The 288,358-nt window shown below is 41.1% G+C and overlaps 1 protein-coding gene and 2 long non-coding RNA genes across 15 annotated transcripts; 2 read left to right on the top strand and 1 right to left on the bottom strand.

The window, feature by feature from the left end:
• Nucleotides 1–83,506: 83,506 nt before the first annotated feature.
• Nucleotides 83,507–258,949, bottom strand: PRKCQ (protein kinase C theta). Of its 13 annotated transcripts, XM_082738735.1 has the most exons (21): nucleotides 256,403–256,518; nucleotides 255,782–256,000; nucleotides 245,593–245,721; nucleotides 234,814–235,029; nucleotides 204,394–204,520; nucleotides 200,172–200,371; nucleotides 197,354–197,414; nucleotides 187,877–188,039; nucleotides 186,706–186,737; nucleotides 186,524–186,609; nucleotides 181,372–181,501; nucleotides 177,716–177,825; nucleotides 176,915–177,032; nucleotides 167,953–168,113; nucleotides 164,490–164,663; nucleotides 119,438–119,529; nucleotides 117,876–117,938; nucleotides 104,751–104,889; nucleotides 95,277–95,465; nucleotides 87,071–87,199; nucleotides 83,507–84,720 (listed from the first exon to the last, which is right to left on the bottom strand). In XM_082738735.1, exons 5-21 carry the CDS (start codon nucleotides 204,509–204,511, stop codon nucleotides 84,565–84,567), a joined length of 2,121 nt encoding a protein of 706 aa, XP_082594861.1. In that variant the 5' UTR covers nucleotides 204,512–204,520; nucleotides 234,814–235,029; nucleotides 245,593–245,721; nucleotides 255,782–256,000; nucleotides 256,403–256,518; the 3' UTR covers nucleotides 83,507–84,564. The 13 variants fall into 13 exon arrangements, with proteins under 13 accessions (XP_082594861.1, XP_082594862.1, XP_082594853.1 ...); XM_082738736.1 differs by lacking the exon at nucleotides 255,782–256,000 and having other exon boundaries at nucleotides 256,403–256,520; XM_082738727.1 differs by lacking the exons at nucleotides 234,814–235,029; nucleotides 255,782–256,000 and having other exon boundaries at nucleotides 245,653–245,721; nucleotides 256,403–256,526.
• LOC309868655 lies at nucleotides 205,741–206,745 on the top strand. Its single transcript, XR_014313767.1, has 2 exons — nucleotides 205,741–206,151; nucleotides 206,547–206,745. It is a non-coding gene; the product is annotated as an uncharacterized lncRNA (long non-coding RNA).
• On the top strand, nucleotides 256,717–262,306 carry LOC309868656. Its single transcript, XR_014313768.1, has 2 exons — nucleotides 256,717–256,788; nucleotides 259,096–262,306. It is a non-coding gene; the product is annotated as an uncharacterized lncRNA (long non-coding RNA).
• Nucleotides 262,307–288,358: the final 26,052 nt, after the last annotated feature.

Raw genomic sequence — 288,358 nt, 5'->3', positions numbered from 1 at the left:
TAAAAAAATAAAAAAATCTTAAAAAAAAAAAAAAGAATCTACCCTTTTGCTTCTCTGCTTTTTTTTAGCTATCATGACCACTCTGAATGAACCACTGTAATATTTCCCTAATTTTCTCTATCCGTGAGATATATGCAGGCTTAACAGAATCTGCAAATAGTGCGACCTTCCAGATCAAGGGACAAAAACGTCAGTAGATATTAAAATTGCCCAGTATCAAATAACTATTGATAGTGACATCATTTCTACTCTGAGAAGGTAAATGCTAATATTATCACACTTAAATGACTCATAATTTTTTTAAAAATCACCTGTAAGTGCTAGAGCCCAGCAATTAAGTCCCATTATCATTTGCTAGATTTTATTTCCTTAGCAAAAAATAAGTATTTTTCCCCTAAAAAGTTGATTTTTTAAAACAAACTTCATTGAGATATAATTCAGATACCACAAGATTTACCCTTTTAAAATATACAGTTCAATGCTTTTTGTATATTTACAGAGTTATACAACTACCACCATAATCTAATTTTAGAACATTTTCATCACCTCAAAAGAGATTTCTCTATTCCCTCAATCCCTAGCCCTAGGTAACCATTAATCTACTATCTGTCTCTAAATTTGCTTAGCTTGATATTTCATAAGAATGGACTCATAGGGACACCTGGGTGGCTCAGTGGGTTAAAGCATCTGCCTTTGGCTCGGGTCATGGTCTCGGGGTCCTGGGATCGAGCCCCACATCAGGCTTTCTGCTCAGCAGGGAGCCTGCTTCCCCCCCTCTCTCTGCCTGCCTCTCTGCCTGCTTGTGATCTCTGTCTGTCAAATAAATAAATAAAATCTTTTTTAAAAAAAAGCATGGAATCATATTATAAGTGGTATTTATGATTGGTTTCTTCCACTTAGCATAGTGAGTTGTTTGTTTGTTTGTGCATATGTTTTTTAATGGTTCACAGACACAGGGCCTTCATTTCTCATGACAAAATTATCCATAAAGTCAATGACCCATCTAAGGAAGGATTTTTTTTTCCTTTTTCCCCTTCTAGGTTCTTTGCCTGGCTAATAATTAAATTGACATAAGACAGATCAACAGGAGAAAAACAAGTTTTGTACATACAGGAACCCCTAAAAATAGGAGACTCAAAGAAGCGACTAAAGCAGACAGTTTTGTTTTGTTTTTATACCTTTAGAAAAAGAAACAATAAATTTGTGAAAAATTGACAAGAAAAAGGGGTTTGAACTTGGCAGTAAACTAATGAAGAAGTAATAAAACGTGTGTGTGTAGCCTTCTTGGCCCCAAATTCCCTACCTCTGGTGATGATGTCTCTCTTCCTCCTGTTACAGGGAGGGGACCTTTCATAGGGGAAGTTCATTTCCTGTGGTTTCAGGGGAACCAAAGAGGGTCAGAGTATCCTTTTGGCACAGGCTGTTTCTTAAGTAACTTTAATTTAAAATAATCAATATGGCAAAACGGCATATTTTGGGGTGGTATATTCTGTTCCCCTTCACCCAACAGCACTCATTTCTCTGTCATTGAAAACATAGTTGCTTCAGGTTTGGTATGAAAACATCTTTCAGCATCACTACTTAGTGCTATAAGAATGGGCTTTTTCAAAATTCCTCCTGCTAAGTTTTTTTTTTCTAACCTCGGTAGACTTTGTGTACACAAAGAGAGTACTGTGTTCCTCTCTGCTGTGTGATGACAGTTTCATTTTAATGAACTGTAAATAGTAATGTTGATATTTGGTTCGATTTATTACAATAAGATTCCATTCAAAGTGTCTAAGCTTGAAAGTAATGTGCTTTAGTGTCCTACGGCTGGCTTTAGGAAAAGCACGCCCTGCATTAAGGATGTTAGGCTTGGGCAAAGCACGATGGCCATATTAATTATACTGAAAACTGTCTTATAAGTGGTATTTCTCAAAGTATGGCCATAGCCAAGCATATTGGAATCACAGGGTGGCCACTCAGGGACAGACTCGAGAACTTGCTCCTTACCTCCGGAATGGAACCCGTGTGAAGCTTTCCCATCCAAGTTTGAGCACCAAGTCTAAAGCCATTGAGGACTCTTGTTAGTCACTGCCGTCCACAATCCAAGAATCTCAGCCTCTCTTCCTTCAGGGCTTGGCACTTACAAACCCACACAGATAAAGAACATGGCAACAAATAAACCCAAACCAAAAAATGGAGAGGACTGAGAAATACAGATTCCTTATGAGGATGGTTGGGGCAGTGGATTGGAAGATGAATAGGAATTTGACATGTATCTCAAATCAAATTGCTGTGTACATGCCCACTTTGCATTTTACGTACAGCCCTGCAACCCCTCATCCCAAACCCTTGGGTCTAAATGCATTTCAAAATTTAGAGTTTTAACAAAAACTATTCTAGAATGTTAATAAGACTTCTGTATCCTCCATCAAGGGCTGAAGAGGCCTTTTATAAATCAAACACACTGACATTTCTCTAGTAAAGTCATATATACATTATCACCCAGGCTTCTCATTTCTAGGTTTCTTCTCTCCAACAGAAATAAGTAAACCCGTGAGCCCCCAAACGAGCGTGGACTCTTGGCCATAGCAGTTTTGTTTGTCATGGCTCCAAACTGGGAAAAAGCCAAGTGATCATCAAACTCAGGGTTTTGAGAAGACCCTCTAGGAGTACTGTCAAAAGTGACAGAGTTGGGGCGCCTGGGTGGCTCAGTGGGTTAAAGCCTCTGCCTTTGGCTCGGGTCATGGTCCCAGGGTCCTGGGATCGAGCCCCGCATCAGGCTCTCTGCTCAGCGGAGAGACTGCTTCCTCCTCTCTCTCTGCCTGCCTCTCTGCCTGCTTGTGATCTCTGTCTGTCAAGTAAATAAAATCTTAAAAAAAAAAAAAGTGACAGAGTTAAGGTGGTAAATTTTGTGTCGTGTGTATCTTACCTTGATCAGAAAGAGGAGCGAAGCTGCAGGGACAGTCTTGGGAAAAGGGGTTGAGGACCTGGACCAGGGGAGAGGCAGCGGGACAATGTGATGAAGAATTCAGGGCTCGAGAGGTTTTTGGTAGAGTCTTTAGGGTTATTTTTTAATATAGTCTCATGTCTCTGTAAATAGTGAAAGTTTGATGACTTCTTTGCCTATCTGGATGCCTTTTATTTCTTCTTCTTGTCCAATTGCTGAAGCTAAGACTTCTAGTACTACAGTGAATAATAGTAACAGGTGAGAGTGGGTGTCTCTGCCTTGCTCCTGACCATAGAGGAGAATCTCTGGAATTTTCCCCATTGAGGCTGATACAAGCTGTGGGGTCCTCATACACAGCCTTCATTCTGTTGAGACCTGTTCTTTGTTGAGGGTGTTTCATCACAAATGAATGTTATACTTTGTCAATGTTTTTTCTGCATCTACTGAAAGGATCATATGGTTCTTGTCCTGTCTCTCACGGATGTAGTGTATCATACTGACCGGTTTGTGCATTTTGAACCACCCTTGCAACTCAGGAATATATCCCACTTGATCATGGGGAATGACTTTTTGAAAGGCACTGTTGGATTTGGTTTGCTGATACTTGGTTGACGATTTGTATGTGTGTCTTCATCAGAGATGCTGGGCTGGAGTTCTCGTTTTTTGTAGTGTCTTTGTCTGGTTTTGGCATCAGGGTAATGGTAGCCTCGTAGAATAAACATAGAAGCTTTCTTTCCTCTTCTATTTTTTGGAATAGTTTGAGATGAATTAGGTATTAACTCTTTGAATGTTCAGTAGAGTTTGCCTGTGAAGCTGTCTGGTCTTGGGAGTTTTGATTGTTGGGAACTGATTTCTGCTTCAATGTAATTACTGGTGTCCCGTCTGTTAAAATTTGCTGTTTCTTCCTGATTCAGCTCTGGGACATTGTATGTTTCTAGGAGTTTATCTAGCATCACTAATCATCAAGGAAATACAAATCCAAACGATCATGAGGCATCACCTCACACCTGTCAGAATGGCTAAAATAAAAAACACAAGAAACGACAAGTGTTAGGGAGGATGTGGAGAAGAAGGAACCCTTGTTCACTGTTGCTGGAATGCAAACTGGTGCAGCCCCTGTGGAAAACAGTATGGAGGCTCCTCAGAAAATTAAAAATAGAAATACCATAGGATCCAGTACTTTCAATACTGGGTATTTACCCAATGAAAATGAAAATACTAATTCAAAAAGATATGTGCACCCCTGTGCTTATTGAAGCATTATTTACAACAGCCACATATGGAAGCAGCCCAGTGTCCCTCAACTAACTGATGAATGGATAAAGAAAATATGGTATAAATAAATATGTATATTGTATGTCAATATAATGTACTAATTAATATATTAATATATAGTTATGTAACTATATTAAACTATTATATAAAATATATATAAACTATATATAGTTATGTAACTATATATAGTTAAATAAATATGATTATATAAATGTACTATATTAATATATAACTATATATTATTAATATACAATTATATATTATATGATTATAATTATAAATATATTATTATATATTATTAATATATAACTATATATTATTATGCTAAGTGAAATATGATTATATAAATGTAATATATTAATATATAACTATATATTATTATAATTACATTTATAATTATAAATATATAACTATATATTAATAATTATAAATATATTATTATATATTATTAATATATAACTTGTATTAATATATTACATTTATATAATCATATTTCACTTAGCATAATAATCTCTAGATCCAACCATGTTGCAAATTGCAAGATTTCATTCTTTATTATAACTGAGTATATAAATATATGTATAAAATATATACTAATAAATTATTAATTAAATAAATATGATTATTTATTAATATATAGTTATATATTGATATATTACATTTATATATCATTCCCTGAGAGGAATGTGTGAGAGAAGGCAATTGGGAACCTGTCAGGTAGCAGGATGTAGAAAATCTCAGGTAGCCATGACGCGTGTGTGATTGGGTCTTCAGCTTAGAGCAAAGGTCCGAGCCTTTGAGATAATGTTGTTGGGGAATCACCAAATAGTAGGTGGAAATGGAGTCTGAAAAGAGTCCAAAGCAAGGACAGGGGCGTGAAGTCAGACAGGAGCTGGTGAACAGCCTGGCTTGCTTCCTTGCTGCTCTGTTCCTTTTGCCCATGAATGGTTCTCATAAATAAAATGAAGAATGATGCATTGTTGCATATAAAGCTATTAAGCAATATTATGCAAAAAAATTTAAACATAAAAATGGGACAGAATCTAGAATGGGAATTTGGGGTTAAGTAAATGTGTGACAGATTTAAGTGTAAATATTATTAAGCACCTGTCACGTGCTTGGCACACAGTAGATGCAGATTAAATGTTTGTGGAGGATTTTATGTATGGACTTGAATGTTCAATTTCTTTAAGTTCATTAAATGGAAGGCTGGCCGCACACCTCCCCGTTAGCTCATATTGTTATCTTTAATTTTCAGTTTTGGAAACGCTTCTCAAGTACAGCATGAACTTCTAAGTACAACACAAATCATCTCATTAAAAAAACAAAAGCTCATATTGTTATCTTTAATTTGCATTTTTGGAAACGTTTCTCAAGTACAGCACTAACTTCTAAGTACAGCACAAATAATCTCATTAAAAAAACAAACCCAGGGGCACCTGGGTGGCTCACTGGGTTAAGCCTCTGCCTTCAGCTCAGGTCATGATCTCAGGGTCCTGGGATCGAATCCCCCCATCGGGCTCTCTGCTGGGCAGGGAGCCTGCTTCCTCCTCTCTCTCTCTCTCTCTGCTTGCCTCTCTGCCTACTTGTGATCTCTCTCTGTCAAATAAATAAAATATTAAAAAAAACCCCATAAAGGCAGCATCAATATGTGATTGCTTTTATGTTGAAAGAGGACCGTTTTCCCTTGTACAGATGATAACCTGAACTTTCCTTCTCTACACTGTCTGGTTAATATCATCCTTGGTGCTCCCAAAAAAGAGAATTCTTCATCTGGAAGCATTTGGACAGTTTATTTGGAAAGCTGATCACGAGGATAGCAAGGACGAGTCTCTTCCAAGCAGAGCTGAGAGAGGCTGAGTTCACATCCTCTGGTAGGATGTTGCACTGGAAAGACCTCTGGTAGGATGTTGCACTTGCTTATCTTAGGATAAAGCACAGCTCAGGGCTTGATACCAAAGAGATGAAGAGATATTTCAGACTCCCCCGCGTTCTGCAGAGGGAGCTGTATTTCAGGAACTTAAGCTGATATTTAATATTATGAGAATATTGCTAGTAGCCAGCATTAGGTTTTGGTTTTTTTCCTGAAGACATTTTTTTCCATTAAAATTTTTTCCATTAATTTCCATTAAAGGCAATTCTCAAAGCACTTAAGAATTAACTGCTTACTTAAGACTAAATCCTGTTCCTTTAGAAAAATATTTACTGAGTGATTACAGGATGCCAACTGAGCATACCAGGTACTACTAGGGTAGCAAAATGCATTCCCCTTCTAGTATGAAACTTTACCCTCTAGTATGAAACTTTTTGTTTTACCCTTTCCTATATATAAGAGCTCACATGATTTTTACTTTCCATTGAAATAAACCTTCCTGTCTAACTGGGAGAATTTAAAACAAAAAACCTCACAAGCTTGTAATGAGTTTGCATACTAGAAATTTAGCAGATATGGAAAGGCTCTGTAGGTCTGTGGAAAGTTTTTGAAGCTATAAAATACTTGCTTGGATGAGTACTGGCCTAAAGAGAGAGAATGAATTCTGCATCAAGTATATGTGGGATGAGCTTCAAAGAGAGTTTTAGCTGAAAGCTTGTCTCGTTTCTCCTTGCCTTCAGTCTGTTGCGATATCACACATCCTATAGCTTCTGGAAAACTCCTCTGATAGCTTAGCATTACAAAAACAGCTTTGACCTTGAGTGCCCTTGAAAGACTCTCAAAGATCTCTCCAGGCCACACTTGGAGAACCACAGCCCTAGTGTTATCTCATTGTACCTACAAGGAAGCTGGATCTCACAGAGATTAAGTTAACCATAGGATAAAATCCCAGACGGGTTGTTTGGTTTCTCTTGGCTTGGGTTCCCAACCAGAAGCCAGGGAAGTGTACCCTCATGACCTGTCCTTTTCACTGTCATTGCCAAGGACTGTCCCAGGACAGCACCAAAACTGTTATGTTTTAAATAAAACAGAAGAGGTAAACCAACAACCATGGTAAATTCTAAAACTGGCATACGGTGTTAGCATCTGAATTAGGATCTCTATTTGAACCGAAACATCAGGGCAAGCTCTATTGCATCCGCTCCGTGCGCGCTGAGTGCACAGTTAGCGTCATAGAAAAGTTGCACAGTGAGCGTCATAGAAACGTACGGAAAGCAGACGCACCACGAGGTCACCATTTATCACACTTTGAGTCTGAAATGCAACTCACGACATAGGGCAGGAAATGTTTCACAAGTACTGGCTGAAAGGGGGGTGGGCCTTCCTGGAAGCTCTGTGCAAATGGTCATAGCTCAGGAGGCTGTGCGTGGAGGGATGTGGCCCTTAGCATAGCATTTTTGAGTTTCACCCATCTGGCAGCGTGTGTCATTCCTGTTTATTGCTAACAGTTTCTGCTGTACAGATAGACCACGTTTGGATATCTGTTCATCATCTCATGAGCCTTTAGACTGTTGATACTTTTAGGCTCTTATGAATAATGTCACAATGAAGCTTTGTGTATAAATCTTCGTGTGGACATACGTTTTCATGGATTTGGGGTAGATACTTGGAGAGGAGTTACTCAATCATCTGGGAACTATTTGTTTAATGTTTAACTGCCAAACTGTTTTTCAAAGCCACTGCGCCGTCTTCTACTCCTACCGGTGGTGTGTGCTGGGTCTCTTCTTTTTCCACATCCTTGCCAACACTTGTGATTATCTGTATTTTTAGTTTCGGCCCTTGCAGTGGATGTGAAGTAGCATCTCGTTGTGGTTTTAGTTACACTTCCCTAATGATGGAGCCTCTTTTAATGGGCTTTCTGGCTATTTGGGTACCTTCTTCAGATACCTCTCCATTGACCATGAGAGTTTACTATGCATAAATGTCCGTCCTTCGCCCATTCTTAAACTAGATTGTCTCTTCCCTGTCAAGTTTGTAAGAGTTATTTATATATTTTGTATGCTAGGCCCTTATTGGATATACAATTTGCAAATATTTTTTCAAGTCTGTTGATTGTCTTTACACTTTCTTAGTGTTGCTGGAAGCACCCACACTTTAATTTTTGACAGAGTCCACTTTTACAAAGTTTTCTCTTCTGTGTTTTTGTTGTCATGTCTAAGAAATCCTTGCTTAACCCAAGGTCAGGAAGATTTACTTCCCTATTTTTTTTTTCCTTCTGCATTTTGTCGTTTTAATTTCTTTTCATTTAGGCGTATGCTTTATCTTGAGTTAGTGGGTTTGCACGTGGTCCGTGTATCCGTCCCTTGGCATGGGGCTGTCCCTTGCATGGGAATGCCCTCGTCTCCTTCTGCGCTGACTTTCCCATTTAAAGATTCCTTTGTGTTTACTGGGCAGCCCTGGGCCGTTCACAGTGCTTTTGGCGGTCAGCTCTGCCCTGGAGACTGCTCTTGCCCTTTCTTCCTTTTTTGGCCCAGAGCGTCTGGAGACAGGTTGAATAACCACCCTGGAGCTCCGCCAGAGTCACAAGACGAGGAAGGGCAAGAGGCACTCTCAGGAGGCAGGGAGCAGGCTGGGGGCGAAGGCAGAGGAAGTTCAGCATCATGTGGTTTCCGTGGCTCGAGCATGGTTAAGTGCCAGTTTGAGCTCAAGCGATGGAGGCTTCCCGAGAGCCCGACCCTGCCCTCCGAGTCGTGTATTTCTATGCGGTGGGCTTGGCCCTTGCCCCGAGCTCACGAACACCGGGTTCTCCAGACGGAACCTTCCTTCCTGCGGGGTGGGCAGGCGGTTTCAGGCCCAACACCCAGCGGGAGCTCAGCGGGGGCCCTCATCACGTCCTCTGTTGTGGCAAATGTCAGGCAGAGAAGGAGGAGGCTGAGTTGAGTTTAAGAAAGGATCACCAGATTCTGGGTGCTTCTCTCTGCCACTTTCTGAGGAAGGGAATCTGCGTGCGGAGCAAGGTTAGGTGCTGTCAGAACCAACACTGGGGCTGAAAGTGGGGCCTGGAGACCAATGACCTCAGCTGGAGCGGAGGCTCGGTCCCTCAGCATCTCCGCTGGAGGGGGGGGAAGGCACCTGCGGGATATTTCTGCGCTGCATGTTCTCACCCAGCCCGCCGGTATCTCTTGCGTTCATGGGCAGCGCCGTGACTTGTCCATATGCCTTGCAGCTTACATATCACGTTCATGGTCTGACTTCTCATCCCTCCCCTTAAATGACAGAAATCATTGTTTTTGTGGTGGTTGGTTTTGCTGTGTTCTGAAAATCGAGGAGACTTGAGACATGTCATAGTCAATAGGAAGTATTTGTCAGATATGGCTAATAATAGTACCAGCCTCACTGTATTGTTATGGAGATTAAATGAAGTAGTCCTGGGGCGCCTGGGTGGCTCAGTGGGTTAAGCCGCTGCCTTCGGCTCAGGTCATGATCTCAGGGTCCTGGGATCGAGTCCCACATGGGGCTCTCTGCTCAGCGGGGAGCCTGCTTCCCTCTCTCTCTCTCTCTCTGCCTGCCTCTCTGCCTACTTGTGATCTCTGTCTGTCAAATAAATAAATAAAATCTTTAAAAACAAAACAAAACATTTAAAAATAAATAAATAAATAAAGTAGTCCTATAATAGGTTTGGGGTATTGACTAGGACACGTAAGTGCTATGGAAGCAGAGTGGCCATGTGTCTTGTGTCCCGGCTAGCCTTGGACAGTCCTAGTTTTGACCCTTTCCTGGAGTACTTAGTAATAGTGCTTCCTTTCAATTAAAAAAAAAAAGGTTTATTTCAGATATTAAATTATATGGTTTTTCTACATGGAAGTGTTTCTACTCATTCATTTAGGAGACTTTAAAAAATTATGTGCTATTCACCAAGTACCATATTAAATATCAAGGATGAAGGCTCCTTCCTTCCACAACTTCTGGTTCTGGGCTCTCTCCCTGGGGAACTTGCAGAACACGGTGACGCAGACAGCTTCAAATCTGGAACTCATGTATCAGAGCAGGAATTGGATTCACATCCATGTAGTTCTTTGCTGTTTTATGAAGTTTTTCTGTTCTTTAGTTTATAAGGGAACCCAACAAGGTAGAAGTGGTTACTGTCACTCTTTGATGAAAAACGGATTCAGGGAAGGCCCATGATTGCTGGAATTTGCATAGTTCGGCAGAACGTGGCTCAGGACTCTGGTTCCCCACGGTTTCCTCCGGAGTAAGAGCCCTCACCCCACAATCCGATAGCCCGCTCAGACTTGGACTCACTAATTCTGCGTTGTTCTACTATAAATAGCTTTTTGCCTTATTATTAGGAAAGGGATTGGTTACACTCATTAAGTGTGGACACACATTTTGAATGAAGGGCAGGCCAGGAGAATCTAATTCTTCTGATTTCTCATCTTGCCCGGTCCGTGCAGTCTATGGGTTCTCTCTATGCGAGGGGACTGTTCAGTCTCCTGGTGACAACTGCTGCTTTTCTCATGTTCCTCTGCCTCCCTCTAGCGACGCCAGCCCAGAATTACCACCACACCTGATATGTATGTCTTTTACATATATGTATTTTACACTCACACATTTTGCAGCAGGGAGGTGGGGAGTTATTGCAAGGACCCTGAAGCTACAAAAAAAATCCAAGCCTAGTTTATGCCTCCCATACCTTTCTTACACCTAGTAATGTGTCACCAATGTGAAACATTGTAATGACGACCAAGGACACGAAGATCAAAGCCGGATTCCACATTTCCCCCCCGTTGAATTCTTTGGCAAGCCCTCTGTGTATCTGAAGAAACAGAGGGCAACATTTCAGAGGAGAGGGGAGCTAAGTGTTTCGGTCTCCCGTCTTTCTTACATGCTTACCAGCACGGTGCGGCCCTCCAGACTTCCATTCAGAAACTAGGACCGCTTTTTAATTCAGCGTCTTCATGCCCTACTTGGACCACTTTTTTCCTTCTTCTTGCCTTCCTGTTTTCCTCTCCCTGGTCTTCGGTTTTCGTTGCCAATGCTTTTTTATTTGGGGTTTTATCTCCTCCGCCCATCAGCAATCTGGGTGAGGAAGCCAAAGACCGCTTCAGGCACTGCTCGTCTGCGGGGTGCTCTCCCGCCCGAAGAAATCCCTCCCCTCTGGGCTACAACTTCCAGTTTCCAGCAACCGGTAGGGAGTCAACACTCAGAGGCAGGGTGCGGCGGGAGCCAGGCTTCTCGACGACTCTGTCATCACAGAAACTCAGGAAATTTGCCTCTCGCCGCTTGGTCAAAACAAGGCAGGAGGCAGTCTAGTCTGGGCAGTCCCTTCTAGCCGGAGATCAGGAAAGGAAGGAAGGGTTCTAGCATGTTCTCTGTACAGAAGAATCTGAAGGAAGAAAAACTTCTTCCTTTACCTTTCTGGGTTTTCAGCTAGACTAAAAATAAAATGTACATGAGAAGACAGATGAACAAGAGAAAAAACCCCAAAGCTTCGTTACGTGAACGCAAAGACCCAGTAATGAAATGGAGACTTAAAGATTGACCAAGGCAGGGGCACCTGGGTGGCTCAGTCGTTAAGCGTCTGCCTTGGACTTGGGTCATGATCGCATGGGTCCTGGAACTGAGCCCCACATCGGGCTCCCTGCTCTGTGGGAAACCTGCTTCCTCCTCTCCTGCTCTGCCTGCTTCTGTTGTGTCTCCTTGTCAAGTAAATAAAATCTTTAAAAAAAAGGAAGAATGACCTAGGCCATGTGGTTTTTATATTTCTTAGACAAAAGGACGAGAAATCTGTGAGAAATTGACACGACAAAGAAAATGTAACTTGAGAACTTCCCTTAGTGAGGAACTGTCAACAGATTTTGGGGGGCTTAGTAGATGAATCCAAAGAAAGGAGATTTCTCCATACAGCCTTCTGGGCTCAAATATCTTATCTCTGGTGAGCAGGATGTCCCTCTTCACAGGGAGATTTATTACCTGCTTTCAGGGGGACAGAAGAGGGTCTGAGTGCTGTTCTTGCGCAAGCTGTCTCTTGGGAAGCTTTTGTTTAAAATAATCAAAATACCATAGGGGCACATTTCGTGGCGTCCTGCCCTTGGCCTGTACAGGTTCAAGTGGCTTGATTGCACCATCCATACCTGAGCTGTCCTGCTTAGCGTGCTGGTCCCCGTCACTGCCCTGCTGCCCCGTATCTCTAGACCATGAGCTCCCGGATCACTCCGAGGGGACCTTGGATGGTACAGAAACCGTGTTTCACACCACACTAGTGATGTGTATACTTGAGTATCACAGGAGACACAGAATTCACCATGTTCCTTCCCAAGGTTAGTTAAAGGCAAAATCATTAAGCTCATTAGAGAGAGAGTGTGCTATTTTATGGAAACTCAGGCAAGTAATAGCCAGGGGACCTATGCAATTCACACATAAAGTTAGAAAAAAATTCTTTTTAATGCCAGTGTCTTTGACCGTGGGTTCTGTCTTCCCTATTAACCAGATTTGCTCGTTCTGGGCAGTAGTTCTCCTTCTAGCAAATCAGTGCGTTAGGCAGCTCTAAGTTGGCCCTTACCCATCTCCACCTTCACGAGCTGTTCTCTGTGTTGGTGCCCCTCCCCACTACCCCAGGGCTTTGCCTGCCTGATTTCTGGCATGTCTTCAAATATACAGACCGATCAGAACTTCAGTGTTCATTTCCCTGCGCAACTGACATTTTAATCTGGGAACTCCCAAGCCCTGAAAATCTTTCTGATTTAGGATATTAATTAAACTTACTATAGTAATACATACATACACATGTAAATACATATGTGTATACATATATCACAGATCACACATACTTTATCATAATATATACATATATCAAATCATTATGACATACACCTTAAAACTAATACGGTGTTGTATGTCAATTATCTTTTTTTTCCCCAAATTTTTATTTAAATTCTAGTTAATATACAGTGCAATAGAGGTTTCAGAGTAGAATTCGGTGATTCATCCTCTACATACCCAGGGCTCATCCCAACAGGAGCCCTCAATACCCCTCCCCCATCTAGCCCACCCCCCACTCCCTCTCTCCATCAACCCTCCGCTCTCTCTCTCTCTCTTTTTTGAAGATGTTATTTATTTGTTTGAGATGGAGTGAGAGAGAGCACAAGCAGGGTGGAGGGGCAGAGGAGAGGGAGAAGCAGGCTTCCTGCGGAGCAGGGAGCTTGATGTGGGGCTCGATCCCAGGACCCTGACATCATGACCTGAGCTGAAGGCAGATGCTTAACTGACTGAACCACTTTGGCACCCCAGTTTGTTCTCTATCTTTAAGAGTCTCTTAATGGTTTGTTTCCCTCTCTCTATTTCATTTTCTTTTCTTCTCTCCTCCCATATGTTTATCTGTTCTGTTTCTTAAATTCCACATACGAGTGAAATCATATAGTATTTGTCTTTGCCTGATTTATTTTGCCTAGCAAAATACACTATTCACATTATTGTACATGTAAGGTTTCATTCTTTTTGATGGCTGAGTAATAGTTCAGTGTGTGTGTGCATGCGTGTGTGTGTGTGTGTGTGTGTGTGTACACCGCATCTTCTTTAACCATTCTTCAGTTGATGGACAATTGGGCTCTTGCCATAGTTACGGCTATTGTTGATAAAGCTGCTGGAAGCATCAGGGTGCATGTACCCCTTTGGATCTGCATTTTTGTATCGTTTGGGTAAATACCTAGTAGTGCAATTGCTGGACTGTAGGGTAGCTCTATTTTTAACTTTTTGAAGATCCTCCACACTATTTTCCAGAATGACCGCACCAGTTTGCATTCCCCCCAGCAGCGCAAGAGCGTTCCCCTTTCTCCACCAAGACCTGTTGTTTCTTGTTTGTTGATTTTAGCCATTCATTCTGACAGGTGTGAGGTGGTATCTCATTGTGGTGTTGATTTGTATTTTCCCGATGATGAGCGATGTTGAGCATCTTTTCATGTTAGCCATTGGATGTCTCCTTTGGAAAACTTCTTTGGAAATCTGCCCATTTCTTCCCTGGATTATTTGTTTTTTTGGCTGTTGAGTTTGATCAGTTCTTCATAGATTTGGGATACTAACGCTTTATCAGATACGTCATTTACAAACAGTTTCTCCCATCCCACAGGCTGCTTTTTAGTTTTGTTGACTGTTTCCTTTGCTGAGCAAAAGCTTGTTATCTAGATGAGGTCCCAGTCATTCGTTTCTGTTTTCCCTTCTCCTTTGGCTACATGCTCAGTGAGAAGTTGCTGAGGCTGAGTTCAAAGAGGGTGCTGATTGTGTTCTTTTTTTAGCATTTTGATGGTTTCCTGTCTCACATTTAGTTAGGCCTTTCATCCATTTTGAATTTATTTTTGCATATGGTGTAAGAGAGTAGTCCAGGTTCATTCTTCTGCACGTGGCTGTTCAGTTTTTCCAACACCATTTGTTGAAGGGATTGTCTTTCTTTCCATTGGATATTCTTTCCTGATTTGTCAAAGGTTAATTGGTAGTATAATTGTGGGTCCATTTCTGGATTCACTATTCTGTTCTGTTGATCAATGCGTCTGTCTTTGTGCCAGTGCTGTACTGTCTTGATGGCTTTGTATTACAGCTTTGTGATAGAGCTTGAAGTCCAGAATCACAGTGCCCCAGCTTTGGTTTTCTTCTTCTTAATTTCTTCTTCTTAGTTTGGCTATTCTGGGTCCTTGGTGGTTCTATACAAATTTTAGGGTTGCTTATTCTAGCTCTGTGAAAAATGCTATTGGGATTTTGATAGAGATTGCATTAAATGTATAGCTTGCTTTGGGTACTACAGACATTTTAACCATATTTGTTCTTCCAATCCATGACCATGTTACCTTTTTTTTTTTTTCCATTTCTTTGTGTTCTCAATTATATCATAATTAAAAAAAGACTAAGATTTTAAATAGGAAGATGTTGAGCTGAGTTGGGTGGGAAGACAAACGTTTGAAAGAGTGAACTTGCCTGGCATCTTCCGAAATACTGCTGGGGAGTGATCCCGTTCCTTGTTCTGTTCTTTCCAGAAAGACGTTCATATCATTTTAGAGGCAACTGCTACTGGAGGCACCAGGCTTTGAACAGAGGATGCGGGAGTCCTGGCTGCTTTATGCTACTGTCCCTGTTCCCTGCTGTGGTCATGGACACAGGGATAGCCTCAAAATCTCAGGCCTCTGTTCCAGTGAGACCCTCTGATGGAAAGACGATTCGAGCTCGGCAGTGTTTCAAGTCCAAGCATGTTGGGTTCCTTGGGCTTGCACACCCAGACGGTCCCGTCTTTGAGGGCAGTTCGGCCATTTGTTTTGGGCATTTGTAGCAACCAGCACTTTCCATATTTTATCAAAGTGGCAAAAAAAAGCACAATAATAACTATGTCCTTGAAATCAAGGTTGCCTTGTATAACAGTGAAGTCTAAAGCATGGTGGGGGCTTAAAATATACCACGTTTTAGAAATTCTCCGTTTATATTAGAACTGGGCCCCTTATCAAATATCATCCTGAGATTATTCTTTTAAAACTCTGAACTGTGTTCTAGACTATTCTCTGCCATCCATTAACCAGGTCACTTTGGTACAGCATCTCTGGAAGGCTAAGTCGGACAGTGAGACCCTGTGTTCTTTGGCACTCAAACCTGTGGTTCCAGAAATTGGCTGTAAAATAATGCTAATTTAATTTGTCTTCCGGCAGCTAAAATTACCAATGCAGAGTTTCTGATTGCAGTAGGAAACTTATCTTCTATAATACCATGGGGATTACCCTTTTAGATCAAATAATGCAGGTACCACAATTGGCACACAAGCCATCAGTAAGTGGTGGGAGTTATTTCCACGGACAGCTTGTGCTCACCGTACTCAGGAGGAACTTTCACATAAATGTCAAAAGACATCTTGGCAACTGTGTGTTGCGATTTTATGTATCATCTAACTGTTGCCAACAGTTAGAAACAGTGCAAATGTCTATCAGTGGAATAGTAGCGTGTTTGCCCAATGAATAGGATACAAGAGTAAAAATTAGAACCACGTATCAGTTGCTTAATAAATGCCCCTTTCATGCAAACTACTCCCACAAATAGTTCTACCCATCTACACTCCTTCTAACAGTATATGATGGTTGCCACTCCCTCATATATTTACCAAAACTTGCAGCTGTCTGATTTAAATTTTTCTGTCAGCCTAATAGAAAATATGACTAGAGAGGTTAGGCATGTTTTCATATTCTTATATGCCATTTGATTTTTCCTCTCTGTGACTAGCCTGTTCCAATCTTTGTTTAATTTTTCTACTGATTGGAGAGTCTTTTTCTTATTTATCTGTAAGAGCTCTTTACATATAGATGAGAACTTTTTCAGTTAGTGTACGCTTTCTTCCAGTGAATGGTTTGCTTTTTTACTTTCACAATAATGCCTTTTTGTTATACAAAAATTTTATATTTTAAGGAAGTTTAATGTATGATGTTTTTCTTTGTGGCTTGTTTTAATTTGTGTGTGTTGTGTTTGTGCAGTCCTTTGCCCCTGTTAAGTCTTATAAGTACTCCACTCTATAGTCTTTTTTTTTTTTTTTTAAGGATTTTGTTTATTTATTTGACAGACTGAGATCACAAGTAGGCAGAGAGCAGGCAGAGAGAGGAGGAAGCAAGCTCCCTGCTGAGCAGAGAGCCTGATGTGGGACTCGATCCCAGAACCCTGGGATCATGGCCCGAGCCGAAGGCAGAGGCTTTAACCCACTGAGCCACCCAGGTGCCCCTATATGGTCTTTTGAAAGTTAAAGAATTTTTTTTCATCCAAGTCTTTGCTTCTCCTGTATTTTATTTTGTGTATGGTGTAAAGTAGAGAACTAATTAAAATTTTATATAACGAATGGTCCTGTCACCATTTATTGAAAAAAATTTATAACCCTCCTGGGCTGTGGGATCAAATTGCCTGGGTCCAAACTCCAGCATCATTTTGAATTAGGACTATGATCTTGAAAATACTACTCAATTTCTAAGGGTTTCAATTTCCCCATCTATAAAATAATGATAATATTCATAATAATAATAGTTATAGGACTGTTGGGGGGGATTAATTGAGTTTAAAACATTTAGTACCAGGCACCAAGTTAAGGAGGGCAGGAGTGTTGCATGTAAGTGATGAATCACTGAAATCTACCCCTAATACCAATATTACACTATCTGTTAATTGAAATTTAAATAAATATTGGAAACAAACAAAGAAGACTTGATACATGTTAGCTATTATTTTTATGCAAATTTCTATGCTGTCCCTGTCATATATCAACTTTTCTCTTGTGTCTAGGTCTAGATCTGGATTTTCTATTCTCCTTCTATTTGTCTAGTTTTCTTTCTTTGGCCCAGAGCCACATGATATAAATCATTGTAGCCGCATAGTAAGTACCTTGTCTTAAAGGCCAAGTCTCTGCACCCTGTTCTCCTTCCAAATTGTCTTGGTCGCTTTTTGTCCTTTATTCTTTCCATACAGACTTTAAAATCAGTAATTCTAGTTCCTGGGTGGCTCAGTAGGTTAAAAAGTCTGCCTTCAGCTCAGGTCATGATCCCAGGAGCCTGGGATCAAGCCCTGTGTCTGGCTCCCTGCTCAGCGGGGAGTCAGTTTCTCCTTCTCACTCTGGCCCCCAGTCATGCTTGCTCCTTCTCTCTCGCTAGTGCACGCGCTCTCTCAAATGAATAAATAAAATCTTTTTTTAAAATCAATAATTCTAGTTTCCTAAGCAAGAATCTCTTGCCACCCTTCCCCAACACAGACACATCAATTTTGCTGGGAGTTTGAAACCTGCATTTAATCTACTGATCGGTTTGCGGAGGTGTGCCGTCTTTACGGTATTGATATTTTCCCCAATACAAGAACAGGGAAATTTAATACACAAAAGTCATTAATGAGTAAAAGAATGTTATGAAGGGGTAAAACTGGGCTCGCAGGAATATACCAATACGAGGTACAGGAAGCAGCTACTACCTCAGCAGCAAGAGGGAGTGCGGATGAGCAAGGAGCCAAGAACTTGGAAGACACGTCCCAAAGCTGAAGCTGAGAGCCAGGGGCAGAGGGTGTGCCTGGGCTGGTGAAGTTTGTAGAGGGCGTGGGACAGTTCTGGTCTGTGGAGAGTGGTCTACTATTGACAGAGATATCTGTTGCCATGGTGACATGTTAGCGATGATCCGAAGAAATATGCTCACTTGGGTGCCGAGACAGTCCCTGGAGGGGGAGCACCAGCAGCCCACGTACGTGCTCCTGGAAGCGATGCCACAGGAGCACAGTTTCCCCTCTCAACCTTTCCTACTTCCTCCGCCCTCCCCAGTCCCCGGGTCGCTGCTCAGAGGGGACACTGAACCTCTGCTACACCTTTGACCCGTACAATTCATGTTTTCATAATAGCTAGTTACATAATTAACGCGTAAAACTCTGACACAATTAAAAAGTGGAAGGAACAAGTCACTGGAGTAATTGATGAGATGAGTAATAAAGTGAAATGAACGCATGCATGTTGAACTTGTAAAGCAGGTTGTAACTTTTTTTTTTTTTTATTACTATTGAGGTATAGTTGACCTGCAGTGTTAACATTAGTTTCAGGTGTACGGTGTAATGGATTCAACAACCCCATACATAACTCAGGGCTCCGCACACCAAGTGTAGGTACGATCTGCCACCGCATGTTATTACGATATTGCTGACTATATTCCTCTGCTCTATTTTCATCCCCATGACTGATTTATTTTATATCTGGAAGTTTGTGCCTACGAATCCCCTTTATCTGTTTTTCACCCTTACCCCCTCCACACCCCCTTATCGCCTTCCTGGAAGTCACTGGATTGTTTTCTGTATTTATGAGTCTGTTTCTGTTCTTTTATCAGTTCATTTTTGTTTTTTTTTTTTAGATTCCACATGTAAGTGAAGTCATATGGTATTTGTCTTTCTTTGTCTGACTTATTTCACTTAGTGCAATACTTTCTAGATCCATGCATGTTGCTGCAAATGACCAGGTTTCATTATTTTTTATGGCCGAGTACTGTTCTCTTCTGCATATACATCCATACCTCCTGTCCTCTTTATCTATTCATCTATCAGTGAGCACTTCTGTTGTTTCCATATCTTGGCTATTATAAATAATACTGAAATAAGTGTATGGGTGCACATATCTTTTTGAATAATTTTCTTTGGGTAAATATGAAAAATAGTGGAATTACTGAACCAAATGGTATTCTTAATGTTTTGAGGAACCTCCATACTGTTTTCCATTGTGGCTCCGCCAATGTACATTTTCACCAGTAGTGCACAAGGGCTCCCTTTCCTCCACATCTTTGCCTTGTTGTTTATTGCCTTTTGGAGCTTAGCCATCCTGAGGGATGTAAAGTGCTATCTCATGGTGGTTATGATTTTCATTTCCCTGATATTCAGTGACTTTGAGCATCTTTTCGTGTGTCTTTTGGTCTTCTATTTATCTTCTTTGAAAAAATATCTATTCAGGTTCCCTGCTCATTTTTTTAAAAGACACATTTATTCAGCATCATGATCAGACTCTTATTTACCAGTCAACAGCATGGGTGCCAAAAAACAAAACAAAAACCCCTCCATTAAAACCCTGTGTTGGCATGCTTTACACTTTCCGTGGAACAGAAATTGAAATAACATGTCATACGATTCATCACAAATACAGTCCTTGAGTTTTTTGCCCATGCGTGTGAGTATCGTCTAAAACACATCTTCTTTGTAGCAGCCCAGGCATGCCACCGCTGTGCTTGGCTAAGGTCACAAACCTTTTGTAAACTATAGCTTCCCTGTCACTTCTCTGGCTCTTCTCTCCTGCTAAACTTCATTTCCTGGCAGTAATGAAAATCCACTGCCACTGCCATACCTACGGCCAATGCTGGAACCACCATAGCCACCTTGGTTTCGTGGTTTGCCGAAGTATTGGGCTCCACCACCATAGGGGCCAGACTATCTGCCTTCAGAATTCCCTTCACTCATGGGTCCAAAATTTGCAGATTGATTGTTGTAATTGCCAAAACCATTATGGCTTCTGCCACCGCCAGAGTTGCTTCTGTAATTACCAAATCCATTATAGCCATCCCCATGGCTGCCGCATCCACCACCATCTCGACTGCCACCATGCTGCCTTGCCCACTGAACTTCCCTCCATGACCAAAGTTGTCATACCCACCAAAACCACTTCCACAACCACCTCCACAGTTTCCAGAAGCACTTCGACCTCTTTGGCTAGATGAAGCTCTAGCCATCTCTTGTGTAGATAGCATTTTCCTTATTTCACAGGTGTGGCCATTCACAGCATGGGATTTTTGAATGACAGCCTTGTCTACAAAGTCATGGTCATTAAATGTTACAAAGCAAAGCCTTTCTTCTTGCCATGGTCTCAGTCAAGATTTCAATCACGTCAATTTTCTGACACCGTTCAAAATAATCTTAGATGGGGGTGCCTGGGTGGCTCAGTGGGTTAAAGCCTCTGCTTTCAGCTCAGGTCGTGATCTCAGGGTCCTGGGATCGAGTCCCGCATCGGGCTCTCTGCTCAGCAGGGAGCCTGCTTCCTCCTCTCTCTCTCTGCCTGCCTCTCTGCCTACTTGTGATCTCTGTCTGTCAAATAAATAAATAAAATCTTAAAAAAAAATAATCTTAGATGATGTTCTTCCGTGACTTCTTTAATGCCACCAATAAAACCCTTTTTCACAGTTAAGCAGGCACCACGTCTTTCAGAATCTTCTCTTGAGACAACCCCCTGGTCCACAACTCTTCCATCCACCTTGTGCGGCTCTGCACTCATGGCTCCATCCACCTCCTCCACACTGGCATACGGGATAAGCTCAAAGCCTCTGGAGCCCTTGGTGTTCTGATCTCTCACAACCCTACAGTCCTCAAGTGCTCCCCAGGGCTCAAAGATGGCTCCTCACATTCTCATCGGTGCTTTCAACACTCGGACCTCCGAAGAAGAGCTTCCACAGCTATTCAGGCTCTTTGGGAGACTCTGATTTAGACATGTTGGTGGTGGGAGGGGACACTTTTATGATGCTTTCTTGGCAGTGTCCACAGGCAGAAAAGCTCCCCTGCTCATTTTTAATTGGATTTTTTTTTTGTGTGTTGATCTATATAAGATTCTTTATATATTTTGGATATTAACCTCATATCAGATAAAACCTTTGAAATGTCTTCTTCCATTCAGGAGATTTCCTTTTTGTTTTGATGTTCTCCTTTGCTGTGCAAAATCATTCCATTTTGGTGTAAAACAAATAGTTGACTTTTGCTTTTGTTTCCCTTGCCTGAGGAGAAATATACACAAATATGTTGCTAAGACCTGACATCCAGGAGATTACTGCCTTTGTTATCTTTTAGGAGTATTATTGTTGCAGGTTTCATATTTCAGGTCTTTAATCCATTTTGAGTTTATTTATGTGTGTGTTATAAGAAAGTGGTCCAGCATTCTTTGGCATGTAGCTGTCCAGTTTTCCCAGCACCATTTATTGAAGAGTGTCTTTTTTTCCTCTTTGTGTATTTTCATCTTAAGTTAATTGACAATATAGGTGTGGGTTTACTTCTGAGCCTTCTGTCTTGCTCCATTGGTCCATGTGCCTGTGCCCAGTACCATACTGTTCTCATTTCTGTAGTTTTATAGTAGATCTTGAAATCTAGGATTGTGATACATCCAACTTTGTTTTTTCTCAAGCTTGCTTTAATAATTTGAGGTCTTTTGGGGTTCTATATCAATTTTAGGATGATTTGTTCTTTTCTGTGAAAAATGCTATTGGTATTTTGATAAGGATTGCATTGAACCTGTAGATTGCTTTGGGTAGTGTGGACATGTGTATGATATTAAGTCTTCCAATCTGTGAGATATCTTTCCATTTGTTTGTGTTAGTTTCTTTTATGAATGTCTTGTAGTTTTTAATGCATGGGTCTTTCATTATCTTGGTTGAATTTATTCCTAGGTATTTTATTCTTTTTGGTACAGTTGTAAATTGGGTTGTTAGTTTCTTTTTTGGCTTGTTCATTGTTAGTGTATAGGAATGGAACACATTTCTGTATGTTAATTTTTGTTTCCTTCATTGTCACTGAATTCAATGTTGGTTCAAATTATTTTTTGGTTGAGTCTTTAGGAATATATGTATATAGTATCATGTCCTCTGCAATAGTGACAGTTTTACTTCTTCTAGCAGATGTTTTTGTATATTTTCCTTGACTGAATGCTGCATCTGGAACTTACAGTTCTGTATGGAATGCAATTACTGAGAGTGGACATCATTGTTTTGTTCCTGATCCTAGAGGAAAAGCTCTCTGTTTTTCACCATTGAGAATGATGTTACCTGTGGGTTTGTCATAGATGGGCTTGACTATGTTGAGGTATATTCTCTGTAAACCCAATTTGTTGAGAGTTTTTATCATGAACAGATATTGTATTTTGTCAAATGCTTTTTCTGCATCTAATGAGATGATCACTGGGTTTTATCCTTCCTTTGTTAATGTGATGTGTTACATTGATTTGTGAGTATTGGACAACACCTACATTCCTGAAATAAATCCCACTTGATGGTGGCGAATGATGCTTTTCATGTATTGTTGAATTTGGTTTAGTAATATTTTCTGGAGGATTTTAAAATCAGTGTTCATCAGGCCTATTGGCCTGTAGTTTTCTTTCTTTAGTGTCTTTTTTGTTTATTTTGGTATCAGGGTAATGTTGGCCCTCATAAAATAAATTTGGAGGTTTTCCCTTTCTTTCCTGTTGTTTGGAATAGTTTCATGCCATTGTGGTAAAAAAAAAAATGCTTGATATGATTTCAGTCTTTTAAAATTTATCAAGACTTGTTTTGTGGTCTATCACGTGATCTTCCTGGAGAATGTTCCACATGCACTTGAAAAGAATGTGTATTCTGCTATTCTTGGATGGAATGTTCTGTGTATATCTGTTAAGACCATCTCGTCTAATGTGATCTTCAAAGCTATTGTCTCCTTGTTGATTTCCTGTCTGGGTGGTTATCCTTTTTGATGCAAATGGGGTATTAAAGTTCTCTACTATTATTGTCAATATTACTGTCAACGTCCCCCTTTATTTCTGTTAATATGTGCTTTATACATTTAGGTGCTCTATTATTAGATGTGTAGATATTTATAGTTGCTATAGTCTCTTGTTGGATTAAACCCTTTAATCACTATGTAATACCCTTCCTTGTCTTTTGCTACATCTTTGTTTCAAAGTCCATTTTGTCTGATATAAATATAGCTAACCCTACCTTCTTACTTCCAAGTGCATGGAATATCTTTTTCTATTTTGTCCCTTTGAGTCTGTATTTGTGTTTTTTTTTTTTTTTTTAAGATTTTATTTATTTATTTAAGATTGAGTGAAAGAGCAGGAGAAAGACGGAGGGGAGGTAGAAGCAGACTCCCTGCTGAGCAGGACTTGATTCTGGGGCTCCAGGATCATGACCTTAGCTGAAGGCAGATGCTTAACTGACTGAGCCACCCAGGTGCCCCAAGTCTGTTTTTGTCTTTAGGTGTGAAGTGAGTCTCTTGTAGGTGGCATAGAGAAGAACCTTGGTTTTTAATCTATTCAGTTACTCTGTTCTTTGGTTGGAGCATTTAGGCCATTTACATTTAAATAATTATTGATTGCTATGTTCTTAACTGCCTTTTTGTTAATTGTTTTCTGGTTGTTTTGGTAGATCTTCTCTGTTCCTTTCTTCTTCTCTTGCTTTCTTCCCTTGCAGTTTGATGGCTTGCTTTAGTGTGACTTTGTATTACTTTCTCTTTATTTTATGTGTATCTGTTTTAGGCTTTAGACTTGTGGTTACTATTGTTTTTATATATAAAAGCAGTCTGTATTAAAGACTGGAGAGCAGTCTATATTAAATTGATGGCCTCTTAAGTTTAAACACATTCTTAAAGAACTACATTTTTGCTCCTCTCTCCAGGTTCTATGTATATGATGTCATATTTTATATTTAAAAATTTTGTATATCCCTTGACTAATTTTTGTAATTATAATTCACTATAGTAGTTTTGTATTTTTAATTTCCATACAGGCTCTGTAAGTGATTAATCTACTACCTTTATGTGTGTTTGCTTTTATCTATGATTTTTTTCTTTCCATAATTTTCTTATGTCTTGTTATGACCTTTTCTTTTCCACTTAGGTCCCTCTAGTGTTTCTTGTGAGGGTGGTTTAGTAGTGATGAGCTCCTTTAACTTTTGCTTGTCTGAGAAACTCTTGATCGCCCCTTCAGTTCTGAATGTCTCACTTGTCAGATACAATATTCTTGGTTTTAAGTGTCTTCCTTTCTCCACTTTGAATGTATCATGCCACTCCCTCAGGAAAGCAAAGTTGCTGTTGAAAAATGAGCCGATAGCTCCATGGGGTTTCCCTTGTATGAAACTGTTTTCTTTTCTTCTGTTGCTTTTAAGATTCTCTCCTTTTCATCCATTTTAATTATTATGTGTCTTGGTGTAGACTTCCTTGAGTTCATCTTTTTTGAGGCTCGACACGATCCCTCGACATGACTATAGATTAGGGAAGTTCTCAGGTATTATTTTTTTTCAAATAAATTTCTTTGCCCTCTCCTCTTTTTTTCTCCTCTGGGTTCCCTAGAATGCAAATGCTTGAGGATGTTGCAGAGATTCCTTAACCTGTCCTCATTTTTTATTATTCTTTTTTCTTTTTGCTGCTCCGTTTGACTTCATTCATTTCCATGTCTTCCAGATCATTTAACCATTCTTCTGCATCCTCTAATCCACTGTTGAAACCCTCTATTGTATTTCTTTTTATTTCTGTTATTGTATTCTTCTGTTTTCTTTTTAATTTGTCATGTCTTTGTTAAAATTCTCACCGAGTTCATCCACTCTTTTCTCAAGTCCAGTATCTTTATGCCATTATTTTGAGCTCTTTATCAGGTATATTGCTTTTGTCTGTTTTATGTAGCTGTTTTTTTCTATGATTATGTCTTGTTTTTTCAGTTGGGTCATCCTCTGTCTCCTCATTTTGTCTGATTCTGTGTTCATTTCTGTGTATCAGATAGGTCAGCTATGTCTCTGGTCTTGGAAGTAGTGGCCATGTTTAGAAGAGGTCCTGTTTTTCCCTGCATTGCAATCTCCCCCATCCTGGCCCCCCAGTCACAAGAACCTCCAAGAATGTTCCCTCTCTGGGCTATATACGCCCTCCTGTTGTGACTGAGCTGTGACTGCTCTGGGCTTGATGATGATGGGGTTGGCCTTCAGCTCAGCTGGCTGAGTGACCTACTATGCCTGCTGTGAGTTTACCAGGCAAGGTGTGCTCCCTGTGCTATTGAGAGGCTCAGCTGCAGCTTCTAGGGGCTTGTTGGTGGTTTGGGCCAGCGCTCAGCCTAGCTGTTCGCAGTTAGCTTCTACCACAGCTGCAGGCAAACCAAATGGCAGGACTTGCTCCATGCAGCTGCAGGAACTTTGGATATGCTGATGTGTGGGGTTATTTCTCCCCTCCCAGGAGCTCCTGTGGAGGGACACCTGCCAAAGTTGGGGCTTGGGCGGGACAAGTCTGCAGGAGAATGCCAGGTGGAGCTTACAGTGCTAGTGGGGTGGATGAAGAGTTTTAGAGCTGGCTCTGCAAGGGTGTGACTAGCTAGGCTGGGAAAGGACGAGAAAAATGGTGCCTTACAGTGCTTTTGTTCTTGGAGAAATGTGTAGATTCCTGCCTCTCTGCCATGCTCTCCCGTTCTAAGATTACTCAGTAAATCTTCACATATTCCCCAGGTGCTTTTCAAACTTGCGTTTGTGCTGTGTCTAGGGCAGTTATTTAGCTTGCTGGCCCTTTAAGAGTAGGGACTCAGCTTCCTATTGGTCTCCTGGGGTTTATTTTTAAAGCCTTTGGAGTTAAGCTCCATTGATTTTCAGAGCTACGTGTTATGGGGACTCATCTTTCCAGTGCAAGTCCCGAGGTCAGGGATGTCCTGTGCTTGTGACATCCCTCCCATTTGTGGTCAGTTGTCCTGGAGGTTTGGTTCCCCTGTGTCTCCATCCCACTCTCCTTTTTGATACGGCCATCCTTCTTCTAGGAGTAGCTGTGGAAGATTTGTCTTGCCCATCTCCAGGTCATTTTCAGAGTTAGACTCATAAACATAGTTGTTTCTTCAGTGTGCTCATGGGATGAAGGGAGCTCAGGACCCTTCGTGTCCCCTGCTTTCCCAACAACCCACCACCATGTAACTTTTATTTTCTTGAGGAAAAAGGCCTTTCAAAGGATCAACGAACTACATTTAAGACCCACAGACACCATTTTCTACATTTCAAACTGTGGAAAGAGCTTTAGTTTCTAATAGATCACTCTAAAGGATTTAGTAATTCATCCATTCAGTTACTGATCGTGAGTGCCTACTGTAGAGGAGCCATTCTGTTATGGTCTGCAGATAAAAGATGAGTAAGAGAAAATGCCATTTCTGACAGTTTTCAGAAAAGTAAGTAAGCAAATTTGAATGCAGTGATGAGGGCGAATACACGGTACAGGGGAGGTAGAGATGCATGAAGGGGTTAAGTAGAGGCATAAAAGACATCTGGGTGAGGTGATAGGTGATACCTTAGCAGAAATCAGAGGGAGGATCAGAAGTCCAAATGAGTGGGCAAAGCTTTCCAGGTAATAGCTTGTGTCAAGGCATCTGAGTCCTTTTGGGACTCAGAATGCCACAGCCGGAGAGGCTCCTAAACAGCAGACATTTGCTTCCCACCATTCTGGGGGCTGAGACTTCCAAAATCATGGCTGTCTTGCTTTAACCTCACATGGAAGATGGCAGGCAGGATATTTTCCAGGCTCCTTTTATAGGGGCACCAATCCCGTTCTCAAGGGCTCTAGCCCCTGGCCCAATAATCTCCTGGAGGCCTCACTTCCAAACATTATCACCTTGGGGCTTAGGATTCAACATTTGGATTTCTGGAGGACATAAACTTTTAGACAATATCGGAGGGCCTGGAACTAAGAAAACATGAGGTATGTTTGCAATGCTGGAGTAGAGATTTGTGTGTGTGTGTGTGTGTGTGTGTGAGTGTGTGTACGTGATATGAAGTTGGGGGGTGCACAGAAAAATTGTGGTGAAGGATGAAGTGGACAGGTCCTAGAGGTGATAGAAAGTTAATGAGCTTTGCATGTTATACTAATCATGACTTTTCCATTTTCAAGTGACAAAACCCAACTGAAACTAACGTCAGTGAAGGGCAGATTTATTGGTTTTCCTTACTTGAAAGGTTGGGGTGGGAGATTCAGGTTCAAATCAACCCAGGGGTGCACGCAATGTTTTTAGACCTCATTTTCTCGACTCTGCTTTTGAGTTTTGAGGTTCTATCATATTTTGCTTTATGTGTTTTGAAACTTATAATTAGGTGCATATGTTTAGAATTATTAAGTCCTCTTGATAAAAGTTCATTATGAAATGAACTTTTCATCTCTGATAAATATTCTTTGCTCTGAAATCCTCTGAAGATTAAATTCTACTGTTGGTCCTTCTGGGGTATAATGCAAGTTGCTGGGTGTATGGCCTTTCTAGATGATCTCTTTCTAATTATAGTACTAGCCAACCCTTATAATTTCCTCCTTGTTCCTTGTATCTTGCATCTAGAGGGCTTCTCTTTAATTAATCACCTGATGGCTCTCATGGCCGTTTTGCAGATTAAGACTCCAGGATTTATGTATGTGATGTAGAAGGGCAGGAAAAGAAGTAAGGAAAAGAGTTTAGGGAAGCCCAGAGGCATGGATATATTGGAGTTATAAAAACAGGGCCTATTTATATGCCCTTTAAAATTTTTATACATGACCTAGTTTTAATATGTTTAAAGAAATTGTTTTCTGTATGTATGCCCAAGAACACCTTCTGGCATTCCCATGATTCCAGTTCTGAAATAAATTGTAGGTACCAAGTAACTCACCATGTCAAGTTACCAAGTAACTCACCATGAGCCAAAAGTTGACTCATCTGTCTGGATGGATTTACAAAGGACTGTAAATTTGGAAAACCAAATAGAAACCATTTCTTTGTAAACAAATTAGTCTTTCTTTAATAAGATTACTTTGTCCAAGTTAATCAACAAAATATACAAACTTCCAACAAAACAAACATCAAACTGTTAACTTACAGTTAAATCTTGGCTTTCTAAAATTCCTGTGGATATTTCAGATTTTGAAATGAACTAACTCAGCACACTATCCTTACTTCTCCACATTTCTTTCAGTTTCAAGCATTCTGTATCTGTCCCCTCAAGAAGAATAAAGATAAAAAAAAAGAAATAAAAAAATAAAATCCCAAAATCTCCTCCTTTTTTTTTTTCAATATGGGAAAGCATCTCAGGATCTAGGAAAAATTAATAGATTGGGAAAATAGTCAATTATTACAAAAGTATTCTCCATATGCTGAGATTACTTGATTCACTGTTGAGGAAGAAAAAAGTGTACTTGCTGATTACTTGATACTCTGAAAGGCCAGTCTTTCCCTAGAAGGCTCATAACCAAATAAAGAAGTAAAAAGGAAAGTAGATGATAAAATAGAAAATATGCTGGAGACATTAGTAGGGGCAGCTGCAGTAAAAGCAGAGAAGTGATGATAGGATGGAGAGTGACAGAAAACACTTTCTCTGGTTGCAGAGAAAGTTACCCTGTGGGGGTCTGTCCCTCGGTAGTGCAGTCGAGCATCCTGTGGTGTGGGAAAATTATGTTCCCCAGGGGCTAGATACTTCCATGGTTTCAGTTTGTTTTCATGAGCCAAGGAGCCTCATTCAGACCGTGGTACAGCCTCTGTCTCACATGAAGGGACTTTCGTCCCAAATATCCTGAAGGAACAGAGTTCAGAGTGCTTTGAAAATTTTGTAACTGTGACTTTAAAAACACAAGTTAAAATAAAATGTTTTCTTAAAAATGTAAGTTAATGAAATTAACTTCCCTAGAAATAACAGTTTTGTATTGATCAATATCATTAGGGAATTTGGGCAGTTAGACAAATGTTTAGATAGTTTCCAAGCCTTCAAGGGACAGAAAATCTGTCTTTTTTTTTTTTTTCCCCAGAGACTAGCAGAAACAAATGATTCTCATTTTATGAGACTAGTGTTACATTTATTTAAAACCAGATATACAAACTATGAGAGAAGAAAACTACGCAATATTGGTGAATTTAGAGACAAAAAATTTAGCAAATAAGTTTGCATTGTATTATGTAATGCAGTATAACCAATCTATATCTTTCCAAGAAATGTGAGGATGTTTCCATTTCAGAAAAATTTATCAGTGTTCTCTTTCTCATTTATAGATTAAAGGAGAAAAACCAAATGATCAACATAATACATGCAAAGAAAGTTTTCAATGAAATTCAGCAATTATGATAAAACAAAACAAAAATTCTTGGCAAATTAATAGAAAGGAATTTCCTTAATCTAATATAAATTTATAGCAAACATCACATTTGGTGATAAAACTCTAAGATAATTATTAGATTTAGAGGCAAAGCCTTTTTTTTTTTTTAAAGATTTTATATATTTATTTGACAGACAGAGATCACAAGTAGGCAGAGAGGCAGGCAGAGAGAGAGGAGGAAGCAGGTCCCGGCTGAGCAGAGAGCCCGATGCAGGGCTCGATCCCAGGACCCTGAGATCATGACCTGAGCTGAAGGCAGAGGTTTTAACCCACTGAGCCACTCAGGTGCCCCTAGAGACAAAGCCTTTAATAAGAAATTCAAGAAAACAAAACTAAACAAGAAACTTCTGTAATATTTCTGGACCCAAGCTTAATATGGAAATATTAATAGCTTTTCTATAGGTTAGCTATGATTATTTATATAATGTATGAGAAAGAAAAGACACCATTTATTATAGTTAAAATGTGCCAGTAATAAATTTAACAAAAGATATAGGATATCTTTGTGGAAAAAAATATAAAATGTTATTGGTGGACAAAAAAAAGAACTTGACGAATGAAACACAATGATAATTGAATTCATAAATACCATTACAGTAAAAACTGCAGAATATTTTTTTAAAAATGACATTTGAAAAATGTTTCCCCAAATGCTTATACATATTCAGGCCATGAATATATAAAATTCTTTTTTTTAAAAGAACAGAATAGGAAGGAGATGATATTTGTGAAACTAGACATTGAGACACATTTACAAAAGTGTGGTGTTGGTGCAGATCAGAGAGGGAGATGGGAACAAAGTAGAGAACTAGGACAGACCCATGTATGTGGAAACTTGGTGAATGATAGGATGGTGTTATAAAGCAGTAGGGGAAGGGTCATTTATTCAGTGCATTCTGGTTCAGCTGGTTCTCTGAATTAGAAAAATAAATAAAATTATATCACTACTTACAACACAAAGTAAATTCCAATTGGATAAACATTTTGAATCCTTAAAATAAAGTAACAGATTATTATATCACCAGCCATAAGAATCGGGAAAGACTGGTAAATTTGAATAAAATCAAAGATTTTTGGGAACAAAAGGGATCAAATTTAAATGGTAAGCTATAAGGTAGTAGATAATGTTTGTAACATGCATACTTGACATAGGGGTTGCTTTGGAAATATGGATCTGCGGGGGAATTGCCTGGGAATAGGAAAGACACCAAAGCGCTATCACCAGAAATCCAGGAGAGATACAAAGCAATGATGGAAAATAGGCAGAAGTGTAAATGGCTTATCTACTTCCAAGCACAAGAATGAAACTAAACAAGAACACAAGGAATCTGATCAAAGGTATCTTCCAAAATTGTCTTTGCCCATGTAACAAGACTTTCACGGTAATAGTATTATAATGAGGAAACCACATGCAAATGAGGCCAAGCAGTAGTTGAAGAAATACTGAATAACTTTCTCCAAATGGTAAAAATGATCAAATTACAGATTGAAGAAACTCAACAAACTCCAAGCAGGATAAATAGAAAGGAAACTATGTGAAGGTACAGGTAAAATTGTTGAGAGCCAAAGATAAGGAGAACGTTGTAAGTGTAGCTAAACAAAACCAAAGAGCCAAACATACACAAAAACCCAACTGCAAATACCTGATGTTTGGGAAAAACATAAAAATAACAGCTGACTTTTTAAAGGAAATAATGGAAACTAGAAGACAATAGAAGGACCCTTTTAAGACACTAAGGGAAACAAATTAATGTAGAAGTGGTAGGCTGGTAATGGGCCCCAAGAAACATCAGAACCTCATCCCTGGAGCTGTGAATGTGACCTGATATGGCATTAAAAGAGCCTTTGCAGGTGTGATGAATTTAAGGAGCTTGGGACGGAGGGTTTATCCCAGATTATCCGGGTGGTCCCAAATGGTACACACACAGAAGGGGGGACAGCAGTGAACCCATGGAGGTGGAGATTGTGGTGATGTCACAGAAGCTGGAAGAGGCAAGGAGCATATCCTTCCCTAGAGTCTTCAGAAGGAGCATGGCCCTGCTGACACCTTGACTTTGACTCAGTGATAATGACTTCAGACCTGGTCTTCAAAACGTTAGAGATGAACTACCTGCTGTTTTAACCCATTCGGTTTGTGGTAATTTGTTACTACATTCACAGGAAGCTGATACATGGGGACGAGTAGAGAAGTACATGAAAAGTCTTGAATCCCTTGTGCAAGAATTTGTACAAATATCTTCAGTGTTATATAGACAATCTATCACCACCAAGTGGGGTTTACTGAAGGAGTATGAAGTTGGTTTGACGTTTGAAAATCGACCAGTGTTATTCACCTCATTAAGAATAAAGGAGAAGAAATTACATAGTCATGTTATCGGATGCAATAAAAGCATTAGACAAAATTAAAATCCAGTTATGAAAAAACAATCTCAAAAATTGGGAATAGAAGGAAAATTCATCCTTCTGATAAAGGGCATTTACAAAATTTTTATTACATCATACTTAATGGTGAAATATTAATCTTTGTCCACTAAAACTAGGAACAAGAAAGGGATGCTGGGGATCACTGGTTTTATTTGATATCATCCTGGAGACCACAGCCAGTGTGCGGTTGAGTGAAAGGAAACAAGAGCATGTTGTAGAGAAAGAAGTAAAATTGTTTTCATTAGCATGTAACATGTTGTTTAAGCAGAAAGTCCTGAGAAATCTACAAAAAACTATTGAAACTAGATATAAATTAAGTAGCATGATACAAAGTCAATATAAACAATCAATTATATTCTGAATATACTTGTGCCAAACAGATGGAAAATAGAGTTAAAAGTCAATTGCATGAAGTTTATGCTCTCAGGCTAAAGTTACAGAGAACTCTAAATATTGGATTACAGTTAGTAGCCTTCTTAACACAGAGAGAAGATAAAACCACTTTCTATATATTCTGGGGTCATAGGTATAAATAAGTATGTTGTAGATAACAGAAATAATGTTTTTCACTGTTGGATAAAGTAGTTACAAATATGAAGGGGGGGCAGAATGAATGCTATAGTGTTGGGCTAAAATTGGAAGTATTATAAATTCATGGTTTTTAATTATGGATGTAGACATAAATATATAAATAGGTAGATCTTGAAATATATATTTGCACACACATTTATTTATAGTACCTATTTCCTAGGTCTATCCTCTGAGAGATTCTAAAAACAATGACACCACAGAACAGTATACATAGTTCTTGGTTTCTGGGTGCCATTTTTCACTTAAAAAACAGGGCTCTTTGGGAAGTGGTTGATTCTTGGTCTAGAATAGGGAGAGTGTATGAGGAACCTGAAATACCTTATTTACCGGAAAGTAGAGAAAGGCTCAGAGAATGATGTGGACATAACAAAAGAAAACAGAAACCAGCCTAAAGAAGTACCCATTGAACAAATATGGGGAAATTTAAATATCAATACAAGTAATTACAGTAAAGACTTATAATTCATAAAATGAAATAATCTGGGAAGTACCTAGTGATAAAAATAAATACATCAACAAATAAAGATAAATATAATAAAGGAGGAGTGCCTGAGTGGCTCAGTTGTTTAAGCATCTAACTCTTGATTTTGGCTCAGGTTGTGATCTCAGGGTTGTGAGATTGAGCCCTGTAGAGGGTTCCATGCTCAGTGTGAAGTCTGCTTGAGATTTTCTCTCTCTCCTTCCTCTGCCCCTCCCCCTGCTTGTGCTTGCTTGCTCTTTCAATAAGTAAACAAAATCTTTTAAAAAATAAAGGAGAATGTTTGATAGCTCTATCGAAGTTTGATGTTTCTATCAAAACTAGAGTAGAACATAACTTTTGGTGCATGATGCATTTATTCCCATTACTGGTAATATTAACTTTCATCATTCGATTAAGCAGGTAGATGATCTACTAGGTTTCTCCACTATAAATTTACTTTACTTTCTCTTTGAATTATTTATTTATTTATTTATTTTGGTGTTGGGTTATAATAAGTTCTTTATATATTTTGAATACTAATCCTTGTCAGATATATTATTTGCAAATATCTTTCCCCATTCAGTAGGTTGTCTTTTGTTTTTTTGATGGCTTCCTTCACTATGAAAAAGATTTTAATTTTATGTGGTTCTAATAGTTTAATTTTGCTTTTGTTTTTCCTGCCTCAGAATACAGATCCATAAAAATATTGCTAGGGCCCATGTCTATGAGTTTACTGCCTATGTTTTCTTCTATGAGTTTTATGGTTTCAGTCTCACATTTAGGTCTTTATTGCATTTTGAGTTTCTTTTTGTAGTTGCTGTGATGTAAGATAGTGGTCCAGCTTCATTCTTTTGCATGAAGCTGTCCAATTTTCCCAACACCATTTGTTGAAGAGTCTGTTTTTTCCCTATTATATATTCTTGCCTCCTTTGTCATAGATTCATTGACCACATGAACTTCCTATCCTGTTCTGTTGATCTCTATGTCTATTTTTGTGCCAGAACCATACTGTTCTGATTACTGTAGCTTTGTCATATATCTTGAAATCTTGGGTTGTTTTACCTCCCGCTTTTTTCCTCTTTCTCAAAAGAGATTTGGTTATCCGGGGTCTTTGGTTTTGTACAAATTCGAGAATTTTTTTTGTCCTAGTTCTGTGAAAAATAAAATTAGTATTTTGATAGAGATTGAATTGAATATAATAGATTGATTTCTGTAGTATGGACATTTTAACACTGTTAGTATCTCCAACCCATGAGCATGGTGTATCTTTCCACTTGTATCTTTCATCAGTGTCTTATAGTTTTCACCCTAGAGGAAAAGCTTTTAGTTTTTCAGCATTGAGTATAGTGGTAGGTGTGGTTTTGGGATTTATGACCTATATTATATGAATATGTCCCTTCTGTACCTGTTTTTTTGAGACTTTTTATTATAAATGGATGTGGAATCCTGTCAAATACGTTTTTTGTAATCCACTGAGATGATCATATGATTTTTATTCTTCATTTGTTAATGTGGTACATCACACTGGTTGATTTGCATATATTGGACTATTTTTGCATCCTGGAATAAATCCCACCTGATTGTGGTAAATGACACTGTTAATGTGTTGTTGAATATAGTTTGCTAATATTTTGTTGAGGATTTTTGCATCTGTGTTCAGCAGGGATAATGGCCTATAACTTGCTTTTTTTGTAGTGTCTTCTGATTCTGGAATCAGGGTAATTTTGGACTCCTAGAATGAATTTGGAAATATTCTCACCTTTCTATTTTTGGGGAATAGTTTGAGAAAGATAGGTATTAACTTTTAAAAAAATGTTTGGTAGAATTTTCCCTGAAGCTGTCTGGTCCTGGAATTTTGTCTGTTAAGAACTTTTGGTTACTGATTCAATTTTATTTCTTATTAACTGATCTTTTCAGATTTTCTATTTCTCTCTGATTCAGTTTTAGAAGATTATATGATTCTAAGAATTTATTTATTTCTTCTAGGCAGTCCAGTTTGTTGGCATATAATTTTTTATAGTAGTCTTTTTTAATCTTTTGTATTTCTGTGTTTTCGATTACAACTTCTCTTTCATTTCTGATCTTATTTATTGAGTCTTCTATTTAACTTGATGAATCTGGCTATATACATTTTATCTTTTCAAGGAACTAGCTCTTAACTTTATTGAACTTTTCTTTCTTTTTTTTAGTGTCTATTTTATTTATTCATACTCTGCTGTTTATTGTTTCTTTCTACTTACTTTGGGATTTTTTGGGTTCCTTTTCTAGTTCCTTTAGGTGTAAGGTTAGAATGCTTGAGATTTTTCTTGTTTGTTTTTGTAACAGACTTGTATTACTATAAACTTTCCCTTTCCCTCAGGTAAGTACTGCTTTTGCTACACTCCAAAGAGTTTCAATTGTCCTGTTTCCATTTTAATTTTTCTCCAGGTATTTTAAATTATTTTTTTACTTTTTAAGTTAATTAATTTTTTATTTAAATTCAATGAGGCAAGATATAGTACATGATTGGTGTTAGATAATGTTCAGTGATTCATCAGTTCAGTATGAGACCCAGTGCTCATCACACAGGTGCCCTCCTTAGTGCCCATCACTCAGTTACCCTATCCTCCCACCCGCCTCCCTTACTGCAACCCTCAGTTTGTTTCCTGGATCAAGAGTCTCATATGGTTTATCTCCCTCTCTAATTTCTTCCCATTCAGAACCCCCCCCGCCTGCACCCTTATTCTCCATTGCACTATTCCTTATGTTCCACATATAAGTGAGACCATAGGATAATTGTGTTTCTCTGACTTACTAATTTCACTTAGCATCATACCCTCCAGTTCTGTCCATGTTAATATAAATGGTAGATATTCATCCTTTCTGTTGGCTGAGTACTATTTTATTGTGTATATGAACGACAGCTTCTTTATCCATTCATCGGTTGAAGGACATCTTGATGCCTTCCATGGTTTGGCTCTTGTGGACATCGCTGCTATGAACATTGGGGTGCGTGTGGCCCTTTTTTCACTACATCTCTATCCTTGGGATAGATTCCAAGTAGTGCAATTGCAGGGTCATAGGGTAGCTCTATTTTTAAGATTTTTTAAAATTTAGTTTGGTGAGTATCTTTATGACCATTATTCCAAACTTTATTAGGTAGATTACTTGTCTCCATTTTCTTTAGCTATTTTTCGTGTTTTTGTCTTGTTTTATTTGGAACATGTTCCTCTGTCTCCTCTTTTTGTCTGACTCTATTTATTTCTGTGTATTAGGTAGATCAGCTATATCTCCAGGTCTTGAAAGTAGAGGCCTTGTGTAGAAGGGATTCTGTGGTGTCCTGTAGCACAAACCTCCCTGGTCACCAGAACCAGGCACTCCAGAGGTGTTCCCTATGTCGGCTGCATGTGCCCTCCTGTTATGGCTGGATTGAGACTGTCGCAAGTATACTGGTGGGCAAGCCTGGTTCCCTACATGGCTGCCTGAGAAGCCCTGCTGTAGCCACGGTAGGCATCCTGGTGGGCAGGGCTGGCCCTCAGCCTTCCTATCTGCAGTGATTGGCCACACTGCTGCAGGTGTAATGGTGGGCAGGCCCTGTTCCCAGTGCAGCGGGCTAAGAGATGTGGTTTTGACTACTCTGGGTACATTGGTGTGTGAAGTTTGCAAGTCAGGAGTCTCTTTGGGAGCGGCATGGTCCTGGCTGGAATTGCCCGAGTATTGTGGTATGGTAGTTTCTTTGGGAGAGGGGCACTGGTCCTGACTGAGCGTACCTACTAGGTATGATGACATGGGAGTCACCTTGGAGGGGAAGCCTGCTGGGGTCACAGATTGGGTGGTGTGGCTCTGCTGGGGAATGCACAGAGCAGGCTATGCTGGCGAGGTAGAGAGTCAGATGGAGGGGTCAGAATCGGCTACCTCAAGCCTCTGGCTATCTAGGCTGAAGGAGGTCAAGAAGAATTGTGCCACCAGCACTTCCGATTTCCAAGAGGGCTCCTACAGGTCTTTGCTCCTCGACACGTGTCCTAAAATTAGTCAGTAAATGTTCTTCCCTTCTAACCCAAGCACTTTTCAAACTGCTACTTCTGTGCCAGGTCTCCTGTGGAACGAGGCAGCACGCTGACTCTTTAAGAGTGGAGACTGTTTACCTACAGCTCTCGAGATCTCCTGGAGTTACGTCCTCCTGAATATCAAAGCCAGACATTAGGTGGTCTCAGCCTCTCAGGGCAGGTCCGCAGGATCAGGGGTGTCTGTGTTGGTCTTGGTCCCCTGCTCCCCCATGCTTGTGATGTCCCTCCTGTTTGTGGGGAACCACACAGGTGGTGGGGATCCTGACCACAGCTCTGCCCCTCCTCCTATTTTCAATGTGGTATTCTGTTTATGGCTGCCACTGTGGCAGATCTGTTCTGCCAGGCTTTAGGTTGTTTTCAGAGCAAGCTGAAGTGCATATATATAGTTGTGGCCTTGGTGTGTGCATGGGAGTTGGTGAGCTCAGGATGTTACTGCTCTACCATCCTCCTTCTCTCATGATTGCTTTTGATTCCTCTCTCTTTACACACACACAAACAATATATATATGGATATATCAAAGTAGTCATATGTAATTTTTTACTATGGTAGAACTTTATTTTTTTGGCTGTCCTTTTCCTCCTCATATCAGGACCCCTAATTCCCTGTGTTACCTGTTTAACATGTATCCTTTCATACTTTCCCCGTATTCCCGTCACGCCACACAGACCTATAAATGAGTATCAGTATATTTTAGTTTTTCTAACTCCCAACTGGGAGCTATAACTTTTTAAAAAATAAAGGATATAATAAAAAATAAAAAAAATAAAAAGGAGAGAAAATTAAGTTCTCTGCAGAAAAAAATGGATAATGGAGAATTAGATCAATGTTATGAATAGAAAATGTTACAGAAGATCAAACCTAAATGGGCAGGAAATATTAGAAGACGTTGCAGTTTACATGTCATTAGGGAAACGCAGGCTATACCAGCAACAGTAAAATGTCACTATATACCCATCAGACTGGGAAAATTAAAAATAATTATGTTTGTGGGAATATGAGGGAACACGGTCTCTGTCATCACTATTAGAATTGAAGAGTGGCTTTTTGGAAAGCCAAGTGGCAATAGACATTCAACCTGGCACTTCCTCCCCTGAATATCTGTCTCATGGAATTGAAAGCAAATATACAAGGCTATTTATTACCACATTGTTAGAAGCATCCACTACCTGGAAGCAAGCTGAATGTCTATTAATGGGGAAATGGTTGACCAAATTGCACATTTACTATAGCGTATGATGCAGCCATTAAAATGAATGATTTAGAAATTTACCAGATGACATGGAGGTTTTCCATGAGGAACTATTGAGTGAGAAATACATGCATTAAAACATATATAATTATTTCACTTTTATAAAGCAAAGAAAATCCCAAGCAGCTTGAAGCTTCTGTCTGTGTCCCTGTTCAGCGTCTACCTTGTCCAGTTTGGCGTCTAGCTCCGGCATTCTGTAAAAGGTGCTCTTGACCGTCTGCAGTGATCTGGAACGTGCCAAGTCTAATTGTCATGTTTTAGTTTTTGGGTCCTTGCGCTTAGTCTTGGGTTCTCTTCTCTCCAACACTTTCTCTGTGAGTAGTATAATCCTTCCAGATGATGTTAAATAGTTTCCATACGCCAAGGCTCCCAATTTTTAGATTTCCACCCAAATCTTTTATCTCCAGGATCATACACTATATCTTAAAAAAAAAAAAAGATTTTATTTATTTATTTGACACAGAGAGAGAGAGAGAGAGAGATCACATGTAGGCAGAGAGGCAACAGAGAGAGAGGGGGAAGCAGGCTCCACACTGAGCAGAGAGCCTGATGTGGAACTCGACCCCAAGACTCTGAGATTATGACCTAAGCTGAAGGCAGGTCACCTTCAGGTGCCCATGCTAACTATCTCTTAACATCACCACTTGGTCATCTTGTTTTTCTCCTTATTTAAGGAAAGACCACCCAAACTGTGGCTCATGCTAGAAATTTGGGAGTTGTCCTTGAGACCTCTGTTTGCTGCCTTCACATGTAATCTGTAACCATCACCATAGATTCTGGATCTAAAATATAATCCAAAATATTTACTTCCCTCTACCTGTATGGTTGCCTCCCCTCTTGCGTGGACACTTGTAGCAGTGTCCTGTCCAATACCCTGGGTTTTAGCCCTCTCCACTCCAAACTGTTCATATAATCCCATGGAGTGATCTTCTGTATATTATATCTAATCATGGTACTCCCATAAAAAATTCAGTAATTGGCTATTGCTGTGAGAAACCCATTATTAGCTGAATACTTCTTACAAGCATCTACCCGATATGCCCTATCCATGTCTCTAACTCAGGTGCCAGCCACACCACGCTTCCTCTAGACTCTTTTTTTTTTTTAAAGATTTTATTTATTTATTTGACAGAGAAAGATCACAAGTAGGCAGAGAGAGAGAGAGAGAGAGAGAGAAGCAGGCTCCCCACTGAGTGGAGAGCCTGATGCGGGACTCGATCCCAGGACCCTGAGATCATGACCTGAGCCCAAGGCAGTGACTTAACCCACTGAGCCACCCAGGTGCCCCCTTCCTCTAGACTCTTGGATGTACCAAAGATGTACCAACCTCTTTCTACAGCAGTACCTTCAAAATCACAATTTCTTCTGCTGGAAAAGCTATTTTTCTTTCTTTCTTTCTTTTATTTTTTTTTAAATAAAAGATGGATGCCTACTTATTCATCAAGTCTCTATTTTTTTTAGACTTTCTAAAGCTTTATTCTAAATACTTCAATAATTTCATCAGAGTTTAGAGATAGCAAAACGTGATAATACATGCTGGGGGGATGGAAATCTAAAGATTAATCAGTTGGTTTTCTCAAAGTCTTTCTAAAATGACTTCAGGATAGAGAAATGAGAAATGAATTTCATATACAAACAGAATATGCAAGTGTCAGTTTAGAAACTGTTTAAGTAATATTTAAGTCATATTATTGTCCACCTATAAAAATATCACTGGCTTTCTAGTGAAAATCAAAACATTGCCTCATTTGTTCTGCAGCTTATTTCATACTTTTTATAGTCATGACTTTGCTTGTGTTATTTGTCTTTTTATATAGATTCATTTTGTCTTCCATGATTTTGGAACAGACACTTCTCCAATGAAGACATACAAATGGCTAACAGACATGTGAAAAAATGTTCATCATCACTAACCATCAGGGAGATTCAAATCAAAACCACATTGAGATACCACCTTACATCCGTTAGAATGGCAAAATTAACAAGACAGTAAATAATGTGTGTTGGAGAGGATGTGGAGAAAGGGAAACCCTCTTACACTGTTGGTGGGAATGCAAGTTGGTGCAGCCACTTTGGAAAACAGTGTGGAGAGTCCTTAAGGAATTAAAAATAGAGCTTTCCTGTGACCCTGCAATAGCAGTACTGAGTATTTACCACAAAGATACAGATGTAGCAAAAAGAAGGGCCATCTGTACCCCAATGTTCGTAGCAGCAATGGGCACAGTTGCCAAACTGTGGAAAGAACCAAGATGCTGTTCAATGTACGAATGGATAAGGAAGATGTGGTCCATATACACTATGGAGTATTATGCCTCCATCAGAAAGGACAAACACTCAACTTTTGTAGCAACATGGATGGGACTGGAAGAGATTATGCTGAGTGAAATAAGTCGAGCAGAGAGAGTCAATTATCATATGGCTTTACTTATTTGTGGAGCATAAGGAATAACACGGAGGATATGGGGAGATGGAGAAAAGAAGGAAGTTGGGGGAAATTGGAGGGGGAGAAGAACCACAAGAGACTGTGGACTCTGAAAAACAATCTGAGGGTTTTGAAGGGGGATGTGGGAGGTTGGGTGAGCCAGGTGGTGGGTATTGTGGAGGGCACATATTGCATGGAGCACTGGGTATGGTGCATAAACAATGAATTCTGGAACACTGAAAAGAAATTAAAAAAATAAATAAAAAGAAAAAAAGAAAAATTATCAGCAACTATATGCCAACAAATTAGGCAATCTTGAGGAACTGGATGTATTCCTGGAAATTTATGAATTACCAAGACTGAAAGAAGAAGAAATAGACAATCAGAACAGACTCAGACTCAGTAAGGAAATTGAAGTGGTAATCAAAACTCCCCCCCCCCCCAAAAGAGTCCAGGGCCAGATGGCTTCTAGGGGAATTCTACAAACATTTAAAGAAGAAATTATACCTATTATTTGGAAGCTTCTTCAGAAAAAAGAAGTGGAGGAACACTTCCAACTCGTTTTATGAGGCCAGAATTACTTGGATCCCCAAACTATGCAAATACCCCATCAAAAAGAAGAATTACAGACCAATATCCCTGATGAATGTTGATGTCAAAATACTCAACAAGATACTAGCCAATAGGATCCAACAACTCACTAAAAGGATTATTTACCTCAGCAAGATGGGATTTATTCCTGGGAAGCAAGTGTGGTTTGACATTCACAAATCAATCAATGTGATAGAGCACATTAATAAAAGTAAATTAAAATTAAAAAAATAAAAAGCAAGTCTCTGTTTAAATGGCATTTCATTAAATCTGGGCTTTTTTTGTTTGTTATTGTTTCTTACAAAGTCCTCTTTCTTCTTTTCCTCCTCCCTTCTTTATGAAACACTTCAAGTCATCACTAGTCATTCCTTCATCTGTTTATTTGATCAGACTACAACCTCCATGAGGACAGAGACCAGTGTCTGTGTTAAGGTCTGTCCTGAGCACAGGACCCCAGCAGGACTGTGTAGTGGTTAGATCAGTGCTGGCTGTTGTAAGAGAACTCTGGACTATTAGAGCCAATGCAGTAGAACTTCCTTTTTTTTTTTTTTTTGGCTCACTTTAACTTCAAGGTGGATGTTTGTGATGAACCGGTGGGTAGATGGAGGATTCTGTTACACGCAGTCTCCAAGGAACCAGGCTGATAAAGGCACTGCCTTATTCAACGTGTGGCTTCTACAGCATTCCTAGATGTAAATGTGCTGTTGTCAGACAATAAAGAGAGAGTACGGAGCATAATGGCAGGTTTCTGTAGGCTAAGCCTGGAAGTAGTTCACATTATTTCCTCCCACATTTTAATGGCTAGATCTTAGGCTCATGCTTTCGACTAACTGCAGGGTTGACTGTGAAATCCAGCTGAGCTGGTGTTCAGGAATAAGAAGGAAAGGGATGTTGGAAAACAGAGAGGAGTCTCTGCCAAGGTACTCACTATGCTTTTATTGAGTGCATTAGTAATCGAAACACACAAGGGATTTCTTTTCTCTACTTCTTTTGGGTTTTAAATGAATCTGAGAATTTAATGTTAGAGGTAGTAACCTTTCAGCCTGTGATTCTCAGTGTAGACACAACTTATTCCCTTGGAAATGTCTTTAATGCCTGCCCTAAGTCGATAGGATGAATCGAACTGTATGTAGTTCAGAGAACTGCACAGTACAGCTTTTAGAAATTTCTCTTCAAAATAATTATAAAACCTCTTGGTTCCTGAATAATTAACTCTCAATTATCAGTAAGACTGTTTTCTGAAGGTTCTATGTAAGAAATGAGTTGTAAAACTTTAGAAAAATATATATACAGGCATGCTCATCTTTGGGAGGCTTTACTTAAATTTGGCAAGCTGTACATCTAATTTCCAGTTGACACAGGGTATTACAAGTGTCCTAAGGTTGAAATTGTGTTGGTGGTGACATATTTTGATTTTAAAAAGTTCACTTAAAATAAGAGAATATACATGGCAGGGTATAAAAGCTACCATTTAGAAAACAATAAATATCCCGATATTAACCAAAAAGTCCAATAAATAGAATATACCATATTTCAGGAGCTTTCTGTGTCCCTCCTTACCTCTATCACAGGTGACCACTATTTGATTTTTGCTTTAATTTCTTTCCTTTGCTTTATGTTGTTTTTATTTTTATTTTATTTTTAAAGATTTTATTTACGTACTTGCCGTGGGGAGAGAGTACACACATGAGCGCAAGCAGGGGGGGTGACAGAGGTCGAGGGACAAGCAGGCTCCTCACTGAGCAAGGTACTCACCTCTTCTCTCATCCCTGTTCCCATTGAATTCATTCTTGCCATTCTTAAAGCGAATTACGTATAACAAATCATTTTACTGTATCTCTAAATACATAAAATATTGCACATGTATTTCTAAAGTTCTCTAAAGAAGTTTTTTTTTAAAAATACAACCACAAGACCATTATTATACCAAGAAGATTAGCAATAGTTTTTTTTTTTTTTTTAAGATTTTATTTATTTGACAGAGAGAGAAACCACAAGTAAGCAGAGAGGCAGGCAGAGAGAGAGAGTGGAGGAAGCAGGCTCCCTGCGGAGCAGAGAGCCTGACATGGGGCTGGATCCCAGGATCCTGGGATCATGACCCGAGCTGAAGGCAGAGGCTTTAACCCACTGAGCCACCCAGGTGCCCCTAGCAATAGTTTTAATACCACCATTTCTTCAGGGTTCAACTTTCCAAAGGCTTTGTGTCATGTTTATTTGTTTATTTGTTTTGCAGTTTTTTTTTGGATCAGGATTCAGGTAAGGTTCACACACTGATGAATTGGTGTCTTTTAAGTCTTCTTAAATCTATAGTTTTAAATCTTCCCCCTTTTTCCTTGAAATTTATTTACTGGAAAGCCTTTGTCTTCTGGAATTGCTCAGATTGGATCTTGTTGATTCCATTCTGTAGGTACACTTTGACACATTATTCTGTGTTCCTTCTATATTTCCTATGAATTAATATTTGGATGGATATGAAGTTTTGGCTAGAGACTCAGGTTTGGGTTTTTTGGTTTTTTTTTTTTTTTTGGCAAGAATGAAAGTGTTCTGTTCTTTCATGAGATAAAATCAAGTTGCCTTTTTTTTTTTTTTTTTTGTAGATACTAGAATCTGTGGGTATTTAACAACTAGATCAACTAATTCTTTAGGTGTGACTAGCGATCCATTCATATGTTGCTGGGCACTTGGAATGACACCAGGTTTTTGCTATTATAAACAATGTTGCTATACATATTCTCTTACTGTCTTCTGGTTAATAACTGTAACAGTAATCCCTCCATAAATGAAATGGCTGAGTTTAGGATATATTTAGGTTTAACTTCACTAGTCCATGCCAAACTGTTTTCCAAAGCAATTGTCCTAATTTATGTCTCTACCGGCAGTGGGTGAAAGTTCTTGAAGCTTTACTTCCTTTTCCAGCTTAAGTTTTGTTCATCTGGCAGATGTGCGATGGTATTTCATTGTGATTTTCATTTTCACGGTAATAGAGAGGGCTAAAAGAAAGTTTAGTGTCCAGGTTTTATGTGACCAAGGACATTTTTCACCATCCAATCTGAGCTGCCTCAGAGGATTTATGGAGGAAAAACTAAATTCAGATGTTTGCTATTCCTTGTAACCTCATTATTCAACACTTAATACTGATATTCCTCCCTCAGCCCGCAGTTGGAGTGTTTCTTTCTGTTTCATTTTACATATGCTTTCTAGAATTTCCAATTGGAATTCCATTTCAGTTATTCCGGTGAGAACTTCCAGACATCACAGTTTGATAACAGTGAGATAATCTCCCCCACTTAGGTTAAAGTGAGTAAACCTACTTTAGGGTATCTTTCACTTTGTCGCTTGAAGGAGATCTTATAGCAGGAATGTCATTCTAGTGAAAACCTATTTTTCATAGAAAGGGAAAAATAGCTAGGATTAACGTAGCAAACCAAGGGAAAGTTTCTTTGTTCATGCGTTTACTCCCAATGGCAAAATTACAAGTCTTGTAAGGTAGAAAGGTTAGCTGAATGGGTCTTTGGCGAAATGTGTTAAAAGGTTGCTTAATGCCAATACAAGCACGAAAATGTAAGAGGTGTTTTTAACTTCAGACTGCCCTCCACCAGAAGAAGTCAGGCAGTATGCTCATTAACTGTTGAGGAAAATGTTGGGACAGAACACAAGCCAGCCCTTTAACACTTTTTTAGTACTCACTTGTCAATAAATGTCTTCGTTTACTGACTGGTTGATTTTGAGATGATTTGCCATTTATCTTATTAAGGGACACTTACAAAATTGTTTAAAGTGTTGACACTTTGGCAGGATATGGACTTTTATTTTTATTTATTTATTATATTTTGTTTTTTAAAATATTTTTCTTATTTACTTGAGAGAGAGGAGAGAGTGAGAGAAATAGCATGAGAGGGGAGAGGCTGAGAGGGAGAAGCAGACTCCCTGCTGAGCAGGGAGCCCGATGTAGGACTCGATCCCGGGGCTCCGGGATCATGACTTGAGCCAAAGGCAGTTGCTTTTGCAACTGAGCCACCCATGCACCTGGATATATACTTTAAAATGACATAAATCCTTAAGAAAATGAACAAAGCTCCCAAGTTGGAATCCCAAGTGCTGGAGATCCCAGCTGGCTGGCTTTCTGTGTGGAACTCTTCATCATCCTGGCTGAGTAAGGCCGATGAGAAAATACCTTTTCTTTCCATGACCACTGCATTCTTGGGAGAGAAAATCTAGGGGAAAAGGTGAAGCTTTATTTCTAGGTCAACAGCTGCCAAGGTTGACCCCCAATAGCTTCACAATCCCGGGGTATAAGTAGCAGTGGTTTTGGAAATGCATAGTGAGCAGTTTTGGTTTTTAAAATGGCCCCCAAGGTGGTGGTAGTGGGCATGATTGGCATTTAGTTCTTGGGGACCAGGGGCCAAAGTGTCTTACAATGAGCTCACAGATCCTAACAGGAAATAATGGTCCTTTCCCTAATGCTAGTTATTCCTCTTGAGAAACACTGCAGACTTATTAGAGGAATAAGGCACTTTGATCTTTGGGTTTTATAGAAAACCTAAAGAATTTTTTAGGCAATAAGTAATTTTCATTTTAGCCTCCAGCTTATAATGAGAGAAGACTCTAGTGTTCAAAGCCCAACTCAGTCCTCTAACTGTAAAGTAACCTGGGCCTAGTTTCTTAGCCTTTCTGTACTTCAAGTTCTCTACTAGTTAGGTGAGCATGATCTTAGTAAATACTTTATGTAGTTATGAAGATTAAATTAATTAAGGAATTTAAAGCATGGAGCTTTGATTTGCATTTCCCTGATGACCAGTGATATTGAACATATTTTCATGTGTCTGTTGGACATTTGTGCGTCTTCTTTGGAAAAATACCTATTCATGTCTTCTGCCTATTTTTAAATGGGATTTTTTTTGAATGTTGAGTTTTATCAGTTCTTTATTTTGGATACTAATCCCTTATCAGATATGTCCTTTGGCGATATCGCCTCTCATTCCATTGGTCGTTGCCAATGTTGAAGAGGTTACTGTGTTCTCTTCTAGTATTTTTTATGGTTTCAGGTCTCACATTTAGGTCTTTAATCCATTTTGAGTTTATTTTTGTGTATATTTTAAGAAAGTGGTCCATTTTCATTCTCGTGCATGTGGCTGTTAGGTTTTCCCAACACTCTTTGTTGAAGAGACTTTTCCCCAAATGGGATTTCTTTCCTGCTTAGTCAAAGATTAATTACAATATAGGTGTGGGTTTGTTTCTGGGTTTTATATTCCATTCCATTGATCTATGTGTCTATTTTTTTTGTGGTAGTATCATATTGTTTTGATCATTACAGCTTCGTAATGGAACTTGAAGTCCAGAATTATGATGACTTTAGCTTTGCTTTTCTTTTTCAAAGTTGCTTTGGCTCTTTGGGGTCTTTTGTGGTTCCATACAAATTGTAGAATTATTTGTTGTAGCTCTATGAAAAATGCTGTTGGTATTTTGATAGGGATTGCATTAAATGTATAGATTTTGGGGGGCAGTATGGACATTTTAACAATTTTTTTTCATCTAGTCCATGAGCATGGAATGTCTTTCTATTTCTTTGTGTTCTTTTCAGTTTCTTTCATCAGTGTTTTATAGTTTTCAGAGTACAGGTCTTTCACCTCTTTGGTTAGATTTATCCCGATGTATCTTACTGTTTTTGCTGCAGATGTAAATGTGATTGATTTGTTAATTTCTCTTTTGCTGCTTCATTATTGGTATGTAGAGATCCCGTGACTTTCTTGAATTCATGTGTCAGTTCTAACAGGTTTTTGGTAGTCTTCCAGGTTTTCTTTATATGGTATCATATCATCTGCAAATAGTGAAAGTCTTCCTTTGCAGTTTAGATGACTTTTATTTCTTTGGTTGTCTGATGTTGTGGCTGGGACTTCCAGGACCTTGTGAAGTAATAGTGGTAAGAGCAGACATTGCTGTCTTGTTCTTGACTGTAAAGGGAAAGCGCTCGGTTTTTCTCCCCTGAGGATGATACTAGCTGTGAGTTTTTTCATATATGGCTTTCATTATGTTGAGGTATGTTCCCTTTAAACCTACTTTGTTGACAGTTTTTATCATGAATGGATGTTGTACTTTGCCAAATGCTTTTTCTGCCTCTGTTAAAATGGTCATATGATTCTTATCCTTTTTTGTTAATGTGATGTATCATGTTGATTGATTTTTGAATCTTGAACCACCCTGCAACCCAGGAATAAATCCCACTTGATTGTGGCGAATTATTCTTTTAGTGTATTGTTAGATTCAGCTGGCTAGTATTTTATAGAGAATTTTTGCGTCTGTGTTCAGGGATATTGGTCTGTAGTTCTCTTTTTGAGTGGTGTCTTTGTCCAGTTTTGGTATCAGGGTAATTCCGATCTCATAGAATGAATTTGGGAGTTTTCCTTTCTTTTCTATTTTTTTGGAGTAGTTTGAGAAGAATAGGTATGAACTCTTCTTTAAATGTTTGGTAGAATTCCCCTGTGAAGCCATCTGACCCTGGACTTTTGTTTACTGGGAGTTTTTTGATTACTGATTCAATTTCTTTCCTGGTTATTGGCCTGTTCAAGTTTTCTGTTTCTTCTTGTTTCAGCTTTAGTTGTTTGTAGGTTTCTAGGAATTCATCCATTTCTTCCAGGTTATCTAGTTTGTTGGCATATAGTTTTTCATAATATTCCCATAATTGCTTTTATTTCTATGTGGTTGGTTGTGATATCTCCTCTCTCATTTGTCATTTTATTAACTTGGGTCCTTTCTCTTTTCTTTCTTTTTTTGTTTTTAGAGATTATTTACTTATTTATTAGAGATAGAGAGTGCACGAGCAGGGGGAGTAGTAGAGGAAGAGGGAGTAGCAGACTCCCTGCCGAGCAGGGAGCCTGATGTGTGACTCGATCCCAGGACCTTGAGACCATGACCTGAACCAAAGACAGACACTTAACGGACTTAACCACCCAGATACCCCTATCTTTTTTTTTTTTTTTTGATAAGTCTGGCTATAGGTATCAGTTTTATTAATTTATTTTCAAAGAAACAGTCCTGGATTTATTGGTCTGTCAGATACAACTGATACTGAATTTCTAGGTTTGTTGCTGTCTTCCACAGTCACTCAGGAGTACAACTGCTCATGTGCCCTGGTTTTATGTACAGAGATTATAGCTTTCTCTGTGTTTCCACAACTCTAAAATAGTTAGGCTTACTTAAAAACAAATGAACTATAAATATTAAAAGTTGCTGTCAGTGTCACCAATAAGAAAATGACCTCCATGGCATCCCTTAGGCCCTCTGTAATCAGACTAAATATTTTTAATTCTAGGGTAGATTTGGACTGAGAAGATCAAAGATGCTCTTTCATGCTTTCTTTCTCACGCACTGTACGACATGCACGCGTACACACACACACACACACACACACACACATACACACACGGTTAGGAAATATGTTTGAGCATTCCATTTCTGGTTAAAATAGAGTAACAGGAACTGGATTTACCCTCCTACCTGAAATTACTAAAAAACAACAAAATAAGTGAAATAGCAACAGAAGTCAGGTAAGAAAGGACAGTGATCTCCAAGAGGTGGGAAGCAAATGAGGTGAGCCTTAGCCTTGTCCCTGCCGACTCAAGGTCATGGAGCACGGAGTGGGAACCAGGGAGTTCCCTGGCAATTTCCTTGCATTGAGCTGATGGAAGCAGGAGTCCAGAGAATCGAAGGCAGCTAGAGTTCACAGGTCAGTGCATTAGAGAGGTGTGGCAACGAGAATCCTAAGATCTATAGAGAGTCCCTCTGCAGTGTTCAGCACATGCAGGAGGAAACTGCCCATGGCTGGGGCAAAACTACCAGAAAGGACTAGAAAGAAGAATGCCCAGAGCTCACAAAGAGCTCAAGATTGTGCCTGTTTCTAATAGCCAGAGTGCAAGTTCTCTTACCCCCACAGGGTGGTGGTTGAAATACAAAGAAAGATCTTACCTCAGTAATGCGGAAAAACAAAATGTTTTTCTGGGCCTTTTTATGACAACTGAAAGCAAGATCTGAAAGGAGCAAAGAGCTTCCAAGTAACTTTATCACATCACAGAACAAAGCTCGAAAATATTTTTAGGGGGACAAGCATATCCAGGAACCAAGAAGAAAATTTGCCACGTCTGACATCCATTAAAAAGACTACCAGGCAGGAAAGGACACAAAGCAATGGAAAGGCATGCCATGCTCATGGACCGGAAGAAAAAAATATTGTTAAAATATCTATATTACCCAAAACAATCTACACGTTTAATGCAATCCCTATAAAAATACCAACAGTAAGGGGAGCACTCTTGCATTGCTCATGAGAGTACAAACTGGTGCAACCACGGTGGAAAACAGTAGGGAGGTTCCTCAGAAGGTTAAAAATAGATCTACCTTCTGATCCAGCAATCACAATACTAGGTATGACTCAAAGAATACAGAAATACTAATTCAAAGGGATACATCCACCCCAATGCTTAGAGCACCATTAACTACAATCTCTAAACTATGGAAATAGCCCAAGAGTCCGTTGACTGATGAATGGATAAAGATGTGTTATACGTAGGCAATGGACTGTTACTCAGCCATCATAAAGAATGAAATCTTGCCATTTATAATGTTGTGGATGGAGCTAGATGTGAAGCAAAATAAGCCAGAGAAAGAAAAATACCGTATGATTTCACTCACCTGTGGAATTTAAAAATAAGAAAATTAGCAAAAGGAAAAAGGGAGAGAGAGAGAGAAAAATCAGGAAACAGACTCTTAATTATGAGAACAAACTGATGGTTACCAGAGGGAGGAGAGTGAGGGGATGGGTTAAGTGGGTGATGGGGATTGAGGAGTACACTTGTGATGCGCACCAGATGATATATAGAAATGTTGAATCACTATATTGGACACCCAAACTAATATAACACTGCATATTCATTAACTGGAATTTAAATAAAAACTTGAACAAAAAAAAGACTACTGGGCATACATAGAAATTGGAAAATAAATTTCATAATAAGGAGGAAAAAAAGCAATCAAAACAGACCCAGAAATGCCACAGAAAATAAAGTTAATAGGCAAGGGCATGACATACATTATTCTAACTATATTTATAATTTCAAAAAGAAATATTTAGTAGGTTAGTTTAGACATGAAAGGTATTTAAAAAAACAACCTTCTAAAGGTGAAGACTACCATATGCACTGATTAGATGCTGCAGAAGAAAAGATTTGTAAAACTGAAGATGGAGAAGTAGGAAACATCCAAGATAAAACCCAGAGAGAGAAATGACCCTCTTCGCCCAAAATACAACACCGTGGGATAAACCTCCAATGGTCAAATATATATGCAGTTACAGTTCCCAAAGGAGCTATAAAATATTTAAAACTGTAACTAAAAATATTTAAAGAACTAATGACCTCTTTTTCCAAGTATGAAAACATTGAAACAGTAGATCCAATAGCATGAAACAAAAAACATGGAGAAAACCACATCAGGCATATCACTATCAAATTTCTTAAAACTAACAATAAAGAGAAAATTAACTTAAACCCAAGAAAATACATATTTATACACATATGCAAAATTGGGAAATTTTGTTTCATTCACAAACCCCAGGTTAAGAACTCTCTAGTTCAGATCAGGAGAGTGAAGGCATGAAGACAAGCTCATGGTTGAGGAGAGGTAACAAATCATACTGAAAACCAGTGGTTGAACTTTGGTTACCACCATCTATAAAATCCCATTTATGCTAAGAATCCAGAGAACGTGTATTTCTAGGTATTGTTCTGGGGTTGGTGGGGTCAAGTACAGATGGAGCTCTTATTGGCAATTGTTTCTTTTTTCCTTGTTTCAAGTTTTATTTAAATTCTATTCAGTTAACATGGAATGTAACGTTAGTTTCAGGAGTAGAACTTAGTGAACCATCATTTACATGCCAGACCCAGTGTTCATCACAGCAAGTGTCCTCCTAAATAACTATTCTCTGTATAGCCACCCAACACCCACCACTCCTTTAGGAATCCTAGTTTGTTCTCTGTAGTTTGCCTCCCTCTCCTTTTTTTTTCTTCCTGCCCCCATGTTCATCTGTTTTGCTTCTTAAATTCCACATAATGAGTCTTTCTTTGAATTATTTCACTTAGCACAATACTCCCTAGTTCTACCCATATTATTGCAAGTGGCAAATTTCATTCTTTTTGGTGGCTGAGTAACGTTCCATTGTCTATATATACCACCTCTTCTTTATCCAGTCATCATTTGATGGACACTCGGGCTCTTTGGCTGTTGTCGATAATGCTAAAACACCAGTGTGCGTGTGTCCTTTTGAATCAGTATTTTTGTATCCTTTGGGAGAATACCTAGTAGTGCAAATGCTGGATCATAGGGTAATTCTATAAAAACCTCTATACTGTTATCCAGAGTAGGACAATTGCTTGTAATTTTTTTGTCCTTTGAAAAAGGATTGGGCCAGTTTGTAAACTATTTGTGAAACACACCTCCTTGGGGAGTCAAATATTCACCATGATAAAACAATTTGGATCCTTGTTGTGGTTCCGCAGACATGAAATGAACGCAAAATACAGAAGGTTTTTATTTCTATTTTGCTCTGGGTTTCAGCTATGTTAGGACCAAGCTTGGCTAGTAGGATCCACTTTCGCCTTGATAAATTCTTCTTCATCAGTATCAATACCGCAATTTATACTTGGAGGGAATACAGTTTTAGGACACTAGAGGTCCCCAGCTCACCATACAACAAATAACATCTCAGAGGAAAACCTTAAAAGCACAATTTCCATGGCGGCAGTGAGTGGGTGTCTGGGGAAGGATGGTGGGGGGGGGGGGGGGGGGGGCTGAAGACAGAGAAATCTGTGTGACCACGAGGACAGTTCAAAATGGGTCTTTTCTCGTTCCTCTTGTGTGGATGTCATCTGTTGGTGTTTTGAAATACTGACTGAAAGATGAGTAGGCTTTGTTGGACTTAGATTTTCCACTTGTTTTTCAGATTTATATCTTTAATTGGACACCCAGAGCTCTTGAAGCCTGAAGCACTGGAAAAAAAAACCAAATACCATGTGGTCATTGCGACAAGCATTTGCAGAAATATCCTCTTTCCCTTTAGATTTAAGCTGACTTTTTCTAAATAACATCTCTGTTTTAGAATTAATGACATGCTGCTGTTTGCATTTTAAAGTACTGCATGTGGATTCGGAGAACTCTTGCATTTGTTAAAAAGAATAGGGAAAGATGATCTCTAAAAGATGTGAGGCAGAACCCGTCTTTGCGTAAGAACGAATTTTAGATTGGTAGTAGTTCTTGGTATCTGACTCTTCCCAGAGGACACTGATGAACCAAGACCCACTAAGAATGCTGGGATATGGTCTGGTGTAAATCCCCACCTACTCCTTCCTGTGAGAGGTCACTTGGGGCCTCCTCTGACTTCCCCAAAGAGACAGGACGCAAAGCTAAGCCTTGTTCCTTCTTGTCATCTCTCCCCAGCCCCGGAGGGCCACCGCAGGAAGCGGGGAGGAAAGCCTGGCTGCTCTTTCAAGACTCTTTCCAGGGGCGCCTGGGTGGCTCAGTGGGTTAAGCCGCTGCCTTCGGCTCAGGTCATGATCTCAGAGTCCTGGGATCGAGTCCCACATCGGGCTCTCTGCTCAGCAGGGAGCCTGCTTCCTCCTCTCTCTCTGCCTGCCTCTCTGCCTACTTGTGATCTCTCTCTCTGTCAAATAAATAAATAAATCTTAAAAAAAAAAAAAAAAAGACTCTTCCCAGCCTGCTCCACACTCTCGGCACTCCGTTCAAGACCAGCCATGTCCCTTTCAATCCAAACTCAAGGCTGCTTACAGAATCATAGAGGTTAGAGGCGGACTTGACTGATTCCATTATAACTAGAATCTAATGCTTGAAACCCCGGTAAATGCTTCTGACCAAGCACTTAGCTTAGCTTTCTTGCGTCTCTCCACCCATCTAACAAATCCTCGCTATCAGCTGTCTGTCTGTCATGGATCTATCATCTATCCCTCTGTCTGTCCTCTGTCTGTCATCCATCATCACCTCTCTCCCTCTATCTCGGTAGATTTGTGTGTTCGAAGGAGTGAATGCACATAGATTTTTCCTTAGTATGTCTCAAGTAGATCTGTCCATTGCTCTTCTATGACTTATAAACGTCGAGATTATCTTTTGTCGTCCTGATAATAAAAACGAACACTCATTTCACCTGTTCCCTTTTGTGCTTGCCCTCTCCTCTTCCACTAGCTCCCAATTAGGTCACAGCTCTCAGCTTGATGAATTGTGAATTTACATAATTGTTGGCATGTGGCTATTATTCACAGTGGATCTGTTTAATGGATTGTGATTATGCATTCTTATTTCATCTAGAACTAATAACTACCTCATTTATTAATGAGTTTGGTTTTCTGTGTATCGCTAATTGACCCTCAAATTTCTGATAGAAATGAAGGCTCTTTTAAGTGCACGTAAACCCGCCATATTCTCTTCTCAGCGTTTGGCTTGTGTCCCCTCAGGGTGAGACTCCTTGCCACCACTGTTGCCTGCTGTAGTCTAACCTGGTTTTCTACAGCAAAGCTACTGTGTTGCAGTGTTTCATAACCAGCCTGGGAATTTAGGCTGTTAGTTATAGGTGGTCCCATTTTCACTCGAGCCAGTATTCTAATTTCTCTGACTTCTAACTGAAACAAGTGTAGTCTCTCTTTCGTATAACTGCGGCCTTCAAGTTTGTGTCCTGGAACCATAGCTTCTCTTTTTCTTCTACCTTCTCTTCTCTAAGCCGTCCACTTTCAGTTCTTGTGACTCTTCTGAGGTGACATAACTTGGTTTCCCTTTGTCTTTCTGATAACCCCCTCTCAATAAACTTCAGTTCTTTGAGGTCCCTCTTAGAACGCAACACCCCCATTCTTGACATGGCCTGATAACTTCAGCATATGCTACTGTTGTTCCTAGATTCTCTACTTTTAACCCAGTACCAGGTCTGTTCTGGGGGAGCAGAAACCTTGGCGTTCAGGGTTAGAACTGAATAATCTTCCCAATGAGAACACAGTATTATTCTATGGTTGAGTTTTCCTCAAACAGGGACATTATCAGCTCTCTGAAGGATCTCACTACACATTTGAAATTTGTGTGTACCTACACACATGTATGCTCTTTTGGTATACACACACACACACATATACAAGCACACATAGATTTTTAAATTTATGTAAATTATGGGTCATACCAAGTTCCTTTTCACCAAGTCCATCATGAGATTTCAGAGCTGTGCTCTGGTATGGTAGCTATTAGACACATGTGACTACTTAAAATTAAGTTATTAAAACAAAAAAATTAAATTCAGCTTCTTGGTCTGAGCCACATTTCAAACAATAAGCATGTGTTGCTATTGGCTGCCATTTTGTACAGCAAAGACATAGACGTTTCTATCACTGCATAAAGTTTGATCAGACAGTGTTGAACTCCAGAGCTCGTGACGCATTTGGTTCAGAACTGTTGGCAACAATGGAATTACTTTGTCATGTGCTATAAGGAGAAAGCTGAGGTACACTTCAGCCTTTGTGACAAATGAAGGTTAAACGCATCCAGATATGCAGCTGATTCTTCTTTGATATTTCTGTAGAGAAAAGCAGCGGGGGGACTGAGTCATCACGCTGTGCATGGTCATCGAACTGCACCAAAGTCAAAACAGTTTATACTGTGTAGTTGGGACGCATTTGTGCCAGGAGTGGTGGTTTCACTTCAGCTTCTAACGGCATCAGCACATCAAATGAATACTGTTAATTTCAGTGTTGTTACTTGCATAATTTTGTCTTCAACTTTTCCAAACCATAACTTTACTTTGGTTCTATAGCTGCGTAAGAGCTATAAGCTACTGTGTGTGTGTGTGTGTGTGTGTGTGTGTGTGTATTTATCTATTTTTTGCTTGTTCATATTAAAGCATCCTTTGGCGATCATGTATTTATTATTATTATTAATAAATTTATTTATTATTATCGTGTATTTATTTTTCCTGTAAAAGAGATCTCTGAAGTACTTGTTGAGATATGTTAGTACCGTAATAATGCTGGTAGGTTAGTAGGCACTTAGACACAGTAGGAGGTCTTCTAAGTGCTTTGTACATATTATCTCATTCACTTCTTATAATGCTTCGATGAGGCTGGCATTGTTATCGTTCTCTTTCTAGAAGGGAAGGGACTGAGGCACGTAGTGTTTAAGTGATGTGTCCAAGGTTACACCTCCTATCTAGTGAGGCGGGGGTCTGAATCAGGCAGCCTGACTCCAGATCCTCTCAGCCATGATACCAGCGAGCCGCGTCTTATAGTGATGGAAAGCACGGCCTCTGTCATCAAGTTTGTTTCTTTTTTTTTTTTAAAGACTGGGCAAGATACCTACACTTTCCAAATCACAGTGCCCTTCTTGATGAAGTGGGGGCAATCATGCTATCCTTACAGGGTTGTTTTGAGGAAGAAATGAAAGACTATACACATAGTCTCTAGCACAGCGCCTGGTACTTGGCAAGATGTGTCCATAAGGAAATCTCTTACTTCCCACTTTCCATCTAGGAACTGGCCCAATAACAATACCATTTTATTGATGAAGTGAGTGCTTTCTATTAGTCAGCAATCAAAGTGATACAGAAGGTAGAGGGCCAAGAGACAGGAAATAGATTCTTTCCTGTCTCCCTCGTAGGCGATCACTCCACTTCCCAGAGGGAGCCCCCTCAGTGTGAGTTACTCCCATCTTTCAAGGTGCTTCCTTTAAAAAAAAAAAAAAATTATTCATTTGACAGAGAGAGAGAGAGTGAGAGCTGGAAAGCGAGCAGGGGGAGTGGGAGAGGGAAGCAGGATTCCCGCTGGGCAGGGAGCCCGATGTGGGGCTCAATCCCAGGACCCCGGGATCATGACCTGAGCCAAAGGTCCCAAGGTTTTTCCTTGACTGTCAGTTATGAGCTATACAAAACCGTCTCCTCCGTCCCCCAGTATCTTTGGCCTCTGGTTGTTTGGGCCTGCTTTTGCATACTGTCATTTTAAGAGACAAAATGAGGGATGAGGAATCCCTGACCATGGTCAACTGACCATGTCCTCATATGGGAGCTTGGAGCTTCAACTTGACCTTGGGGAGTGGCTTGGCTTTGGGTTGTTTATAAGATATGGAAGGAACTTTCAGGCTGGTGGGAGAAAATGAGTCAAAGTTCTGGAACAGGAATACACCTCAGGTATGTAGGGAACAATGAGTCAACCAGTCTGATGCTATTATCTCTATGGTGTATTTTGTAGTAGTTAATCAGAAATACACTCAGGACTCTGGGTTCAGGGCTTCTGAGAGTACATAGAGAAACAAGGCAGGCAGGACTCCATCTTGTTGCACAGACATGGGATGGGTATCGTTGAGGGAATGCATGCATCTCTTTGGTTTTCTAGCTTGCTTTTGGATTGGAGGGTTTGTCCAGATGGTGAGTGAGTTAGAGACAGCTCAGTGAGTCAGAGAACCAACACAGGACTGACTGGAAGGTTACCTACAAAACTCCCCAGTGACTTTGTGGACCCCTTAGGAACTCCAGGATGTCAGAGCAACTCTTAAGTGTCCCCAGAATTGGTTAGTTCTTGGTCACTATTCTAGTGGTTCCCCATAGTCCCCATTAAATTCCCTGTCACCTTTCGTGATAGCTACCTCCTGGCTTCTGCTCTTCATCCCCAGAGAGAGAATCTGATACCAAATTTTCTTACAAAAATTCTTACAAAGCACTTACTGCCAGGCCTTCTGATCAACTAACCCCTCACACAGATAGATGATCATAGTTGGCTGCTCACCCACAGTCATTCACTCATTCATTCATTTACTCACCTGTTTGTTCATTCATTTATTCACTCATTTATTCATTCACGCACTCATTCATTCATTTGCTCACCCATTCATTCACTCACTCATTCATTCATTCATTCATTCATTCATTCATTCACTTACCTGTTTATTTGTTCATTCATTCATTCGCTCACCCATTTGTTCGTTCATTTATTCACTCATTCATTCATTTGCTTATCCATTTGTTCATTCATTCACTCATTCATTCATTCGCTCACTCATTCATTCATTCACTTACCTGTTTATTTGTTCATTCATTCATTCGCTCACCCATTTGTTTGTTCATTTATTCACTCATTCCTTCATTCACTCACTCACTCATTCATTCATTCATTCATTCAATTTACTGAGCACCTGCCAGAGTTGTAGGATTGGAGACAAAAGGGCAGGTGACCTGTGCATTCAGAATCACTCATGAATGCTGTGGTGCCAAGAGCAACAAAGTCTTGGTATAATACATGTTTGTGTATGAACAGAACTCTTAGGGTAAAACATAACAAAATAAAATAAAAAAATCTTTATCATTTTTGCCTACTGCCCACCCAAACCTGTTCTGTGAGATTAATTCTTCAACCTTTGAAATCGTAAAGGTCCACTGACATTTCTGGTAGTTTTTAGGTGAATGAAAATGTTGCTTACCCCCTTCTGGTCTTCCTGAGCTCAAGTCTCACTTCAGCGATTTAAAGGTGCGATGCCACGGCAAAATCCACAATTTATTTAATGTAGGTCTTCTCTCCTCCTCTCTTTCAAGTGGGCTGCATGCCGGCGACTTGTGGTGGTAAGAAAGAGGCGTGCAGCTTCATTAGGACTTCTCATCTCCCCATGCAACAGTCTTGTTCTTTTCTGGCTCGATGACTATGGTTTCTGCCCTCCTGCCTTCTTCCAGGTGGGGGGAGGGTATATAAAGAAAGAGGGGGCGGAAGGAGAAGTCTTCCTTGATTGGGACAGTTGTGAGTGGATTCCCACCTTTTCTGGACCTGGTAGGTGATTAGAGCTGATGGTTCTTCTCATGGGGGTCCTTGGTGACTCTGTCTGAGACAGATGTTCCGAATACTGAGAAGTCCACCTGCATGTTTTTGGACATGTGCAAAGTATGTTTCTTCTGGCTGGTGGTGTGGGACTTTCTCCAGTTAGGCATTGGTGGGAAATGCCTTAGCAAGTGGCTGCTCCTTGCTAACGGGCTCTGGGAAGAACCTGGGGAGGCGCTCTCTATGGCCTGTGTCTTCTACACAGGAAGTACTCATGCTTCTTCATTTGTTTGCATGTGCAGTAAAGATTCCATGAGAACGGCCAAACTCTCAGTCTTTATCTTCCACAAAAGGAACTCTGATCTTCCTTTTTTCAGTAACTTTGGGCTCCAAGGAAGAGTTCCCTTTTTTTATTGGGAAGACTGAGTCCAGGCAGAAGTACAGTGTGGAGAGCACTGAGGAAGGCAGTGGGGGCCAAGCGTCCATGAAGCAGTCTCCCTGTGCTGATTTCCCTTGAAATGGGACCGGTGAGGCCAGGTATGGACCTGAATCAGACAAGTCAATTTAAAACTCTGTCCAGAAAATTATGGGGATATCACATTGATGGACTGATGCAGGAATAAATCAGGATCCGACGTGAAGAGATCAGGGTTCAAGTTCCCACTTGACAACTTCCTATGTCCCTGAGTCTCAGTTTCCTTACCTATTAAATAAATATGTTAATAAGCAATTTCAGAGGGCTCCCAAAAGAGTAGAATGAGATGTGTAAACACTCTGTATACTCTAAAATACAAAGCAAATATTAATATTATCAGTCATCCAGCCAATTCATACTGGCAACACTTATCAAAAGCCAATTATGAGTTAAACATTGTTAAACATTATTTTGGGTACTATGGAGTGGGTAAAAATCTGAATTTGATTTTTCAAAATCTGAATATGATTCAGATTCAAAACCTAAATTCTAAAAGACAACTCTTAGAAATGTCTCCTGCTAGGCACCTGGGTGGCTCAGTGGGTTAAGCCACTGCCTTTGGGTCCTGGGATCTCAGGGTCCTGGGATCGAGTCCCGCATCGGGCTCTCTGCTTGGCAGGGAGTCTGCTTCCTCTGCTCTCTCTCTCTCTGCTTGTCTCTCTGCCTACTTGTGATCCTCTCTGTCAAATAAATAAATAAATTCTTAAAAAACAAAATCTCTTGCTGGGGTTCTGGGTTGGGGGTCTCCGGGCAGCATGAGAACACTGCATAACTGGGGAGGGGGTGTGTAGGGACCCAGACCCAGGGAGAGGTGTGCTGAGGAAAAGAGGGGCCCGAGGCTGCCCTCCAGTCTACAAAGTGCAAAACCAGTGAGTTTCTGTACGTGTGGAAAGTATTGCTCATTGACCTTTGCAGACCTCAGGATTTTGATTCAGATTAGAACCAGAAAATGTTCAAGCTAGAAGGATCATAGATATCATCTTTGCTGACCCCTTATTTTGAGGCCTCAGGAGATTCAATGACTTGTTCAAGGTTTCACAGTGAGTGAGAAACACAGATGTTTCAGAAGAAACGGCCCGGACATTTCCGAACCTCCACCCGTGGCCTCACGCCTTGTTCCCTTGTCCCTTCTCTTCCTCCTTCGAGCAGGAGCATTTGGTAAACATCTGTGAGCATTTTCATCTGGAGCAGAAGGGAAAGAAGTATTGCTTTTCTATGTAACTGGAGAGCTGTGGTATTAATAGTATTTTCGGAACAAAAGACCCAAACACTGCATCAGTGTTTTTGAAGACAGACACCTATTTTCCTCACATTAAATGAGGTTCTCAGGGTTCAGGTCTGCAGAATGTCTTAGAATGCTCTAAAACGCCATCATAGCCTCAAGATAGTCATGATAATTTCACAGCACACCTGTCAGACTGTCCATTCCCTTTTATTATCGCCTTAAGGTAACATGAATTCCCTAGCCCTTTGGCCTGCTACGATGGTTTATTTTCCTCAACAGGCTTTTTATGTCTGGAACAGTTCAGCTTCACATGCATTTGTAGATGACTCCTCGTAAGGTTATCATGGTGCCAAAAATGGGGAGAAGAGAAGGCAAACAGAGCATGGTTTTAGCTTTATACTTGTGTTTAACTCAAGGCTTGAGATGCTAACTTTACCTGATTGTTCTTTCATTGTGATCACCTTTTCAGGTGATTTATCCCGCCCCCCACCCCCACCCCAAATGCCGGGCAAGCACTGATCTTTATATTGTCTCCGTAGTTTTGCCTTTCCAAGAATGTCATAGAGTTGGAGTCAACTATCCTTTTCAGAGGAACTTCTTTCACTTAGTAATATGCAGTTAAGGATTTTTTCTGCATCTTCATGGCTTGAGAGCTCATTTATTTGTAGTACTGGATAATATTCTTTCTCTGGATGTTCCACATTATTTATCCATTCACCTACTGAAGGACATCTTGGTGGCTCCCAGGTGTTGGCCATAATGAGTTGAACTATTAGAAATGTACATCCCTGTGCGGGGTTTTGTGGACATAAGTTCTGTGCTCCTTTGGCTAAATATCAGGGGGTCCAACTGCTGGATTGTTTGGTAAGAGTATATTTAGTTTTGTAGGAAACACCAGACTTTCTTCCAAAATGGTTGTATTTGGTGATCCCACCAGCAACAAGTGAGAGCTCCTGTCGCTCCACATCCTTGTCAGTGTTTGGTACTGTCAGTGTTCCAGATTTTGGCCGATCTAATAGGCATGTACGGACATTTCATTGTTGTTTTAATTTGTATTTCCCTGATGATATGAAGTAGAGAATCTTTGCATATGCTTATTTGGCATCCTATATATTCTTTGATGAGTCTCTTTTAAGGTCTTTGGGCCAGTTTTTAACTGTTTTTGTTTGTTTGTTTGTTTTTGTTGTTGTTGTTAAATTTTAAGAGTGCTTTGTGCATTTGGGTAAAAGTCCTTTATCCAGATCTGTCTTTTGCAAATATTTTCTCACAGTCTATGGCTTACCTTTTCATTATTGTGATACTGTAGTTTACAAAGCTGACATTTTAATTTAATGAAGTCAAGCTTATCAATTCTTTCATGCATTATGCCTTTGGTGTATCTAAAAAGTCATCACCATACCCAACATCATCTAGATTTTTTTTCCTATATTATCTGCTAAGAGTTTTATACATTTGCATTTTACATTTAGGTCTGTGACCCTTTTCAAGGTAATTATTTTGAAGGGTGTAGGGTTTGAGTCTAGGCTGGTTTATTTATTTATTTATTTTTTGCAAAGGCTGTCCAGCTGTTCCACACTATGTGTTGAAAAGACTATCTTCTTTGTTCGTTGCCTTTCCTGTGTTATCAGAGATCAGATAACTTATATTTATATGGTTTATTTCTAGACTCTCTGTTCTCTCTCCTTGACTTGTTAGTCTATTCTTCAATACCAAACTGTCTTGATTATTGTCACCTTATAGTTGGGTAGTGTCAGTCCTATAACTTTATTTTCCTCCTTCAACATTATTTGGCTAGTCTGGTGTTTTGTTCTCCATCTAAGTTCTAGAATCAGTTTGTTGATGGCACAGAATAACTTGCTAGGAATTTGATTGGTATCTGTAGATCACGTTAGTAAGAACTGACATTGTGACAATATTGAGTCTCTCTGTTGATGAACATGGAATATCCCTCCACTTATTTAGTTATTCAGTTTCTTTTATTAGAGCTTAGTAGTTTCCCTCATATACATCTCGTACATATTTTGTTAGATTTATACCTAAACATTTAATTTGGGGGGGGGGTGCTAGTGTAAATGGTGTTGTGTTTTTAATCTTAAATCTCATTTGTTCATTTTTGGTTTTTAGGAAAACAGTTGACTTCTGTATATGAACCTTGTATCCTGCAACCTTGCTATAATTGCTTATTGCTTTCAGGAGTTTTTATTTGTTTTCTTTTTTTTTCATTTTCCACAAGATAATCATGCCATCTGCAAACAAAGACCATGGTATTTCTTCCTTCTCAATCTTCCTTTTTTGTTTTGTTGAATTCACTAGGATTTACAATATGGTCTTGAAAATGGTGAGAGGAGTTGTGCTTGCTTTTTTCCTGATCTTAGTAGAAAGCTTCTAGTTTCCTTTTTTTTTTTTTTTTAAGATTTTATTTATTTATTTGACAGAGAGAGAGAGAGAGAGAGAGAGCGAGCAAAAGTAGAAGGAGAAGCAGACTCCTGGCTGAGCAGAGAGCCGGATATAAGGCCTGATCCCAGGATCTAGGGATCATGACCTGAGCCAAAGGCAGATGTTTAACTGGCTGAGCCACCCTGGTGCCCTGGAAAGCTTCTAGTTTCTTACTAGTAAGTATGTTAGCTGTAGGGTTTTGGTAGCTAACTTCTATCAAGTTGAGGAATTCTCTCTATTCTTAGTTAACTGAGAATTTTTATCATAAATGGATGTTGATTTTTTTTCAAATGCTTTTTCTGCATGTATTTATATATAGGTCAGTGATGTTTCCTTTTTAGCCTGTTGTTATGATGGATTCTATTAATTGAATGTTGAATTTGCTTTGCATACCTGGAATAAATCCCACGTGGTCCTGGTATATAATTTTTTTCACATGGCATATAATTGGATCTGATTTGTTTTTGTTGAGGGTTTTTGCATCTATGTCCATGAGAAGGATTTTGGTCTGGAGTTTTCTTGGGATGTGTTTGTCTGGTTTGGCATGAGGGTAATCCTGGGTTCACAGATTGAATCAGGAAGTATTCCCTCTGCTTCTGTTTTCTGAAAGAGATAGTAGACAGTTGGTATAATCCTCCCTCAGATATGTTCTGGAATTCTTCTGGGAACTCATCTGGGCCTGGTGCTCCCCATTTTGGAAGGTTATTAATTATTATTTTAAAAGTGTTTTTTGTTTTGTTTTCATTTTTTATGTTTTTGAGAGAGAGAGAGAGAGAAAGCATGAACAGAGGGAAGGGAAGAGGAAGGGGGAGTGAATCACCAGGAGACTCCCCACTGAGTGCAGAACCCTATGCAGGGTTGGAACTCAGGACACTGAAATCATGACCTGAGCCCAAATCAAGTCAGAAGCTCAACTAACTGAACCACCCAGGCACCGCTGGAAGTATGTAGATTAATTATAGATTCAACTTCTTTAGTAGCTACAGACTTACTCAGATTTTCTACTTCTGTTGTGAATCTTGGGAGATTGTGTCTTTCAAGGAATTGGTCCATTTTTCTCTGAAATTTATGGACATAGATTTGTTCGTAGATTTCCTTTATCGCCATTAATTGTCTGTGGGATCTCTAGTGACATCCCTGCTTTTAGTTCTGATATTTGTAATTTGGGCCTTTTTTTTTTCTTTCTTGGCCTGGTTAGAGGATAATTTAATTTTATTGACCTTTTCATAGAATTAGCTTTTGGCTTCCTTGATTTTCTTTATTGGTGTCCTATTTTTAATTTCATCGATGACTGCTTTAATTTTTATTATTTCTTTTCTTCAATTTACTTTGGATTTAATTTGCTCTCTTTCTGCAGTTATCTAAGGTGTAAGCTTAGATGATTGATTTTGGATCTTTCTTCTTTTCCCATTTATGCATTCATTGCTTTGAGTATTCTGTAAACACTGCTTTTGCTGCATTTCACATTTTCATAAGTTCTGTTTTTCTTTTCCTTTAGTTCAAAATATTTAAAATTTGTCTTGAGATTTCTTCTGTGATCCATGTGTTATTTATAAGTGTGTTCTTTAGGGGCACCTGGGTGGTGCTGTCAGTTGGGCATCTGACTCTTTTTGGCTCAGGTCATGATCTCAGGGTCCTGAGATTGAGCCCCACCTCAGGCTCTGCGCTCAGCATGGAGTCTCCTTGAGATTCCCTCACTCCCTCTCCCTCTGCCCCTCCTACTCCTGCTCCCTCTCTTTAAAATAAATAAATCTTTTTTTTTAAAGATTTTATTTATTTATTTGAAAGACAGAGAGATCACAAGTAGGCAGAGAGGCAGGCAGAGAGAGAAGAGGAAGCAGGCTCCCTGCTGAGCAGAGAGCCTGCCGTGGGGCTGGATCCCAGGACCCTGAGATCATGACCTGAGCTGAAGCCAGAGGCTTTAACCCACTGAACCCCCCCAGGCGCCCCTTATTGTCATTCATTTCTAAATAATTTTTAAATTTTACTTTTATTTTCTCTTTAATCTAGAGGTCTTTATAAGTTTGTTTTAACTCCTCATGTAGATAGAATATTGTTGCTGTCTTCCTATCACTACTTTCTGATTGTGGTCAGGGGCTACAGCCCTATCACTTCTGCTTTGTAGAATTTGTTGACATTTTCATTGGCAGATTTTAAGAATAACAATAGCATATACCTATGGAGTATTTACTATGTGCCCCACACTAAGTATTTTCCATATGTTAACTCATTTAATTTTCATACTAACTCTGTGAAGTAGGGAACAGTTTTCCTTGGAAAAAGTATATATTCAATGTTTATTGACTTCAAAGTTCTCTTTTTATATATTAGGTCAAGCTTCTTAATTCTGTTGTTGAAATATTCTCTGTCATTACTTATTCTTGTTTACTAAGACATGGGTATTTTAATACTTCCCATTGTGACAATGGATTTATCTTTCTTTGTTTCTATCAGTTTTGTTCTTAATTCGCTTTTTAAAATCCTTATTTTTACATGTATTTGCATGCTTTTTTTCTATTTGGGCTATGTTTTTTTCAGTTCTGTTTTGGATGGGCTCAGCATTCATATTCCTGAGTTTTTCTTTTCTTCCCTCCTTCCTTTTGTTTCCACTGTTCCTTTTCCCCTGACTGACTTTACCTTTCTTTTCTTTTACATTTGACCAGTATGTCTTTTCTTATCTTTTTTTTTTTTTTTCCTTTCAAAATTTCTTGTTCTCTATTATGGCTCTACCTCTCTTAATAAGCATTTGACAGAATTTGTTTCTGTATCAATGTGAGAGTCTTTATCTTTCTAAGAAAAGATGTAGCTCATTGGCATATATTATTAGTGTCATTCTTGAACTGATTTTCCCTCTTACTATTCCTCTTTGTAATTATTTTCTTAAACCTTATTTGTTCTGTTTTTCCCTTCTAATTGTTTGTAAGTAAAACAGCCTATTGCTAATCTTCTAGTGCTCTCCCTTACATTAAAAGAAAACATTTAAACCTAGTGTACTTTCTACCTTTAATTTTTAATAGATTTAAGTAAATAATTATTGTCTCTTCTTCTTTCAAGTCTCCTTATATTTCCTACTCTTTGGCTACTTCTCTATTTTCATTAAATCATCTCTACTGGGGATGAGTAAGGAACAGGACGGCTGCATTTCCTTCACAAACGCCAATTCCTCCCATGAAGGAACATGTCTTTGGATTTACAGTCTATTGACATTTCAAGGACTTTATTTGGAATTTCAGAATGAAGATTCTGACTTGGGTAGATCCATGTTTATGTTTTTAATACAGTCAGAGGGTCTTAAGGCAGAAAATTATTATCCTTCTGAATTTACATCTTGCATTTTTTTTAGGGATCATCTTTGTTAGAGCACGTGAAGAAGATCAAGGGTCTCAGTATTGATGTTTGTCCCATGTTCTAGAGAAATGCCTGGTGGCCAAAGAGATTAAACCAAATGGCTAGGAGGGAATTTTTGGATCATACCAGCATTCTAGTTATATTGTTTTTCCTGTCTTTACATTATCATTGCTTGTTGAGAGTTGGCCTTCTTGGAGAAAACGAAGGGGAATGAGGTCTTTATAATGGTAGTTTGACTTTAATATTTAATGTGTGCATTCACTACATATTTACTGATCCCGTGATATGCTGGACACGATTCCAGGGGCTGAAGGTACACTCACTGTACCTGTCCTCAAGGAGTTCAGTCTGGTGGCAGAGACAGTCCAGTATAAGAAGGGCCAGGGGAGAGGTGTGCGAAAGGTGCTATGGAAACCTTTAATGGAAGGCCTCTAATTTGGCCAAATTGAGTCAGGATAAGTTTTTTAGACAAGGCAATTTTGGATTGAGGATTGGATTGAGGATGGGATTGAGGATTGGATTGAGGATGGGATTGAGGATTGGATTGAGGATGGGATTGAGGATGGAATTGGCCAATCCAAGAAGTGGCAATACTCTTCTAGGCATGTTCAACTGCGTGTTTAAAGCCGAGAAGTGAGCAGAGGAGGTTTCAACTGCGGGGGGTGGTGGTGGTGTGTGGAACATGAGGATGGAGAAGGAGGTCGGATCCAGTTGTGAAAGAAAAGGAGGAACTATAACACCCAGAGTTATTAAATTAGGCTCAACAGGGAGACTTCAGGGAGTCCACACCCCCTTTGAAACTGTATGACAAATCTCATTCACAGAAGGTCAAAACCATTGCTTTAAATGTACCTAAGAAGAAGTAGGAATGGCACAATCAAATTAACCGGTTAGAATGATCTTGGGCGCTCTGAGGATGCGTTAGAGGGATGACCACTGTAACTGGGAGACCCTTAGGGCACTCTTGCCTGGTCAAAGCAGGAGGAAATGAGAACTGGAACTAGTCAGTGGAGGTAGAGAGAAGGGGACAGAGGGGATAGGCAGACAAGATAAGACCTGAGGTCTGATATATATGGGGGAGAGAAGACAGCATGCAGAAGGACACCAGGGTTTCTACCTTGAACTTCGGGGTAGATGGGTTGCGGTGATCTTCCCTGAGATTGTATGGCACCGTAGAGTTTCTGCAGTATCTTTTTGTAATATCTTTAATTTTAAAGTCCTGGCTTCTGAAGTGTATCTTGTTTTCTGCATATTACAAATGTGCAAACCGTGTTTTGAGGACTTTAAATGGCCTTTCCAAAGTCACTCAAAACCATGTTTTCCGACATTAAGTCTAGTGTTCTTTCCACCACACATGTCAAGGCAGCATTTGAGGCAAAGTAAAAAGGACTCACTGTAACTATTATTAATGATCAGTCAATGATTCTATGGTGGTTCTTTTGGGGGGGGGATAATTTCAAATTTGCAAAAATTGCAGAAACAAAAATAGTACAAGAAATGTCCAAACACCCATTACTGGATTCACTTGTTTTTAATGTTTTGCTCCATTTGCTTTATCATATGTTCTTTCAGTCTTTTTTACAAACCATTTGGAAGTAAGTGACCTACATTATGGCTCTTTATCCCTAAACATCTCAGTGTCTATTTCCTAAGAATGAAGATAATGTCTTACAAAATTATAGTTCAGTGATAAGCTTCATAAATTTACACTGGTACAAGATGTTAGCTAATAGACCTTCCATATTTCAACTTTGCCAATTGACACAATAATGGTATATTTTCTCCGCATATGGGATCCAGTTCTAGGGGCATGCTTTCAATTTAGTTGTCCTGATTCTGTAGCCTCTTTTAATCTGAACATTTCCAGTCTTTGTCTTTTATGGCCTTGATAATTTTGAACATTATTTTCCTCTCTTTCTCAACTTTTTTTTTTTATTTTTAAGTAAAAGGTTTTACATCTCGTACTCATCTGATGTTTTCTCCTAAGGATTATATTGAGGTGAGTCGTTCATGGCCGGAGTATCACATAGTTGATGTGTCCTTCTTAGGAGGGATGGTCTGGAGGGCCATGATATTTTCCTATCCCTTGTTGGTGATGCCACCTTTGGTTACCTGGTCAAGGTACTGTCCAGTTTGGATACCACTTAATAACTGGAGTTTGTTTTTGTTTTTTTTTTCCTTTCCTTGCAACTAAGAAGCCATTTGTGGAAAGTCACTTCATGGCAGTGCCGGTATCCTGTTCCTCGTCACAATTTCCCCCTAAATTTAACGTCCCCCCATCAACTTAACGTCGTGGCTGCTCCAAATGCCTGCTTTACAATTCTGTCTCTGTATTTACCGGTCAGCCCTCAGCCTTTTATCTCTTCCCTTATTTATCCATTTATTATTGGTTTCATGAACTAATACATTCTTCATTTTCAGTTATTTGTGATTCATTGCTCTATAAATTATTTTGATGCCCAAACTGTCCCTGATGTGATCAGTGGGAGCCTCTTCCATCTGGTGCCCTGTGACAGACTCTTATCACTTCTTTGGAGCACGTCATGACTTTGTGGTATGACAAGACGACCTGGCTCACATCACACCAGCCCTTTAATCAGCCGTTTCTCTAAGGAGCTCTCTGGTTCCTTTAATGAGCAATGGTATTAGAGACTAAGACCCGGGCACTCATTCCACTGGATGTCCTTGATCCTTGGCCTTTTCAGCAGAAAGAGCTGACGTTATTTGCATATAAGAGACATACATACTCATGTATACGCACATGTATACACACATATGCACACGTATAAATCAGCATAGAAACGAGCTTACACCCAAACATGTTTATATGTTCGAAATCATGAACCCATACTGATTCCTTCAATTCCGGTTTACCAACCAGTTTCTTCCTCATCTTTCCCCTTTCCGTCTCTGCATGTCCCTTCTTCCACAGTGAGAACCTTGGCTTCCAGGATCAACACATCCAACCATTTGTTCAACCTTGTGTCACATAGAAAGCACTGTCACAGTTGCTTTGCTGGTACTACTTTAGTTAAAACAAAATACTGAAAAGGAGTTCCAGACTCATTTGCAATTTTTCAATCCATTCTTCCTGGACTCAGGATGTTTGTTTAAATACTGTGTTCGTGAGTTCCTTGGATTAGTTTTCTTTCTCTTCTCTTTCCCCCACTCCTTACTACCTTTCCTTCCTTCTCCTTTGAAGACGTTTGAAATACAATTGGATTATTTGTGTTTGCTTTCAGTTATAAATCTTCACCTCTACTCTTCCCTACTCTGATTTAATTTTTCATTTTGAATAGGTAGAATATCAGCACACTCTTTTTTTAAACTCTCATGGGTTTTATTTTTTTAAATATTTGCTAATTGCTTAAAAACATGTATTAATATAGGATTTATAACTGTATAAATATAAACATATATAGTTATTTTGTTTTAATTTTTATTTTTACATTTTTAAATTATCTTCAGTATACTTTCTAAAGTCAAAACTATACAAGAGGTGTTCTCAGAGAATGCCACTCTTTCCCAAGTCTCTAATGTCACTTTTTCCCTTGCAGGTAACTACCTTTGGTGTTTTTTGGCTTATCCTTCCCGTGCTTCTTCATGCAATGATAAGTGAATGTGTATAGCTTTTCCCTTAAAAAAATGTATGTATACATGGCAAACTATGTACAGTTGACCCTTGAACAACATTGGTTTGAACTGCATGGGTTCATTTATATGTAGATTTTTTAAAAAAGATTTTATTTATTTATTTGACAGAGATCACAAGTAGATAGAGAGGCAGGCAGAGAGAGAGAGAGAGGGAAGCAGGCTCCCTGCTTAGCAGGGAGTCTGACACAGACTCTGTCCCAGGACCCTGGGATCATGACCTGAGCAGAAGGCAGATGCTTAACCACCTGCGCCACCCAGGCACTCTTTCCTTATCATTTTCTCTTAATGATATTTTCTTTTCTCTAGCTTACTTTAATGTAAGAATATAGTATAAATACATATAATATGTAAATATGTGTTAGTCAACTGGTTAATGGCATTGGTAGGTTTCCAGGCAACAGTAGGCTATTGTAATGTTTTGGGGGAGTCAAAAGTTATATGCAGATCTTCGACTGCAGGGGAGGGTGGTAGGTACCCCAACCAATGGTGCCATTCAAGGGTCAACTGTATATTCTTGCACTTTTATTTTTTCACCTACCACTATCTCCTAGAAAGGACTCCCTATCAAATCTTAGAGGTCTTTCTTTATTAGAGTAGATAAATGCTTTTTTGAATACGTTTTTAGAAATAATTTGACTTTTTTAAAAGATTTTTTATTTATTAAGACATACAGAGATTACAAGTAGGCAGAGAAGCAGGCAGAGAGAGAGAGGGGGAAGCAGGCTCCTTGCTGAGCAGAGAGCCCAATGCAGGGCTCGATCCCGGGACCCTGGATCGTAAACTTCATTTATATAATTTTAAGCCACAGATAATAGCAAAACAAAATAATTTTACTTGAGAATTCGGGTATGACACAATACCCGAATCTGGAAAGTGCCTCCTTTCCACCTCCACCCCCCTAACCATCTTCTTCTCAGGACCTCTTCTAGCTCAGTCTTCCTCAACTTGAAATCTGATCATGTTGCTTCCCTACTGCTCACCTCCTGGTTTCTGTAGGATCAAGTCTAGCCTCCTGAGCCGTGACGTGCTGGCAGACCTGCCTCTCACCCCCTTCCTCTTCACTCCAGATTTTCCGGACGTTGCTTAGTTCCCCAACTACCTCATCATTCACATCACTTTAAATGCCCCTTCACCAGGAAGGCTCTCTTTGACTCACTATGTAATTTACTGCCCCCACCTCATGCAGTCCTGGCATATACCGTGTTTCATACTTTATGAAACACACAATTTTCATCGAGAAAATTTTCATCAGGCGCCTGGGTGGCTCAGTGGGGTTAAAGCCTCTGCTTTCGGCTCAGGTCATGATCTCAGGGTCCTGGGATCAAGCCCCGCATCGGGCTCTCTGCTCAGCGGGGCGCCTGCTTCCTCCTCTCTCTCTCTCTGTCTACTTGAGATCTCTGCCTATCAAATAAATAAATAAAATCTTAAAAAAAAAAAAAGAAAATTTTCATCAAGAAAATTGTGTGTTTGACTACTGCACACACCACAAAAGTACAAGTTGGGCATCCTCCTCAGTGATTATCTCGTATCTGGCACCATATTTGACCTACGTTCTGTATTCATTGGATGCTGTGGAATTAAACTCCGACAGAGAATGTGTTCCAGGTTTTCTAAGTGAATGAATGAATGAATGAATGAATAAGTGAAATGGTGCCAAGCCATTATTTAGGGTGATGAGATATAGGATGTCATACCTCACTGAACAACAAATACTAATTTGTTCTTATTCCCTGTGTCACTGTTGGAAGGGAAGCCTATGGGTATTACGGCAGGAACTGTCATAATGTGTGGATATCATTATGGTCCCCGGAGCCTCATGATGACCTTCTGGTGGAAGTCTAACCTTGAGGTCGGGTGTTTGGACATACCAGTTTGCTAAGACTGCATTTCCTTCCTGCCTCCACCCCCTTCTGTCCTCGGGCTCTCTTGTTATCTAGAGCTGACAAGTGCTTTCTCCACACATCCCAAACTAGAAGACTATGAAGACAAAGGATAGTTAGTCCTTCCGGTTCTGTTATGCCTTCAGTTTCTGTAAAGAGTAGCTGTCTCTCTCTGCCTTCTCCACACGGCTATGGGTGAGAATACTTCACAAAAGCTCGCAGATCTAGTCCTTCTGAAGATTAATACATTTACAACCTCCGAAAAGGTAGTTTTCCTTCTCCTTGTCCCCTCTTTTGTGCCTTTTCCCCTGTTTCAGTGATCTGGGCTGATCTATGTCTGTTTCTGGTCATAGAAGAAGGTGCCCTGGCTCTTTCCAAGTTTTTACCAACTCTAAACAGGCATCCGTCTGGGGGATCTTATTTTTGGTAGGTGTGTTTTCAACTGTAAGGAGGGTTTTCAGACTGTCCTAGGGCCACACTCCATGGGTAAAGATGTACACTTGAGGCAACCTTGCCTAGCACCATTTCCAGCCTTAGTACCAGTTGCCTGTGTGATCAGAGGGTTCTCACTTCATTCTTTGGTCACTTAAGGTCTCTCCCTGAAGCCTAAGGAGCAAATAACTTGCCAGGCTCTCTAAAGTGCCAGAGACATTCAGCTTTGGAGAGTGTCTTGGTCTATATAAAACACTATAGCAAAGTACTACAGATTCGGGAGCTCATACATGACAGAGCTGTGTTTTTTTCACAGTTCTGGAAAGTGGATGTCTGAATCAGGGTGCTAGCAGGGTCGAGTTCCAGTATAGGTTCTCTCTTTTGGGTTGCAGATGGCCATCTTCTTGCTGTGTCCTCACAGAGAGCAAAAGAACTCTTTGGGGTTCGTTTACAAGGACACTGATCCCATTCACGAGGGCTCCACCCTCCTCGTCTAATTACCGGCCAAAAGTAACCTCCTAACACTACCCTAACATCATCACATTAGGAGTTAGGTTTTAACATACGGATTCTGGGGGGACAAAGTCTGTAGCAGAGGGGTGAACAGAATTTGAACATCTCCTTTATGGAATTTGGCAACATGACTCAAGAAAATAATTATAAGGAAGAGGAGTCTCATGATCAGTATAGTTGTATATATATTTTATACCACCAGCATCAGGGGCACCTCATTTTGTAACTTGCTCCGCCTTTGACAGAATTGTTTGTGCTCCTGTCTACTGGTCTGGAAGGGAGGGAAAGGCATAGTGGCCTGCTATTTCTCATTGCCACATCCTCTGTAAATAGACTGACTTGTCAAGATGATGGGTAGAGCATCTCTGAGGGAGGAGGGGGAGTAACATGGCGGCTACACACACTCGCCTGTCCTCCCCTGCCTTTGTAACTGGGCAGTGATGAAAAATGAAAGAAGGTACTGGGGAGAGAGAACTTGCTAGACTGTCCCCTGAGGGCAGTGACAATGGTTCTTCCATGTCAGCAAGGTGGGATGTAGGTTGGGTGAGGGATGGTTGGTGGTGTAACATGGAGGGAATGGCCCCACATGGAAAGAGTATGTACAGTTCAGTTCAAAAAGGGAGAGAATTAGGAAAAACATGCTGTCAGGATAAAGGTTGGAGCTTTGAAATTAGAGAGACCTGGGTCCACATTTTGCCTTGGTGATTAGCTGTAAAATAGGGCAGTGAAATGGGTTTATAATTATAACACCTGACTCATGGGGTTCTGTGTGTATCGTTTCTCTTCCCAATACATCAGATGCTTAATAAGAATGGTTTCTTCACCCAACTCCCCTTTTCTAAGCCGAAGCTCTGGTGTGTAATGTTTGGAATCCATCTTGCTCTGCGTGGTTGAGGAGCAATGGATTGGGTCATACAGACCCAGAAGAAGGAGCTCAGAAGTGGCCAGGCCTGGGAGGCCGTGTAGGGGCAGGGAAGGGGCACTTGTCTTCTAGAAGCTTTGTTTCCTTAAATGCAAACTGAGGGGTTTGCATAGCTAAGAATCCTCCAGTTCTGAAATGTAATGAAGTCCTTTATAATTTCCGGAGGCCATGACCATCTCCCTCCACGCCCGCTTTCTAGGAAGATGATGCAAGATCCACAGAAGAGGTAAAGCTCCGCATTCAAGGCTAGAAATTCTCTGGAAATCAGAATCTGTATTAAATTAACAGAACTCTTCCATCCCATTTTAAGAAGTCAGACCATCACACACTGCTATAAATAGTCAACCTAAATATATATGAATGCTTTAAATATGCTTTTGTCACAGAAGCTGTGACACAAAATGAACAAAGAAACCAGAATGGACATAGATTTATTCTCAGAGTTCCCACATACATCTGGAAGGAATGTGTGTAAGATTTACAGTAATTTAAGGCGAGGATGTCTAGGAAAAAATAGAGCTGACTTTTAAAGAAATAGTGGGTTTGTGATCCAGAGACCAGGAGTCTGTGAGCATGAAATTAGAGGTCTTAATCTTCTTCTGCATCAGAAGGAACATCACTTTTGAAAAGGCCAAGAATACTGCATTGGCCAAAAATAAAACTGGTCTCAAATTCATTCTAAAAATCAGTGTAACAGGTACTTAAAATATTAAGAACTTGTTGGAGAGCCCCATTGGACTGATTTGTCAGCCTGGGCAGAATTACCTGGATTCAGCCGCAACTTGTCTTTGTTCTGATGGGAAGAATGGGTACTTGATCTTCTTCTTCCCCTGGTAGCGTAAGTGAGGGGGCAGGGATAGGTTTCCACATTCTCTGCATGCAGGTGTCCAGCCATGGTGGCTTTCCCCACCAAGGAACAGCAGAAAGCTCTTTGTGAATGATCTTTAGAACCTCAGGGCCTCCACCTGGTCACAGGGATGGGGAGGCCCAGGTATGGGAGTGCCAAGGTCAATGCTTTTCTCCTCTTAGCGTCTTCCTTCTGGAAAATCTGAATCAGCTTTCCTGGCATCGATGCCTCAGGACCTCCCGGTGCAAAAGGCTGAGGAGATGCATGTGCGTCTTTGTTCATTAGCTAGAAACTCACTCAGACAAAATAAGCAGCTGATGAAACATATATAAGGATAGTTTTAATAGAGATGATTTACCTCATCGTATTTATGTGTGAGTTCCTTTTTTAAAATTAAAAAGAAATTTTCCCCAGTGATACTGAGGTATAATTGACAAAACTTGTATATATGTAAGGTGTACAACTTGATGTTTTGATATATGTATACATTGTGACGTTTTCACCACAAGCCCATTAACATACGCGTTTGCTCACATCCTTACCTGTGTGTATGTGTGGTAACACTTAAGATCTACTCTCTTGGGGTTCCTGGGTGGCTCAGAGAGTTAAGCCTCTGCCTTCGGCTCAGGTCATGATCCCAGGGTCCTGGGATCGAGCCCCCATCGGGTTCTCTGCTCCGCGGGGAGCCTGCTTCCTCCTCTCTCTCTCTGCCTGCCTCTCTGCCTCCTTGTGATCTCTGTCTGTCAAATAAATAAGTAAAATATTAAAAAAAAATCTACTCTCTTAGCAAATTTCAAGTACACAAGATCGCTGTGAACTAGAGTCACCTTGTTCTAGGATAGAACTTCAGAACGTACTCATTTTGCATAACTTCAGCTTTGTATCCCTTGACCAGAATCTCACCATTTCCTCCTTGTCCCAGCCCCTCGTGGCCATCATTCTACTGTCTGCTTCTCTGAGTGTAATCATTGTAAGTTGCATACGTAAGCGAGGTCATACAGTACTCTCTGGGTTATTTCATTAGTATGATGTCCTCCCGATTCAGCTACATGGTTGCAAATAGCAGAACCTTTTTTTTTTTTTTTTTTTTTTTAAGGCTGAGTAACATTCGTTATGCATATGCACCGTGCTTTCTTCACCCATTCATCCACGAATGGGCATTGACGTGGCTTCTGTAGTTAGGTCAGTGTGAATAATGCTACAGTGAACATAGGAGTGCAAATCTCCCTGAGGTATGGATTTCATTTTCTTTGCACATATATGCAGAAGTGGAATTAGTGGATCACAGGGTAGTTCTATTTATCGTTTTTGGAGGAGCCCCCATACTGGTTTTCTCAGGGGCTGCACCAGTTTGCATTCCCACCAACAGGGCACGAGGGTTCCTTTTCCTCCACATCGTTGCTAACACTTCTCGACTTCTTGATATCAACTACCCATTCAGAGACAGGCATGAGGTGGTATCTTCTTGTAATCTTGAGCTGCGTTTCCCTAATGATGAGCGATGTCGAGGACCTTTTCACCTACATTTTGGCCATCTGTATGTCTGCTTTTGAGAAATCTCTATGTATGTCCTTTGACCATTAAATTTTTTTTTTTTTTTCCTGTTGAGTGGTGTGAGTTCCTTATATAGTTTGGGTATTAGTCCCTTAGCAGGGGTGTCTGCAGTAGTGAAGGGGCTGGAGGGGGTCATTGGCGTCCAGGCTTTTGGAGTCTCCTGCTCTCCTTCTCCTCCTCAGGGAGAAGCTGTGCCCACAAGATTCATGGCTGCTGAGCGGTGCCCGGATGAGGAACAGACTCGCAGGTAAAACGCCACGACAGCTGATGCTTGAACAACTTGTGTTTGAACTGCATGGGCCCATAGCTGTGTGGATTTTTATTATTATTATTATTATTATTATTATGAATACAGTACTGTAAATGCATTTTCTCTTCTTTACGATTTTGTTAACACTTTTTTTTCTAGTTTACTTTATCGTAAGAATACAGGATAGAATACATGCAACATACAAAACAAAAGTTAATCAACAGCTCATGTCATCCATAAGGCTATGTAAGGTCAGCAGGAGGCTATTAATAGTTGATTTTTGGGTGAGTCATTCGTTCCTCATGGGTTTGGGCTGCTCAGAGGCTGGTACCCCTACTTCCCCCCACACTATTGAAGTGGGTCAATGGTACTTTTCTATGTGACCATCCTTGGTTTTTTGTCCCCCCGCAGGGTTCTTGCTGCTTCTCAATTTATTCGGGAGCTCCCCCCACCCCCAGCTACCTGCCTCCCTGAATGATTGTTCACTCATTGTTTTCGTGAGGGTATGAGGGCTAAGAACTCCTCCTCAGATGATATGATCTCATGTGTAGGAAACTCTGAGTGGCTCTTCGCTTCAGAGAATTTGCTTCCAGGTTGGCAGAAAGTGCTTTTTTTTTTTTTTAATTAAGATTTATTTCACTTGTGTTTCTGGTGCTTATGCCTTGAGGATTGCACTGTGCTTTGTTGGCATAATTTCAGTGGGCTCCACCTTTGCTCACAGAATGGCATTCAAACTCCTTATCCAAATATTTGCAGCGCTGGAAATCTGGCTGTAATGTGCTTTTCTGTCTTTGATCTTCTGTTACTCCACATGGTCCTGCTGGTCTGTCGGTGTGCCTGCTGTCCCCTGAAGGTCAGGCCTCACGTGGGCAGTCTTTGCAATAGCGCGGAGGTTGTTACCAGGAAAAGAACGGCTGAGTCTGACTACAAACTAACCCATCACCTTGCCTTGAAGATAGAAGTTCCTCCGCCTTCCTCCCCACTGAGGGCACAGGGTGCTCTCTGCAAGGAAGCAGCCGGACTAGCCCTGCAGACCGCCTCAGGGAATTGCTTCAGGAATAGCATCACCATTTAAGAAAAAAAAGTTTTTAGTCTGTGGGAGAAAAATACATAGATAAAAAAGATCATGTGTCTGACAACTGTAGTTACCAAATTTCGGGCTAAATATTCTTGAGTAGTTCACATCTTGGACGGAATAGGAAGCAGATGGAAAATTCACAGAGTTTTTCGGGAGGTTCTTGGAGACAAGTCAGGTACTTCTAGGCATATCGTAGGTGCACAATAAATGTTTGTTGAATGATTTTCTGATTGGGGAGCAAAAGAAAATGTCTGAGAAATAACAGACCGACCAAATGGTTTTCTAATCATTTAAGAATAGTTTAAGAGGAAGCACAAGAGTGTGCCTTTAAATAGAATATTAGAATTTTTTTCATACCAGGCTGTCTTCAGGGTAACTGGACTAAGGCAGATAGTTACAAAAGCGCTTCTTGTCTCGTCCCATATCCCCTCTGTAGAGGGACAGCTCGGAGAAGCTAGTGTTGGGGTAGTGTAATTTAAAAACCCCAAATCTTTTCTCAATCCAGAAAACCTCTCCACGGGATTGGGAGAGAAAGAACACCGTTTTGTTACTGAGTAGACATTAAACCAGACTGTAACATGCACCACAGGTGATCTGCTAAGAGATGGTAGAGACAGAGGTGCCTTACGCACTGAAGCAGATGCCATCTCTCAGAAACACGTGTTCTCGAGATAAACAAGAGGAAGTTACAGCATCTTTTCCCACACATAGTTCATGGGAGCTGCGGAGAGGATCTGTGCTGGTTTTATCCAGCGGAGAACGGACTGGACTCCTCATATATTTAGGACAGGAGGTAGTTTTGCAAATGGAAGCCAGGTGCCCAATAAAGTTAGGTTCTTACCCTCCTAAAGGAACTGGGATGCAGGGGAGCTATCTCCCTTGAAGTTTGCATTTCAAAAGGATGGCTCCCAAGTCAGCTAGTAAACATTCTTGAATTGTGAGACCTGCAAAGATTACTTCCCCATGGTAAAGTTTTGCATATATTTGAAAAAAACAGAGAGACATTGTGAAAGAAAAGGAAGAGGAGGGGGAGAGGTCTCTCCCTTCATTTCAACAGGGAGAATTAAGCCCCTTCTTGTTAATTTGTGTTGGTCCTCACCCTGGCTAGGGCTGGACTGACAACTTGGACCCCATCTGGTCCACGATAGAATTATCATGGACCAGATGGGGTCCAAGTTGTCAGCAATCTCTCCACAAGGGGCGGGTTGGGAGACTAACTTTGAAGGCTCCACCTATAAGCCGTTCTGAGCTTGGAGACCACCCAATAACCAGGAGAAAAAGAATTAACCAATTAAATTTAATTAACCAATTAATTTAATTAACCAATTAAAAAAGAATTCCATTTTAACTCAAGTTGCTAGGTTCTCTTTTTTCCAGTCACTTCACAGTACCAAGGCAAAGTGGCTGGCAACAGCCTCTCAGGTAATGTCACAGAGTCTGTTCTCAACTGCTTGGTGGAGACAGTCAATAACTATTTCTCTTGTTGCCAATTTGATTGGCATGATTTATAAGACACATGCGATATATCTCAAATCTATCTGAACATCTATCTAAAGATATAGATACATCTGTCTGCCTGTCTATCCATCTTCAAATGAGTGTATCTTGTTTGAAGCATAAGTTGTTTGTTTGGTATCACTGATATGCATTTTTTCTTTATTTTCTTTTATTTATTTATTTATTTGTTTGTTTGTTTTTTAGAGATTGAAGATTTGTGGTAGGCTTGCATCCACAGTGCTATTTTCTAACAGCCTTTGCTCACTTTCTGTCTCTGTCACATTTTGGTAATTCTTGCAATATTGCAAAATTTTCATTCTCATTTTATTTGTCATGGTGATCTGTGGTATACCTATAGCTATGAACTGCACCTTATATAAGATGGAAAACTTAATATATATATAATATGTATAATATATCATGAATGTTGTGTGGGTTTTGATTGCTTCGGTGGCTGGCCATTCCCCCATCTCTCTTTCTCTCTCCCCTCTGGTCTTCTTTTTCCACGAGACACAATAATGTTGAGTTTAGTCCAGTTAATCACACTACAATGGCCTCTAAGTTTTCAAATGAAATAAATTCACATGTCTCTCATTTAAATCAAAAGCTAGGTATGAGTAAACTTAGCGTGCAAGGCATGTTGAAAGCCAGCAGAGGCTGAAAGCTAGTCCTGTTGCACCAAACAGTTAGCCAAGTTGGAAATGCAAAGGGAAATTCTTGAAGGAAACTAGAAGTGCTACTTCAGTGATGCATGAATGATAAGAAAGCAAAACAGACTTATTGGTGATATGGAGAAAACTTAGGGGTCTTGGATAGAAGATCAAACCAGGCACAACATTCCCTTAAGCCGAAGCCTCATCCAGAGCAAGACCCTGACTCTCTTCAATTCCATGAAGGCTGAGAGAGGTGGAGAAGCTGCAGAAGAAATGCTTGAATCCAGCAGAAATTGATTCATGACTTTCAAGGAAAGAAGCTGTCTCCATAACATAAAAGTGCAAAAGGAGGCCACCATTTATCCCGAAGATCTAGCTAAGATAATGAAGGTAGCTGTACTAAACAACAGATTATCAATGTAGATGAAACAGTCTTCTATTGGAAGAAAATGCCATCTAGGACTTTCACAGCTAGAGAAGTCAATGCCTGGCTTCAAAGCTTCAAAGGACAAGCTGACTTTCTTATTCGGGGTGAATGTAGCTGGTGACTTTAAGCTGAAGCCAGCGCTCACTGACCATTCTGAAAATTCCAGGAACCTTAAGAAAGATGTTAAATATACTCTGCCTGTGCCCTATAAATGGAACAATGAAGCCTGGATGACAGCACATCTGCTTATAACATGGTTTACTGAATATTTTAAGTCCATTGTTGAGACCTGATGGTTAGGAAAAAACATGACTATCAAAATATGACTGCTTACTGATAATGTACCTGGTGACCCAAGAGCACTGATGGAGACAGGCAATAAAATTAATATTGTTTTCATGCCCGCTATCATACTATCCATTCTGCAGCCCATGGATCAAAGTGTCATTTTGACTTCCAAGTCTTATTTAAGGAATACATCCCATAAGGCTCTGGTTGCCATCGATAGTGATTCCTCTGATCGATCTGGGCAAAGAACATTGAAAACCCACTGGACAGGATTCACCATTCCAGATGCCATGAAGAACATTCGTGATTCATAGGAAGAAGTCTAAATAGCAACACTCACAGGAATTTGAAGAAAGTTGATTCTAACCCTCCTGGATGACTTTGAGGGACTCAAGGCTTCAGTGGAGGAAGTCACTGCAGATGAGGTGGAAATAGCCAGAGACCTAGAATTAGAAGTGGATCCTGAAGATGGGACTGAACTACTACAATTTCATGATAAAACTTGAACAAATGAGTAATTGCTTCTTAAGGACAAACAAAGAAAGTGGTTCCTTGAGATGGAATCTACTCCTGGTGAAGATGCTATGAAGATTGTTGAAATGATGACAAAGGATTTAGAATGTGACATAAACTTATTTAAGGAATACATCCCATAAGGCTATGGTTGCCATAGATAGTGATTCCTCTGATCGATCTGGGCAAAGAACATTGAAAACCCTTAATAAAGCAGCAGCAAGATTTTAGAGCATTGACTCCAATTTTTTAAAAATTTTTATTTCTTTTCAGCATAACAGTATTCATTGTTTTTGCACCACACCCAGTGCTCCATGCAATCCGTGCCCTCCCTAATACCCACCAACCGGTTCCCCCATTCTCCCACCCCTGCCCCTTCAAAACCCTCAGGTTGTTTTTCAGAGTCCATAGTCTCTCATGGTTCACCTCCCCTTCCAATTTCCCTCAACTCCCTTCTCTCTCCATCTCCCCATGTCCTCCATGCTATTTGTTATGCTACACAAATAAGTGAAACCATATGATAATTGACTCTCTCTGCTTTACTTATTTCACTCAGCATAACCTCTTCCAGTCCCGTCCGTGTTGCTACAAAAGTTGGGTATTCATCCTATCTGATGGAGGCATAATACTCCATAGAGTATATGGACCACATCTTCCTTATCCATTCGTCCGTTGAAGGGCATCTTGGTTCTTTCCACAGTTTGGTGACCGTGGCCATTGCTGCTATAAACATTGGGGTACAGATGGCCCTTCTTTTCACTACATCTATATCTTTGGGGTAAATACCCAGTAGTGCAATTGCAGGGTCATAGGGAAGCTCTATTTTTAATTTCTTGAGGAATCTCCACATTGTTCTCCAAAGTGGCTGCACCAACTTGCATTCCCACCAACAGTGTAAGACGGTTCCCCTTTCTCCACATCCTCTCCAACACATGTTGTTTCCTGTCTTGCTAATTTTGGCCATTCTAACTGGTGTAAGGTGGTATCTCAATGTGGTTTTTAATTTGAATCTCCCTGATGGCTAGTGACGAACGTTTTTTCATGTGTCTGATAGCCATTTGTATGTCTTCATTGGAGACGTGTCTGTTCATATCTTCTGCCCATTTTTTGATATGATTATCTGTTTTGTGTGTGTTGAGTTTGAGGAGTTTTTTATAGATCCTGGATATCAACCTTTTGTCTGTACTGTCATTTGCAAGTATCTTCTCCCATTCTGTGGGTTGCCTCTTTGTTTTGAAGATTTTAGAGCATTGACTCCAATTTTGAAATAAGTTCTATATGGGTAAAATGCTGTCAAATGTACCAGATGCTACAGAGAAAGCATTAGTGAAAGGAAGAGTCAGTTGCTGTGGCAAATTTCATTGTTGTCTTACTTAAGAATTTGCCACCCCCACCTCAAACTTCAGCAACCAGCACCCTGATTAGTCAGCAGCCATCAACATCAAGGCAAGACCCTCCACCAGCAAACGTTATGACTCACTGAACGCTCAGACAATGGTTAGCATTTTTGAGCAGTTAAATATTTTTAAATTGATGTACATACATTGATTTATTTGAAGACCCAACTCTACTGCACACTTAATGGAGTACAGTGTAATTATAACTCTCATATATACAGTGGCAAACCAAAAACTTCACTTGACTCACCTTATCATAATACCTGTTTTACTGTGGTGGTCTGGAAGCAAACCCACAATCTCTCTAAGGTACATCTGTAGATATTTGTCTATCTCTTTAGATAGGGAGGTAGGTGGGTAGGTTGGTACATATAGATACAGATACCTTCTGGCAGGCTCATGACCAACTTGAAAGCACCACAGTAACTCTCATTTAGGAAGCATGCACTAAGGTCCCCCACTGTGCCAGATCATCTTTTATTCTCACAATGACCCAATACACTATCGATAATGTGCTCCATTTTATAGGTGAGAAAATCCCATCCAGGAAAGTCAGTGACTTCTGCAATGCTGTAATCATAACTGAGCTGCCATCTTTCTACAACAGCTCATGGGATACCCCAGGACTGGGAAACTTGGTGGCAGACATGTCAACTGAACTGGGTCTTGAGAAACAGAAAGATGTTGACTGTGTGGAAATGGCATTCTAGGCTGAAAAGCTAGTATCAGGGAGCCCCAGAGGTGGGAATTGGTGGGAGTTTATAGGCAGTGCTAAGAAATTCAGATTGCCTGGAGCACAGGTGCTTGACAGGTGGAAATGGGAAGTCAGGTAGAGAGGCTGAGGACAAAATGGGTGGCCCTGTATGGGTTTTCCCTAACCAGTGAAGATTACACAGAGTTTTGAACATGAATGGGGTTAAAAAACTGATTTTTGGAGATAATATTTTTATGTTTCATAAATAATAAATATTATTTTAAGTTAAAGACACTTGGGATTCGGCAGATGCAGGAAGAGGACTTCTTGGAGCTTTCCTTATCTGACCATGGCAGAAATTTCTGAGAACTGCCAAAAATTTCTCCTTCACAGTGGGTCTCTTTGTAGGAGTGAGACCAAGAGTAAACCTACTTACCATAAGTCCTCCCTCCGGGGGGATGTTACAGCCCTGAGGAAGTTGGAAGACCACTCATCCCTCTGTAGACAAGCATCATTACAAACTTCTGAAAGTTTGTAATATTCTCTTGAAACCCTGTTTACGTTCCTTAAAGAAACCTATTTGTCCTTCCCATAGGAGACTTTTCTCTCCCCATCCATACTTTATCCTGTTAAGCCAGGTTTTAAATCCCAAATTCTAACTACTCTTTGAATTACCCATTATTGGGCACTCCTACATATATGAATATAGCATATAAGTGTGCTTCTCTTGTCAATTTAATCAGCAGGCCCTGGGTTCTTAACACAAGAGAGCAGAGGAAAAGTTATTTCTACCCTGTAGTTTATAATGTATGATGTGTACATTAATTAAAATGGGGAGAAACACTTAGGATAGGGAGACTAATCCAGACGTGATTAGCAGGAGAGAAAGTAGAGACAAGTATGTCTTTTGGAGAGACTGTAGAGGCAGAATTATAAGATTTGGTTAAAAAAAAAAAAAGTGTGGGGGGGGAAGGGACAGTTGACAATGACTGTGAGGTTCTGAGCCTGGACAAGTGGACCCATGATGGTGCCAGTAACAGAGTTAGGAAACACAAGAGAGGTTGAAGCTGGAAGAAAATAGAGCAAGTCAGTGGGAACTGAAGCCTGGGAACAAGATTAGAACTGGGGATACGGATTGGAGTCGAGGCAGCACTCATGGACCACTCCCAGATCATCTTGGGGTGAAGAGAAAGAGGAACATAACAGTAACTTAGAAGTCACCCGAGTTTCTCGCCCATTTGGGGATTTTTCATGATTCCCAAAATTTACAACATCAACTCAATGCTAGCTACATTTTGATATAAGCACGACAAAACCCAAGTTCTTGGGGGCACAAGTAGGGAATTAAACTATTAGGAGGCATCTTTCGTTCTTTCTTTTATTCCAGGTTTACATATCCACCTCTTTAAGTCACAATATTTTATCAAAATATACAAACAGCACAGATACTTAAAAACGTATAGCTAGAATTCTAGTCAAACAGGATCGACTGCTACCAGTAGCATGCATAGGTCTTTTATCTTGAATAATGCCTAACGGGAGACAAATGAGTCATTGAATCAACTTTAAGGGTATAATAAGAGATTGGTTTTCTCTTCTGTTGGAAGAATTGTGCACTTCCTTTCTTGTTACAGTGTGAAGCGGATGGTAATGAGTGACTTCCACTGATACTGAAGTCAGCTGAGAATGGGCGGATGAAGTAATTCTACGGGGAGGAGTGAATGACTCTATCTTGGTTTGACTCTAATGTCTGTGTTGACAAGATGGCCACAGCAGGTGTTTTATTAAACCCTCCATCTCAGTGACATGAGCTCTTCTTACTTTCCATTTCCTCCTTCCCGAGAACTTCAGGGCTAATCAGAATGAATGGATTTGTAAATCTCAAGTTACAAGCTATGTTTATTGTGAAGAATTCCCATAAACACCGATCCAGGCCTGCCCCCACCACCATTTATACTTCCACGGATGTGAACAGAACCAAACGTGTCAGTGGTTCCTTGTCTGCATCTGGATGACGTCCACTCCTGCAGCTGGTGACATCCTGTTTCGGTCTTGAGAAGTCGGTGCTCCCTGTGTCCCTCAGGTCATTGATCAGCTGTTGATGGCCAGGGGAAGAGCTGTGATTTAGGGCAGTATGAACTTTTCAGGTCTTTCCACAGTGCAGAGGAGAACCATCGTGCCAGTCAGTAGCTATGGTTAGTAATGACCTAGCTTCAAGAGTGACCACAGGAGAGGCACCAAAGGGCGTGGTTAGTAGTGGAGTGGAGTTGGCTTCTGCTGCGGATACGAAGTCACTGAGGAGCTAAAAGGTCTCAGCCTGCATGATTGAGTGTTTCTTTTCTTTCCCAAGGTGAAAAGGCATCCAAGGAGCGTCACTGGAACAGGTTTGCAGACGCAAGGCATATTCCCTCGTGTGTCAGGGGAGGTCCTTCAGGATATCAACCTCTCCATCCCAGGGTTAATGAAGGAAAAGTTTCTGAACATGTTCTGGTCCATACTGTTGATCAGGGCTCTGTCCGCAAGCGACAGCCGGGGTTTCTCATTTAAGAATTCTTTGTCGAAGTTGCTGCAGTCATACGGTGATTTCTTGAGGAGGGTTTAAGGGAGGGGTGGAGGGAAAAAGGGAAGAAAATCAGCCACTGAATTAATGATCCTCATTTTTGTTATCTAGGCTAAGGTCGCTGTAGGACAAGGCGCGCACCGCAGGTAAACAAGGAATACTTACGGGTGGTTGCATGTGTGGATTTGTGGACTATTTCCAAGACCTTGAGGCATTCACTTAGCAATAGCACAACTAAATTCATGTAAAGGAACTTCACTATATACATTCAGATAGGATGTCCTGCTTCTGGTTAATAGTTTACATGAAACGGGGTTAGCACTTAGAAGCAGCAGGGAGAGGGAGCCCAAATTTGACCTGTTCCCGTTCAGTCAGGGACAGTTTGGGGAGGAGGCGGAGGGTGGGAACGGAGGGCGGGAGTTTCTTGGATTAGGTCTTCCTGCTCTTATACTACTGTTAGTTCCTCTACCTGTGCTAATCTTATTATTAACCACCTTGGACTGTCTTCCACAGACAGATTGGGACCACAGGTAGATAGATTCCCTCAAGCCACCCAGTCCACTGGTGTCCATGAGGGAAAAAAAAAAAAAAAAGAAAGAAAGAATGTAAAAGCAAGCATCTATTTATAAATACTGCTTTCTGTGGTGGATGGTTCAATTTTTTGAATGTTATCAAAAAGTCCCCTTTGTATATATGAGCATAACGAAGAGTCAGCCCCTCAAGGGGGCTCTTAGCCTGGTGAGGCCAATGGCCTGTGGCTGAGCCTAAAAATACTTCTTTATACAGCATTTGAGGGAAGTTCCTTCCCACCGGCAGAATCAAGAATTGTCCTACAGGGAAAGCATAGATCAAAATTTTTAGGGGCGCCTGGGTGGCTCAGTGGGTTAAAGCCTCTGCCTTCGGCTCAGGTCATGATCCCAGGGTCCTGGGATCGAGCCCCACATCGGGCTCTCTGCTCAGCAGGGAGCCTGCTTCCCTTCCTCTCTCTCTCTCTCTGCCTGCCTTTCTGCCTACTTGTGATCTCTGTCTGTCAAGTAAATAAATAAAATCTTTAAAAAAAATTCTGATTTTTAGGTGGACAATATCAAGTTGATTGTCATGTACCATGGCATTTGAGACAGGAGTCACATTATTCTGATGAGCTAAAACAAGGTAAAAATTCATTTTTTTAATTGTGTTATGTTAGTCAGCATACAGTACATCTTTAGTTTTTGATGTAGTGTTCCAAGATTCACCCCATGCTCCATGTTCTCAATAGATGCTGAAAGGTATTCATCCTTTTATCACAAATTATTAGCTCATCGATTAGGCGTGGCACTTTCACAAATAATAAGAGTGCTCGAGGCCAGCCTGTAAAACACTTAGGGCATCCCCAGAGCTGGGGACAGACGCCGAGACGGACTCTGCTAACTCTGGGAACACACTTGCTGCTTCTGGCCACCTACTCTCCTAACAGGAGTAGCTCTTTTCTAAAGGGAAGCACTCTGCTTTGGAATCCACACGCCTATGCCCTCTCCATGCAAAAAATTCAGCAGAGATGGTTTTTATCTACCCAGGTCTTTCCTGCTTCTTTCCCAGTAATCACCAGGAGTGGGGATAGCTGGCAAACCCAGCACTTTGCTTTACTCTTAAAAAAAAAAAAAAATCAATTCTTGTAAAAATGGTGGTAAAATAAACCATTTGAGCCACGCTTGCACCATTCTCAACATCCGTCTGCAGAGCTCCTTCATCTTAACCATGCTTTTTTGTCTTCACTTTATGGTGGCCGGTTCTGCATGTGGCCAGGTCGTTCTGCCTTTCCGTATGGATCTTAGTGACTTTTGCTAGGGAGCATACACATGGGAATTTAGAGACCTGTTTTTTTCCCAAGCCCCAACTGACTTCTTCCTTAAACAGAAGGACACAAAACAATCACTATCAGAGAATAGAGTTACGTGAATGAGTTATAAATGTCAGGCAGACGTGAATAAATAGCATGGAAATGATGGTTCCCACATCCCTGACATCCAAGTCCGACTCATGTAGAGGGACCACGGAGCATGGATGTACCCATGCAAAGGCTCCATATCTTCTCGGAGAGTCCCTGGCACACGCGTGTTAAGTCTGGTGCAGGTACGCCCAGCAGTGCATTTTCCTGCAGGTACATGACTTCAGCCCGGAGGTTAGATATTCCCAACAAGAGTAACGCCCCCTTGCATCCTGCTCCCCCACCAGCCAAATAACTTGAACTATAGTTAAGGAAGCCCTTTCCTCTAAGAACTGAACCCAGGAGGAAAGCTGGGGCTCAGGCAGGGGTGAGGGACGGGCAGGCAGCCCGGGGTTGGGGAGAAGCATAGCAGGAAAGGCGGGGAGCAAAGGGTCCTGGTGGGTCCTTACCACTTTGGGCCGGAATGGTGGGTCAATCTCCTTTCTTTCAAGCTCTTCCCAGTTGATCTCCCGAAACAAAGGGTGCTGGCGGATGTCTCCCCTCACTCCCAGCCTCTTTTCTGGTTCCCTCACGAAGAGCTGAGCAGCAGCAGAAAGGGGGCCGTTACTTCTCAAGGGACTAGCTGGTCAGCCTCGGAGGACATCACATTTCTTAGTGCACAAGCCAAGAGCCACGGAATTTGACTTTTCTAACCTTATTTTTGTACTTACCAGTTACCGGTACCAACCGTTGCCTCCAGTCACACTGGTGACAACATTCTCCCTCAAATGAGCCTTTTGAACATTCTAGAATCTGGGCTTTTGCTTCCTTGCCTTAGAAATGCTGTCTTCCAAGGGAAATAAACCTGGTTTGAAATCAGCTTTGTATACATCCTACATGAATAGGACCTCTGGCAGCTGAGGGGACTCTCTGACTCACAGTGTCCTCACATGTGAAGTGAGTGAGGTGTCCTTCCTGCGGGACGGCTCTGTGGGGGGGATGGGAGGAGGACACACACACACAGACACACACACACACACACACACACACACACACGCGTGTGTGCACTGATGCCTGGTCTGTAAAACCGAGCCACAGAGAGTATGTGGATCATTTATTGCTTGGTTGACTGCGTATTAATCGACTTTGATTTCTGATGAAGCTGCCTTCTAAGGAAAACAGTCTTGTCATGAGGAAAAGCTCACTTTAGGGATAATATAAACCAGTCGCCGAGAGTCCGCTTTGGATAAGGCATCTGCAAGCCTGCTGGTAAAATAATATTTAAGTCAAATCATCTTTAATATTTTCTGACTTGTTCCATACACACACACACACACACACACATATATACACAAATATACATGTATATTTGTGTGCTGTTCCCTCTCCTGTTACTGTCTCCCACAAGGTCAAACTGAACATTTGCCAGGACAGGAAAAAAAAACTTGGAAACTCTTTAAATTCAAACACAGTAGGACAAGGGCCGTATGGAATAGGGGAGTCTAAACACGGGACCTGGGGAAGCCACAGGTCCCGAGAGCCTGCCCTGGGTGCCCCTTTTCCCTTCCCCAGCTAGACGTCTGTTTATAAAATAGCAGCTAACTACAGGGTCTCATAAGGACACCGTGGGTCTCTGAAACAGAAACCACAGTGAAATGCTGTGATTTTTTCCATGAGGCTCGGGCAGGGCCTGATCTCCATTTAGAGGGATCTAATTTAGAGGGATCTCTTGTTTTTACCCTTTTTAAGAATAGCCAGTCTATGCGTTTTCCAACACTACTTGTCTTGTCTTGTCTTCCTACTTGAAAAATCTTCCAAGGTTCTACCAAACCCCTCCCCCCGCAAAAATCCCCAAACTAAAAGAACAAAACCAACATGCTGTAGCAAAGTGGAGATTTTTTTTCTTCTTTTTCGTAATTATGATAATTTTTTTTTTTACTCCAAGTGTGATGCTAATATAACCTCCTCGTACATCCACATGGTTAGTCATCCTAACGTCCTCCCCCGTCTTACCCTACGCGGGCAGAGAAGGCCTCTTAATGGAACTTGCGGCTTTAAAGCTCTCTTAGAAAACCACTAACATGAGGCTGTCACTCAAGAGACTTCTTACCCACGTGGCCTCGGGCAGGTCGTCTCAGTCTCCTCACCTATAAAAATCAGGGTGAAGCCAGGTCATCCTACACCACGGGGAGTCCTATGTCCTCTGCGCTTAGGTGGCCATCCCAGGCTCTCTGTAGCCTCTGCTGACACACATTCTTCCATTCCCACCGTAACCCTCTCCTCTGTCCAGACATGTCTACTCACCGAATGTGCCACCTGTCTTTCCTACCTCTGTCCTTCGCTAGGGACCTTTCCATCCGGAGAGGAAATACCTCTCTCTATACCCTCTGCTCCCACCCCTTCTCGCCATCTCGAAGTCGCAGCCCACCGGCCTTTAAATGCCCCCTCTTCTTTGTGAGGTTTTCTTTGATTCCCTTAACCCCTTGTGAGCTCTCCCTGCCCTTCAAGTCAAGCTCATGGTCGTATGGTTGATTCGGGGACTCAATCCAACCAGCGTTTCTTGGAGAGTCAGGCACGGTGCTAGATGCCTCGGCTGCATCATCCTGATTTTAAAAAGAGATTCCAAAAGCGGATATCACTGTCCCATGGTCAGCTGGGGGAACTAAGGTTCAGCGTAGCTCTGTCACCTGCTCAAGATCACAGATCCTGCCATCGTCAGGGGTAGAGCCTAAATTATAAGCAGCCCCTCCTCGTTTTTGGTGTTGAATAATCTCTCCTGTGGGTTCCACAGAACATTCGAACATCTTCCCTTCATTAGATAAAGAATCACTATATATAAATATCTTTAAGAATATTTTGGTTTTTTTTTACTAGAGTGTAGCTGAGGGCAGACGCCTTCTTCCGGGGGCACACAGTGCCGTGTGCAAAGACGCTCCGTGATTGTTTGCCGAATAAGTGAGCAAGTGGCTCTCCTTTACAACTTCCAGACCGTATGTCTTCAGTCCTCACTTTCTGTTAGCTTCTTGTTTTTAGCATGTAGAACGGCATACAGAAAAGGCACCAACTTCACCGTGAACCTTTTTTTTCTGTAGACTCAGACACCAATGTAAATCAACAGATGGAAAACCAGATTGATTTTTTAGAAGCAGAGGGAATAAGTGACTTTCCCTATATCTCTTCCCGCGAAACAATCACAAAATACCCTATTGATCTCTACTTCTTAAGGACATTTTGATGAAACAAGATGAGAGGGAAGGTGTGAGTGCCTCAAGAATGGGCCAAAACCTAGCTCATGTTGTTATAATTAAAGGTTTCAGTGAATTAAATTAGAAGTAGCTGCCCTAGGCTGCATGTGTGCTACGCTGTTTCCCATTAGATTTTCCTAGTACCAAAGGGCATTTGTACCTAGGGCATCATGACAAAGCTTTCTGAGCCTGGTCTATGTACCTGTGAGATTTAAAAAAATATGTATTTTTTTTTTTAATCTTTTTAAAGTTAAAATGTGTAATGAGAATATAATGTGATCTCCAGCTTGGAGATGCCAGTTTCCTTCTAGTATTGCACGATTTCTTTACTTCCTTCTCTGCCCTGCCACAAATGACCCCTCCTCCTTCTCGGTCACCAAGATGATGGGTGACCTCATGGGAGGCCATCGGCTCTGTGCCACGGAAGCTGCACCCAGGACCTCAGTGTCCGTGATTAAAGACGTGTCTTTGTTCACAAAAGCTGTCAGAGGGTGGTTTACATTTATAGGAAACAGCACCCCTCGTGCACGAATGGCCAGGATGCAGCCGCAGTTTGTTTAAACTCACCCGGCTGTCTGGGCTAGAGCACAGTGCCGGGCTGCAGAGGGCGGCCACCAGCGCTCAGCGCCTGTCCTTGGAGTCTCCTCCCTCCTCATTCCCTCCTCTGATCTTTCTACACGAGCAAGAGCTGTTTCTGCTTGAGATCACTCATCTCCCAGCAGTTTCCAAATCAATGGGCAGGACATCCTGGATGAATACAGGAGGGAGAAAGGGGACGTGTTTGTGTGTCTTTCTTTGGCAAGAGTCAGCGGAACAGCCCAGTCGCGGTTCCAATGCAGGATGGAGCGCAGCCTCTTCCGCCGAATACTGTGATCAGTGCCGGGTGCATCCCTGCCCGCCCGCGGCTAGAGGGGCCGGAGTCCGACACGGATGCTGCGGCTGGAGCGGGCGCCACTTTCTCAGAGGACCGGTCACTTCTGGGTTGTGCGACACTTGATCTAGCTACACTTCCCTAGAGGAAGTTTCTCAGAAATGACACTACCTTTGATCGTTGTAGAAAAGGGAGCTTGAGGATGTGGGGGAAGTTGGATCAAAGTTCCCGAGCAAATGGGGAGCAGAGATGAACCTCGAGGCCGGTCTTACTGTCAGCAGATGGCGTGGGGGACACTAACTTTTATCCGCCCAACTGCTAGGACACAGGAGAGGACTTTTCTTCCTCATGGGGCAAGGACAGAGAAGCCTCACTCCCTCACATGGAAAGAATTAGCCGCACGTCCTCCACACGGATGTAATCCACTTTCACCAACTGGTCCCTCTCTCTCTCCCGCAGTCTTTATCCTCCGCTGTCCTGGTTCCGGCTCTGTTCAACCTGGTTTCTCCCCCGCCCTCCCCGCACATCTTTTTCCTGCTATTGAAACTGCACGTGATTTTGGCTTGGGTATTTGCGGACATTTTTGCCTTAGATTTTATTTTGTTTATAACCTGTTCATTTTGAAATCATTATAGTGTCTTGGTCTGCTTGGGCCGCGATAACCAAGGGCCCTGGACTGCGTGGTGGCTTAAATGATCAACATTTCCTTATCACAGTTCTGGAGGCAGGAAGTCCAAGACCCAGGTGCCAGCCTGGGCAGTGTCTGGTGAGGTCCCTCTTCGTGGCTTGTAGGTGGTCACCTTCTTGCTGTGTCCTCACGTGACCTCTCCTTGGTGAGTGTCCTGGAGGGGGAGGAATCTCTCTCTTCCTCTTTGTAGAAGGGCACTAGTCCATCATGGTGGCCCCACCTTCACTGCGTCATCTATGACTAATTATGTCCTAAAGGCTCCTCACCTCCTATAATCATCACTTTGGGATTGGGGGCAGCAATACAGCATTTGGGGTGGGCGCATTCAGTCCATACATACTGGTTCACAGGATGTGAAAAGCTAGTGCAGGTGGGGACAGCTGGGTGGCTCAGTTGGTGAAGTATCTGCCTTTGGCTCAGGTCATCATCCCAGGGTCCTGGGATCGAGTCCTGTGTTGGGCTCCTTGCTCAGTGGGGAATCTGCTTCTCCCTCTCCCACTGCCTGCCGCTCCTCCTCGCTCTCTGACAAATAAATAAAATCTTAAAAGAAAAAAAAAAACCCAACAAACCTAATATAGAGTCCTGGGTACCCTTTTCCCGGCTTCCCCCAATGCTTATTTCGTTCATAACTACGGTATGATATCAGAACGAGGAGACTGGCATTGATAAAATGTGTGTCTAGCTCCTGCCATGTTACCCCACATGTAGATCTGGGTAACCACCACGGCACACAAGACCCAGAACTGTCCTGTCAGCACAAAGCTGTCCCTCGGGATACCCCTTTCCAGTCACACTCCCTACCCCCCACTGCCACTAATCTGACTTCTGTCTCCACAGTGTCCTTTCGAGAATGCTACACCAGTGGACTCACACAGGACGTGACCTCTGAGACTGGCTTTTCCTGGTCTCTCAGCCAAAAGCCCTTGCGATCCAGCCAAGCTATTTTGTGCACCAGTGATAGTTCGTTTCTTTTCCTGCTGAGTAATATTCCATACCAGTCTCCTCCTTCCTCCAACTGGGAGTGATCCTACTGTACTTCTGTCTTTGGAAACCATCCCTCGCCACCTGGTCCCGAGGCGCAGCTGGCTTTGGGAAGCAGAGCTGTTGAGTTTTAGGGCACATCAGCAGTTGAAGGTGGACCGGCTCCGGGCAGTCCCCAGACTGTTCCCTTATTTCCTCCTTCTGGTGGGCTGTGCTGGTGCAGGCTTTCTCAGGGTTCCAGCAGAATCCACACGTTGAAGCCCAACCCCCAAGGTGAGCGCCCCTAGAGGGAGCGAGCAGTTAAGGCTAAGTGGGGTCACCTGGGCAGGAACGGGGTCCAACAGATGAGTTAAGAGGAAACAGCAAGAGGCCGAGGCGGGCAGGTGCCTCGTTCTGGAAGACCGCCTCCTCCAGACGCCTGCCCTGCGGAGCCCTGCTCTTGGACTTCAGCCTCCAGAACCGTGAGTAGGTAAATGTATTGTGTGAGTCCCTCTGTCTGTGAGCTTGTTTGCGGGGGCTGGAGTCAACCATCCTCGCCCAAAGCCGCGTGTAAAGCGGCAACTCGGGTAACACTTGAACTTGCCTTTACGTAAAGCATTCCAGTCCTGCTCACTTTATCCTCTTTTTAATTGGTGAATTTAGAAATCCGCTTTCATCTTATACGTGTGTTGTCCCATCATTAAAAGTGTGTTGAACTGGCCATTCGAGCATTTTCTGGGTTGATGGCTTGTTTGGATAACAGACGCTGCAGGGAACCAGCTTGGGTTTTAATCGCCATCAGCCTTGGGCTGGGTGTCCTGGGAGGGCTTCGACCCCACTTTAGAATCAACATCTTGGTTCCTGAGGGAGAGCTCTAGAGTTGCCTCAACATTTCAAAGACGCTGGACGAGTTGTCCGTTGTTTGGGAGCAGAAGCAGCGGCTGCCCTTCACCTGTCAGTCCGAGGAGTTCATGAGAGAGAAGCAGACTCGTGAGAAAAGGTGGGCCTGGTCCTGTTTTCTAGTTTAGGTTTAAAATCCACTGGTAAGTTCTAATGTTGGAAGGCCTTCCCCTGTTCTCCCATTTCAATAGAAATACAGCAAGGCTGAAAATTATTTTCCTAAAGGATGTTTTTTTAAAAAGCCGGCTGAAATGGGTGATGCCGGAATTCAAAACACCTGCGTGTCTGGTCGACGTCTTTCAGCTCTGTCAGCGTCTTGACCGCACCAGTACGTCTCCTTGTCTGGTTCAGGAGCTGAACCAGGGAATGGACTGAATTGCCTATGTACCAAGGGCTTCAGCCAAAAATGTTCCCATTCACCGGTACTTCCCAAAGACCCACTAGAATGCCTCACAAAAGTCAGGTTCAGAGCAGGTGGCGGCTCTACGTGATAGCCCCCCTATGGTGGAGTGCTGGGGTTTGTTTTTGTTCTATGTACTCAAACACTGTTTTGCGTCCTCTACAACGGTAAACTGGGACTCTGCCTCAAACCCAGTCTTCAATGATGGCTCTCAGCTGCGGCTTGTCTCTTCATTGGTTTGCCCTAGGAGCTCCCGGGTCACAGCAAGCGATTCTCTGAGCCCCGTTCCCCTCTGTGGCATTACCCGTTCTGCACTCGTTCTGGGCCGTCGTGGTCAGGGGTCTGACTTGGAGATTGCTGCAGAGATAGTGACCGTCTGAACTCTGAGTTATAGGGGGAAAATGCGTCAATATTTCCAGTGGACACAGGAAGGGAATGTGGCCAGAGAGCTGGTCTGCATAATTTTGAATATTGTCTAAGAGGCTCATCCAGCAGGCAGGGGGTGGGGAGGGGCTTGGTGAGATGGAACATCATGGAATTGGAGTTGGGTACAGGAGCTGAACCAGGGAATGGACTGAACTGCCTATGTACCAAGGGCTTCAGCCAAAAATGTTCCCATTCACCGGTACGTCCCAAAGACCCACTAGAATGCCGCACAAAAGTCAGGTTCAGAGCATGAAGGCACCAAGCCATAAAATGACAATTGTTTCTCCTCCTCCTCCCTCTGTCCTCTTCCTGCATTTAACCTGGTATGGTCTGAAATAGAAACTCAGGAGTTAGGGAGAGAACACCGTTGGAGGGCACAGCTGACCACAATATAACCACATTCCCTTCTCCACAGGTGAGTGGCTGCCAGCCCTGAACCTGATGGGGGGGGGGGAGGGATTAGAAGTCTTTGCATCAGGGGTGCCTGGGTGGCTCAGTGGGTTAAGCCTCTGCCTTCGGCTCAGGTCATGATCCCAGGGTCCTGGGATCGAGTCCCGCATCGGGCTCTCTGCTCAGCAGGGTGCCTGCTTCCTCCTCTCTCTCTCTCTGCCTACTTGTGATCTCTGTCAAGTAAAATAAATAAAATCTTAAAAAAAAAAAAAAGAAGTCTTTGCATCAGAGAGCAGGTTGATGTGATGACTTCTGTCTTGGGTTGAAGAGTTATAATTTCTGAACTGAGATTTTATGGCTTAGGAGTAATGAGAGATTTGTTGTTGGCCTGAGTGAGCAGAAAAGTCCTATATCCTGTCCAGGTGGGAAGGGTAAGATTCACTGGACTGAGCCTGTTTAATGGGCATGATGGGAAACCAAAGGTTGAGTTTCTAACCACAAGTTGCCCTTGTCAAGGTGCCAGTCACATCTCAAAGTGAGGGCATTCAATAGTCCTGGGACTGGTTTTTGGACATTGCTTGGGTAAATTGTGCACATGAATGTTTATCTTCTCATTTTGGTGTTTAATGTCCATCCTGTGGGTGCCTCGTTGACACAGATGGTGCGCATCCTATGTAAGCCCAGTTTGAGACCACTACTGGTTACCATATATCCATCGCAACCTAGAAATGAATGGGGGCACCAGGCAGAATACACAGTACTAATCCTATGGAGTCTCCTTGACTCCATATCTTACCTTCACTAGAAGGTCCTTTGCCTCCTTCTCAAGCCATCGAGGGTAGAAGGGATTGTCCATTCGGATGGAGTGGAAAAGCTCTTCTTCATCTTGTCCGTGGAAAGGTGACTGACCAATGAGCATCTCATAGAGGAGAACGCCGAAGGACCACCAGTCAACAGAATGGTTGTACTTCTGACCCAACAAGATCTGTGTGATCAAGAGGCAGAGATGTAGTTAATAATCATGAGGTAGATGTAGTTAATAAACTTGAACTTTTCGACACCACTCAGTAAATTGCTGACGGTGATGACAGTATGTGGTTTAACACAGATCGTGCCAAAAACGGTATCTTTTGAGAAGCGGACGATTTGAATAGAAATGACTGGACAGTCAACAAGCTGAGCAAGCCTTTTTTGGTTTTAATGTCTACTTTTCTTCTGGTCTTATGCACAACTGACCTGTGCCATTAGCTTTCATTTTCCCACCCGCGATGTGAGGACTTGTGTGGTGGACTTGGACCTAAGGAAGCTGGTGTGTGTCTATGCTCTCCTGTGAATAGTTAACCCAAACCCACCTGTTTTACTGACTTCCCTCCTGAGACTTTGGAGGTGTGAGTAGGTACTCAGAGTTTATGCAAAGAGGTCATCTGACCTAATCCATCCCGTAAAGCCTGTCCAGCCGTAGTTGTACAACTAAGGAGTCCCATCCATGGTCACCATTAAGGAGTCCGATTTAGCGGGGCACCCGGGTGGCTCGGTTGGTTAAGTGTCCCACTCATGATCTCAGGGTTGTGGGATTGAGCCCCGAGTCGGGCTGGGCAAGGATCCTGCTTGGGATCTTCTCTCTCCCTCTGGACCCCGCCCCCCCACCCCCCTTGAGCTCTTTCTCTCAAAAAAACAAAACAAAACAATTCCGGGAGTATGCCAAGAGAGACCAGGATAATAGACTTCAGATGCAGAAATCTGCTCCCTGAGACTGGTGTGCAGCTCGACAGCAGTGCTTTGAGTAGAACTGGTCCGGTCTGTCCTTTAGGGAAGTGAGTGAGTTTAAAGCCTGGGATCTCACCTACGTTTTAAAAAGATTGCTACCCATCCACCAATCCACTCTCCTGGTGGAAAAGATTTTGTAATCCGTATTCAACCGCTTCCTTATTTAATGTTGGGACGTAGCTCGTGTACCTGTGACACGGCTGAGTGCTTCGATCCTAACAAACCGAGCTGCAGCCTTCTCTAAACAGAGCCTCGTGTCCGTCAGCAGATGGATGGATAAACGGTGTGATCTATACATACAGCAGAACACCACTCAGCCTTAAAACAGAATGAAATCCTGACACATGATACAACCTGGGCGAACCTTGAGGACATTGTGCTTCAATGAAATAAGCCAGACTCCAGAAGACAAATACAGTAGGATTCCACTTCTCCGAGGGCCCTAGAAGGGGCTGATTTATAGGGACAGAAAGTAAAATGATGGTTGCTGGGGTTCGGGGAAATGGGGAGCTGTTTAATGGGTACAGAGTGTCAGTGGTGCCAGATTAAAAAAAATTCTGGGGATTGGTTGTGTAGTAACAGAAATCTGCTTAACACTCATGAATTTACTCTTCAGAACGGAAAGATGGTGTATTTTACAGTATGTATATTTTGCCACAATTAAATCCAGGACATAGTAGGAACACAACAATTTGTTAAATGAAGAAAAGGAGAAAATCCTTGTCTTTCATGGCTGCCACTCCCAGGATGGGTTGGGGACAAGCTGCTTCATTGCACAAAATGGAGAAGCGATAATAGTATTGAAGGACGAAATTAAAAAGCGAGACTCTCTTGGGATGGGCCATCCTCTCCACCTGTAGTTTAAAGCCAGCTCCGTGCTCCCCGCCCTGCCCCCACCGCCCGTGTGAGCACATACACGTAAACCCACGAAGGTCATTTTACGGTTCGAGTTCCTCATTTGAAATAGAATTTCTTCTTAAGTGGGCCCTGGGAATGAACGGTAGGATTACAGCACTGGTGGCTTTAGGAAAGAAAAATGATGCTGGTTTTTAGACATTTCATGTCTCCACGTTGGTGAATCTTTTGATGCAGCAGAACGGGTGCACAGCTGCCAGCTCTGACTGCTACCCCACCCCACGCCCGTCCTTGGGGAAGGCTCCAGGTTATGGTGGTAGAAGTGCTTCCAACACCAGAGTTGATAAACCACAAGGAAGCTGAGATGGCCATGCAAGTTGTTGTGGGTTCCAGCTCTGGTTCAGTCCCTTCTGGTCTCGCTGGGGCAGACTCCCGTCACCCCCTCTGGACCGCACTTGTGAAAGGTGGTGATCACATCTGGCTGGCTTATGACTGGGTTGTCATGAGAACCCAGGGAAAAGTGGGGAAGACGAGTGCTGTGTCCTATGGAAAGGACTATAGATTCTAGGATAAAGACGCATCCGGATCCACAGCTGCCCATCTGTGAAAATAAAGACCAAGCTGCAGACAGATGTTGGCGATCTGGCACGGACTTCCAGCATAAAAATCCTAACCACTAGCCTGAGCTCAATTTTCAAATACTTAAATTTAATACTTAATATTTTAAAAGTTAACTTTCAGGTTTAGAGAAGATAGAATATTCTTTAAGGCAAAGTTTAAAAGTCGATCTAGGGAGAGCTGCTTCTGGGCACTGGAATCCCACACGGGCACACAATCTGGGTTCTGGTGTATTTGCCTTTAAATTGGGAGGGGCCGGGGCGCCTGGGTGGCTCAGTGGGTTAAGCCGCTGCCTTTGGCTCAGGTCATGATCTCAGGGTCCTGGGATCGAGTCCCGCATCGGGCTCTCTGCTCAGCAGGGAGCCTGCTTCCCTCTCTCTCTCTCTGCCTGTCTCTCTGTCTACTTGTGATTTCTCTATGTCAAATAAATAAATAAAATCTTAAAAAAAAAAAAAAAAGTAAATTGGGAGGGGCCGGGGAAAGGGGCTTCACATGCAATTCCCAGAGCTTGTCACCAGGGGGAGCCCAAAGCAACCAGAAAGGGCTCTAAGCGACCTTCTTCATCAACAACTCCATCTGCATGGACAGATGAAAAGAAATTTGGAGGATCGCAGACGGCTGTGGTGGAAACGAAGCCTTCTAAAGCTAGGTGATGTTGATAAAGAATTTGTCTTAGGTCAGGAGGAAGAAGTACAACGCAGGTTCACATTGCCTGACAGAAGTGTGCGGCCCTGCGTTAGGTGTTTGCCATACGTTTGGTGTTTTCTTTCTCTCTTTTCTTTCTTTCTCTCTCTCTTTCTTTTTTTTGTAAGAACTCCTGAGGTAGGTCCTGTGGTCCCTATGTCACAAAGGACAGTGACTAGACTTGAGGAGGTTGCCTGTCTTATTTAAGATGTCCTAGTGAGTGAGTTGAGCGATATTCGGGATGCTGGTCCTTGCTGGGAGACGGGGGTTACTACATAATGTTCCTTTCATATTTAATGTCTCCTGCATTAAGCCTCAGGCTATCAGGGCCAGGCTCACATTGTCGATATTTTTAAAAGAAAGCGGTGGAGAAACCCTGACTGGAGCAGCCCCTTTCCCTGTTTCTGTCTTAACCGCCGCTGCCTTCTTATGGTCGCATCATCTTTTGTCCCCTTCCCTCCCCCAACTTGACTCAAGTGATTCCGATAGTAAAGACCTTGACCCTTGACGTCAGAGTCTCCTTCCCCTCCAGCAGTGAGAGCCGTCTGCAATTCCATCTGCCTGGCAGAACTAGGGTGTCACATCTGTATAGGCTCATGGCGTTGATGTGCTGTCCGAGTTCATGAAGGGACCCCCCCAAATTCTCCCCCCCCCACCCCGAGCACCTGTTGGTCTTCAAGTGACTCCTGCTCTCCTTGGGGAGCTGCTTCTGGGCACCGGAATCCCACACGGATTTACTAAGTGGTTAGTATATACTAAGAGAGGGTGTTTCTTTCCCTAGTCTTTGTCAAAATGAGCTTGGACCTCCAATTCTATGTTCGACCCTCAGTCCTGTCACTGGAAGATGCAGAGAACCGTAGAGTTTAGTATCTCAGGAGACATGGACTGGGGATACTCCCCAGCTTTGGGGAGGGAAGTGTGTTTTTTTTCTTTTTTGTCCTGCTGCATCACTCCTGGTATTGTTCCCAAATGCATTTATTGCTGTAATTTGGCTTCTCCTGTCTGCCAGGTGGGCCTCATGGCCTTGTCCCGCCTGCTCTGTGCTCCCGTGTGGGTTTTTTTTTTTTTTAAATTAATATATAATGTATTATTTCCCCAGGGGTACAGGTCTGTGAATCATCAGTCTTCCACATTTCACAGCACTCACCACAGCACATACCCTCCCCAATGTCCATCACCCAGCCACCCTATCCCCACCCCCACCTCCACCCCCCGGCAATCCTCAGTTTATTGTGTGAGATTAAGAGTCTCCTAAGGTTTCTCTCTCCACCCCCCCACCTGCCCTGTGCCATCTTGTTTCATTTTTTTCCCTCCCTTCCCTCCAGAACCCCCTACCCTCCCTCTCAAATTCCTCATATCAGAGAAATCATATGATAGTTGTCTTTCTTTGATTAACTTATTTTGCTTAACATAACATCCTCTGGTTATGTCATTGCAAATGGCAAGATTTGTTATGTCCATGTCATTGCAAATGGCAAGATTTCATTTCTTTTGATGGCTGCATAGTATTCCATTGTGTATATATACTTCTTCTTCATCCATTCATCTGTTGATGGACGTCTAGGTTCTTTCCATAGTTTGGCTATTGTGGACATTGCTGCTATAAACATTTGGGCGCACATGCCCCTTCAGATCACTATGTTTGTATCTTTACGGTAAATACCCAGTAGAGCAATTGCTAGGTCATAAGATGGCTCTATTTTCAACTTTTTGAGGAACTTCCATGCTTTTTTCTGGAGTGGCTGTACCATCTTGCATTCCCACCAACAGTGTAGGAGGATTCCCCTTTCTACGCATCCTCTCCAACATCTGTCATTTCCTGACTGGTTAATTTTAGCCATTCTGACTGGTGTTGAGGTGGTATCTCATTGTGGTTTTGATTTGTAGTTCCCTGATGCCAAGTGATGTGGAGCATTTTTTCATGTGTCTGCTGGCCTTCTTTGGAGAAATGTCTGTTCATGTTCTCTGCCCATTTCTTGATTGGATTATTTATTCTTTGGCTAAAGAGTTTGATAAGCTCTTTATAAATTTTGGATACTAGCCCTTTATCTGATATGTCGTTTGCAAATATCTTCTCCCATTCTGTCAGTTGTCGTTTGGTTTTGTTGATGGTTTCCTTTGCTGTGCAAAAGCCTTTGATCTTGATGAAGTCCCAATAGTTCATTTTTGCCTTTGCTTCCCTTGCCTTTGGTGATGTTCCTAGGAAGAAATTGCTGCAGCTGAGGTCGAAGAGGTTGCTGCCTGTGTTCTCCTCAAGGATTTTGATGGATTCCTATTTTACATTCGGTTCTTTGATCCATTTTGAGTCCATTTTTGTGCATGGTATAAGGAAATGGTCCAGTTTCATTTTTCTGCACGTGGCTGTCCAATTTCCTCAACACCATTTGTTGAAGAGACTGTCTTTTTTCCACTGGACATTCTTTCCTGCTTTGTCAAAGATTAGTTACCATAGAGTTGATGGTCTATTTCTGGGCTCTCTATTCTGTTCTATTGATTTGTGTGTCTGTTTTTGTGCCAGCATCACACTGTCTTGATGATGACAGCTTTGTAATAGAGCTTGAAGTCTGGAATTGTGATGCCACCAGCTTTGGTTTTCTTTTTCAATATTCCTCTGGCTCTTCGGGGTCTTTTCTGGTTCCATATAAATTTTAGGATTATTTGTTCCATTTCTTTGAAAAAATTGATGGTATTTTGATAGGGATTGCAGTAAATGTGTAGATTGCTTTAGGTAGCATAGACATTTTCAGAATATTTGTTCTAATCCATGAGCATGGAATACTTCTCCATTTCTTCTTCCTCAATTTCTTTCATGAGTACTTTATAGTTTTTTGAGTATAGATTCTTTGCCTCTTTGGTTGGGTTTATTCCTAGGTATCTTATGGTTTTGGGTGCAATTGTAAATGGGATTGACTCCTTCATATCTCTTTTTTTCTGTTTTGTTGGTGTATAGAAATGCAACTGATTTCTGTGCATTGATTTTATATCCTGACAATTACTGAATTCCTGTATGAGTTATAGCAGTTTGGGAGTGGAGTCTTTTGGGTTTTTCACATATAGTATCATATCATCTGCAAAGAGTGAGTGTTTGACTACTTTGCCAGTTTAGATGCCTTTAACTTCTTTTTGTTGTCTGATTGCTGAGGCTAGGACTTCTAGTACTATGTTGAATAGCAGTGGTGATAATAGACATCCCTGCTGTGTCCTTTACCTTAACAGAAAAGCTCTGTTTTTCCCCACTGAGAATAATATTCACTATGGGTTTTTCATAGCTGGCTTTGATGATATTGAGGAATGTACCCTCTATCCCTATACTTTGAAGAGTTTTGACCAAGAAAGGATGCTGTACTTTGTCAAATGCTTTTTCAGCATCTATTGAGAGTATCATATGATTTTTGCTTTTGCTTTTATTAATGTATTGTATCACATTGATTGATTTTGCAGATGTTGAACCAGCCTAGCAGCCCAGGAATAAATCCCACTTGGTTGTGGTGAATAATCCTTTTAATTTACTGTTGGGTCCTATTGGCTTGTATTTTGGTGAGAATTTTTGCATCTGTGTTCATCAAGGATATTGTTCTGTAATTTTCTTTTTTGATGAGGTCTGGTTTGGGGATCAAGGTAATGCTGGCCTCATAAAATGAGTTTGGAAGTTTTCCTTCCATTTTCTATTTTTTGGAACTTGTTGCCCAGTTTCAGGAGACTAGGTATTAATTCTTCTTTAAATGTTTGGTAGAATTTCCCTGGGAAGCTGTCTGGCCCTGGGATCTTGTTTGATGAGAGATTTTTGATGACTGCTTCAAACTCCTTACTGGTTATGGGTCTGTTCAGGTTTTCTATTTCTTCCTGGTTCAGTTTTGGTAGTTTATATGTCCCTAGGAATACATCCATTTTTTTCAGATTGTCAAATTTGCTGGAGTAGAGTGTCTCATAATATGTTCTTATAACTGTATTTCTTTGTTGTTGGTTGTGATCTCTCCTCTATCATTCATGATTTTATTCATTTAGGTCCTTTCTCTTTTCTTTTTGTTAAGTCTGGCCGGCGGTTTATCAATCTTATTAATTCTTTCAAAGAACCAGCTCCTAGTTTCATTGATTTGTTCTACTGTTCTTTTGGTTTCTATTTCATTGATTTCTACTCTGATCTTTATTATTTCTCTTCTTCTGCTAGGTTTAGGCTTTCTTTGCTGTTCTTTCTCCAGTTCCTTTAGGTATAGGGTTAGGTTGTGTACTTGAGACCTTTCTTGTTTCTTGAGAAAGGCTTGTATGTACTTTCCTTTCAGGACCACCTTTGCTGTGTCCCAAAGATTTTGAACAGTTATGTTTTCATTTTCATTTGTTTCTATGAAGTTTTTTCAATTCTTCTTTAATTTCCTGGTTGACCCATTCATTCTTTAGAAGGATGCTCTTTAGCCTCCATGTATTTGAGTTCTTTCCAACTTTCTTCTTGTGATTGAGTTCTAGCTTCAGAGCACTGTGGTCTGAAAATATGCAGGGAATTATCCCAGTCTTTTTTGTCTGTGGCAGCTGGAGCAAGAAGTTTGGGCTGGTCATATTGATTTAAACTGTAGTCCTAAATACTCATGGAGAACATATAATAAGAAAATAAGGGTGTCAAGAATGGAAGAGTGTGGGACACCTGGGGGGCTCAGTAGGGTAAATGTCTGCCTTCAGCTCAGGTTATGATCCCAGGGTCCTGGGATGGAGTCCAGCATTGAGCTCCCTGCTCAGTGGGGACCCTGCTTCTTCCTCTGCCTGCTGCTCCCCCTGCTTGTACTCCCTGCCCTGATGAAAAAATAAAATCTTAAAAAAGAATGGAATAGTGTGAAGACAAGGATGCTGGAAGATCAGAGAGACTGAATTTGCAAAAAGAGAAGTCAGTCACTAATGCTAAATTTTGGAAATGGAATGAGGTAAAGGATCTGGCATAAGGCATTTGCAGAAAGGAAAGTTAAAAGCTATAATTTCTTGTTGCTCAGAGGCCAATTTTGCATTTAAACAGGGTTAAATTAAAATTAAATACAAAATAAGCACAGGTCAAAACCACAAATTTCTTAGAGTTAGGGTGCCACAATTACATGAACAATGCCAGACTTGCTAATTTTTGACCCAGGAAATCAGAAGTCCATTGCTATCAAACATTTTATATATCAATACTCATTCATCCATTCTTCTCAAAGCTATTTTATTAGCAATTTAATGTGCCAAGCCCTGTGATCGGTCTGTGGATGTAAATTTGAGTAATGTACACTCATGTACACAAGGGATAAAAACCATGTGATGTAAATGGTATAGAACTGGATACATGTTATACCCATATCCATCCCCAGGTCTTGGTCTTGTAGCAGAGTTATAGAAGATGTGACCACTGGAGGAAACTGGGGGAAACGTATACATAGGTGGCACGTCTGTACTATTTGTGCAACTTCTAGTTAATCTATAATGATTGCAAAATAACATCAATCATCAATAGATCATCAATAGATCATCAACAGATCATCAATAGATCATCATCAATCATCAATAGAACAATCATCTGGTAGTACAGGGAGATTGATATTTAAAAAAAAGAACAACAACAATGAAAGTGAGTGTTGTGCTAAGATAAGGGTCAAGTGCAAAGGGGTGTCCAACCTCCTTGGAGTCAGCCATGGGGGAGGACTCCATAACAAGGGAACGGAGACATGGGTAGAGTAGGACTGTCAGTGGCCTTCTGAGAAACTGCCATTCTTCTAAGGGTTTAGAATATGAGCTCCCCCCCTTTTTAAAACTTTCATAGGTTCCTCCATTTTACACTAAAAATAAGCTGGGTCATAAGTATCCTCCTCAGAAAAGGGGCTGTGGGTCTGCAGATCGCAACAATCTCTCTGTGGTCACACAGCGGCAGCTTGGAAACCACAGTTTAGGTGTTTCTGGTCCCAAGATGAAACCACTGGACTTATTCAGGTGGACGCTTATGAGTCTGTTTGGTGACCACCTGGTTCTTCACCATTGTTTCCTCTGGTTGGTCTCAGTGGAGTGAATACGGTTTAAGGCTGCAGTGGGAGGAGCCATGACTGAGGAGGGTATGCAGAGCCATTCAAGACTCAGAGACTACCTAATCAGCATGAGCACCACCTCCCATTAAATAATAACAATAAATAATAATAATTACTAAATAATTATATAATAACAGAGCCTCTGTGTGCAACTGCATGTATGAAATACTCAGAAAAACAAAGACCAATCCCGAGACAAACTATCAAAGTCTTTTGATTTCTAGCCCCCACAGGAGAAATGAGCAGTGGTGCTTGGGACATGTGGAGTTGGGCCAACGCCCATGCACACCCTTCAGGCAGCACATCCTTACCTCCGGGGCGATGTAGTCAGGGGTTCCGCAGAAAGTGTTTGTCTTGGCATCTCCTAACATGTTCTCTTTGCACATTCCAAAGTCTGCTATTTTGATATGTCCATCTCTGTCTAACAGGATGTTATCGAGCTTCAAGTCTCTGAAACACAAAAGCAAAGCAAAATCTCACTTATACATTTTTTGTTAAAATGGAATTTCCTCATGAGGAGCAGTCATTGTCCCATCACAGCCTGAGACCATCAGGAGTGCATGCTTTGCTGGTCCTCCTCTTCCCTTCCAGCCCCGTTCTTCAATCTACAGCTCTGCCCCTGGGCTCACTGGCTTTTTCTTGGTGTTTCCTCCTTGACTAGCATCTTGTTTTTGGGACTCCCCCTGGCCCTTCTTGGCCCAGGTCAGCTTTCTCAGGTCCGACTCTGACAGACTTTTTATCCCCCATGCCCTGGGAAGCACTTGGTGCATCTCCAGAGCTCTGTATGGATGGCTGCATGGGTGGTGGGATGAGTAAAATGTGATCTCTTCAGGGTAGCGTCCTTTGGTTTTAAGGTGCCTTCAAGAAACAATACTGAGATGTAAGGAAACAGCCAGCGATGAAATGCCCTCAGGGGTCTGTAGTTGGGGCTGTGTTTGACATAGGGTGGTATTTAATGCTACACAACTCGTACAGCTGTCTACTTGTGCAAAAGACAGTGGTGTAGATAGCATTGACTTTTCAAGGGAATGGCTGGTTTCTGATCCCTTTTTCTGATTGACTAAGGAGTATATAAAATAAAATAGAAGTATATATAATAAAATAGGCAAGACCTGGACCTGAGGCTCTTTATCCCAGCACTTTTTTTCCATGGCAAGGGAAGAAAGGCTTGAAACACACACTCGTGTTGTGCTATTTTCCAAGTATTTCTGTTTCTTTCTGGATAAATTGTATTGCACCAAGACTGAGCGAGGAAGGCTGCTCCTAACTAAGAATAATTCTACAACCAGAATCCATCCAATGCCAGAAATCACGTCAATAAACTCCTCTTTCTTTAGAGAACCAGTAAACTTGTAGAGCACCCATTCCATTTTTAAATGGACTGATAATAAATGTGACTGATAATATTAAAATAAACCAAATCATGCTTCCCTGTGATTATGCTAGTACATTATTGCTATCCATGAATATTTGGAAAGTGACCTCAAGTTTTGTCTTGTCTTTTCACTGAGGTCAAGAATTTTGTTCCTCAGGTAGCCTGGTGTTCAGAAGCTTCAGCATTCTGACCCCTGCCCTCCAAATAGCTTGGGTTTATCAATTTCCTTCTTAAAACTTTGTGCTGAGACTGGAACCAGTATCCTCCAGATGTATAATCACATTGTGCCAGTGACGGCAGCATTGCTACCTTCTGTCCGGACACCCTTGCCCCTCCCCGCTCGAGCTCCCTGCTCCCTCCCTGTTGCCCTGCTGGGTCCTGACACTCAATCACAGTAGTGGTTAACAGTGAGCTTACTGTAAACTAAAACCTCCCGGTGTCTTTTTTTTTTTCCCTACATAAACTACCATTATGCTGGTTTCTTCTCACTCTGGACCCATGAAATTGATGTTTTAAAGATCATTCAATCATTCAAGTGTTACACTTGACATCACTTGCTTTAAACTTTTTTTTTTTTAGTTGATGGCAGCTTATGAATTCTAGTTCCCACTTTCTTTTCCTTTACGTCTTCTTCCCTTGGATTTCTGAACTTCCTGAATCTAAGTTGAGGGTGTGGGGCTGGTGGTGACTACCCTGGTCTTCCTTATGAGCAGAGGTGGCTTGAGAGAACAAAGGAACAGCTCTCGGTTTACTCTTTTCTGTACCTCCTCTTAGACAATTTGCTCAGCATTTTCTTCTCAAAGATTTTGGTCCCAAAGGGCCTCACAAGTAGCCCTGTCCCCTCCACCTCAGATGATGGGACCTCACTGGATCATTCAGGTTTTCTCTTTGGGGATGTTGGGGCTGTGAAAAGGTAGCACTGATGTGTCTCGGTTAGAAGTCTGGTACTTAGGGTTGCTGATGGATGTCCTCTAGCAGGGCCTTATAGGAACAGAAGACCAGTTAGAGGAAAAAATGAAGTGGCTGGGTCAAGAGCAGAGACAGAACCTGTATAAACCCAAAGAGAGACAGTGATGAGAGAGAAGCTACTTTGGTTTCTGACAGGTCTGCATTCTCCATTCCAGTTTCTCAAGGAAGTGGAGATTTCACTTAAGCAAAAGTTTGGTCTTCGATATTCATATTAGCCTAAAGTTCTGATCACTGGTTTTATTTATTTATTTATTTATTTATTTATTTATTTATTTATTTATTTTTTCTTTCTTCTCATTAAACTGTGAGCTTTGTGAGAGTGGAAATGTGTATTGTTTGCTGTTTGCTCTACTGTGACAGCTCTGGCAGGAGGGTACCATGTACAGAGCATTCAATAAATGTTTGCTGAATGACCCGTCACCCACCAGGAATTGGCTTGCCACCAGCAATTATGAGTTGCGACGAAGTCCCAAATACTGTCCCCTTCCATTGCTTTCTCCACCTTCTGCTGGAGTAAATTAGCCAGAGAGAGTGAGCATGGAATGCAGCTGTGTTTTGGTGGAGTGACACTATTAGCAGATGTCCCTAGAGCGTCCATCTGGGCTAGCTTGGTCCATAATCTCCATAAACCAGGGCATCACAGACTGTTCCCATCTGGCTGGGTGGCTGGGGCATCTCCAGGACACATGTCAGTATGTATCTCATGTTCACACCCCATTGGTTCTGTTTCTCTCTCTCTTCCTAATTCCAATGCTGTCACACTTTCAATCATGTCTGTCCAATATGTCTATCCTTGGGTCTTCTACCTTCCTATTCCTTAATTTTAATTAAGTTCACTTTCATTGTGATTTATGAATTCCAATAAATCCAAGTATAGGTCCTACTCCTCATGCTAAAACTGCAGATTCGTTCTCTAATCTGCACTCTACGCAATATTTTTTCTATGTATTAGCTTATTTTTTTTACTTCAATTAGCCAACATATAGTACATCATTAGTTGATGTGCTCTATGCAATATTGGTATCATTTTGGGTTTCTGCTGTATGGAACATATTTGCATCACTTAGAGCCATGTACACATGTTCCTAGAAATTGGCCGAAGGATGGTTTGGGGGTCATCACTAGAGCGCCAAATATCCAGCTGCAGTGCTAGCCGTAGGTCCTGAGGACAATGAACATCGTGTCTAATATTTGTATTGGATTTTCTTGCTCTCAGGTGCTTTTTTAATCATTTGATTCTCCCAACCACCCTTTGACTTGGAATTCTTATTTTTATTCACATTTTTCTGATCGAAAGCAAGACTCTTACGGTTTATAGGATTTATGCCAGTCCATACGGTCAGTGGGTTAGGTTGCAAACCCAGCCTTCTCTTCTACGTCCTCTAAATCAAGCTTACCTAGTCTTTCTCCTTGAACTGAACTTGCTGAGATCCTGAGTCTCCTGTGATTACAAGGATGCATTTTCATCCTAAACATAAATGCTGTCTGGGCCTCAGGCTAGGAAAACAAGCATAAGGTTTGATTTTCATTCCACCCTCTAAGGTGAACCAAGTGTTAGGGGTTGACAGAGAAAGGGTCATTGATGTTTTGAGAGATTAAGTTAGAATGCGAAAGGTCCAGAAGTCTGTCGGTCCAGAGACCGACCTCCATGAGGGTTAGGAATGAGGGCAGAGGAGAGCTAACTGGAAATGCCACAGAACCCAAAGGCCAAAGCCTTCGTAGGCACATCAGCTATTTACTCATCACATATTCCTTACAGAACACCAGCTCAGCCAAGCCACATCCCTTCTAAGCCCACAGTGATTTATCTGGAAAATGGGTACAATGATGCCTGCCTTGCTTATGCCACAGGACCTCTGTGGGCACTGAATGAGGTAATCCAGTGAAAGCATTTGTAAGTGGTTTCAAATATAGGGGTTAGGCCAGTGTTCTCATGGATAAGATCTCAATTAAACTGCTTTTCAGTTCTAATAGTTCTAAGACTGGAGATTCTAGATTCTTCTCTTTCTGTGTCTGCATATTTTCCAGCTTCTCATTTTTACATTTAACCCAAACCATGGCTGAGGCACCCTTTAAGATGCCCCTACTTTTACAACACCAACAGAGATAAAAGATGATGTTGGCACCTGCTTCGCTACTTTTCTCAGACCCAATTCTTGGGACCGCTCAGCCTCAGCCTTTCCAATAAAACTTGACCCCCTTAACTTCTGTTTCTGTGCCTTTTCTGGAATCACTTCCATGTGCAAAGTCTCTCCTCCTCTTAAAAAAAAAAAAAATCCCCTTTCTGATAGAAATTTTTTTTTTTGGCCAACCCTCCCCTAATTCTGAGGACACAACTTTTCTTCTTGTTGACACTTTTAATTAGCATCTTATCCACTCAGATTTTTTTTTTTTAGGTGTCTTATCATGTACTTATGCTTTTTCTCCAAAACCTATAAAATAAAATAACCCAGGAAGTGACATCATTAGGTATCCAGGGATGGGGAGTTCAGTAGGTTTTGTGCACACTGCAATGCTTAACAGAGGGCTGGCCATTCTGGGGTTGGTCTGTCAATACCACCAGCTATATTGGGTTGAAAGGTGGCCCCCCAAAATAAGTTCATATCCTCATCCCTAGAACCTTGTGAACGAGACCTTCTTTGGGAAAAGGGTCTTTGCAGATGTAATGAAGGATCTTGGAATGAGATCATCTTAAGTTATCTGGGTGGCCAAGTATCCTCCTAAGAGATTACAAGGAAGACAGAAAAGGTGCAAGAAGACAAGGCTGTGGGGAGACAGGCAGACAGGAAGGACGCGGTCTAAAGCCAAGGAGCGCCCAAGCCACTAGACCCCAGCAGGGACAAGGAATCATTCCCCTCAAGAGACTTGGGGAGTAGGGTGGCTGTGCCATCAGCTTGGTTTGGGACTTCTGGACTCCAGAAGTGTGAGGGAATAAACTTCTGTTTGAGCCATCAAGGGTGTGGTAATGCTATAGCAACACTTCAAAACTAATATACCTCTTTTGTGAATAAACCCAGAAATCATAAACCCAAGTGGCCGGAAGAAGGAAGAAATTAATAGACTCCACGGGTTAATTCAGTTGCTGAATGGACAGTTTAAGTCAGTCAAGTTACACATGGGGAGTTGAATGGTTTTTAATGCAAGCCCGTCTCCTCCTCGTGTTCTTGCTAGATGACCTCTCCTTGACGGTGTCTTTCAAGCATTCTCTACAACTTCAGTGAATACGCTACTAAATTAACCCAATAGTCTCTTACTGGTGCATAAAAAGCCGTAGAAAACACCACTTCTCATACATGGACCTAGGAAGGGCCCTCAACTGGATACAGTTTATGATATTAAAGACAATGAAGGACTATGGGTCTTTTTGTTCTGAGTGTCAATTTATATGATGAAATGCTAGAGAAAAGCACTGTATTGTGGAGAAGCACACTGTACTGGGGCGTGTGAGCTTTTCTCTTAAGAGGTTCCTTTGAGCTCTAAGACCTCTCTCTTTCCAATCTTATTTTTTCCTCGCTCCAATTCATCTATCCTACACAAGCTACTGAGTGCTCCGGTGCTGGTATATTTTTATATGTATTGCTGGCATCATAGGTGTAAAGAGTTAAAAAAAGAGATAAACCAACAACCCATAGATTCTGATCAGGGTTTTCAATTTTCAATTTCTTGGAGATATAAAGAAGTAACATAAAACAGCTTTTAAATATAATATTTTGTAGACAGACCAAAAAACCCACCATATATCCAAAGGTTGCTGAAGACACTGCTTAAGGAGAATGACTCGCAAACCTCCTCTAGGACGGTGTTCTGTGATTCTACGTAGGACAGCTCTCCTGGGACTGTGCCCTCTGGGGATGGAGAGGTGTCTTAAAGTGAACTTTCAGCCTTCCCCGTGAGCATCTCAGTACTGACCATCTCTAATGGAATGCTTCTGCATTGTGATATACACAGTTTGCTGCCTTCAACACTCAGTGTGGCACATTATTTAACCTTTCTTCTGTTGAAGTATCGTTGACATACGGTATCTTTCAGGTGTACAATACAGTGATTCAACACTTACATACCTTATGCTACGCTCACCAGAGTGTAGTCAGGATCTGTCACTGTACAACAACTCCGCGAGATTGTTGACCAGGCCCCCCGTGCTGTAATTTTCATCCCAGTGATTTATTTACTTTATACCTGGAAGTTGGTACCTCTCAGTATCTACTTATTTCACCTGTCCCCCCACTGCCCTACCCTCTGGCAACCAGCAGTTTGTTCTCTGTATTTAAGAACCTGTTTCTCTTTGTGAGTCTGTTTCTGTTTTGGTTTGGTTTTTAGATTCCACATATAAGTGAATTCATATGGTATTTGTCTTTTTATGTCTGAATCCTTTCACTTAGCATAATACCTTCTGGATCCATTCACATTGTGAAAGGCAAGATTTTATTCTTTTACATGACTGAGTAATACTCCATCATATATGTTTATCACATCTTTTTCATTTATTCCTCTATCAATGGATGCTCATGTTGCCTAGGTAGCTTGGCTACTGTAAATAATGCTGCAATGAACATATGGCTGCATATAACTTTTCAAATCAGTGTTTTTTGTTTTCTTTGGGTACATACTAGAAGTGGTAATACTGGGTGATATGGTATTTATATTTTTAATTATTTTAGAAACCTTCATACTGTTTTCCATGGTGGCTACATGCACCAGCAGTGTGTGAGGCTTCCCTTTTCTTCATATCCTCACCAGCACTTGTTACTTCTTGTCTTTTTGATTTTAGCCATTCTGACAGGTGTCAGGTGATGTCTCAGTGTGGTTTTGATTTTCATGTCCCTGATGATTAGGGGTGTTGAGCACCTTTTTGTGTCTCTTGGTTATGTGTTCTTTGTAAAGATGTATATTCATGTACTCTACCCACCTTAATCAGATTATTTTTTGGTGCTGTAGTTCTTTATATATTTTGGACATTAACCCCTTAATGCATATATTATTTGTAATATCTTCTTCCATTCAGTAGGTTTTCTTTGTTTTGTCGATAGCTTCCTTGCTGTGAAAAAGCTGCTTAATTTGATATAGTCCCAATAGTTTCTTTTTGCTTTTGTTTCCCTTGCCTTTGGAGTCAGATCTAGAAAATATCATTAAGATTGGTGTCAAAGAGCTTTACTTCCTATGTTTTCTTCTAGGAGTCTTATGGTTCCTAGTCTTAAATTTAAATGTTTAATCCATTGAGTTAATTTTTGTATATGGTGTAAGAAAGTGGTCCAGTTTCATTCTTTTGCATGCAGCTGACCAGTTTTCCCCACACCAGTTACTGAAAAAACTATCCTGTGTTCTTGCTTTCTTTGTTGTAGATTAGTTGGCCATTTATGCATGGGCTTATTTCTGAGCTTTCTACCCTATTCCACAGACCTGTGTGTTCCTTTGGTGCTAATACTATGCTACCATACTGTTTTGATTACTATAGCTTTGTAGTAGAGTTTGAAATCATGAAACTTGATACATCCAGGTTTAATGTTCTTTCTCAAGAATGTTTTGGCCATTTGGGGTCTTTTGTGGTTCCATAAAAATTTTAAGTTTTTTATTCTAGTTCTGTGAAAAATGTCACTGGAATTTTGATATGGATTGCAATGAATCTGCAGAATGCTTTGTGCAGTCTGGACATCTTAACAGTGTCCTTCCAAACCATGAGCAGCAAATATCTTTCCTTTTATTTGTTTTGTCTTCAGTTTCTTTCATCAGTGTGTTAGTTTTCAGTGTACATAGCTTTCATGTCCTTGGTTAAATTTATTCCTATGTATTTTTTTGATATAAATGGGGTTGTTTCCTTGATTTCTCTTTGTGATACTTCATTATTCATATATAAAAATGCAGCAGCAGGTTCTATATATTAATTTTGTATTTGCAAGTTCACTGAATTCATTTATTCTAATAGTTTTTGTTTTTCTGGGATCTTCAGGATTTTCTATATATAGTGTCATGTCCTCAACAAATAATGAGTTTTAATTTTTTTTTAACCAATATGGCTGTTTTTTTGTCTGCTTCCAATACTATTGAATAAAAGTGGCATGAATGGACTTTCTTGTCTTGTTCATGACCTTAGAAGAAAGGCTCCGTTTTTCACCACTGCACATAAGGTTACCTGTGGGGTTGTCATGTGTGGCCTCCGTTATGTTGATGTGTGGTGATCCCTCTAAACCCATCTTGAGAGTTTTTATAATGAAAGGATGTTGAATTTTATCAATGCTTTTGCTACATCTGTTGAGATGATCATATGATTTTTATTTTTCGTTTTGTCAGTGTGGTGTATTCACCTTGAGTAGCTGGTATTTAACCAATCTTGCATCCCCAGAATAAATCCTATTTGGTCACGGTGAATGACTCTTTTAATGTATTGTTGAATTTGATTTTTTTTTCACTTATTCAATTTTGTTACTAGTAATCAGTTCAGATTTTCTCTTCTTGATTCAGTCTTGGAAAGATTGTATATTTGTAGGAATTTATCCATTTCTTCTAGGTTGTCCCAATTTGCTGGCATATAATTTTTTATAGTCCCTTATAACCCTATATATTTCGGTGCCATCAGTTGTAACTTCTCTCTCATTTCTGATATTATTTATTTGGGGTCCCCCCCCTCTCTGTGATTACTATGACAAAAGTTCTGCCAATTTTATCTTTTTAAAGATCTACCTCTTAGATTCACTGATCTTTTTTAGGTTTTATTTTTTTTTTTGTCTCTATTTCATTTATTTTTGCTCTGAACTTTATTATTTCCCATACACTGGGGCTTTGTTTCTTCTTGTTCTCTTTGGTTTAAATTTAGATTGTTTATTTGAGAGACTTCTTTCTTGAGGTGGGCCTGTATCCTTATAAATTTCACTGACAGCTTTTCCTGTGTCCTAAAGATTTTGAACCGCTGTGTTTCCAGGTTCATTTGTCTCCAAGTATATTTGATTTCCTTCTTGACTTCTTCATCTACGCACTGGCTATTGAGCAGAATGTTTACCCTCCATGTGTCTGTGTTTTTTCCAGGTTTTTTTTTTTTTTTCCTTCTGAGTTCTAGTTTCATATTGCTGTGGTTGGAAAAGACGTTTAATAAGATTTCACTATTCTTGAATTTATTGAGCCTTGTTTTGTGGGCTAACCCATGATCTATCCTGGAAAATGTCCTACGTGCACTTGAAAAGAATGTTTATTCTACTGTTTTCAGATAGAATGTTCTGTGTATATCTGTTCAGTTCATGTAGTCTAATGTATTTAAAACCACTGTTTCCATATTGATTTTCTGCCTGGATGTTCTGTCTATTGATGTAGGCAGGGTGTTAAAATCCCTTATTATTGCATTGTAGTTAATTTCTCCCTTTATGTCTGTCAATATTTGCTTCCTATGTTAGACACTCCTGTGTTGATATATATTCATAATTTTTATGTCCTTCTGTTGGATCAGTTCCTTTATAATTATGTAATGCTTGCCTCTGTCTCTTGTTACAACCTTCAGTTTAAACCTGATTCTGTCTGATACAATATCACTATAGTTTTTTTCTTCCATTTGCGTGGATTATGTTTTTCCACACCTTTACTTTCTCTGTGTCTTGATATCTAAAGTCTCTTGTAGGCAGCATATAATTGGGTCTTGTTCTTTAATCTACTCAGTCATCTGTGTCCTTGGATGAGAGCATTAGTCTTTTTACATATAAAGTGATTATTGAGAACTTTGGACTTATCACTACTTTGTTAATTGTTTTCTGGTCGTTTTATAGTTCTCTGTTCTCTTGCTCTCTTCCCTTATGACTGGTGACTTCCTTTAGTGTTATGCTTGGGTTCCTTTCTCTGTATTTTTTGTTATCTATTGTAGATGTATAAATGCATCCAGAGTACACAGCAGTCTATACTAGCTTAATGGTCACTTAAGTTCAGACTACATTCTTAGTCCTCCTTCTCTATGTTATATATTTTTAATGTTCTATTTTTTAAAAAAGATTTTATTTACTTATTTTGGAGAGCATGAGAACATGAGTTGGGGGTAGGGTTAGAGTCCCTGGTGGTGGGACTCAATCCTGGGACTCCGGGATCACGACCTGTGCGGGAGGCAGCTGCTTAACCAACTGAGCCACCCAGGCACTCTGGTATTTTATTTTATGTATACTTTTATGTAAGGAATCCAAGAATTTTTGTACATATAATTGATTTTACATTTTAACCTTCATACTAGGTTTACAAGTGGTTTTCTATTTACTTTTACCAGTGATTTTTTTTTTTCCTTTCATCATTTTCTTCAAGGCCCTTCTTTTCTGCTTGAAGTAGTCCTTTTAAGTTTCTTGTAAGGCTGGTTTGGTGGTGATGAAATCTTTTAACCTTTGCCAGGAAAATTCTTTGTCGTCTTCAGTTCTGAATGATAACCTTGCTGGGTAGAGTATTCTTGGTTACAGTATTCTTCCTTTCCGCACTTTGAATATATCATGCCTTCTTGCCTTCAGAGTATCTGCCTTATGGAGTTTCACTTCAACATAACTAGTTGTTTTTCTCTTGCCTCTTTTAAGACTCTCCTTATCTTTAATTTCTTATATTTTAATTATTTTGTGTCTCGGTGTGGACCTCTTGAGTTCATCTTGTTTTGGACTCTGCCCCCTGAGCCTGGATGTCTCTTTCTTTCCATAGGTTAGGGAAGTTTTCAGCTATTATGTCTTCAAATAAATTTTCCACCCTTTTTTCTCTTCTCTTCTAATACAAGCGTTAGCATAGGTTAAGGGACCTCTGTGATAACATCAAGTATACTAATTTTTTAAAAAAGATTTATTTATTTTAGAAAGAGTGAGTAGGGGGAGGAGCAGAGTGAGAGAATCTTCAAGAAGACTACCTGCTGAGCACAGAGCCCAACACGGGGCTTGATCTCATGACCCATAAGATAATGACCTGAGTTGAAACCAAGGGTTGGATGCTTAATTGACTGAGCTACCCAGCGACACCCATGCTAATTTTTAAAGTTCTCTTTTCCTTTTGCTGTTCAGCTTCCAGGCTTTCTATACCCCATTTTCCACATGCTGATCTGTTATTCTATATCCTTTAATCTAGTATTGATTTACTCTAGTGTAATTTTCATTTCTGCTACTGCATTCTTTGATTGGCTCTTTTTTTGTATTTTCTGTCTGTAGAATTTTCACTGAGTTCATCTACTTTTCTCTCAAGTCTGTTGGGCATCTTTATGACCATTACTTTGAACTCTTTGTCAGTTAGATTGCTATCTCTATTTTATGTAGTTCTTTTTCTGAAGTTTTGTCTTGTTCTTTAGCTTGGAACATACTCTTCTCACTCTGACTTTTTCTGTTTATTTCTATGAATTAGGGGATAAAGTTACTTTCCCTAGTCTTGAAGGAATGACTTTGTGTAGGAATGTCCTCTGTATAGACTGTGTATGCCTGGGGTGCTCTGTGCAGTGGGCTTCTTGGAGGGATGGTTGGAGCTGATGCAAGTATAGGCTAAAGGGTCTTGGGGCATTCTGCACTATGGCTTCCCTGACAGGGTGGCTGGAGCTGAAGTGAACATAGGCTGGTATATCCTAGGGCAACTTATATCAGTTTGCCCTGGTGGATGGCTGGAGTTGGGGTGGGCATGGGTTAGGGGTGTCCTAGAGTGCTGTGCATTTGTGTTGCCAGGGCTAGATGGCTGGAGCCATAGTGGGTGCTGGCCAGAAGTGTCCTAATATGTATATACTGGAGCAGCCCTAGTGAGATGGCTGGAGGTGCAGCAGGCAGGAGTGGAGTTGCCTTAGAAGGATGGATGGAGCTGGTATAGGCTGGCACCCCGGGGCTCCCAGAAGCAGCAGCTTGACCAGAGGGCCTGGACTCTGCTCCTCTCTGCACTATCCAAGTACAAGGGGAGCTTAAACAGTGGTTCTTGCCAGCACCTCTGATTTCAGGGAGAGTTTCAGCAGTTCCCCACACTGTTCGGTGGACATTAGTAGGATTAGTAAATGGGTCTCCTTCACTTGGAGCCTAGTTGCACTTTAAACCACTCTTCCTCCAGGTGGGCAAGTCTGCATGGCCCTCCTCAGCGCCATACCTCCCTCTAAAGTTGGTAGTGTTGGGCTCCCCTCATTACTGTGCCTCTATGCTTTGCTGAGGAGAAGCTGTCTAGTTGGCCCTAAGTTCTTCAGGTGGAATTATTCCTCCGTATGTTGGAGTAGATTTGTGTGTCTATGGGAGGAGGTGAGTTTAGGCTTTTCCTAAGCTGTCGTCGTGGAACTCCTCTTTCCACTGAACCTTACTGATGATTCCAGGTCAGTGCTAGGAACACCTGCTACAGGAGAGCACACAATCCCACTCTCCCAGGGCCTTTTAGTTGTCTCACATCTTCCTTTTATGTCAGATTCAACACGTCCCTCTCACTGTGCTTGCTGGGCCAGCCTCCAGCAGCTCAGCCAGCCTCCTGTCTAGCTTTTTCTTTTTTTTTAAGTCTTATTTTTTCCCTTAGCCTGCAGTGTGTCAGAAACCAGAAAACTACACCTTTGAGGGTTTCTATGTTAAATAAGTGTCAAACTGTATTTGGCGAAAAGAGGTTAAGGAGATTAAAGCACAGCTTTCCTCGAAGAAGGATGTGAAAAGATGGTGTATGATAGAGACATTTTGGACAGACACGCATTCATGAAGGAGGCTACATGTGCGGCTTCTATCCACTTCTTTCAGGTGTAGGCAGATACGTTCCCACAGGTGCATTTGAATGTTCAAGGAAGCCTTCCCCTCCTTTCCTACCCAAGAGGAGAACATTCCATAAACCTTTCTAGCCGACCCATGCAAAACCAAGAGATGCGAAGGAGGCAGAGAGAAAGCCGTAGTAAGATGCCAAACAGAAATCAGGGCAATGGAAGGGGATGAGAAAAGTGGACACGTGAGGGGCGATAACTGTAACTATCAGAACAAAGAACAAAATGAGGTCAGAACCTTACTGCTTTGGAGACGGGGGTTCCTGGGTTGATTTTTCTCACCATGGGCATAGAACTTCCTGCCACAAAACCACCCTGGCCCTTTCCCCCTCACTACCGTGATTCAATTAACTGGACCGGGAAATCCAGATCTCTCAGCATGTGTTTCCAAAGAGTAAACTTTACCTGTACACAATTCCTTTGGAATGAAGGAACTGCAGACCGAGAATGATTTCAGCAGCATAGAACCTGGGGGAAGGAAAATCAAAGTGGAATATGGATGCATTAATGGAACGAAAGAAAATCCCCTTTTGTGTGTACACACAACTTCTGTCTATAATTTTGTTCAGTCCTAAAAAAAGAGAGATGTCATCCATTCTGTATGTGCACCCCCAGCCCTGAGAGGATGAAATAACGCCAGAATTTAGTCTTATCTGCACCTAGTGCTTATTCTTATACTTGAAGCTATGATTTTCCAACTGTTTTTATTTTTTTCTAATAAAACACCCATGGACACTAAACAGAATAGTGTAAGTAGTACAAGAAAATAATTTTCCCTTTTATTTTAAACTCTGCTTAGTGCCCTTAGACCTACATGCAGGATCATTCCACATAGATCTGAGTTGTTTATGGGCAAGAAATGTAGCCCGAGAGGTAAAGGAAGGATATTGGAAGATGGGAGTGAGATGCTGTTCCCCATCTCCAGTGATGACTGGCACCTGGAAGGCATTCAGAGCACGGCAGACAGCATGTCTCTGACGGCTTTCATGCCTTCCAGAGGTATGAGAAAGGCACGCTGAGAATCCTTTAGCATGAAACTGCTTGATGATTTTTCTGCTTCACAGAAATCCCATAAAATTATCTCTGGGCACTTTGCTGATGGTTCCTGGAGGTGATGAGCTTAGTGGTATGCTAGGCAATGGCTTTGACAAAAAGTCATTTCACCCACGGGTTTCTGTAGGAGCTGGTGGGACCAGTCCATTTTTCAGCCCATCTCAGCCTAAACCACTCAAGTGCACATTAGGGGTGAGTGAAAGATTACAGAGCACCAGGCAAAGAAAGCTAGTTGTACCCATATTTTTAAGTGAGCCTCATGGCACAGTTTTCTCTTTTTCTGAATGTCACAGTGGTTTTATTATTGAGGAAACAGGGCCCACGGGAGGAGGAGTACCGGGGGTTTCTGTGGGACTCAGCTGCGTTACCACCTGGTAAATGCAGTCTGCCCATTTTCACTTGATGCCAGAAAAGGTGAAGATATATTCTCAAGGAATAAATGCCTCTTCTGGTTTCATAATACTCATGTCCCTGGAGCCAGATGATTTAGCCTTCACATAGAGCTCCCCATTAGTTAAAGCCTTAGTTAAAACCTTTAGTTAAAGGTTCATCCCCATGACCACCTTTTAAAGATCTGTGTTTCATCTGACTACTTCTATTCAAGGGCAAATATTTGCTTCTGTGTTTAGATTATCTAGAAGCATGACATATTGGGGTAGCTTCTTAAGAAACCAAGTTGTTGGTTTCAAAACACAAAGAAATGAAACAAAACGGACTCCTGTTTAAGCTTCACAAACTGGGAATGTTACCTTGTCTGATATGTCCCCGGGCAGGTGCCCTGACCCGGGACAGTGGCGTGCTGAGTGAGGTAACAGGAAAAATGCCACATGGGAGGAATATTCTGTGGGTAAAGTAAGTACCTGGTACCTGACAAGAACAGTGGAAAAACCCCAAACCCTTCAGAAGGCTCTTACGTTGCTCTGGAAAGATCAAACTTGTGGCAGCTTTGGATGTGGTACATTAAGTCCCCTCCATTGAGATACTCCATCACAAAGAAGAGGTTTTCCTAGAGAAAAACAAAACCATTCCAAATTTCAGCTTTTTTTAAAAAAAAATAAGAAAACAAGGACTACTTTTTAAATGGATTTAGATTATTTCAGGGAAACTAATTCTGTCTTGATCACATCTAAAAAGACGGTCCCAGTAACTTAGCTGACCTATAGCATTTCTGAACACCAAGAAGCTTGGGGCATATGGGAGGCATACATGTATGTGCAACATTTGCTGGGATACTTGCTACTATGACTCAGCAGGTGGGTCACAGCCTGAAGAAGGGTCCCACTGGACTTCACCACCCGGCAGTGGGATGGTGTTGGGCACTTAGACTGCAGAAGTACTGAAATTGATGGTGTGTAGGATGGTAAAAAGAATACAGTTTGGGGCTCCAATTCCAGGTTCAGGGCTTGGAAGTATGCATTCAACACTCAACTGGTAGTTCTGAACATATTGTACAGGTATGGCACTGTGGCAAGAGTGGGGGACGTGTGTTCCTGCCTCAGCCATGAGAGATGAAACACAGTCCTGCCTTCAGGAACCTTATGATTAAGTATCGTCTTACTTCTTTCCAGTCCTGATTTCTCTTGTGAGTCACAGCTAATGAGCCAGCTCGCTGTTCCTAACAGAAGACACCATGCATGGTACTAGGGCTGGTCCCTTTGAATGGTGGCCATCCAAAGCAAGGCTGAGGGGTCTTCAGGTTGTGGTTAGAGTATCAGACGTGACTACAATTGCAATGAGCCTGAGTTCCCCCTACTGTGTGAGACCATACTTCTCCAATAAGTACTTTTATGGCATTTTGAGCATCTCGATTCTGAGTGTCCTCATGAACCACAGAATTAGTCATCCTTGAAGTGTGAAGACATTTAACATGTCTGTGCATGAATTTGCTCCTGAAAGTCTCACGTGGGTGATTTTTTAACAGAATTAACCTTTGAGTTTTGATGTGAGACTAACCAAGACCCTGGGGCATATGAGGTGATGGTATTCTGGTCTGACAGTGACGTACAGCCTGACATTTCTACTGGGAAACTAAATACTGGGGCTACTATCTCAATAGTTTAGGTGTTGTCCAGCTTTTTCTAAAGTGGACCCCGATCTAGTTTACTGGTTCCATATATCTTCAAGTGGTTCCCTTGCCATTATGGATAGGCTGAAATACTCTGTGGATAGAAGTCCTAACTTAACATTGTAATTTCACACGAAACTTGAGATTAATCATTTGTCCAATCTTCACACATATGCTTTATCAGCAGCACATCTTTCCTTTATCTCTTATTCTTTTTAAGTACTGTATGGACTTCTAACTACTCTTTAACATAAAACTATGAAGGCCTGTACATACACAGTGGTAGAATTGCCTCAATGCTCAGGAGAAGGAAAGATACAAAAGCTTAAAGTAAGGTCATTTATAACAGTGCTCAGACAAAAGGATCCTCAAGAGTTAGGGAGCTTGCAAATTCCTATAAAAGTTGAAAATTTGGAATTTATATATTGTCAGCTAAGATTATAGGCAAGAGGCCAACCTTAACTTCTATACAACCATGGCATAGTAGTCCCATCAGTTCTTGGGCTTACATCAGCTCTGCACCTAGCTGTGAAGGACTGGGGGCTGAATCTGTGGTGAAAGAGTCTAAGATATCCCAAGGCATGGTCATTGTTTACTCCCTTGGGCATTCCAAGAAGACCACACTACCATAGTGGTTATTAATTAAATGGTAATGGAGATTTAGAGCATCTTGGATACCATACTTATCCTATTAAAAGATTTTGTCTCTACAATAAATCTTTTTAAACCAATCTCTTCTAATTCTCATCTTTAGGTTAAGCCAGGGACACTGAAAAAAAAGCCAGTCAATCCTCTTTGGTTATTTATGATGGTATTTTGCTTCAGTTGAAGTGCTTAGTTTGGGCAACTACCAGTTGGGCTGCTTATAGGGGTTTAGGGCAGTCCATGCCTGGAGGTCCAGCTTTTAGGTGGGCAGGATGGGAGAAACCAGTCATCCTGCTAGACGGTGCTACTCTTATCTAGAGTGTTCTAGAAACTGTTTGGAAGTCTTGGAGCTACTCAACCAGGGAACTTTTGGGTCCACTCTGGGCCCAATGAGATGACTCTGTGATGAAATGAGAATCAATACATATAATACATATACAACACACAGTCCTAGGGTTTGGGTTTCAAGGATCACATTTGAAGGCTAGATAGATCTTTTAAAAATTGAGTCCCAAGTTCCAGTCATAAAAAGTAAATACAAATAAAACAGACTCAGACTTCCATAAATGGCTGAAAAAAGAGTGCTCAGAGCTGAAGGTGACCTGCCACTAACCTGGAACTCTGTGGGATCACTCTCAAAAAGACAAATCTGCCCACTGAAAAGACTCCACATTGGCTCAGACAGAACTAAACCCAGAAGGACAAGACTCAGGGTAATGGTCAAGACCAGAAGCTTTGTCCTTACTGAGAGCTGAGTTCATGGTTCCTTTATTTGTGACCTTGGAGAAGTTAACCTCTCTTAAACCTCATCTTCTTTACTTATTTGCAAAATGGAGGAATAATCCCACTTCATAGGGTTGTCATGAGTATTACATGAGTTGATATATGTGGAGAGCTGGTTCAGGGTTAGCACTCACCATGCACTTGATAGTTGGTAGCTGTTGTTATAGGAAACAATTTGAAAAGCCAGTTAAAAAAATCCCAGCAGATCAGAAGAACTAACTAAATGGAGAGAGATTCCATGTTCATAAATAGGAATACAAGATTATCAAGATGTCTGTTCTTTCAAACTTGACCTATAGATTTAGTGAAATACCAGTCAAAATCCCAGTGAGGTATTCTGTGAATACCTAAAAACTGATTCTAAAGTTTACACAGACAGTCAAAAGACCCCAAATGGACAAAAAAATTTTATGAAGGAGAAGAACAACGTTGAAGGACTGACACTACTCTTCTTCAAGACTTACCATAAAGTCACAGGAATCAAGACAGTGTGGTATTGGGAAAAGAATAGACGAGTATATGAATGGAACAGAACAGAATCCAGAAATAGACCTCACAAATATAGTCAACTGACCTTTGAAAAAGAAGCAAAAGCAATACAACGGAGCAAAGACGGTCTCTTCAAGAAATGGTGGACACCTATATAAGCAATTCCGCCTTTCTTAGTTTTCATTATGTCTTACAGGAAGAATTAACACAATGTCCAAAACCAAACAGTAGCAGATACTTCTCAGAAAAAGGACCTGCATGGTCCTGGGGCTCTCGAAACAAAGAGGAAAGCAGGAGTCTAGATCTCCTCCCATGGTGTCCTATCTGTTCTGGTCACAAGCTGAGAGAAAAATGCAAAGCAGACTACTGAAGGATGTGGGCTTGTGAACCACACACAACAGTGTGGAACTCTCTTAATTCTGAGTAATACATGTTAACTGAAGCACGTGATTCTTTTGCGGAGGGAGACTTGACATTGTGAGGGTGTTGGGGGATGGGGTGCTCCAATCTGCCCTGGTCTCAGACTCTGTCAGCAGCTCCTGGCACAGCAACCATGGAGTTGAAATTCTTGTGTCTGTGCCATCACTGACCGTCTGTGACCCGGAAGTCATGCCATCCCAGGCCTCAGTCTTTCAACCTCTGAGAAATGACGGTTATCAACTAAACTCTGCTTTAGTGGCCTCAGCACCCCCTGATTTTCACCATACATTTAATTTTTTTTCCCTTTGGGGATAAAGATGACTTAAACTACTGAGTACATAAGATCCATGGAGTTCCTCCCTGATGGCAAAATGCATTTGAGAGGATGGGAAGCTTGCAAAATTCTTGTGAGAAGTCCTTGTCTGGAAACAATGCATATACGAAATAAAGAATAGAGGTGAGCCTTCTCTTGGAACTCTCCTCAAAGGAGGTAAGCGTTATGGCCCACCATGACACCCCAAAGAAGGCTCTATAATAGTGGTTAGATGACTTCTTCTCATTTAAGTAGTCTCCTGGTTATGCTCCTAGAACATGGCTATTGGTTGGGGGCAGATACCTCTGTGTCCCATGGGTTAGAATAGGATGTACCTTAACACTGTTTTGAGCAGACATTGAGTGGCAAGAGAATAACTTGTTGATTGTTCTATTCTGTTTCTGAATCATGTATTTTAGTGTCTTAGAACTCAAGCAGGCTTGCTTAAAGAAGAATGTCTGTGACTTTGGAAAAGAATAGAAACAATGGAGTCGAGTCTGACAACCTATAGGGTTATTGTCCCCAGTTTAATCAGTGAATTTTTTCTTGTGTATGTAGGTGGCAAAAACACAACATTCTGTCAAGGACTCCTTGGAAATGAGAAATTTATAAAAGAAAACTTGCCTTGCGTTCCCTGCAGGAGGAAACAAGCTGAGGGTCTTGTGAGCTCTGTTGGTATGAACTCAAACGGACTGATTCGTAAAAAGAGTATTCAGTAAGCCTTCCTGGTCTTTAGAGTGAGTTCTCCAAGTGTCCTTCCTTCATCCACTGATTTTATTAGTGAAACAATAAAAACACTGAGCATATTCCCATCCTCTCAGTAAAGTAAGTTTAGCTGGGGTTTGACAGTACAATGACATTGTAGCCACTAGAAGAAGAGCTGCCTTAAATAGTCCTGAAGAACCTCTAGCTAACAAGAAAGTATTTGACATACCATTCAATAACCTTTACCAATGCTCAGTCTATAAATATACCTATGGCATACATGCTGTTCTGTATGCCAGACTATAAAAACGAGAGTGACAGTTATGTATTGTTTTACTGTGATTTTCTGACAACTGAACATTTATTGATGTTTTTACTTTTGGTGATTTAAAAAATGGTATTCATTATATTCTTATAAGATCACTTAAATAATATATATCAAGTACTTTCAAAAATTCAAAATAACCTAGCATTTTGCAAAGAATTCTTTGTCTTTGTGTACAAAGTACTGGGCTTTCCAGTTCCTACAAATATCTTTCATTGTGTGGCTGATGGAACACTAAAGTTGGCTCTCCTATGTTGTTACAAAATATGAAATTGCTGTAGGGAGGCTCTACTATCTAAATATCTTTATATTTAGATGATTCTGGTCTGAATTTAAGACATTGCCTTGGGGCACCTGGGTGGCTCAGTGGGTTAAAGCCTCTGCCTTCGGCTCAGGTCACGATCCCAGCGTCCTGGGATCGAGCCCCGCATAGGGCTCTCTGCTGTGAGGGGAGCCTGCTTCCTCCTCTCTCTCTGTCTGCCTCTCTGCCTACATGTGATCTCTGTCTGTCAAATAAATAAAATCTTTAAAAAAAAAAAAAAAGACATTGCCTTTGAACCTCTACCTTCGTGCCTCCCATCATTTTACGCCCTCGATGAGTCTTAACTCATAAGTGGACATACGGTCCCCTTCAGAGTGTGAACGACCTCAGAAGTTTTTGCTTCCACTTATTGTCCCCCCAGAAGAAGGGTTTAGTTGAGAATTACAACCTGGGAAAGTTGCCTTTCTGACCTCCCCAGCTCTGTGGTCATGCAGAAATGGGAGGGGTTTCCTGTCTGGAAGAATACAGAGCTGGGGGCAGAGCTACCTGAGCTGTGTCCTCGGAAGGAGCACCCCAAGTGGGGGTGGAGCTTGCTTCCGGTTGGCACAAGTGTGGGGCACACTGGGTGGTGGGCTCACCTGTATACTTACTCACATCTTATCAGTTTGGTCACCCCAACACTCAACTTCCTAGTTATGCATGTAGTTTGGAAGGGAATCTGGAGTATTATATCTATTGCTTTCTTCAATACTGAGCTATGTATTCCAACATCCTACAACAACAGGCTTATTTCCTTTTTCATTAAGGACACATCCTCAAACCCAATAGATAATCATATGTGTGCACGTTATATCTAACTAGGGAGTGTGTGTGTGGGAGGGGGAGAGAAATCCCTTTCTACAGACCAGCAAACTCCTTCATTAGGGCTGGAAAGTCTAATTAGTAAAATTCACTGCCTTTAATAGACCTATTAGTACATTTCAGAAATAATGTGCCTGAATTTCTAGAGGTCTGTATCTTGCAATGGGAATTCAGGCTCAGTTGGTATTTACTGGCTTAATTGTCCCACAGGGTCTTTTTGCATTAACTAACAAATTATTTCCTTTCATGACAAAGTACAAACAGAACTCCATTTCATGAATTTTAAAATTGTTTCCCCTGATAGGATTAGATCTCTAATGAGAAGCCCTAGAGCAGTTAGGCCTATGTACCTCACCACTTGAACTGCCCGAGTTTAAATCCTGGCTCCCTGCTTAACGGGTGTTTGACTTTTGATGTGTTGCCTATCCCTTAAAGATCACCTCAATTTCTTTATCTGTAAAATGGGGATAAGAACAGTATCTACTGGGGCGCCTGGGTGGCTCAGTGGGTTAAAGCCTCTGCCTTCAGCTCAGGTCATGATCTCAGGGTCCTGGGATTGAGCCCCACATCGGGCTCTCTGCTCATAGGGGAGCTTGCTTCCTCCTCTCTCTCTGCCTGCCTCTCTGCCTACTTGTGATTTCTGTCTGTCAAATAAATAAATAAAAAAAAACCAAAAAACAAAACCTTAAAAAAAAAAAAAAAAGACCAGTATCTAGTATCTACTTCATGGGGGTTGCTATGAAGAGTAAATGAGCCAAAACAGGTAAGGGGGCTACTACACGGCCCTGCACACAGGGAGTGCTATGAAAGTCCGCTGTTAGTACACTCACAATGGTAGCTAGTATATATGTATGATACATGTGCATAGGCATGTTGAGACATAAATTCACAAACACAAAACGACCTCTTAAAGACCGAGTTCTAAAATAAAAGGATAGTTTTAAGCAATATATGGTTTTGATATGAAATGACCTAGTGTGCTGAAGATTTGTCACTAAATTATTAATACTGGATTTAAACTATTTGGTCACTGATTACTAAAAAGGATGTAAAAAGAAGATAAAAATATCAAAAATCCTATTTCTGAGTGCCTCTGAGTGATCTAACTTGGAACGACTCTCTCCTTTTTATAGTACTTTTATGTATTTTCCAATTTTTAATGTATTTTTATATATTATCATTTTATAATTAGGGAAAATTTTATAATTTTTATAATTAGGAAACATTTTATATTTTTCTGAATTTTCTAATTTTGTAAAATTTTAAATTAGGGAAAATATTAATGAGACTTAGAAATTCTAAGTGGATTTGAAAATAGAACTGCCCTATGACCCAGCAATTGCACTATTGGGTATTTACCCTAAAGATACAAACGTAGTGATCCAAAGGGGCACGTGCACCCGAATGTTTATAGCAGCAATGTCCACAATAGCCAAACTATGGAAAGAACCTAGATGTCCATCAACAGATGAATGGATCAAGAAGATGTGGTATATATACACAATGGAATACTATGCAGCCATCAAAAGAAATGAAATCTTGCCATTTGCGACAACATGGATGGAACTAGAGCGTATCATGCTTAGCAAAATAAGTCAAGCAGAGAAAGACAACTATCATATGATCTCCCTGATATGAGGAAGTTGTGATGCAACATGGGGGCTTAAGTGGGTACGAGAAGAATCAATGAAACAAGATGGGATTGGGAGGGAGACAAACCATAAGTGACTCTTAATCTCACAAAACAAACTGAGGGTTGCTGGGGGGAGGGGGTTTGGGAGAAGGGGGTGGGATTATGGACATTGGGGAGGGTATGTGCTTTGGTGAGTGCTGTGAAGTGTGTAAACCTGGTGATTCACAGACCTGTACCCCTGGGGATAAAAATATATGTTTATAAAAAATAAAAAATTAAGAAATTCTAAGTGGGGGATTTTTTTTTCTATCATCTTATATTTATATGGTATATATTCTCAACATTTGTCCAGGGAGCTTGCTAATCCTGTTCGGATTTAAGCTACTGAAGAATGAATCTCCAAAAGTACAAGGAATGGCTAGAGCCTTGTACTCTAGCCTGTGTATCAATTTCAGAGAGGTCTGGAATAAGTCTGGTTCACTGATAAAATGAGTATTGCTATTTGTAGGGCTGGCATGGACTTTAGATTAAGTGTTTGATGTCAAGCAAGATGCTTTTTTTTTTGGAGGTCACCTAAATTGAAACTGGAAGGCTTAAACATTCTGAAAAAAGTGTGGCCACCCACAGGGCAGTCCTGTCTTCTGATTAGATACTTTTAAAGTCCTTTCTAATCAGAATAATATCAATAGACTCATTCTTTCAAAAGACTCAAAACTGAAAAGACCTAAAAAAGGAAGCATTGTTTAAATAGAAATCTGTAGTCACCATATGAAAGAAAGTTGATTGCATACAAGATTAAGGTGACAGATTTCATAAAACCAGTTGTGCAATTCCCATGGGGCTGTTCGCAGACCCAGATGTCATTTAGCAAAGTTAAGAATCCGAGGGCTTTCAAAACACATCCTTTTAAAATATTATCTTATGCTTTAAACATTGACATTTTGTGCATGAAAATTCTAGAATTAGTGAAGGAGGGATTCCAAAAGTTATGCTAATATAATGTGTCTTCTATATGGCCTTAAGAATGACCACAATTCTTTTTATTAAGAGAATGGAAATGAAGAACACGAGAAATTATTTAGAGATGACCACTATTCAATATAGCCAAATACTAGGTAAATGAGAACAGTTGCCAAATGTTCTTAGATGAATGTAGACTTATAGCATTAAAGACATTAATAATATTATCAAACCAGTAATAACTTTGAAAATAAATGGAGAACTTTGCAAATACCCTGCAAATGAGGTCAGGAATATAGACTTCATTTCCAGGAGGAAAAGAACCATCGTAGTCCTTTTTCCTAGCTTTTTTTCCTTCCAAGGCTAATAAGCTAATGTCATAAACTGTATACAAGAGAGGACTTGCAATGTCTGAAGAAACACAACTGGAATATTTATTACAAAGTATACCAGTACTTCCTTCAGAGTATCACATGTTAAGTCCTTAGTAAATGCTGTAATATGCAAGATCATAGTGTAACAGGATGGAGATTGAAGAATGGAATTAAACTCTTTGGGATATACCCTGATAGAGCCCATGGAAGGAGCTGGGAGGTGTATCCTGGAGAACAAAGAAGAGCTTGTCCAGACTAAAAGGAAATAATACACCTAAAGCTCTGTGCTTGGAATAGTATAAGAACTCATCACATGGTATGTATATTGTCATTATCTATCACCTAGGGAATAAAAACATTAATCTGTATTCTACTCAGAGCAAGGATGGCCCCAACATTTGCAAGGTCCAGAGCAAGGGTACAAGTGGATGCCAATACCATATGTATAAAAATTTAAGTGTTAGGGGTGCCTCAGTGGCTCAGTGGGTTAAGCCTCTGCTTTCGGCTCAGGTCATGATCTCAGGGTCCTGGGATGGAGCCCTGCATCGGGCTCTCTGCTCAGCAAAGAGCTTGCTTCCCTTCCTCTCTCTCTGCCTGCCTCTCTGCCTACTTGTGATCTCTGTCAAATAAATAAATTCTTAAAAAATATTTAAGTGTGAAAAATCAGTTTATCAACAATTGCATTAAATATATTGTATATTTCTATACATACATACATACAGAGAGTGCTAGAGAGAGAGCAAGCTAGAGGGCTCCGCCTCTGTTGCTTGTGGCTAAAGCTTAAGTCATGAAAAGGATACTTATGTAACAAAATGAGTTGTGAGTCGGATTTGGTGTTTAGGCACCTTGAAATCTCAATTTTTCTAATTTTGGATTGATGCTATCTAGAAAAGAACACTGACCTGTGATCAGCTAGGCTGACTCTTGGATGTCTATTTCCTTCACTGCTGCTGACCCCAAAATTTCAACTCTTATGCTTAAAAAACTTCTAAAAATATATCGATATAATTAACATACAATATTATACTAGTTTCAGGTGTAGAATACAGTGATTCGGCATTTGTATACATTGGGAAATGGTTACCACAATAAGTATAATTACCATCTGTCACTTTATAAAGTTTATACACTATTACAGACCATAGTCCTCTTGCTGTATATTACATCTCCATTATTTTATTTTATAGCTAGAAGTTTGTAGCTCTTAATCCCCTTCACCTATTTCTCCCCCAACCCCCTCCCAGAGTTCTGGCAACCACCGACCCATTCTCTGTATCCATAGTTTGGGTTTTGTTTTGTTTTGTTTTTTAGATTGCACATAAAAGTAAAATCATGTGGTGTTTGTCTTTCTCTGACTTATTTTACTTAGCATAATACACTCAAGGTCCACACATGTTGTAAATGTAAACATTTTATTCTTTTTTTCAGCTGAGTGGTATTCCATTACACACACACACACACACACACACACACACACACACACGCATATCTTCTTTATCCATGTAGCCATTGATGGCCACTTAGGTTATTTCCATGTCTTGGCTATTATAAATAATGTTGCATTAACATAGGAGTGCATAGATCTTTTCAAATTAGTGTTTTCATTTTCTTTGGATCAACAGCCAGAAGTGAAATTACTGGATCACGGGGCAGTCCTATTTTTAGATTTGTGAGGAACTACCATACTGTTTGGCATAATGGCTGCACCATTGACATTCCCACCAACAGTGCACAGTGGTTCCCTTTCTCCACATCTTCGCCAACTGCTGTTATTTTTGACTTTTTATAATAGCCATTCAGGCAGGTGTCAGGTGATATCTCATTGTGGCTTTGATCTGCATTTCCCTGATGAGTAGTGTTTAAACACCTTTTCATGGGTCTGTTGGCCATTTGTATGTCTTAATTGAAGAAATGTCTATTCAGGTCCTCTGCCCATTTTTCAATTGGTTATTTTTTATTTCTATATTGAATCGTATCTGTTCTTATATTTTGGATACTAAGCCTTTACTTGTTATCATTTGTAAATATCTTCTATCAGTAGAACCCCTTCAGTCCGTTGCCTTTTCTTTGTTTATGGTTTCCTTTCTGTACAAAAGCTCTTTAGTTTGATGGTGTCTCATTTATTTTTGTGCTTATTGCCTTGTCTGAGGACACACAAGAATGTCACTTAGACTAATGTCCAAGAGCTTACTGCCTATGTTTTCTTTTAGGAGTTTTGTAGTTTCTGAACTTAAATTTAAGTCCTTAATCCATTTGGACTTTATTTTTGTGTCTGGTATAACAAAGTCCAGTTCATTCTTCTGCACGTGACTGACCAGTTTTCCCAACCTCATTTAATGAAGAGATTCTTTTTCCCATTGTATGTTCTAGCCCCCTTTGTCAAAGACGGACTGTAAAAGCATGAGTTTGTTGCTGTACTCTCTATTTTTATTCTGTTCTATTGGGTCTATGTATGTGTTTTTGGGTCAATATTATTCTGTTTCATTACAAGACTTTGTAGTATACTTTGAATTTAAGGAGCATGATACCATCCAGTTTGTTGTTCTTTCGCCAGAATGTTTTGGTCATTTGACTTCTGTGATTTTATACAAATAAAAAATTTTTTTGTTCTAGTTCTATGAAAAATGCCATTGGTATTTCGGTAGGGATCGCAGTGAATCTGTAGATTGCTTTGGGTAGTATGTATGTTTCAAAAGTATTAATTCTTCTAATCCATAAGTACTGAATACCTTTCTATTTGATTCTTCTTCAGTTTCTTTCATCAAGGTCTTAGATTTTTCATAGAACAGGTCTTTCACCTTCTTGGTTAAATTTATTCCTAGATATTTTATTCTTAATGATTCCATTTACAATTGCATCATTGTCTTCATTTCTCTTTCTGCTACTTCAGTATTGATACACAGAAATGCAACTGATTTATGTATATTAATTTTGTATCTATAACTTTACTAAATTCTGATAGTTTTCTGGTGGAGTCTTTAGGGCTTTTTATTTATATAGAGTATCATGTTATCTGAAAATGGTTTTACTTCTCCAATTTGAAGGCCTTTTACATCTTTTGTTTGTTGTGGCTAGGACTTCCCATAATAGCTTGAATAAAGGTGGTAAGAGTGGACCTTGTTGTCTTTTTCCCCGAGTAAAAAGGTTTACCTTTTCACTGTTGAATATGAGCTGTGAGTGTGTCATATTATGTTATGTTCCTCCCATAACCACTTTGTTGAGTGTTGGCTCTTGTTGAGTGTCTCACATAGGCACCTTGCTCCCTGGGATCCACACCCATCTCTTGGTCCTTTGGGGAAAGTAGCTCTCTAGTGAGATCCCTATTTCGTGTTGCTGCCCTAAGGGTGGGGTTTTGTGAGACTGTCTCTGCCTCTCCTTTAGGTCTCAACATGGCCCTTGTATCCTTTCTCGTGGTGACACCTCATCTAGTTTTCATCTCTTCTTCAGGGAAAGGATTCCTATGTAGCTGTGGATTTTATCTGTGCACGGCAGGACGTGAATTCAGGATCTTCATAAGATGCCATCTTAGACCCCTTCCCCAATGCCTTGTTTATTGAAAGTCGCTTTAATAATGCTTTATCTATGGAGTCTATCATTCTAAGAAAAACAAATGAGCACAGCAGATCAAATTAGAAGCTCTAAGCAACCAAGATGTTCCCCAGTAGGTGAATATATAAACAAGCGGTAGTCCGTCCAGACAACGGAATATAATTCCGTGGTGACTGAGCCGGTACGTCATGAAAAGACATGGAGGCACTTTACTAAGTGGCAGAAGCCTGTGTGAAAAGGCTGTAACACCGAATGATTCCAACTATATGACATTTTGGAAAAGGCAAAACTATGGAGACGGTAAGGAGATCAGTGGTTGCCAGGAGTGAAGGGAAGATTTTTAGAGCAGTGAAATGATGCTGCATGATCCAGTAATAGTGGATATATGTCCTACATTGATCAAAACCTAGATGATGTTCAATACAAAAAGTAACCCTGATATAAACTATGGACTTCAGTTAATGATAATAATGTATTAGTATTGACTCTTTGGTTGCAACAAATGTACCACACTGAAGCAAGATTTAAACACAGAAACTCCGGGCACTGCCAGGGAAGGATGAGACGGTCTACTTTCCACTCAGTTTTTCTGTAAACCAAGTCTGCTCTAAAAACAGTCCATTAATTAAAAAAAAAAAAAAAAAAAGTAGCTCTAGGCTAGCCAGTACATTCAAAGTGATGCTAATATATAAGACTAGAAGAAAAACATGCTTAAGATTCATCCTCACATGGAATTTGTACAAATATCAATAAAATAATGGGCTGAAGAATATGGAGACTAATAAAATTCTAAATTCTAATAGAGTTTATATGTCCTATAAAGGTAGAAATTTATACAAAAAGAAGGTAGAGCTTGCAGGTTTTATGTAAAATCTTCCTTGAAAATATGACTTCCAGAAACATTTTTATTTACTTTGGTTGATAGCATCTACTTAATCAAAATATTTGTAACTGCTCTTCTAGAAAAAAAAATTAAAGTGAGTTTCATGGAGAATTATTGCTTATCTTTTATTATCCTTTATTATCTGTTAACCTATTAAACACTTAGGATTTAAGAGCTCATTCACATTCTAGCTAAATGCAAATCCTTATAAAGTGGGTAGAGGAGGTACACTATCAGTTTTATTTCAGTTTATTTCCCTAAAACCCTGCCAGTTTCCATCCTTGCAAACTCCCCTCCCCGTTTCTCTTCAGACTCTGGCCCTTTGACGGTATCTCACAGTTCGCGCTCTGTCTTGTACGCAATTGTTCCTGGTGCCCCTGCTGCTCACATGTCAAGCCTTGTCTATGTCGTCTTGTGCTCATTCCCATTTCTGTCCCTGTCATTGTCAGCCTGAGAAAGGTTCCTTCTTTCCTGGAATGGTTGCAACCATGACACACACAATCCAATTTTCTCTCCTGCCTCCAGCTTTCCGTTCATATCCTAGATGTGCCCCTCTCCTTACCACGGGTTTGCTATATGCTTTATCCCCAACCTCTTCATTTTCCAAAATCTTCCTCCATGAATTCCCGCCTCTTGTCTGGCTTCTTCCTCTGTCACCAGAGTCCTCCATTAACCCTTGAGCCATGTGATCACGCGCTGTCTGAAAGACTTCTGTATAACCACTGAGTCTACCCACCTGTCACTCAAGACCGACCTAGTCCCTCCTCCTCCCACTAGATGCTTCCTTCTGTTCCTCCTAAACAGCTCAGTCAACCCCCTCACCACTCTGGGTATAGTCCTCTCTTTCTTGAAATCCTTCCCTGTCCATTTATCTTTCTCCTCTGATTCCCCCTCACCCCCACACTGCCCTCCCGGGAGGGGTCTTTGTCATGTACATTTCCTCTTCTTTCTCCGACTACTTCCGGCTTGGAGGGGGGATGCTCTGGTTTGCTACTTGAACCTCTTCTGTAGGTTTATTACAACTCACATAGGTTCCCATAGTTCCAACTCCTGCCTGTTTGCAGAGTCTCACATGTACCCTTTCCCAGTGTGTACTCATAATCCCCTTAAATGCAATGTGGTCTTTGGTTTTGCTAAAGAGACAAAAGATGCAAAACACTCACTTGTACTAAACCCACATCAACAAACCAAGACTTAATATCTAACTGAACGGCAGTTTCAGCCTCTCTTGGGAATGCAACTTTTAACCAGCCAACCTGGAATTATGCGGCCACCACTTGGGAGGTAATCTGCATGATAGGACCCCCCCACCCTTCCTCCAAAAGAAAGTGACTTTGCCTGAAACAATACATGTTCTTTGTCTTTGTCTCCTTTCTATTTGCTAGCTGGGGTGTTACCTAACTTGTAAATCATTGGATAAAACCAATGTGATCTTTAAATTTATTCAGTTGAATGTTTAAGAGATTTGGTGGTAGTGAACTCCTGACAGCATTGGACACAATAGGAAAACCACAGTGTGAGAACCCTGAATTCTGAGTACCCGCACCACCCCCTCCCCCATTTCTGAGAGCCCTGGGTAAGTTCCTCTCAGTTCTGTTCTCTTACGTTAAGCTCCTGATCTAACTGGCTCTCGGTCGGTTTTACAGAGGCAGCCGCTGGTACTTCAGGTCACAATGCTCATTTCATTGATGGAAACACCCAGCCCTTGATTCTGTCCCCAAATCCACAGGGGAACTGTTCAGGGTAGTTGGCAGTTTCCCACTTCTGTGGAGCTGCCAATCCACAGTCTGCCTTTGCTGAGATCTGCTGAGTCAGCTCCTCACCCAGTTCAAGGTTCCAGGGGGGACCTGGTACCACAGCACAGGAGGCTTTCTCTTGGCCAGGATGCAGTCACATCTCTTGCTTACTCCTGATAGAGTGCCCATGTTTGTTTGTTTCGGCATAGGGCCCTCTTCGGGCCAGGATGTAGTAAAATCTCTTGATTCCTACGAATATGTTAAGGAACATCTGCTTTTCGACTCACTTTATGTAGATAAATGCTGTTGCTAATGGGTGTCTGTCTGTTCCCCATTGGAATGCTTGCCACCTAACTCAAAGACTCACATTAGGTTAAAACTTCTATACAAAGGGGCACAGCATTGTGTGATGAAAACACCACACAAACCCCAACCCAGCAGCTGCTCATCCCCCTTGGGTATTAGCTTGGGGCCAAGAGTCTTACTTAAAAAAAAAAAAAAAAAAAAAAAAAAAAGATCCTTAAATTCTAATAAATTAAGCATGCTGCCTGAAAGCACACCTGCTTATTTTATGTCTCAAAACTTTGGCCCTGGAAGCTACAAATATCTACAAAAATGGCAAAATCTTACTACAGACAAGCTAGGATTCTAATGACTATTATGGGGAACATTACAACAGACAAGATCATTCATTTAAGAAGTGTACTTGAAAGCAAGAGCGGAATACGTAAACAGGTTGGAATAGCTATTTTAATTTATATGCATTTTTAATGCATTTAAAAAGGCTTCAAGTTTCCAAAATTGCTTTTAAAAAAAAAAAATTATTGCGAATGGCTAATGAAAAATTAAAGACACAAGGTAGAACTGATGGGACTCTCCCTGCTCCCCTCCATTCTCCTTTGCCTGAGTGTTCTACTGGTCCTCTGTCGGAACTGTTTCCACTCTGGAGAGACCGTGAAACAGTTTTTTTTTTTTTTTTTAAAGATTTTATTTATTTGAGACGGAGTGAGAGAGTGTGTGAGAGGGGAGAAGGTCAGAGGGAGAAGCAGATTCCCTGAGGAGCTGGGAACCTGACGTGGGACAGGATCCTGGGACTCCGGGATCATGACCTGAGCCAAAGTCCCTTAACCATGTGAGCCAGTTACTTTTTAAAATAAAACTACTTAAGGTTATGGGAGACTTTCCTCAGGTGCCTTTCGTTCCTTGGTCCAAGACTGAACTAAGGGCCACAGATTAAGGACTTCTTAAACCCAGGGAGGATACACACAAGTTTTCTGAACAATTTTGAGTCATTACCCCAGGTTTCCAGATCTTGATCAGCTTGTGTACCTGCTGTGGAAAACTCAGATGCAAGAAGCAGGGTTGTGTAACCTTGTGGGTGATAGCAAAGATTATGACCTTCCAACGTGGTCCCCCAATGGACCAGAAAAAGCTGGCAGAGTACTGACTGATTTTTAAAAAAATCGTTCTTGGGGATGCCTGGGTGGCTCCGTTGGCTAAGAGTCTGCCTTCAGCTCAGTCATGATCCCAGGACCCTGGGTTCGACCCCCACATCGGGCTCCATGCACAGTGGGGAGCCTGCTTCTCTCCCTGCTTGTGCACGTGCTCGTTCTGACAAATAAAAATCTTACCAAAAAAAAAAAAAATCCATTCTTGGGGACTTCCAAGCCCACATTGATGGGTCTGTTATTCAGACATGAACATCATTTGTTGGATGAATGTATGACAGACTTTTAAGACTTTTAAGGAAGCTCTCTTCCCAAGGCATTCTAGGTTCCATATGATAAATGAGGCCACCCAAACTGTTCTCGCTGCCCTGTTTGTAAATGGATGATCTCCTGAGATTAGCAGATTAAATAAAAGGTAGAGAATGGGAGGGGAGGCCATCAGGTTGGATGAACTTGGGACCATCACTGAGCACTTTGAAAGGACTTTGAAACACGACTGTAAACAAAAGTCCACCGAGACACTGTGCTTCCTGCTACGACAGCTCCAAGGACACGCATCTATCCTAACACTGGGACCCTCCCCACATCACACTCCCCTAGGGGTCCACACCATCAAAACAGTGGCCCTAGGGTCAAGCATCTGGGACACCAGAAAAAAAAAAAATGTTCTCAAAGTTCTATGCAAATTCTTCCACATCAGCTCAAATGAAACAGATGTATCCTGCACAAATATTAGTAAAAAGCTTTAGCCATATGAGCAGGTAACCGCCCCTTGTTATGTCTGCTAGGAAAAACAACCTAGATCCAGCTTCTTTCTAACCTAGTGCGCTTTGGACTATACCTGATTCGTGGCAGTAATTTTAAGATGGAACCTATAAAGTGTCTCTATTTATATGTTAATGTGTGTTGGGGTGGGTGGTATTTTTCTTCTCAGGATGGGAGTGCTATAATTTGTAAAAGAGCTCTATTTATTTAATTGGCTTCAAGAAAAGTAAGCACTTACATGAATCCTAAAATTCTCAGAAATGTAATAGAAATGAAATGTTTTTCAGGTTCACACAATCTGGGAAAATATTCACTACTAAAACTAAGTTTGTGGGTTTAATGAAAACAGACATGTCTTCAGCATTATCAACATTGAATATTGTGCAAACATACAACTTTTCTTCTGCCTGGGTTTACGAGTCAAACAAGTTCATATTCTTTTATAAAACTCGTCAGCAAAACAAAAACAAAAAAACTAAGTTAATTGTTGAGTACAAGTGAATTAAATAATGTAAGATAAATAAATGTTTTTAGGTGAATTTAAAAAATAGTTTTCCTAATCTTGTTGGTAACCTGAAACCTTGAAGTTAAGTAAGTTAAATTAAATGATGAATAGTCATTAAATATCTAGATCATTTCCAAATAAAATACTAAAACATTAATTATTGAACATAGGTTTGTCCAATTTTGTCTTCCTTTTACAGGGGAACTAAAGATATTTCGATTTATTAGTCAATACATTTTGTGCCATGCTGAGATATATCCCTTATTTCTAGTAGTCTTAATTACATTAGAATTCTTGACTCTTAGTTTTCACTAGAAACTTAAGATTAGCAATTGTGAACTTTTTATATAAGTATTTTTTTTTAATTTTAAGATTTTTAAAGATCTTATTTACTTGAGCAAGCGAGCGAGAGAGAGATAATGAGCTCAGGGACAGAAGGGGAGAGAGAACAGACTGCCCAAGAGCAGAGAGCCTGGGGCTCCATCCCAGGATCCCAAGATCATGACTTGGGCCAAAGGCAGATGCTTAACTGATTGAACCATCCAGGTACCCTTCAGTATTCTTTCAACTAACAAACTTATGAGTGCCTTTACTGGAATTTAAATTTTAAAACTGTTATGAGGGGGCGCCTGGGTGGCTCAGTGGGTTAAGCCGCTGTCTTCGGCTCAGGTCATGATCTCAGGGTCCTGGGATCGAGTCCCACATCGGGCTCTCTGCTCAGCAGGGAGCCTGCTTCCCCCTCTCTCTCTCTCTCTGCCTGCCTCTCCATCTACTTGTGATTTCTCTCTGTCAAATAAATAAATAAAATCTTAAAAAAAAAAACTATTATGAGTTCTGACCTTGAACTAACTTTTGAAGGGGACTTTTGAAGGGGGTCCATAGATCGCAAAAGTTTTGTTCACTCTCTTTATAGAAAGTGAGATAGTAAAAGGATTAGGCTTTTTGATAGGTTAGCTTTGTTATATTTGTACAAGTATGTGTTATAAGTGTTCTACAAATTATATGAAATTCCTAAAAATCAGGTCTGTTCTGGTATAACGTGATTAGTCATAATTTCATATAGCATAAAATAACCATCTATTCGTGTCAATTCTGTTATAATGAACTCTCCTCAGATCTTTAACCGAGGACATTAAGTCTTTTGTCATTCACAAAATTAGTTTTACTGTGGTGCTTCTGCAAAAGTGTTCCTGCAAAAATTCTTCATCTTTGTGGCGCTTCATGGAAAGGGCTTTATAAGATCATAAGACTGAATTGGGTAAAGATTTCCAGAATTAATGAAAACAGCTGGATTCAAGCAGAGAAGGATTAATAACGGGACTGAATGAATGAGGAGGAGGATTATTATAGTTTTTATGAGTTCTTCTTTGAACAACTGCTTGTTCATTGGATTTGAGGAAACTTTCCCTGTTAAGCTGTTCGTGACTTACAATTTGGTAAAGTATCTCTTTGTAAATAAAGATGTAACATTTTTTTCTTCCTACCTGATCCTTCCAGTGTTCAGAAACTCTCGAATATCCATTTCATGGCAGTATAGTTATTTATATAATAGGATACAACTAGAAACATTGGTTATATCATGACTCTGCTGGCATGGCCCCGCAGGTGAAATCTGATGGTGAATCCTTGGTAGCTTCCTGGTCTCAGGCTTCTGAGTGTTCAATCCCACACTCCATGTGAAAAGCTCCAGCAGAAAGTCTTTAAGAAAGAGCTTATAGGGTCAGTCGCCATGCTTGCTGCACTTACATAATCAGGCCAAATTTAATGCAAATAAATTTGTTTCACTGTGATTATGTTTGATTTAAAAATGGGGGTAATTAGAGAAATTATGTCTGCACCTTTGCAAATATTAGATTCTAGTCTTATTCATTGTATTTGAGCTTGTGTTATGTACCTGCAAACTGGACTAGATCTAAATTATTGTAGCTTCTTTAGGTATCTGGGTATAGCTCTCCATTTCTCCCACCCTTCTTAGGAATTTCCAAGCTCTAAGAACAAAGACTGGTCTTGAATCTCCACGGAAGGGACTTTACCCTGTCCTTCTCCCTCTGCCTGACATCTGGTGCTATGTGAGCCAAACCAATGAGCTTGCGTCGATGTAGACTACTCCCCCCCCCCCCCCACATGCCTGGCTAAGACTTCATACTTGAAGCAAAATCCTTCCTTCATTTTCTGTCCTTTAAGCTGCAGCTTTCATGCTGCTCTGAAAAAACCCATCATCCATGTGTCCCAGGCCCTTGCTAAGGGAAGTAACGCTTCAGCCCATAGGATTTTGCCTCAAAAACTCTGATCTGTATGTCAGAGGCCCCTGGGTCCACTTCCCTGTTAAAGTGAGATCCAAATGGGGGTGTTGTTTAAAAAGAGACCAAATCCTCCAAGTAAGAGTCACTTGTGTGACTAATGTGTCCCATTAGCAAACCAAGACTTAATGTCTAACCTAACTGCAGTTTCAGCCTCTCCCAGGAATGTGACCTTTAAGCAGTAAACCTGGAATTACCTGATCAGCACTAGTGTGGTAAGCCTCGGGACAGGCTCCTGACCTTCTTCCAAAGTGACCATTGCTAAAGCGATACCCTCTATGTCTTGCCCACTTTCCGCTTGTAAAAAGCCTTCCATTTCACACAGCTCTTTGGAACGCCTTTCTGTTTGCTAGAGGGGATGCTGTCCAACCCATGAATCCCTGAATAAAGTCCATTTGATCTTTACCTATCCTCAGCTGAATTCTTAAAAACAGATTAATAGTGGACTGCATCTCCAAGTACGCTGTTTTAAGAAACTACTGCTGAGAACAAAACGTTTGAATCTAAGCAGCCGTATACTATTTATCATGTATTTCCTTTAAGATTGTTAGTTGAGAAAAGGACAGTGAAGCAACACAAGCTGCACATCAAAGCTTGATGTGCAGAGACCGGGGATGCTTTGGAGATGAAGGCAGGCAGTCCAGAGAGCTGTAGTGGGCACAAGGTCATGGGGACCTGGGTCAAGGTCACAGAAAAGTGGGAGAAAGTATGCCAGGGAGACCTCTTCTCTGCACCTGAAGATCCCAGCAGACATTCTAGTCAGGGAATATAATTGACTATAGGACATTTCCTTTTCTTTTTCTACCCCCACTCTGAACATTAGCAGTCTGTGGGGAAAATATAAAAAAGAAAAGAGCAAATAAATGAAATCTTTTAAGAAAAAAAAAAAAAGAAAAGAGCAAACCATTTTTCTTGATATAAGGAATGTCCTATCAAACAAAGTACATATCAAAACAAAGTACATATGAAAACTGCCACAGAAAAGGCCACATGATACAGGGGGAAAAAAAAAAACACCTTTCTGGGTCTTGTAAGCTGAGCAACCTGAGAAAGTGAAAGATAGTCGTGATTAAGTAGAATTTAGTGACTCTGAGAGCCATTATGGAGCTTTGAGCAAGCTTTCCAAAGAGGGTATGTAGAGTCACAGAGGAGGGGCATTTTCCTGCTCTTAAAATGCTCCTGTCTTGAGGGAAGCCGGTGGTGATACTTTTGGGGCTTTGAGACAACAGCTGACAGAGCAATGGACTGACGGTGTGTGCACCTAAGCCCTGAAGAAACATGAAAAAGTCAAACACAAAGGTGAGAAAATCTCTGTGAGCTTAAAAAGCAGGTGTGCAGAAAGGACATGACATTTCAGACTCACCAGGCAATGCTCATTGTCAAAGACTTCCTGAATATTTATTCACTAATTGCTGATTATCTCCAGGGTTTTGGGGAAGGCAGAATCTAAAACTTGGTGCGTGCAACCCCGATCTACCCTGACTCTATCATCTGCCAAATCACAGTTGAGTTGAGCAAAAAGGTCATCTCAAGGACATCAAAGTGAAGTGAAGTTTCTGAAATAACAATTTTCAAGTAGTCTTAGTACCAGAAAACTGCAAAAGTACTTTAAAGAAGAGAGACATATCAGTCACTATAAATGGGACAACACAAAGTTAATTCTTACTTCATGGATAAGTGTTTTTGAGGATGTGGTTTATGTGGCTTTTTTTTTTTTCTTGCTAAAATTGTGCTAATTACCAGCACCCTTAACTCAAGTGCAGGGTTTATGGATTAAAGTGTTAGAGCTTCAGATGAGGCAGTTCCTGAACAAAATACTTGAAATTAAAAACCGTCTGGCAATCTTGTAATTGGCCTTTAAACCATGGCAATACCAGAATGACATGCTTCAAAAACCTAGCACGTTGAAGGGGTTTGCCTTCTATTTCAAGTAGTAAGAATATCTTCTAGTGGGTACGGTACTCTATCCACAAAGGATTCAAACTTCTCCATACATGCTATTTTGTAAAACATGACTCCCTTGTTGAGAGTCACACAAAGCATCAGGCATAAACTCATACCCTGAAATCACAAGCACAGGGAAGTTAAGGTCCGGAAGTTAAGCTTTGTTTATTCTCTAAATGGAAAGTGAAACTCCATTTTCTTTTTCATAAAAGCTAATGTGCAAAGTAATACTGACATAAAAGGCTCACTTGGGTCAGACTGGGAGTGTGGAAGTCAAGGGCGGTGAAAATCTATGAAGTAACACTAGTATCTTCACTCCTGACATCACGTTGGAGAGTTTCTTTACAGAGACTTGTAAAACCACAGTGCTTTCACTCACATTCAACCAGAGGGGCCCAGAGATCTATAATATACAATCTAACACTTCCCAAGTTCAAAGGAGACAAAAATGGAGCCTGTAGTTTTAATTTCTAAGGAAAAATTATTTCCTTAAAACTGAGCTTCCAGTTCAAGACAGTCCCCTAGGAAAACCTGAACTCATTTTCTCCAGGGACACACCAAATCTACACCTATTTATACAGCAATTCCTCCTGAAGGAGGACTGAGGGATGGCCAAACAGCTTCTATACAACAAAACCTAGACAATATAGAGAACAACAAAAGAGATAGAAACACAGTAATGAAAGGAACCCTTGCCCTTGAGGCTGGAAACTACAGTGGGGAGAGAGGGTCCTGAGAGCCTTGGGGCACAGAAAAAAAAGCTGAGATCTAAAAAGGGCAACTAGAATATAAAGGAAAAAGCCCTAGAACCTTGATAAACAGTGGAAGAACTGCTGGAACTCTCTCTGGGTTGGAGAAGGAGGCAAGCAAGATAGATAGCTTATGCGCTGCCCCCCTCGTCCTAGCACAGATGAGAGCAGGATTTGGGTGCCCTGAAAAGCCTACCGTCTCAGTAAGCCCCGGGTCCCTAGCCCATACCAGCTCTGGATGCCCTAGGGCACAGAAAGGCTTTGAAGAGCAACTAGAATATAAAAGATCTAGCCCTCGAACTCACCCCAGAGAGATACATTCCCCTTCCACCTTCATAGCACAGATAGGCGAAGGGAGTGTCTGAGTATCCTAGCTAGGCTACCACCCCAGCCCTGAGCACTCGGATGACCCGATTTCAACTGCAGCTGTCCTGGTAAGGTGCTGTCTGTACAGGGGGGCCAGTAAACACTCCAGTGTATGCCCACTTTATCTCTCACCATCCTACCAGCACCATCCCAGTACAGAGTTCCCCAGGACCCCATCCCACACCAGTTACAGCTCCGGCCATCCAAAGTCACTAGGTGCACAGTCTACACAGGGAAGAACCATACATATGACCGTTCCTTTAAGTTTAGGAAATGTAGGAAACTTCTGCATAATTCATGGAAACACAAAGTCAAAAATGATAAGCCCAAGGAATAAGCTCCAAACGAAACAAGATACTGGCATGAAAATACTATGTATGATCAAGGGTTTACATAATCATAAAGATCCTCACTGAACTAGAGAGAAAGGTGGATCAACACAGATCTTCTACAAAGCATTAGAAAATATAAAAAAGAACCAAGCAGACTAAAGAATACAATAGCTGAAATGAAGAATGCACCGGAAGGAATGAAGAACAGATTAGCAGATGCCAAAGAATGGACCAACAATCTGGAAGGCAGGAGAAGGGAAAATACCCCGGTTGGCCAGCAAAAACAAAACAAAAAGGCTAGGTTAAGGAATCTCTTGAACTTCAGATGAACATTCATATTATGAGGGTGCTAGAAAGAGAAGATAGAGAGAGAGAGAAATAAATGGACAGGAAACAGACTTCCAGGCTCAGGAAGCACAGAGAGTTCTAATCAAGATGAAGCCAAAGAGGTCCACCCCATAACACATAATCATTAAAAGGCCAAATGTTAAACATAAAGAGATAATTATAAAAATGGCAAGAGAGAAGCAAATAGTTGCATACACGGGAAATGCCATAAAGCTACCAGCTGATTTTTCAGCAGAAACACTGTGTCAAAAACAAATGATGTATTTTATGGTGACTAACATAACACAATAAAAATTAAAAAACCAAAAAATAAGGAAACACTGCAGACCAGAATGGAGTGGCATAATACATTCAAACTGCTAAAAATAAAAACATACTTCCAAGAATATTCTTCCAGGCAAGGTTATCCTTGAGAATTGAGGGAGTGATAAGGAGAAAAAAAAAACAGAAAACAATTAACAAAATGGGAAATACATACCTATGAATAATTACTTTAAATGGTCTAAATGCTCTAACCAAAAAACTCTGCATGGCAAATTGGATAAAAAAAAAAACCCAAACCCATATATATGCTGCCTACATCAGACTCCCTTTAGACATAAAGACACACACAGATGAAAGTGAAAGGATAGAAAAAGATACTCTATGCACAGAAGCAAACTCAAAGGCAGGGAAGCAATACTTACATCAGACAAGATTTATTTTAAAGCAAACACCATAATAACAGACAAAGAAGGGTATTAGATAATGATAAAGGGATCATTATATCATGAGGATATAACAATCGTAAAAATACATGCACACAACACTGGCACACCTGAATACACAAAGCACATATTAACAGGCATAAAGGGAGAAATTGACAATAATGAAAATAATAGTAGGGGAATTTAACAACCCACTTACATCAGTGGATAGGCCACCCAGGCAGAAAATGAATATGGAAACAATGTCTTTGAATGATACATCAGGCCAGATGACTTAAGAGATATATACAGGACACTCTATCTGGAAACTGAATACATGTTCTTTTCAAATGCACAGGAACAGTCTCCAAGATAGATCACATGTTAGGACACAAAACTAGTTTCAGCAAATTAAAGAATAGTAAAATCATATCAAACATCTTTTCTGACAACAGCAGAATGAAACTAGAAATCAATTAAAAGATGGAAAAAACACAAATATGCAAAGACTAAACAACATGCTACAACGAGTCAATGAAGAAATCAAAGAGGAAATTAAAAAGTACATGTACACAAATGACAATACAATAAGCCAAAATCTTTGGAACGCAGCAAAAGCAGTTCTAAGAGGCAAATTTATAAAATTCAAGCCTACCTCAAGAAATAAAAATCTCAATCTAACCTTATACCAGGAACTAGAGAAAGAAGAACAAAGCCCAAAGTTAGTAAGAAGAAGGAAATAAAGAAGATCAGATGAGAAATAGAGACTCAAAGAAATAGAAAAAAAGTCAGTGAAACCAACCTGGCTCTTTGAAAAGATAAACAAAATCGATAAAGCTTTAGCTAGATTCTACAAGAAAAATGAGAACTCAAATAAATTAAATCAGAAATGAAAAAAAAGCGCACAGAAATAAAAGATTATAGGACTTAAAAAAAAAAAAAACAATCTGAGGGTTTTGAGGGGCGGGGGGTGGGAGGTCAGAGTACCAGATGGTGGGTATTACAGAGGGCACGGATTGCATGGAGCAGTGGGTGTGGTGCAAAAATAATGAATACTGTTATGCTGAAAATAAATAATAAATTTAAAAAAAGATTATAGGACTGCTATAAGGGACGCCTGGGTGACTCAGTGGGTTAAGCCTCTGCCTTCAGCTTGGTCATGATCTCAGGGTCCTGGGATCCAGCCCTGTGTCAGGCTCTCTGCTCAGCAGGGAGCCTGCTTCCTCCTCTCTCTCTGCCTGCCTCTCTGCCTGCCTGTAGTCTCTCTCTGTGTCAAATAAATAAATAAAATCTTTAGAAGACTAATGAAAAATTATATGCCAAGAAATTAGACTACCTAGGAGAAATGGATAAATTTAGAAACAAGTAATCTTCCAAAACTGAATCAAAAGGAAATAAAAAACCTGAACCGGACAATTACTAGTATGAGATTGAATCTGTAATCCAAAATCTCCCAACAAACAAAAAGTACAGGACGAGGGAGGAACTTGGGAAGGTGGCAGAGTAGGAGGACCCTAAGTCCCATGTTAACAACTAAGTATCACTCACATCCGAGTAAACCAGAGAGCGATCTGTAAAAATCAGTTCAGAGAAGCACAGAATAAAAGGATGCATAATAGTATAACAAATATCTGAAACGTGGAGGGCAGAGGAGAAAAGGATAAGCTCACAGGTAAGAGACCATCAGCTTAATCTAGATTGCTATATGCTGAAGATGTTATATATAAAGTAGACGGCCACCGCGACTCAAAAAACAGTAACAGACACGCAAAAAAATAAAAAGGAACCTGAATATTTCACTAAAGAAAGCCAACTAATCATGAGAGAAGCTATCAAGAGACAAACAAGAGAGGAACTACAAAAACAGCCACAAAACAAGTAACAAAATGGCAATAAATACACCCATCTCAATAATTACTTTGATGTAAATGGATTAAATGCGCCAATCAAAGACATAAGGTGGATAAAAAAACAAGACCCATCTGTATGTTGCCTAGAAGAGACTTATTTCGGACCTAAAGACCTGCAGACTGAAAGGGAAGGGAAGGAGAAACAATCATGCAAACAGCATGATACTTATATCATGCTATTAATAATAGCAATACTTATATTGGAGAAAACAGACTTTAAAACAAAGGCTGTAACATGGAACAAAGGATACTACATAACCAAACAGAACAATCCAACAAGAAGATGAAATAGTAAATGTTTATGCACTCAACATAGGAGCACCCAAATACATAAAGCAGCTATAATAAAAACAAAGGAATTAATTGATAGTAATATAGTATTAGCAGGGGACTTCAGCCCCACTTACACCAATGGCTGCATCATCCAAACAGAAAATCAACAAGGAAACAGTCACTTCGAACGACACATTGGACCACATGGATCTAACGTATATTCAGAACATTCCTTCCTAAAACAGCAGAATACACATCCTATTCAGTTGCACATGGAACCTCCTCCAGAATAGGTCAAATATTAGGCCACAAAGGCAAGTCTCAACAAATTAAAGAAGAGAGCAGTCACGCCATGCATCTTTTCGGACCACCCCACTACGAAAGCAGAAATCAACCCCAAGAAAAAACCTGAAAGGCAAACTAGTACATGTCACGAAACAATGAACGGTCAACTAAGAAATCAAAGACAAAATAAAAAACTACATGGAGACAAATGAAAACGTAAACACAGCGGTCTAAATTTTTTGATACATAGGAAAAGCTGTTCTAAGGGAAGTTTACAGTAATACCGGCTTATTTAACAAAGCAAGAAAAATGTCAAATAAATTTAAAAGGAACTATAAGAACAAATGAAACCCGAAACTAGTAGAAGGAAGGGAATAATAAAGGTTAGACCAGAAAAAAACAAAACAAAAGAGAAATTTAAAAGTCAATAGAGCAGATAACAGATCAATGATATCAGGAGCTGGTTCGTTGAAAAGTTCAACAAAATAGATCAACATTTAGCCAGACTCATTAAAAAAAAAAAAAAAGAGTATTTAGCTAAAGAAATGAGTGAAGAAATAACAACTAACACCACAGAAGTATAAAAGACAGTAAGTGAATATTATGAAAAATTATATGCCAAAAATTGGACTACCCAGAAGAAATGGATGAATTCCTAGAAACATATAATCTTCAAAAATTGAATCAGGGTAGCTGTCAGTTAAGCATCTGACTTCAGCTCAGGTTATGATCGCAGGGTCCTGGGATTGAGTCCTGCATCGGGCTCTCTGGCAGGGAGCCTGCTTGTCTCTCTCTGCCTGTGCTTGTCAATCCTCCAGCTTGTGCTCTCTCTCTTTCTCTGTCAAATAAATTCATTCAATCTTTAAAAAAAATTGAATTAGGAAGAGATAGGGAACTTGAATAGACCAATGACCAGCAAGGAAATTGAACTGGTAATTAAAAAAAAAAAAACTGCCCAGCAAACTATGACCAAGGAGGCAAGAATGTACCACGGGGAAAAGTTAGTTTCTTCAATAAATGGTTCTTGGAAAACTGGACAGCTACATGCAAAAGAATGAAACTAGACCACTTTCTTACACCACACACAAAAGTAAACTCACAGTGGACTACAGACTTCAGTGTGAGTTCTGTAATCACAATCTCTAAAACACAGGCGATATTCTCTTTGACATTGGTCTTAGAAACATGTTTATGGATGGGTCTCCACAGGCAGGGGAAACAAATGCAAAATTAAACAACTGGGCCTACTCTAAAATAAAAAAAGCTTTTTCACCATGAAGGAAACCATCAACAAAATAAAAAGGCAACGCTTTTGCACATGATGTCCTCTAAAGAGGATAGAAATCATATGATCATCTCAATGGATACAGGAAAAAAAACCTATTTGACAAAGTTCAACGTCTATTCTTGATAAAAACTCTCAACAATGTGGGTTTATAGGGCAAATGATATGATATATAAGTGGTTAACATCCAAGATATATAAAGAACTTATACAATTCAACACCCAAACCCGATATCTGATTAAAAAATGGGCAGAGAACCTGAATAGACATTTTTCCAAAAAGACATAAAGGTGGCCAAATTACACACAAATAAATGTTCAACATCACTAATCATCAGGAAAATGAAAATCAAAACCATAGTGAGATATCACCTTATGCTTATCAGAATGGCTACTGTCAAAAAGATGGGGAATATCAGGTTCTGGCAATGATCTGGAGTAAAAAGAACCCTCACGCACTGTTGGTGGAAATGTAAATTGGAGTTGGTCACCGTGGAAAACAAGTATGGAGGTTCCTCAAAAAGTTTTAAATAGAACGACCTTATGACCCAGCAATCCCACTGCTGGGTATTTACCCAAAGACTACAAAAACGCTCATCCAAAGAGACACATGCACCCCTATGTTTATCATAGCATTATCCACAGAAGTTAAGACATGGAAGTAGACCCAGTGTCCACTGACTGATGAATAGATTACGAAAGAGATCTTGCTATTTGCGATGACATGGATAGAGCTAGGGGGTATGATGCTAAGTGAAGTCGGTCAGTTAGAAAAAGACAAACATCATAGTTCACTCATATATGGAATTTAAGAAACAAAACCAAGGAGCAAAGGGAAAAAACAAGAGAGACAGAGACAAACCAAGAAACAGACTCTTTTAACTATAGAGAACAATCTGATGGTTGTCAGAGGAGAGGTGGTGGCGGGGGGTTGGTTAAATGGATGAGGGGGATTAAGAAATACACTTGTCATGATGAGCCCTAAGTGATGTATGGAGTTGTTGAATCACTGTATTGTACATCTGTAACTGCTACAATATTGTGATATTAACTAACTGGAATCAAAATAGAAACTTGAAGGGGCAGGGAGTTGGGGGAACCAGGTGGTGGGTATCATGGAGGGCACGTATGGCGTGGAGCACTGGGTGTGGTGCATAAACAATGAATTCTGTTATGCTGAAAAGAAATTAATAAAAAAAAAACCCAGAAACTTGAAAAAAGAAGTGGCATGTACATACACAGAATGGAATATTATTCAGATGTAAAAAAGAGTGAGATCTTGACATTCATGACAACATAGATGGATCCAGAAAACGTAATGCTAAGTGAAATAAGTCAGAAAAATACCATACGATTTCACTTTGTGTGGAATCTAAGAAAACAAACAAAAGCAGAACCAGACTCATAAATCCAAAGAATGAACTGTTGGCTACCAGAAGAGAGGGTAAGGCTGGGCAAAATGGGTGAAGAGGAGTGGGAGGTACAGGCTTTCAGTTATAGAGAGAAAAAGTCACAAGGATGAGAGGTCAGCATTGGGGAATATAGTCCGTGGTTTTGTTAATGTTATATGGCGTGACAGATAAAACCCAGAAGAATGCATAGACTTGTTGAATCAGTATGTTGTACATTGGAAACTAATGTAACATTGTGTGTCAACTGTATTTCAACTTAAAAGGAAAATAAAACCATTCTCACATTGTTAGATGCTTCTTTCCTTACCAAACTAATTTTGTAACTAACCCTCCTTATTCTTCCATAGTGTTATTAGAGATAGATCAGATAAATTTTGGACAATTGAATTACTGATCATTTTTTTGTGCTACTATAGACAGGAATATTATTTTGCTCAGTGTTTTTTCTTCCCTGTAAGTATATGTTTAGTTATTACAGAGATGACATGTTGCCAAGACATTTACGGTGTATAAATACACAGGAGGCCGATATCTGGACACAGAGACAAAAGTAAGATTGCACACTGTTCCCAGCTGAATGGTCTTAGGCAAACTTCATCTTTTTTAGCCTCAGTTTTATGATAAGTAAAATGAGGTTTATAACAATATCCACTTCACCTGAGTTAGTGGAATTCAGTGAAATAATATATTGAAAGTCCTTAGGAAGCCACCTAGAACAGACCAACCTTCAGTAAAGGTAGTTTTTACCCTATTTTTCTATTTAAAATTTTTTTTTCTATTTTTAAAATATTTTCTATTTAAAAAAAATATTTGTTGGGGCAGAGAGGGTTTGTTGCCTACCTTAGGGAAAAAATATTCTTGGTAGCAGTATGCCTAACTGAAAGACCAAGTTTATAGCTTTCCTTGCAGCTATAGAAGAGTCAGAAAAATGTAAATAGTTTTTTTATGGTCTTATGGAAAAGTGAATTAATAAAGAAGGAGCGAGCATGGGGTTGTTCTATCCTCTCCTTCTTCCTCCAGCCTCTTAACTGGACCATGGTTGTGAGGGCTGGGCTCCAGCAACCATATGGGACTAAGGAGTACCCTTGCGGATGGAAGCAAAGTGCTGTAGATGATAGAACAGGAAGTAGATGGTGCCTGGATCTCTGATGACACGATGGAACCGTCCCAGATGCTCTGAACTGCACATGCCTCACTCCTTTTAGATGAAGACAGAAACACTTACAGCTCACTGAAGCCAGGTCCCTGTTACCAGTAGCCAGTGGAAATTTCTTTTTTATTTTCTTTTTGAAGATTTATTTATTGGGAGTGGGAGGAGGGCAGATGGGAAGAGAGTCTCAAGTTGACTCTCTGCTGAGCTTGGAGCCCAATACAGGGCTAGATCTCATGACCCTGAGATCAAGAACTAAGCTGAAAACAAGAATCAGATGCTTAACTGACTGTACCACTCACCTGCTTCCTCACACCATGGCAGATTCTGACATGCTATTTCACATTTAGACAATCTTAATATTTGGAGATAGTTTCTAATGTATACAACTTTAAAATAATTATTTTATCAAGAAAATTAATAGTGCATAGAATTGTTAATGATATAATAAGATAAAGAAAGTGGAATATTTTTCCAAATTAGGTAGGACTTTGTTTTCTATTTACTCACTAGAATTAGGTAGGAAAGGGAAATAGCTTTGTGATTTAATCCTCATACAGTTTTAGAGTCTTGCCTATTTTGGGGAAACCTAGAGAACTTACAAGTAGTAGGTCCACAATAAAAAATTTGAATTACACAGTAATCTTTGAAAGTAGGCTGTGAAATGAATGTTTTTCAAGGTTCCATGAATAATTAGTTTAATTCTAATAATTTTTAATTGACTTGTTAGTACAGTAAAAAGACTTATGACAATTCTTCTTATAGATAAAACTTGATTGTGGATTTTCCTATTTTTACATTTTTTGGGAATGTAAGCAGTGGAAAATATGGACAAAATATATGGGTTTAAAATCCAGTAGTGTGAAGGTGGGTGGCATTCAGACTGCATTTGATACCGGGAGGGACCATGCAATTTTAAGCCCTCTGGACTCTCATGTGAGACATGGAAAATATAAATATTTTTAAAATGGAAAAATGTTAGTAAAAGTAAAGAATAAAAAGCCATTCCCTCCTGCTAAGACAACTTCTCATAATCCTGATTTCTACTAGACTGATACTAATAATTTATGTCATAACCTGGATGATGTACAAGGTTATCTTGATGTATCACAGAGAAAAATTTAAAAAAATTTTTTTGAGCCTCCCTCAGATTCAGGTTTAGATTCAACCAGTATTGTTTTGCACATTTAGATCCCAAGCACTGTGATTTCACATGTGGTACCTGGTTTATACCTCCACAACCCTTTTACACAGTCATTCTTCCTCTACCCCATGCACGGGAGGAAGGGAGCCTCAGAGCCCAGATGAGAAATGGTTGAGTTGGGACTAAACTGCTTGAGGAGCCAAGCCCACAGCTATTTTCATTCTCCATGACTTCCTAAATGGCCTTGTCCTATTCATACCCTTCACATGTCACAGTCCCCTCCTACCAAGCTTTAAAAGCCTTTCAAGACTTAAACTAGTGGCCCTGATAGATGATAAATGGATAGGGTCCATTCAAGATGGTGTCACAGGAAGTCCTGGACTCACCTTCCCTTGACATAATGAATCTCCATATAAAGCAATCCCTCCAGAAAAAGAACTGAGGGCTAGTTGAACAGGTTTGCTAAGCAAACAGAAGAGAGACCACACAGAGAAGGGCAGGAGGGATAGAGATGCAGTAATGATGGGAACTCTACTCCGGATACAGTGACCTACAGTATATAGGATATCTGGATATCCTATATATATATATATCTTGGTAATATCTCTTGGATATCACCAAGAGGCTGGTGCATACTCACTTGTCTGTGGCACAGCAAAAGTATCTGATTTAAAGGCAACTAGATTGTAAGTGAAAGAAATCCATTTACAAACCTTAGAGTGTCTGCCAAGGGGAGGGAAGCTGCTGGAACTTTATCTAGGGCTGGAGATGCCAGCAAGTGCCATTGTTCATGTTCACTCTCTACCTTGATAGCATAGACAGAAGAAGGGTCCACATGCTCCAGCCAACCTATTAGGCTTACCCCAATCAGCCCTAAGCCCCTTGCCCACACCGGCTCCCACAGTCCCCCAAGATGGTCCCAAGATCATGTGTCCCTAGGTACCCCTGCCAACACCTGCCCCAGATCAAGGCATCTCACCAAGGTACTCCAGCACAGTATGCCCCAGGGCCCTCAGCCTTTGCTTCCTGAAGCCCTTGCCATCACTCCAGGGTGACTGCAGTTCGCACTGGGATCCCCCAGCTTGCACCTGCTACAACAACTGCTGTTGTACAAGGTAGCCTGGGTGTGGTATATCTCAAGACCACTCCTCAGCCTGCCCCCAATCCACATGTTTAATCAAGATGGCTAAGGTAAAGCTCATTCCAGTGCACCCAGCCCACTACTTCAGCTCCAGCTGTCCTGCCAAGGCAGCCCAAGGGAAGCATGCCTTGGGACAGTCTTGGCCATACCAGATCTAGATCCAGCCCTCCCTCAAATGACCCAAACATAGCATACCCTGGGACCGCCAAGATTGCACCTTCTTCAGCTTTAGCTGGCCTGCCAAAGTTGCCAGACACATTCAGTATACAAGGTGATGCTGATTTTTTCAGCAGAAAGTTTGCAGGCTAGGAGTGAGTGTCAGGATATATTTAAAGGGCTAAAAAGGAAAAAACTTTCAACTAAGAATATTCTACACAACAAGATTATCATTCGGACTGAAAGAGAGAGAGGTTCTCAGACAAGAAAAACTAAAGGAATTTATCAGTATTCTGGCCTTTCAAGAAATGTTAAAGGATTGTCTTTAGTGGAAGAGAAGAGGTGAGAACTAGAAATGCTGAGCTCACCTCCACCCTCCACCCAACATGAACATGCAGAGCCCCACAACTCAAGTGATGCAACTCAGATCTTCCACAGCGAAAGACACAAAGAGGAAGCCACACTGAGAAGGGTAGAAGAGGCAGAGATGAGGTCAGGAACTAAACTCTCAGTGTGGCAAACCACAAGTGGGAGGGATATCACAAGTGCTGAGGTTCTCTCTGAGGAATGAAGGGATTAAGCTCCACATTGGGCCCACACCAGCCCTGGGTACCTGTACCTAGAAGACAAACCTGCCTAATGTCTGGCTTTGAAAATCTGCAGGGCTTAACTCCAGGAGCTTTGAAAATCAGTGGGGCTTAACTCTGGGAGAGATGGAGGGCTATAGGAAACTGAAAGCCCATCCTCAAAGGGCCAGTGTACTACAGCACTTGGTTTGAGATATAGTACAGAGGCAGAATTTAAAAACCTCCTTATAGGTGAAGGAGATTTATTGACTAATTTTAGGACATGTGCTGGAGGGTGAGGGATCTGTGGGAGCTTTCTCCAGAAGGAGAAGTCCTGGCAGGCACCATTTTTCTTGGCCTTCCTCAGCCTAGCTAACCAGACAGTTGTAGGAGCCAGTTCTGACGGCTTATCATCTACCTCGCTAGTTCTGTTCACTCTGGCAGACAACCCTCCAAAGAAGCTTCTCCACCCAACCACACTTGGTAGGCAGGCTTGATCAGCACTGACATAGCCCTCAAAGTGACTGTATCTACCACACCAGCAGGCAGCCCTGGAAGAGACTGGTGACTGATCTAGCAGAGGGGGAGCCCTGCCCACCAGTACACCCTTAGCAGTTGTAGTAGACCAGGTCTACTACCAGGCCACATCCGTAAGCATACCTGCAGTAGCTCTAGCTGGGCTTCTCAGCTTGCCATGCCAGGAGTCAGCTCTACCTACCAGCGTTCCTGCATTAGTCATAGTCTGTCATTGCTGATACCTGGGATGATTATCAACCCCATCAACCAGGATGCCAGCAGCAGTTCTGGACCAGTCACAAAAGGAGGGTGTATTCAGTCCCTCCAGAGGGACTGAACAGAGGGGACACCCTGTTTTACCTGATTCTAGAAAACAATGAAGAATTCTGCTACCAGGCTTCATAGGATACCTATATCATAAGACTACCACTTTAAAGATCAGAAGACATGCTTGACTTACCTAATGCATAGAAACAAACCTACAGAGTCAGACAAAATGAGAAGACAGAAGAATATGTTGCACGTGAAAGAACAAAGCAAAAGCTCAGAAAAAGAACTGAATGAAACAGATAAATGTTTCAGATAGAGGTCAAAAAACATCACAAAGATGCTCACTGGACTAGAGAAGAGGGGGTGAACTCAGAACTTCAGCAGAATTAGAAAATACAAAAAAAGAAACAATCAGAGTTTAAGAATAACTGGAATGAAAAATATATTGGATGGAATCAATACTAATTAGATAATATAGAGGAACAAATCTACAATCTGGAATACAGAGTAGTGGAAAACACCCCAGCTGAAGAACAAAGAGAAAAAAAAAATCTTTAAAAAATGAGTTTAGGTGGGGACATATGGGAAAACATAAAGTGTACTAACAATCCTATTATAAGGGTTCCAGAGGGAGATGAGAGAAAGAGGTAGAAAATATATTTGAAGAAATAATAGCTAAAAAGTGCTATAGCTAAAATGATGTCCAGGAAACACAGAAAGCCCCCCAAAGATTAACTTAAGAAGCATCACACCAAGACACCTGATAATTAAAAATTTCAAAGATTAAAGATAAAGGATCTTAAAAGAAGCTAGAGAAAAACAAACAGTAACATACAAGAGAAACCCCATAAGGCTGTCAGCTGATTTTTAATAGAAACTTTGCAGACCAGAAGAAAGTGGCACGATGTATTGAAAGTTCTCAAGGTAAAAAACCTACAATCAAGAATACTCTACTTAAATATTTTATCTGGTTTTATCTATTTCCTTTTTATTTAACAAATTCCTTCCTCATTTAACAAATAAATGATTTTTTTATTATTAAAAAAAGGAATACTCTACTTTGCAAATTCAGAATTGAAGAAGAGAGAGTTTTTCAGACAAACAAAATTTAAAGGAGTTCACCACCACTAAACCAGTCTTACAGGAAATTTTAAGGCTGTGGATTAAGCAGAAAGTTAAAGGCTAAAACTAGAAGCAAGAAATTTATGAAAGGAAAATTTCAATGGTAAAAGCAAATGTAGTATGAATGTTAAAAATTAAAATTAATTATATCTATGAAATTAGATAGGAAATTCACAAAATGAAAAGTGTAAAGCATGACATCATATACATAAAATATGGTGGGGGAAGAAAAATGTAGTGCTTTTAAATATGTTTGAAGTTAAGTGATCAACTTGATATAGACTGTTATACTATGTTATAACGCAGAATGTTATACAGAAGCCTCATGATATACCCAAATGATAAACCTATAATAGATACACAAAAAGTAAACAGAAAGGAATCCCAGTATAGTACTAAAGAAAAGTCAACAAATGAAAAGCTTAAAGTAAGAGAAGAAAGAGAACCACACAAAAAAAGAGAGAGAAAACAATAAGGAAAATGGTGGTAAGTATACATATCAACAAACACTTTAAATGGACTAAATGCAGCAATCAAAAGACATGGTGACTGAATGAATTAAAACAATACAAAACAAAACAAAAAACCCATGACTCATCTGTTAGCTGCCTATAAGAACGTTATTTCCACCTAACGAAAGACATATACAGACTGAAAGTGAAGTTATGGAAAAATAATATTCTGTGCAAATGTAAATGAAGAGAAAGCTGGAGTAGCGTTATTTATATCAGATAAAATAGACTTTAAATCAAATACTAACTAGAGACAAAGAAGGACATTACCTACTGATAAAAGCTTTCAATCCGCAAGAGGATATAACAACTTTAAGTATTTATACACCCAATACAGGAGTACTTAAATACACAAATATTAACAGACATAAAGGGACAAATTGAAAGAAACTCAATAATAATAAGGGACTTTAATACCCACTTACATAAGTTGATAAATCATCCAGACAATATCAATAAGAAAACAATGGGTTTGAACAACACACTTGATGAGACTGACCTAACAGATATAAATAGAATAGTCTACCCAAAGGGCAGAATGTACAGTCTTTTCAAGTGCACATGGAACATTGTCTAGGATAAATGACATGTAAGGCCATTAAACAAGTCTCAATAAATTTTGATTACTGAAATGATATCAAACATCTCTTCTGACCACAACAATAGTATGAAACTAAAAATCAATTAAAAGCAAAAAACTTTAAAAAACATGAACACATGGAAACTAGACATCATGGTACTAAACAACCCATGCGTAGATGAGTAAATCAGAGAGGGAATTAAAAAACACATGGAGACAAATGAAAATGAAAACACAATGGTTCAAAATCTCTGGAACACAGAGAAAGCTGCTGTAAGAGGGACATTTATAGTGATAAAGACATACCTCAAGAAACAGCAAAAACAACCAAATAAACAATTTTACACATAAAGAAGTAAGAAAATAAGAAACCAACAAAGCCAAAAGTTAGTAGAAGGGTGGAAATAATAAAGATCAGATAGGCAATAAATGAAATAATGAAATAGAGACTAAAAACATGATAGAAAAGATAAATGAAACTAAGTGATTTTTTTTGAAAAAAAATATTGATAAACCTTTAGCCAATCACCAAGAAAAAAAGAGAAAGAACTCAAATAAAATCAGAAATGAAAGAGAAATATAACTAACACCACAGAAATTGATAGTATTAGGAGTTACTACACAAAATTATATGCCAACAAATTGGGTGACCTAAAAGAAATGGATAAAATTCCTAGAAATACACAATTCTATAAAGCTGAATCATGAAGATATACAACATCTGAACAGACAAATTACTGATAATGTAACTGAATCAGTAATTAAAAAAAAAAAAAAGAAACTTGCAACAAACAAAAGTCCAGGACCAGACAGATGGCTTCAATGGTGAGTTCTGCCAAATATTTAAAGAATTAATAGCAATCTTTCTAAAAATATTCCAAAAAACAGAAGAGGGAGGAATGATTCCAAATTTATTCTTCAAGGCCAGCATTACTCTTACACAAAAACCAGACAAAGAAACTGCAAAAGGAAATTGTAGACACATATAGGTCAATATCTCTGATGAACAGAGATGCATAAATCTTCAATAAAATATTAACAGACCAAATTTAACAATATATAAAAGGGGTATTCATCAAGATCAACTGGAATCTATTCCAGAGGCTCAAGACAGTTTGACACTAGCAAATCAATCAATATGATACATCATGATAACGAAATCAAGGATAAAAGTCATGTGATCATCTCAATAGATGCAGAAAAAGAATTTGACAAAATTTAACATCTGTTTATGATAAAAACAAAACAAAATGGACTTAAAGGGAATATACCTCAACATAATAAAAACCATTTGTGACAGATATACAGCTCACATCACGATTCAGTGGTGATCAGGATTAAAGCAAGACCAGGCACAAGATAAGGATATCCATTTTTTCCATTTTTATTCAACAGAGTGGAAATCCTAGCACTAGCAAACAGATTAAAAAAAATAAAAGCCGTCCAAACTTGTAAGGAAGAAATAAAACTGAATTTGAAGATATATGATACTATATATATAAAGCTGTGATTACTCCGCTAAAAAACTATAAGATAAATGAATTCAGTGGAGTTACCAAATACAAAATTAATATACAAAAATCAGTTGTACTTTTATACACTAACAATAAATTAACATAAAAAATTAAGAAACCAATATCATTTATAATTGCATCAAAAAGCTTAACATATTTAGGAATAAATTTAACCAAAGAGGAGAAAAATCTGTATTCTGTATTATAAACTTATAATACACTGATGAAAGAAACTGAAGATGACATAAATGAAGGGACAGATATTCCATGTTCATGGATTGGAAGAATTAATATTGACTGGATGTCTGTACTACCCAAATCAATCTACTATGTAATCCTTATGTAATCCCTATGACAATATAAATAGTTTTCACAGAACTACAACAAATAATTCTAAATTTATATGGCACCACAACAGACCTCAAATAGCCAATGCAATCTTGAGAAAGAGGAATAAAGCTAGGAGTAACACAATCCTAGATTTCAAACTATACTACAAAGCTAAAGTAATCAAAACATTATGGTACAGTGCAAAACTGGACACATATATCAGTGGAACAGAATAGAGAGACTAGAAATAAACTCATGCTTATATTGTCAATTATCTGTGACAAAGGTGGCATGAATGTGCAAAGGGTAAAATACACTGTCTTCAATAAAACTGGATGATTATGTACCAGAAAAAGAAAGAAGAAAAAAAATAAACTAGACTACTTTATTATACCATACACACATAAAAATTTTAAGTAGATTAAAATCTTACTATAAAACCCAAAGCCAAAGAAGTCCTACAGAAGAAACATAAGCAGTAAAATCTTAGAGAGCAGCCTTAGCTACATTTTTCTGGATCTGTTTCCTTAGGCAAAGAAAACATAAGCAAAAGTAAATATTTGGACCACATCATATTTTAAAATTTTTGCACAGCGAAAGAAACCATCAATAAGACAAAAAGGCAACTTACTGAATGGAAGAAGTTATTTCAAATGATTATCCACTAAGAGCTTATTATCCAAAATACAGAAAGAACTCAACACCAAAACAACAACAACAGCAACAGAACAATCTGGTTAAAAAATGGGCAGGGCACTTGAACAAACATTTTTCCAAGGAAGACATACAGATGGCCAACAGACACATGAGACTATGCCCAGCACTGCTAACTCTCAGGGAAATGCAAATCAAAACCACAATGAGATACCACCGCACACCTGTTAGAATTGCTAGTGTTAAAAAGGCGTGAAATAACAACTGAAACTAATGTAACCTCGTGTGTCAGCAATGCTCAAATTTAAAGAAAGAACAAGCATTGTCAAGGGTGTAGAGAAAAGGGGACCCTCATGCACTGTTGGTGGGAACATAAATTGGTATAGTCATTAAAAATAAAGGATATAAAAATTAAAATTAGAAGTGCCATTATGATCTAGGAATTCTACTTCTGGGTATTTACCTAAAGAAAAAGAAAACACCAATTCAAAGTGATGTAAGGGCCCCATATTCAATGCAGTATTATTTATAATAGCAAAGATGTGGAAGCCACCTACGTGTCTGTCAATAGAGAAATACCAAAGAAGCAGGCTGTGTGTGTGTGTGTGTGTGTGTGTGTGTAAAATTAAATATCAGCCAAATAAAGAATTAGATCTTGCCATTTACAACAACACAGATGGACCTAGAAGGTGTTAGGTTAAGTGAAAGAAGACAGAGAAAGACAAATACTATATGATTTCCCTTATATGTGGAATACTAAAAAGAAAACAAATGTATAAACTAAAAGCAACAGAAAAGGACTCATAAACACAGAGAACAAGTTGGTACTTGACTCAGGTGAGGAGCTGTACGGATGGGCAAAATAAGTGAAAGAGATTAAGAAGTACAAATTTTCAGTTATAAAAGAAGTCACAGGGATGAAAAGTTCAGTGTAGGGAATACAGTTAATATTATAATACTTTGTGTAGTGACAGATGCTAACTACACTTATCATTGTAAACATTTCATAATGTGTATAGTTGCCAAATCACTATGTTGTACGCTTGAATCTAATATAATACTATATGTCAAATACACTTCAATTGAAAATTTTTAAAAATCATAAAAAGAAAATATACTTAAGAATAAATCTCCCTGGCAAAGGTAATTATATAGTAAAGGCAGTGGATCAGCCATTTAAAAAGCTAGTATGAAAGTTGATCAGGCAAAATAGTAAAATCAATTATAACTACGATAAGTAGTTAAGGGATACACAAAATAAAGATATAAAATATGACATCGAAAACACAAGATGGAGTTGTATTTTCAGAATGTGTATAAATTTAAGCAACTATCAACTTTAAGTACATGGACACACACAAATATATAAATATAAATATATATATATATATGTATATATATATATATATGCTGATAGTGTATATACACACACATATCATGGTACTGAGAAACCAAAAACCTACAATAGATATGCACAAAGTAAAGACAGAGGAGCCCATATATAACGCTAAAGAAAACCATCAAACCACAAGGGAAGATACCAAAAGAAGAGAGAAAAAAGAACTGCAAAAGCAACCAGAAAACCAGTCAACAAGATAGAAGTACATACCTATCAATAATTAATTTAAATGTAAATGGACTAAATGCTCTAATCAATAGACATAGGATAGCTGAATGGATAGAAAAATAAGACCCACTGATGTGGTGCCTACAAGAAACTCACTTCTGATCTAAAGACATGCAGATTGAGGGTGCCTGGGTGGCTCAGTGGGTTAAGCCGCTGCCTTTGGCTCAGGTCATGATCTCAGGGTCCTGGGATCGAGTCCTGCATCGGGCTCTCTGCTCAGCAGGGGGCCTGCTTCCCTCTCTCTCTCTCTCTCTCTCTCTCTCTCTCTCTCTCTCTGCCTGCCTCTCCATCTACTTGTGATCTCTCTCTATCAAATAAATAAATAAAATCTTTAAAAAATAAAGACATGCAGACTGAAAGTGAAGGGAGGGAGCAATACTTCTATCAGACAAAACAGACATTAAACAAAGATTGTTAGAAAGCACACGCATACAGACAGAAAGCATTAAATAATAACCAAGGGATCAGTCCAAGAAGAAGATATAACATTCATAAATATTTATGCATCCAACATAGAAGCACCTATATGTAATAAGCAAATATTAACAAACAGAAGGGAGAAATTGATAGCAATACAATTGAGACAATACAGTAAGAGTAGGGGACTTTAATACACCACCTATTTCAATGGAGACATCATTCAGACAGAAAAGCAGTAAGAAAACACTGACATTAAATGACACATTAGACCACACTGACTTAATTGATAGTTCAGAAAATTTAATCCCAAACAACAGAATACACATTCCCTTCAAGCGCACTTGGAAAATTCTACAGGATAAATCATATGATAGGCCACAAAAGAAGTCTCAACAAATTCAAGAGCAATGAAATTATATCAAGTATCTTTTCCACCACAGCAGTATGGGACTAGAAGGCAATTACAGAAGAAAAGTGGGAGACACACTAAACATGGAGACCAAACAACATGCTACTAAACAACCAATGGAGCAACAAAGAGATAAAAGAGGAAATTTAAAAATACCTAGAAACAAATGAAAACGGAGACTTAACTTTCCAAAATTTCCAATGTGATTTTCCCCGAAGAAGTTCTAAAAGTTTATAGCAATACAGGTCGACCGTAAGAAACAAGGAAAATTCTGATATAAACAATTTAACTTCACAAATAAAGGAACTAGAAAAAAGCAAAATTGAAAGTTAGTAGAAGGAAGTAGATTTCAAAGATCATAATGGAAATAAGTGGAAGACTGGCTTAAAAAAACACAAAACTATAGGAAAGATTAAAGATACTGGGCACCTGGGTGGCTCAGTTGGTTAAGCATCTGCCTTCGCTCAGGTCATGATCCCAGGGTCCTGGGACCAAGCCTTGTATCAGGCTCCCAGGGGGCCTGCTTTTCCCCCTCCCTCTCCTACTCTCCTCTCTCATGCTCTGTCTCTCAATCAACCAGTTAATCCATCAATCCTTTAAAAAAAAAGATTAAAAAAAATCAAAAATGGTCTTTGAAAAGATAAAATTGATAAATCTCTGGCCAGATTCATTAGGAAAAAAAGAGAGGAGCCAAAATAAAGTCAGAAATGAGAGAAGTTACGAACTGACCACAAACCCACAAAGGAACGTACTATGAGGAATTACACACCAACAAATTGAAAAACCTAGAGGAGTTGGATAAATTCCTAGAAACATACAGCATTCTGAGGCCGATTCATGAAGATACAGAAAATCTAAATAGACCAATTTTAATGATGAACCAGTAATTTAAAAACTCTTCCAAAATAACCAGTGTAGGATCAGATGGCTTCACTGGTGAATTCTACCAAACATTAAAGAAGAGCTAGTACCTATCCTTCTCAAATCATCCAAAGAAGAAATGAAAAGGAAGGAATACTTCATTTTACAAGGTCAGCATTACCCAGAAACCAAACCAAAGTCACCACACACAAAAAAGAAAATGACAGGCCAATATCCCTGATGAATATAGATGAAAATCATCAACAAGATTTTAGCAAACTGAATTCAATAAAATGTTAAAAAGATCATTCACCACTTTCAACTGAGATTTATTACAGGGAGGTAACAATAGTTCAGCATCCATAAATCAATGTGATATACCACATTAACAGAACAAAGGATAAGAATCATGATATGTTAATAGATACAGAAAAAGTATTTGACAAAACTCAACATCCATTTAGGATAAAAATGATCAACAGCCTGGCTATAAAAGTAATGTACCTCAACATAATAGAGACCGTATCTGACCAACCCACAGTTACTATCATACTCAATAGTAAAAGGCTCTAAGCTTTTCCTCTAAAATCAGGAAGAAGACAAGGATGCCCATTTTCACTTCTTTTAGTCGTCATAGTATTGGAACCCTTGGCCAGAGCAATAAGGAAAGAAAAAAAAAAGTAAAAGGCATCCTTACAAGATACAAAATTAACATACAGAAAGAGGTTGCATTGGTTACCATACACTAAAAAGGAACTATCAGAAAGAGAAATTAAGAAAGCAATCCCACTTACAATGCATCAAAAAGAATAAAGTACCTACAAATAAATTTTATCCAGAAGTTGAAATACCTGTACTTTGGAGACCGTAAGACACTGGTGAAAGAAACTGAAGACAACAGAAATTGAAGATATATCATGTTCATGGATTAGAAGAATTAATATTATTAAAATGTCTGTACTACCTAAAGGTATCTACAGAATCAATACAATCCCAATCAAAATTCCAATGGTATTTTTCACAGAACTAGGACAAAGAATTCTGAATTTGTATGAAACCATCTGCGACAACATGGAGGAAACTAGAGGGTATTATGCTAAGTGAAATAATAAGTCAGATGCAGAAAGACACTGTGTAATCTCACTTATATGTAGAATCTAATAAAACAAACAAACCAGAAACTGACATTCGGATACAGGAAATAAACGGTGAGTTCCCCTGAGTGAGGAGGGGTTCGAGGGGTGATTGAAAGAGGTGATGGGTATTAAGAGATATAAAGTTTCTGTTATAAGATAAGTCAGTCACAGGATATAATATTTAGCATAGAAAATACAGTTAATATTGTAGTAACTCTTCATGGTGGTGGGTGGTAACTACACGTATCAGGAGGACCATTTTGTATTGTATAAAAATACTGCACCACTCTGATGTACACTTGGAACTAATAGAATATTGTATGTCAACTATACTTCAACAAAAATAATAAGTAACAGGCAAATAACTGTTCTTCAGAACCTCCTGAGTAACCTGGCATTCCAACAGCTGGGTTCTTTGGAGGCAGAAAGCCAATGAATAACTTTTCCTATAAACAACAATACCCCAGAAAAGTGAATAGTTCATTTATGTTATCTAATATCTTTCACTAGAGTGCAAAGGTAGCTGTCATTCCCTCAGAAAAGCAACTTCCAAAAATTTCCCACAGCAAATCATCATTCATTTCAATTGTTGCTTTTTACACTCACCTGTGGTATTTAGTCAGTTATTCTGTTTGACATGCAAGATCTGACTAAGTCAGGACATCTCGAAAAACAGGCAATTAGAACATTTTTTTTTTTTTTTTTTAAGGAGTAAGTAGATCAGGAAGAGCATTACCCCAGAGTAAGAGAACCTTTTGACAGAATTCACCCTTTTACCTCACGGCGCAGGCCCATTGTAAGCCTGCGTCTCTGCTGGCCGCATGAGGGAATAGAATAGTGCGCACGCATTTTGATCTACTGTCCAACTTCTGTCTCTTCAAATACATATACAGTAGATGAACAAACAAGTATCCCGTCTTTGGCCCTCACAAAGCTCTGCTTCATTAAGCAAGTCACAGGCTGCTTAGAATCCTTGTTATATAAATAAAATAAAATTCTAAAACACAATCAAACAGACCAACCCAGAAGGAAAGCCCTTTCCCAACCAACTATGTTAAAAATTAGAAATAATGTATCAGCGGTGTTTGGAGAAGAAACTCATTTGGACGAATGGAAGGTGAACTGAAAGGTAAAGGAAGATATGGAGACACTTCCCCGTGTCTCCCGGTGAGGAAGCCACAGGGGCAGCCTGCTTAGATCTCCACGTTTGCTGGGTGAGACGTGGATGAAGGGTTGTCCAAGCCTTACCTTGGTCTGGAATGTACAAAACATGTGCGTTAAGAACGGATGCTCCCAGGCCAGGGAGAGAACTCTCTTCTCCACCATTGTACACTCAACATCATCGTCCATCAAAACCACGTCTTTCTTTAAGGCTTTTATTGCAAAAAACTGATTGGTTTTCTTGAACTCTGCTAGGAAGACCTAAAAGGAAAGGTAGGAAGTAACTTTATTTTAGAATTTGATCTCATACTCCTTAAAAAAGGACAAAGTCCTGAGAGAGATCTGTGTTGGCTGAGAACAGAATTTCTTCCCCAATCCGCCTCTATTCCCCTTTACAGATACAAAATAGAGCATTTCAAAACAAAACAAACAAACAAACAAAAAAAAAAAAACAAAAAAACAAAATAGAGCATTTCACTGATTTTAGAATATTACCTAGTAGTTTCACACTTGCTTTGTACCTTTCAAAGGGTTCCACAAAACTCATGTACAATTGGATGAGTTATTGTCAGTCCCAGAAAAATTCTGTTTAAAAAAAGTCTGATCTGTCTGCCCGGGGACCTGAGTAAAGTCATAATATAAATTCTCAGAAACTGAGTGCATACTGAAGGAAGCAAGAGCAAAGAGCAGGATTTGATTACATTTGAAACATCCGTGCAAATGAGCCTAAAACTGAGCTCTAAGATTTACCCAGTTTTTCAAGGTGAAAAAAAGAATACAGGGGAATAGAATTTTCCTTATAGGCTTAAAGAGTGCACACCATTTCATCTGATGGCATAGGCACTAATGCCATTTGTAGATCCTACTGTGTGTCACATACTCTGCTTCTTACCTAATTCTTAGCTTGGGACTTTCCACAAGACAGATAGTAATAATAATAAAAAAAAGATCACTGGGTTTAAAGAGTAACTTCTCTTGGTCAAATTCATGGAACTACTCAGTGGAAAAAACACAATTCCAAATTTACTTTTTTTTTACTTGATTTCATGAATCTTATATGAAAGGACACCAGATGGCATATAATGGAGAGTTTCTACAACTTCTGTTTTTGCAACTGATGCAGCAACAGATGACTGACAGTTGTGAGGACATGGCATTTGGAAACAGAAAACTCCAGCTTGGGTCTCTTCTCATGGACATTTACTAGCTGTGGGAACATGGGCAAACCAATGAACCTCTCTGGGCTTTGGTTTCCTAAATGTGTAAAAGAGATAATTGTCATAACATTCTCCAACTTGCAGGACCATGGTGAAAATCAAATGACTGCCACATGGGAAAGTGATTTGGAAACTATAAAATGCTCTTGACATGACAGTTATTAAAAATACTTGTCATTTGTTTCTTGACTTTTAGGGAATGTCAAAGTCAATGAGACCAAACCAGTACTGAAAATGTATGTGTCTATATTTAAAATAATATGGTGCAGATACATAGCTTTGGGGTAGCTGGCTTGATAAAGGACACAGAACTTAGATAATATTGCAGGCAAATGGATAATGTGCATATTCCTAGAAAATAATGCAATTTTTTTTTTCTGGACCTCAAAGTAAATTGAGAATAAGAATATACAGAGGCTACCATTTTGCTGAGAAGCCAAACTTCCTATCTAGAGCCAAAAGAAAGAAGGAAAGCAGGTTTTAGAGTATTCTCAGGGTTGTAAGAAAGGGAAATAGGACTGTCCCGTTTTGCTTTGGTGCTTTGTTCTCCTTTCTTTGGGTCCCACGCGTCAGTCTTCTCAGGGTCTTGATGGCAAAGGGTATATTGCTTTGGACATAGAACAGGGGATACCTGAGTCTCTCAGTTGTCCCTTGGGATATTTTATGAAGGCTTGTAGGTTTAACCTAATGTCTTTCTTATTAACCTTGTTCAAATATAAAACCCACATGGGAACAAAGAAACATAAACATTTCGTTAACAATTAAAAGTGTTCTTTTGGTAATTGTTTCTTTCAATAAAACATCCCCAAACCAGCCATAAACTAAGAAGCTGAAAAGGCAATTTCCATCTCTATAATGGGCTTTCAATTTTTGGTAACAGGTTATAATTGTACATTAATTGATGCTAAATTATAATGAAGACTAGCTATAAAATTGCCTATTACACAGATTAACACCAAATGAGCCTGCTGTGTTTCATATTAGTGTGGAAATGAACTAAAAGAATTAATGGAGATCAGCTAGTTTGCAGGGCAGAACAGATTTTGCCAAAAGCAATGCAGTGGGGTTGAAATCCAAACCCAGTTGGAGGATAATGTGATTCAGCTGTGGTGATGCGTAGTTGCGTTCTAGTTTATTATTAAATAAACGGGGTGAGTTTCCCAGCCAAAGTCTGGTGAGCAGGTGTGGCGTATAATGCTGGTTTTAGATGTACAAATTCATAGAAGTAGTCTCTGGCTAAAATTTTCCTAGGAGTTTCATCCAAGAATAAAACTGAGAGTGTCATTAATATAATAGATTGCCTTAATATCTAGAATAATCTCAAGGCTCATGTTTCACATCATCTCTCTTTACATTCACGAGCTTGAAGGTTTTTTTCCATCACTGATAGTTGAGCGTAAATTGTGTCCTCTTCCTCCTTTTCCTTTTGTCCTTTGTGACTGACAGAAACAGCTCATAACTCGAGTGTGTGGCAGGAAGGAGTTAGAGGGGGGACTTTCGCCATGAAACTTTTCTCATGACTCTCAAGCTATGGCTTTGTTATGAACTGAATTGTGTCCCCTCTGAAATATTTACATGCTGCAGTCCTAAACCCCCGTTCCTCACAATGTGACTGTATTTGGAGGCAGGGTCTTCACAGAGGTAATCAAGTTAAAATAAGTTCATTAGGGTGGGCTTTCATCCAGCATGATTAGTGTCCTTATAAGAAGAGGAGATGAGGACACAGATACCCAGAGGAATGATGTGAAGACACAGGGAGAAGATGGCCATATACAAGCCAAAGAGAGAAGAAACGAGTCTATCAACACGTAGGTCTTAGACTTCCAACCTCCAGAATGATAAGAAAATACATTTCTGTTGTTTGAATCCCTCAGTCTGTCATACTTTGTTACATTTGTCCTAGCAAACTAATACAAGACAGGACATTTGATAGAGAAAAAAAAAAATTGCATTCAAAGTAAAACAACACTCCAAGTTTGAGAAAAGAGCCAAAAAGAAACCAAAACCAAAAAAAAAAAAAAAAACCCTGTAAGAAATAGAAACTGGTTGAGGCAGCTTTTCATTTCCTTGATGTCCAAATATATTAAACTCATAATTGTGTGGGATGTACATATTTGAAACAAAATGGCTTGGCAACAATGATCCCCAGCAAGCAGAGGCCACTACTTCCTAGAATTCCTGGGTTTCTTTTTTACTCAGACCCCTCTCTACCCTGGCAAAAAAATGCACAGGAATGTCCTCTCCACCCCCATGACCATTTCTGGTTCCACGAGTTTAGGAGCTTTGCTTTTCAATTTCTCTAAGTTGGTCTGTAGAATTCTATAGTATCATACCTTGCCAAAACTTCCTTTCCCCAACATTTTGTGCAAGATAAAATCCTCGATTTTTAGTTTCATATGTACAGATGGTCTTTCTATGTTCGGTTCAGGTTCCGGACGATGGCACATTTTGTCCATCTCATCCAACGGAGATTCCCAAGAGATTCCCTGAGGCTCTGAAAATAGCAAGCTAGCAGTTAAAAGTAAACAAGAAACAATGGAGGATCATTCTAGTTATTTTGAGAACACTCTCTCTTCCACTTCCCACTCGCAGGCTCCATCCACAAAAATGGGGGTGGGGGGAAGCAGTCCCTGTGAGCCTGACATTTGGGGCATGGACTCTTATCTCTTATCTACTCAATCAACCGGGAGAAATTTCATGTTAAGAAACATATTCTAATTAGCAAAAGATCAAATATGCAAAACAAAGGAGCACTTTAAATCATGTCAAATCATGGGCAAATAGAGATTTTAACCAAATTTGAGGAAAAAAGGGTTCTCAGCTACTTGCATGGCTCACAGGCACAGTGGCAACATGTGATGTTGCAAGTGAGGGATGAGGAAATGGAAAGCAGACTGATGGAGATCTGATGCATTATCCCTCACTGTATTCAAGTCAGCCGATTTATTCCTCACCCAGTGCCAGAGGAAGTACAGAAAACTTTGTGGGAAACTTTCTCCCAAGCCTTTACAACATTTCTTCTTTTTTATTGAAATATATTTGACGCACCATATTATGTTAATTTAAGGTGTACAACATGTTGACTTGATACATTTATATCTATATCTATATCTATATCTATAGATATAGATATATTATATATAATGTTATATTAGTCACCACACAGTACATCATTAGTTTTTGGTATTGTTTGCATGATACATTTTTATATTGTGATACATGATGGCCATTTTGCAACAGCCTCTCTATCACATCACAAAAATTTTCTTCTTTCTGGATGGAATAATGACATTTCTTTTATTTTCAATCTCCAGATTTACCTTTCATCTTCTCCCTAAACCCAAGGGAAATCGATACAGGCATCCCCCAGGTTTTTGAAAGTTCACGTTTGCCACTTTGCTTTCATGAGAGATCTACATTATTACCTGTTTTTGCTAGCTGGAAAAAAAAAAAAATCTGGAGAGGATTTTCTCTTTTCCAGAAAAAAGAAAAGGACAAATAATACCCTGCATTGGTCTTGCAGCAAGCTGGCAAGAGTCAGCACACCTGAACATCGAGAGTGGTCCCACCCAGCCCCTTCCCCAGGAACCACACGCAGCAGCCCAGCAGGCCCAGCCTCCAGAGTTTTGAACTGTGTGAGCATCTGTGCCTGATGTCACATATGCTGTGTCTCAGTTAGCAATATGTGTTCTAAGCTATTAGAAAAGCCTAAGGTGATTTTTTTGGGGTCTAAGAATACTCAAAAATTGTTCTATATAAAGTAATAGTAATTGTTCCTTTGATTTATGCCATTCTGGCTTACAAAAAATTTCATGGGGGTATCATGGGGAAGATGGCAGAGGAGGAGGATCTTGAGCTTACCTCATCCCAAGAGCACAACAAGGTAACAGCTACATCTATGCAACTAACACTGAAAACGACCTGAAGACTGGCAGGGCAGACCCTCCATAGTTGATTAGAGTCAGGAGGCCACATTTAGAAAGATGGAAGGAGTACAGATACAGTTGGGAACCAAACCCATGTGAGGCTAACCACAAATGGGAAGGACACCACAAGCACAGAGAAGCCAGAAGATCAGATGCCACAGAAGGCACCCCGGCATGGAGGTGAGAAGACAGATGTCAATAACATTTAGCTTGGAAAACCCATAGGCCTTGAAACTAGGAGCTTTAAAAATCAGCAGCCTTAACTCTGGGGAGAGCAGGAGGGTGACACGAAACTGAGTCCCTATCATACAGAACTTAAAGAACCATAATAATAACTTGGCTCAAGACAGCACAGAAGCAGCAGTTAAAAAAATGCCTGGGGGATACATCAAGATCTATGGATTAATCTTAGAATGTGTGCAGAAGAGTCAGAGATCTTCAGAGGATTTCTCTGGTAACAAAACTATTGGCAGGCACCAAGAGAAATCTCTTTTCCTTCCCAAACCTAGATAGCCAGATGACTGTGAGATCCATCTACCTTGATAATACCACATGCCCTGCCCCAGCAATCACCTGTGGACCTGCCCCATTCAACCTGCCCACTTCAGCAGGCATCCCTCTAAAGCAGCTCTTGCCCCACCAACCCCACAGGAAAACCCAGTAGGGACCAGTACCACTCCTAAGTAACTTCCCATCCTAAGTAACATCCCCATCTGCATAGAGGAGATAACTTCATATACTAGTGCGCCCCTTGTTCCAACATTCAGTCTCACCTAGTTGTGCGGAGAAGAATCAATGCCCCTCAGTGAACCTGCAGCTGTGGCAGAAAGGTTAACCCTAGATAGGCTGATTGTTGGCTCCACCCACCAACAACCCCAGAGTGGCATTAGACAGGCCTCTCAGTCGTTTGGGGAAGAAAGCCTGCCCCGTGCACCTGTAGCAGGCAAAGTAGGTCAGTGCAGCCTGCTCAGCTGAAGGCAATTATGGCTCAGCCTCCCCAGTAGGGTACACACAGTCCAGCCAGGAACACCTCTGGAGCTCCTAATTCTTATGACCTGGGGAACTGCACTTCATGACACCATAGGACCTCTTCTCATCAAGGCCATTACTTTCAAGACCAGGAGATGTAGTTGAATGCCTAATATGCAGAAACAAACACAGGCAAAATGAGACAGAGAGAGATCTCAAATGAGAGAAAAGGACAAAATCACAGTGAAAGAGCTAAAATGAAAAGGAGATAAGCAGTTTTCTTTCTTTCTTTTTTTTTTTTCTTTAAAGATTTTATTTATTTATAGAGGCAGGCAGAGAGGGGGAGGGAAGCAGAGCAGAGAGCCTGATGTGGGGCTTGATCTGAGGACCCCAGGATCATGATTTCAGCAGAAGGCAGAGGCTTTAACCCACCGAGCCACCCAGGCGCCCCAAGCAGTTTTCTTGATAAAGAATTCAAAGTAGTAGCCATAAAGATACAACCAGACTTGAGAAAACAGTGGATGTCTCAGTGAGATCTTCATCAAGGAGACAGAAAATATAAAATAAGAACCAGTCAGTGCTTTAGAATATAATAACTGAAATAAAAATACACTAGAGGGAATCAAGAGTAGGTCAGAGAATGCTATCTGAAAGGGATGAGCAATCTGAAAGAGAGAGTAATGGAAAGCAAGCAAGCTGAATAGCAAAAATAAAAAATAAAAAATAATTTAGGGAACTCGGCAATACCATTAAGAATTATAACACTGCATTGTAGGGATTCCAGAAGGAGGAGAAAGAAAAAGGGGGACAGAAAATATATTTGAAGAAATAATAGCTGAAAACTTTCCTATTCTGGGGAGAAAATAAGCTTTTTTTTAGCCCAGGAAGCAAAGAGAGCCCCAAACAAGATGAACCCAAGGAGGTCCACAATAAGACACATAATGATTAAAATGGCAAAAAGTCATGATAAAGAGAGAGATCTTAAAAACAGCAAGAGAAAAGAGAACAGTTACAAACAAGGGAAATCCTATAAGTCTATCAACTGATTTTTCAGCAGAAATTTTGCAGGCCAGAGAGCGTGGCATGATATATTCAAAGTGTTGAAAGAAGAAAGCCTGCAACCAAGAATAGTCTATCCAGTAAGGCTATCATTCAGAATAGAAGGAGAGATAGAGAGCTTCCCAGATAAACTAAAGTTAAAGGAGTTCATTACTGCTAAACCAGCTTTATAAGAAATGTTAAGGGGGAGTTCTTCAGTGAAAAGAAAAGGCCATAATTAGAAGAAAATTATGAAAGGAAAAAATTTCACTAGTAAAAGCAAATATATAGTAAAGGTAGTAGATTTATTATTTATAAAGCCAGTATGGTGGTTAGAACATAAAAGTAGTAAAATCAATTATATCTACAAAAATGAGTCAAGGTATTCACAAAATAAAAAGGTATAAGATATGACATCCTATACATCCTATACATAAAGGGGAGGAGTAAGAATTCAGTGCTTTTAGAATGTGTTTGAATTTAAGTGACCATCAACATAATATGGACTGCTGTACACATAAGATGTTATATATGAACTCAATGGTAAAAGCAAATCAAAAGCCTATAATAGATATACAAAAAGTAAAGAGAAAAGAATCGAAGTGTAATACTAAAGGAAGGCATCAAATCACAAAGAAAGAGTAAAGGAGGCAAGAAAAAAGAAAATAGAGAAAAAGTATAAAAACAGCTAGAAAACAATTAACAAAATGGCTATAAGTACACCTGTCAATAATTACCTTAAAGGTAAATGTACCAAATGCTCCAAACAAAAGGTCATAGCATGCCTAAATGGTTAAAAAAAAAAAAAAAAAAGATCCATCTATATGCTGCCTACAAGAGACTCACTTCAGACCTAGAGACACATACAGACTGAAAATGAAGTCTGGGAAAACATATGCCATGCAAACAGAAGGAAAAAAAAAAAAAAGGCTGGGGTAGCAATACTTACATCAGACAAAACAAGAGAAAACAGATTCTAAGACAAAGGCCGCATCAAGACAAAGAAGAGCACTACATAATGATAAAGGGATCAATCCAACAAGAGGACATGAAATTATGAATATTTATGCACCCAACACTGCAGTACCAAATTGAATAAAGCAAATATTAACATGTAAAGGGAGAAATTGATAGTAATACAATAATACTAGGGAAATTTAATATACCACTTCTATCAATGGATAAAAGGTCAATAAGGAAACAGTGGCTTTGAACAATATATTAGAGCAGATGGATGTAACAAGATATAGACAGAACACTTCCACCCAGAACAGTAGAATACCCATTCTTCTCAAATACACATGGGACATTCTCCAGAATATATCACATTAGTTCACTCACACAAAAAGTCAATAAATTTAAGGATACTGAAGTCAGATCAAGCCTCCATTCCAACCACAATGGCTTCAGAATACATCACATGTTAGTATACACACACACACACACACACACACACAAGTCAATAAATTTAAGGATACTGAAGTCAGATTAAGCCTCCATTTGAACACAGTGGTATGAAACTGGAAATCAATTAAAAGAAAATAATCTGGAAAAAACATAAACACATAGAGCGGAATTACATACTCCTAAACAACAAATGGGTCAGCAACTCAAAGAGGAACTCAGAAATTCATGGAGACAAATAAAAACAAAAAGACAATGATCTAAAATTTGGGGGCCATAGCAAAAGCAGTTCTAAGAGGGAACTTTATAGCAATACAATGCCTATCGCAAGAAATAAGAAAAATCCCAAATAAATAACATAACCTTACACCTAATGGAACTAGAAAAATAAAAACAAAGCCCAAAGATAGTAGAAGGAAGGAAATATAAAGATTAGAGAAGAAATAAATTAAGTAGAGACTTAAAAAATAATAAAAAAATCAATGAAACCAAGAGAGGGTTCTTTGAAAAGATAAACAAAATTGATAAACCTTTAGTCACAATCATCAAGGAAAAAGAAGACTCAAAATCGAATGAAGAAGAACAAGAACTTTCACCACAGATATACAAAAGATTATTTTAAAAAATTATGAAAAATGGAGTGCCATCAAATTGGACAACCTAGAAGAAATGGATAAATTCCTAGAAACGTATTCCAAGACTGAATCTTGAGGATATACAAAATCCAAACGGACTGATTACTAGTAATCAAATTGAATCAGTAGTCAAAAATTCCCAAAAAAACTCCAGGACCAGATGGCTTTCCAGGGGAAATTCCACCAAGCATTTAAAGAGCAGTTAATACCTATTCTTCTCAAACTATTAAAAAATATACAAGGAAGAAAACTTCCAAATTCATTCAATGAGCCAAGATTAACCTGATACCAAAACCAGGAGAATATGATACCAAAGAAAGAAAACCATGGGCCAATAGCTCCGATGAACTTAGATGCAAAAATCTTCAAAAAATATCAGCAAACTGAATTCAGCAACACATTAGAAAAAACAGTCACCACAATCAAATAGCTTTTATTCCAAGGATGCAAGAAAAGCTCAGTATTTACAAATCAATCAATGGGACATACCACATTAACAAGAGGAAGGATAAAAACCTCATGGTCATCTCAACAGATGCAGAAAAAGCCAGAAGAAGCATTTGACAAAATAAAAAAGAACATTCATTCATGATAAAAACTCTCAACAAAGTGAGTTTAAAGGGAACACCTCAATGTAATAAAGACCACACATGACATACACACAGCTAACATCATACTCAATGGTGAAGAACTAAAATCTTCTCTGAGATCAGGACAAATAAGGATGTACACTCAAGCCACTTGAATTCCACACAGTACTGGAAGTCCTAGCTGTCGCCATCAGAAAAGAAAAAGGAATAAATACCATCCAAATTGATAAGGAAGAGGTAAAACTGTCACTATTTGCAAATGACATATTATCTTTAGAAAACTGTAAAGACTGCATCAAAACACTATTGTACCTAATGAAAAGAAAGTCAAGAAAAGGCAAAATTAATATACAGAAATCTGTTGCATTTCTATAGACTAATAACAGAGTAATAGAAAAAGAAATGAAGAAAACAATCCCATTTACAATTGCATCAAAAAGAATAAAATACTTAGGAATAAATTTAACCAAGGAGGTGAAACCTGTACTCTAAAAACTATGAAACACTGATGGAAGAAACTGAAGATGACAGAACAAATGGAAAGATATTCTGCGCTCATGGCTTGGAAGAATTAACACTGTTAAATTGTCCACACTACCCAAAGCAATCTACAGATGCAGTGTAATCCCTATCAATATAAGAACAGCATTTTTCACAGAACTAGGACAGATAATATTAAAATTTGTATGGAATCACAAAAGATCTTGAATAGCCAAGTCAATCTTGAGGATGAAGAACAAAGCTGGAGGTATCACAATCCCAGATTTCAAGATACATTACAAAACTATAATAATCAAAACAGTTTGGTACTCACACAAAAACAGACATATAGATCAATGAAACAGAATAGAGGGTCCAGAAATAAAAACATGCCTATATGGTCAATTAATTTATGACATAGGAGGCCAGAATATACCATGGGGGAAAAATAGTTTTTTCTTTCTTTTTAAAAAAATAGTCCTTTCGACAAATGGTGCTGGGAAAACTGAACAGCTACACACAAAAGAACAAAACTCCTTTCTTATACCATGCACAAAAATAAACTCACAATGGATTGAAACCTAAGTGTCAGACCTAAAACTATAAAACTCCTAAAAGAAGACACAGGCAGTAATCTCTTGGACATCAGTCTTAGCCACATGTTTATGGATCTATCTCCTGGGCAAGGGAAACAAAAGCAAAAAATAAAGTATTGGGACTACACCAAAATAAAAAAGCTTCTGCACAGCAAAGGAAACCATAAACAAAATAAAAAGGCTACCTATGGTAGAATGGAAGAAGATGTTTGCAAAAGATATATCTGATAAGGGGTTAATATCACAAATATATAAAGAACTTCTATAACTCACGACCAAAAAAAAAAAAAAAAACCCCAACTATTAAAAATGGGCAGAGGACATGAACAGACACTTTTCCAAAGAAGACACACTGACGACCAAGAGACACATGAAAAGATGCTGAATATCATCACCCAGGGACATGCAAATCAAAACCAAAATGGCAAGGATGTAGAGAAAAAGGAACCCGCATACATTGGTGGTGGGAATGCAAACAGGTATAGCCACTGTGGAAAACAATATGGAGGTTCTTCAAAAGATTAAAAATAGAACCACCATATGATTTGGAAATTCTGCTACTGGGTATTTAAAGAAAATAAAAACACTAACTCAAAAAGATATATGCATTCCAATGTTTATTGCAGCCTGATTTACAATAGCCCAAGTATGGGAGGAAACTAAGTGCCCATCAATAGATGAATGCATAAAGAAGATATGGTATAAATATAAATAAATAAAATGGAATATTTCTCAGTCATAAAAGGAATGAGCACTTGCCATTATGACAACAATGGATATGGAGGGTATTATGGAATGAAATAAGTCAGAGAAAGACAAATATCATATGATTTCACTTATATGTGGAATCTAAGAAACAAAACAAAACATACTTAAATATAGAGAACTGGTAGTTGCCAAAGGAGAGGTGGGTGGGGAAGCAGGTGAAATACGGGGATTAAGAGGTATAGAATTCCAGTCACAAAATAAGTCACAGAGATGAAAAGTACAGCATAGGGAATATAGTCAGTAACATTGTAACACTGTATGGTGACAGATTAGCATTGAGTAATACACAGAATTGTTGAATCAATATGTTGTACACCCGAAACTAAGCAATGCTGTATATTAATTATACTTCAGTTAAAAAAAGGTTTCATGGAATTATTATACTTTAGGATAGTTGAGGGGGGGACCTGTACTTTCTAAAGTATGCTGAAATTATTCAGTTCCCAGGTTTATGTAGACATATTCTCTCATGAATTACTTTCAGAAAGTAGGCTGGGGAAACTTCCATAGTGATAAATGTTGAGGTCCCACTATTCTTCCCCATTTCTATTCTTAAATTTCCCAAAAAAGTCTCAAAGGTGCAGAATAAGATGGTTTCCTGGGACATTCCCTCCACGGAGATTTACGGTAGATTTATTCTTCCAAAACCTTTTACAATGACAGGAAGTACCATCCTAAAATTCTACGGAAAGAGACCTATCTCATTTTTTTCCCTGCCCCCACTTCCCACCCTCTTTCCTCATGGGGCACATTTTGGTTTCACTTCCAAGAAGTAGGAGCCTCTATCTATCAGACCAGGTAAATGGAGAACTTAAATGCAGAGGACTCAGGTTAGGGTTGACCAAGCTTAATCACTGACAATGATTCCACTGAGGGTCAGGATAGCTACCTTTTTTCCCAGGTGCTGGTACACACGGCAGCCTAGCTTCACCTTTTATGGAGCACGGGAGACCGATTTCAACTGGACCTTCTCTGAAGATGTGTTCAGTATCTCTTAAGCAGCGAGCCTGGAGTCGGAACAAAGAGTCAGACCACTGACCTACCCATCCACTACAGCCGGGACAGCTCAGCCTGTTGCTCTTGGGAATGAGATCCATTTAGCATTCCTAAATGCATTAGAAAACCAACATTCTTCTTTCCTTTAGCACTCCTTTAGGATTCCATACCCTGGAGGAGTCTATAGCCAGGGTTGGGGGCGGGGCGGCTAACTGGTTTTTCCTATGCTATCTACATCATTCAGTCACAAATAAGAATGGAAGGTCAATGGATGAAAAAATAGCTTTCATAGGCAACACCAAGTCTTAAAGAGGTTTTGTTCTTGGATAGGTAAATTCAACATGCTAGTGCACATGGGTAAATGGCAAGGCAGAAGTTTTCCCTGGACTCCATGTTCTGTGCTCATTTTAGGGATGATTCTAGCAAGGATATAGGTATAAAGCTGGTAATGAATCCCCAATAATCTTAATGAATTTGTTTCTGCTCCTGCTTATCCCACAAAGAATTTAAGATCTTCTAAAGAACTATGCAATTCAAATGTATTAAATAAAAAGGCGTATGAGGATGAAAGTCAGGGGGAAGGCAGGGGCTCAGGGACAGACCCCATGTTGTCCCACAGCTCCAAGGGCCAAAGGACTGGACTGGTCCTTGCTGAGTTGAAATCGCAGGAACTCAACCTAAATCCCTTTCCTACCTGTTGAGTGCTCTCAATCATAGCCAGTGCTTCAGCCATTAGCTTCTGGTTTATGCCACAAAGGTTGGCCACCTTTGTCTGGCATCTGTGGTGGACGTTCATGCCACATGCTGAAAAGGAGAAAGACACACTGAGCGAGAGCACCAGAACTCACTGAGTGGACTTTTCACAGGACTGTTGTAGGTACACATATGTTGAGGGACAACTGGTAAATATGTAGAGCCATCCTCCCAGCAGAAGGAGACACTGCATACAAATAAATTAGTTAGGGCAGTATTTTTATGATGCCTTTATGCTTCTACCTCCCTTTGCCAAGACTACCACCCAGACCAGATGTTCCTCTGTTTGATGCTGGGGAATGACTCCCACTTGAGTCCGAACCAGAGGCTTGCTGATAGGGGAGTATGCATTTACACTGTGCCCCTGCGGAGAGAAAAAACGTGATGCTGGCTCTCTGGGGGGGGGGGGGGGATGTGCAATGCTGGGATGCAAGGTGATCTACTCCCACTCTGGACTGGAGCCCAAACAACCCCTTTCCCACATGGACCCCAAGGAACTTCTCTCCCTCTAGGTTGAAGCCCAGGGTGCAACCTCAGCCAGCAGAACTGAAATGGAAAGGATGGGGGTGGTCTGAGCTTAGGGGCAAGTGCGGGAGGACAGAAAGTAGCCCGGAGACCTCATCTTCATCCTGTCACAGAGTTGGGCCAGTTCAACCAAATGATTTATACAGACCTATGATCCTGGGGGAATATTCTGATTCATTAGTCCCGAAAACAGCACAAGAAAGGTTCACCCTCCACTCACTGTGATGCCATGAGCTATCTTGGATTGGGATGTGTGTGCACCTGTCCATCTGTATAAAGACAACCACAACTTCATGTTGTTGGTTTAGAATACCAAAATTGCACTTATAAAATATTGCCATTACAATAAAAAAAAGTAACTTAAGATTTCCAAACTCTGGCTGATAGAATTCTATTCTCAAGTCCTATTTCATTCTATCAGGATCTCTCAGTAGGGGTTTTTATAAGGCAGTAGGCAGGACAGGCTATAAAATAATGCACTTTTACCCCCACCGGTTTATTAGCCCATTTGTGTGCAAAGAACTTAGCACAGTGATTGGCACTAAATAAGTACTCAACAAATACTTCTATTTCATCTTCATTATTTATTCCAATGAGATAGGTTTTAAAATATTTAAGTGAAATTTTAACAGGCTTCAGCCTTTGGTTTTAACTAGCTTACTCTTCTCAGATAGTTCCTAATAAAAATAAACTAGCATTTTCTGTGTAAGTATAGACTAGTACTTGTCCCAGTCTATATGCATTGAGATAACCAAAATCTGTCCTAAGTGAAATCTTCTATCTATATCTAAACTCTGTAATACAGTAACAGTGCTGCTGCCGAGGGCACTCTGCCCTTCTGAATTTAGCACGACCCCCTCCCGGACTTGAGGCAGGCTGCACACCGGGCAGCCCTTGCTGCATTTCCTTACTCGTTACCGCACACCGAGGGGAGGCAGCGGACAGGGACTGAGTGTGGGGGGGTTGGAGAGTTTCACTTTGTTTTTGAAACATGGTAGCTGGGCCTAAGCTTTTCTCAGACACACTCCTGTAAAGGCAGGTCCCCTTCCCACTCTGATAATGTCATAGGTCTCTGTTACTGACCTATTAGGTGGTAACTTGATCTCTTTGAGTGCAAACAGTCCCTTTGGATGGTGATTTTCATGGGAATGGAGGTGGAGAGAGCGAAGGACAGAGAGACGATGACGGCCGGCCTTGTTTAGGAAGGTGGCTTAGGAGAGAACAAGACAGAGAGACAGGGCCAAGGCAGAGGAACAGAGCCCAGAGAGTAGACTGGAAGGGGAGGTAACACCAAGGGTATGGGGAGCGAGGACACAGTGACGTCTGCCGGCGTCAGCCTCGGGAGCAGAGGGTGTTGGGGAGGACAGGGAGGGGAGGAAAGGGGGGAGGAAGGGGGGAGAGGAGAGGGGCTGCCTGGCCTGTAGGAGGAGACGGAGAGAGAGAGAGAAGGGATGGGGAGAAAGAATGTTGGGGGGATGGAACAGAGCAGGAGTGTGCGTCGTGAAACAATGGCAAGGAACCCTCATGGACGTTCTGAGCTCAGAGACATCAGTCAGGCTGCTGGCACCACTGGGCAGGTGGGGTGCTCAGGCTCCAGGGCAAAGGAACTTGCCCTGTGAGGGAGACCATCAGAGGACCCGGGGAACCCGCAGAGGGGATCCGACTGCTCAAGCCTGCTCGTTCAATTCTGAAGTTACTCTTGCCTGTGAACGCCTAAAGATAAGGATAGTCCACAGAGGACCAGGGCCCCCGTGTGCTCTCGAACTGGTGTACAGAGCAAGGTGCACAGTGGGGTTCCTAAGGGATGATTAAGGAGAATTTTCACCGCATGTGAAAACCTAACCCTCCCCACCTCTGCCTAGACACCACTGCAGACTTCACCAGACACATGAGCACGGTGGGCATGAGGAAGAGAAGGCTGTTGGAGGTGACCCTCGCCTTCATCACTTAAAAGATAAGAACTGTTGGGCGCCTGGGTGGCTCAGTGGGTTAAGCCGCTGCCTTCGGCTCAGGTCATGATCTCAGGGTCCTGGGATCGAGTCCCGCGTCAGGCTCTCTGCTCAGCAGGGAGCCTGCTTCCCTCTCTCTCTCTCTGCCTGCCTCTCCGTCTACTTGTGATTTCTCTCTGTCAAATAAATAAATAAAATCTTAAAAAAAAAAAAAAGATAAGAACTGTAAAAGATGAAGCCAGCGGCGTAAACCAAAATGGGACGGCCAAGAAAAAGCAAAGTGGCTTCCATATTTACTAATTCGAAATAGAAAGACCTCGGCGGCAACCGGATGCCCTCCTTTCTGAATGGCTAGCCCTGGCCCACCTGTCCTCCCAGCGCAGAAGGCACAAGTGCCCTACTGGACTTTCCCTCCCTACTGCAGAATCCTGGTGTAACAGATCTCAGTTTCCAAAGGTTATTGCCTTAGAAATTTGAACTTTGAGAGCAAGAATATGCTTTTTGCTTTTTTCAGGGCAGATCTGAGCAGCTCAGTCAGGCCCTGCTGCAATGCCAGCCTTTAAGGAGAGATCAAAGGAGGGGACATAATGCTCAGTGCTGGGCTGGGCCGCTACTGGGCATGCTCTGGGTATCGACCCTCCGGTCTAAGTCGGAACGCCTACGTGCAGGACTATCCGCCAGCCAAGCAGATGTCCCGGGCTGGCTTCTCGGTGGGCTACAGAGAGAATCTTAAGGTGTGAGGAAGATTGGTGGGGGCCTAGCTTGAGTGGGCAGGGTCAGAAGGGGCAGGCCAGGAACACCAGGGGACAGCAGGGCGGGTCCCAGGGAAAGTGCCATCTTCCTCTCTTCCCAGCATGAGGGTGACAGGCCAGGAGACTTGACATGGAGCGTGAGCAGGTTTGCACTTCTCTGGGATCCCGGGATGGTGGTGTTGGAGATGGACAGGAAAGGGCCGTGGCCTGCTGTCCTGGGAACTTCAGATTTCTGATCCCAGGGTCATCTGGGCTCGCCGGAGAAGTCAACCCTCTGTGCTCCCTCTTCTCCTCGTGCTCTCCATTAAAGCTGCAAAGCCACCCCGCTGGGGTTCCGTACGGGGCCCACACTCATTTCCCGCTGGACTCACCGTCGCACTTGAGTCCCTGCCTGGCCAGGCCCCACAGCAGTGTCCCACAGTGCTCGCAGAAGGTCGGGCTCTTGTAATTGTAGACTTTAAATCTATGCGGCATGTCAATTTTGAACCTCTCCTTGTGGAACTGAAAGAAGAGAGAACATGTGACCTCGTGCATGTCCCTAGTTCTCAGCCTCTGGTGTCTCAGCAGCTGCTCTAGCCTAACAGAGCACTAAAAACGCTGGAATGGTGCGCTTTAAGCCATATGCTTTACTCGTCAAGCCTTACAGACATGGCCAAAGAAGGCGAGCAGCCATTAGCTCCTCCAGGCAAGGGGACTGTGTGGCATAGACACACATCAAGTAACCAGGAATACGCTGAGGTTTGAGGCATTCTCACGGGTAGGCTAATATCCTCAGGAAGGTGGGACTGGGATTATTTATCTAAATGGGATCTGGGTGAACACTGCACTGCCCTTCCTATTTTAGTATACATATTGCCTTTTCTTTTTCAACTCAGAACTAGGACTCTAACCTTTGGAAGATGTTATATAATGCCTCCTCTAGGAGAAACCCTGTTTCAGGTTTACTGCTATAAAAGCCCAAGTATGGAGAATTTCATAGCTATTACGCATGGACTGGAGGGGGTGAGCAGCAGGTGACAGGTCCTGCCAGGTGCTGTGGATAAATATGTCACATGTATTATCTTTTACACAGGTGATATTGCAAATACCCCCTTGCAGGAACCTTTATTAGAGTCCTCAGCTGATAAATGAGGAACCTAGGCACAGAGAGGGCAAGACACTTGTTTAGGTCCCACAGCTGTGAGCTGGGACATCTATAAGCCTGAAGTCAGAATCAGCCTATCCTCTTTCCATCATGACCCTTTCTTCTCTCAAAGTCAAGGTGATGAGTTAGGAGATGGGAAGAGAGGAGATGAGAGACGGGTGCTGGTAGCTGATATATTACAGGGCTTTTTGTTTTGTTATGTTTTCCAGAGTTGAAATTCTCTCCTTTAGCCAAACATATCACGTGAACAACAGCAATAACAGAACCATAAGGTCTGATTCCTGGTGAGAATACCAATATTCTTGTGTCATATAGAAAGTTTTACTTAAGACTTATAATCTCCTCAGAAGTTTTTAATTAAACAATTTCCTGGGGAATGTGCACAGCCACGGAGCCATAAGCTTTTTCATTAACAGTGATATATCTAATATTTCCACCGAGGATGTTGGCTAGCATCGGGTCATTAGAACAGCTGTTTAGAATTGTTCAAACGTTACTCTGAACTTATCTTAGCCATTTTCAACCAAGAAAAAATAATTTTCAGGTCTCATTTTGTATAAACATTTCCATACAAATATGAACAATTTATGTCAAGGTCCGGGCTGGAAGACTTCAAATTTCCTCAAATTTTGACCCTGAGCTCAAAATAGTTCCAAATATGTCTGGAAAAGATTATAGATTTGTATTTTCCAATTAGCCACATGGGCCAAGTGAGTCTGTGCTAGAGGACAAGACAATACACTATCTGTGTAAAGCACATTCTGGATTCTGAAGACTTTTTATGAGAAAAATAATGTAAACTATCTCCTCAATATTTATACAAGGATACCTAAAATTTTTAAATTGCACTTGCGGCTCTCATTCTGTTTCCAGGGAAAGCTATTGATGCTAATAGTCATTCTTATAATCTGTGATTTTCCCAGGAAAACTGAAGGCATCACGTAGAGAGAGCAGGACGTAGGTTGGGAGGTGCTAATTTCATTTAAAGAAACAAAACACTTGTCAGAGAAAGACAAATATTACATGATCTCACTTATATGTGGAATCCAAGAAAACAAAACAAAATCCCACAAAACTCATACTTGTGGTTCGCAGAGGTAGGGGGTAGGAGGAAGGTGAAGTGGAAGAACGTGATCAAAAGGAACTTCTGCTTATAAGATAAGTCCTAGGGAGAGAAGACACGGCATGGTGACCACAGCTAACACTGCTGTGCGATATACAGGGAGGGTGTTCAGAGAGTAGATCTTAAGAGTTCTCATCACAAGAAGAAATCTTGTTTTCTCTTTTTATTGGATCTACATAAGATGACAGATGTTAGCTGAACCTATTGTGATCATTTCCTAGTATACACAAGTCAAACCATCATCATATATGCCTTCAATGGATACAGTGATGTATGCCAATGACTGCTAAATAAAACTGGGTGGGGCGGGGCGCCTGGGTGGCTCAGTGGGTTGGGCCGCTGCCTTCGGCTCGGGTCATGATCTCAGGGTCCTGGGATCGAGTCCCACATCGGGCTCTCTGCTCAACAGGGAGCCTGCTTCCTCCTCTCTCTCTATGCCTGCCTCTCTGCCTACTTGTGATCTCTCTGTCAAATAAATAAATATAATCTTTAAAAAAAAAAAAAAAAAAAAAAAAAAAATAAAACTGGGTGGGGAGAGTCTATCACACTGCTCTGGGAGACTGAGATCTGAAAGTTTGTCCCAGGCCAGCTACTTAGAGCAAACGTGACTGACTGCAAACTACTTTAACCTCTTTGAACCTTAGCAGAGTCACTTTTAATAGGAGACTGTCCCCTTCTAACTCTAAATTTTATTTTATTTTATTTTTAAGATTTTATTTATTTATTTGACAGAGAGAAATCACAAGTAGATGGAGAGGCAGGCAAAGAGAGAGAGAGGGAAGCAGGCTCCCTGCTGAGCAGAGAGCCCGATGCGGGACTCGATCCCAGGACCCTGAGATCATGACCTGAGGCGAAGGCAGCGGCTTAACCCACTGAGCCACCCAGGTGCCCTAACTCTAAATTTTAAAAGAAACTCTGCTCTATAGAACCCAACCAATTAGCCTTCTCTGTGCCTGCCCCTTGGCTGGAGAAAATCACACACCTGGGCAGGCTGGCCCCTGAAACTCAGGCCGACTTTGCATGGTCCTCAGCAATCCCACTCTTCTTCTCTAACCACCTTGCTTTTCCATCCCAGGATAATTCTCTCACAGGTCCTTTCTCCTCAAAGCCACTTGCGGCCTTCTCTTCTTCCTCCCCCTGACCTTCAGATGACACTGAGGGTAAGCTGTCTCAGGGAAGCTCTCTCATCTGCCTGCCCCCAAATCTACAATCCGCCCTCATCGGCAATCACCTCCTCCCTTTCTGTTACAATTGCTGAACCAACCATCTGTCTGTTAGAGACCCATCTCCACATGGGCTTTAGACATCATCCCCTCTTGCCAAGGGTGGACTTCTTCCTCCTTGACTGCTTTGGTTGTTGCTTTCTCTCTAGCTTCATCCATCTCTCCTCTCTCTCTAGCAGTTGGGATATTCCCAGCCCTTTGTTTCAACTCCTTTCAGAGACTGTCCTACTTCAATGAGCTTCAGGTTAATATTCCTGATGATATTAGCACATAAATGGTTTCCATGTCCCCAACTCTCAGTGACCATCAGTGTTGGTCAGGGAAGCAAACACCTCTACGATTTTCTGAAATTTCTTCAATCAAGGGCTCTGGAGATCTCCATGGGGTCCTCATTTTTCTCAACTTCTTAACTGCACTGAACGCAACTGAGCCCTTTGCTTTCTGGTTTCTCTAACCTCATGTACTCTAAACATACGAAGAGCCCTATATGAACTCTTAGACTTTATCACAAGCTCCTTCTCTTCTACCTAACACGCAACTTTAGATTCCTTTGGGGAATTTATATATTTGGTCTCCTGGTTCCTCTGAATTCCAAATGCATGTAATATTGTCCACTTGATACCCCCACTTGGATGTCCACGGGCATCTCAGCTGGACTTACTAAGAACTGAAATATCAATTTCTCCTTCAGTCTTACTTTGTTAATGGTTCTGCCACTTCCCCACTGTTCAAGACAGACACTAAGGCATCATCTTTATTTTCCTCTTTTTTATTTCCCACTTCCACTCCATTGACAAATCCAGTCATTTCTAACAAGAAAATCACCCAAAACCCTGATCACTTTGTTCCCTCGCCATTGTTACCATACTGGTACAAGCCAACAACCTTTCTCCTTGAGAGGACTTCTGCAGTCAACTCTGGTTTTTACATTCATACCTCAACCCCACAATTTCCCCTATATCAGTCACCACGTGGGCTTCCCTCTATAGGTCAAATAAAATCCAACCACTTCTCCAGGGTCTTAAAAAATAAAAATCTAATCTAAGTCCGTCCAAGTTCCCCAACTTCGTATTCTATTCACTTTCTTACCCTTGCTGTTCCAGCTGCATGGTCTCATTTTAGTTCCTAGAACATGCTGACTCCTTCCTCCTTGGGGCCTTTTCTGTCTGGAGGCGGCTTCCTCCTGCTGTTCATATAGCTGGCTCCTTTACCCTTAGCTCCCAGCTTAAATGCTCGCCTGGGAGATTCCCTTACCTTAGGTTTATGTAGGTCACTCAATTTTTCTCCATCATCCCACCTTGCGGGTTATTTAATATAAATGTTATTTAATATAAATATTTTAATATTAATATAAAAAGTGCATTGCTGTTTATTAATTATGTGTTTCCCTAATTTTACAGGAAGTTCTATAAAGGCAAGACCAGGTCTGTTTTGTGCTCTGTTTTGCATTGTACATAGTAGTACAGTATCGTCCATGTGTTACATACACACTAAATATCTGTTGAATGAAGAAAGAAAGTATGCCTGACTCTCCAGCTCTGCTTCCCTTCCCTACAGGGTAACATCTAACCTGTCCTTATGCCATAGGTCTTAAAGTTCATTATGAAAGTAACACTTGCCTCTCAACATGAGAATTGTACTTCTGCTGCATCGCACACCAACCTTGTAAATGCCTGCGTCTGTATTTTCTCATCATTTGCCTCTCATCCTTAACTGGCCATTCTAGCTATAGATGCCACAAGATTTGTTCTCATATAATTGACCAAAACTGTTTCCTGGGCGCACTCTATCATGATTTCCTGGAAAAGGTAGAGTCATCAATAGTCTTACTGTGTTTTTTGTACTTCTCCCCTGGTTTTGAATCTTAGGAATAATCATTCCTGAAGAGGAAAGGGTTTTATGGAGATTCCTGTTCTTTGATAAGCTTAAGCATTCAAGCTCAAGCAATACTAAAAAGAATTAGTGGGCTGTAAAATTTAATGTTAGGGTAAAATGACCATATTCCAGACAGAAAGAGGAACCCGAACACCTACCATGGTTTCTCGGCTATTGATGGCTGATCCCGTGCATTTAGCTATAACTTTATCGATACACTTCTTGTGAATTGCTGCATTACACTCTGAAAAGAAATTATTGCAACTTAAGATTTTCAGAAGTTAAGGAACAACAAAATAAAAAGAATGACAATAATACCACGGAAATCCTTCTTACTTACGTCGACACTGGTAGCCTTGTTTGTTCAGACCCCTGCAATAAAGAACATGTCTGGCTTACTTGGAGGTTTGCATCAACAGCAGCACCATAAACGTTCAAACAAGATCCCATAGCTTCCTAGTATCACAGAGCATTCACTGATCAACAGCCCTGGTCTGTCACTGGATGAAAGAGTTAACATGTATTGTTTTTTGTTTTTTAACTTAAACTGCTTTGGTAAAAGTCTGATAACTAAATGAGAAACTGTGTTTCTCCTCTCATTCGTGTTTTTTCCAAAAAAAATGTAGAGATGAAAATAAATGACTGAAAATGCATCACAGGCTCCTAGTAGCAAATTTCCATGTCCTACACTTAAAAATTCATTTTCTCTCTAAGCTCAGTAGAGATAAGCAAAGATATCTATACCATATGTTGTTTCCTCTTTCTGAGTATCTGAGAATATTTGCAACTACTAAATTCTTGAGCTTTAGACTCATTCCTGAGAAACGCTCATTATTAGAAAGGAAGACAATTCTAATCATTCAGTGGAAACAGTTGGAGGAAATCCATCAAAATTCTATTTGACCTTTGGATTCCCTAGTTAGACTGGAGTGGTGAGTTGATGGATTCTGAAGCAGCCCAAAGTAAAAAACACCCTACGAAGAGGCAAGGAGGCAGAGACCAGAGACAGGAGTCATTTCAAGTCTCCACAGTCCCATCGCCTTTGCTGTGTGCTTACTGAGGCTTGAACTGATCTCTGTCTGAGGGCTGCTAAGATGCCCAAGAGCCCCATAAACATCTAAACCCATTAGCTCCAAAGCAAAAGTCTTGCATTTCACACACATTAGTAACAGCACAGTTGGGCTATCAAGGTGGGAGAAGTTTCAACTGTAAAACTGTGCCAGCAGTAAAGATGCTTCCCTCTTCTGTCCTTCCCTCTTTCCCCGAGTGGCCCCCATTTAATCAGAAGCTAAAGTTCTTGAAAACTTTTTCTGCTAGAGCTGGCTTCCTTTCTCTAGAGGAGTCATATTATGAAAATACTGTATAGATTCACACTCTTTAAGCCTCATCCCTCCATGCAGTGCTTATGCCGGCACACTGCCCTGAGGTGGCGCATGCTGGGCATGACAGGTTGAGAGGACCGGACACAAGGCACAAGCTGAAGTTCGGAGTGAAATGCCAAGTTACCATACCAGACAAACTCATGGCAGACAGAGCAAAATGTGGGTTGTGGGAAAAAGGTGGCGGTGAACTCATGGCACTTGACATGGTGGACTTTGGCCTGTTTGATGGCTCCTCGGCGGTGATGCAAAGCAAAGAAGCCTTCAGTCTCAAATTCACTCATGTCCTTTGTGTCTGCAGGAACAGGACAAGGGACAAAGTGGGTGGAGGGGATGGGGAGATGGGGAAAAGATGGAGACAGACACGTAATTAGGCAAGCACTGAAACCAGTAAAATCCCAGGTTCCTATTAAGGTTGGTATAGCACTAAGCTTCTTTCTTTAATTCTAGAATACAGAATTATTGTGGGTTGTATTACTATACAGTCAAAACAGTGAGGTTGGATTACTGGCTCATTCCCTCACTCCTCTTTGACTGTGCTAAGCTATCCTCTTTAAGTTTTTAAAACCAGAGGTCAGACCTTTCAAAGTATTTATCAAACTCTCCTATTCACTGTCAATGATGAGTCAGCCAGAAAAAGCAGGAAGTGGTAAATACTTTTTGCCTGTAATTCTAGAGAATAATGTGGTTACTGACAGCAACTTAGAAACAGCTTTTTTTTTTTTTTTTAAATTACCCAGGATGCTTTATGTCTGGTGGTTTATGGGCAGGGTCCAGTAGATAGAGGGGAGCTGGCCAGACTTGTATGTGAGGGCAAAAGAACTCTGGAAAATTTATGCTCTGGTTCATCATGTCCACAGAGATCAGGTACACCAGCTATAAATTTATAGACTACAACAGTCAGTGTGGAAAAAGCCAGAAATTAATAGTTGACTGTAATTGTTTTTAAATGTCTAGGTAATCCTAGATGTTACCTAGTCATCTAAATCAAATCATCACATTCACATTTCTTCATTTCATTCTGGGCTCAGAATATTGGTGAAGGTACTATGATAGTCACTGTCCATAGTGCCCCATGCCAATTTAACATATTTCTAAAAGGCTGGTAAAATTCTGAGAATACTAATGATTCCTGGCTGAAGCACAGACTCGAAGAAAACAAACAAAAGCAAGGCAATCATGGTTTGAAAGTGTAATGGCAACTCCAACATTCAAGAGGGAAGAAAACGGTAAATAAGAGATAAATATAAATGGGAGAAGATATTTGCAAAAGACACTACAGATAAAGAGCTGGTATCCAAGATCTATAAGGAACTTCTGAAACTCAACACCCAAAAAATAGACAATCAAGTCAAAAAATGGGCAGAAGACACGAACAGACACTTCTCCAAAGAAAACATACAAATGGCTAACAGACACAAGAAAAAATATTCATCATCATTAGCCATCAGGGAAATACATATCAAAACCACATTGAGATACCACCTTACAACAGTTAGAATGGCAAAAATTAACAAGGTAAGAAACAACAAATTTTGGAGAGGTTGTGGAGAAAGGGGAACCCTCTTACAGTGTTGGTGGGGAATGCAAGTTGGTACAGCCACTCTGGAAAACAGTGTGGAGGTTCCTCAAAAAGTTAAAAAATAGAGTTATCCTACAACCCAGCAATTGCATTACTGGGTATTTCCCCCAAAGATACAGATGTATTGAAAATAAGAGACATATGCACCCTAATGTTCATAGAAGCAATGCCCATGATAGCCAAACTGTGGAAGGAGCCAAGATGTCTTTCAACAGACAAAAGGATAAAGAAGATGTGGTCTGGGGCGCCTGGGTGGCTCAGTGGTTTGGGCTGCTGCCTTTGGCTCGGGTCATGATCTCAGGGTCCTGGGATCGAGCCCCGCATCGGGCTCCCTGCTCCGCAGGAAGCCTGCTTCCCTCTCTCTCTCTGCCTGCCTCTCTGCCCACTTGTGATCTCTGTCTGTCAAATAAATAAATAAATAAAATCTTTAAAAAAAATAAAAAGAAGATGTGGTCCATATATACAATGGAATATTACTCAGTGATTAGAAAGGATGAATATCCAACATTTATGTCAACATGAATGGAACTGGAGGAGATTATGCTAAGTGAAATAAGTCAAACAGAGAAAGACAATTATCATACGGTTTCACTTATTTGTGGAACATAAGGAAGAGCATGGAGGACATTAGGAGAAGGAAGGGAAAAATGAAGGGAGGGAGGAAATTAGATGGGGAGACAAACCATGAGAGACTATGGACTTCAGGAATCAAACTGAGGGTTTTGTGCTGGGGAGGTGGGGGAATGGGTTAGCTTGGTGATGGGTATTAAGGGGGGCATGTATTGCATAGAGCACTGGGTGTTATATACAAACAATGAATCAAGGAACAGTACATAAAAAAACTAATGATATACTGTATGGTGACTAACATAACGTAATAAAATTTTTTTTTAAATAAAAATAAATAAATAGTAAAAATAATTATTACTAAAATAAGGATAAGGAATTTAGTGATTGTAACTTCTAATACTATAATTTTAAATAGCTGGAAAGTATCTTAGATTATTTATATTTCTTATATTTTTACAAGTATTAAAAATGGAGGCTTAGCAAGAATAAGAGACTTATATCTCACAAATATAATGATTTAGCAATATTTAAACTAAATTACTTCCATTCGGGGGGCACCTGGGTGGCTCAGTGGGTTAAGCCGCTGCCTTCGGCTCAGGTCATGATCTCAGGGTCCTGGGATCGAGTCCCGCATCGGGCTCTGCTCGGCGGGGAGCCTGCTTCCTCCTCTCTCTCTCTCTGCCTGCCTCTCTGCCTACTTGTGATCTCTCTCTGTCAAATAAATAAATAAAATCTTTAAAAAAAAAAATTACTTCCATTCGGGATAAGCAGTGGCAGAGGTATGATGATACACTTGAGACAAATGTTCCTGCCAATGTACTTTATTTTCCATATCTTTAATGGGGCCAGGCTAGAAATACATTGGGTAGATAAAGGGCGGGGGGCATGTGGATAGAGAGCTCTCCCCCAGCAACCCATCCAAATCCCATGCCCCATTTTATGACTAACATCTTCTCTACAGTAGTCCACAGGTCTGTTTTATGGCAACTCCAACTCTCAGATAAAGAGCATTCCGAATAACTCTAAAAAGTTCCACAGATGAGATATAATATTTTGCCCAATACTTTAAGGTTAGGTAATGTAGCTCTTTTTATATAGAACTGAGCCGGGAATAAGTTAGGTTTGGTGAATGGGGGGGTTAATTTCAGGGTCACTGAGGCAACTGCTGTTTTCTGCAAGTTCTGGTATAAGCAGATCTATTTACAACTTGTGACTGGTGTAGTAGGTAGTTTGTCAGTAAGATTTGACTCATTTCTATTTTGGTCCACATGAAATGAAATAAAGTATAAATGTACTTTTAAATTCAGGCAATAGAAGTGAATTATTCTGGGAATCCTAATTTTATTACTGTAAATATATACATACATATGTATATATTTACATATATGTATATATATATGCATATTCTGAACATTAAACTATATAGAACTGTAAATTTTTAAAAATGTCAGAAAGTGCTCTCTGTCTACTGTGATCTCTCTCTGTCAAATAAATAAATAAAATCTTTAAAAAAAAAAAAAAGGGCGCCTGGGTGGCTCAGTAGGTTAAGCCGCTGCCTTCGGCTCAGGTCATGACCTCAGGGTCCTGGGATCGAGTCCCGCATCGGGCTCTCTGCTCAACAGGGAGCCTGCTTCCCTCCCTCTCTCTCTGCCTGCCTCTCTGTCTACTGTGATCTCTCTCTGTCAAATAAATAAACAAAACCTTTTAAAAAAAAATGTCAGAAAGTGCTAGAAATACATTTATTCTCTTGGAACTTCCTTTGATTTTTCTTTATCCTCTAACCATTTTGATCTTTTATTCCCTTGGGACTTCCTTTGATTTTTTTTTCTTTATTCTCTAACCATTTTGATCATTACAGGAGAGCAACTATATAAACACTCAGAATTTCTTGAATTCTTCTGTTATTTACTGTGTTTTTTTCTGAAGGAATTTGCTCTCTATTGGCTTAAATAAGTTTATTGGTTTTTATATGTTTGATTATTTCTTTCTAGCAATAGTTCCTAATCTATTATTTAGCCTAACTTATCACTTGTTTGTAATCAGTCAACCACAGGTATTTCCTGGGCAGCTCAGAGCAAACTGCTATGCCTAATGTTCTGAAGAAATATGAGATATTATCCCTAACTTCTGAGTGGCTAACAGTCAAGTCAGGAAGACAAGGCATTCACACAAGAACAGTATGTGATGGTTTGGAATGGACATGTTGATATGTACACCCATATTTTTTAGGAGGTAGTAAAAGGGATTACAAAAGAAACCAGGAAGGAATAGTTAAAAAATTAAGAGAAAAACTTTAATAGTATCACATTGGGTAAGCCAAGAAAGAATGGGCTTTGCAGCATTCGTATAGAGATATCAAGGGAACCAGAGGCTAAGAAAGCGAAATTTGTTTTGAGGAATCATACTCTTGAAGAAAGCAACTTAGTGGGTCTGTCAAAATATAAGCCAGATTTTAAGGTAAAAAAAAATATCTTTTTTCAGACTGGACAAGATGGCTTAATTCAGTATGTCTTGGCAATGAGCCGGAAACCAAAGAGAGAAGAAAACATTGAAGATGCTACAGAGCTTATGGTAGGTAGCTGCTAGGAATTTGAGGCAGGAGACCCAGAAAGAGAGGGACTGTTTCTGAGTCCACAGAGCAGGAAGCAAGTATAGGGAGCAGGAGCTATCTCTAATGTACAGAGACAGACAGGAGACAAGAGTCATTCCTGGTTAAACTGGGGGCACAGCCAAACTCCAAAAGTGAGAGAGGAATGAGATACCCTTAGAAACTGAGGAGTAGGGTAATTTTGGAATAGCCATTGTATGGGAATAAAAGGAATTTCTAAATACCAGAGTGAGTCGGAGTAGTTCAATGAACATTTATTAAGTCCCTCCTATGTATGTGGCATGCAACCTAGTGCTGGAGTTAAAGAGACAAATAAGACATGGTTCAGCCATTGCCTTCCTACAAGAAATTTAGAGTCTACAAAGGACAATTATTACAGTAAAAGTCAGAACATAAATATTCACAGGATGCTATGTAACCAGAGATAAGGAAACTACACCAGTTAAGGCAGGTATAGAGAGGTGGAGGTAAGAAAAAGAGGAAAGTTGGACAGGAAAGGTCTAAAAGATGACTTCTGGTCTGGGTTCTGAAGAATAGATAACTTCTACCAATGAGTAGGAGAAGGTATGGGGGTGGGGGAAGCAAAAGATGTCCTCTCTAGATGGAAGGGAATGCACAAGGGTACATTCAGACAAGGTCCCTGAGGATATGTGTACTTACAAGCATGGAATATGAAGCAGAAAACATCAGTGGTCACACACAGAAGATTTGTAGGTATCAGGTCAGTTTAAACATTTTCCTGTAGATAATTTGCAAACGCTGAAAGGCTGTAGGCAGGGGCAAAGGGGGGGAACAGAAGCTGGCATATTCAGAAACAGGTTTACATAGTTTATTCTGACAGCCATGTAGGATAATGTTTGGATTTGGCAAGAGGCAAGAATGATGAAAAGCAGGAAAAAAAAATGAAAAATGCTGAAGAGACAACATGGGCAAAAACTGTTGGATTAAGGTGGGAGGTCAAGAAAAGAGAGGCTATAAAAGTTACTTCCAGGTTTCTGAGTGGCTGGAGTAATAATTAACTGGAATAGTGAGTAGAAAAGGAATAGGTTACTGGTGAAAATGGTGAGTGTTAACTTTGGATATATTGAATTTAAAGTAATACAGGAAATTTACTTGGAAAGATCCACTAAGGGGTTAAGGACATGAGTCTGAAACATGAGAACATTATCTACCAGCAACAGTTTGTAATGGATTCAGCTGGATGGCTTTTTCAGGCAAAGCCTTGGAGGAGAGGGAAGAAAGCCATTTTTGGAGCTCACAACATTTTTGGCAGAGGAGGGCACTCATGACAGCAGAGTGCTGGAAAGAGCTGTGGACTTCAGGGAAGGTAGGGAGTCAAGGACAGACGTGGGCTAACAAAAGGTGTGAAGAGAGAAACCAGGGTTAGGGAAGATTCCTGTAGCTAGTGGGTGAAAGAAAGGACCGAATTGACAGGAGAGGAAGATGAGCTCTGAGAGAGAAAGGTCTGACTCTGAGTTCTCAACAGTGGAGAATTCCAAGGGAAAACCTGGTGTCTGGTGTCACTGCAGGTTTTTGAATGGATAAAGAAAAGTGTAGGGAGGTGTCAAAATACGAGGTGGGAATGAAGACTAAAGCTGCCAAGACTGATTGGTAGGGGAGCAAGGGAGGAAGACAAAGTAATCTAACACAGAAATCACAGAATGAGGATTTTGAAACAGAGAGAATGGAGTGATTTGTGTGTGGAGAGCAAAAGCCATCTGCTACCCTGTAGAGTAGAAAAATATCGATGCTTCCATAAAAGAGGGGTACTGGAGACATGACATTATCAGAAATGTTATCCACGACTGAATCCTGTATCTTCCCCCAAGTGCTTTCTCTTCCCATACCTCCCATGCTTAGCACTCCCATTATCATTTTCCTAGTCCAACTATTTTAAGGAGTATCATTAACAATTTTCCCTTCATTCAACTTCCACTTTTAAAGAATTATAAAGTACTTCAACTATTTACTCATAATGGGCATAACCTTTCATCTACACTGCCATGAAATCTTATTTTTGTTTGGACTCTTCCTTTTATTTCATTCCTATAACCATGCCCCAAGACCAGGTTCTCATCACCTCTCCATTGCAAAAATGAAATTTTATAGGCTCTCTCTATACCCAGTCTATTTCCCTTTCCAGATCGGTCCCATATTCATTCAGAAGCAATTCCCCCCCAAACATTGCTTTCATCATATCATGGCCTGCTCAAGAATGGGACTGTGACTCCTTGTTGGTAACTTTCCTAGGTCTACACACTCCTCTTGCCTGGATTCCAAGCCCTCTGAGATCTGTCTTAGGTTCTTCATTCTGGTTTTAGCAGGTGCCCTCTGATCTGCCTAGACTGGTCTTCTCACAGTTCTGCATCCATTTATATTTTTGCTCAAATATTCATGTTTTCCTCCTAGAAAGCTATCCCTTTTGTCTGCAAATTCAATTATGCCAGTCTTTCAACGTCTACTCTATGGAATTTTCTGAAATGAAGGCAACCCCTATTGATCTCTTGGTTAATTAGTATTTGTGTGGTTTAGGACTAAATTCTTCTCCAATAGTTTAGTCTGTACCACTTCTCCAATCTAGGCTTAAGTTCCTTGAATATGAGAACTCTTGTCTTGGTTTTCTGAATCCTTCCAAAAACTATATATATATATATGTATATATATATATACATATATATATATATATTATATATATTCTAATTATTCTATTCTATTAAAATATTCTATTAATATTCTATTAAAAAGAATATTTTATATATATATATATAATATTCTTAAAATAGAATGATATCTTATAGTTCTTGTCATCAATAAAGAGTTTTCTAGTTAGGCTAGTCCAAAATATTGTTTGTTAAAAATTAAAGCCTTTAGATATATAAAACTTTAGAAACAGAGTCTCAATCTGGGTCTAGATACAAAAATTTTAAACATGACAAAATTTTATCCTTAAAAAAAAAAGTCCTGGGTTTGGGTAATTACTATCTGTGAAATATCATTGTTTTGGGGTCACCTGAATGTTATCTCTCATTCTAAGAGAAAATTAAGTTTCGAAGCAATAGGATAAATATCCATGAATTTGTTTTTCAAAGCAGTGTTCTTTGAACCATTTACCTGAAACACTTAACCCAGTTATTCAGCTCCTACAACCACTCTACCATGTGGCCAACCCTGAAGTAGTACAATGCTGGGGCACCTGGGTGGCTGTCAGTTGAATGTTTGCCTTTGGCTCAAGTCAGGATACCAGGGTATGGGGATCAAGTCCTGCGTCGGGCTCTCTGGTCAGAGGGGAGCCTCCTCCTCCTTCTCCCTCTGCCACTCCACCTGCTTGTGAACAGTCTCTTTCTCTCTCTCCAATAAATAAAAAAATCTTTAAAAAACGGCACAATGCCACATTCTATGTACCTAGAGCCTCCACGAGATAAAAGAAAATTTCATATTGTACTGCTACCTCTTTAGGGATCCTTTTCTTCTTAAAGAAAAAAAAAAGCTTTATTATGGGAATTTTTAAATCCATACAAAAGCTGAGCAAACACTGTAATCAATTTCCCAGTATAGATCATCCAGTTTCAATAATGATCGGTCTAAGGCCACTATTTTCCAAAACATGCTATCTGTGATCCACACCCACATACCAATGGGTTATTTTGAAGCAAATGCCTGGTGTTGTGTTATCTATAAACATTTTAGTATGTCTCCCTCTCTTTTTTTTTAAAGATTAATTTATTTATTTGACAGAGATCACAAGTAGGCAGAGAGGCAGGCAGAGAGAGAGGCGGAAGCAGGCTCCCCGCTGAGCAGAGAGCCCAATTCGGGGCTCGATCCTAGGACCCTGGGATCATGACCTGAGCTGAAAGCAGAAGCTTTAACCCACGGGGCCACCCAGGTGCCCCTTAGTATGTCTTTTAAAGGTGAGGACCCATTTTAGGAAACAGAACCACAATACCATCATCCCACCTAGAAAACTAATAACAATGCCTCCATATCACCAAACACCTGGTGAGAGTTCAAGATTCCCTGATAATCTCATAATATCTTTTTTCCACCCCCCGCAATGCATTTGTTTGAACCTGGGCCCAAAGACACTGGATATGTTAAGCCAAATCCCAGAAAGCACCATAAATCTCTAAACTAAAATTTGTCTCTTGGTAGTTAAACTAATTTAGGAAAAAATAAAATCAGTTTATGATCAATAAGTACATATATCCATCCTGAGGTTTAGGATTTCAGGAGTAGCAGCATTTGATTTGTTTGCATGGCACTTTGATGACAGAGCACAAATGCAACAGAAGGAATGGACAGACTGTCACAGGCACCAAAAACCCTGCTCCTAAGCGTCACCTCTGTGACCCATGTCTGTGCGTGACGTGGAAATGACGCTCCTTAGCAAAGCACGTTTTCCTTCCGTTCCTAAAAGGATTTGAGGTGGCTAACTTGAAGCATTATTATTTTGCTACTAGCATTATGAGAAATACTTGCCTGTTTCCTATTCATTTTGTGTTTTACTGACAGCGTGATCTCTTATTTAATACTCATAGAGTGACGTGTCAACAGAGCTTTTTGTATTTACGTGACATTTCCAAACTAAAATAAAGACTGACTCTAAAAGCACTGGGCACATGAGTTCACACTATTGAGAAACTAATGCTATAAATGTTTTCTATTTCTACATTTCTCTGGCCCAGAGAGTAAATTTTCAACAATATTTGAACACCACTGAAAACTTTTGAGAAAACTTCCTGTTTCCTTTTCTCCTAATGATTTTCTCTGCTATTGCAAAAGTCAAACAGGTTGTACAGAAAGAGAAAGGACACGCCCTCCTCACCCCCAAACAAGACCAAATGTCACTTACCACTCATTTCCAGAAAGTATCTTGCATTCATTAGCATTCGACCTTGAGGTTTCAGCTCTAACTGATTGAAAGAAAGGAAAAAAGGAAATATCAGTGAGAACGCGAAACAAGCTCTACGTTTAATGACACAACTGGTGAGTGTGGTGGCGGCAGGACATTTCCAATGTAGAACCCAAGACTGCCTCCTCCTTACTTTTTACTCATACCGGTTACCATCAAAATAGTGCACCATCCATGCAATCAACCTTTTTTTTTTTTTTTTAATTAAAACACCTCAGCAGCTCATTAATTTTACTTGGAGATCAAAATTTCCATGAGGAAGAAACAAAATTCTAAAACGGTTTCCGTCTGCTATTCTTGCCCTGTGCTGGCTCTCACCTGCACGGTTGTGAGTAAGGCAGGTTCAGATCTTCATCACAACAAAAGGATCCCGGACACTGGGACCAGGTAACTGGGGGCAACGGCAGGTCTTCTAGAAGGCAAGATGGATTCTGCTCTGAGGGTGCCTACCCACATGCCTCCAGGTTAACCAGGGTATGAAGTGGGAGCTGTGTTTTTCTTTGGTAAGGAAACTGTCCTTGGGAAAGTGCTAGATAATCTACCATGGGAAATTCTGATTAGATTTGTCTAAAAATGGACAAAAATACACATTCCAGTATCATTACATAGAAGGGAGCAGAGCAGAGTAGCACGGAAGTAGCTTCAGGTTATCATGTGATGTGACAAGGGGGAAACTGTCAAATCCATCTCCCCACACCCCTCCGTTCTGCAACCCTCAGTTTGTTTCCCAGAGTCCAGAGTCTCTCAGGGTTTGTCTCCCTCTTTGATTTCTTTCCATTCTCTTTTCCCTCCCTTCCTCTGTGGATATTTTTTTAGATAGAGAAATTATTTCTAAGAAAGTGGATTTCAATAGAGCAAAGGGAAATCAAGGTCCAAAGCACCCTGTTGGCCCTTAGACACTATAAATGAAAGTAAACTAGGGAACATTCTTGGGGAAAAAAAGCTACAAAATGTAAAAAGGTTGCTTAAGTAAAATAAGGATCTGAAGGCCACCAAGTGCTTATGGCTTTAATAACCGTAGAATACAATCAATCAATCAATCAATCAAAACTTCAAAAGGAATAAAATCAGGAGACACCTAAGCAAGAAATCAAACACAACTTTAAGAGCTATAAATAAAAAACCAACCTGCTTGTCAGGGGAGCCTAGCCAAATAATTTAAAAATTAGTTATCCATTTGTTAATGGAGAAGGAAATCCAACAGCATGCTACTTTTCTGTTCATTTTTGTTTGTTTGTTTGTTCATTTTAAAGATTTTATTTTTGGGTGATCTCTACACCCAGAGTGGGCTTGAACTCCCAACCCCGGCATCCAGAGTTACACGCTCCACGGACTGAGCCAGCCAGGCACCCCCCAAAGAGCGTGCTACTTTAAAAAATTGGGGATTTGGTGACTCTTTTTAAAAAATGAGACAGAAAGCAGAAGACAAATGGGGATGAGTGAAAAGTGGGTAACATTTGGTCTAATTAACCTCTTCTCCTAGCTGAGCTAGGTGTTGGCCCCCCTTCAGGCCCTGAGCTGACTGGCGTCTCATGCTCCCCTCCCTCGTGTGCAGACCCTTCCACATTAAGCCCGCCCCTGTGATGATATTCAGTTACCCAGCCTCTTCTACCTGCCTAAGCAGCACCCCCAAACAGAGATCTATTTCCAGAATCATTTCTCCAACCAGACACAGAAGTGCTCCACAGATACCGCTGGCCTACATTTACTAAACATATCCGAGCATGGGGACTTAAAAGAAAAAAAATCTTGGTATATGTTTATCTTCAAAGATTACTTTAGTATCACCAGCAAAGATGTGGATAAATATATACTCTTTCAGAAAGTACTTTTTTTTTTTAGGTTAAAAATAGAAAACTGACACAGAATTCTAGTTGTTAGGTTTCTGTCATTCCCATTTTGAAACCAGCAACTTCAAAATCTTCTGAGTGGAGTTCTTAGAAGTTTGAGTTATAGGAAACGAGAAGTGAAAAGGTAAGATTCTCTCCTTTTGCATAAATGATAGAGCATTTGAAAACATTTTCTGAGTTTCAGATCATTTAAAAACAGTTTTTACTAGTGTTTGTGGTTGCTTTGTTTTTTCATTGTGTGCACCCCAGAAATCTTCATGAGAATTTTTATGCTTTCATATTTCACTCTTTCCTTTAACATTTCTAAACATTCACTACCCAAACAGTTATAACCTAAGTTTTCAAAAACTTCGGGCAGCAACATGGATTGTGTGTGATGTACACACACAATGTGTTTAGTACAAAGTGAACTAAATGAACAGTTACGGCTAAAAAAAAAATTGACAAGGATTGGCAAAGTGTGGAGAGGGAAGACCAAACCTCACAGAGATCTTTGCTGGTCTTTTCCCTTATCTTTCACCTTATCTAAGACATCAAGAGATCACATAGATAGATACCTCAACAAATAGTCAACAGCTAGGTTCCCAAATTAAGGGGAATTTGCGATATTTCTGAGCTTATTTTATACTTATAGATCAATAACAACTCTTCATAGCCTAAGAGACCTTCCTCACCTTACACAGGAGTCCAGATATTTGAATATGTCTGTATGTTTCATAGTCCACAAGAACAGTCATCGTCATGATCAAGTTTCATCAGTGAGTAAGTGGCAGGGAATCTGTTTACCTAAGACGAGTGTGTCATAATTTCAGGATGACACAGAAACTCTGCTCTGTCTTCAGCAAGCATGATGCTTACCACTTAGTGGTGGGAACACTTTAAAAGGAGCTCACAGCCTGGATATTTACCCATATCTCTGCCTTCCCATTGTTCTTCCGGCATCGCTCCGCCAGAGAGGAGAGCTCCACGGTAGTTTCAGATATCAGGTCCATGTTCTTGCCCTTCACAATGATCTGCATTACTCTTCCCTTGTTGATGTGGGCATCAAAAGTGCTGTCCCAGGGCGGGTACATAGTTGGCTTTTTCTGGATATACATTTGCCCATTCTCTAGGAACAGAAAGAAATGTTCTCATTACCCCTTTAGCCAACTCTGGGAAATAATTCAACTTCACAGTGGCATCTGCCCCCTCTGACCTCTAGGATATATAATTCCATTGGGAAGTCAAAAGTAACACGTTAAACAATTAGAGACGATATAGGAAAAGAATGAGAAAGTCCCAAGGTCTATATGAGTGATACACTGTATCAGTATAGGAGAGATCACCTTGATACACAAGGTGATACACTGAAACTTGTAAGTCAATCTGGTCATTTAAGCAGCAAATATATGATAATGTCTTGGACTGCTGACGTTCTTTTCCTATTCAACAGTCAGTTGCTTTACTTCGAGCAAATAGACAATCAGGGGCCAAGCTTGCTATATTCAGGAGGTTAGAATGACCCAGGTCCCATCCTCTACATCATACACTTTTATGCCTTCTTGGACTTTCCTCCAATGATCTACAAAGAGTGAACACACAACTAATTAATGTCACTGTCATCTAGTTAAAAAGAGTTAATAGAAAACTACTGTGTGTTCATCTGACAGATGCTACGGCATAATTTAAAGCTTACAGTAAGTGCTCCTTAAAAAGACCTTTAAAAATTTTTCACTTGACATAAATGCAATGTGAGGTAAAAACCCTTAAAGCATAATGAGCCATTATTTCTTTCTCTAATTCTCAAGGGACGATACATTTTACATGCACCATGCACCCTATGCAAAAACTAACACGTAACTCAGAGAGGCAGTGGTCTCAGTCCGTGGGATCAGGGAAGCAGGCTGTGGACCTACAGATGAGAAAAGGGCAGGCAGGAGAGAGATCTGGAGGTGGCTGATGACAAGAACTGTGGTCAGGGTGAAAAAGGGTAGGAGAACCTCTCCAGAACCACCAAGAGATTGGGAAAGAGTCTGTTAGTGTGATTAAGGGAGAGGGGCAGATCTTTCATCCCCACTAGATTTTCTGTAGTGTTTATTCTTTAATCATTTCAGGAACAGCAAACTGCAGCTGTATTTGAGAGTTGGTGTCTTTTGATAAGCACACTAAGTGGCAGATTTAGCAATTCGGAGATGTTGGGAAAGCCAAAAGGAAAAAATCCGTTTAAGCAAGGAAACAAAGCAGTTCAGACTCCTGATGGCCCCTTCTCTCTGATACACGATGGCAAAGCAGAACACATACCTATCATCTGCTGAATTGTCCTTTGGGATGTGTATGAGCACTTGAATAAACAGAAACTTCTAATTTTCCATAAACCTGGCTCTGAAAGGAATAAACTCTGACAAGGTCCAAAGTGGAAGAGGAAGGGGAAGGTTTTGGTGGCTTGCTTGAAAAGATTTAACTGGAGACTGGACTTTAAAAAAAATACAAATGGCAATTCTAATGACCAGAGTAACACTCTACTTCCACAGACGGGAAGCCCCTCCTTCTCATAACTCCTCAGCTGTAAACTTTCTCCACCACCCTGCAAGGGGCAGAGAGCTCTGTGTTGAGGCTCTTCTCATCTCATTCATGAGGTTTGTAATCACCTAAAAAGAGGATCAGAAATTAGGATCCTAATGACTTTCAGTGAGTTTTACCATTTCCAGAGCCTCCCAGACTCCCAGACTGACAACAATTCTGCCCTGTTGGTCCCTGTTCTATTGACTCATCATGGAAAATGCAATCTAAGACTTCCAAGATGGATACACTTTTAAATATTGGGGCAGCCCCTGTGGAAAATAGGATGGAGGCTTCTGAAAACTTAAAAATAGAACTACCATATGACCCGGTACTTCCACTGCTGGGTATTTACCCAAAGAGAACAAAAACATGGGCCTCTATGTTTATTGCAACATTATCTACAATAGCCCAGATATGGAAACAACCTAAGTGTCCAACGAAACACAAATGTATAAGATGTATACCTAATGGGAGAGCATATATGGCCCTTAGAGATCCTGCCACCTGCAACAACAGAATGTCTAGAGAATATTAGGATAAGTAAAATAAAAAATAAAGTAAAATAAAAAAAAAAAGAAAAATACCCCATGATTTCTTACTCATATGTAGGATCTAAGAAAACCAAATAAATACACAAAAAAGCAGAATGAACCTATAAATATGGAGAACAAACTGATGGTTTCTAGAGGAGCACAGAGGGGAATGGGAAAAAATGGGTGAAGGGGAGTGAGGGGTTCAGGCTTCCAGTTCTGGAGGGAATAAGTCATAGGGATGAAAGTTATAGCACAGGGAATTTAGCCAACGGTACTGTAGCAGCGCTGATTGGTGACAGATGGTAGGTCTGCTCGTGGTGGGCATAGTGTAACGTGTACATCACACCTGAAAAGAATAGAACACTGTGTATCAACTATAATCAAATTAAGAAATCTAAAATAAATAAATAAATAAATTCTACTGAAGTAATACTTGAACTTTGTTGTGCAGAGTGGTTCCTTTTCAGAACAAAACCAAAACAGAATCAAAAGCCAAAACCTCCGAACTCCGCAGGCTAACCTTTTGGAAAAACAGAGTCTTCCTTTCTGACAAGGTCCCTTGATCCACATGGCTGATGAGACCAAGTTCAAAGGCAAGGCCAGAAGAAGAAGAAGACATTTAAAAAAGGCTCTTGGGAGGCAAATGTCAGTGAAGCCCTGTGCTTATGGAGAACGGGGTCCAGGAGGCCCATTAAGTCGAAAGCGGCTTTGAAAAACTCAAGACATTTTACACTTCAAAGGTTTCTGTGACATTTGAAAGGTTTTAGATTGGGAGCAAGTGCCATTCTCACTTTTAATGAAACGGGAGAGAAATCCAGGCAGAAGGGAAATCAGGATGATTCAGACCTTCTCTTCAGCTTTGATGCTCTCGCACTGGCTAGAGGGGTGGAGGCGATCATCAAGCACAAATCTTGCAAGAGAGGAAAAAACTAGCATGGTAGGATCTGGAAACCCAAGATTCTGAGCTGGAAACACCTCATTGGAGGTTCTCAACTGCTGAACTGGGTTCCTCCTCCATCCGTAACTGCCACTCCCTTAAGAGGCATTTTAAGGACTACCCTATACGAAATAACACACACCTCTCTGTCCCCAAGCCTTCGCTCTCCACTCTGCCCTGCTTGGGTTTGCTGCCCGGTATTTATCATTATTCCAAATATTCCAGTTTGCCCAATGCCTCTCTTACTCCGCTAGAACAGAAGCTCTAAGGAAAGGGCTCTTTTATCTCCCACTCCATAAAGACTTTCTCTGTAAGGCAAATGGAATGGCTCCTATCATTACTACAAATCTGCACTGGTGTTAATCACATGTCTCCTCAATGTGTCGACTAAAACAAGAGAGGTATGTAGGGAAATAGAGAAAAGTGGCGAAACGGGGAAAGAGGTAGGATGTAAACTTCCGTGGAGAGGTTTTAGGCAGAACAGGATTACTTTAATTGAAGGATCTAAACCCACAAAATGAATCTTGGGATCTGTTACACTTTCCCCCTTACTGTGAACTGCCTGTAAATATTTACATTTGATAAAACATGATAATTCTTTCAGCCATCCAGGGTTATGTAAAGATATAAGTTTTCTGAAATCTGGATTCTAATGGCTAATTACATATTCTTTTAACATTTATCTAAGCTTAGCCCAAAGAAGAAATAAGCTATCTTTAGGCTTAATTGTCAGATTATGAAGACTTACCCTATCTGTAATCATTGGAAACAACCAGGTAAGTTAACATGATGGGCTCCCCTGTTCCACGTGAGTTTACCAGTAGAGTCTATCAGCCCCATTACCTCCTCGAATCATTTCTCCTTTCCTTTGTTCCTTTTGCTTATGTAGAAAAATGGCCCAGGGAAATGGAACACGAGGTAGGAGACCTGGGTCTCCTTCCAAGTCTGTCACTAGCTCCTACGCCCTTGAGGAAGTACTTGGCTTGGCTGGGCATCAGTTTCCTGAACTGTAAAATTAGACTGAACCAGATGGCTCTAAGTTCCTGGAAGGTCTTGCCTCATAGTTCACAGCAGGACGTTCCTCCTCCCCCACCTAGAACACCCGCTCGAGCAGCTTACCTGATTCTACGTATTCTTTGACAAGCACAGCACAGTAAGGGTTAACAGCCTCTCCTTGACATGCCTGGCAGGACCCACAGTCGAAGTTGGACAAACCAATTCGAAGAAATGGTGACATGATTGCTCCCTGCAAAATGGCAAAAGACAAACGCCATACAAGAAGTTATTTTGGTGTCCCATTTCCATGTACCCAGTGATTTATCACCAGCAGCCCAGAAGCTCAAATGGTTCAGCTATCCATCTGAACAAATGCTTTTACTTCCCCTTCGACAAAGGACATTCCTGGGCTCACCCCAAACCACAGACTGACTTGCTACGGAAAGAGGTTTTCCGGACATCTGCCTTATTCGACCCCATCAGAACTATAATTCCACTCCTAATGGAATGGAGTTACATCTAATAGTTGCAGAGAGAGGCAAACATTTTCTGATATTTTATTTCTTCTACTCTTCAAGTAAGTACCCAAGAAACAAACCACAATAACAAGAACATGAGTTTAGAAAGGGTGAGTCTATTTTAGTCGCAACAGTTAAATATGACACCACAGAATTCTTATACGGGCTATTTATGTACATGACGCACTTGGCTCTGGGCATTTAGCAACTGGACTCTGTTTACTTCAGACATTTCAGAAAGGTCTACCTTCTTCAGAGTCCTGTGTAGGTGTATATATGTATGTACATACGCACACACATCTACCTATATATAGAATGAGTCTTTGAACTTTATAAACCACTTAAAAAACCCCAAGTCATTGCCCACCATAAAGTCATGCTTTATCATCTAAAGATAAAGTATACCAATAATCACATGTATCTGGAGATACAGGTGAACACCATCATAACGCTGGCTAACAAGTTCTAGGGTTCTAGTCTGATGTTTCATCTGCTGTTCCCTCCTTGTCCTTATTTGGCCACTTACCTCAACCAACCACCAATCTCCCCCGCCCCCAAGTCTCCACTTTCTTTCTTTCTTCTTCTTCTTTTTTTTTTTTTTTAACCTACTTTTCCATGAGGTCCTATTAATCTGAAAACATTCTCTGGTGCTCAGTGAAAAAGTTACTTCTTGGCTTCTCCTCTCTTCTTGAACTGTTTTCTCCTCCCTAATTTTCTCTCAGTCTCAAGTAAGCAGAAGGTAAGAAGAACAAAGCAGGAGCTGTCCTCTTGACCTTCGTATGAAGAAAGGCAGCTCCTCAGAATAAGAGCCTGCATGGGAGCACCAACGGCCTAACTGGAAATCTGGGGCCCATCATCCCAGATCCGGCAGAGCCATTAAAGACTGCTCGTTCTCTGAAATGATGGTGGTCTTTGGGCATTTTTTGAACCTACAGAGACAGTTTAGGGGCTCCTGATAACTGCTCTTAACTTCGTGAATTCTAAGGAAGTCTCAATTTCCCACAGCTTGGCAGGTTTAATTAAAGGAGGCGCTGGTAGAATCACTGTATTAATCAGGTGATCTTAGTCTCTGAAACACATTCTGTATAAGTCAAACGTTGAACAGCTGCTAGATGACTTCTAGATGTGTCTTTAGGGGCCTCCCTCATGCTCTGAGTTTAGGATTCTTGGACAGGAGCTGAGCTAACGATTAAGAGCTCTCTGGAGAAACCTGCCTTGACAACCCTCTTTCCTGGGTCATGTAGGTCTTCTGGATAAATCTGTAATTCTGCATTGATCAGGAAAGTTTGCCAAGAACTATCCTCATCTACGAGAGTGCTTACCATGTGTGGATACTCTAAAGATTTCCTCAACATGAGTAAAGGTGAGTAATTAATTTGGATTTGAATCTGGAGGGATCAGGGACTCATGAAGCCTGAGTCACAACCATGGTGACCTTTAGTGACAGCTGTGTCACTCTGCTATTTCCAGGCTGGCTTCAGAATTAGCAGCAGCAGCAGCAGAGCTCAACATGCACCTGGGAAAGTCTGTCTGGGGAGCAGAGCGAAACCTCTGGGGTGACCAGGGTTTCTGGTACAGTGTGACAGAGTTGCAGAGGAAGCCTCTCTCCCCCAGCACGTCTTGATTAGACATTAGCCAACTTCCTATCCCTCTAGCAGTCCAGATTGGCTTCCCTAGCCCCTCACGGATGAGCATTCTGCCGGCTTCTCCAATGCATGCACCCGTTCAATAGCCAAGCCACTGATTCTCTTTTAACAGGTCCAGTCACTGTGACGGGATCTGACATTTTGACATCGAGAAGACAGAATTGGCATCTGTGTGCTGAACCTAACACGTTGTTCGCTCAGGAGTGTGTTTTTTTAAGACAAAAGGAAGCATTTTACTACTGAGCTACTCAGAACTTTTTCCCCTCCTGTAACAGCAACGTGATCATTATGAAAAATAAAGAAAATACACAAAATTGGTAAAAAGTCTCCTCTAGTTCCACCAGCAAAAGCAAATCACTATTATGATTATGATTTTGTTCTACATGCTAAGCTCATACTGTGTTTATGGGATTACATCTGGCTTTTTATTTTTAATGTTTTACCATAAAAACTGTCCAAGTTGCTGTGTCGTTTTGTAAGCATCCTTTTAATTCTTGTATGACTTTCTAGTGAGGGGCAGCTCCATGATCTGGTTCACCAATGTCTTACAGTTACATATTTAGATGGCTTCCAGATCTTCCATGATAGAAATAACGCTGTGATAAGGACCTTTTTATAATTTTTTGCGTGTCATCCTTGCGCAGGGGCCATGCTAATCTTCTCTGTATCGTTCCAATTTTAGTATATGTGCTGCCGAAGCAAGCACCCTTTTTATAATTTTTTAAAAAAATTTAGGAATAATGCATCAGACTAGATCACTAGTCAATATTACTAGATCAAGTGGTATTACTATTTGTAAGTCTTACACATTTAAAGAAAACAATAAAACCTAAAGGCAAAGACTTAGCAGGGAAAATATCCACGGTAAATACAACGGACAGTAACTAAGCATCATTCTGACATAATAAGTGTACGTAAATCTGTAAAAGCAAACCGAACGAAAACGGCCCATGACCCAAGTAATTAAGTGGCAATGACACAAACTGCATGAAAGACTAAAAACAAAACCAAAAAACCCAACAAAACAAAACAAACCATAATTATAACTAGGTCTATGGGAAAATGTTCGGCCTTGTGAGCAATTTAAGAAATTCAAAATAAAACAAGATATGGGACACCTGGGTGGCTCCGTTGGTTAAACGCCTAACTCTTGCTTTTGGCTCAGATCGTGATCTGAGGGTCATGGGGCTGAGCTCCGTCCGGGGCTCTGCGCTCAGTGGAAACTCTGTTTAAGACTCTCTCCTGCCCTCTCTTTCTCTCTCATATATAAATAAATCTTTAGGGGCGCCTGGGTGGCTCAGTGGGTTAAGCCGCTGCCTTCGGCTCAGGTCATGATCTCAGGGTCCTGGGATCGAGTCCCGCATCGGGCTCTCTGCTCAGCAGGGAGCCTGCTTCCTTCTCTCTCTCTCTGCCTGCCTCTCAGTGTACTTGTAATTTCTCTCTGTCAAATAAATAAATAAAATCTTTAAATAAATAAATAAATAAATCTTTAAAAAAAAAAAACAAGATACTATATAATTGGGTTTATATAACATTCTTGAAAAAACAAAACTCCTTGGAGAAAACAATGGTTAGCAGTGGTTTGGACAGGGGAACAGGGGACGGGGTATTATAGAGAGACAGCATGAACAAGCTTTGGAGAGAAGATGAAGCTGTACTATAGCCTGATTGTGGTAGTAATCACAGAAATCTAGATTTAAATTCACAGAGTCATACAGCAAAAACAACCATCAATTTTGCCATATGATCATTTAAAGACCAAAATTTTAAGATATGCTATTGACATTTCAAGGCAAGGACTATAAATTCAGAGGTTATATAGATAAAATGCACATTAGGTACAGATGAATGAATATACATTAGGAAACTAGAAATTCATATAATAAAATATTAAAATCTAAAGTAATCAAGAGTAGCTTCAATTTACCAAAGGGAAAATGTCAGAGCCTTAAGAAAAATAAATAGCTTTTACTCTGCTATTTAAGCTCTCTGGAAAATTTTTGCATTTTGGAGCAAAGGGCAGAGAAAAAATAATATTAGAATTTGATAATGCATTTTCTTTGGGGATCCATTAATACTCAACTCTTGATGTAAACTATAATAATAAAATAAGTTAAAATACTTATAAAATACAACACAATAATATTTTTTACCCATGAAATTAGCAAATATTTTTGAAATGCTCTTACCTACACTGGCAAGGACAACACAAATCATACACTATGATATAATGCTGTTGTGAGCGCCAGTTTCCACAATCCCGTGAAACACAGGCACACCTGTATGTACAGTATATGTAGGTATATATATGTATATAGAGAGAGCCTAAAAGATCTGTAATAAGCATATAAAGGTGAAATTAACATGGAAGATTTGTGTGGGCTGGTCTTGTGTGCTCAGAGCTCGAGGTTAAGGGAGAACAGGGATTTCCCTGCGTGCTCAGATAGAAAGGGGAATTGCTGTGTATAATACTACATGTACTGGAATGACATCCGCCAGAGTTGCCTTCCCTAGTCTCTCTGTGGAATGCAGATTTCATGAGCGACCTCTCTGCTGGCCGTTCGTGGTCGTCTCCTCCTTTGCAACAGACATGTGTGTACAGGACGGACCGGCCAGGCTGTTCTGGACAGTGCAGCAGTCCGACCGTTCTACAGACCTCTCTTCTGAACGACACAATCACACATTCCGTTCCCTTCTGGACAGCTCCTGAGGACCCTCAACCTGCCAGGTCCAGGCAGAACTCTGTCCAGCCTTTCAAACCTGCCCCTTCTATTTTACCAGCTCAGCGGCGGGTGCCACGGCTCTCCGCTCCGCACGCAGAGGTCGCATCTCCCCTCGTGCTCCAGAGCCCATTGGCTTTGTTCCTTCCTGCTCCCCTCCCCTTACCTGGGTTTCCCGTCTCGCAGCAGCTGACCTGTCCCTCTACCCAGTCTTGGCAAGTCTCACTCCCAGGCACGTCTCCATGCTGCAGCCCAAAGGATCTTACTTAGGACTGTGCAGAACTATTACAGTTTCTCCAATGTGTCAAGCTGTTTCCCAGCTCTGGGCTTTTAGGAACGCTGTTCCCCCCCCCCCCAATGCCTTCCTATTTCACTCCATCCTCTCTCGCCCCCCCACCCCCACTTCCTCACCTTTCCAGTTCCTGCTCAGTCCCCACCTTCTCTTTGGAGCCTCTCTTCCCTCTACCCCCATCACCCTCCCTCCAGCACATCCTGCTGGAACCCACTCGGCCCTCCAGGTCCCCCACAGTTTCCTGGGCATGGCTGAGACAGCACTGGCCATGCTCATTTGCCCCGGCTGGCTTGCTCTTTTCCATTTCTGAGTGGGGCAGGTCCTATAACTCAAATTCTCTCTGTCTCCTATTTCCAGCCTCCCAATCAGGGAGACATAGAACAGCCCCACCAGGATTTCTCCTGCATAATTCTTAAGGTACCACGGACCCTCAAAAGAGGGATATCACTCAAACCATAGAAGTCGCACTGGTTTCATCTGCAAAGTATCTAGCAAAACCCCTCCAGAGTGAGTGCAAGTGGGTGCCTCACTTACGAGACCCAAATGGTGATCAAGGGTTTTCTCTAGTAACACGTTGCTTTGGACATTTCAGTCGGCTTCGTGGAATTGTGGAGGAGATCCAGTGCTGGTCCCACACAGCCAGATTTCCCTAAAATATTTTATTCAATCTACTGGTTCGTATTTGTCTTCCCAAATAGGTCTGTGAGCTCTGAGAGCAGGGATCGAGCCTCAATCATCCACACATCTCCAGGGCTGATCCCTCTGTCTGACATGTAATAGATGCTCGATGCAATTTTGCTAAGTAACTTAATTTTCAAAAGGAAGGCTTTTGAAATAACCTCTTAATCTTTATGCATTTCTTTTACCTGCAAGGGTATAGTGTGGTCCAACGAGGCAGCAGGCAGTAGTAGAGGAAGTCACTACAAGGGAAACATCCCAGGCATTGTTACAAAGAACCAATGCCATTATGAGCTCAAATGCAGGAATTATTTAGCCTCCCTAAGCCTGCCCTTTCGTTTGGAAAGTGGTAATAGTGCCATTACCTGTCTCAAAGGGCTATGCAGACAGAATGGGCAAATACAGGGAGATGCTTAGAACGGGACTGGCACGGGGTAAACTTAAAAATGTTAGTTATTATTATTACTGCAACTCTGATATATTTTCCAATGGACTTTACTGACTTTATTAGTTTGTACCAAAAAAGGGCAGGAAGAGAGTAGAAATAGTCTTTTAGGAGCCTATCTGAGCTGAATTATGTGGTCTCTCTGTGTGCTCTGCCGCTGAGCTCCTATAAAACCCACATGTATCTCTCCAAGAGCACTTACTACCGTCTGATAGAGTCATCTCGATGCTGGCACTTATCATGATGGACTGTCTGTCTGCCCATCCAATCTTCTGTGCTTTTGCTATCTCAGCTGCGAAATATCATCATAATACACACTTTAAATTTGCAGAGAATCTTTACTCTTATGACTCAATGTTTTCACCTTTAAGTGTGATCTCATTTGTCTTTAGCAAGTGGCTATGACACGGGGAGATGGCCAAGTATAATGGCTCAGAAGCGTGCTTAAGGTCATACATCCTTAAGTGCTGAGCTGAGAATTCTGGTCTTGACTGCCTGGGTGCTGACTCACCTACTTCCCCAGGGTGACTCACCTATCACCATTCAAATCTGCCAAATGCTTTCACAGTAATGTTAAGCATGGCCACCACATAACAAAACCTGAGGAAGAGAAGTTCCAAAGAAATAGAAAGCAACAGAAGATCTATATGCTCTCATCAGCTAAAAAAATACCAAGACTTTCAAAACGAAAGAGTGGACAGTGTTCGTATTGCTATAATTTAGCAGGAGATGTCTCAGAGACAGAGGGGGAGTCTCAGAGAAATATCAAAACCTCAGACTTATAGAAGAGGGAACACCAATCAACAGTCAACCCAGGAATGAGAGACAAAACGTGTTCAATGGCGTCCAAGTGGGTCAGCTCAGCCAAAGTTTGGGAAATTAAAAACATCAGGCAAATGTAGGCAAATTAAGTAACATCTGTAGCTTTTACATGTCTTTACAGATAGGTTTCTTGGGTAAAAGTGACTATTGGAGAAAATAACGTATAAATTAAGGTGAGTGCCTTGCAATGGGCAGAGAAGAAAGATGGCAAATAGTGAATGATCAAAAAAGTGTTTTAGCTGCTGCGAAGACACAGAATACTTTGTATCCTACAAAGTAGTATAATAAAAGTAACCCTATTAAGTATTAGCTTCTTGTCTGCAAATATGGGCTCAAAAGAGAATTTAAAAAGCATGAAAAAAGCATATTATAATATTCTAATATTACATATTTTAATATTAATTTAATTATTTTAATATTATATATTATAATATTTTAATATTATATATTTAATATTTTAAAACAACCCCTACAGCATGTGTTATAATGATCAAAGAATGTAAGCCCAACATTCAACCATTAGAAGTAGTAATAAGGAAGGGAATTTGTTGATAGAACTTGTACTGTGCTTCTACCTGAAAATACTAATAAGACATCCCCCACCAACTGTTAGGGACTGAGCTGTGTCCCCCACAAATTCACACATTGAGACTCTGGGCCCCCATGTGACTATATTTGGAGTTAGGGTGTTTAAGGAGGTAACTAGGGTTCAATGAGGTCGTAAGGTTGGGACCCTAATCCGATAGGGTCCTTATAAGACCTATAAGTCCTCGCAAGAAGAAGAGACACCAGAAGTCTCTGGTGTCTTACTTCATTCTCTCTCTTCACGATGTGAGGACACGGTGGGAAGGTGCTGTCAACCTGTGGGAAGAGAGCTCTCACCACAACCAGCTCTGAGGGTGCCTTGACCTCAGACGTCCGGCCTCCCAAACTATGAGAGCCTCCCCGTTTGCGGTGTTCTGTAATGTCAGCCCCAGCAGAATATAACAAATATCACCAAAAATAACGTAGAAGCAAAAAAAAAAAATATTGAAACATAGAAAACAAAACACCCAGGGTGACATTGTTACTATTCTGACGCTAATTTAAATGCACAACATAAACAGATCATCCAATGAAGCATAGCTCTGATCAAATTATACCAATACTCAAGAAAACTGTCCCTGGGGATGCCTGGGTGGCTCAGCTGGTTAAGTGGCTGCCTTCGGCTCAGGTCATGATCCCAGCGTCCTGGGATTGAGTCCCACATCGGGCTCCTTGCTCAGCAGGGAGCCTGCTTCTCCCTCTGCCTCTGCCTGCCACTCTGTCTGCTTGTGCTCACTCTCGCTCCTCTCTCTCTCTGACAAATAAATAAGTAAAATCTTAAAAAAAAAAAAAAGAAAGAAAAAAAAAGAAAACTGTCCCAGTCCTTGCTGAATTAAATCATGGCTTCTTAACCTGTTATCTCAGAGCCTCCACACTTTGGCTCCCACTGGCCCTCCCCACTCAGCGCGCTTCTGAACACATCTGAGCTTCTCTGCTTGCTGACCATCATCCCAGTCCCTCCGTTTGGAATGTTCTGTCCTCCCCGCCCATGCACAACTGCCATCCCCCAATCCTTCTCATGTCGGGGGGCGGGGGGGACCTCACTCACAGACTGCCTCATTTAGAAATCTCTCCCTGTTCCCCACAGAAAGAGGAATGATTTATCTGATGGGTAAGTTTTAGAAGAACAAACTGCATCTGCCAAGCCCAGACTCTCCTTTCTTTTGGGGGGCATTTGCTGACTCCCAGCATGCTTCTCCACTCTTCTGTGCCATGAGCAGGGTAGGGCCCACCCCCTCAGCCCTGGGAGGCCAGCCACCCTCCAGCAGTGCCTGTGACACATGAACAAAGACCAGCCCATTTGCTTGAACACTTTAGCCATATCCAGCAAACCAGCCTCCGGTTGAATTTTTTTCCATCTCTCTGACTTCTGATCTATCTCTCCATTTGTTCCAAACACCAACAAAACCACTGAAGGGGTTACTTATGGACCCTCTACAATGCATGTGTAAATTCACATGTATGTAAAGAGCTCTACATAGCTTCTATCACTCAGTCTCCTCCACAAGTCCAGGAGGTGGGTAGAATTAGCTCCAGTCTATAGATAAGAAGCCTGAGGCTTGCTGGGGTAAGTAGCTTGGGGAGGGTCACAGAGTGAGTCAAGAGCAGAGCCTGGATTCTAAGCCTCGTTGCTAAGCATCTCCACCCATACTAGTTCATTATTTGGTGTTAGAAAATGCCTTTTAAGGTTAGCTCAGGAAGGAAGTGAAAGCATGGAGATTTCCCCACAGAGTGATCTACCAGCCCCTAATTAGAAAGGACTATCACAACCACCCCCACGGGCTCTTCCAGCGGCCTCCATGCTGCCTACCTGCTTAATTACTTCAGGTACTAATCTGACGTTTCTCTTTGTCGGTACCTGTGGTTTAATGATCTTTCTACCCCACAGCTGTGAAAGAGTGGGGGCTATAATGGGCGTTGAGGTTTCCTGGAATAACAGAAGCTGTCACCTGGAAGTGAGCAGCTCAACGCTGCTGAGCTGGGGACCATCCCCGGGATGTCGCCAGTGTGAGCTCCCACACCTGCCTGCTCCGGCCGTTCATGCGGTTGGAGGAGGTGGGTTGGGACGAGCGAGGATTTACACGGCCAGGGTCTGGAACTAACGCATCAAGTTGCGAGGCACTGGGTCTCCTTGGCACCATTTTCTGACCACAGTTAGAGTAATCACATCCTGAGCCCAAAGATGCTGCCTCGTAAAGGAAGCAAATTTAATGTAGGCTCTGTCCCTGGGTCAATATTTACTCTTAAAAGAGAATCTTCGCCACACACACACACACATACACAGGCACGAACAAAGTAACTACGAAGTGAATACGTTCATTAGCTTGGCCATGCTGATATTTCCGCAATGTATAGACACCTCCAGTCCCCGGGTTGTATACCTTACGTGTATCCACATTGAAACTGTCAGTTGTATCTCAATCACATTGGGGAGACAGACAGTTTTCTCTGTGATTCTACCTTTTTGTCAACCCAGGAACTCTCAGGAGAGGGGGGATACTCTGTAATCTTCCTAATGCACAAGAGTTAAGAGTTTCCTACTGGGAGTTAGGTCATCCGTGAGGAAAAGCACACAACCTCCTCCAGCAGTGTGAAATAAGAGCCAGGGTCCAGGGCACTCTGGTCAGTGAGCACCGTGACTGAGAAGGTGACGCTGAAGTCCCAGACACAGAGTCCACCTTCCTCTGGCCTTCGCGTGGCCGGAGATTCGGAGGATGGAGACACCCGGATGAGCTCACGGGTGTGTCAATGACACTGCCGTGGAAGAAAATGCAGCTTTTACAACTGCACAGTCTGAGACAAATGACCTCATTTCTCTGTGTCTATGTTTCCACATCTGTAACACAGGGAAAATAATAGCTCTACCTCGTCGAGTTGTCATGGGGATAAAATGAATTAACTTAAGGGAAATGCTTCCAGTCGAGTTTGGTGAATTCCCTCAGGACTCTCCCAGCAGAGTATTCTCAGAAATTCTCCCTGATGAAAATTAGTTGCCAATGATGGTAACTTGCTCAATGGACTATATTGTACACCTAAACTATGGGCTGAAGAAAGAAGTAACGTGAAGGTCCATTTTGGGTCATTAATAAGCATCTGCTGAACCTACTTGCTGTATAAGCAGCACCATGCTGGAGACAAGAAGGGGGTTTTGAGAACCTGGACTCTCTTTTCTCGTCCTTCTCTCCTGCCAGTGAAGTGAGGTGGCCAGCTAATACGGACTTTGCCTTAGAGACTGAAAAGACAAGAAATGGCAACTTAGGCTCTCACTTCTGGGTACACCATTGTCAAAACACCCCGCCCTCCCAGTGCTGCTCTGATACCACACCCCACTTCCTCCTGGGTGATGCTTTTCAAAGAGAATACAGTATTGGGTAGAATCACCACAGCAAACGGAAATAGCGATGTTCAGTCCACAGATGAACTCAGAGTTTTGTACAGAATAACACCCAGGGAATCCTCTGTGTGTGTGAGCCACGGCAGGCACTGCTGCTCTGGGTTACTGCCCATCACACGAAGAGGGCTGCCGAAAAGGGGGTGAGATGGGCCAGGGATCGGGACCAGGAGAAGAACAGAAAGAGGCAGAGCAGGGTCAGATGATCTTGGGTAGATCGGAGTGCACGTGGAGTCACCCACATCTTGTTGCACAGAGAAATGTCCCCAAATTAGAAATGAGTGGGTTGTAAAAGCATGTTTGTAATTACAGCTCAGAATCCATGGAAACTGAAATTAGATACTATTTAGGTTCCTACACTAGCCCATTGTCTGACCTATTAATCTGTTCATTCAGAATGAAGTCAAAATTAACTTATAACATTGACCAGCATTTGTCACTATTCTAGGTCATGACATCCTCTACCTGTATTTCTTCCTGCGACATGTCAAATTTATTGTAGGCTTAGTGGCCCATTTGGGGTCCATTTTCTCATTTTAAAAACCACAGATCACTCTGATTCTCAGGGAACATGAGTTGTACCGCATGAGAAGAGAACGGACATATTGTCAGCCACAACGCCAGTGGCCACACACCTCAACGGCAAGAAGGGAACCCACTAGCTCAGAGGTTCTGACTGAGTATCAGCACCCATGGAGAACTCTAGAAATGCAAATGCCCCAGCCCCACCCAGTTCCACTTGAATCAGAAACTCTGTGGGCAGGGCTCAGCAATCCGGAGGCTTCCACTTCCAAGGTGGGCACTGAGGTTGGAGGAAGAGCCCACTAGCGTCAGCTCCACAAGGCCAGGCCCGGGTCCTCCTCATTTTGACTTGCTCAGTCTCCAGCACAGTGCTGGGGACTTGGGTGGTTCTCCAAGCTGGTTCTCCACCAGGTTGATCTGCCTTCAGGGATGCTTGGTAATGTCTAGAGACCTCTTTGGTTGTCACAAACACCATGGAGGGATGCAACTCACATCAGGTGGGCTGGGGCCAGAGATGTGGCTGAACATCTTGTAATGCACCGGGCAGCCACCACACAAAAGCATTAACCGTGCTAAGTTTGAGCATTCCTGTTCTAACTATACGCATGAATGTGGTGAAGTCTGAGGGTTTCCCTTACCCATCCATCACCGTCTCTCATCACTTCCCCACAGGTAATGAATTCTAGCCCCACAGAAAGAAGGGCGTGCGCAGGCCTGGGGCAATGGGTCTCTCTTTTCCATACTGCCTTCTCCTCTAGGGACCACGAGCAGCGCAGTAACCGAGGAACAACACTCTCACAATTTGTCTTTCGACAAATCAATTAGGAATGAATAAATCAGTGAACAAATTAGTTCATCTGTTCTTTTTTTCTTGAAAGCTGAAAGGGCTCTTAGTCATCAAGAGGTCTGTCCTCTCTCATAACAGATGAGAGGATTAAGGCTCAGAGAAATTAAGGCAAGAGATCAAAGTGGCCAGTCTAATTAGGGAAAGAAGTGTTGCTCCGGCTCAGGGCCCCTAGATTCTTCTGCATTTATCCCTCTGCTGTGCCTGTGTTCTACTGTTGTGGATGCCGTTCAATGAGGAAAATGATCTGGAAAAATGGTTGGGTCTATAGTCACGTAGCCTAAGCACAGAGTATTAGCACTGCTCGCAGGGAAAGACTGTGTAACCTGCCTCCTGTGAGACCCGTGGCCCATGCTGATTTTTCTGTGATGTGCACGGTTTTGTGGATTTCAGCAGCCGTAGATACAGTAAGCCAGGCCCTCAGCCCGCGACTGCTCACTGCGCACATCCCAAAGGGGGTTTTCTGTATTCATCATATGCACACAAAATGTGAGAGATTAAAAATGTCGCAGCTTTGAAGAAAAAAAAATGGTAAAAAGAAAAAGAAGCATTTGATTATGGGCTCTATCTCCTGCAAATGCCAAGCTTGACTTTACCTCGTGAATTTTTTCGTGCGCCCTTAGGACAATTTTGTGATCAGAGCCATTGTTTGAAATGTACTTCAGCCTATTCTTGTAAGACAACAGTCTCCTAAAAGGACAGCACAGCACTTCATGACTGCAATTTCGTTGTTCTCCAGAGTAGAAGGTAGGTGGAGTGAATGAATATCTTCATTTTAACAAGGAATCCATTACAGATTAGTGGCAAAGAACAAGTGATAGGCAGAGAGTACTTGACAGTTTACAAATAGCTCTTCAAAAATGAAGGTAATAAGGAGGTTGCTAGTGCTAATAGGTACTGGAAATTGCTCTTGTTTTTCAAAATTGGTTCTTCATCAGAGTTGAGAAGCATTGTTTTCTTTTAAAATTGTGTTATGTTAGTCAGCCTTTGTATCACAATACTTGCTAAATTGCAATCTACTTTAATTTTCTATTTATCTTTTTATATTCACCCACTACTTGAATATAAGCTCTTTGATTTCAGAAGTAATGCCTAGTTTTTCTTTCTTTCTTTTTTCTTATTTTATTTTATTTTTTTATATTTCATTTCTTAGAACAGTTTTAGGGTAGTTGGGTTATGGACATTGGGAGGGTATGTGCTATGGTGAGTGCTGTGAAGTATGTAAACCTCGCGATTCACAGACCTGTACCCCTGGGGCTAATAATACATTATATGTTTATAAAAAAAATAAAAAAAAATTTTTAAAAAGAATAGTTTTAGATCTGTAGCCAAATTCAGAAGGTACAGAGATTTCCCTCACATGCCCTGGCTCCCCAAAACCTTCCCCCACTATCATCATCCCCCAGCAGATGTACAGTAGTGACAGGCTGTGACCCTGCACTGGGACCACCATCGCCCCAAGCCCATAGCTCACTTCAGGGCTCATTCTCAGTGTTATGCATTCATTGCCTTTGGACAAACGTGTCAGGACAGGTATCCGTCACTATAGTATCGCCCAGAAGAGTTTTACTGTCTTAAAAATCCTGTGATCAGTCTATACATCCCCCCCTTTTCCCAGGCCCTAAGAGATATTAAAATTTGAAAAATAAAGATGTAATGATAGAAATTATGTGGTGCTGGTAGCATAAGAGTTGGGCAGATTGTCAGAATAAGACAGAGTGTCCTGAAACAGACCAAATATTTACAAAAGTTTCGTGTACAATGAAGAAGGCATTTGAAGTCAGTGGGGAAAGGAACGATTGCTTCATGAATGGGGCTGTAGCCCGTCTGCTAGAACCTATACTAAAGCGAACCTCAAAATAAAATTGATAGGTTGATGATATCAATGTAGAGATAAAACTTCTCTACCACTAGAAAAACTAGACATGTAAATTAATAATTATATCCTTTGGAATTAGGGGAGACTTCTCAACTATACTACAGACCAGATCCAGAAAGGAATATATTCCTATACGATGTTACCTAAAAATGTATGTTACCTAAAACTTATATTAAAGTGAACATCAAGCTAAAACTGATAGGTTGAGGATATTAATGTAGAGATAAAATCTCTCCATTACAAAAAGAACTAGATATGTAGATTAACAATTATATCCTTTGGAATTAGGGTATGATATACCCTAATTCTCAAACATGATACCACAGACCAGCTCCAGAAAGGAATAAATTTCTATACTATGTTACCTATACTTACCTTTGTTAAGTATAACAAAGTATAAAACAACAAAGCAGGAGACACAATTGTAATGTATGCAGCAAAATATTTGACAAATATCTGAAAAGCTATTAAACATCAATGAAAAGAGAAAAATCTAATAATGAAATACTATTTACCTACTGAAAAAAACTGACAAAGTTTCATAGCAGACATCTCACAAAATAAATATTATGAAGGGTGAATAAAATATGAAAAAGGTCAACTTCACTAGAAATAGAAGAAATGTAAATTGGCCAGCTTCATAATCCCTTCTCTATAATTCCAAAATCTAAAATGCTGAGAAAATAGAAAAGAAATCATTCTGTAGTATGAAGTAATTTTGTAGCAAACCTGAGATGGGCTACTTATGATCGATTTTTTACACTAAATGTAACTGTTAATGTCCTTCCCCCAACATACAGATTATTGGGAATATTTTGCAATATACAGTGTATAAGTTTATTACCTTTATAAAGTATAAATTTGGAAACAGATCTGGTCATAATGGCTTGGAGAAGGGACATGTCCAATCTTTATGGAAGAAAATATGTATCAAATGACTTTAAAATGAGGCAAGTATATGAAGGCACACATACAAGAATGCCCACTGAGGCATTGCTTAATAATGATATACCCAGAAACATCCTTAATGTCCAAAAATATGATATTTTGGAGTATATTATAGCAAATAACTACAATGGAATATTTTACAACCAGTAGATTGTTATTCACTACAATAAAGATATTTATAGGATAGAGTTAAGCTAAAAAAGGGATGTACTAAACATGTACCCCTGAAACAAATAATATATCATGTGTTAATTAAGAAATGGTATGTACTAACCACAGCATATATATACTATATATGTTTAATAGGAACTCATTTAAAAAGATATAAATTTACATGCAAAAATCTATTTTTTTAATTGTGTCACCATGTCATCCATCATTAATTCTCTTTTTTTGTATTTATTTATTTGACAGACAGAGATCACAGGCAGGCAGAGAGGCAGGCAGAGAGAGAGGAGGAAGCAGGCTCCCTGCCTGAGCAGAGAGCCCGATGCGGGGCTCAATCCCAGGACCCTAGGATCATGACCTGAGCTGAAGGCAGAGGCTTTAACCCACTGAGCCACCCAGGTGCCCCTCCATCATTAATTTTTGATGTAGGGTTTCATGATTCATTGTTAGCATGCGATCTGTGCCCTCCTTAATACCCATCACCAGGCTCACCCCTCCCACACCGCCCCTCTCCCTTCTAAAACCCTCAGTTTGTTTCCTGGAAATCTTAAGTGGGAAAAAAATCTGAACCAAAATGCTATCACTGGGTGGACTGGATTTTAGGTGATTTTAAGTAGTTACTTTTGAGGAGTTCACAATTCAGATTTTGTAAAATGATCTTGGATAACCAAAAGGGAAAACTGCTTTTTCATATACTGATTCCTCTTTCATTCCTAACAATTACATAAAGTGGGATGAATGGTTCCCATTGCAGAGAAGGGAGAGCGGATGCTGGTGGAAGTAAGGACTTTCTTCAAGATTACAGAAGATGTAATGATGGGGTCTGTGTCCTCTGATCCCATATCTTGTCCCTTTCCATGGCAAGGCCTCTGCTGACCTGGCCCCAGATATCACCGGGCCTGCATTCAGATCCCCAGCCTTGGTAACATTTGGCAATTCAAGAAGTCATTCTTTTGTTTAATACCACCTGATGAGGGGGCACCCTACGGATGACATGTCATGGGGAAGCACTAAGACCACGAAGTCATAGCTCTTGATTTCAAGGCTATTCCAATTCTTATAATAGGGATTCCTCATTTAGGAAAGAGTATTAGTCTCTAAGTCCATTAATAAGTAGCTTGTTTAGGTCAGAGAATAGACTTTTTCCCCCATAGAAGTGTTACCCATGCTGAAGCCGCACATGCACATTTTCTAAAGTACTAGATGATACCCTGAAACCACCTTCAGTGGATTTCCAATGGATTTACCAGGCAATGCATCCCAACCTCCCATTTGGAGTTGGAGAAAACAACCTAAGACAGCTTGGGGAAGTCCGGTGAGAAGTTCTTTGTTTACTCAGCAGTGGGATCAGGTCCTTCCCTAGCTCCAGGACACCTGAGGGGTCCCATGGCCAAGGGTGGTGAGAGTAAGGGTGTGGGGAAGGACTCTGGGGAGGTAGCAGAGGTTGGGAGATGAGCCGGGCAGGTGATGCTGAGCATGGAGAAGAGAGGTACAGCAGGAAAAGAGGACGGGGCTGGGAGTGGGAGTGGAGACAGGGCAGGGGACAGCGATGCTGGGGAAGGTGAACTGAGAAAAAGGAGGATGAGGACAAGAAGAAGAACATGTGCAAATGGTGGTCTCCAAAAAGGGGCATGTGAAGGTCGGGGCAGGCACAGAGATAGAGAGCTGCCCCTTGATCCATTCCCTTCGATTCTCTTGGAGCTGGATGTGGCCCATGATGGGTAAGTCTTGCTGACGCTCATCCTCCGGGTTGGGCCCACCTGCCTCCTGCCACTGGCTAGAATGTGGAGGTGGTGGCACTGAGTCACCTTGGCATTCATGTTGGCCACGTGTTTGGCCACCTGAGTCTGGGTTCTCAGATGGGAGGGAAGTCAGCTGTCAAGCTTACACCACTGTCATTTTGGAGTTCTGGAACATCAGCCAAACATAGAGACTAATGAATACTGCACTTCCCAAGACTTTAGTAAGAAGTAAGAATAGAACAGAAAGCATTTTCTGAACAGTAATCATCCTGATAACAAAACAGAATTTTATTCTTCTACTCTACAAAGTCCTCCTCCCCTCTCTGCTCCTTCCTCTTGTCTGCCTTCAGAATGACCAGCCAATTCTCCCTGTCCTGCTCCCAAGAAAGAGGACGTGACAATGGTAGTCCCGTGGGGCATCTGGCATCAGTGTCATATTCCCATCCCCGCAACGAACAGTGTAGAACAACCACGAACTATCTTCTGGGTACAGATATTTTCCCGAGGTTTAAACATTTGAAATTCAAATTTGCCGGGGGAAGACCTTTGGGAGAGAAAGCAGAAGGAAACACTTTGTAGACTTAGAACCTCCGTCATGCTCTTGGGCTGCAAGAAGCAAAAGCCTGAGCTGTGGGACACAGCCCTTTCCTCCTTGAAACAAAACCAAACCTACAGTATCTTGAAAATACCCCTGCCCCTAATTCTCAATGTCTCCCTTCCCCAGGGCTCAGAGAGGAGTGAGCACTGGTCAGGTGTCCACTGCAGTAGGCTGGTCATGCCTACGGGACAGACAGATGGGTCCTGAGGCATGTGGGGTGAGGGGCGTGGAGAAGGGCTGAGTACTCTCGGCTCTTCACTGGGGGATTTGTGAATGGCTCTAGAGAAGTGGGAGATTCTTCTTCTCTCTCACTGTTTTTTTTTAAACCAACATTTCATCTTGTTCTAAAAAGAATCAAAAGCAATATGCCGTTTCATTAATCTGTACCTCAGTTTACCTCTCCAGGAAATGAATAAGAATCAGGGATAGCAAAATCTGACATTTACTCAAAACGATTTCACATACGTTTCCCCCATTTGAATACTGTGGTCTTCTAACATATTCAAGTTGGTGTTCTTACCCATTTTTAGAGACAGGAAAATAGGCTCAGGGAGGTGAGGACATATGTTGAAGGTCGCATAGCTAATCGTGGTGGAGTGGGGGACTGGAAGTCAAGTGCCACAGAGGCTGACCTGAGTGCCCTCTGCTGTAAACATTCTCTCCCCTTTACGGGGTCTTTTCCGAAAGACACATAGTTCTTTGATTTCCTGTAAGCTCAGTTCTGTTCTGTAAGTAATTATTTTTAATTACATCTGACTGAGAGAGTTATGTTGACATCTTTGTTGAGAAACCTCTGGGTTCCCACCGCGTTCTCCGCAGCTGGTCTTCACAGCGAAGACAGGATGATTAAAAGGTATTATTCATCTAATGCTTCTCTAAGGTCCTCAAGGGATACCTTCATCTGAGTTGATCCCAGTAATGAAGCCACACTTCCTTCTTTGCAAAGTTGGTCAGGGAAGCAGGAGCAATTCTGCCTTTTCTGGTTCCGCATCCATGGTGACACCCTACCCACGCTTCCTCCTCTGGGGCCTCTGTAGTTCCTTGCTTCCATCCTGGTGATGGGATGGCTTAAAACACAGTGACAGAAACAGAACATCTGGCCTTCATGCAAATAGGAAGGCAGAGATGGGGGAGAGAGATTTTCTCCCTGGACCTTCTCTCCCCAGAAGAACTGCGCACATCACCTCCGGCAGGTGCAAGACTGGGACCATGGCTTCTGCCAGCGTCCCCCAGAGTCTGCCTGTAGTTCCTGACTGAAATGCCCTCTTATCTTGCTGGGCTGATTAGACTCTGGAGCTTGTCTAGGGAGCATATCTACTGCCATCCGACTTCTGGGGTCATAGGACCAGGACCAGGGATGGCTGACTTTGGGAGCAGCAGGACATGGGTAGGCAAGTCTGGCGCAACCCATCTACACCAACTGCAGCTATGTCTCTGCTGGGTCTGCAGTAAGCTAAGAAATCCAGGCTGGCTTCTGACTGGAGAAGACGGCGTTCTAATGGGAATGACTCTTAGCAGACAGACGAGAAGCGTCTTACAGAAGCTGTTCCATGGGGAAACGTTCAATGCTTGGTTTCAAATCTGCAGTTGGCATGACTGGGTTTGAGGATGAAGAATGGCTCTTTAAAACCAAGACTGCTCCCCAGAGTCCTCAAGACTCTGGTTCTTTCTGCTTTCAGAGAACCCAGGCAACACAAAAACTGAGAATTTCCTTGCTTTGCGGTGATGCCGTAATGCTGTCGCCAAGGTGACGTGTGTCTCTCTCTGCTGCTTAGAGAGAGGTTGGAGTTGGAACAAGAACAAACCTCCAATGTCCGATTCTAGGCTCCCTGTCAACCTTTAACTGAACTGTTTTCAAACAACCCATCAAGGATGTACTTTTAATTTACCTTTAGTAATTGAAAGTGACGCAGTAAGCATCAGGTTACGGTTCTTCGCATGAGAGAAGAAATATTAGTGCATTTGATAATTAGTGTCTCTGCTTTCCTCTCTGTTGATCCTAAAACTTTGTTTTACCATAATTCTGGGACTCATTGGTGATAGGCAGTGACATGTTAGAACTTGGAGAACTTTGTCCAAAGTTACATATACTGACCTTGTGGACATTCTGAGTTCAGCATTTGGAATCACAGATTGCATAAAAATTCTTTCCAGAAAATACTGTGACTCCTTAGATGCGCAGTTAGCCATGACAGTCCTATCTCTCTCTCACACACACACACATACACAGAGTTTTAATTTGGCTGGAGATTCTCTCCTGTGCTGAAATCTACCTCCCAGATCACTTCTCCCACTTACCCTGAGACCAACAAGGCCATTTCCATATATTGAGCAATAGGATTATTAGACATTCCGCATACGTGTCTCACTGAAATCAAAATGCTCCCTTGCCAGCCTAGTATTTCACCAGCCTGATAAACCTACAAAAAATGGAAATTAGGTGAGTTTGGTAGGAAATTTATTAAATCTGTGAATTCTGCTGATTATCACCTTTTTATCTTTTTTTTTTAAACAACTAAACAGAAAACTTTCTGCTTTGTTAAAAGCCTATTTCTCCCTTTTAAGTGAAGATCAGAAAATTGCTAGTTAGGACTCTTTTCAATTATCTTGCTTATATTGATGTGGCATATTAAAGTCACCCCCAAGCCTTCTCTTGCCCATACAAAGTAATATCTATTCTTTATGCTTTTCTCCAAAAAGTATTCATATTCAAATTTCAAATGATTTTTTTCCCCCTACTCACTGGGTAACATCTGATTTCCATATAAACTTATTAAAATGCTGAGCCCAAGGGCATTTCTGTAATATGAAGTTCAAGGTCTAGGAAAGCAAACACAGTCACCACGTTCCTTGATTCTCTGCTAGAGGCAGGAGCCTGGGCTATGCAAAGGGACCGAGGTCCTCACTGTGGCCAGCTCTTGTGTTCCCACCAAGAAAAAGAGGCCAGTACAAAGCTCAGCGAGGAACTGGCAAGTCTGGGAAAATCACTTCATCTCTGCGGGTCTCAACTTCTTGGCCTATAAGACCCGGGAGTAGAGATTAATCTCTGCAGTCCATTTGTGCCGCAGCCCTCTAAGGGGCGGGGGTTGCTACTTGTGCTCGCCATTCTGCTATTCTAACATACTTGCAGATGGGAGCCTGCCATCCTGGAGAAACATCCTTGCATTCCGATGTTATAGGAATAACACAGAAATGATCTGTGCCATAACATTCACACAATACATATTCATCGAGCACGGATGACAGGCATTTCCTCCTTGCAACACTTACATTTCAGCAGGAGCAACAAAACATGGATACAGCAGCCCACAGAAGCTAGGGGCATGTGAGTAACTTTGTGTCTATAATTTTCATCCTAACAGTTCTAAGACAGGAGGGATTCAGAAGGTCTCAGAGCTAGAAGGAATCCCCCCTGCCAAGCCGTCCTTTCCCTAAGTTAGAGTCCCTTGTGCAGGGCTCTACAAAACGTCCAGGGGTAGGAAGTGAACTCTTCTTCCGGGGAGAGCATCACTCTTTCACCGCCTGGCGGGGAGGCACCCAGAGCCTGCCGCTGTCCTTTGAAGCCGGTCCTGCAGTTGCGTCTGCTCAGTAATTGGTGCACACACCCCCCGCTGTGTTTACTTTTAAAAAGAAAAGAAGAAAAAGTCACACAGGTGGAACCCAGGCATCTGAAAACACTGTCTGCACGGCGCATGCTTCCTGACATTTTCTGCTGAGCCCGCTCGGGACTCTCCGCAGCTCGGAGGAAGGAGCAAACAGAGTGGGGAGGCGTGGAGCTGGGAAAAAGGCAGAGGAAGAAGTGAGAACTAGGTCTGTCTGACTAAACTCACTAGTTCCTTCTCAGAATTCTAGAGTTTATACTTCATTTTCAAGCTGGCAGCAGCTTCTGTCACCCTTATCTATTAGAAACCAACCGCTATTTTGTGGTTACATGAGAAAAGCAAACATACACCTCCAGATGCTTGAGACTGTCATGAAGGATGACAGACACTCACTCGAGCAGAGCCCAGTTTCTGATGAGGCTGGTTTTCTGCTCTGTGCCCGCTGGGGCTACTCTTCAGGGAAACCCAGGTCGGGGCTGGTCCAGGTGCGTCCTTCCTGACTGAGGTGACAGCGATCTTGTCAGACTTACACTCTGTGTAGGCAGTTGTCAGGACTGGGAATCAGCACGTCAACCCTCCTCATTATGGGAAAAGGAAAAGTCATCTCTGGACCCACGTTAACAGGGTTACGTGTTTTTGCATATACCTGCAAGGCAGGTGACCGTTCTTCCCTCGGGTAAGTAAAACACATTTTATCACTCGCTACGATAAGCAGAAAACCTCATTAATTCAGTCTACCCCTCATCCGTGATTAATGTGGGATATGTGTCAAATTTCACAAGAAAGTGTTAGACGGAGAGTTATCTCTGGAGAACATATCTTGGTAAACGTTTGGGAAGTGCTAACCCTATTTTGAGTCTAAAGTGGATAAGTTTAAGTGTGTACATTATAGATATTTACAATGGAAATAGCAAGTTAGAAATAACATGATTGGCTACGCTGATTGAGTACCTACTGTGTACTTGACATTCATCCGAAAAAAAAAGAAAAAATGCCCGAAGCAGCTCTGCAAAGTGGAAATCATCACCCTACTTCACAGATGAAGAAACCAGGTACAGAGGTTAAACATCTCACATAAGGATTTACTGCTAAAAAGAGAAAGAGCCACGATTTAGCACAGAAGGCCCACTCCACTCTCCAGGCCAGCCGGTTTCTATGTTCAAAGGTGGCGGCCTCCAACGATCTATTTTTAACAACTTACTTTACCTGCCCCCGAAATTGAATAACTAGAATTAAAACAAGGGAACTGTTTATTGTGATTTAATTAATTCATTTAATTAATGCAGACTTAGTTTTCTTACTGTGCATCTGTCATACAGAATATTCACAATATACATCTGGGGAGAAAGACAAGACAGCAAACACAGGAGTACCATGTTCATTTCTACTTTATCGTTATATGCAGGGTGGGTCTAGAGATCTGAGCCCTCTGCATCCCTACCTTCCCTGCCGATGACCAGGGATCTACCCCACCTTGGCTGCCTCCAAAGCCATCGCTGCTTCAGTGCTAAGATACTCTATGCTTTGGGAGCCCCTGGGTGACCCTTAAGTATGGGATCCCGGGAAGGAAAGACAAGATAGAATATTTGTACAATATTATGTTTTGTCCTTTGTTTCTAGACAAATGGCCAATTCTCTATGACCTACACATTATTTTGGTCTCCAGTTTTAGTGCAGAAGTATACCTCATTTCATTAAACTTCATTTGATTGATTTTGGATATTGCTTTCTTGCGATCCTGCTTCAAGCAAGTCTATCAGCACATTTTCCCACAGCTTTTGCTCATTCCATGTCTCTGTGTCACACCTCGGTAACCCTTGCAATACTTCCAACTTCTTCATTATTGTTGTATTTGTTATGGCGATGCGTGATCAACCATTTTCGGTGTTACTATTGCAATTGTTTTGGGGTGCTATAAACCGCACCCATGTAAGATGGTGAATTCAATCAATCAACGTGGGTCCTGACGACTCCACCAACTGACGGCTCGCCCCGCTCTCTCCCTCCCCCTATTCCCTGAGACACAACAATATTGGAATTGAGCCAGTTAATGACCCTACAAGGGGACTTAAGTGTTTAAGTGAAAGGAAGAGTCACACATCTCTCTCTCTAACTCAAAAACTAGACATGATTAAACTTAGTGAGTCCGGACTCTTATGACAGTTAGGCAAGTTATGAATGAAAGGAAAAATTCCAGAAAGAAATTAGAAGTGTTCTTCTGCTGAACATGAATGATAAGAAAGCAAGAGAGCCTTACTGCTGATACGGAGAAAGTCTGAGCAGTCGGATGGAAGATCAAGCCAGACAAAGCCACACGCAGAGCAAGGCCCTAACTCTTGTCAAGTCTATGAAGGCTCAGAGAGGTAAGGAAGCTGCAGAAGAAAAGTGGGAAATTAGCAGAAAGTGGTTCATGAAGATAAAGTAAAGAAGTCATCTCTGTAACATAAAAGAGCAAGGTGAAGCAGGAAGTGATCCAGAATCTGTCTTAGATAATTAATGAAAGTGGCTACAAGAAACAAGAGTGTCAATGCAGAGGAACCAGCCTTGTGTTGGAAGAAGATGCCATCTGCAACTCTCATAGCTAGAGAGAAGGTAATGCGTGGCTTCCAAGATTCAAGGGACAGGCTGACTCCCTTTTTAGGGGCCGATGCAGCGGCACACTGCAGAGGAGGCGCAAACAGCCAGAGAGCCAGAATTAGAAGTGGAGCGTGAGGATGGAACTGACCTGCTGTGATCTCATGATTAAACCTGAATGCATGAGGGTTGCTTCTCATGGATGAGCAAAGAAAGTGGATTCTTGAGATGGAATCCCCCTCCTCCTGATGTTGCTGTGAAGACGGTGGAAATGAGGAAAAGAGATTTAGAGCATCACATAAACTTGACAAAGCAGCAGCAAGGTTTGAGAGGACTGATCCCAATTGTCCAAAGAAGTTCTCCAGTGGATAAAATGCTACCAAATGACATCACATGCTCCAGAGAAATCACTCATGAAAAGAAGGGCTAATTAATGTGGCAAACTCAATTGTGTTATTTTGACGAATTGCTACAGTCACTCCCACTTTCAGCAACCACCACCCCGATCGGTCAGCGGCCATCAACACAGAGGCAAGATCCCCCACCAGCAAAAAGATTAAAACTCGCTGGACGCTCAGATGATGGTTAGCATTGCTTAGCAATCAAGTATTTTAAAATGAAGTATATACATTGATTTTTTTAGACATAATGCTATTGTACACTTAGCAGACCACTGTATAGCGTAAACATAAGTTTTACATCCACTTAGAAACCAAAAATTTCATTTGACTTCCCTTATTGTGATATTTGCAGGTAGTCTGGAGCCAAACCCATAATAGCTCCCAGGTTTGCTTGTGGCACAAATATAGGGTTCCTTCATTTTCCATCAGTTAAGGGCTTGGTCTTCCTGAGACATGTAGCATATCATTTCTGAAACATTCAGAAGCCTACTCTTTAACAAAGATGACACATTCACTTTCAACAAACTGGAAAGCTATATTATTTTAGGTGCCTAATATTCACAAACTCTACCAGCCCAATTTTTCTTAAGACACAATAAAGTAGACTTTGACATTGATTTCTACATAAACTCACACACTTACTGCTATCTCAGGCTACATAGGTAAGATTCATTTAAGAGAATATAGGATTTCAAAAAACTTGACTCTTCTCCCAGAGCATACCCCTATTACAAATTAGGGCTGGAGTCATTCATTCATATTGAAGAAAAAAGAAATTCTCAAGGCAAAATATTTCCGTATCAAATAAATATTTTGAGGGAGCTCTAGGAAGAGGGGTTTGGGGTAAACCATGTTTTAAGAAACAAAAGAGAATGTGAAGTAAATTCTTTCACAGTAACTTTAACAATGGTGAAAATCAATCTGAAAGAAGTTACACGGCTTGTCATAGAGTCTGTTTTTAGTTTAATTCCTGCCATTTGACATCCGTTCTGGAAAGTTCCTGGAAGGCTTTGTATTTCTAACAGAATCAACATCACTCAAGGTTCTCCATCAGATTCGACTCGTTAGTGACCCAGCTACACTGTCAACCCTGAAGTATTCATTTGTCATTCTAATGGGAAGACCACAGAACATACTGGTAACAACAAGGGAGTGACACTATAATTAACTCCACCGTGATTAAGTCTAATTGACTTAGGTGAAAAGATGATCACAAATTAAGATAACTGAAAACTTAGGCCTTGATGCTCTCAGCCTATCCTCACCATCTGAATTTAGGAGATAACCCGTTCAAATACTCTTTCTTACTTAAGCTATTAGAGATCCGAATCCCATGGTGTATCCCATCAACTTTGTCTACCTGAGTGATGGAAGTCTGCTATTATTCTCTCTGATATTGATTTATAGGTAGGGGTGAGGAGGAGGAGCAGAAAGGAGTGAAACAGACAATCACTTTTATAATGCTGGGACTCTGGCAGAGGATTTCTAATTTACTAAATCAGGGGGTTCTCTAATTTGGTTGCACAGGATCATTTCTGTGCACTCACTGTTGTGTGACATAAGGAACTAGGGAAATGAGAAAGACATATTTCTTGCACCTGGTCCTCATGAAATTTATAGAATAGAAAGGGAATGAAGGAAACTTGATCAGCCTCTTAAGTCAAAGCACTGTGTTGGGCACTGTCCGCCATTGCTCATGGTCTTGTTAGGTCTTCACAGCAAACTTTAAAAAATGGGCTTCAAAACCCCCTGATCCCATTTTAGAGAAGAGGCAACTAAAGTCCAAAAAAGTTTAAAATGGTTTTTAAAAAAACTTTAAAAAGTTTTGTTCTTTTGTTCCAAAAAAAGAACAAAATTCTAATGCATGCTGCAATGTAGATGAAACTTGAGGACATTTTCGTAAGTGAAATAAGCCAGACATAGAGGACAAATATTATGATTTCACTTATATGAGGTAGAGAGAATAGCCAAATTCATAGAGACAGAAAGGAAAATAGAGGTTACCAGACACTGGGGAGAGGGGGGGCTTGGAGTTAGTGTTTAGTGGGAACAGAAACTTTGGGAAGTTGAGAACTTCTGGAGATGGATGGTGGCTGTGGGTTGCACAAGGTGAACGTACTTAATGCCACTTAACTGTACACTTTAAAATGGTTAAGATGGTAAACTTGATGCCACACATATTTTACTACAATTTTAAAAAGGGTTATATTGTCACAGCTTGTAACTAGAATAGTAAGGAATTGAGATGAGAGACATCTAACATCAAATGCCAGGCATTACTCTTATAATTGTGTGCAAGCCCTGGCACTTAGCATTTTTGCTACCTGCAGTCTGCTGTTGTGTGCCAATTAATAGTAAGCCCCGTAGGGCGCCTGGGTGGCTCAGTTGGTTGGGCGACTCCCTTTGGCTCAGGTCATGATCCTAGAGTCCTGGGATCGAGTCCCACTCGGGCTCCCTGCTCCGTGGGGAGTCTTCTTCTCCCTCTGACCCTCCCCCCTCTTGTGCTCTCTCTCTCTTACTCAAATAAATAAGTAAAATCTTAAAAAAAAAAAAAAAAAGTAAGCCCCAGGCTTGGGGTAGAACTGCCTCCTTGGATAGAGCAAGATGGTGCTGTTGAGAAGAAATCTGGGGTTTGGTGCAAGGAATATATGTAAGGCATAGGGAAAATAGAACCAGAGTTCTGAGACAATATTATACTTAATTTTACCACATTCAGCTCAGCTCCAGCTTTAAAATGCCCCTGATCCATCTGTCCACTCATCCGATAATTCATGCATTCGCCAGTCTTATTGTGTGCTGGCTACGTGCGAAGATCAGTGGCAGGCAAACATAAGCAACAGTGATGTTACTGGTACCCATCTTCCAGGGCTTAAATTCTAGCTGGGGTGATCAAAGAGCAAACAGAAAATGAATGAGATGAGTGATAGGCGATAGGTGGTATACGAAATAAGTGTGCTGAGTCCTCAAGGAAGCAGGGATCCAAACGACTCAGAATGGCTCCTGATTTTATCAAGGAGAACGCGGAGCTTGGGCATCCTCCAGAGCGACCCATCGGGATTGCTTCAGGTAGGACTCAGGTAGGTGAGAGGAAACAGCGGGTATTCTAGAAGGGCAGAACGCTCAGTATGAACGAAAGGAAAAGACTAGAAGCGGGGATTCCGAGCAAGAAATAGAGTTAGAGGGGTGCCTGGGTGGCTCAGTGGGTTAGGCTGCTGCCTTTGGCTCAGGTCATGATCTCAGAGTCTTGGGATCGAGTCCCGCATCAGGCTCTCTGCTCAGCAGGGAGCCTGCTTCCCTATCTCTCTCTCTCTCTCTCTCTCTCTCTCTCTCGCTGCCTCTCCGTCTACTTGTGATTTCTCTCTGTCAAATTAATAAATAAAAGCTTTAAAAAAAAAAGAAGTAGAGTTAGATAATTCAGATTTAGTTAATTAACTATTTTTAACAATAACTGCAGTGAAAGCAAGGAACCCAAAAAATTCCTGGGTCAGATGAAGCCTTGCTAGAACTATCCATTTATTGTGGTAAAAAAACATAACGTAAAAGGTACCATCCTAGCCATTTTTAATACAGTTCAGTGGAGTTAAGGATATTCACATCATTGGACAACAAATCTCTAGAACTTTCCAGCATGCACAACTGAGACTCGGAAAACCATGGAACAACAATTGCCCATTTTACCTCCCCACAGTCCCTGGGGACCACCACTCTATGTTCTGTTTCCTCGACTCTTACTTTTGACCCCTCATGTAAGCGGAATCAACCAGCGACTATTTGTCTGTCTTGTAACTGGATGATTTCCCTTAGATCATGTCCTCAAGTCTCCTCCACGTTTAGAATATGTCAGAATTTTCTTCCTTTTCAAGATCGAATAGTGTTTCATTGTACGTACGTCATGCAGCAATGGTCATTTGGGTTGTCTCCACACACGGGCTGTCGTGAATAATGCTGCTACCAACAGAGGTGTGCAAATATCCCTTGAGCTGCTGCTTTCAGTTTTTTTGGCTCTACGCCCACAAGTAGGACTGCTGGATCATGCTACAATTCTATTTTTTATTTTTTGAGTAATTATTATATTGTTTTCCATAGAAGGTAGACCCTTTACATTCCCTATTGGACAAGGATCCCAATTTCACTGCAACCTCACTGAAACTTCTTTTCTGGGGGGGGTTTGAGAGTAGCCATCTAATAGATGTGAGGTAGTATCTCACTGCGATCTTAATTTGCATTTTTCTAAAGGTTAGTGATGTTGAGCTGCTTCTTACATGCTTCTTAGCCATTTGTATAATATCTGCAGAGAAATGTCCGTTCAAGTCCTTTGCCTATTTTTTAATGGGGCTTTCGCTTTTTGTTTTGTTTTGTTTGTTTAGGATTTTATTTACTCATTTGAGAGAGAACAAAAGCCCAAGCAGGGGGAGCAGGAGTCAGAGGGAGAAGAAGCAGACTCCCTGCCAAGCAGGGAGCCTGACTCTGGGCTTGGTCCCAGGACCCTGGGATCATGACCTACGTTGAAGGCAGATACTTAACCAACTGGGCCACCCAGGCATCCTCTTTTTGCAAATCTTTTTAATATCTCACTTCATAGAAGACATATCTACTTATGCATCCAGTCTGTTGCTATCAAAACATACAGTCTCTGGAAAATTCCACTAGAGAGAATAAAAATGAAAAGGTGAAAAGGCCTTAGTAGTTCTATAAAATCAGTTTTGAGATGAGACGTCCCTGAAAAAGCCTTGCGTATCTCTGGGGTTCTCCCAGGAACACACTTTGAGAATCACTGCTCCCTATTTCTCTATGAAATACATCTATGAAAATCTTATATTTGTTCTTCTGTTAAAGTTTGATGGGTTTTGCTTCATTTTGTTTTTGCTTGGGTTCACTGTTCGTTTGTGTGCTATAATAACAATACCATTACGAGCATCCTTGTGGATCTTTCCTTTGGCACGTGTCTGAGAATTTCTATAGAATATGTGCGAAGTAGTCAAACTACAGGTTGTGTCATTGTAGTTAGTGGCAAATTGCTCTCGAAAATTTTAAATCTGTAAATGCGTCACTAGCTTCCAAGCACCTAAAAGGTCAATCATGATTATCTCTGGAAGGCAGGAAGTGTGATTATAATTTTTAAGACCAAAATATAACTAATAGTATGGAATTGTCTTTTGTGTGGAGAAAGGTCTCTAAAACACGAAGGTGCCAGTTAGCAATAGAAACGGAAAAAAAGAAGAAAAAACAGCCACAAACTCTGGCATGAGCCCCTTCAAGTACTTTTGAGGAAGAAACAGACTTCTCTCTCTCTCCATCCTTTTAATGTCCAATTCAACTGTCTGTTGAATTCAGATGTGTGACCTTCACCTCTCTGGGCTTAACATCCTCATCTGTAAAGCAGTAATGTTTCAGGATTCTGTGGATGAAAACATAGCGCCTTCAAGAAGATTATAGATTCTGGGGCGCCTGGGGGGCTCAGTGGGTTAAGCATCCACCTTCAGCTCAGGTCATGGTCCCAGGGTCCTGGGATCGAGCCCCGCATCAGGCTCTCTGCTCGGCGGGGAGCTTGCTTCCCCATCTCTCTCTGTCTGCCTCTCTGTCCCTTAGATAAATAAATAAAATCTTAAAAAAAAAAAGATTATAGATTCTTTGGGATACATGACTGATGCACATAAGCAGCAAAATCCAGTGGGTGCCCGAGCCCACAAAGGCTTCTGAAGGAATGGTTTCTGACGAGAGGAAACCCCAGAGCACTAGCTTCAGGAGAGAAATAGGGCTCAAAGCCAGGCAGCAGAGATGCACTGGAATGGGATGAGGGGAGATAAGGTTGGGAGAAGAGAAACAATATGAAAGCAATTCCCCTTTCTGACAGCGTGGTCAGCACGGTTTAGAGGACGGCGGTCAGCCTCAAGGCTCCGGGAGGTTCCATGGCTGCTCACATTCCCCTTCCCTTCTCTTTTCTTTATTCAAGTAGGCTCCATGCCCAGCGTGAAGCCCAGTGCAAGTTTTGAACTCATGACCCTGAGGTCAAGACCCGAGAGTTGACCAAGAGTCGCACGTTGAACCAACTGAGTCACCGGGTGCCCCTGGCTGTCAATGTTTCTATGTAGAACCCTAAATTGAGAAGGCACCTGGCGAGGCCTCACCCCCTGGGCACTGCTGTAGGAAGAGGCACCTATCACTCACCTCCACGAAGGGAATTTTGTCGACTCTTTCTGGGGTTGGTCACAGAAAATGAAAGTGGAAGTTGACGGCAGTATCAGACATTTCTTCCAGGAAGTCTCCTATCCGAAGTTACTTTCACTGGGAATCAAAAATGATTTCCACAAAGAATAGCGGAGTCTAGTGCTAGAACGACTCATCCGCATCTCCTCGTGAACAGTAAGGATGTGTTCACATAACCTATAACTGACATTAAAGCAGAGCGGTTATCTGTTTGCGTATCTTACTAGTAGAATCTCTCATCTTTCTAAGTGATGCATATACAAGCTATTTTTAGGAGCTTCTATTTCAGACAACAGAGATGCAGATAAAGAGTGCGATCCTCTGAAACAGACTGCTAAACAGGAAAATATTTACCAAACTGAAATTCTTTGCTACCATTTGGATGAGGGAAAAAGGCACCCGTTGTTGTGTACAGATACTGTATAAACAGACATCAAAGGAGAATTTAAGGGGTTTCAAAGTAAATTTGAATTTCTTTAAGGGTATTCATTTTACCAAGTTTACAATATTATAGTTATTTTTTTAAAGATTTTATTTATTTATTTGACAGAGAGAGATCACAAGTAGGCAGAGAGGCAGGCAGAGACAGAGGGGGAAGCAGGCTCCCTGCTGAGCAGAGAGCCCGATGCGGGGCTCGATCCCAGGACCCTAAGAAGGGGGGAAGGCAGAGACTTAACCACTGAGCCACCCAGGCACCCCTATAGTTATGTTTTGTAAGTGGATACCACAGGGCAGATTAAAAGGGACAGGGGATGGTTTAAGCATGACCTCTTCATTACAGAACATTATAGCAAGCATTATTGCCTCCTGGTTGTTCCCTTTTTTCTCAGTTTGTACATCATGCCTTTAAAAGCCATAAATATGAGCTATCTAGAACAGGCAATCCAGACAGCCAGAAGTTCCCAGGAGTTGGCGGGGAGCTGGTCATGGGGAGTTATTGCTTCGTGGGTCCCGAGTTTCTGTTTGGGATGGTGAGAAAATTCTGGAAACTGATCACAGCAGTGGTGGATCTAATACCATTGCACTGTATGTTTAAAAATAGTTAAAAATGTAAATTTTATGCTATGTGTATTTTTACTATAAGAAACAACAAATAACACCTTATTTAGTATTTATAAAGCATTTGATTTATTACTGAATTTGCCAACAATCTTAACTTTATCTCATTCCTGGGCTGCTTCCTTCCCCATTTCCTAGCTGGCCATTCCACATTTGTTCTCCTTGTGTCTCCAAAAACATAATTCTCTCTTCTCTACCCTCAGTGGATGGGCTAGTCCGTTTTGATGAGAAAACAGAAGCCACAAGACACAGATTCGCTCAGCTTCTGTCACTCTGGGTCGACCTCTCTTTATTTCTACCTCTCTTCCCTCCAGAGTGTCCCAAGTATGACCGTGGCCCTGGCCACATCCCTGGGACTATTTTTCCCCTTATCCCCTTGTCATTCTTGTGATTTCAGCCTCTGTCCCACTCCCACCTGCAAACATGCTCCCGCTTCCTGTCCCCTGACAACTTCTGACGTTGCTTCTCCTGCAGACGTGGCACTGACTCTTTTCTTCACCAAGATCTGCAGACCATTTTCATTTTCTCACCTTCCCTTGGCTTCTCCACGTTCTGCCCCTTGGCTTCCACCCCCCAACCCCCTGCCAGTCCTGCTCTCTCCAAGGCAGTGATGATGCCGCCTCCAGATCACTGGCTCATTCTCACTCTTCCTCCTCACTACCCTACATTACACGGCCAGCTCCCCTGCTTCCCTCCTGCTGTCCCTCCCATCACGTTGGTCACCCTCTGGGACCTGTCGGTTCAGTTTGGTTTGCCTAAATATTATGGATAACATCCAGATTTGGACTTTTTTTTTTTTAGGGTCTTAACAGACCCTAAGTGAGAGAGAGGGAGAAAGAAATATTTGTGGACCATTGGGAAGCCACAGTGATGGCTTCAATGATGGCTTCAATGGTCGTCTACGTAATGATAACTGCAAAAGGTATGTTTTTCTTGATACATACTTGCACATCTTTCAGTCCTATGTTTTCAGTTGTGTATTGGACTTCTCCAAGTGGTGTCCCACCAGCTTCTCATGCACAATCAAGATAAATATGAATTCTACCATTTCCCCAATGCCTATGCCTCTCCTCTCTCCTCTGTCTTGATCAGGGCAATCACCACTTACTGAGTCTCCCGAGCTCCCCACAGTGGACTCAACTCTGAGGACTGCTTCACTCTCATCATTTCCACCCCTCCATGCAATAAGTCCTATGAATTTTATCTGGTTACTTATTTCGTACTAGATCCCTACTCTTTAGTATTTTAGTTTGAGAACTTCAGATAGTTTCTCTAAATACAGTGGATTCCTAATTAATACCAATCCTCTGCCTATTCCTCTTCCACAGAAGCCATAAGAGACGCCTTTCAAAACCTCTTCCATGTTGAAAAACATAGAACATCTTTTCTGCTTCAAGCATTAGTTCTAGGCTCAAAGGCTGCATGATCTCTTCATTAGAATCAAACATCAAAACTTTTAAGGGTTCAACAATGGCTGAAACTATAGGTTTAAAAAGCATTTTGGTTTCTTTAAATATGTTCTTCTAAACAGTTTTGAATGTGCTTTTAGAAAACCTTAAGCAAAACAAATCTTCCCTCACACAACTAAAAAGATGAAAACAGACACAGAATGCTAATTAAAAAAAAAAAAAGGCTTAGTAAACACATAGAGGAGATATATGCAGAAACCCACAACTGATTTAATTTGCAAAACCACAGCTTTAGCTCAACTAAAGTAAAGATGACTTAGATAAAACACAACCAGAAAACTGAGATGAAAGATAGGGGTTAAGAAGTTAAAGTTGATGGTTCAGCAAGTAGACATCACGGGCATAGTATGAAGGTCTGGGAAATTGCTCTGGAAACAGGTGGATGGACTCCACGGACATAATGTTCTTAGTGGAACATTAGTCCTGCTTGCTGGACTAGTGTCATCTACTGAATCATGTCGCTTTCACTTGAGAAGATACAGTCACTTGATACAGAAGCAGAGGCAAGATTTTTAGGTTGAAGTTGATTTTTTCTGGTTGACGTGGGAGATCGCTGGTATTTGTGAAGGTTGTTTCAGAGCCAGAGTTAAACAGTGGGAGTCCAGAATCCTTCAGTGTAATCTTGATTCTACCACCAACCAGCTGTGACACCTTGGAATGTCCTGCCTGGCACCTCTACACCCCACTCTCCTAGCCTTGAACATGAGGATTCTGGGAAGAATAACTCATGTTTGTACATGCTAAAATTCCATAGTTTACTATTTTTCATCTAAGTATTACTAAGAATTAGGGGAGAGTCTCAGAGATGGTTTTTGCCCTTAGGGTTTAAGAAAAAGGGGCAATAAGAGACCCTATTTAAAAACTGAGGACGGCCATTCTCTTCCCAGTGAAACATTTAGAGTACCGACATCATTCTCAAGCACAGCAAGGCTTGTCCCTTCAGATGTGGCATATGTGGAAGTTACAAAGAGGACAGGAAGTGAAAACATTAGGGCTGGGGCTACACAACTGGGAATTAATTAGGCAAACTTAGAGTTTCCTTCTGCTCATGTGCTTACTTGCTGAATTGTAGCAACAGGCAGTGAAGTGAAGTTTTTGGGGTTTTTTTTGTTTGTTTGTTTGTTTTTTGTTTTTTGTTTTTTTTTTAAAGAAAAGGTGTAGCTCCAGGGTGCCTGGGTGGCTCAGTGGGTTAAGCCTCTGCCTTCGGCTCAGGTCATGATCCAGCGTCCTGGGATCGCGCCCCACACTGGGCCCTCTGCTCAGTGGGGAGCCTGCATCTCCCTCTCTCTCTGCCTGCCTCTCTGTCTACTTGCGATCTCTGTCTGATAAATAAATAAAATCTTAAAAAAAAAAAGAAATAAAAGGGTATCTCCTTAGCTCCTCATTACTAACAGGAATCCTAAAGTCCGATTCCTAACAGACCTTAAGTGAGACACAGAGAGAGAGAGAGAGAGAGAGAGAGAGAGAGAGAGAGAGAGAGAAATAGTTATGGACCACTTACTGCATGCCAGGCATGTACCAACACAGGAAGACAGCAATGGAGAAGAAGCCGCGACCCCAGGAAGAAGGCAGAAGATGAGAATGATGCGTTATCTGGGACTGGGGAAGGTCAGAGGACACCTTTCCTATGTCATCCCGGGACTTGTCTGCACCCTTTTTTTAAAACCATAATTTTGTGGCAGTGAGTCCCTATCACATTTTCCTCTCCGTCACTGTCCATGAAGACAAGGCATGTGGTACTTGAAGAGCAGGCCACATTCCAGAAAGTTGCCTGTTTGGATCTTTACCTTCCTCACTATTCTTTCCCAGCATTGTCATCATCTAAATCATCTCATTTATACTGTCTTTCTCTTCTAAAAGAAAGTAAGCTTCACGCAGGCCAGGATCTTGGCCCCTGTTTTTCCCCTGTGCTCCCAACACCTAGATCAGTCACCGACCAATAATCAATTATATGCTTGATCAATTCATATCTGTTGACTGAATAAATTCCACCCTTCCTTCTCACGAAGATTCCCATCCTCTCTAAGTTAACGAGCAAGTCCCTCTAACATCGGAGGGAAACCTTGCCAGGACTGGCATTTCTAAGGGGACCTATGTGCCTTTAACTTCTAGTTGGCAGAATTTCAGGTACTGGAATAAAGTGAAGTGAGAACTTTCTGGCAGTGTCACAGGAGGTATTTTGAGATCAGGGAGGAAGTGACATTCCAAAGGTGGTCACCCTTGGATTTGCTGGGAAGTACACTTCAAGGGGGGGCGGGGAACACCCTCTGTTCTGTTCACAGCTTCTTCCCTTCCTCTGTGGCTGAATCCATAAGTCCTTTAACTAAAAGTCCTGGCTGCAAGCTGGCACATCAGGGGTCCATGAAGGACAGAAGGATAAGGTTAAAATAGAAGACATACAAAATGTAGATACTTCGTTTCTGTCTCTGAGATCATGAATCATGATGTCCTGTGCCTTGGTTGTTATTATAAGTTTCCTATTTATATATTTTGAGGGCTATTATTTAAATTCAATGAATTGCTCAACATCTGAAAATTGTCCATTGGCTCAAATATGAAGCACCTATTGTGTTTCTGATTTTATTTTGCAACCCAACAAAAAAAATGATAAAGTACAGATTTCTTGGGATTTAAAAAATTAATCTCTGGAAAATACTGACAAAAGTAATGTTTTCTTAAATAGAGGTATTGCTGAACTTTTCAGAATCTTGGGCTTCAGGAATTTGTCAAATAATAATAATAAATACTAGACCTAAAAGGATCAAAACCTTAATGTGAACCTTATTAGTGATTCAAAGATGTGACAACTTATTGACTAAAAAGCAAATTACACAGTCACATCAGGCATATGCTAGAAACAATTTAAGTGTATCTCACAGTATAACAATACATCATTCTTCCAATTTCCAGAATGATCCCATAAGACTGAAGTTCAGACTTCAAAGTGATTACCAAGGAATGTTAATATGGTTGCATTTCTCACTCACTTTTAATTAAACAAACATTCTTCTCCTAGCTCTTTCCAAGTTATAGCTGTGTGTAGACATGTACATGTGTGTGTCCACATATGATAGAATTTGCCATTTTTAAATGTGTCCCCAAAGTAATTGAGATATAAAGAGAAGAGGAGCTCTCAAAACTCACTTCTCAGAATTAACACCGATGTCAGGTAGCATTTTTTAAAAAATGAGTCCGTAGCTAGAGTATACTGCCGAACTCAGGTTTAGCCAAGCAGAAGAAGAGCAGAGACCAGAGCGTCAAGCTGCCTGTGATGGCATTTCCAGCTCTGCCACTTAGGCGTTCTGTGACCTTGAACCACCTAATTTACCCATGACCTCACTTGTAAAATGAGGACAATGAGAGGACCTACTCCAGGTGAACTAATGGACGGAAGTTGAGCAGAGCAGCTGCTGGTGTATGCAAAAATATCTCCACATGATGATTACTTCCTTTATATTTGTTCAGTCAAAAGAAGACTATGGGTTCTTTCAAGGTAAGTCTCCCTTGGTCGGGCTTAGGGGTCACCTCACCTCTCCCCAGTCACACCAGGTCCTCTTTGTCAAAGCCAAGCACATCACCGTCTGTGTCATGTTCATGAGACCCAGTCAACTGAGCTCAGGGATGAAGGCATCCACCCAAGGGACAGTCCCACACACTTTTGCAGAAGCAGGCTCTTCCCTTCTCTCTGCTCAACTTCTCCTCTGCCCTCTTGGGATGGTTGGCCACTTGCTAAGAGTCACACATTGCTTAGATCGGGGTGTCCCGTTTTCAGGGCCAGGGCACCCTGGAGGGGCACCCCTTGCACATCTCTGCAGAGGCCACAGGGCTGGTCTGATGGAAGGCCCTCTGTGCACTGCTTTGTGCTTAACCACGACATGTCTGGCTCTCCCCCACATCCAATGGAATTGTCTCTTCCACTGACTGTGCTTGTATCTCATCTAGCACATTCTTTGTCTGCACTTTGGTGGCACTGGACCCGCCACTCAGGCTCTATCACAAGCTCACCTTCCTCATCACACCCACCTTCCTCTTGTTTGGGGTTCTCCGGACTATCCAGAAGGCACCCCGCAGCTCTGCCATTGCACTGGGATGGTGACATCAGTCACCAAGCGCTCATGGAGGGACCTATTCGCAAGGGAAAGGGCTGGATGGTGGACTAAGAGACAGATGCCTGTGGGGTTGGGGTTGGGGCGGGGGCAGTGTCATCACGGCAGGACCCCAGGCACATGGGGGATATGCGAGTGTTGGGGGACGGGATTCTGGGGAAGCAGGGCATGGCAGCACACGGTCCCACATGGAGCACTGCTACCCCAGACAGCTGAAGAACAGGGCATGTAAGCCTTCAAGGGGGGAGGTCAGAGGAGCAGGTGAGGGACGGGTGGTAAGGGCCTGGCAAGCCATGCCAAGGGTCTGAATTGCATTCTAAGGGTGGTGTGGAGTAACCATGGACTTGTCAAGTGGAAATTTGCATTTAGATGGTGTGTTTGTCCTCTATCAGTACAGTGTGGTGTGCATGGGAAGAGCCACATGGAGGCTACAACTTGGAAGACCAGCATGAGGTCACCCTCATGAAATGGTTTCCCTGACAGTCTAATGTCTTGGGCTAGACCACGTCTCCCAAGATGGCTGTGACCATAATGCCCCCTCTACAGCTCTTCTGCAATGCTGCTTGGCCTCACCCCAGAGGGGTGCAGCCTACTGCCTCTGCCCATGACCTTGGCTGGTCTTGACTTGCTGACCAGGCAAATGGGTCAGGAGTGACGCTCTGTGAATTCTCAGTTTTCCCTCAGTTAGATGAGTTAGATGAGTTAGATGTTGCTAAGACATCTCAGCTTTGGCCTTTGTGCACTCAGAACACTCACTCTTAGGCTCTAATCACCACGAAAAGAAGCTCAAAGTAGCTACACAGAGCAAGGGAGGGCGTGGGTGGTCCCTGTCTTCTAGCCATACCTGCTCGGAGCCAACATGAGTGAGTGCATTTCCTGTCTGACCACAATCTCGTGAGAGACCCCAGGTAACGCCCTGAGGAACAGAGCCAGCCCACATGCCTGATCCACGGCATCATGAACAAATGAAATGATATTGTTTTACGTCACTAAGTTTTGGGGGAAGTTCATCCTACAGGGACTGATATCCAAAGCAACCTCTGAGCCAAATAAATACATGTCAGAAACTCCGACTTTGACAACTTCAGAGCAAGAGCTCTGGTCCACTATCAATATGTGTGAACTTGTCCTTCACTATTGATGATTTATTACCAAATCTCATCTCAAGCCTATGTCACACTCGACTGATGAGTGCTCAAGCTTTTTAAAAGGCGGGTCTTAGAAAATGTAGTCCTCTGATTCTGCCTTGCAAAAAGCTAAGAAAAGGTGGTGTGTGGATTACAATTCCCCGGAGTGCTGTCTAAATTTTCCTGTTGGTAGTTTTCAGACAAATATCCAAACAAACACATGTTCCACGCATTGGACCTGCAGGATGTTTGATGATTCTTCATAATTTGCTTTCAGAGCTGTATGGTGCAGTGTCTTGAGATAGTCCAGTACTTGAATAAATAGTGTGATCTCTGTCTAGGTGTAGATATTTAGACCCAAAGGACTAGATTATCTCTCCAAAAGAAAATATCGGCGATATTTTTCCAGGAGAAAATAGATGTTATATATTGAAATAAACACATATCCTCTCTGTGCTGAATACTTGGAGTCTGTTCTCTGAAGGGGCTTGTCCTTTTTCCCTCCTTTCTATTGAAATAATAAAATTCAAATATGATGTCTTGCGTAGACATTTCTCGTTGCCAGCTCTGCCCATGAGAAACTGCTAATAGATGTCTTTTAGTTCATCAATTTCTAAAATTATATGCTAATTTATACTGAATATAGAAATTTTTTGTGTGCCAAATACATCGCATTTATTTCAACAGGAGACAAAAACCCTCTTCCTACTGCTCATGTGGCTTTTACTCTCCTAAAGCACGTTTGCTCTGATCTCAAGGGTACTGTAAACATTAACAAATCTCAATGCTGAGGAACTAGGAAGGATCTCAGTAGTAACATCCTTCTCTTTATTGGAACAGAGGAAAGAAGGTTCAAGAATCTTGGGCTGTGCCTTTAGCAAATACTTACACTGCCTCTGCTTCAGAATTTGGGATTATGCAAGTTCTTTCTCACTGAATTATTTCATCAACGTTAAAAGGATTTTTACAAAAATCTAGGATTGGTTCAGTTATACCTAAGGGGTAGAGTGATTCACGTTCCTTTTTTTTTTTTTTTTTTTTTTAAATATTGTACTCATTTGACACAGAGAGCAAGCTGGAGAGCAGAAGCAGAGGGAGCACAGAAGAAAAGGGAGGAAGCAGATGCCCACTGAGCAGGGGCCCAACACGGGGCTTGATCCCGGGACCTGGAATCTTGACCTGAGCTGAAGGCAGATGCTTAACTAGACTGCGCCACCCAAGCGCCCCGTAAGCTTCTCTTCTGAAAGAGTTTATTTATGTTTACTATCAATATCATCCCTTCTAAACAGCCTTAATGTGTATAAAAAATCCATGTTGGGGCGCCTGGGTGGCTCAGTGGGTTAAGTCTCTGCCTTCAGCTCAGGTCATGGTCTCAGGGTCCTGGGATGGAGCCCCTCATTGGGCTCTCTGCTAGGCAGGGAGCCTGCTTCCTCCTCTCTCTCTGCCTACTTGTGATCTCTCTCTCTCTGTCAAATAAATAATTAAAAATCTTTGAAAAATCCGTGTCAATTTATTCTTGTTTTTGAATAACGAACACAGAACAAATTTTGAAAAATTCCCATTCTTAGAGGATAGAAGATTCTATCTGGCTGCTATTCCTCATTGTTTTATCTTCCAGAAACAAAATCCGCTGAGGAAGCCAGGCTGCTCCTTTTGGAGAACCAGGACTTCAAGGAAACTCAGCCGTTTGGCATTTGAGAAAATTTGGCATGTTAATCTTCACTAAGACTGAAGGAAAGATGTTTTCTTGTTACAAAGTCAGAACTGTCGCTGGATGGCTTTGGAGCTCAGGTGACTAAGGTTCTGCATATGGGTGACAGGTTACACGTTCCTCTCTTGGTGACATTCACTCACCACATGGCCTAGTCACCAATGCTTACAAACGGGCTAGCCGGGGCCTGCGAACCCGACCCTTACCCAGTACTGTACCACCCCAGGTGCCCGGTGACATCTGATTGGAATATGTGGATATCCAAGGAACCTAGGAAACAGCTACACAATATTAGGATCAGGAGGAATCCGAGAAACATCCTAGAGTCCCATCATTCAATTCACGTATCTTTTGATCCCTACCACAAAACTGCATTGAGAACTCCGTTTCCACAGCCATGTCTATGATCTTCCTCTCTGCCTTCACTGTCGGATGGCCGTGAAAGACGGGTGGGTATCTGGAAAAGCAGGACAAAGGCAGGGGGCAAGGGCAATGCCACAAGACCCAACAGCTCCTCTCCAGTCTCTTCCACTGAAAAGGAGACTCCAATTCTGATCCTTAATACCCTGTGCACGGACTACCATCTGTCCCCGTTTAGCAAGGGACCTGGACAACGATGAGCAGAGAAGGCACCAGAGAACTAGTGAGGGGAGAGAAGCAGCCGCAGATGCCCGGCTAGGGACTGGCTACCAGAAGTCAGCACAGCAAATCGCCACAATGTACTTAGCTCTATGCACCACTTCTCAGTTAGGTCCCTACACCTCACCTTGCAAATACAGACAAAAACTGTGGAGGTTAGGGCCCTGAGAAATGTGATCTTGATAGAATGCTTCCCACTGACAGCTGGTGGAAAAGAAAATATATTCCCTTCCTCAGCTCCAGATGCTGCCTGAGCTCTGCGCTCTGAGCTAAAGAAAGAGAAATGGAAGACCTGTCACATGCCCGTAGGTGGGCTTACTCGAGAATTAAAATCTCATTACTGATCTATGGTGATGAGCTGGGTGGAAACTGCAAGTCCTCAGAGACACAAGAAAGTACAAGAGAGACGGTAAACGCATTACACGCCACACAGCAAAGGCATAACGCAAAAAGACACTTTTTGTAGTTGCCCCAAGAGACTACGATTGAGAAGAGTTCTTCACGAGCAGAAGAAAGAATACACTTGGAGTTTGGGGGCTACCTTATTTTCTTATTTCCCCAAGGAAAGCAGGATACTTTGGATGGTGAAGCCATGATGGGGCTGGAATGCAGAGAAGTCTAAGTCTTACCCAGTGAGTGGTGTCGTCTCCCTTAGTCCACAGACAAAGGTGGGCTTGCGATTTGGTTACCCTTAGCTGACTCTATGCCAGTACTCCACAGGAGGGAAATGTCACAATGGAACTCACAGTGGATTTTCCCTGAAACACAATCCCATTCATGTAACAAACCATACTTTGAAATCTGCCTCTGAAATCCCACAGAGGTTACACGGGCTTTTTTTGGTTATAAGCCAGAGTCCTAAACTCCAGTTTTAACATTGTTTTAGCTTTGGCTTACTTATTGGTAGGAACCTCTGCTTGTGCCCCTTAAGTTTTATTAGTGTTGAGATTTATTTTTTAATCTTCTTTTGAAAGATTATGGTATTTTTTTCCCTTGGTTTCAGTATTTTTTGGTTATTCTACCATTAAATGAGTCCCCCTAACTTATTATTCTTTTTTTGTAAGATTTTATTTCTTTATTTGACAGAGAGAGACAGCGAGAGGGAACACAAGCAGGGGAAGTGGGAGAGGGAGAAGGAGGCTTCCCGCTGAGCAGAGAGTCTGATGCGGGGCTCGATCCCAGAACCCCAGGATCACGACCGGAGCTGAAGGAAGCCACTTAATGACTGAGCCACCCAGGCACCCCTATTCTGTATTTTTAAAACATTTTTCTTTAACTGCTTTCAATGATTTTATCTTTGGCACACTTTTATCATCTGAATTCTTGGATTTAGGCTTTTACTTTTTACCTTTCTTGCTATTACCTGCTTTAATGAATTTTTAAGATGATTATAATTTTTTTCCTGAAGTTTTCTTAAAATCTTTTATTATCTCATTAAAAATTTTTTACTTCTTTTATCCTTTAATATTTTCTTTTTATTAAAAAGAAAATACCTCTTTTATCCTTTAATATTTTTTTATTAAAATAATGTGTGAGTTATCGGTATATCTACGTTTAATGTTTCCCTGTTGCCTCACTCTTCTGCTTGTAGGATATTTCAGAATATTTTAATATTGCCTTTTATTTCCTGATCATTCTTGACTTAGTCTTTTTTTCCCTTTTCTTGTTGCCATTATAGTGGTCATTAAAGTGAGAAACTGGAAGGAGATTGGTGGAGGGAGAAAAAAAATCACACTGTAAGGAGGGAAGATGGGAGGTGTTTTTGTTTTGTTTTGTTTTGTTTGTTTTTTTTTTATCTTGCAGCAAACTGTCTTTTAGCATCTTTGGATGTTCCCATCACCTCCAACTCTTACTTTCTAGAATTTATCCAGACAAATCCATAGACCCACAGGACTGGCCAAGATGATAAGGACGGTCTTGTGCACACATTAAAACTCTCTGGATTAGGATTCCTTTCTCCTATCACTTAGCATATAGTCTCTTAGACATGACAGGTTCTAACATTTATGGCTCATTTATTTATCCCACAAATATTTATTAAGCACTTATTATACGTCAGATATGTCAGATGCTAGGGATTCAACAGAGAATAAGTGGAAATGTGGAATCTGCCCTCATTGAGCTTGTAATCTGTTCAGGAAATCTAAAAATAAACAAACAATGGCATTACTGTGTAAGTGCTGTGGTCACCAACATTCATTATTTGCTCACTAAGTGCTACATATGGTGCTAAGCACTTTATACGAATGATCTCACATGTGTTTTAAGAACACGTGGAAGGAAACAAGACCCAAATTCACAGGATGAGGAGAAGCATTCTAAGGGAAAGGTGTCTAAGACAGGAGCTGAAGATGTATAGGAATTTGCCAAAGGAAGGAGGGTTTAGAGGTTGAGCAAAAAGGTCATGAGGCAATGACCACGCATGGGACCCCTAAGGAACACAAAGAGGCTTGGACTTGGGAGAATGTGATGAGTGTGCTTCTTGAGAGGACAGGGGAGTGTAGATCAACTAGAACCCTCCAGTTCATGTTACAAAGTCTGGGTTTCCTTCCAAGTACATTGGGCAGCTACTGGAGTTTAAAGCCACGAGTGACATGTTCAGACCTGGGTCCTAGAAGGGCTCTTCCAGCTGCAAGAGGGAGAACCTGTCTATAGTAACAGAGGCCAGGTAGAAAGTTCCAGAAGTAATACAGAAGAGAAATGGTCTGTAAACAGACGAGGGAAATGGTGGTGGGGAAGGGTGGATGGAATAGAGATGTAGGGGGTAGAACTGATAGAATGTGATTTGGGGTGAGCTACGGAGGCGAGGAGTCAAGTAAAAACATCCAGATTTCTGCTTGTGTGAGGAGAAGGGATGCCAATGCCAGATACAGAAAGAGTGACAGGGAAATATCTGCAGCAAGAGAAAGAGGAAGGTGATGTGTTCAGTGTGGGGCATTCGATATTGAATGTGGACATCAACTCGTGGCAGAAGAAGATCAGCAGAACTTTGGATAGGTAACTTCGGGGTAGTGGTCAGCGAGGAGACGGTTCCCAAAATGAGTGACAGATGAGGCTGTCCTGGGGAGAGAGAGCTGAGGCTCACCAGCAGAGCAGAGAGGAGATTTCCAAGGAGAAGAGAAGGAGGAAGAACAACGAGTAAGGGGATGGAAGGGAAGCATTGCTTCAGGAATGCAGGAGAGTCCAGTGCATGGTCTGCTGCAGAGAAGTCGACGAAGAGACTTCAGCAAGGGGGAGCACTGGGAGTGTGAGCCACGGGTGCCTAACAGTTAGGAGAGGCAAAGCCAGACGGCTGTGGCCAGGACAGAGTAGCAGGCAGAGAGGACAATTATAAGGAGTTTGGTTGTGAGGAGGAAAGAGAGAAGAAAGTACCTAGAGGAAGGGCAGTCTCTTCCTTCTAAGAAGAAAGGGTTTTAAGCACGTTTGATGCAGTGAGAAGGGAGCCACTGATGAGGGAGTTAAGGAAAGCACAGACGAGAGAGGAGAGAATCAGGAGAATGAGATGCCCAAGAATGAGGAAGAAATGGGTCCCAGAGCACCAAGGGGGGAGGAACATTAGCCAGGAGGAGGTGAGGACAGGAGGGGAGACCCAGGTGAAGTTAGATTATGGCCTTGGGATCACAAAGGCAGGTTGATCTCATCAGGAGAACTTCCATTTTTCTCAGCGAAGCAGGAAGCAAGGCAACATGCTGGGAGTAAGGGGATGGGGTACCAGAGGAAGGTCTAAAGTGCTGTAGGAAGCAAGCGGAGTTGACCGGGGAAAGCCCGAGAGCCTGGCTGAAGGTGGAAATCATGGAATCAGAGCATCATGAATTTGCATAGTTGCACAGTTTTGTCCATTCAAACTCATCAATCTCTGTATACACACTGGAGAAAGTGGACAGTTGGATTCAGGCATAGCCCCAGGGGTCCTAGCTTCAGAAAGGAAAGCACACTCTCTCACATGGCACCACTCATGTGCCTCATCTTCCAGCTCCGGGGGAAAACTTTGTCAGGGGACGGGGCGGGGGAAGGAGTAGCTGTTTTCACTTTTGTCAACTTCAGGTTGAATGATCCGTGGTCTGTAGAATCAACACTATTCCGTCCTACCTGATCTAGTCCTTTAAGAAGCTGATGGGATATAGCTCAAAGTTTACACTCTTCCTAACAATGTGGAATATGGTTACAACACCTGCTCCAAGAAAGTATCTCCCACAAACAGCCAACGATGAACAAACTTGGAGAATACAACCCACATATGCTGCAGAGGCATAGAAAGAATATTAAATTAGGAGCCAAGAGATCGGGGCTCGCTGCTAGTAATTTGTTGTGTGACCCCTGATGGAGTGTCTTAACCTCTACCAGATTCAGTGTTCCCTCTGTAAATCACCAGTGACCCGCCTTGATGCACAGGCTTCGGGAGTAAAGGATCCCATAGATCCAGGCACTTGCCACAGCTCACGCTCAACACATGTCACTTTCTTTTCTGTTTTTCCTTCTTCCCTCCAGCCCAGAGTTTATATGATTCTATGACTTAACGGGAATGCCATAAGTCTATAATTTTCCAATGTTTAGGTACGAAACAGATTGAATATGCCCCAAATCCCGTAACATAAAACATGAAATAATTACTCTCGCTACACAAAGTGGGGTCTAGTGTTTTCTGCGCCACTCTATTTCATTTTCAAACATATGTTCATCATAAATCAATAAATTAATTTCATTATCCAATAATGGATCATGTCTTGCAGTTTAAAAAACATGGCATAAGAGCCCTGTTTTGCTATCCCTGAAATCAGTCCATACATGGACCACGGAATGGAAAAAGTTGAAGGCTTACTGTTCCAAAAATGGAAAACACATGACTAAACGAACTTCTCCCAAATCTGCAAGAAAGACATTTCAGCTTATGGTCATAAAACTCTTGGCTTCTTGATCATCTGGGCTGTGACAAGTCATCTTATCTGACCATAAACTCATAGCACTTGGTTTGCTCAGAAATCACCAGTGTCCTGAGAGCTTCTACTCACTAGGCACTTTTTTTAGTCCTCACTCAGGGTGAATGGCTCAAAGAGCTGGAGATGAGCAAGAGGATAAGAGAGCCAGGGACAGTTCAGGGTCTGCTCTTTATACTGTGGTAATGGGTGCCACAAACACATTTTGAGGGGAGTCCCTGGGCTTACCCTGCTCTCTTGTTCTCACCTGCTGTGCTCAGACCAGACTGTATTCCTTTCCTTGGCTAAGATGTCACGCTCACATGCTATCAGGCCATTCTCTACAAATGCCATTCTCAACTTCTGGAACTCCCTCACCTGGCTTACGGCCATCTACCTGAGCCATCTCGGCCTTCTCCTGAGATATCTTCTCAGCTACCCCAAATCAAGGTACTTACTCCCAAGTACATCCCCAAGATAGCAAGTCCACACTCACTCTGCATTGAGGGCCTACTATGTGCCAGGCCCTGCTACAGCACCTAGAGATACAGCAATGGATGAAACACTAGCCCCATTCTAGAAAAGGAAACAGACAAGAAATAAACAGATACGTAATATAGTTACACACCATAACATTATAAACTGACATACAGCAATATAGATACATGATGAAATTATCACACTTCATTATCATTTCCTCTTGACTTGTGTGCATTTCCCCTATGGATTATACAGGACAGTGTGTGCTTCTGAGGCTCATAACAAAAGCCTGGTGAATTAAAGTACAGCCCTCAACCTTTTGGCTCTCTCCATTGTCCTGAGAATTTGTCTGGTTTTGCTTGCATGCAGGACATAATTTTTTTTTTAAGATTTTATTTATTTATTTGACAGACAGAGACCACAAGTAGGCAGAGAGGCAGGCAGAGAGACAGAGAGGAGGAAGCAGGCTCCCTGCTGAGCAGAGAGCCCGATGCGGGGCCCGATCCCAGGACCCTGGAATCATGACCTGAGCTGAAGGCAGAGGCTTAATCCACTGAGCCACCCAGGTGCCCCACATGCCAGAGATAACTGAATTTTTAATCTGCAAAGGCTCTGTTCTACGTATTTAGAGTAACTAGCACAAATGCCATGCTTACTTTATTCTTGACAACAATTTATTTCTGAATCATGAGTAGGGGCAACCCTACTTGGAGGGACCTTTTATCTTTCAGGAGCCCTCCTGCTTATGGGCTCCCTATTCCTTCAGGGGATGCGTGGATAGTAGTTCTTCCAATGATTCTGACTAGAGAAAAGTATACAAGCACAGGAGAGGAAGGAAAAAATAAATAAATAAATTGAGGAGTAGCATCAGTCCACAGACCCCTCAAGCAATTTTGTAAAAAAATTCATCAGTTACCACCTCACATTAGGATGACCACTACCAAAACAAACAAAAATCAGAAAATATCAAGTGTTGGAGAAGATGTGGAGAACCTGAAACCTTTATGCACTGTCAGTGGGGATATGAAATGGCGCAGCCACTGTGGAAAACAGTATGATGTTTCCTCAGAAAATTAAACATAGAATTACCATTTAATCCCAGTCAAAAGAATTTAAGGCAGAGACTTAAAGAGATATTATACACTCACGTTCAAAGCATTTTTACATGTAAACCAAAATGTGGAAGCAACCCAAGTGTCCCGGAACAGATGAATGAATAAACAAAACAGGATATATACACACAGTGGAATATTACTCAGCCTTTAAAAGGAAGGAAATTCTGACATATGCTACAACAACAATGGATCTGAAGGCAAGTGAAATAAGCAAGATACGACTCATCTCTATGAGGGGCCTAGAGTAGCCAAATTCACAGAGACAGAAAATAGGAGGAAGGTTGCCAGGGGCTGGAAGGAGGGGGCAGGGAATGTGAATGGGAACAGAGTTTCAGTTTTGCACGATGAGAGAGTTCTGTGGACACACAGTGGTGATGTTTGCCCAACAGTATGAGTGCAATTAACACCAATGAACTGTACATTCCAAAATGATTAAGATGGTGAATTTTACGTTATGAGTACAATTCTACCACAATTTAAAAAAAACAAAAAACAAACACTTGTACTGGTAGGTTGTTCCGCTCGGTATCAGAACCAGACAAACTGACACCAGCACATGCCCGCTGTGACACAGGCGAGTGACGTGACTTCCTTGAGTCTTAGTTTCTCCACCCATAAAATGAAATGATGACAACATCTAATTTATAAAAGCTCTGCAAAGAACTACTGGGTATTTACTCTAAAGATACAAACGTAGTGATCCGAAGGGGCATGTGCACCCGAATGTTTATAGCAATGACGTCTACAATAGCCAAACTATGGAAAGAACCTAGATGTCCATCAACAGATGAATGGATGAAGATGTGGTATATATATATATATACAATGGAGTACTATGCAGCCATCAAAAGAAATGAAATCTTGCCATTTGCGACAATGTGGATGGAACTAGAGCGTATCATGCTTAGTGAAATAAGTCAATCGGAGAAAGACAACTATCATATGGTCTCCCTGATATTAGGAAGTGGTGATGCAACATGGGGGCTTAAGTGGGTAGAAAAAGAATCAATGAAACAAGATGGGATTGGGAGGGAGACAAACCATAAGTGACTCTCAATCTCCCAAAACAAACTGAGGGTTGCTGGGGGGAGAGGGGTTAGAAGAAGGGGGGTGGGGTTATGGACACTGCGGAGGGTATGTGCTATGGTGAGTGCTGTGAAGTGTGTAAACCTGGCGATTCACAGACCTGTACCCCTGGGCATAAAAATATATTACATGTTTATAAAAAATTAAAAAAATTTTTAAAAAAGCTCTGCAAAGATTAAATGAGATAGTAATGTTTGTCAAATACAAAATTCTGAGTTTCATAGCTGGCATAAAAATATAAGGACTAATGCATTAAAAAGCTGGACTTTATTATCATTAATCACCAATATGACTAGTTACCCCCAAAATTAACATCAACCTGTAGAAATATGTCCCACCAAAGTGAGTACATTACAAATCTGCTAATTTAATCCCAGAACAGAAGTCCATGATTCTAGGCTGGGGTAAACTAGTCCTAATTTCTGAAGTCTCTGATTCTCATTTTGTCCTAAGGATATTTTTAGATGACACAGCAATGTGAATTTGTATATTGTGTTAAAACAATGAAGATGTTTCCCTTATGCAAGAAAACACCTTTTGATACAAAAGTCGGGTAATCACCCTTTCTGATGGAGGCATAATATTCCATTGTATATATGGACCATATCTTCTTTACCCATATTTCTGAGCATAAGGAATAACATTAGGAGGACATTAGGAGAAGAAAAGGAAAAGTCAAGTGGAGGAAATCGGAGGGGGAGATGAACCACGAGAGACTGTGGACTCTGAGAAACAAACTGAGGGTTTTTGAGGGGCGGGGGATGGGGGGTTGGGTGAGCCTGGTGGTGGGTATCAGGAAGGCACAGATTGCATCAGAATGGGGTGTGCTGCATAAACAATAAATCTTGGAACACTGAAAAAATTAAATTAAAAAAAAAAAAGAAAACACCTTTTTGGTTCACCTTTCTGCCTCAATGTTTTTCTGAGTTTCTCAAGATTTCTTCCTTAACAAGCAGGATATGTATGAAAAGGCAAAATGAGATCTACTGCTATTTGAAAATGAAACATTAGAAATTTTAATATAATGAACAGAAACAGAAAGAAGTTAAATGCTATGTATGTCACCAGAGACTACTTTCTTTACTTTCAATTACCGATTTGATTTGAGGCAACAAAATTATATCAATAGAGCATCACATGATACATCTGTGTTCTCTGGGGTTTTTCATCATATAACAATTTCTTTGTTTTAAATGACTTAGGAAAAGTACTTCCAAAAAAGAAAAGGTTGAACCCTATACAAAGAAAATCAGCTGAGATGAAATACAACCTTATTAACAGTCACAGGCAATTACTCTAGCCACAGTATTCTCAGGGGGAAACAATATAATCAGTAAGTCTAAAACATGACATACATTAAAAACAGGAAGTATTAACTCTCCTTCCTATTTTAAAGAAGCCAAATGTCCTATCATTAAATCCTGCATTAGGAGGGGATTTGCGGATTTTACTCTTGGGTGCCAGTTACAGAGTTGCACTATAAGCCCACACTCTCAAAAAATCCTGGACCCAGTCCACAGAGAATTTCAGATAAAACATCAAGTTCATTATACAAAAGAATCATGTCTTACCCATCTCTTCAGAGAATACATTACAATGGAATGAGGGACCTTTATAAAAATGACAAAAGATGGGGCACCTGGGTGGCTCAGTGGGTTAAAGCCTCTGCCTTCTGCTCAGGTCATGATCCCAGGGTCCTGGGATAGAGCATTGCATTGGGCTCTCTGCTCAGCAGGGAGCCTGCTCCCCACCCACCCCGGCCTACTTGTGATCTCTGTCCATCAAATTAATAAATAAAATCTTAAAATATAAAATAAAATAAAAATGACAAAGACAAAAGCGCTATGCAAGGGGCCCTCCAGTACCTGCTCTGAACAAGCAAAACGGAGGGTTAGTGGAGAAAGGGATCTTTGAGATGATAAGAGGGACCAAGGTGTAACGAATTGGACAATATCCCTGCATATTTGAAAGAGAAATGGCAGAAACAAGAGAAATTACAGTCCAATAACTGACCCACATGCATTCAAAGCAGACTCGATCACGGAGTTTCTGTCCCCCGAAGGTGGACCAGGTAGGAGATCCGACAAAGAAGCTTGCCCAAGCACTACTTGTCATTCTGAGCCACCATAGCACAAGACGGTGGCGGAAGTGAACATGACGAGTGGAGGGTGGTGACAAGAGTGTTCCCTGGAACTTGACATTTTAAAAGTTTACAAGAAAAATCACAGGAGGTTGAAAACAAAGGCTGGTAATGCTGAACAGGTGACTCTCGAAATCAGAGATAACCATTTGAGAGACAGAAAAAAACAATAACAACCCCAAACCAAACCAAACAATTTAGTCTTAATCACTAACTGGGAGGAGTTTCACAGCTGAGGCTTTGAAGGTTTGAGAAGGTCGTCCTATGCCCAGGCTTTAAATACACATACATACAATCAGCAGAAGAAAGACACTAACAAGATCTATGTGTGGCAGACACCTGCCTCAAACAATGGCCCTGATCTCAGAGGGATTTCTAACAGCTGTGCATAAACTTCAAAAGTAATTTGCAACCAAATTAGTAAACGTCACCCTCTTTCCCACTAGACACAGCATTTTCTAAAGAGATTAAGCACCCACAGTAAGCCTTCCATTTTGCCGGTTACCCAAGACCAGTTAGGAAACAAATGAAGATGGTGACTGGCAAGGTCGGGGTGGGGCAGACCCAGGAGCCGAGGAGCAGGGCTCCTGTGCCCGAGCGTCCCTGCCAGGGCAGGGGTGGCGGTGGTCACCGCTTCCATGGAGGCGCAAAGGGAGCATGCGGAGAAGTAGTGAAGGGGCGGCCAGACTCGTTCTGGGGCGCGCACCCGGCGCTGGCAGGACCTTCGCCTCCCGGGGGTGGGGGGGGGGGGCAGGACCTTCGCCTCCCGGGGGTGGGGGGGGCAGCACCCTCCCTAGGGACGGACGGACGGACGGACGGAGAGCAGTGAGTTCTCGGTTCTCCCCCTACATCACCCCCCTCCGACTTCGTCAGCTTGTGCCATGAGCGCAAAACGTTTTCTTAGCGCCCCTTGGGGCAGGACAACCCCAAAGGTCAAAGCGGAAAGAATCCGTTTCCAGCGGGGCCAGCCTTGGGGCTCCTCTTCATTCAGGGCTATAGGGAGTGCCCAAGCCTTTGGCGTGAACAGTCCCTCTCACACTGACAACTGCGGCTCTTAAAAATCAAATGAAATAAAGATATTTACCTCGAGTTCCTTAACATGGGGCCCTGAAGGCTGATTTACGAACGGGTTCACTTGAGGTTACAGGGCTGGGCGACAGACTCTTTGGTCCCCTCTGTCTATCACGGAGCCGCCTCACCCTACTCCAGGCCCTCGGAAAGCAACTTGAGTTTGCTTAGACGTGAGTCCCGGCAGCCGCGTCCGCTGCTCTGTCCAGCCCCGAGAAAACGAGCGCACTGTCCCCTGTGGACCGGTCACCATCGGCATCACCCCCCTCGCCTTCAGAGGTTTGCCAAGGACAGAAAACCTGCCACTTGCTTCCCTCCCTCCCTCCCACCCCAGTCAGCTCAGGTGAGGGGTGCGCGGGACCGAGAGGGAAGAGAAGGCAGCCCCCAGCCCCAGCCCCGGGGCGCCCACACGGCCAGGGGCCGCAGCATCCCGCGCCCCCCGCACGCAAGAAGCCACAGGAAGCGAGTGGCCCCAAGTTCGCTGCGCTCCAGTCCCCCTGCGGCTTGGCGGTCAGCCCGCGCCCCCCGCCCCGGAACGCCTCCCCCCCTCGCCGGGCCGCGCTCCCGGCCCCGCGCAGACGCCCCCCGCCCCCCCCCTGCCCTCCCGCGGCCGGCGACGCGGCGCGCAGGCACCTACCTGCAGGCGGGGCGGCCGGGGTCCCTGCGCGCTGCTGCTCGGCGGCCGCGCGGGCTCTGGCGGGGCTCGGCGCCGGCCAGGGGGCGCTCGTCACCCCGCCGCCCCAGCGCCCGAGCGGGCTCCGCGGACGCCCGCCCCGGAGCCCGCGCCCCGCGCCCCCGCGCCGCGTCCCCTCCCACCGCGGCCGCGCTCCTCCCCCGCGCTGCCCGCGCCGCCGCCGCTCGGCCCCGGGGACGACCCTCCGCGCGCCCCCGCCCCGGGGAGGCGGAAGGTCGCCGGAAGGGGCGCCGCGCACCAGCCGCGGGCCGGGCGCGCGGGGGCTCTGCGCCTCCCCAAACTGAAAATCGAAAACGATCCTTCCGAAGGGGAAGGATCAAGGTCGTTCGGTAAAAAGAACTTCGTCGCTTTTGTCTGTTTTTGCTCTAGAAAGGGCTCGTCAACATTGTTCGGAAGTTTTCTTTTCAAGTGACCTACGCCGGGAGGTTTGGGTGGATCTTTTCGAGGTTGTGCCCTACCTACGATGTTGTGTTTTTTTCCCGATTTTGCAACTGAGGGTCTTACGTATAATTTCCAAAGTTGCATTGCTTGAAATCTGACAGCCCTTGAAACTGCAGCGTAACGTCCTCACACTGAAGTCATTTGAAGACTTGTACACCTTGTTGGGGAGACTAATGATAATCAGGATGAGGATAATCGGGGTGGTTTTTCCTATACTCCTTAGACTTAGTTTTCCATTCAGAAACTTCATGTCTGGTTACTAGTATTATTACGGAGCCATTCTCTTTCCATTAGGATACGACATGATTAAAATGCGCTGGGCTCAGGCATTTGCAGCTATCATGTGCTAAGACCAGAGGAGTCTGCGAAATGATTTCTTTTTTGAGAGAGAAAGATGTAAAAGGTTTCAAAGAGCAAAACCTTGGCTTAGCAGGCTTCTGATCTTGGATGTATAGAGTGTCCGCTGAAAAGGTCCTCTGACTACAGCTAGTCTTAGACTTTTAATCTACAGATGAAAAAATGCAGACCCAGAAGGTTTGGGCGACTTGAGCGATTCACGCTGCTGCACTGCGGCAGGCCTCTGCTGGGAAGCCACATAGGGTCTCTTACCCCTCATCGATAGGAACTCAGCAAGACAAACACACACCTTTTAAGGATAAAACTATAATCCCTGAAAACTAGCCCCTCTCCTACACTTGTTAACATCTAACGGCATTGAACTGGCCCTCAGGCGGAATCACCCAGCACAGAGGCTGCCACCTCTTGGAAGATTCTAGCTAGGAGGTGTGAGAATGGATGGAACCTCAGAGGTGCCACTCACGATGGCATCATGAGAGCCCTGCACATAGTAGGCACTCATTGTATACTTGCTATTGAAATTTGGTGGCAAAAGGTAGGTATGACTGGATACAAGGTGACAGAGCTGGCAGAATTAGTCCCACTGAGAAGTTCAAAATGCCTTCCTCCTGGTTCTTCTCCAGCCATCCTTAAACAGAGCCTATCTATCACATCAAGAAGAGATGGCACCTGCCAATGCTGCCGTGCCCCAAACATAGTGAACCCACTCGTTCCCCACTGCTGGGATTTTCACTGACCATTCACATAAAGGGTTCCGTACCTATAGGAGTTCAAAGGAAATTGATATGTCCTGTTAATCTAGTCTATAGTCAGTGACTTTTAAAAAGTTCCAAATAGGGACGCCTGGGTGGCTCAGTTGGTTAAGCAGCTGCCTTCAGGTCAGGTCATCACCCCAGCATGCTGGGATCGAGTCTCACATCGGGCTCCTTGCTCCGCAGGGAGCCTGCTTCTCCCTCTGACTCTGCCTGCCACTCTGTCTGCCTGGTGCTCGCTCTCGCTCGCTCTCTCTCTAACAAATAAATAAATAAAATCTTAAAAAAAAAAAAAGATAAAAAGTTCCAAATAATGATGATCACGTCCTGAGGCCCTCTATACCAAGCAATACGATGAACACGTTTGATGCCCTGTTTATTTAGTCCTTGTGACAGTTCTGGGGTAGATGTTCTATCATCACTATCATCTCTGTATTAGGGATAAGAATAATGAAACTTACAATAATAATAGAGTCTGCCTCAAACCCCACAGTTAGTAAAGTACTGGGACCAGGATTCCAACTCAGGCCCGTGTGAAGCATTCCCCCAAACACCGCTGAGTATTGTCTCCCTTCTGCAGCCATTCCCTCTGTTTTCTGCTTGGCTCGCCTTTGGACCGCGGGTCCCTGGGGACCTGTGCCGCTCTCCAATTCTATAGCAATTGAAAACCCATTAATCTAAAGACTGAATCTTTTAAAACAATATTCATCAGAAGTCTAAGAAGAGGTTTTTGCCTGTTGTGGGTATTTATTTGTCTTGAATCCTACCTGAAAGAAAAAAAAAAATCCAGATCTGTTGTTGTTCCATGCTAGGTGTTAGGGATACCCGGTAGATCTTTTTGATCTTGGTGTCCTGGGAGTGGGGGAGGGGCAGCCTCCTCCTTCCCCAGGCTACAAGCTATTTCTGTTTTCTATCAGACTTTGTCTCATTGTTTTATAAACACGTCTGCTGCTCAGAAGCTCTCCACACCTTTGTTTCCTGGAAGAGGAAATGGCATTTCCTGGAGGGGACTACATGTGGGTGGGGAGGTTCCACTCATTGCATTAAACACTCAAGCTTTCGGTTGTGTACTTCTTTTCCCCTCAGTTTCTGCCCTAAAGTTTCCTGGAATGATGCTGAATTCATACTGTGGTACAGCCGTTTCAGTCCCCCTTAACTGGAACAGACATGATTCCTGCTTTGGATCCAGAGCTAAGAAATAAACGACTTCAAGAATCTTATCTCTGGAGAGATGACAATCCATCTTCCTTCAACCGGGATTTTGCAAGAGGGAGCCTGAGACATCATCACCTTGCTTTTATTTTGGACCTAGCTGGCGATTATCTTCTGTCTCCAGAAGAGACCACGTTCTGCATCTGTGAGGTTCACCTTCCATAAAGGATTTAGGATAGAAATTAAAGAGACGATGTTCTTATTAAGAGCCTCAAATCGGAGGAAGATGGTATTTGGGGAGAAGTGGGACATGACAGACAGACAGTTTGAACAAAGGATTATTTAACAAGGACACTCCTGTCTGTGCAGTAAGTCACCACTCAGAGGGAAACCAGTTTGGACAATTTCATGAGGAGTTGGCTCTCCCCCTGTCACTTTCCAAAAGGCCTGGCAAAGGTTGTTTTTAAAGAGGTCAGCCTGAATCCCCAGAAGAACAGCATGGAACTAGAAGACAATGATCTGCCATTACCAAAGACCAGAGAAACATGTGGAGTCCAGTGTAAATTTATTCAGAAAATGTCAAAATTATTCTAGGAGCTATAGGTGAAAGTGACAGACGTGCAGATGAAAAACAGGTATTTTAAATTCACAGCTGGGACAAGGGAAAGGGAGATTTTTTTTTTTTCCCTATTCAGTCTAACTTTATGCATTCAAATGGGAAAACGGATAATTAGAAGTTAGAAATTGTTATTGCAAGAAGAGAGCTCTAAACACTGAAACCAAACTCGGTCTCCCTTAGGGACTAAATAAGCCTTGATTTCTATTGGTAAGAAGATTGATACCAATTCTTGCAAATCAGGAGGGGGAATGATGGATACTGATTTTTATCTTGAGTTAAAAGAGGAACAAGGTTCATAATGTGATGTTTTTGAAAGTCCCATCATTGTTATGTATGCTTAGTTAAGTTAAGCTAGTTTTAAAATCTTAGACAAGGTATGGGAGGTAGGTATAATATCTTCATTTACAAAAAGGATGATGAATGACCTCATAGTAACTAATATTTATTGTGCATTTATAACATGTGTTGGGGCAAGGTGTGCAACACTATTTATTTCATTTGATTGTTACAGTGACTCCCCGAGATGGGGAATGTCCTCTTCATTTTACAGATGTAAGAGCTGAGCCTTAGGGCTGGTGACTTGCCAGGCTCACTGAGCCGGTAAGTAATGGAGTATGCCTTGACTCCTGGTCTGTTGAGCCCCAAATGTATGACTTTTATCATTATAGACACAGAAACAAGAGCTGAAACTATAGTCTGATTCTTGAAACAGTAAAGGAAATGTGTATGGTTACAGATGTCTTAGTTAAGATGGTATTCTAAAAGGAATTAACATATGGATACATGGCCAATTTATAAATTATAATGTATCAAAATGCCCACTTAATAAGGCAGCCAGAGAAAATAAAGCAAGAATTCAATCTTTAATGTTGTAGAACATTTAGAGGTCATTTTTTTCTTGAACATCAATTATTCTTACATACAGAAGAATGAAATTGAGCATGATAGTATTTCTTCTTCACCACCCCCCACCCCGTTTTTGTTTTTGTTTTAAGGTAGGGGAGTTATAAAAACACTATATTACTGTCTTGTTTTAGTTGTGGCTTCTGAAATACTATAGCACTGAATTTTTTTTTTCAAGTCATCACTGATAACAAAGAGACTCTAATTGCAACATAAGTATCTGAATCATATAGCAAACAGTAACATTTTCAATGTTGTTATAGCAGAGATACAAGTTAACACAATAAACTTCTGGTGTGTTTGTGAGGTCCAAGGGCAGAATTAGGGAGAAAGGAAAGGTCCAGTATTTCTAAGGATCCACAGCTAGAATTCTGGATTTGGTGAGTCCAAGGATATCAGCATAGTAAGGACAGCCCAAATGCATATAAAATTTTGTCTGAAACTAAAGAGTTATGGATTAGATAGAATTCTCTACAGAAACCCCCTTTTTAGTGATTCTCTACCACTGAAAAGCAAAGCAACCTGAAAGTCCAAAAGCCTGAACATTTGATGAGAAATTCTCCCCAGAAAGGACCAATAAATCTGAGAACTAATCTGTGAATCCCAGAGGAAGAAATCAAGATGAACCCTGTCATATTTATGAATTTGGTTATTACAATTCTACAATTTGTCATAATGCAGTTGCTTAGGATTTTAAAAATCTATCAGTGAAGGCACATTACTTTAGATTAAACCACTTTATTCTCTCAATCCTGTTGTGTGTTTTTTTTTAAAGCAAATACCACACCTGCCCCCTCACTATTCTCTTCTTCATCCACACCCTCAAATACACACCACTGATGGTTGTATTTTGACATTAACACATACACACACATACACACAATTTATGTTGTACTAAATGAGATAGTCAGGTTTATTCCAGCTTTAAAATTCTGAAAATAAATGCCAAATAAAAGAAAGTTCTGATTGTCCGTGATGGGGAATGTAATATAATTTGCTCCTACTACTCATTGCTATTTAAATATATTCACTAGAATAAAAAATTCAAATACTGTCAAGGAAGTCATACACTGATAGCACAGGAAACACTGAAAATCATTACTTTGTTCTTTGTGCATAACTGTCCTCCCTACACCACAGTCTCAAGTCTTCACTTTCAAGTATAAATTATGTGAAACAGAAATGTAAGTAATTTTCTTTTTCTCACTGGTTGGAACAGTGGCCTAATGAGATTAAATTGACCATATTTAGCTGTTGTGTGAGTCAGTTCAAGGTGCTATGTTGCACCGTCACGCTTCATCCGCCAGCCCAGCCATCTCACCCCTGAAATGTTTGATTTTAACCCCAAATGGCAACCCTCAAGACTGGTTATTTTTTTTTTTTTTACACTTATACTGACTCATAAGTTGTAAGTAGATCCAAAGCTGACATTTTCTTCTTTTTCTTTTTTTCTGCTTGTTACTCGACAGAGTCAGCAAAAAAAAAGAAGTAAAACGCTGCATTTGGGATTTAACAGATCTTTGGAGAGTGGAGGTTTTGTCTCTGTTTTACACATGAAACACACGAAATCACATACACACTCAGATTGTCCAGTATTTGAATAAATGTACTCTGACCATTAAAGGAAAACCTGTGATCTCTAAGTAATCATATTAGTAGCTTCTCTTTATTTGTAAATTTATGCAACATTTAAAATGATGAAACACTATTTTTTTCACACCTCCTATTTGAACTTGATGGAGATAAGCTCAGAACCAAAGCTAAGTGTATAGAATCATTATGCTGCGCACCCCAAGCTGAGGTGGCATTCATTGTATGTCCACTATATTCCAATAATAATTTTTCTTGAAAAAAAAATCAAAGACATGTAGTATCTCAGATTAGAAGATATGCTTATTTTTCTAAATAGATGACAGATGTCATACATTATTTCAAAAATTCTGTCCTCCAAGTGTTTGTTTTAAAATTAGTAAAAAGGGAGGTAGTCTTATCACATCCTGCAGACTTCTTAGGGAGAATTGAGAATTAAAGTACTTTGATCCCCAGAAAACCTTAAGAAGAGAATGCTGCACTTTGAATGCTCCACTACCATTTGTAGAGCATTTATACCATGGTATTTTACATAAATCACCTTGTTGAACCGTTATAACAATCCCATAATATGGGTGTTGTTATTCATATTTTACAGGTGAGAGCATTGAGGTTCAAAGAGGATAAGTAACTTACCCAATATCACACAGCAAGAGTGGTAGAGCCAAAATCAGAACCCAGGTGGGCTCATGTGGATCCACCAAGCTGTGTCTGGAGAACTCTGGCCATCCTCTACAAAGGCTAAAAATGGGGGTTATAATCTACAAGCTAATTTTGAAAAATACCATTGGTTATTTTTTCTAGGATAAAAGTTACACATTTACTTGTATGCACACACATATAAACAAACACATCTAGAAATTAGAGAAAGGTAAGAACAAAAAAAAAAAAAAAAAAAAAAGGATTGCTCGTAACTCCCCAATCCAAGACAATGAACATTTTGTTGTATTTCCTTACTGTCTTTTAACTATGTGAAATTTGGGGAATTATTTTATTTTAAAAATAAATTTTATTTGTTGTCTGATCATAAAGTAATGGATATTCATCAGAGGTCATTTGAAAAACATAAATGTGTGTAGAAAAGAAACTTTAATTCCTTCATAAGCTCAAAATAGAAAGGTAACTATTGTCTCTTGGTCTCTTATTCTTGTCGTTGAGTGAGGACACAAGTCTTGAGACACAAGCTAAAACTACCTGTATCATGTGTGTCACTTACAGTCCATGAAATCTTTTTCGTTATTTGATTTTTTTCTTGATTTGTTGATGTTTTATTTGTCAAGGAATTGCAACTATGATTTTTAGGCAGATGATTGTAATTCTCTCATTGCTCTAAACAAGACTGGCTACTTTACTTTTTACTAAATCACACAAACTATTCCCCCCTACACAAAATACCTTCAAGAATGAACAATGCCACTGTTTGAATCTGCCCTTATAATTCTACAGAGTGGTTTATTATTTTTTTTTCTTCAAATGTGACTTGCTTTAAGCCGTGTCCCCTTCACAGTGGAAGAAAACCAACTCCCTGTTTACTAACTGGCTCATGCACTTTTACCTAGAGGAGAAAGCTTTTGGTCAGGCCAAAGCAACTGATTCTGACAGCCAGATTAAGTAAATAAGTTTAGGTGTTACATAAATCTGGGAGGGCTGCAGAAATGTGGATTAATTTTAATCCCACTAAGAAAGTTTGTCTCTAGGCAAAAGACAAGAAAGCTGTTGCTTGAGAACTTTCATGTCTTGTGACTTGACCTGCCAAGGGCACTTAAAAAGACTTAAAACCTTAAGAACTTCAAAAGGCTTCTGGGTGAAACACAGCAAGGTGCAGAAAATTCTAGTTTCTAGATGTTATTACCCAGCTTCGACTTTTCCTGGGAACCTAGTAAAACCTCACTCAAGAAACCAAACAAGAAATCAACTGGAGCTGTTTACACATAGGCTCTTGAGGTCATCGTGGCCTTCTGCATGTACCACAGAGTGTCAAAGAACTTAAAAGAATTAAAAAACAAACTATCGTACGTGTATTTGTTTTTCCAAACCTCTCTCTATTTACTTACGTTTTGAGAATTTGCACTCTCTTTCCCTTGCAATTTCATTTGGACAGAATGGAGACCTCTTCCATGGTTCTCAACTTAAATTCTTCCTTTTATTTCTTAGCTAAAAAAGAAAATTCCTGAAATTCCGCCATCTATTTTGTGACTCCCTGGACATAGTGAGTCCATTATGTACATGCTGGGGAGGTTGTGCAGAAAGTGGAATTCTCATGCAAATTAGCACTACTTTGGGAAACTGCTTGGCAATGTCTACTGAAGCTGAGTATACGCATATCTCGTGGTCCAGGCATTCCAGGAACACACAACCCACAGAAAGATATACACATATGCACGAAGAGATGGTTATAACGTATTCGTTTCAGTACTATTCGTAATCACCTCACGCTGGAAATGGTTCAAGCATCCATCAACTGGAAAGTGCATAATTAAACTGTGATATGTCAATGAACGGGCAGGAAGCAGAGATGAAAATTCACACACGAGTGCTACAGCATGAACAAATCTTGTAATCATAACACCGAATGAAAGAAGTCTGGGTTAAAAGATACCGTATGATTTCATCTACATAAAGTTCAAAAATGGGCAACATGAATTCGGGCCATGAGAAGTCAGGACAATAGTTATTACATTTGGGGAGGTGGTGATGTAGTGTCTGGGAGGGGTTAAGATGGTTTGTGCTGTGTTGGTGATATTTTGATCACTTGATACAAGAAGTGGGTTACATAGATAGGTTCACTTTGAAAAATTCCATCTGGCTGCATATTTGTGGCTTCTGTGCTTTCCTGGGTGTATCACCCCCAATAAAAGGTTATTTGAAAGAGACTAGAAACAACAAGTGTTGGCAAGATGTGGACAAAGGGGAAGAACCCTCATGCACTGTTGGTGGAAGGTAAATTAATGCAGCCACTATGGAAAACAGAATGGAGGCTCCTCTAACAGTTATATAAAGAATGACCGTCTCCTTCAGCAATTCAATTTCCAGGTGTCTACACAAAGAAAATAAAAACACTGTTTCAAGAAGGTATCTATACCCATGTTTACTGCATCATTATTTTTTAAATTTTTATTTATCTTTTAAATAAATAATTTTTATTATTTTTTAAATTTTTTTTTATTTTTTATTTTTTATTTATTTTTATTGTATTTGTATTTATTTTTTATTTATTTTATTTATTTTTATTTTTTTAAAAGATTTTATTTATTTATTTGACAGAGAGAGAGATCACAAATAGGCAGAGAGACAGACAGAGAGAGAGATGAGGAGAAGCAGGCTCCCTGCTGAGCAGAGAGCCCGATGCGGGACTCGATCCCAGGCCCCTGGGATCATGACCTGAACCGAAGGTAGAGGCTTAACCCACTGAGCCACCCAGGCACCCCGTATTTTATTTATTTTTTAAATAAACTTTTCAGTGTTCCAGAATTCATTGTTTATGCACCACACCCAGTGCTCCATGCAATATGTGCTCTTCTTAATACCCACCACCAGGCTTATTTATAATAGCCAAGTTATGGATGTAACCTAAGTATCCATCAGTGGATAAACGGATAAAGAAAATGTCACCACATATATATATTTAAATGGAATATTATTCAGCCATTAAAAAAAAGAATGAAATCTTGCCATTTGCAACAACATAGACCTCAAGGGCATTATGCTCCGGGAAATAAGTCAGACAGAAAGACAGATTACCATACGACCTCTCTTAAACACAGAATCTAAAACAAACAAGAGCAACTAAGCTCATAGATACAGAGAACAGATCTGTGGTTATCAGAGGTAGGAGATGGGGGTAGGAGAAGTGGGTAGACTGTTTTTTTGTTTGTTTTGTTTTCTGTTTGTTTGTTTTAGTTTAAATTGATTGAATCTTTTTAAAAAGGTTATTTGAAAATGGAATGCAATATTATCATATTCATAAAGCTCTTTCTGTGTAGGCAGAAGCAGTGTTCCTGCTCCAGGTAAGGGAGAGCTGATTAATTCAGTGCGAGTCACAGTGAGTGCAGATCTCTCCCTTTCTCTGTCTCTCTGTCTCATTGTGATTCTGTCTCTTTCTCTCCCTTTCTCTGTCTTCGTCTCCCTGCTTCTGTCTCTCTATTTCTTGCTGTTTCTCTGTTTCTGTTTTCCTCTCTCTTTGTGTTTTTTAGAAAGCCAACAAGTTAAGTTTAATGACAGTGTGACCCCAAATTAGTAATACTTCGAGTCCCTTTTTTCTTGCTTAATGAGTGAAGGAGTTAGTTCAGAGGGTGTTTCCAGTCCTTTTGACCCCCACCCCCTTGCTTTAATCCTAAACTCCTGCTCCTCCCCCTCTCTTGTTTTCACAGTGATGTCTCTCCCTCTATCTCTATCTCTCTGACGTCCTAGGGCACATCCTGCTAGTGGCACCCCATTGACAACCCCTCTGTATGGGTTTATGCTGCCTCCCTAGATCCTTCTGCCATGCCCCATGTAGAGCGGGTTATACCAAGTATTTGCTCTTTTAAAGGCAAAAACCCAGTGAAGGAAAGTTTGTTCCTCATGCTAATTAGTGGGTCAATGCCTCAAATATTTAAAAAAAAAAAAAAAGGACAAAATATTTTTCAACTTTGGGTGAGAGGCAGTTCATGCCAATTTCTTAATCTGACCCAATCAGGAACATAAAGTGTAAATGGGATAATTATGACCACGCAACATGAAGGCAGCATGTCCGTGAGATTCAAGGATCATGAAGTAACTGCTGTGAAATCTAAACAAAGACCACAAGGAATCATCTGGAAAAGTCTTACTTGAATCAATGAGAGATAAGGTTTACATGATAGAAAACAGGAGTGATAAAGAACATTAAAAAGGAAGGTTGGAGGATGAGAATTTGTCTGCTTGTCTTCTGACTTGTTCAACTCTACTTCATTGTGCTTCTTTACTTCAGGAGCTGAAAATATTTGTTCCCAAAGGGAAGCTGCTACCCTACAGAAAGACAAACCTCTCTCAGCTTGATATAAAAGCCTCTCGAGAACACTCATTTTCCTTTATTCTTGTTCTTCAAATATTTCTTTGCTCACGAAGAAGCGATCTGATCTGTGGTTAGTCTCCCGGGTGATGGGAGCCATGCTGGTGTGAGACAGACCCTTCTTTAGACAGAGTGCGCATTTTCTCATCAGGCATGGATCACGCAGGCAAAATTGAGTTTCTAAAACCGCCAAACCCAGGGTCAGGGGCTGGAATAGGAATCTTTCGAGGAGCAGCCACCCGGAGGGGCCAGTTGGGCAGAGGAAAAGGGGGCATCGTAGGAGCAAGGGACCTGGATGGAGGAAGGTCCTTGCTGTCCAGGCTGAAAGGGACTGCGGGCTCTGCGTGACCTTCTCCCTTCCCCTTCCCATCACAAAAGCCTGTGAGCAACATGATGTCCGGTGCAGGGGTGGGGGGGTCTCTTCATAATGGGGTCCTCTTGTACTTCTGGTGTGGGTGAGGATCTCAGAGAAAGACAGGGAATTTCCAGCTCTGCTTTCAGAAAAGTGTAAATGTGAACTTGGTTTCTGACTCTCAGCCTTAAAGAAGCACCATCACCCATTTCTCTACCTTCAACAGCAACTAAATCTTGATCATAAAAGGCTCCCTGTGGCATTTAAAGTTCTTACTCGCCTAGTAGGTGCTCAGAACCCTTTACACCGCTGCTTCACCTCCATTTACCTACCTCTCCGGTAAGAAGTCGTTTAAATAAGACATGTGGAAATTTATAAGTAAGCGTGCCATGTGCACCTCTCCCTTCTTCTTCTTCTTCTTCTTCTTTTTTAAAATTTTATTTATTCATTTGACAGAGAGACATACACTGAGAGAGGGAACACAAGCAGAGGGAGAGGGAGACGCAGGCTTCCCGCAGAGCAGGGAGCCTGATGTGGGGGTTGATCCCAGGACCCCGAGATAATGACTTGAGCCAAAGGCAGACACTAAACCCAAGGAGTCACCCAGGCACTCCCCCCCCCCACATGCCTTTTAATGTTCTCTGCTATATTAAGATACAGAAAGGGTGGTCCAAAGTACATGGACTTCGGAGCAGAAGAAATCTATATTCATGACGGGGCTTCACTATTTTTTTTTTTTTAAGAATTTTTTATTTGTCAGAAAGAGAGAGCACGAGGGTGAGCACAAGCAGGGAGAACAGCAGGCAGAGGAAGGGGAGGCAGAGGAAGAAGCAGGCTCCCTGCTGAGCGAGGGGCCCGACGTGGGACTTGATCCCAGGACCCTGGGATCACGACCCGAGCCAAAGGCAGATGCTTAACCAACTGAGCCACCCAGGCACCCCTGGGCTTCAGTTGACCATCCATGTCCGTATGGGGAAGACCCATCTCTCTGGGGCTCTGTTTCCTCCATTGTGATAGACTATAAAATGTTCATTGCGATTTTAAAAATCCAAAAGTATAAAATAACTTGACTCTGAAAATATTTGTACTTTTTATTTTTTACTCCAGATAATTACAGTTACCTGATATCAGTTAGATAATTGATTTGTATGTGTGGAGATTGCCTAAAAGTTACATTTTCAACTTAACTAGAATTTTTTGCAACAGAGGAAGCCATAAGTAAGACATTTCCATTTAAAGTCTTGAATTTCATGGTTCACCCTACTGTTTTCACTAAAACACATGTGGTTTTCAAACACAGGAAAGAAAACATGGTAACCTGTGGTTATAATTTCCACTAGAAGATAGAAAAAAAGTGTAGCTCAGAAAGAGTGTTTGTGGGGAGTTCCTTTAAACATGAAAGCCCAGGCTTAAAGCATTTTTTTTTTCTTTTCTTGAGAACACTGTTAATTGTTGCAAGTTTCAAAAGTTGTTGAAAATAGGGCCCAAATGCCTCTACGTCCCAGTTCCAATGGACCTGTGACCACACAGGGATGAGAGCTTCAGGACCTTGGACCTTTGCAATCGTAGAGTGTGTTTTTAAGCATCGACTCGTTTCTTCTTTCAATTCAAATTCTGGGATATCTGGAGAAAATGTCTTTCCAGGTGATCATCTTTGCATTTCCCAGGCAGCCCTAAGTGTCCTAAGCAGATCCTATCTTGAAGTAAATGGACCCATTGGAAATAGCTTTTCTGTCAGCATTTGACCTTCGCAGTTACTCTCACAGCCTGGCTGTCTTCTGCTGTGATCAGTTGACTTTATAGCAAAATTAATTAATTTCTAAATAAGTATTTAAGTTTTACAGTGAGTCATCAAGAAATGCAAAAAAATAAAAATAAAAATAAAATAACCCAACCAACCAAACAAACAAAAAAACCCACCAAAACAAACAAACAAAAAACCCCAAAGAAACAAAGCAAAAATCCTTTGCATTTTCTGAAATGTAAGCATCAAAACCTATTAGAGATGTGGAGTAAATTTTATGTAAATTTTTATGTAAATTCTGTTTTCACAAGACACTATTATCTGAAGTTTGGAAGTCCTCTGTCTAGGCGGTTGGCTTACCTCCTAGTAGGGGAGGGACCACAGGACTCAATCAAAAGCATTGGTTCAAGAGGCCATCTGCTAAAGCTTCCAGGGAAAAATGTGTAAAGATAGGACTAAATACACGGTGATTTAAACTTTGTCTTTCTCTCCCAATTGGGAGTTGCCTTACTGACGAAGTAAAGCTCTTCAGTGTGTCAAGAGGAAGAAATAAAGGTGATTTTTCCATGTGGGCTCAGTTTTAGAGGGAACAGCGATGTAGGTATAACAAGAAAGTCAGCGGAGCTCTTATCTGCCACAGAGTGAGATGTTATCAGCATGAAGGTGTTTACACACAAGCACAGATGTGTGGGGTCAATGCAGATGGCGCTGGGGAGGTCCTCCTGAGTGGTGCTCTGGCTTCCGTCCTGCCCCACTGGCCAGAGTGGTCCTGCCCATGCCCCCAGGCAGGCGCGCCACTCCCCTGCCCCAGCCTGCCAGGGACTCACTTCTTGCTGACGCGGTGGCCCAGCCCCACACCTCAGCCACCTCCCTGGTGCACCCACTACATTCACTTCCCCACACATCCAGCCCTCCCCTGCCCCCGAAAGGTTGTGAGATCAAGCCCCATGGCAGGCTCTGTGCTTAGCGGGGAGTCTGCCGGAGATTCTCCCCCTTCCTCGCCCTCTGCCCCTCCCCCTGTCTGCTCTCTCTCCCTCTCTCTCAAATAAATAAATACTAAAAAAATAAAAAAAGAAAATGAGTCAGATCATCTCCATAAAGAGCAGTGATAAGTCGATAAATAAGTAGATTTATTCATTGATAATTAATCGATAGTCCTGAGTCAAGGAATGACTATTTTCAAATAGAGTGCTGTGTGTGTTGACTATGGCTGCTATAACATGATCATACACTGAAAGGTTTAAAATAAAACAAATCTGTGATCTCACAGTTTGTAGACCAGAAGTCGGGGTGGACTCAGCTGGTTTCTCTGAAATCACGGTGTTGGGAGACTCTGGAAGACGTGACTCCTGGGCCCGTCAGGCTGGTGAGGGGCAGAGTCCCATCTCTCACGGCTGTAGGTCTGAAACCTCATTTTCTTCCTGGTTGTCAGAGAGGAACTCCCCCAAAGTTCTCCTCTAGTTCTCACCGGAGGGCCCACATCGAAGATCAGCAATGTCCTCGCCTTCTTGCATGGACGCTCCCTGACGCCCCTTCTGCCACAGCTCCGGCCTCTAGCCAGAGACAACTCTCTGCCTTTAATGGCTCATGAGGTCAGACGAGGTTTGCCCAGATAATTCAGGATATCTCTATTGTAAGATCTGCGATTTTAGTTCTCTCTGGGAATCAGGGGATGGGCGTCTTTGGAAAGCGCCATTCTGTCTTCTGTAGGTGGGCATTCTTTTCTTTTTTTTTTTTTTTAGGATTTTATTTATTTGAAAGAGAGAGAGAGAGCACGTGTGAGAGAGAATGAGTCCGGCCAGGGGCAGAGGGAGAAACAGGGTCCCGCTGAGCAGGGAGCCCCCTGTGGGACTCGATCCCAGGCCCCGGGGATCATGACCTGAGCTGGAGGCAGATGCCAAACCAGCTCAGCCCCCCAGGTGCCCTACAAGGTGCTCGTTCTCGAAGACAGTTTCAGAAAAGTATTATCTCCTAAAATTAAAGGTTTTTGTTTCCAGAAAAGTAACTGCCAGGGGCACCTGGGGGGCTCAGTCGATTAACCGCTGGCCCCTTGGTTTCAGCTTAGGTCATGATCTCTGCGCTCAGCACGGAGTCTGCTTGTCCCTCTCCCTCTGCTCCTCCCCGCACTCAGGCTCTCTCTCTGTGTCTCTTGAATAAATTTAAAAAAAAATTTTTTTTTTTTTTAAAGAAAAACAATTGTCAGTGAAAGATCCTAAATCTAGGCTTCTTCTCAGTTGTGGTCAAATTACAGGCCGGGGTTGAAAGGGAGAGGCAGAAGGAGAAAGGAGTAGCTCCCTTCGACTGGACACTGCGTTGTCCCAGAGTCCCCTTGCCTGTGTTCATGGTTTTGATAGAATCAAATCTATCAAGAAAGACCAGCCCCGGAGATACCAATTTATGTTAAAGCAACATATAGGAGGCCAATTTATAAAACCGGAGAGTCAACTGATACCTTTTTTTTAAGATTTTATTTATTTGACACACAGCGAGAGATCACAAGTAGGCAGGGAGGCAGGCAGAGGAGAGAGAGAGAGAGAGAAGCAGGCTCCCCGCTGAGCAAAAGACTGACACAGGGCTCGATCCCAGGACCCTGAGATCATGACCTGAGCCAAAGGCAGAGGCTTAACCCACTGAGCCACCCAGGAGCCCCAGCGGACAACTTCTGTAGTGCCCTCATTCACAAATATCTATTAAAGCCTTTTTGGCTCAGGGATTATTTCAAATACCCCTTCCACTCCGGGAGGGGAAGGGACTGAAACCAAGAAGGCAGCAAGCTCACTTCAGAGCGCCGCTCTGTGCAGTGCGGGAACGTGTGGCGTTGAAATCAGACCCGAAGGAGGAATCCGCCTCAGAGGTTAGGATGTCTCAGGGGGAGGCACTGAGCAGCAGACCTTTCTGAGGCAGAGGGAGCAGCTAACTCTCACCAAGGTCCAAAGCCCCTGACTTCCAGTCTTAAAAAGGCACAGGAATGACAGAACCGTCTTCTGTCAGAAATGGCCTAAAAGCAACAAGGCCAACAGCCAACAACAACATGACTTATCAACGACACCAAACCACAGCACGCGGGGAAGCAGCCCTGTCAAAGGCTTGCTGTCAGCAGACAGGATGCCTGCCCGTGGGGGCTTCCGCTGGGAGAAGCCACGTTTAACTGGATCATACCCGGGACAGGATGGTAAGGATGCCTCCTCCCAGCCTGGACCCCGGCTTTGGTGCTGCTCCCGCATAGAACAGGTCCGGGAACAACGCCTTCCACCTGATGCTGAGTGGAAGAAGCCAGACACAGAGGAAGAGAACCTACTGCATGTCTTCATTTATGTGAACTTCTAGAGCAGGCAGGACCTATCTGAGTGATAGACGGTAGATGAGTGGTTTCCTGGGGACAGGGGCTGGGGATGGTAAGTGAGACCGTGGAGACACAAGAGACAGAAGAGACAGATGGAAATGCTCTATGCCTCTACTGGGTGTACTAGATAGACATTTGGCAAAAGACCTTGATCGTATAATTAATATGTATGAATTTTACTGCAGGTAAATTGTTCCTTAATACATGTGTTTAAAGTAATAAAACTACTAAGATAACTTACATCTTATATCTATTATTGAATAGGAAAAAAAAAAAAGGTGGGAGACATTATTCCAACCAATTGCATGAAACGAGTGCTCCTTTTTATTTTTTTTGAATTTTTACTGCAGTAAGAAAACTTGACATGATAGCTAACCTCGTAATTAATTTTGAAGTGCCTGATACAGTATTGTTAACTATAGGCAAAATGTGGTACAGCAGATTTCTAGAACAGATTCATCTTGCATTACTGAGGCTTTAACCTGTCGAACAGCAGCTCCCTGTTTTGCCCTGAGTCCCTGGCACCCACCATTCTACTCTATGTTTCTATGAATCGGATCCCTATTTTGCATTCTTTGTGCAAGTGGAATCATGGTACAGCATCGTCCTTCTCTGGCCGGCTTATTTCACTTAGCGTGATGTCTGCCCCGTTCGCGCACGTTGTCACACTTGGCACACTATCTCAAGACTGAATCATATTCCATTGTATGTATACACCACATTTTCTTTATGAATTCATCTGTCACATTTGAGAAGGACATACAGAAATTCACAGTCCAATCTGACTCATAAATACAGAGGCAAGTTATGAGCAAAACAATTCCAGTAATATTTAAAACCTATAATCCATCGTGCCTTGTTGCAATATGAGTTTAACATTAGACAATCAGCATCACTCACCACAATACCTGATTGAAAGAGAAAAACACCCTTGTTTTAAGAAATGCAGAAAAACAATTGATATAATTTGACATCCATCCATGTTGAAACTCTCAGCTTACAGAAGAGTACTTCTTTGACAAAAACACCTAAAAAAAACTTAGAGTCAATTTAATGTTCAAACAGTGAAAACTTCACCATGTGCTATCAAGATAAAGCCAAAAGTATTTGCGTTCACCACATTTTAACATTATCCTAGAAGTTCTAATCAGCAGAGTGAGATAAGAAGTAAAACACGTGAAGCTTGGAGAGGAGGAAAAAAAGGCATCATTAGAGATGAGATGATTGTGTACTTAGAGAACTAAAAAGAATCTGTAAATAAATTAGAAGGTTGAGTGTTTCAAAGATTATATGCACAAAGTTAACATGCAAAATTAGTAGATATTAATATAGCAATAAATAAATTTGAGCTAAAAATTATCAATAAAAAGAGTAATGGGGCAGAGACTGACAACTACTTTATTGAGTTTTCTTGAGGTAGAGCTGACAAATAAAATTGTAATACAGAGTGTAAAACATGAGTTGCTATCGGTATACATTGTGAAGTGACTCCCACAATCAACGTAAGTAACATACTCATCACCTTGCATAATTACATTTTTGTTCTTTTTTTTTTTCTTTTGGCTGAGAAGGCTTAAAATGTAGTCTGTGAGCAAATTAAGAGTGTACAATACAGTGTGATTAACTGTAGTCACTATGCTGGGCATTACATCCCAGAATTTACTCATCTTACAACTAGAAGCTTATGCCCATTGACCTACCTCTTCCCCTACCTCCTAGCCCCTGACCCCTGGCAGCCAGTTTTCTACTCTCTGTCTCCAGGAGTTTGAGTTTTTTGTTTTGTTTTGTTTTGTTTTAAGATTTTATTTGATACAGAGAGAGAGATCACAAGTAGGCAGAGCAGCAGTCAGAGAGGGGGAGAAGCAGGCTCCCCGCTGAGCACAGAGCCCATTGTGGGGCTCCATCCCAGGACCCTGAGATCATGACCTGAGCTGAAGACCTCTAGAGGCTTAACCCACTGAGCCACCCAGGCAACCTGAGTTTGAGAGGGTTTTGTTTATATTTTTAGATTCCCATATATGCGAGATCCTATAGTCTTTGTCTTTCCGTGTGACTGATTTATTTCCCTTATCGGAAGTGCCCTCCAGGTTCACCCATGTTGTCCCAAATGGCAGGGTTTCCTTCATTTCTAAAGCTGAATCATACTCCATTTTGTATATATACCACCTGCTCTTTATCCACTCACCATTGACAAACACGTAAGTTGTTCCCATATCGTATCTCTTATGAATAATGCTAGTTCAAAGATATTTACTTTGGGGTTTTCCTAACCCCACTAGAGTGTGAGATGGATACGTTTATCAGTGCGATCTGCTGCTCACCGTTGAGGCCGCCAGGACTCCGGCTTGCTGAAGTCCCTGATCTGTACTGAGAGTTGACTTTTGGCCTTTGCCCAAGCATCAGCTAGCAGAGCAGAAGCAAGCGTGTTCAGGAGCTGGTTTTTCCATCTTGAAATCCTCACTTTTGAAAAATCGGATTTGTAGTTAGCAAGAAGTAAGGAGGGTGTTTCTATTAGAAGAAGGGTGACCATCTCTGTCAACGTGGCGAGTGACTCCTTTACCACATTCTTTTGTCCATTCCCCTGTTCTGTCTCATTGTCAGATTTTTTTTTTTTTTTTTTCACTCAGTAAGCGTGAACTGAGCACGTATTGTGGGACTGAGGCATAGTTGGGTCTTGGAGACTCACATTCTCGTGGGAGGGGCTGGAGAAGTGGATTAACTTGCTAGGGATGCATCACAAAGTACCACAGATAGGGGGCTTAAACAGTTTTTTTCCCCTCACAGTTCTGGGGGCTGGAAGCTTGAAAGCAAGGTATTGGTAGGGTTGGTTCTTTCTTTGGCTTGCAGACTATGTTTCCTGTGTCCTTATATAGTCCCCCCCCACACGTGGGCCTGTGTTCTAATCACCTCCTCTTCTTTTTTATTTTTTAAAGATTTTATTTATTTATTAGAGACAGAGACTAAGGGCGGTGGAGGCAGAGGGAGAAGTAGGCTCCCCGGAGCAGGGAGCCTTATGTGGAAACTCAATCCCAGGACCCTGGGACCATGACCTGAGCAGAAGGCAGACGCTTAACTCTCCGAGCCACCCAGGTGCCCTAATCTCTTCTTGTAAGGACGTCAGCCATATTGGATTAGAGCCCACCCATATGGACTCACTTAACTTTAATCACTTCCATAAAGACCCTATCTCCAAATACAATCAGGTCCTGTTGGGCCTTCAATGTATAAATTTTGGAAGGAGGGAGGACACAAGGATTAAGTCCGTATCAAAACGTAAATGATGACTAACTGTCCTGTGACATGCCTCTGGGAGGCAGGGTATCTAGAAAGCCTTCTGAGGAAGATACTGTTGTGAACGAGATCTGGAAGAATGAGCAGACATTCTCCAAGGAAAGAGGCATTCTAGGAAGAGGCAATAGCATGGGTAAAGATGAGAAGCTGTGAGTTTATAATGGTTTGGAAGACATGGAGCTGGCCTCTCTGAGGGGAGTAGCAGATGGGTAGCAGGAAGTGGAGGACATTCAGACCTAGGTGGTTACAGCAGCAGCCACTATAGTTGGCATTATATTTGGAGAAGAAAATTGCAAACTCAGTGGGACAGCCTGAGTAATTTGATCGCATCAACTCCCACAGCCCATCCTCTATAAGGGAGTTCTCTGTAGAGTCATTTACTTTGCTTATTTGGTTGTTAAATTACCGCCTGTTCCTGCTGATGGGTTTGAAGAGAAATTCACAGATGTTGCTGATATTTTCAACCTAGCCATGTTGGTTTTGAACAGTGACTGGTTTTGTCTTTTGTGAAGAAAATGCTTGTGTAGCATCCTTGGAAGAAGACATAAGGTCAATATATTCTTGTTGGATACCTCAAGCAACTGATCAAAATCACATTTTGCTATGTACCTTTGCCTTCCTTTCTATCTGATGGGGAAATGTCACCGTGGCCAAACATGGTACATTTTTTTTTTCCATTTTCAGACAAAAGTAGTTCTTGAAACTAAGACTATGATGTTTCTGATGTTCTTTTTTGTTGTTATTTTTCTGCAGGTTAAAAAATAGGTTAAGAGCGACCTCATAATGTCACTCTTACATATTTTTCCAGCTTGCACAAGGCTTTTCATTCCATAGAAACGCCACCACAGAACTATCAAAGACATCAGGTTTATTATGAATATGATGGAATTTGCTAATTTCTGGAATTTTTAGCCATTGTATTATCTTTGCCTAAGGAAATCTAAGTATTAAAAAGCTTTTTCCCCTGGTTAGTTGTAGAAAATTCACCGGCTGAGTTTCTGATGTAATTAAATCATAATAATCACTTACATAAAGCTTAAATAATGGAATCTTGAAGAATTAAACTCAAAACAGAATGGAAAAAGCAATAAGAAAATTACTTCACATTTCAAGATTGCTAGAGAGAATTTTTGAATGCTTGAGAAGATAGAAAGTGGACATCCTAAGGGATCTGAGTAGAAACATGTGAAACAAAAAAAATTATTTCAGTCTGTTATCTGCTTTTCAAATCAGAGGGAAAGCAGTGAATCCAAATCCATGGAAGCTGACTTGGCCATCCCTCATGGACAAGTAAGTTAGGATTTCCTACAGAAATGTAAAAACCTAATGGAAACATTTAAGTTCTAACCAAATGTAAAAATTTAATGGAGACATTCAAGTTCTAGTCAAATGCTGAAACTCGAACTAGGAAATTCATTGATGCATGGTCATGGATTTTTAATGTTTTTTTTTTATGAAATGGAAAATAAAACTTAAAAAACTTTAAGCTTCATTTAATTGGTCACTTACTATGGGGATTTAGAACACTTTCTAAGTCTTGGAATCTAGAGATGATTTTTGTAAAGAACAGTGACTTTGTTCAGAAAAAATCAGCCTGGCTGATTCGGTTGGTAAAGCATGTGACACTTGATCTCAGGGTTGTAAGTTCAAGCCTCACATTGGGTGTAGAGATTACTTAAAGTCTTTCAAAGAAAAAAAAATTGGTATCCAGGCTAGAAGCTGCAGGCTTAAACCATAAGTTTTTGGCTTTTGCTTCTCTGGTGTTCAAGCATTATTTAAAGTTCCCACACTAACTTTTCACTCTCCCCAAGTCATGGGGGGAGCAGTTGTGTGGTTTAAGAGCACACTGTGGTCTTCTTTGTGCTTTCCTATATGGCCTGAGATATTTTCTCACTGCTTCTGATCCAAAATATCAGGTGTTGTTGATAAGAATTTGAGTCAATAAATAGGAAGACCCTCTGCTTGTAGATTCTAACTCTGATCTTCTTCTTTCTCTAGAGTCTAGCCCCACTCTATCTCCCCAAACGTATCTCCTTCTGTTTCCATAAGCGTCCTCTACTAAACGTGCTGACTAATTATTCCCATGCTACACTTTGTCCGAGCCAGTGCTCAGCCTGGAAATTTCAGTCTCCTCCTTTGTCTGCGCAATCTTGCTCAGTACCTCCAGTCAACTTCCACCTCTTCCCTGGAGAGTCCCCCTGAAGGTAATGAGTCTTTCTTCGTGTCATTTATTTAGCTTTTGTTTTATGTTTTTTATGTAGCTTTTAAAATATGCTATTTCGTGGTATTATTTTAACTTTTCTCCTTGGGCCTTCTCTTCATCATTTACATGTTAGTCCTCAAGTAGGTGTTGTTGTTACTTGGAAGATCAAGCTTGATCTTCCCCAACACTTCGATCATATTTTGAAAAAGTACACACCCAGAAAAAACACCCAGATAAGGTTATTGATATTATTGATGGATGACGGGAATGAATAATTTGTCTCGGTTTTTTAAAGGTAATGAGCCAAAGATAGAGATTGACGTTAAAACACTTTGTTGGTTCTTACCTAATGATACAACTTCAGCTGACCAACCCTCTGGGCAGGGTCCGCTGCTCTGTTTTTATTAGAATTTAGGTCATTATAAAGGATGGAAGAGACTCTGCATGGCAACCATGGAGTTGTAACCCCTCATGAATCCTTCCCTCATGGCTGACCCCAATAATTTAGTGTGGCATTTTTTCCTAGCTTGGATTTTCCAAAAAAAAAAAAAACCAGAACTGGAAATAAGAACTTCTATGGCAATAATTTACTTCGAGAAGAGCTTTCAGAGGCTAGGAATGGGGAGTTGAGGGGGTGAAAGAGGGAATCCATGAAGGCATTATTGAGCTGGTGCCTGCTGCGGGCAACTAATGCTCCACCCTAAGGGCTGTCTGAGGAACAGTATAGAATGTTCTTTAGAGTGCTCTTTCCAAGACAGAAATGGAGTACTGGGTCACTGCCTCCCAGCCCAAGGCCAGGGGTTGCCCCAACAATTTGCCCTCTGGTAGAAAGGCTAGTCCATTTCCCGCAAACACCTCAGATAACAGGAACACAGATGTCCCTGGACAGAAGATAAAAGATGCACAATGTAGGTGAACTGAGGTGCTGTCATACCTCCCCTGTGTACAGGTGGTTTGGCAGGGCAAAGTTCCATGCAAAAGATGGGAGACAAGGCAACAATGATGTTTGACCAATGTTCTTTCCTATTAAATTTATATAGGACCTCAGAATCTTAATGCAGGGCTCCAGAAAGATTTAATGAGTTCATGGACTTGGCACATGAATTAACCAAGTTACTCTCTCCAGAATAGATTATCAAAAACAGCGTGGAAGTAAATTTTTGCATGTGTCTATGTGAAAGTTACTAAACATGGTTGATTAATATGGTACTTAAAAACTTGTGGGTTTCCTTCATGGGTTCTCATGGGGGTCAACATGTATTCTGGAAAGATACCAAGTATTTTGCTCTCCTTATAGGACCAGGCAATGAAGCCAAGCCAAAGAAGTTGTTCTTGCTACGGAGATAGATGCTATTGGCAGCTGAACGTATTAGTGCCTCTGACACTGCCCAGAAACCCTCTGGTATGTGTTCAGGGAGGCAAGAAATGGTAACATCTGATGCTTTTTAATAGTTTATGAGAATCAATAAAATATTGAAGTCAGTTTGCCTAGTCAGTTACAATTTATTTCAACCCCTCTTGATCTCGGGAAATTTTTTCCCCAATTACCACACACCACAAGCATATGTGACTAATTTCTTGATTATGAAGATAAATTATCCAGTTGATAAATATTATCTGAGAAAGATATAAGAGAAGAGAGAAGCAGATGAATAACAAAATTGATTATTCAGAATAACATCTGTTCACCAAGAAATCATTAAGATGCACAATTGTACTTTGAATCATCACTGACAAGGTGTTTCACGAAGAATTCCTCTCTGGAACTGTGTCTTAGGTAACAAACACAAGAAGATGTGCTAGCAGATTACGAATTAATCAATAGTATAGCACTGAGGAAGGAAGCCTTTAATTGGAGACAAGGCTACACATTCAGCCTAGGAAAAAGTCTTTTGTCAATTGCCAATGTTTAAGACCCAGAAGAACCTGGTGGTTTGTGGCTAGGCTTGCATAGCTGAGAAAAAATTTGGATACTATTTCTTTATCCAATTATCCATATTGGATTTTTAGAAATACCCAACTTGGGGCGCCTGGGTGGCTCAGTGGGTTAAGCCACTGCCTTCGGCTCAGGTCATGATCTCAGGGTCCTGGGATCGAGCCCCGCGTCGGGCTCTCTGCTCAGCAGGCAGCCTGCTTCCCCCTCTCTCTCTACCTGCCTCTCTGCCTACTTGTGATCTCTGTCAAACAAATAAACAAAATCTTAAATGTATAAATAAATAACTAAAAATTAAAAAAAAAATTAAAAAAAAGAAATACCCAAGTTTACTCCTAGAGCACATTGAGTTCTAGACTGAGTCATTGGGGTGGGAGGGGGGAAATGCGGATATTTTCTAAGATTTGGGTTTGGGGGCTTAGAGGTATCTTTTTTAAAAAGGTATACAAATCTCCAATATACATCTACATAAATGACAAACTAGTCTTCCTTGGTGTGAGTGCACAGAGGGAGAAGTGGTTTGGCTGCATAGACCATAGGAGATGTCAAAACACGTGCACCCCTGTTCACAGCAATGACTAAAATAACAACCCTTCTTGTGCTTTATTGTAAAATTCTGAGGTGATTTGGTGATTTCGGCTTACATAAACAATACAAAGCTTAAAAATGCTTATGGGAAAATGGAAAGAGGTATAAAGAAAAAAGAACAGTCTTAGTCACTGGAGAATCTGTGCCAACGCGGACTGTTGGGGGCTCTCAGGAACCATCGCTCTTGTATAAATCAAAAGGCTCCGTATGTTCCGTCTGTCAGACGCATGCTTGTTCTCCAGTTTCTTTACACGTGTGCTCTCCAATTTAAATGTTATATTATTTGGTTTACTATTAAATGGTTTTTCTTCACTAGTTCTCTTAGGGATTCATGGTACAATTCTGGGACTTAAAGGTAGATGTAGATGAAAGTCAAATTTGTTAATTTGCAAATGCTAATTAATTCAGCATAACTAAGCATTATCATGTGAAGATTGATGGAAACTTCATAAACCAGACATTTTTTCACGCAGCTGTGATGAGTTAGTTTCCAGTAGCAGAGGAAAACACAATTTGCATATGCAAACCAGGACAGCTTGAACAATGTCTTAATTGTTGTTATTTAAATGAGGCGTGATTAATTAGCATTCATGTGGCATGCTAGCTTTTACTTAGTTAATTGTATAGATACAAACTTCAAAATAAAAACAGTGCATATTTGGCTCGCCCATTTGCCAAAATTGAACATAAACTGAGAAATCTTAAATCGAGTAGCTGGTCGGAGGGAAATCCCCTGTGGTAGGCACGCTCGCTGGCTCTCAGCGGCTCCCCCTGCCTATCTTGAATACAGGAGCGACATTTGCCTCTCATTCTGCAATAGAACTGGAGGACTTAGAAAAATGAGATAAAAGTAACTATGAAAGAAAATCTAAAACACAAAAAGATAACAATAGAACACAATTCAGAGTCAGCATTTCTGAACTGAGGAACATAGACGCACTGAGGCCAAATTCCCTTCCTAAAATGCAAGGCAGCTGGTCCTGCCTCTTCTCAGGGCTGGTTCTGTCTCTCAGACCCCTGTCCTGAAGAGATTTCGGGTGTTATGCCCCAATAATGGGTTCGTGATTAAAGGAGTGAGACTGATACAAAGCGAAAGTCAAGCAAAGCTTTATTTCGCGCCAAGCATCAAGAATCTATGGACTCTGAAAAACAATCTGAGGGGTTTGAAGTGGCGGGAGTGGGGGTGGGAGGTCGGGGTACCAGGTGGTGGGTATTAGAGAGGGCACGGATTGCATGGAGCACTGGGTGTGGTGCAAAAATAATGAATACCGTTATGTTGAAAATAAATAAAAAAATAAATTAAAAAAAATTGAAGAATCTAACTGAACGTTTGTGGACGCACCTCTTACAAGAGGTGGGCGACCCTTCTCTGAGGGGACCTCAGGAACAGTTTCAAAATAGGTCCTTACATGGGTGTGTCCCTGAGCCACCAATACAGCCATCTGGCTCTGGTGACTGGCACCGAAGTTTTCCTAATAGATCCTTGACGGCACTTCATCAGGAACCCTCCAGGGAAATGAGCCAACACGGTGCATGGCTTTCTTCCTAGAAGAAATGCTGTGAAGCTGCAGATTAAGTCTCCTAGAACCCCCTTGCTGCTAGAGCCTTTTGGTTTGGTTTGTTTGTTTGGTTTTTTTTGTTTGTTTGGCTGGGGTGATATTGGCTATGGCTTAGGTCTGCTGAGCAGAAACATTTGCTTGGGATTTGAATGTGAGATGGGCAATGAACCTCCTAGTGTGTTTGCATGGGTCCTAGCCCAGCAGTGTAGTTCTGGAACCAGTAGGTGCAGAGTCAGCTTTAGTCCCTCGGTCAGCAGCTTCTTCAAGTCTGACCACAGCAGAAGCGGCAACTCGCCAGGCTGCCAGGTATGCCCTGTGATTTCAAACTTGTTCTTAGAAGCACAGCCCAGAATTTGTTTCCGCCATTTCTCTGATGATTCTAGAATGCGTTTAATAGTCTGTGATAAGAGTCTTTTCTTACTTAAACCAGCTAGCGTAAGGTCTATTCTCTGCAACTGAACTTTTACCCCAAGAGTAAGTAGTATCAGTCTTCCCAAAAAAGGGGAGGGGCTGAGATCTGGGGATTGTAATCTTATCTGGTTGGATTGAAAGCAATAAAGATACCATACCTTCAGACTACGAGCTCCTTGTTTTTTACTGTACCAGAAAGCTTAATGAAAACAAAATATGCTAACGCAAGGCTTAAATTCCATGTTTAATAAATAGAAAGCCAAGAAACTTCTGTGAATGCCCTTAAAAAACATTTCTCACATTTTGTAGCCACAGGCTGATGCATCTAAGAATCAGAGACTCAGTCTACCTTTGTAAGCTGCTGAAGTAAAGCAGAGGCTGTGCATTTCCAACCTCACACCGTCTTTTTTGCGAAAAGAGAACCATGTTAGGAAAGAGAAGATAGGAAGGAAGGTGTCAGATGTAAACCCGAACGGAGCTTCATTACCAGCAGAAGCGGAGCCTCTGTTTCTGTCACTTCATGTAAAGATCTCACCTGAAGTGATGATTGAACAAGGGTGCGTCAGTTCTCTCATTGCCTCCAGGTCCCTGGTTTCTCCATTCCTGACAACACCTCAGGCAGGATCCCCGCAAAGATTCAGTGGTTAAGCACAGAGTCCTACCTGAAAGGAACAGGCTCACACACTTAACAAATTGCAAGATTTTGCTAATTAATATCAACAGAAGCTAGGGAAAGACGGGAGCGGCGTTCTAAAGGTCATAGAAGAAAAGAACATAATTGTAGATTAGGCGGAATTTATCATCTAAGGGACACTTACTGAGATTCTGCCTTCTGTGGGTTAAGCTCAGATAATTGAGAATGGTTCTCAACATTTACGTGGAGTGTTGACTGAAACATTGACTTGGGAAACTGTGGGCCAACTGAAGGACCTGTGGTGCCAGAAATGTCTTGGCTCAGTGTACACAAAGGAATCAAAAGGGGAGATAGAAATGCTGGAGTGGATTTATCATGTCGAACTCATTCACCCCCTGTATTAATTACCTATTGGTAGTAGAACAGAGTGCCACAAATTTAGTGGTGAGAGCAGCACAAATGCGTTCGGTTATGGTTCTAGAAGTCAGAAGTCCTAAAATCAAGGTGTTGGCAGGGCTGTGTTCTTTCTGGATGCTCTGGGGAAATTCTGTCTGCCCTTTGTTTTTCGAGCTTCTAGACACCATTTCATTCCTTGACCTCTGTCTCCTCTTTCATCTTCAAAGCAAATAATGGAGTATCTTCAAATCTCTCTGCTTCTCCCCCACACCCAACACACATATTTGTGCTTTTAGCACCATGTCTCCTGCTTCTTCAACTCTCAGCCTCCTGTTTCCCTTGTATAAGGACTCTTGTGATCACACTGGGTCTACCTGCTAATCCAGGGTAATCTCCCATTTCAATTTCCTCCTACTTTAGTCCCATCTGCAACGTTCCTTTGCAGAGAGGAGCACTGGGTCCTTCTGTACGAAGTTCAACAGTTTCACCACATTTCATCCAATAACCACATCCATGTTTCCCTCAGACCAGCGCAGCTTAGAGGAATCATTTATATTCCATGTGGAAACCAGGAGGCTCAGGAGATGAAACCTCTTGCCCAAGATCATGCAAGTTCTTACCAAGAACTGGGACAAGAGTCTGGGTTCCTAACTTCCAGTCTAGAGTTCTTCTGGCAATAAGATACTATCAGATTATAGAATGACTCAAGGTGTGAACAAAGCTCATGAAATAAGACCAGTCTCATCTGCATGTTGCACAACATGCCACAGGTACCCCCAGCCCCATGACACAACCAGACACCCCAAGATAAAAAAAGGTAGAGCCCTGTGCACAGTTTGTCCTCTGCTTCTCCACCCCCGTCTCCCGTAACGCACGCAAGGCATCTTGAACTGGCATCTCTGCCACATTTGACAGTCCCCCAAGGGAGCTGATACTACCAAAAGGCATGCCATTACATATCATGAATGACGAAGAGCTATAGTGCTCCATGAGGATAGATCTTACAATGTCGCATCAGGAAGACATAGTAAGTTTAAGGAAAATCAAAGATGAAAACATACATACAAAATCGTATAACATGTAAAGTTTAAATTATATAAAGCAGGGGTGCCTGGGTGGCTCAGTGGGCTAAGCCTCTGCCTTCGGCTCAGGTCATGATCTCAGGGTCCTGGGATCGAGTCCCGCATCAGGCTCTCTGCTCAGCGGGGAGCCTGCTTCCCTCTCTCTCTGTCTACCTCTCTGCCTACTTGTGATCTGTCTGTCAAATAAATAAATAAAATCTTTTTTAAAAAAATAAATAATATAAAGCAGTGTTATATAGTCTTAAGAATATGTGCATGTATAGTTTAAGTACAAAGAAAGGTGTCAAGGGATGACCACACCCAGATTGAAGACAGTGGTTTCCTTGGGCGGGAGTTAGGTTGGAGGAGGATGGAGGCGTGAAGAGCAAGAGGGAGGTGGTAACAGTGCCTTGAATTCATGGCTGCAAATCCGATTACGAGTTTGGCTCTTTTTTATCCGGAGTTCCAAGAGCCATTTCAGTGCTGGGATCAGAAAGGGTGGGGAGAGGGGTGGAAAATCCTGGCCTCGGCTCAGCTCTGTCTAGATAAACTGGAAACTTGCCCTGACAGTTTTTTTTCCTCTATTGTGCAAGGCAGGGCCAAGTGATGTCATTGGGGCATGCAGATGTCTCTGTCCTCTTCTTTGACAAGTGCCAAGAAAAATGATCTCTGCAGTCAAGTGATGCTCCTTCCCCCAACCCAGATCCAGCAGTCTGCCGTTTCTATACCTGTGGCCACGGGCCAGATTCCTGAAAACCCCAGAACTCCTTTTATTTAGAGAAATGATGTCCTGCTGCTTTCAGCTTCAAAAGGGAGTGCTGGCTTATCTCCAGGTTATTAGAAAGGCTGGTTTGCTCCTGGCTTCTGTTACTAGGGGGCACACACACGCATACCAAGCAAATTAAGTCATTCCTTCCTGCCTTCTTTTATCCACTTACATATTCGTTCATTTAAGGAGAAATATTTACTGAGCATCTATTCAGAGACTCAGAAGCAGAGAGGAAAAACAGGGGTCCTACGCTACTGGTAAGTATAGACACCAAAGGTGGGAAACTTGGGAGCAGATGTCTACGGCACAACATTCTGCAGCCGTAGAGGTGAGAAGAGAGGGAGACAGGAGCCCACAGAATGGAATGAGCACCTCACGCAGGTGCAGGAGGGCCATTGGGGAAAGGGTGAGGAAAGGGGTATTTAGTATTTAGGAATAAGTGGGAGTGAACCAGATAGAGAAGGGGCAGCAGCAATTTCAGAGAGAGCAGGAGGTGGAAAGCCAACGGGCCACAGGAGAGTGTGATGTAGTCTGGGAACGGCGGAGCGAAGTCAGGGCAGCAAGGAGGAAAGCGGATGGGTTCTCATCAGGATCGTGCTGTCCTGGCCTTCCTGAGAAAGCACACACACAACCGAAGCTCCCGTATGTGGAGTAGCTATGACTGCCAGGCATTGCCCATGGATTTTTATACAACTTCACGTTTAAGCTCTCTAAAACCCCACTTGACAGACAAGAAAGCCTTCTAGCCAAGATCTGACCCTGACTTACCTGCCTTCTTTCCACTCTCTGCCCTTGACGACATTGCCACGAGGGACTGTAAGATCCATCCTGCCTGCTGCACAGGTTACTGTGGTAGTCAAAAGACACAAAGTAGGTTAAACACTTAGAGAACTAGCAAATGCTTCACATGTTTATATATATATATATAATTACACAAACTTGTAAGAGGGAAGCTGGGATTGATTATAACATACTAAAAATTCAAATTGTGCTTTAAACTGTGTGAGACCAGGGACCTGAGGCTACAGAGAGAGGAGGGAGCCGGTTTATGTTATTTCACACACCCTTTAATATCATCCCCAGAACACGGGCTGCCCCTGCCCTCATTTATGTTGCGCAAGACCATCTTTGGAGGATCTGTTGGTTTGTGACCTTCATTTTGGGGAATTTGAGCCAGCATGAATTCCCACCCATGCTTATTGTGGAGTAGTACTGAAGCTTCTGGTAGTGGAGGGCAGGGGTGGAAGTCTCAGGAATGGGGAAGAGTTCTGGGTCATAGCACTTTCTAGATTCAAACTAATAGAAGAAATTAACAGTGAATGAAAATTTCATTCCTAATGAGACCTAGGGTTGGGAAGGACATATTACATTCAGCATCATATAGAATTACACTAAAAGAAAGACTGGTTTTATCATTTGCAGGGTCTAGTACAAAATAAAAATGCAGTACCCCTTGCTCAAAAGTTATTTGCATTTCAAGATGGCAACAGAAGAATGTGAGATCAAGTGTGTTTCTCTTGTGAGCTGGGGTCCCGTACAACTGTGCTGGCTGTGCACCCACAAAGTCAGCCCCAACTACAAGCAATGAATTCCCCACATTATCTGCTGAAGGGTGTCGATGGAGACTAGTCCTTTTAGTGAAAATACTTTGTTTTGGGGTCCTTGAGAACAGGCGAGTAAACAAAACAAAACAAAACAAAACAACAACAACAAAAAGAAAAGGGACAAAATGTAGGTCAGTTTGAAAAACCCCATTTCCTTACGCCTCTCTTTTACTCTTAGCTCCCAAACATTCCCTTCCCTCATCTAGAGATAGGGTTGGTAGATGTGTTACACCTCCTTGTTAATGTAATCAGTTCACGGACACATGGTTTTTTTTTTTTTTAAAGATTTTATTTATTTATTTGACAGAGAGATCACAAGGAGACAGAGCAGCAGGCAGAGAGAGATAGAGAGAGAGAGAAGGAAGCAGGCTCCCTGCTGAGCAGAGAGCCCGATGCGAGACTCGATCTCAGAACCCTGAGATCGTGACCTGAGCCGAAGGCAGCGGCTTAACCCACTGAGCCACCCAGGCGCCCTGACACATGGCTTTTATTGGAACATTTTCTACTGGCTCAACTACTTTTTGTGCTAGTACACCAGAAACTAACCCTTTCCTGGTTCTCAGGGGCAATCAGGTTGCTCTGGATGCTGTGTTTGGCTTTCCGAGTGTCCATAATGAGAACATACATATCTTGCCTATTTCCATGTCTTCCAGGTAGCCATTTTCTGGGTTTTTTTCCCCCCAGATAATTTTGGCTCTGTTTCTTAAATTTTTCTTAATGCAACTCTGGTTTTGGTGCTACGTTTAACATGAAGGCAAGAAAATTATTCTCCTCACTGGGCTTCTCACGCACCTCCCCTCTCCCCACCCAAACTCACAATTACTGACCCAACACTTACTCAGTCTGAAATTGATTCTTTTGTGGATGAACCCGACCCCTCTTGATGGAATGAGGCGGCTCCATACAGCATCCCTTCCATCCATATTTATTCAGCATTATTAAATGGTAGGAGTGGCACTAGGTCATATATACGAAATGATGAACAAAGTATGAAGCTTGCGTTCTGTTGATGGAGACAGACATAAAACAAATAGCCCCACAAACAAACATACAGTGAAAATTATAATGAGTGCAATAAAGGAAAAGAAAATAGTGCTGGGAACAAAGGTCAGTTGCTATTTTGTGTGGATAAGGAAGCCCACTCAGTGCAAGAGATAATTTAGCT

The sequence above is a fragment of the Mustela nivalis genome, assembly GCF_964662115.1.
Source record: "Mustela nivalis genome assembly, chromosome: 7".
In the NCBI taxonomy this organism is placed as follows: Eukaryota; Metazoa; Chordata; class Mammalia; order Carnivora; family Mustelidae; genus Mustela; species Mustela nivalis.
This window is presented reverse-complemented; position numbering and strand designations above follow the sequence as displayed.

Excerpts from the sequence above, each read along its gene's own strand:
- PRKCQ (XM_082738733.1), bottom strand. The coding sequence starts at position 204,511 with ATGTCACCATTTCTTCGAATTGGTTTGTCCAACTTCGACTGTGGGTCC. Across the intron at positions 197,415-200,171 it reads ATGGGAAGGCAGAGATATGG|TTAGAGCTGAAACCTCAAGG; the intron begins GTAAATATCCAG and ends TCTTTCAATCAG. Across the intron at positions 84,721-87,070 it reads CACCATTCCGGCCCAAAGTG|AAATCACCGTATGACTGCAG; the intron begins GTAAGGACCCAC and ends ACCCTCCTCAAG.